The 288,358-nt window shown below is 44.4% G+C and overlaps 5 protein-coding genes, 2 long non-coding RNA genes and 1 pseudogene across 8 annotated transcripts; 3 read left to right on the top strand and 5 right to left on the bottom strand.

Moving 5' to 3' along the window:
* Positions 1-768: 768 nt before the first annotated feature.
* Positions 769-9,425, bottom strand: LOC135509093 (uncharacterized). The gene is made up of 4 exons (XR_010450889.1): positions 9,151-9,425; positions 8,899-8,976; positions 7,945-8,203; positions 769-3,587 (listed from the first exon to the last, which is right to left on the bottom strand). It is a non-coding gene; the product is annotated as an uncharacterized LOC135509093 (long non-coding RNA).
* Positions 9,426-50,009: 40,584 nt separating this feature from the next.
* Positions 50,010-58,104, bottom strand: LOC135509092 (uncharacterized). Of its 2 annotated transcripts, XR_010450888.1 has the most exons (4): positions 58,009-58,104; positions 57,027-57,073; positions 56,167-56,269; positions 50,010-53,090 (listed from the first exon to the last, which is right to left on the bottom strand). It is a non-coding gene; the product is annotated as an uncharacterized LOC135509092 (long non-coding RNA). The 2 variants fall into 2 exon arrangements; XR_010450887.1 differs by lacking the exon at positions 50,010-53,090 and having other exon boundaries at positions 55,146-56,269.
* Positions 58,105-58,136: 32 nt separating this feature from the next.
* Positions 58,137-81,853, top strand: mpped2 (metallophosphoesterase domain containing 2b). Its single transcript, XM_064929411.1, has 7 exons — positions 58,137-58,400; positions 59,348-59,607; positions 60,765-60,946; positions 63,033-63,258; positions 79,472-79,587; positions 80,320-80,433; positions 80,647-81,853. Exons 2-7 carry the CDS (start codon positions 59,426-59,428, stop codon positions 80,754-80,756), a joined length of 930 nt encoding a protein of 309 aa, XP_064785483.1. The 5' UTR covers positions 58,137-58,400; positions 59,348-59,425; the 3' UTR covers positions 80,757-81,853.
* Positions 81,854-84,602: 2,749 nt separating this feature from the next.
* LOC135508783 (L-lactate dehydrogenase A chain-like) lies at positions 84,603-92,745 on the bottom strand (annotated as a pseudogene).
* Positions 92,746-94,072: 1,327 nt separating this feature from the next.
* Positions 94,073-164,315, top strand: LOC135508782 (neuron navigator 2-like). Its single transcript, XM_064929002.1, has 6 exons — positions 94,073-94,181; positions 154,323-154,818; positions 155,491-155,543; positions 162,564-162,636; positions 162,777-163,005; positions 164,159-164,315. The coding sequence occupies exons 1-6, from the start codon at positions 94,095-94,097 to the stop codon at positions 164,313-164,315; spliced, it is 1,095 nt and encodes a 364-aa protein (XP_064785074.1). The 5' UTR covers positions 94,073-94,094.
* LOC135509747 (neurofilament heavy polypeptide-like) lies at positions 102,471-124,490 on the bottom strand. The gene is made up of 4 exons (XM_064930651.1): positions 124,113-124,490; positions 115,626-116,068; positions 115,121-115,579; positions 102,471-102,780 (listed from the first exon to the last, which is right to left on the bottom strand). Exons 1-4 carry the CDS (start codon positions 124,488-124,490, stop codon positions 102,471-102,473), a joined length of 1,590 nt encoding a protein of 529 aa, XP_064786723.1.
* Positions 164,316-166,529: 2,214 nt separating the features above from the next.
* LOC135509090 (neuron navigator 2-like) lies at positions 166,530-256,195 on the top strand. The gene is given in 34 exon segments (XM_064929412.1): positions 166,530-166,607; positions 172,399-172,635; positions 172,638-173,442; positions 173,719-173,837; positions 188,682-188,790; positions 190,493-190,867; positions 199,998-200,123; positions 221,006-221,135; positions 228,036-228,342; positions 229,801-230,446; positions 231,570-232,010; positions 232,334-232,399; positions 233,153-233,280; positions 233,283-233,316; positions 233,631-233,803; positions 237,625-237,677; positions 238,142-238,165; positions 239,608-239,682; positions 243,283-243,366; positions 243,470-243,593; positions 243,751-243,911; positions 245,542-245,717; positions 248,153-248,306; positions 248,513-248,663; positions 248,799-248,896; positions 249,001-249,096; positions 249,399-249,567; positions 249,784-250,019; positions 250,324-250,478; positions 250,704-250,775; positions 251,023-251,219; positions 251,462-251,580; positions 251,930-252,133; positions 252,429-256,195. Coding segments are annotated over 34 exon segments (6,210 nt in total). The 5' UTR covers positions 166,530-166,576; the 3' UTR covers positions 252,564-256,195.
* Positions 256,196-256,860: 665 nt separating this feature from the next.
* On the bottom strand, positions 256,861-261,578 carry dbx1b (developing brain homeobox 1b). The gene is made up of 4 exons (XM_064929413.1): positions 261,198-261,578; positions 260,890-260,994; positions 257,796-257,998; positions 256,861-257,634 (listed from the first exon to the last, which is right to left on the bottom strand). The coding sequence occupies exons 1-4, from the start codon at positions 261,562-261,564 to the stop codon at positions 257,317-257,319; spliced, it is 993 nt and encodes a 330-aa protein (XP_064785485.1). The 5' UTR covers positions 261,565-261,578; the 3' UTR covers positions 256,861-257,316.
* Between the last annotated feature and the right edge of the window lie 26,780 nt (positions 261,579-288,358).

Raw genomic sequence — 288,358 nt, 5'->3', positions numbered from 1 at the left:
CCATCACATATCACTACGTTATATATTACTTTACACTTGAGTAATTTAGCAAACACTCCCATCACATATCACTACGTTATATATTACTTTACACTTTAGTAACTTAGCAGACACTCCCATCACACATCACTACGTTATATATTACTTTACACTTTAGTAACTTAGCAAACACTCCCATCACATGTCACTACGTTATATATTACTTTACACTTTAGTAACTTAGCAGACACTCCCATCACACATCACTACGTTATATATTACTTTACACTTGAGTAATTTAGCAGACACTCCCATCACATATCACTACGTTATATATTACTTTACACTTTAGTCATTTAGCAGACACTCCCATCACATATCACTACGTTATATATTACTTTACACTTTAGTAACTTAGCAGACACTCCCATCACATATCACTACATTATATATTACTTTACACTTGAGTAATTTAGCAGACACTCCCATCACATATCACTACGTTATATATTACTTTACACTTTAGTCGTTTAGCAAACACTCCCATCACATATCACTACGTTATATATTACTTTACACTTGAGTAATTTAGCAGACACTCCCATCACATATCACTACGTTATATATTACTTTACACTTGAGTAATTTAGCAAACACTCCCATCACATATCACTACATTATATATTACTTTACACTTTAGTCATTTAGCAGACACTCCCATCACATATCACTACGTCATATATTACTTTACACTTTAGTAATTTAGCAAACACTCCCATCACATATCACTACGTTATATATTACTTTACACTTTAGTCATTTAGCAAACACTCCCATCACATATCACTACATTATATATTACTTTACACTTTAGTCATTTAGCAAACACTCCCATCACATATCACTACATTATATATTACTTTACACTTTAGTCATTTAGCAAACACTCCCATCACATATCACTACATTATATATTACTTTACACTTTAGTCATTTAGCAAACACTCCCATCACATATCACTACATTATATATTACTTTACACTTTAGTCATTTAGCAAACACTCCCATCACATATCACTACATTATATATTACTTTACACTTTAGTCATTTAGCAAACACTCCCATCACATATCACTACATTATATATTACTTTACACTTTAGTCATTTAGCAAACACTCCCATCACATATCACTACATTATATATTACTTTACACTTTAGTCATTTAGCAAACACTCCCATCACATATCACTATATTATATAATACAATGCGAAATAGAATACAAAATATATACAAATGCCTGTGTCTCTTCACAGTCCTTGTAAGGTGTTATTTTGTCTGTTTTTATCTGGTTTAGTTGCTACTTGAGTTACCTGGGGTAGCAGAGAGTTCCATCTAGTCATGGCTCTATTTAGTACTGTGCGTTCCCGGCCTCTGTTCTGGACCTGGGGACTGTGAAGAGACCTCTGGTTGCATGTCTTGTGTTTTACCGATGAGTATCTGAACTGTGTGTTTCTCAACCTCTGTTCTGGACCTGGGGACTGTGAATAGACCTCTGGTTGCATGTCTTGTGTTGTACCGATGAGTATCTGAACTGTGTGTTTCTCAACCTCTGTTCTGGACCTGGGGACTGTGAAGAGACCTCTGGTTGCATGTCTTGTGTTGTACCGATGAGTATCTGAACTGTGTGTTTCTCAACCTCTGTTCTGGACCTGGGGACTGTGAAGAGACCTCTGGTTTCTTGTCTTGTGTTGTGCCGATGAGTGTCTGAACTGTGTGCCAACTGCTTGAACAGACAGTTCAGTATCTTCAACACATCAACACCTCGCACAAAGACCAATAGTTATGTAGTCAATTTCTCTTCAACTTTGAACCAGGAGAGATTGACATTCATATTATTGACAGTCACCCTCCGTGTACACTACCGTTCAAAAATTTGGGTTCACTTAGAAATGTCCTTGTTTTCCATGAAAATATACATGAAATTAGTTGCAAAATGAATAGGAAATATAGTCAAGCCGTTGACAAGGTTATAAATAATGATTTTTTATTGAAATAATAGTGTCCTTCAAACTTTGCTTTCATCAAAGAATCCTCCATTTTCAGCAATTACAGCCTTGCCGACCTTTGACATTCTAGTGATCAATTTGTTGGGGTAATCTGAAGAGATTTCACACCATGCTTTCTGAAGCACCTCCCACAAGTTGGATAGGCTTGATGGGCACTTCTTACGTACCATACGGTCAAGTTGCTCCCACAACAGCTCAATAGGGTTGAGATCCGGTGACTGTGCCTGGCCACTCCATTATAGACAGAATACCAGCTGACTGCTTCTTCCCTAAATAGTTCTTGCATAGTTTGGAGCTGTGCTTTGGGTCATTGTCCTGTTGTAGGAGGAAATTGGCTCCGTCCACAGGGTATGGCATGGCGTTGCAAAATAGAGTGATAGCCTTCATTCTTCAAGATCCCCTTTACCCTGTACTAATCTCCCACTTTACCACCACCAAAGCACCCCCAGACCATCACCTTGCATCCACCATGCTTGATAGATGGTGTCAAGCACTACTCCAGCATCTTTTCTAAGTCTCACGAACGTTCTTCTTTGTGATGCAAACACCTCAAACTTAGATTTGGCTGACCATAATGCTTTTTTTCTGTCTTCCTTTGTCCATTGTCTGTGTTCTTCTGCTCATCTTAATCTTTTCCTTTTATTGGCCAGTCTGAGATATGGCTTTTTCTTTGCAACTCTGCCTAGAACGCCAGCATCCCGTTGTCATCTCTTTACTGTTGAAGTTGAGACTGGTGTTTTGCGGGTACTATTTAATGAAGCTGCCAGTTGAGGACTTGTGAGGCATCTGTTTCTCAAACTAGACACTCTAATGTACTTTTCCTTTTGCTCAGTTGTGCACCGGGACCTCCCACTCCTTTCTATCCTGGTTAGAGCCTGTTTGTGCTGTTCTGTGATGGGAGTAGTACACAGCGCTGTACAAGATCTTCAGTTTCTTGGCAATTTCTCACATGGAATAGCCTTAATTTCTCAGAACAAGAATAAACTAACGAGTTTCAGAAGAAAGTTTTGTTTCTGGCCATTTTGAGACTGTAATTGAACCCACAAATGCTGATGCTCCAGATACTCAACTAGTCTAAATAATGCCATTTTTATTGCTTATTTAAATCAGAACAGTTTTCAGCTGTGCTAACATAATTGCAAAAGGGTGTTCTAATGATCAATTCGACTTTTAAAATTATGAACTTGGATTAGCTAACACAACGTGCCGTTGGAACACAGGAGTGATGGATGCTGATAATGGGTGTTAGGCTGGAGCGGAATGGAACGGTTGAACCCAAGAGCAGACTCAGACGAGGAGATGAAGTAACCATGGTATTTATTGGAACACAGGGGGAAGATGGAGTGCAGGTCAGGGGAAGCTTGGGCGGGTTGCTGGAGACCAGGTACGGAGGCTGAGGCTGGATCTAGGGGGGTTGAGAGGGTAAGCAGGTCCGGGGAGGAATCCAAGGGAGTAGTGGAGCTGGGAATCCAGGTAAGAGCAGCAGGATGACGAGACGTGGGACAGGAGACAGGAACCGGAGTCAAAGCGGGTAGAACTGTAGCGGAGAGGAAAACCGTGTCAGGCAGGGAAACAGGCAGAGCAGGGTAACAGGATCTGAGTAGCAATAAATAGCTAGAAGCGTAACTGACTGAGCTGAGATTACGAATTGGCAGTGTGGAAGTGGCAGGACTGAGTATTTGTAGAGGTCTTGATTATGGAACGGGTTGCAGCTGGTGGAGATCTGCTTAGACTCCAGCACACCTGTCTCCGCCCACATAATCTCACACACACACAGAGAGAGAGGGAAAGAGCACTGGGGGAGGCGGCAGGTCAAAGAGACCCAGGATGACCAGTAGAGGGCGGGGCAGGAACAGATGAGACAATGGGCCTCTGTACGCCTAAGTAGATATTACATAACAGATCTGCCTTTTCCAGCTACAATAGTACTTTACGATACAATGTCTACACTATATTTCTAATAGATTTTATGTTATATTAACGGACAAAAAATGTGCTTTTCTTTCAAAAACAAGGACATTTTTAAGTGAACTCAAACTTTTGAACCGTTGTGTACATCTAAGTGAAATACGTGCTGCTCTATTCTGGACAAACTGCAATTTGCCAATGTCCTTGACCACACAACTGGGCAGTAGTCCAAGTGTTACAAACTAGGTTCTGTCTGACCTGTCTGGTTTATTAAAATGTTGAAAAGCAATAGTAATCAATCTCACAATGTAATCAAGGTATGATATGTAAAAAAAAACATTACTTCATAAATCATTGTTCATTCAGAAAATGTCTAGGTTTAAGTAAAACAAAGTCCAATATTCTCAGGAACATTAATGTGTCTCTAATACCCAAACTTCCTAACATGTCTTCTCCTACTTCATCTGAAGCGATTAACAGTGCTAATGTCTTCTCCTACCTCATCTGAGGGTTAAACAGTGCTAATGTCTTTCCTACCTCATATGAGGGGTTAACCAGTGCTAATGTCTTCTCCTACCTCATCTCAGGGGTTAAACAGTGCTAATGTCTTCTCCTACCTCATCGCAGGGGTTAAACAGTGCTAATGTCTTCTCCTACCTCATCTGAAGGATTCAACAGTGCTAATGTCTTCTCCTACCTCATCTCAGGGGTTCAACAGTGCTAATGTCTTCTCCTACCTCATCACAGGGGTTAAACAGTGCTAATGTCTTCTTCTACCTCATCGCAGGGGTTAAACAGTGCTAATGTCTTCTACCTCATCGCAGGGGTTAAACAGTGCTAATGTCTTCTCCTACCTCATCGCAGGGGTTAAACAGTGCTAATGTCTTCTCCTACCTCATCTCAGGTGTTCAACAGTGCTAATGTCTTCTCCTACCTCATCTCAGGGGTTCAACAGTGCTAATGTCTTCTCCTACCTCATCTCAGGGGTTCAACAGTGCTAACGTCTTCTACCTCATCGCAGGGGTTAAACAGTGCTAATGTCTTCTCCTACCTCATCTGAAGGATTCAACAGTGCTAATGTCTTCTCCTACCTCATCTCAGGGGTTCAACAGTGCTAATGTCTTCTCCTACCTCATCTCAGGGGTTCAACAGTGCTAATGTCTGCTCCTACCACATCTCAGGGGTTCAACAGTGCTAATGTCTTCTCCTACCTCATCTCAGGGGTTCAACAGTGCTAATGTCTGCTCCTACCACATCTCAGGGGTTCAACAGTGCTAATGTCTTCTCCTACCTCATCTCAGGGGTTCAACAGTGCTAATGTCTTCTCCTACCTCATCTCAGGGGTTCAACAGTGCTAACGTCTTCTCCTACCTCATCTCAGGGGTTAAACAGTGCTAATGTCTTCTTCTACCTCATCGCAGGGGTTAAACAGTGCTAATGTCTTCTACCTCATCGCAGGGGTTAAACAGTGCTAATGTCTTCTCCTACCTCATCGCAGGGGTTAAACAGTGCTAATGTCTTCTCCTACCTCATCTCAGGTGTTCAACAGTGCTAATGTCTTCTCCTACCTCATCTCAGGGGTTAAACAGTGCTAATGTCTTCTCCTACCTCATCGCAGGGGTTCAACAGTGCTAATGTCTTCTCCTACCTCATCTCAGGGGTTCAACAGTGCTAACGTCTTCTACCTCATCGCAGGGGTTAAACAGTGCAAATGTCTTCTCCTACCTCATCTGAAGGATTCAACAGTGCTAATGTCTTCTCCTACCTCATCTCAGGGGTTCAACAGTGCTAATGTCTGCTCCTACCACATCTCAGGGGTTCAACAGTGCTAATGTCTTCTCCTACCTCATCTCAGGGGTTCAACAGTGCTAATGTCTTCTCCTACCACATCTCAGGGGTTAAACAGTGCTAATGTCGTCTCTTACCTGATTTCAGGGGTTAAACACTGCTAATGTCTTCTCCTACCTCATCTGAAGGGTTAAACACTGCTAATGTCTTCTCCTACCTCCAGTTGTCTGAGGGGTTAATCAGTGTTAATGTCTTCTCCTACCTCCAGTTGTCTGAGGGGTTAAACAGTGCCAATGACTTCTCCTACCTCTAGTTGTCTGAGGGGTTAAACTGTGTTAATGTCTTCTCCTACCTCTAGTTGTCTGAGGGGTTAAACTGTGTTAATGTCTTCTCCTACCTCTAGTTGTCTGAGGGGTTAAACTGTGTTAATGTCTTCTCCTACCACTAGTTCTCTGAGGGGTTAAACAGTGCTAATGTTTCCTCCTACCTCCAGTTGTCTGAGGGGTTAAACTGTGTTAATGTCTTCTCCTACCTCCAGTTGTCTGAGGGGTTAAACTGTGTTAACGTCTTCTCCTACCTCATCTGAAGTGTTAAACAGTGCTAATGTCTTCTCCTACCCCCAGTTGTCGGAGGGTATAAACAGTGCTAATGGGTTCGTAATCAGCTCATATGGCCACTACTCTCTATTTCTTTCTTTCTCTCTCTCTCTCTATCCCCTCGCTTTCTCTAGTTTGACCTTGTCACAATTTGGCGGTGACATTTTATTTCCTTATTGAGTGTTCCCTGTAATTAAGTTGCCAGCAGTAGTACCACATTAGTGTTGCATTAAGCCCTCCACAGTTGGATTTTAGCATTAGGTTAGCAACGGGATTCCATGTTCACTATGACCTCTCTGCCACTTTGGCAACACAGTGGCGTCCATTAAGGCACCTGCATCAATATGGTAGACACCACAGACATGACTTTCACATTTCTCCCTTGTCCAGGTCACAACACTCGATAACAATCAGCGACCGGGCCATGTTAATCAACACAACTCTCAAGGACGGAGAGCAGTTTAACATTTGTTTGTGGTAATTCCAAACAGTCTATGGTGAAAACTACTGTCACAGTATGCAGTAGACGTAAGCCGCAAGATAATAACAACAATTGTTAAGCTGACCTGAGCTTTTATGGCTCTACATAAATGTGTTTTTCCTGTGATTGCTGTTTTGGTCCAGACATCTGAGAGTTCCAGACAGATGTACTCCCCCAGGACAGACCCAATGCTGACTATCTCTTTCTGTCTTATTTTTTTTCTTTCTCTCAATCTTATTCTCTCAATTCAATTTCAATTTAAGGGCTTTATTGGCATGGGAAACATATGTTATCATTGCCAAAGCAAGTGAAGTAGACAGCGTTTAGTCACCCTGCAATGCTTCAACCCACAGAGGGACTTGTCATCCAGGAAGTGTGCTCGACATTGTACAAACACACACACACACACGTACATAAACAAAACAGCCCCTGCCTTTGATTACCCTGTTAGGAGGGACACAGACGTATATCTAGTGTCAGGAACAATCTGTTGGAGCTTGTCTGCTGCGTAGCATTTGTGTCCAGCGGTTGTTTTTTTCCACCTTTATAACCTGTTATGGCTGCATCCCTTTGTTCTCAATTTCCGCCTGAAGACACCCTAATCTAACTGCCTGTAGCTCAGCCCCAGAGGCAAGGATATGCATATTCTTGGTATCATTTGAATGGAAACATTCTGAAGTTTGTGGAAATGTTAATTGAATGTAGGAGAATATAACACAGAAGATCTGGTGGAAGAAAAGAGAAAGAAAGAGCATACATTTTCTGTTTTTAATTGTTGTAGTATCATCTTTCACATGTACTAGAATAGCCACACAGTCAGATAGGATGCTGGAGATAATTTGGATGGATAACACAAGAGGGCAACTGTAGGTGTGCAAAGTCTCAGACTGATAACGTCAGGAATGGGTGAGCTACATGACATTTAGCATGAAGTCACCCAGGTGTCCCACACAAGTTGCCCAAATGTACCCAAGTGGCCGAATTTGTGAAAGGACCTATAACTATATACAGCAGTGCAAATAACTATATACAACATCTCAAAAAGCAATTCTAACACACACACACAAAAAAATGTTTAACAAAATATTAGAAAATAAATATTTTAAAAAAACAGTACACACCCCTTGGAAGTCCTCGTCATAATATTTTGCAACTTGTGCCATGTCCCATAGCAGTCTCTTTCTGATGTAAAGCAGAGGCAAACTGAACAAGTGGTGCATTTCATGCGACACAGAACACAACGACGCCTCCATGCTGTGCCCTTTTGGCCCTGAGGCACAGTCATGCCTGCAGTAATGAACTGTGGCATAGGAACACCACTGGGGGCACAGGTAGAGCGGGCAGCTTGGCAATGGGGCCTCTCAGTCGGAGTCGCTATCACTGTGAAAGAAAACATCAAAAAATATTTGTATTGTATGAGCCTTTTAACATCACATAAAATAAACAGATATGTATTGATTGTATAGAGCAGAGGGAACAGTCACTAAGGTGTTCCATTCAACTCCGGCCATTGTTATATATATATATCTATAATAAGCTATAAGTTTGATAATGAATATTTATATTTTGTGTTTTTAAGTTTCATTTCAGTTTTACTTGGTGTTATCACTGTTACACACAATACTTATATATATATATATATATACACACACACACACACACACACACACACACACACACACACACACACACACACACACACACACACACACTCAAACAAAACAACACACACACACACAAACTACACATTTCATTGCAAAAATATATATATTGTGGCAAAGAAGGGGGTCGAGTGGTAAATGGCAGATATGTGAGAGCAGAACTAATAAACGGGCTCTGCCCGATCACTAAAATGGCCACCCCTGTCAGAACTACAGATCACAAAATGGCCGACCACCAAAACTACAAGTCCCAGAAGCAAGACCCTCAGAAGGTGGAGCCAACCCACAGATAAAGGGTCAAGAAAAACCAGGAAGAGGAGAAGAGAGTGCTGGAAGGATCTATGAACAATAGAGAAAGAGACAATAGAGATTGGCTGGATTTACCGTGTATGAGCTGGACTGTTTTGGACTTACCTGTTGGCGTTTGGACCTGGACCTACCGAGAACCCGATTCGTGTACCGAACCCTCCTATCCTTGACCTCGCCTACGGCCTGGGTGGACCAGGACGAAGAAACAAACACACAGGTACTGTCCTGTTCGAAAGAACTCTCATTCTTGGGTGATTTGGTGACAGTTTACCACTTAGTTTGTGACAAACGCTCCTAACCTTGAAGAGGTTTGCCACAATATATATATATATTTCATTAAACGGCATTAGCACTTACCCATCCAGAAGTACGTCCTGTCCTTGCAGAAACAGCTCCTCAGTTCGTTTGAATCATAACACTCCAAGATTCCTCAAACAAAAAAATCTGTCTCACTTTCACTTTAGAGTTTGACTACGCTTTACATGATGTATTTGCCATGATATCTTCAATGAAATCGTTGAAACTACAACTTTCCGAAATACAGCTGCGCGTAAAAAGCCTTTACAGCAACTCCTCTGATCGGCAAGGCGAAAATGGAGTTCCCTGCGCGTGCGATTACAACCAAGGAATTGTGGTCCAACCCCAAACCATTACATACTGGCATTTACCTCAGCTCATTGGCTATCTACCCAGCAAGATTTCAAGAAGGGCAGTGGTCATTGGGCAGAAATATAGTCAATCAATGAAGCTTCGCTAAAATTATTGGTGCGTCAGGTAGTCATTTATCATTGTCTTCAAATCAGCTCACTTCGGTCAATACTACCCGCAAAAAAACGGTTTGACTGTGTTGCAAACATCCAGAGGAATGCACTGAAACCCACCATGACTAGATAAACAATTGTTTACAGGGGCGAATCACGCTGAATGCTCCGTAAAAAATTGATAGAGATGGAATTCACAGCACAAACAGTTTACAAAATGTTTTGATTTAGGCTATAAAAATGGATTTTTATCAAAGAAAACGGCACTTCATTTGATCAATGGGACACTCAAGAAGAGAAATAAGAGCAAGATATCAGAATGTAAGTCTTAATTTTACCTTCAGATGTGAATGTGTAAAAATTGTCATGGCGGAAAATGTTTCTGTTCTTGATTGGTCTTCTCAAACAAAAGCATGGTATTTGTTCTCTGTAATAGCTATTTTAAATTGGAAAACGTAGTTTGATTACCAAGTTTCTAATATTTTGAAGGGTGTAAGACACTTGCATTTTCAAGAATGTTTAATGTTACGAAGTTGTATTTTTAGTTGTCACTGAAATTTCCCCTGATGTTGGTCCCTGTACGGGGATCGCAGCCAGGTAGGCCAGTTGAGAACAAGTTCTCATTTACAACTGCGACCTGGCCAAGATAAAGCAAAGCAGTGCAACACAAACAACAACACAGAGTTACACGTTGAATAAACAAACATACAGGCAATAAAACAATAGAAAAAGTAATGATGGTGTAGAGAAAGTGAGTCCCCTGTAGGCCCCATGGCCATAATGATCCATAGCATAGAGGTCGTGGCAGGTTTTATACTAGAGAGAAGAGCAAGGAAGCTAGGTGACTGAACGCACCCTGCCAACATGGCCAAGGGAGTCAGGGGGAGAGTGTGTTAGTTCACACAATGTGGGTGTGTGTTTAGCTAAACATGCTTCTGATCCCACAACTAGAGGGCTCTACGCATGCCTTCTCTAAGAGCAGCAGGTGTACTGTAGGATGGATCCTCCTACTTTAGGCTTAGTCACTATTCCACTGTCACACGTTTCATTACTATCTTATTGTCTCTCGGATGGGTTTACAGTTAGGTCTTCTGTTTACCCTACAGTCTACTAAAGTCACACAGTGTCACTCAGCCACTGTGATGATGTCACTGGGGCCTACAAGGAAAGACAGTGTGGCCTGACCTTGTGGAGGTCACGTGGGGCCAGTTGTGCCAGCTGCGCCCCTCAGGTTGGGGGTCTGTCCCAGGGCCCATTCTCTGTCCCGGTGTGTTTCTGCAGAGAGGGAGGGGGAGCGCGGGTGGCAAAGTCATCTGTTCACTGACGAGGTGACCAAGACCCCCGAGGACCAGTAGAGGAGAGGAGGGGGGAAACCTGCCCACTACATTCTACTGCCATCCCCCCTCTCTCGTTCTCTCGTTCTCTCTCTCTCTCTCTTACTGCACACATACTCTATTTATATTTTACTATGCATGTAGTAGTATATTATATTGTACACTATTTTGTCATTTTGATATCGTCACTGTTTGATGAAAACATTTAATCTCCACAAAATACATTTTTCAGGAAATTGAAAAGGTGACCATATTTTCCCATTAACGAATATAATGTACAATGATGAAATTTCAGAAGCTATTTTGAAAACATTGTCTTGGTCCTAAAGTCATGAAATATTCAGAGTACATTGAGGGGAGTTAGTGGTTTCAATAAATGTGAGGTCTTGCCACCTCTTTCTGTAATTGTGTGTGTATGTGTGTGTGTTTGCCTTTGATGATGCAGGTGAGATAGGAGCTGAGATCAGAACCCTCCTTTGCATAAAAGTTAATCATGGTGCTGGGAATGTAAATGGCAAGTGTTCTCTCCGTGTGTGTGTGTCTCGTGTCTGATGGAGGGAAAGCAGCGTTCTCTCTGTGTGTGTCCCCCTCTCTGTGTCTGATGGAGGGAAAGCAGAGGCCGGTGTTCAGCAGTAATCATCCCAGCAGGGGCCTCCATCGGATGCAGTCCTGTCATTATGTTTGTGTTGAACACCAGCCCATTTAAATGTCAGCCTTGATGGGTTGCTATGCCTGCAGAAAACCGATGAGGATGTAAAGACCCGGCAGAGATAGTGAAACAGCTCCCCGCCACCGAAAAAGGTGATCTGATGAGTAGAAATTACCTTTCAATTACCCAATTCTTTAGACTTTCATAATTGTTTTGGTCACACACAACAAATGGGAGGCCTATAATTTGAAAGCTATTTTCGGGATGAGAAAAGTCTCGGCAAGGAAGTGTGCGTAGATTGGGGGATGGCGGGATACTATGCCAGTGGATTTCATTATAGAAAATCCAAATAGCTTATTAGAAGGTTGAGGAGAGATTACAATATGTGGTTAAAGTGCAAGCAGCTAAAACTGTCTAACAGAGGGCAAACATAGTGTCTCTGTGTCGTATCAAAGACTGGGATAGACATGTATATACGCATCTCTTCAAATGTATCAGAACATGCCTACTTGGATGGTCCCATTAGATAAGAAAGTGGACTACAGCCATGTGGAGCTCAACATTATTCCACAGTGCTGCTGAGGTTGTCCATCATGTGTCCATGTGTCCACCAAGGTAGGCATATTCTCCCTAAATGTGACAGTTAGGAGACCATGTGACAGACAGACAGAGAACAGGCAACACAACTTTCAAGAAGCAGGAGAAATTTAAAGAAATTATGTCCTTGTTGAATAATTTACAGCTGGGAGTCATGGGGTGCAGAACCCCCCTTCCTTCTACTCACGTACTTGTATGACAGACACACACACACACACACACACACACACACACACACACACACACACACACACACACAAGGGCCTGAGGAGTACAATGACATTTTTGTGACAACACCCTACTATTCACCAGAGAACGACAAAATCATGTTCTGTCCCATATCAACAACACATCATACTGTATAGTTACATCACCATAGCTTTCCCATAGTTTTCCTACAGCTTTCCCATAGTTTTCCTACAGCTTTCCCATAGTTTTCCTACAGCTTTCCCATAGTTTTCCTACAGCTTTCCCATAGTTTTTCTAAAGCTTTCCTACAGCTTTCCCATAGTTTTCCTAAAGCTTTCCTATAGCTTTCCCATAGTTTTCCTAAAGCTTTCCTACAGCTTTTCCATAGGTTTCCCCATAGCTTTCCTAAAGCTTTCCTATAGCTTTCCTATAGCTTTCCCATAGTTTTCCTAAAGCTTTCCTATAGCTTTCTCATAGTTTTCCTAAAGCTTTCCTACAGCTTTCCTACAGCTTTCCCATAGCTTTCCTAAATCTTTCCTAAAGCTTTCCTATAGCTTTCCCATAGTTTTCCTAAAGCTTTCCCATAGTTTTCCTAAAGCTTTCCCATAGTTTTCCCAAAGCTTTCCCAAAGCTTTCCCAAAGCTTTCCTAAAGCTTTCCTAAAGCTTTCCCATTGCTTTCCTCATGACAGCACTGTCAGATGTAAGCCATTTCGAAATTTTGTTCTAATTTACAGGATAGCAGAGCCGGTTTGGGTGCCTAGTGTCCGTCCCTACACAGTATAGACAGGATGTAAAGTGCAAAGGAGAGACACATGGAGTATGAGGAAGTGATAGACATATCATATTTTAGCTAGGTAGAGAGAACTTTTGTTGGGGGATGGCAAGTGTCGTACATACCATAGAGTGTGGTCTCCACCTAGTGGACAATGAGAGAAATAGCACAGCTTTGTTTTGAGTCATAGCAAACTCACATCACATTCTCTGAGGGCTACTTAGTATTTTGCAACTGTATATAATCAGACACCAGAGCTTATGAATGGGGGAAGCTGTCAAGTCTGGACATGACCTTCCACTCCATCCCTGTGTGTGTGTGTGTGTGTGTGTGTGTGTGAATGCCGGGGGGTGTTGTGTTTTGTCCTACCTGTCAATAACCGTGAAATGAGCAGCATATGATGGCTCTGTGGTTTAAGGTCCTCTCCGTAAGGCTGCTATGGAGGCCCGCTGGCCCAGCCCCAGCCATCCAGTCCCATCTACCCTGTCTCCCAGCACCCCAGCCCCAGGAACCATTTTGACCACCCACCACTCCACCCGCAGGGTCCAGCCCAGATACCATCTGTGCACCTGTCACATGACCAGTGGCCTCCAAACTTGGGTTTTTGCCACTCTAAAAATGTTTTTCAGATGCATTTAACTGTAATGACAATCTTCATTGTAAGGACTGATCTCAAATTATGCATTTGCATTGTTGCCGGGGTTGTGAATGCCTTGGGGACAGAATAATGTCTTGCAAGAGCACAATAGGTAATGTGTCCCACAGCCAAAATAGTTCATGCCTCAGCAGTACAGTAGATTGAGGGAAGAATGGATGATTGCATGTTATATTTGGGGATTCATTTATGGAAAAGAATAGAGCATCATGAATTCAGATTCCAATGTCAAAAAAATTGTGATTAATTTAGTCTTGAATGTGGTAAATGTACGGTCTCCAGGATTTACACAATGTGTTAGATAAGGTTCTGTGAATGTCCCTAACTCTGTTCCTCTCTGAAAGATATGCCTTCAAGCAGGAGGGGCTGAGGAGAGCAGACCAATGGAAACAGTCCAGGGAACAGAACCGAGAGTGGAACAAGCTGACCTACATGTGGCCCTTTCTGCCCAGTGGAGAGCTCAACCAAATGAGTCGTGGGCCAGAATGAGAGCCCTGGTTCCTCTGTGGGCTAGAATGAGAGTCATGTTCCTCTATGGGCCAGAATGAGAGCCCTGGTTCCTCTATGGACCATAATAAGAGTCATGTTCCTCTATGGGCCAGAATGAGAGTCCTGGTTCTTCTATGGGCCAGAATGAGAGTCCTGGTTCTTCTATGGGCCAGAATGAGAGTCCTGTTCCTCTATGGGCCAGAATGAGAGTCATGTTCTTCTATGGGCCAGAATGAGAGTCCTGTTCCTCTATGGGCCAGCATGAGAGTCCTGTTCCTCTATGGGCCAGAATGAGAGTCTTGGTTCCTCTATGGGCCAGAATGAGAGTCCTGTTCCTCTATGGGCCAGAATGAGAGTCCTGGTTCTTCTATGGGCCAGAATGAGAGTCCTGGTTCTTCTATGGGCCAGAATGAGAGTCCTGTTCCTCTATGGGCCAGAATGAGAGTCCTGTTCCTCTATGGGCCAGAATGAGAGTCCTGTTCCTCTATGGGCCAGCATGAGAGTCCTGTTCCTCTATGGGCCAGAATGAGAGTCTTGGTTCCTCTATGGGCCAGAATGAGAGTCCTGTTCCTCTATGGGCCAGAATGAGAGTCCTGGTTCTTCTATGGGCCAGAATGAGAGTCCTGGTTCTTCTATGGGCCAGAATGAGAGTCCTGTTCCTCTATGGGCCAGAATGAGAGTCCTGTTCCTCTATGGGCCAGAATGAGAGCCCTGGTTCCTCTATGGACCATAATAAGAGTCATGTTCCTCTATGGGCCAGAATGAGAGTCCTGGTTCTTCTATGGGCCAGAATGAGAGTCCTGGTTCTTCTATGGGCCAGAATGAGAGTCCTGTTCCTCTATGGGCCAGAATGAGAGTCCTGTTCTTCTATGGGCCAGAATGAGAGTCCTGTTCCTCTATGGGCCAGCATGAGAGTCCTGTTCCTCTATGGGCCAGAATGAGAGTCTTGGTTCCTCTATGGGCCAGAATGAGAGTCCTGTTCCTCTATGGGCCAGAATGAGAGTCCTGTTCCTCTATGGGCCAGAATGAGGGTCCTGTTCTTCTATAGGCCAGAATGAGAGCCTTGGTTCCTCTATGGGCCAGAATGAGAGTCCTGTTCCTCTATGGGCCAGAATGAGAGCCTTGGTTCCTCTATGGGCCAGAATGAGAGTCCTGTTCCTCTATGGGCCAGAATGAGAGCCTTGGTTCCTCTATGGGCCAGAATGAGAGTCCTGTTCCTCTATGGGCCAGAATGAGAGTCCTGTTCCTCTATGGGCCAGAATGAGAGTCCTGTTCCTCTATGGGCCAGAATGAGAGCCTTGGTTCCTCTATGGGCCAGCATGAGAGTCCTGTTCCTCTATGGGCCAGAATGAGAGCCTTGGTTCCTCTATGGGCCAGAATGAGAGTCCTGTTCCTCTATGGGCCAGAATGAGAGTCCTGTTCCTCTATGGGCCAGAATGAGAGTCCTGTTCCTCTATGGGCCAGAATGAGAGTCCTGTTCCTCTATGGGCCAGAATGAGAGTCCTGTTCCTCTATGGGTCAGAATGAGAGCCTTGGTTCCTCTATGGGCCAGAATGAGAGTCCTGTTCCTCTATGGGCCAGAATGAGAGCCTTGGTTCCTCTATGGGCCAGAATGAGAGTCCTGTTCCTCTATGGGCCAGAATGAGAGTCCTGTTCCTCTATGGGCCAGAATGAGAGTCCTGTTCCTCTATGGGCCAGAATGAGAGCCTTGGTTCCTCTATGGGCCAGAATGAGAGCCTTGGTTCCTCTATGGGCCAGAATGAGAGTCCTGTTCCTCTATGGGCCAGAATGAGAGTCCTGTTCCTCTATGGGCCAGAATGAGAGTCCTGTTCCTCTATGGGCCAGAATGAGAGTCCTGTTCCTCTATGGGCCAGAATGAGAGTCCTGTTCCTCTATGGGCCAGAATGAGAGTCCTGTTCTTCTATGGGCCAGAATGAGAGTCCTGTTCCTCTATGGGCCAGCATGAGAGTCCTGTTCCTCTATGGGCCAGAATGAGAGTCTTGGTTCCTCTATGGGCCAGAATGAGAGTCCTGTTCCTCTATGGGCCAGAATGAGAGTCCTGTTCCTCTATGGGCCAGAATGAGGGTCCTGTTCTTCTATAGGCCAGAATGAGAGCCTTGGTTCCTCTATGGGCCAGAATGAGAGTCCTGTTCCTCTATGGGCCAGAATGAGAGCCTTGGTTCCTCTATGGGCCAGAATGAGAGTCCTGTTCCTCTATGGGCCAGAATGAGAGCCTTGGTTCCTCTATGGGCCAGAATGAGAGTCCTGTTCCTCTATGGGCCAGAATGAGAGTCCTGTTCCTCTATGGGCCAGAATGAGAGTCCTGTTCCTCTATGGGCCAGAATGAGAGCCTTGGTTCCTCTATGGGCCAGCATGAGAGTCCTGTTCCTCTATGGGCCAGAATGAGAGCCTTGGTTCCTCTATGGGCCAGAATGAGTCCTGTTCCTCTATGGGCCAGAATGAGAGTCCTGTTCCTCTATGGGCCAGAATGAGAGTCCTGTTCCTCTATGGGCCAGAATGAGAGTCCTGTTCCTCTATGGGCCAGAATGAGAGTCCTGTTCCTCTATGGGTCAGAATGAGAGCCTTGGTTCCTCTATGGGCCAGAATGAGAGTCCTGTTCCTCTATGGGCCAGAATGAGAGCCTTGGTTCCTCTATGGGCCAGAATGAGAGTCCTGTTCCTCTATGGGCCAGAATGAGAGTCCTGTTCCTCTATGGGCCAGAATGAGAGTCCTGTTCCTCTATGGGCCAGAATGAGAGCCTTGGTTCCTCTATGGGCCAGAATGAGAGCCTTGGTTCCTCTATGGGCCAGAATGAGAGTCCTGTTCCTCTATGGGCCAGAATGAGAGTCCTGTTCCTCTATGGGCCAGAATGAGAGTCCTGTTCCTCTATGGGCCAGAATGAGAGTCCTGTTCCTCTATGGGCCAGAATGAGAGTCCTGTTCCTCTATGGGCCAGAATGAGAGTCCTGTTCCTCTATGGGCCAGAATGAGAGCCTTGGTTCCTCTATGGGCCAGAATGAGAGCCTTGGTTCCTCTATGGGCCAGAATGAGAGTCCTGTTCCTCTATGGGCCAGAATGAGAGTCCTGTTCCTCTATGGGCCAGAATGAGAGTCCTGTTCCTCTATGGGCCAGAATGAGAGTCCTGTTCCTCTATGGGTCAGAATGAGAGTCCTGTTCGTGTATGGGCCGGAATGAGAGCCCTGGTTCCTCTGGTACCTCTGGTACTGGTCCAGAGATGTATTACATTCAGTCCAGTGAGTGAGGCCTGAACCCGGACAGCCGTTGTAAATGGTCCACACCACAGTACACTACACTAGATAATATTTGGGTGTATTGGCTGAGAAATTCAATACAGGAAGGTCTCTCAAAGAACCCAGGCTGTTAGAATGATTAGTTACATGCTGACTGGCTGTCAGAGCGGATCTGGGTTGTGGTTATACCATGGCATATCTCCTCTGTCTGTCTGTCTGCAGGATCAGATGAGACATAGCAGACAGGAACATAACAGGCTTGTTAGGAATTAATCAGTCTACTGAGCACAACCGCTGACTGACATTTTTACATCTTACACTCAATGAATAGAGATGCCTAGCAAATGTTAAGCAGGTTGTTTAATCATGAAATCGTGTAATGGAATAATCATAAGTGATATGACAGCTGCGTATGTGTTGGAATGTCTTGGGCCCACTGTAGGGGACGATTATAATCATATCCTGTGTTTTTCAGCTTTTGTGCAATTCTAAGGGTGAATGATAGGCCTCTATCTTGCCCTGGTTGGTTGGAGCTGTCTGGCTGGTGTTGGTGAGCAAGAAGAGGCAGGAAGCAGAAGATCCAGTGCATCATTTTTATTTGAAGGCTCTTGGAGCAGGTACAGGTATTTACAAAAAATACAAATCATCCAACAAGTAGCTAGCCAGCTAGCCCCCGAATAGCAGCACTGTAGTAACTATTACAGTACAACGGTTTGTTTTGTTTGATCGTAGCTAGCTAGCTACATAGCCGTCTTTGTATCTAAGACAATTGTGTAGCCTAGAGCGATTTTCTAGGTTAGCTGGCCAGCTATTGTCTTTCTTCTAACGTAGCTAGCCAGCTAGCCCCCGAATAGCAGCACTGTAGTAACTATTACAGTACAACGGTTTGTTTTGTTTGATCGTAGCTAGCTAGCTACATAGCCGTCTTTGTATCTAAGACAATTGTGTAGCCTAGAGCGATTTTCTAGGTTAGCCAGCCAGCTATTGTCGTTCTTTTAAAGTAACGGAACGCATAATCAACCTTGCTAGCTAGCCAGCTAGCCCCCGAATAGCAGCACTGTAGAAACTATTACACTCGACGGAACGACTTGATTAGTGTAGTGTCAACATCGCAGCCACTACCAGCTAGCCTACTCCAGCAGTACTGTTTCATTTCAATCATTTTAGTCAATAAGATTCTTGCTACGTAAGCTTAACTTTCTGAACATTCGAGACGTGTAGTCCACTTGTCATTCCAATCTCCTTTGCATTAGCGTAGCCTCTTCTGTACCCTGTTAACTATGTGTCTATCTATCCCTGTTCTCTCCTCTCTGCACAGACCATACAAACGCTCCACACCGCGTGGCCGCGGCCACCCTAATCTGGTGGTCCCAGCGCGCACGACCCACGTGGAGTTCCTGGTCTCCGGTAGCCTCTGGAACTGCCGATCTGCGGCCAACAAGGCAGAGTTCATCTCAGCCTATGCCTCCCTCCAGTCCCTCGACTTCCTGGCACTGACGGAAACATGGATCACCACAGATAACACTGCTACTCCTACTGCTCTCTCTTCGTCCGCCCACGTGTTCTCGCACACCCCGAGAGCTTCTGGTCAGCGGGGTGGTGGCACCGGGATCCTCATCTCTCCCAAGTGGTCATTCTCTCTCTCTCCCCTTACCCATCTATCTATCGCCTCCTTTGAATTCCATGCTGTCACAGTTACCAGCCCTTTCAAGCTTAACATTCTTATCATTTATCGCCCTCCAGGTTCCCTCGGAGAGTTCATCAATGAGCTTGATGCCTTGATAAGCTCCTTTCCTGAGGACGGCTCACCTCTCACAGTCCTGGGCGACTTTAACCTCCCCACGTCTACCTTTGACTCATTCCTCTCTGCCTCCTTCTTTCCACTCCTCTCCTCTTTTGACCTCACCCTCTCACCTTCCCCCCTACTCACAAGGCAGGCAATACGCTCGACCTCATCTTTACTAGATGCTGTTCTTCCACTAACCTCACTGCAACTCCCCTCCAAGTCTCCGACCACTACCTTGTATCCTTTTCCCTCTCGCTCTCATCCAACACTTCCCACACTGCCCCTACTCGGATGGTATCGCGCCGTCCCAACCTTCGCTCTCTCTCCCCCGCTACTCTTTCCTCTTCCATCCTTTCATCTCTTCCCTCTGCTCATACCTTCTCCAACCTTTCTCCTGACTCTGCCTCCTCAACCCTCCTCTCTTCCCTTTCTGCATCCTTTGACTCTCTATGTCCCCTATCCTCCAGGCCGGCTCGGTCCTCCCCTCCCGCTCCGTGGCTCGATGACTCATTGCGAGCTCACAGAACAGAGCTCCGGGCAGCCGAGCGGAAATGGAGGAAAACTCGCCTCCCTGCGGACCTGGCATCCTTTCACTCCCTCCTCTCTACATTTTCCTCCGCTGTCTCTGCTGCTAAAGCCACTTTCTACCACTCTAAATTCCAAGCATCTGCCTCTAACCCTAGGAAGCTCTTTGCCTCCTTCTCCTCCCTCCTGAATCCTCCTCCCCCTCCTCCCTCCTCCCTCTCCGCAGATGACTTCGTCAACCATTTTGAAAAGAAGGTCGACGACATCCGATCCTCGTTTGCTAAGTCAAACGACACCGCTGGTTCTGCTCACACTGCCCTACCCTGTGCTCTGACCTCTTTCTCCCCTCTCTCTCCAGATGAAATCTCGCTTCTTGTGACGGCCGGCCGCCCAACAACCTGCCCGCTCGACCCTATCCCCTCCTCTCTCCTCCAGACCATTTCCGGGGACCTTCTCCCTTACCTCACCTCGCTCATCAACTCATCCCTGACCGCTGGCTACGTCCCTTCCATCTTCAAGAGAGCGAGAGTTGCACCCCTTCTGAAGAAACCTACACTCGATCCCTCCGATGTCAACAACTACAGACCAGTATCCCTTCTTTCTTTTCTCTCCAAAACTCTTGAACGTGCCGTCCTTGGCCAGCTCTCCCGCTATCTCTCTCAGAATGACCTTCTTGATCCAAATCAGTCAGGTTTCAAGACTAGTCATTCAACTGAGACTGCTCTTCTCTGCATCACGGAGGCGCTCCGCACTGCTAAAGCTAACTCTCTCTCCTCTGCTCTCATCCTTCTAGACCTATCGGCTGCCTTCGATACTGTGAACCATCAGATCCTCCTCTCCACCCTCTCCGAGTTGGGCATCTCCGGCGCGGCCCACGCTTGGATTGCGTCCTACCTGACAGGTCGCTCCTACCAGGTGGCGTGGCGAGAATCTGTCTCCTCGCCACGCGCTCTCACCACTGGTGTCCCCCAGGGCTCTGTTCTAGGCCCTCTCCTATTCTCGCTATACACCAAGTCACTTGGCTCTGTCATAACCTCACATGGTCTCTCCTATCATTGCTATGCAGACGACACACAATTAATCTTCTCCTTTCCCCCTTCTGATGACCAGGTGGCGAATCGCATCTCTGCATGTCTGGCAGACATATCAGTGTGGATGACGGATCACCACCTCAAGCTGAACCTCGGCAAGACGGAGCTGCTCTTCCTCCCGGGGAAGGACTGCCCGTTCCATGATCTCGCCATCACGGTTGACAACTCCATTGTGTCCTCCTCCCAGAGCGCTAAGAACCTTGGCGTGATCCTGGACAACACCCTGTCGTTCTCAACCAACATCATGGCGGTGGCCCGTTCCTGTAGGTTCATGCTCTACAACATCCGCAGAGTACGACCCTGCCTCACACAGGAAGCGGCGCAGGTCCTAATCCAGGCACTTGTCATCTCCCGTCTGGATTACTGCAACTCGCTGCTGGCTGGGCTCCCTGCCTGTGCCATTAAACCCCTACAACTCATCCAGAACGCCGCAGCCCGTCTGGTGTTCAACCTTCCCAAGTTCTCTCACGTCACCCCGCTCCTCCGCTCTCTCCACTGGCTTCCAGTTGAAGCTCGCATCCGCTACAAGACCATGGTGCTTGCCTACGGAGCTGTGAGGGGAACGGCACCGCAGTACCTCCAGGCTCTGATCAGGCCCTACACCCAAGCAAGGGCACTGCGTTCATCCACCTCTGGCCTGCTCGCCTCCCTACCATTGAGGAAGTACAGTTCCCGCTCAGCCCAGTCAAAACTGTTCGCTGCTCTGGCCCCCAATGGTGGAACAAACTCCCTCACGACGCCAGGACAGCGGAGTCAATCACCACCTTCCGGAGACACCTGAAACCCCACCTCTTCAAGGAATACCTAGGATAGGATAAGTAATCCTTCTCACCACCCCCCTTAATGATTTAGATGCACTATTGTAAAGTGGCTGTTCCACTGGATGTCAGAAGGTGAATTCACCAATTTGTAAGTCGCTCTGGATAAGAGCGTCTGCTAAATGACTTAAATGTAAAAATGTTAAATGTAAGTAGTGATGGTATGTTTGATACCGGACCCCCGAGGCATCCGTCAAAATTGCTAACGCCTTGATCACACCGACAATCATTGAATTTTGGTATTGCATTTTTGGTCCATCTCCAATGGAACGCTGCGTATGCCTTGCAGCGTTGCGTTGCAGTGTGTTCTGTGTGGTGTATGCGTTGAATTTATCGAACCTATGTGTCAAACTGTATGTGTAGACGGCTTGACAGAAATGGTGGCAGAAGGTGACTGATGAATTTGTGTTGCACACATATCCAGATGATGCTGCATCCCATTTTGCAAAATGACGCTGTCAATGTGATCAAGGCATAAGCAGTTTATTTAGAAGCAGTGTGCACATGCGTGTATCGCTTAACCAGAAGCATGTGATCAATGATGTCTGAAGCTTAGTTTTGTCATTGGTTTCAGTAGAAGACAAAAAGGCTAGTGCGTGCGACGTCATCTATAATAATTTGGCTGTTATAAATAATTTTGACCAGCAGGTGCCACTAGTGTGCACTGTTGATCAAAGCCTTGAGTAATAATGAACCTATTTTGACACAAATGGCTGGAAGTGAATCTTCGTTTCCGAATCATTACCAACAAGATGCTGGATCAGGCTCAAAGTAAAAAATAAAAAAAATGATTTAAAAAAAAATAATAGTCAAATGAAAAAAGAAGACCCTCGGGCTCAGACCAACCCTAACTAACCCCTACAAACCCAGGCAGCCATCCTCAACTCTCATAAAGCTCTGCACTGGCAGAGACCAGGTGACAGGACACACTTGTATGAATAGAAAGCACTTTGTCAAACTAAGCCAATAAACACTTAGCAAAGTAAACAACTCTACAATAACAGTTTATATACTATAACCAGTACGATACAAAAATATATGGAATGCTTTTAAAGAGCTGGACTAGAATATAAACTCTTTCCCCCCAATTAGTAACAGAGTGTCCCTTAAGTAATGAGCAGAGCATGGTCACCTGAATGCTTGGTGGCCACGCCCCTCCACATGCTACAAGACAGATCTCACACAAACATGTGTAAGTACTGCTTTAGACGAGCAACATAACTACCACCATTACCGACTGCTCGTCTTCTGTCAAACACAGGTAACCCACTAAACCAAACATGTATACTATGAAATGGGACTGGTGAGGAAGCACAGAGTTAGCTTTCCTGCAGCATCCTTAAATTGCATTGGTTTGCATAGTTTGCTATTTCATTTGCACTGACAGTGTTGGGACACGAGATAACCAGGCTAATTTATCATGCTGCTGTTTAAATGCCCCTGCAGGACCTGAACTCACAAGTCCCATGTGCTCTGCCACTGACTGACTCCAACAGCAGAGGGCACTGTTTTAGCTCTGCACCACTGAGACTGTGGGTACTGAGAAATGGACAGGGTAAAGATAGTGTACAGACCTTGAGATGATTTATGTCTATGTATTCATTTAGCTCCAGATCACAGATGTATTGGTGCATTAGGCCTGTTTCAGCAATAAGAGGACTCTACTATTCACCAATAAAAGCCATAACTGTTGCAGCACCTAACCTCACCAACATACTGAACACTCAGTGAGGACAGTATCCAATCAGCTCTTCTACATCCCTGCTCTCTGACAGCCACATCAATACATGTCATTTTACATCCACTGCAGGCAACACAATATTGTCATGTAAGGCTTCCATTATTGTATAGTACAGTAGCTTCAGTCAAAAGCCTAAAGAATCTTCCAACCCCAGAGAGTGATATACGATGATACAGACAGATGCACATTTAGTAGGGTGCATAATATGGTTCTGGCTACTGATGCTCTCAGTAGATAGTGTACAGACCTTGAGATGATTTATGTCTATGTATTCATTTAGCTCCAGATCACAGATGTATTGGTGCATTAGGCCTGTTTCAGCAATAAGAGGACTCTACTATTCACCAATAATTTGGAAAGAATGCATAGTCTTCTGCCCCCCACACAACCCACCAATGAACATTCATTTGCTCAAGGTAAAGTCAAGCCTGAAATTGGAGTTTCTGATCCAGGAATATCATTTGTACCTCCTAATTAACTCCATCAGTTCCCCATCTTTGGAGCAAAGTAAATAAAGCTGCCCTGGGTTCCTGTTTACAGATGAGCACATGCAGCCAGCCTGACCTTTGACCTTTCTGTCTGCGTCAGCCGCTATCCTTCATTACGGGCTCAGGCCTAGAATCTGGGGCATCATTTGCATAAGTTAATTTCTCGTTACGATCCCCCTCGCAGCGGTGCAAGGCCAGGGAATAGAACTGATTATGATTATGTTTCCCTCCATTCATCTGTGCAGTAGGAAGCCTCTCGGCAGCACAGCATAGAGACTCAAAGCTGAGAGTGGTGCCAGCAGGGAGAATGAAAAAAGAAATTTACAGCCTTGAGTTTCAGGAGTTCCCTGAGAGGAAAAAGCTCAAGTTGAATTGAAATATATTCATGAAGAAAAAGATCCCTCTTCATTGGGAAGGGTGGAACAGTACAGTAAATATCTCATTTAATGTCTCGGCATCTTTCCCAAGCTGCTTGCAGGCTCTACCTCACAGACGGCAGGGAGATAACTCTACTCCAAGACCTGACTCCAGACCAGCTGGTATTGCAATTATACTTTTGAATAAACTTTTACATCTTTTAACTTATGAATTCAAATTTTACACAAGTCAACCATTTTTTTTTCTTAAAGACACAGTGCAGTCCAAAATTAATTTCCTGTCTTTTATATATTTTGTTCACACTGAGGTTGGAATAATAGTGTGAAAATGATGATAATGCCATTTTAGTATAAGAGCTGTTGGAAAAGACTGAATGTTCTGGTTGGATGGAGTTTTGGCCTGTCTGGTGACATCACCAGGTGGTAAATTAGTTAATAGACCAATAAGGAAAAGAGTTCCAAACCTCTCTGACAACAGTTTTTGGTTTTCCCCTCCCCACTCAGACCTCTCCCAGACAGTTCTAGTAAAATTGCTATAATGCTATTTTAATTTATTTTTGACCATTTTAATTGAAAACTAGCACACTGAGTAACACTTAATTGTTACTCAGAAATGATTTAATATTGAGATAGAAACAGCTGCATTGGTCTTTTAAGTTTGAACTCCTGCATTCTTTCCTCTCTGTCATTGAGGTGTGTCGTGGGAAGTCGTGGGAAGTCGTGGGTTAACCCTCATCTCAGCCGGGGTAAAGTCCACCTGGAGAAGGATGTGTCCCAAATCCACCACTACTACACCCTCCACCACCAGCACAGTTGGTACATCCTAAGGGACCTATCAGCACTCCTAAAACGTGCCTACGTCCATCAATGACAATGTATGCTGAACTGTGGCATGTCATTAGGCCTACAGTACACGTTGAGGAAATAGTATGAAAAACATTTCTACTCTCTTTTTCTGTGTATATGTGATGTGTGCAGTAGAATCTTGGGTTTCCTGGCTGTCTCCCCAGACATGGTACTGGAGGTTAGAGATAAGTTACAGGAGGGCTCTCTGCTCACTGAGGCCCCCTGTAGTGTTTTCTATGTAGAGCGGAGGCAAGAGTCAACGCCCCAGGAGGATAGCACCAGAGGTGTGGACTCGAGACACATGACTTGGACTCGAGTCAGACTCGAGTCAAAAATATGATGATTTGCAACTCAACTTTGACTTGAACACCAATGACTCGTGACTTGACTTGGACTTGAGCCTTTTGACTCGAACTGACTTGATACCCTCCCCAACCCTCCCCAAGCCCAAATATATAAAATGATGCTATTTAAAAAAGTGTGCAGCGCGTCAACTCTTCATTTAACAGATTACAGTTTGAATCGGACAGCAGCCAATCAAGTTGTGCCAGCTGAGAAAAAGTTGCGCGTGGCAGTACAGAGGAACGTCGGCGGGTGAATTTAGATGGAGCCCTTGGAAAGATGATACCCAAAATTATTATTTTCGGATAGAAAGACGACACTGTATCAACAAAAAATGGATTGCAAATTGCAAAACTTGTGGGAAGAAAATTACAGACGGAGGCACAATCAATTCCACCTTTGTTCGACATTTGAAACTGCACAAAGAACATTAAGTCATGGCTCATATAGCTGACAGCTACAGTGCCTTGCGAAAGTATTCGCCCCCCTTGAACTTTGCGACCTTTTGCCACATTTCAGGCTTCAAACATAAAGATAGAAAACTGTATTTTTTTGTGAAGAATCACCAACAAGTGGGACACAATCATGAAGTGGAACGACATTTATTGGATATTTCAAAAACATTTAACAAATCAAAAACTGAAAAATTGGGCGTGCAAAATTATTCAGCCCCTTTACTTTCAGTGCAGCAAACTCTCTCCAGAAGTTCAGTGAGGATCTCTGAATGATCCAATGTTGACCTAAATGACTAATGATGATAAATACAATCCACCTGTGTGTAATCAAGTCTCCGTATAAATGCACCTGCACTGTGATAGTCTCAGAGGTCCGTTAAAAGCGCAGAGAGCATCATGAAGAACAAGGAACACACCAGGCAGGTCCGAGATACTGTTGTGAAGAAGTTTAAAGCCGGATTTGGATACAAAAAGATTTCCCAAGCTTTAAACATCCCAAGGAGCACTGTGCAAGCGATAATATTGAAATGGAAGGAGTATCAGACCACTGCAAATCTACCAAGACCTGGTCGTCCCTCTAAACTTTCAGCTCATACAAGGAGAAGACTGATCAGAGATGCAGCCAAGAGGCCCATGATCACTCTGGATGAACTGCAGAGATCTACAGCTGAGGTGGGAGACTCTGTCCATAGGACAACAATCAGTCGTGTATTGCACAAATCTGGCCTTTATGAAAGAGTGGCAAGAAGAAAGCCATTTCTTAAAGATATCAATAAAAAGTGTTGTTTAAAGTTTGCCACAAGCCACCTGGGAGACACACCAAACATGTGGAAGAAGGTGCTCTGGTCAGATAAAACTAAAATTGAACTTTTTGGCAACAATGCAAAACGTTATGTTTGGCGTAAAAGCAACACAGCTCATCACACCATCCCCACTGTCAAACATGGTGGTGGCAGCATCATGGTTTGGGCCTGCTTTTCTTCAGCAGGGACAGGGAAGATGGTTAAAATTGATGGGAAGATGGATGGAGCCAAATACAGGACCATTCTGGAAGTACCTGATGGAGTCTGCAAAAGACCTGAGACTGGGACGGAGATTTGTCTTCCAACAAGACAATGATCCAAAACATAAAGCAAAATCTACAATAGAATGGTTCAAAAATAAACATATCCAGGTGTTAGAATGGCCAAGTCAAAGTCCAGACCTGAATCCAATCGAGAATCTGTGGAAAGAACTGAACTGCTGTTCACAAATGCTCTCCATCCAACCTCACTGAGCTTGAGCTGTTTTGCAAGGAGGAATGGGAAAAAATGTCAGTCTCTCGATGTGCAAAACTGATAGAGACATACCCCAAGCGACTTACAGCTGTAATCGCAGCAAAAGGTGGCGCTACAAAGTATTAACTTAAGGGGGCTGAATAATTTTGCACGCCCAATTTTTAAGTTTTTGATTTGTTAAAGTTTGAAATATCCAATAAATGTCGTTCCACTTCATGATTGTGTCCCACTTGTTGATTCTTCACAAAAAAATACATTTTTATATCTTTATGTTTGAAGCCTGAAATGTGGCAAAAGGTCGCAAAGTTCAAGGGGGCCGAATATTTTCGCAAGGCACTGTATATATTTTATTACTTTACTCGTGTATAATGTAGGCTAACGTAACATCAAATCAATGAGCCTCCACACAGTCAGTCAGTGCAGGAATGTGATCATTGCACCCAAGATTGAGCTACAACTGGCTAGGCAGTTGGTAGCCTAAATTATGTCTGTTACTGCTGTTCTTAAAACCATTGACATACGTTAGCCTACTGTAACCACACAGAGCGAGTGTGTGTGTGTGTTAAGGTTGTGTACAAGCCTACATCGCCCGATTGCGCTCCATAGCCATCCTCAATAGTCGATCACTATGGGGGGGGGGTCCTTTCTCATGGCTGATAAAGTTTATTTGTAAAGTAATAAATATATGGATATTTTTTAAGGCTTTCTTGTTAAAAATATGAAATGGTATTAAATTTGGTGAAGAGCACATTAGGACTCGTTTTGGACTTGAGACTTGACTTGATACTTGACGGTCTCTCTCTGTCTTGTTTCTCTCTAGGATGCAGCAGTGCGGTAGGAGCATCACACAGGCTCACAGACAGCAGTTTGAGTTCAGTAAGAACCAGGTAGTAAGCTGCAGATACCACTGACTGGCTGTGGGAGTCACTGGGGCCGTTGGGCAACGTGATGTACAAGCAGGGTCACCCTTTCAGTTAGTGTGGCGGAACCCCTACAATTTAACCCAATGCTGGACACTGAATGAGGGAGAGAGTAGGAGAATGGACCCCATGAGAATTTGTACTGATGTCAGAGCGTAACCCTGTCTGTCTGTCCTCCCATGTCACACTGATGTTGGAGATGACCCCCTTGTGACCCTCCTAGTACACTGTACTGTGCCTATGAGATCCAGCAATGGACACAATGACAGGGTCAAAGGTCTTCAGATGTACAAGCCAAACAGTTATGAAGCAGCCAACCAGAAGTGGGGCTGGTTACCAGAGCTCAGGGTTCTGAGTGTGTTCTACACCCTGTCTATTTCTGAATAATGCTGTGTCTGATGCTGTACTCTGTGGGGACAGGGTTTCTCCTTCACCAAGCCAGGTGATCTGTGGGGACAGGGTTTCTCCTTCACCAAGCCAGGTGATCTGTGGGGACAGGGTTTCTCCTTCACCAAGCCAGGTGATCTGTGGGGACAGGGTTTCTCCTTCACCAAGCCAGGTGATCTGTGGGGACAGGGTTTCTCCTTCACCAAGCCAGGTGATCTGTGGGGACAGGGTTTCTCCTTCACCAAGCCAGGTGATCTGTGGGGACAGGGTTTCTCCTTCACCAAGCCAGGTGATCTGTGGGGACAGGGTTTCTCCTTCACCAAGCCAGGTGATCTGTGGGGACAGGGTTTCTCTTTTTTTCTCCATAAGTTTCCCCCAGAATCCTCCTGCTCTACAACCACCAGCTCAGCCAAACTGGACCCAACTGGACCCCCTCAAGGTCCACAAGGTAGTGGTACATCCGGTATCCCATACAGCATTCCCTGAAATCAAGTGGGTGGGAAGTTTATTATGAAGTCCAAGGTGGTGCAGATGGCTGCATTGGAGTGAACATGTTCTCCTCATGAACCCCCAGGAGAGTGTGGTATGTGTGTGTCTTCATTTCTGTGTGTGAGGGATTAAGACTCCAGCTGTGTCCTCCTGCAGATGGAGCTCAGTGAGTCTGCAGCAGAAGCCATTCTGCATCGTCTAGAGTCACTGAGGACGGAGGCTGCAGTGCTGCAGGAGCAGACGCAGTCCCCAGAGGTGTGCAGCGCAGCCCGGACGCAGCCGAGTGTTAAGATCCTGGATCACAGCAATGGCCAGGGGGACCTAGAAGAGGGCCAGCTGATCACCGTGGCAACAAAGCCCCTGGTGAGACACCACAGGGCCACTGAAACAGACAGACACACTGTCCTCTCCTAATACTGTATTATCATGTGTAGCTACAGTAACTACATCTATACTTTAGCAGTATACTATAGCAGCATAAACAGTACAAGTATGTGTATTACTTTGTTGTTACACAGGTATACAGTGTGTCTGTAGTTGCTGTCAGAATACCCCCCACTTCAGCTCCCCAGGGCTGCTCAACACCTCTACACTACAGACGGCACCCAGATCTTCCCCCTGGGCCTCAATGACTGTCTGCAGAACCCATACCCAGATACACATACCCCTGGACTTAAATATCCTGCTACCGATCTCACACACACACACACTGGGATGGAGTGGAGGGTCATGTCCAGACTTGACAGCTTCCCCCACTTCCTTTGAATGAGTCTTGCATTCATAAGCTCTGGTGTCTGATTATATATCTGATTACACACACACACCACTCAGATGACCTAATGATGACATTTGGGCAGTATTTGCTCATCTTTGACCTTGACCACTGACCTCTCCTCTATCCCCAGGTTCAGAGATGTGTGTTCCAGGTGAGTGCTTTGTAGATAAGTGTCTACTGGCGCTGATACTGAGGTCCCCATCCATGTCTGGTTGTCCTGTGGAGCCCTACCTCCTCTTAGATGGTGAGACAAACACAGTGGTGCATGCATGTGCTAATGGGGAATTCATATTAGGAAATTGTACATAAATACACATACAGTAATGTCCCTTTTGCTACTACAGCACATGTTCCATCCTGGTTATTCTTGTTCAGTTCTTCTCTTGCCTGTGGGTGCATCCTAGCAGCATTGCCCTGGGGAGGCTCGACCCAGATGAGATGCTGCTTCATTTAATAACACATTTCATGCATGGCCTGTAACGGCCAGATGCTAATGAGACGTGTGTTTTGCTGCCTGGGTGATGACTTTGCAGATAATGTTCCCTTGTATGGACTCGAGCAGCAATTAGGTGTTTGTAAATCACTGCATATTCCTATACACATAAACATGGTGTGTGCGTTATGTTGCATCAGTTAGCAGAAGAGAGATGTGGCCACAGAAGGTGAGAGTCCAGTGGAGGCTTCTGAGGGGAGGACGACTCATAATAACGTCCGGAATGGAGCTAATGGAATGGCACATGGGTTCCATGTGTTTGAGTTTGATACCATTCCACTTATTCTACTCCAGCCATTACCATGAGCCCGTCCTCCCCAATTAAGCTGCCACCAACCTCCTGTGGTACTGACTGACTGATCTGGAGATAAAGAGAGACAAGATGAGGTACGTACCTGAAAGATCTGTTCTGCTCTCTATCCACCATGGCTACTGGGGCTTCATGGAATACAGGACAATAATGCATTTTTGATGGCATTTTAGGAAACATGTTTCAATTCTGTAACATTTGAAAATATTGTATTATGTGGCTAACCTGACCTAACCGTTCTGTATCCATGTAGCGTCACAGAATGTAATCTCGCGACTTCAGGATGGTCGTACGAGGCTGTTGTGTGGCCGCCACATGTACTATGGGGAATAAACTAATAGTGCATTGAATGAACTAGATTTGCTCATTCAATGACATTGCATCTCAGTTGGTATTGTCAGTGTTCTTCTTCCTACACATCAAATCAAATTGTATTAGTCACATGCGCCGAATACAACAGGTGTAGACCTTACAGTGAAATGAAAATAAAAAATATGGATAAGAATAAGAGATAAAAATAGCAAGTAATTAAAGTTCAGCAGTAAAAAATAACAATACATACTGGCATTGGTTAGTTAAGGTAGTATATACATGTAGGTAGAGTTAATTAAAGTGACAATGCATAGATGACAACAGAGTTGCTATGGTGTGGAGAGGGCAATGCGAATAGTCTGGGTAGCCATTTGACTAGATGTTAGAGTCTTATGGCTTGGGGGTAGAAGCTGTAAAGAAGCCTCTTTGACCTAGACCTAGCTTCGGTACCGCTTGCCGTGTGGTAGCAGAGAAAACAATCTATGACTAGGGTGGCTGGAGTCTTTGACAATTTTTAGGGCCTTCCTCTGACACCGCCTGGTATAGAGGTCCTGCATGGCAGTGAGTTTGGCCCCAGTGATGTACTGGGCCATACGCATTACCCTCTGTAGTGCCTTGCGGTCAGAGGCCAAGCAATTGCCATACCAGGCAGTGATGCAACCAGTCAGGATGCTCTCGATGGTGCAGCTGTAGAACCTTTTGAGGATCTCAGGACCCATGTCAAATATTTTCAGTCTCCTGAGGGGGAATAGGTTTTACCGTGCCCGTTTCATGGCTGTCATGGTGTGCTTGAACCATGTTAGTTTATTGGTGATCTGGACACCAAGGAACTTGAAGCTCTCAACCTGCTCCACCGCAGCCCCGTCAATGAGAATGGGGGCGTGCTCGGTCCTCTTTTTCCCGTAGTCCACAATGATCTCATTTGTCTTGATCACGTTGAGGGAGAGGTTGTTGTCCTGGCACCACACGGCCAGGTCTCTGACCTCCTCCCTATAGGTTGTCTTGTTGTTGTCGGTGATCAGGTCTGTGTCATCAGCAAATGTAATGATGATGTTGGAGTCGTGCTTGGCCGTGCAGTCATGAGTGAACAGGGAGTACAGGAGAGGGCTGAGCACACACCCCTGAGGGGCCCCTGTGTTGAGGATCAGCGTGGCGGATGTGTTGTTGCCTACAGTTACCACCTGGGGGCGCCCGTCAGGAAGTCCAGGATCCAGTTGCAGAAGGAGGTGTTGAGTCCCAGAGTCCTTAGCTTATTGATGAGCTTTGAGTGCACTATGGTGTTGAACGCTGAGCTGTAGTCAATTAATAGTATTCTCACATAGTAGGTGTTCCTTTCGTCCAGGTGGGAAATGGCCGTGTGGAGTGCAATAGAGACTGCATCATCTGTGGATACATGAGTATGATCTTAGGTGTAGTATGTACCGTCTTTACTCTTGGGTCCACACACCCTGAAACCAAAAAGGATTCTACCTGGAACTAAAAATAATTGTCCTATGCTATGGGAACCTTTTTTCTAAGCGTGTAGTTGTACTGCATCCCTGGTAGAGACTCTGAGAGCACTCTGCTGACATAAGCACGGTATAGAGGAGCATAATAGGAGCAAGGTTTTGATCCTTCAGAGGTGACATAGTAACCTTATTATCATGTGACATTGATAATCACTTTTTGTTTTTTCTCTCCAGACTCAACTAGCAGAGATGGAGACCCTACAAGAGAAAGGCCACCGGTAACTTCCATGAACTGTACCATCAGCCTGATGTCAAGAGTTAAGGTGTACCCCAATGGATATATCTCTCCACGTCTGGGGGAAAAGCATGGAAGAGATACTTCCTCCAAATTCACAAAAAAGGTATAAGCCTGATATCATGATCCAGTCTGGATTCTCTATGGGGCACCATTAGTAACATGCTATATTTTGTGCTAAAGATGAATTTCCTACCACAGAATTTAGTTTTCAAACAGAACCCTAATAAAACCCTCATTAAGTGGTAACTGTGTGTTACTGAATGTTGCAGCTGCAGTAACGTGAGGCTGGGCCTGTCCCGGTCCGCTTCCAGGCAGTACGCTGCAGACGGCAGGCCTCTGTACCGTGAGGTTGGGCCTATCCCGGTCCGCTTCCAGGCTGTACGCTTCAGATGGCAGGCCTCTGTACCGTGAGGTTGGGCCTGTCCCGGTCCGCTTCCAGGCTGTACGCTTCAGATGGCAGGCCTCTGTACCGTGAGGTTGGGCCTATCCCGGTCCACCTCCAGGCTGTACGCTTCAGATGGCAGGCCTCTGTACCGTGAGGTTGGGCCTGTCCCGGTCCACCTCCAGGCTGTACGCTTCAGATGGCAGGCCTCTGTACCGTGAGGTTGGGCCTGTCCCGGTCCGATTCCAGGCTGTACGCTTCAGACGGCAGGCCTCTGTAACGTGAGGTTGGGCCTGTCCCGGTCCGCTTCCAGGCTGTACGCTTCAGACGGCAGGCCTCTGTACCGTGAGGTTGGGCCTGTCCCGGTCCGCTTCCAGGCTGTACGCTTCAGAAGGCAGGCCTCTGTACCGTGAGGTTGGGCCTGTCCCGGTCCGCTTCCAGGCTGTACGCTTCAGACGGCAGGCCTCTGTAACGTGAGGTTGGGCCTGTCCCGGTCCGCTTCCAGGCTGTACGCTTCAGACGGCAGGCCTCTGTAACGTGAGGTTGGTCCTGTCCCGGTCCGCTTCCAGGCTGTACGCTTCAGACGGCAGGCCTCTGTACCGTGAGGTTGGTCCTGTCCCGGTCCGCTTCCAGGCTGTACGCTTCAGACGGCAGGCCTCTGCACCGTGAGGTTGGGCCTGGCCCGGTCCACCTCCAGGCTGTACGCTTCAGACGGCAGGCCTCTGTACCGTGAGGTTGGGCCTGTCCCGGTCCGCTTCCAGGCTGTATGCTTCAGACGGCAGGCCTCTGTACCGTGAGGTTGGGCCTGTCCCGGTCCGCTTCCAGGCTGTACACTGCAGACGGCAGGCTTCTGTACCGTGAGGTTGGGCCTGTCCCGGTCCGCTTCCAGGCTGTACGCTGCAGACGGCAGGCTTCTGTACCGTGAGGTTGGGCCTGTCCCGGTCCACCTCCAGGCTGTACGCTTCAGATAGCAGGCCTCTGTAACGTGAGGTTGGGCCTGTCCCGGTCCACCTCCAGGCTGTACGCTGCAGATGGTAGGCCTCTGGTCTCCAGGGAGGACATACTACTGTGTGTGTCATCAGGAGAGCCCTACGTCAGCCGTAAAGGTTCACGTCTAACCTCTGACCCCGTCCCACTCAATGTAAAAAATAGAGCAGGGGTTATTCTGATGTTTTTATTTACAGAAAGAAAGTGAACTGTGGATTCTGCGGTACATTTGCTAACAGATATATTTCTATAAGCATTTCCCCTTTCCAGATTGTAGGGAAAAGATTGAGATGAGAGCCAGCTATGCTTGAGTGACGAGATCTCGAGACCATGATTGTACAACAACGGATGGGACCAAAGGAGCTCCTGACAGTAAGAGGAGAGGGGATTACTGTCCTAGGGGATAATGCTGCTAATGGTTGTCGAGATTATTCATATTTGTGTACTGCCTTTTTTTAAAATTCCAGGTGGCTGACTGTCTCTACTTGGACTGCATAATAAAATACCTGATATAAAACAACTGTTCTCTGCCTGATCAAGATAGCTATCATATACTGTGGTTCTGTCCCTATGGTCAAGCAAATCCCCAGGATGGGACACAGTGTGTGATGTTATATATTTACCACTAGAGGGAAGCAGTGGTGTGAGCCAGTCATATAGGATGCATTCAAAGTCTGCTGTGTGTCTGTGAATCATTGACCTTGGCTAAGAAATCTTGAAGTCTGTTTGTTATGATTATATTTATGATGATGATAGGTATCCTAGCATCGGTAGGTAGCCTAGCGGTTAAGAGCATTGGGCCAGTAACTGAAAGGTTGCTGGTTTGAATTCCAGAGACGACTAGGTGAAAAATCTGTTGACGTGCCCTTGAGTAAGGCACTTAACCCTAATTGCTCCTGTAAATAGCTCTGGATAAGAGCGTCTAAATGACTAAAATATAAAAAATGTATTACAATTGAATATGAACAATAATATTCTTAACACTATTTGGAAACAAAGAGGAATAATGTATGATTTGTCTTCTGTTCAGATTTGACTGAATGAATTGACTGTATATGATCCATACATTCTTCTGTAATCTTGAGCTGATTTCAAATCGCACCTGACGTGAACTACTGATTGCTCTATGATTGGATAGTGCCTCAACAGCGCCCCTAGAGGCACTTTATCTAAAGGAGGAACACTATTTCACACACCCATAGAGATAGATAGCGGACTCCTCTTTGTATCTGTGCAAATATAGCATCTGACAACATGGGCAGAGACATTAAGGCTATCTCCATTTTGAAGTACTATATTTTCTTCTTCACGATTGGCTGATCCCTCCTGATGACCATGTTGGACATGACTCCAGCGGGGTCACCAGGAATGATCAGCCAATGAAGGTGGAAGTCCCATCCAGTTGTACATGAGCAAATGTATGAATATGTTAACAAACAGGGTCTAATGTATGATTTTCAGTTGGGGTTTAGAAAAACATACTCCACTGATTCATGTCTACTTTACTTGACTGACTTCATCAGGAAAGAGATTGATGAGAGAAAGCTGTGTGGAATGGTACTGCTTGACCTACAGAAGGCCTTTGATACAGTTCACCACTGTCTCCTAATTTCCGAACTGGAGGCACTGTGGTTAAGCAGTATCCCTCTAGGCTGGGTAAAGTCCTATTTATCAGGAAAGGAGCAAGTAGTAGAGGTTAATGGTTCACTGTCTCAGGCAAAACCAATGAGATGTGGCGTTCCACAGGGGAGCATGCTTGGGCCTCTGCTGTTTTTATTGTATACTAATGATATAAAAGATGCTTGTTCTTGCCGTATTTTTCTTTATTTTGGATGACTCTACACTTCTGGTGTCTCACAAAAGTACAAATATGTTAGAGAGCATACTTAGCACAGAGCTTACTAACATTAGCAAATGGCTTGGAGATGATAAGACATCTCTGCACTGAAGCAATTATTTTTGGATCCAGACCTAAATTGTGGAGGTCGTCTGAAATCAGAGTGGAGTTAGGGGGTGAGGTGCTGACTACTAAAACCTCTGTCAGCTACTTGGGATGTATCCTTGATGGAAGCATGGGAGGTGTGGCCAATAAGGTGCTAGGGAAGGTTAATGCCAGGACTAAGTTTTTGGCTAGATAGTCCAAGCTGCTTGATAAGGACTCCATGAAAGTGGTAGCTACTGCCCTCATTCAATGCCATTTTGACTATACTAGTACTTCCTGGTTTGGGGTCTTATCTAAATTTATGAAGGGAAACTCCAGATAGCCCAGAATAAGCTGATCAGGGTAGTATTGAAGGTGAGTCCACATACTCACATAGGCAGGAGCTGCTTTCAGGAACTAAACTGTCTGCCTGTTGAGACTAGTGTGTCCCAGATTAGACTAGGTTTGGTTTATTAGGAGTTTACAGGAGTGAGATTAGTAGGTTTGGTTTACAGGAGTGTTTATGGTTCTGCCTGTTGAGGTCCCAGATTAGACTAGGTTTGGTTTACTGAGACTAGGGTGTCCCAGATTAGACTAGGTCTGGTTAACAGGAGTGTTTATGGTCCTGCCTGTTGAGACTAGGGTGTCCCAGATTAGACTAGGTCTGGTTAACAGGAGTGTTTATGGTCCTGTCTGTTGAGACTAGGGTGTCCCAGATTAGACTGGGTTTGGTTTACAGGAGTGTTTATGGTTCTGCCTGTTGAGGCTAGGGTGTCCCAGATTAGACTAGGTTTGGTTTAGGGTGTCCCAGGAGTGTTTATGGTCCTGCCTGTTGAGACTAGGGTGTCCCAGATTAGACTAGGTTTGGTTTACAGGAGTGGTTTATGGTTTATTCCTGCCTCCCAGTTGAGGACTATGGGTGTCCCAGATTAGACAGGAGTGTTTATGGTTCTGCCTGTTGAGACTAGGGTGTCCCAGATTAGACTAGGTTTGGTTTACAGTAGTGTTTATGGTTCTGCCTGTTGACTAGGGTGTCCCAGATTAGACTAGGTTTGGTTTACAGTAGTGTTTATGGTTCTGCCTGTTGAGACTAGGGTGTCCCAGATTAGACTGGGTTTGGTTTACAGGAGTATTTATGGTCCTGCACCCAGATATCTAAGTGATTACTTTCCTCGTGTTAGGGATGCACACAATCACAGCACCAGGTCAGGTGTTGCTGATGTGGGCTTATACAGGTTCAGGAGTAATGCTGGGAAAGGTACTGTCTAGTATACTGGAGCCTCAGAATGGAATGAGTTGCCTCTGCCTATAAAAACAACATCCTCTCTGGACAGCTTTAAAAATAAAGTAAAAATATGTTTGATGTCCTCTGTACCCATATGAATAACCCCTATGATGTAACTGGAATGATGAGATAGATGTTCTTTTATGTTTTTGTTTTATTATTTCACTGCCATACTGTGTTCGATCTTGTCTAGCCATCTTGTCTATTCATGTGCATGTATGGCTTTTAAGTTTTATGTGTGCTTGTTTTTTAAAATGGTTGAATTCATAAAGTAAACTACATTAAAATGGTGGAAGCCCTCAATGGCGCTGCCCATGCTAATATGGCCTTTTGGCCACTAGAGGCCTCTGTCATTCTAAATGGATACACCTCCATACTTTACAAAAGTGGGTGTGGCCTTTGTTTGGAATGCATCTCTTATGTTACAATGCATGTCAGCCGGTGCTTCAAACGACCAGCAGATGGCACTAATGCAACAGATTTCCATATGTGTACCACCAAAGCAAAACACACAGTAGGCTACCTTACCACCCCAGTAGCCTTTATTGCTGCCCATCTCTGTAAACTTGTGATTTTAAGCAGAACAACCAACAGCAGTTAAAAAGCTGTGTTTGCTGCTGGTGGCATTGTGGGTAATGGTGTCCCTTGCCTTTTCTCATTTGAGCTCTCCTCTGTGACCCTTGAAACCAATAAGTGGTTGTGTAGTCAGGGAGATGTTAGTTCATTAGTGGGCGAACGGAAGAGTGTCCTCCCCTACTCGAGAGCCACCTTTCATTGAGGATAGTCATCTGTATCCTTTTACCTGAGGCTTCGCAGAAGCGTTTTGAAATCTGCCACTCCCCTTTAAATCAGCTTTTATTTTGTCAGAGGAGAAAAGCATGCACACATTTAAAAACAATATACTACTTATTGTTTTGTCTATAAATGTCTTCCACAACTAACTGAATCAGTTTTAATCACTTTACACATTTATTTAGCGATCCACATCTGTAAACAACACACTTTCTGTACACATTTGCACAAATTGAGATTATTTCAGCAGGTTTTGTGTGGCTTAATTTGTGTGAAAATACACACGTTTTTGTGCGACTTCATTCCTAGGAAAATACATTTTTGGAGGGCAAACTTCGGAACAATATTTTGAAAGTCATTGGAACAATGCATTTTGGGCCTTTTTTGCATGTCCCACATTTATTTATATAACAATATATATATATATATATTTATATCAACCAGGATGTTACTGAAATAGGTATGATAGTAGCCTTGTATTTTTTATTGTTATTAATGCCAATGCTGTTTTCTATGCTTGTTTTCACTTAATACTTTGGGATATTAATTTGTCAAATGTGGAGAAACAGAAGTCTGTTTGGTTTAAATTCCCTAGGTGCAACTGCATGGTATTTGCAACTATAACGGGTCTGGGCCATGATCAATTAAGCCGTATCAATGCAGCTAAACAGGTTAATGTAAAATAATGAATTGTGTTGGCGTACACGTATGGCACTTCCAAGGCCGTTTCATGATGATTATTACAGTCCTGTCAATCATGTTATTTGCAGTATTTAGGCACAAGGCATATGCCAGCAGTGTAGGCCTACTGCCTCTGCCCAGATGCCTACTAGGCTTTCATGACAACAGCCGTTAGAGTTCACTTTGCAACATGTGAACCCTGGTTAGAGTCCCTGTTGCAGCTTTCACTTTCTTCCGCTACATTGGTGGCAGCGGTGGGATCACATCCAGTCTAGTTATGTGATCTAGTGGTTTTTCCACACTGTGCTGTGTGTTTCTACATTGATATATCTACTGAACAATGGATAAGCAGCAATGGCCATGACTGATAGAAGTAGTCACAACGGTTGCGTTCAAGCCTTACATCAAAGTTGCCTGAAGCTGAATGGAAAGTGCTATGCCCCTGACCAGTTATTCAGAAGAAAATACTGAGTCTGTCTAATTTACATCAGTTCATTTACCAATGTGGACTGAAAACAAACACATTCTACCCATTTACAAACTACCTGTATTAAATTGTTATGACAACCATGGTATTCTGTTGTTACTGAAACTTATATACAGTGCCTTGCGAAAGTATTCGGCCCCCTTGAACTTTGCGACCTTTTGCCACATTTCAGGCTTCAAACATAAAGATATAAAAGTTTATCTTTTTGTGAAGAATCAACAACAAGTGGGACACAATCATGAAGTGGAACGACATTTATTGGATATTTCAAAAAAAATTAACAAATCAAAAACTGAAAAATTGGGCGTGCAGAATAATTCAGCCCCTTTACTTTCAGTGCAGCAAACTCTCTCCAGAAGTTCAGTGAGGATCTCTGAATGATCCAATGTTGACCTAAATGACTAATGATGATAAATACAATCCACCTGTGTGTAATCAAGTCTCCGTATAAATGCACCTGCACTGTGATAGTCTCAGAGGTCCGTTAAAAGCGCAGAGAGCATCATGAAGAACAAGGAACACATCATGCAGGTCCGAGATACTGTTGTGAAGAAGTTTAAAGCCGGATTTGGATACAAAAAGATTTCCCAAGCTTTAAACATCCCAAGGAGCACTGTGCAAGCGATAATATTGAAATGGAAGGAGTATCAGACCACTGCAAATCTACCAAGACCTGGCCTTCCCTCTAAACTTTCAGCTCATACAAGGAGAAGACTGATCAGAGATGCAGCCAAGAGGCCCATGATCACTCTGGATGAACTGCAGAGATCTACAGCTGAGGTGGGAGACTCTGTCCATAGGACAACAATCAGTCGTATATTGCACAAATCTGGCCTTTATGGAAGAATGGCAAGAAGAAAGTCATTTCTTAAAGATATCCATAAAAAGTGTCATTTAAAGTTTGCCACAAGCCACCTGGGAGATACACCAAACATGTGGAAGAAGGTGCTCTGGTCAGATGAAACCAAAATTGAACTTTTTGGCAACAATGCAAAACGTTATGTTTGGCGTAAAAGCAACACAGCTCATCACCCTGAACACACTATACCCACTGTCAAACATGGTGGCAGCATCATGGTTTGGGCCTGCTTTTCTTCAGCAGGGACAGGGAAGATGGTTAAAATTGATGGGAAGATGGATGGAGCCAAATACAGGACCGTTCTGGAAGAAAACCTGATGGAGTCTGCAAAAGACCTGAGACTGGGACGGAGATTTGTCTTCCAACAAGACAATGATCCAAAACATAAAGCAAAATCTACAATGGAATGGTTCAAAAATAAACATATCCAGGTGTTAGAATGGCCAAGTCAAAGTCCAGACCTGAATCCAATCGAGAATCTGTGGAAAGAACTGAAAACTGCTGTTCACAAATGCTCTCCATCCAACCTCACTGAGGTCGAGCTGTTTTGCAAGGAGGAATGGGAAAAAATTTCAGTCTCTCGATGTGCAAAACTGATAGAGACATACCCCAAACGACTTACAGCTGTAATCACAGTAAAAGGTGGCGCTACAAAGTATTAACTTAAGGGGGCTGAATAATTTTGCACACCCAATTTTTCAGTTTTTGATTTGTTAAAAAAGTTTGAAATATCCAATAAATGTCGTTCCACTTCATGATTGTGTCCCACTTGTTGTTGATTCTTCACAAAAAATACAGTTTAAAATCTTTATGTTTGAAGCCTGAAATGTGGCAAAAGGTCGCAAAGTTCAAGGGGGCCGAATACTTTCGCAAGGCACTGTATCTAATATCCTGACAATGATCCACATCATATGGGTAGACAAATAATGTGTGCTATGCAGCAAACCACAACTATAATGTTTTTTAGGATGCAAACCAGTAATATGAATCAGTGTTGATTCATCCTGTTCTGATCTAATGAGATGGATGGAGGATTTTTTACAGCCTTGAATCAAGGCCTTTTCCAGTCATGAAGGCCGACGCTAGTCCCCTCTTGGTTCTCATTGGCGACGACTGAACTCAAGTTAGGGGTTACATGTCAGACTCTCCTATACCATTTTGCCCAACATGTTATATCTCAGAGGTTGTAAATAAACCATTTTTAAGGTGATATAACTTGTATCATTATTATAGGGCAGTGAAACCCATAGCCAAATTGCTTCAGACTGAACATTTCTCACTGGAAATTGCTGCTGACATTGAACATAGCTTAGGGTTAGGGTATTTCATTCATTTCAGACAGTGTGTATTATAATTTCCCATCATAAAAATGTATCCCCATTCCCAATCAAATTCCATCAATACCAAAAAAAGAAAATGAAGAATCAGTGTTTTTTCTTCAATCTGACAACCCTCATAGAATTTGACAAAGCCTTGTATAATTTCATTAACAATATTGGGTTGTTAACACGTTTTTTTTGTATAAATAAATGTGGGACACAAAAAAAGGCAGTGTAGAACACCATTGCCCACCATGCATTGCTCTGATAACTTACAAAAAAAATGTTTACAAAGTCTGCCCCCAAAACACTGTCTTGTCCTACGAATTAAGTCGCACAAAAATGTGTAAACATTAAGCCACACAAAAACACACAAAATCGTCTGAAATACTTTTTGTCGATATTTGCACGAATTGAGTGTGAGATTGTGTTGCTGTAAAAATCAATTGCCTGATGATGCATGAGTGGAGAAGGAGAGTCTCATTTCATACAAGTGCATTTTAGTCCACTTTCCCTCTCCTCGCCTCCTCTCCTCACCTCTCCTCGATTTTCAAAAGGAAAGGAGAGGACGGAGGAGAGAGGATGCAGGAGTTGAACAGCTCCAATTAAGAAAAGGCCCGTTTGGAGGTTTAGGGCTGGTAATTGGAGGATTAGGGAGCTGAGAGAGAACAGAAGTGGACTGTTTACCCCAGCTTTACTCTGGGCTTAGATGATATTAGATGATATTTATCAAACAATCTCAGATAATTGGGAGTGTTCTTCAAAGTAATTCCTCACATTCTGATTCAGGTGCTGTCTCTCTATTTAATTACTTGTAAATCTCAAAGATTAAATGTTCTTTTCATGGTTTGGATTCATTAAATACTAGTTAAATGAGAGTTTAGATTGAGATCATAACGTGCTGATATTGCAGACACATGCAATTTATTTTCAGCTGTCGTACAGTATGATGTAATAGAAGGCGTTTTAGTTGGACGTTACGATGACCATTGAATCCAGTTGTATACACTTTGCACCTCTGTCACCTACCACCAGTACTGACTGTTCCAACCCGACAGTTGATATTGTTACTCCTGATTTCCTGAGGTGAGCATTTCACTTGGATTTCTGCTGTAATCACTTGGAGACCATCAGTTATAAAGCATTAGTTCAGGTAGGCCTGGCCACCCCTCGGAGCCTGCTTCCTCTCTAGGTTTCTTATTAAGTTTCTGCCTTCTATGGAATTTTTTCTAGCCACTATGCTCCTGCATCTGGAATGCTTGTTCTTTGGGGTTTTAGGCTGGGTATCTGTAACTGCTGATCTAAAAAGGGCTTTATAAAATACATTTGATTTCGTAGAGCAGGTGCAGGCACGATGACCTTGGTGCCATTGGCCAGGTTTGGATTAATGCTAGCTATACTTAATCACAGTCAGGACAACAGTTGCATAATCTGGAAGAATTTGTATTTATTTATTTAACCCTTATTTTACCAGGTAAATTGACAGAGAACACGTTTTCATTTACAGCAACGACCTGGAGAATAGTTACAGGGAAGAGGAAAAAGCCAATTGTAAACGGGATGATTAGGTGACTATGATGTTATGAGAGACAGATTTGGGGTTAACACCCCTACTCTTACAATAAGTGTTAACTGTGTTAACAAACCTCCAGGTGAGATTCAATGCCATACAACACTCCTTCCGTGGCCCCCAACTGCTCTTAAATGCAAGTAAAAGTAAATGCATGCTCTTCAACCGATCGCTCTCCGCACCTGCCAGCCCATTTAGCATCACTACTCTGGACGGTTCTGACTTAGAATATGTGGACAACTACAAATACCTAGCTGTCTGGTTAGACTGTAAACTCTCCTTCCAGACTCACATTAAGCATCTCCAATCCAAAATTAAATCTAGACTTGGCTTCCTATTCCGCAACAAAGCATCCTTCACTCATGCTGCCAAACATACCCTCGTAAAACTGACTATCCTACCGATCCTTGACTTCGGCGATGTCATTTACAATATAGCCTTCAACACTCTACTCAGCAAATTTGATGTAGCCACAGTGCCATACGTTTTGTAACCAAAGCCCCATATACTACCCACCACTGCAACCTGTATGCTCTCGTTGGCTGGCCCTCAATACATATTCATCGCCAAACCCACTGGCTCCAGGTCATCTATAAGTCTTTGCTAGGTAAAGCCCTGACTTATCTCAGCTCACTGGTCACCAGAGCAGCACCCACCCGTAGCACGCACTCCAGCAGGTATATTTCACTGGTCATCCCCAAAGCCAACACTTCCTTTGGCCTCCTTTCCTTCCAGTTCTCTGCTGCCAATGACTGGAACGAATTGCAAAAATTACTGAAGCTCGAGTCTTATATCTCCCTAACTAACTTTAAGCATTAGCTGTCAGAGCAGCTTACCGATCATTGCATCTGTAAATAGCCCACCCAACTACCTCATCCCCATATTGTTATTTATTTTTTGCTCCTTTGCACCCAGGTATCTCTACTTGCACATTCATCTCCTGCACATCTATTACTCCAGTGTTAAAGTGCTAGATTGTCATTATTTCGCCACTATTGCCTACTTATTGCCTTGCGTCCCTAATCTTACTACATCTGCACACACTGTATATAGATTTTTCTATTGTGTTATTGACTGTACATTTGTTTATCCCATGTGTAACTCTGTGTTGTTTGTGTCACACTGCTTTGCTTTATCTTGGCCGGGTGGCAGTTGTAAATGAGAACTTGTTCTCAACTGGCCTACCAGGTTAAATAAAGGTGAAATTTAAAAAGTGTAATGGGATCTTTAGTGACCACAGAGAGTCAGACACTTGTTTAACGTCCCCCTGCACAGGGCAATCATTGCCCTGGAGGCATTGAGATATTTTTTTAGACCAGAGGAAAAGGTGCCTCCTACTGGCCATCTAACACAACTTCCAGTAACATCTGGTCTCCCATCCAGGGACTGACCAGGACGAACCCTACTTAGCTTCAAAAGCAAGCCAGTAGTGGGATACAGGGGTGGTGTGCTGCTGTCCAAACCTTTAATCCCACCAACCAATGAACGCAGAGATGGTATTGTACATACACTGTCAAGTCAGTTGATCCCCTCCAAACTGGCATACTTCAGACTTGCAAGCAGGTGAATGGTAGCCTGGTCTCAGATCTGTTGGTGCTGTCTTGCCAACTCATTACAATCAAGATTAAGATCACTTTATTGGTCAATTGCACACAAGGTCCAACCAAAATTTGACTTCTGCTTTTAACCCAACCACTCAAAAGGCATATATATATATAGATTTTGGGGGGCTGCCACTCTGGGAGCCATAAGGCTTACCAAAACAGTACAATATCTGGGACCTGGCTAGGTGAAAACACAGAGAAGACGTTCATCCTTGTCCTGGTTTTCCCTGGGGAAATGCTTTACATCTACAATACACCTGTGTGACGTTAAGAAAGGGATCCCCACCTAATTAGCCCCTATGTTAATGTGATCAATTCTAATGAAGCTGAATGTAGATGGAGCAGTCCAGCCAGGAGAGGCCTAAGGAGAGCAGCTGGCTGCTCCATAGTGAGATAGCCTGGCTATGCTGCACAACTACCTGCCTTGCTGCACCTTAGACTGACTCTACACAGCCTAATTAATATAGACAGGACATTAGGCCTTTACCACTCTGGTGGCCTGCCTTCCATGACTTTTAAGGATTCTATTGGCTTGTTTTCACCACTTTCCTTTCTATTGCCTCTGGGCTCTGTTGTGGGCTATCGGCTTTGAGGTCCTGGCCATGGAAATTGACTGGCTTACCACGTGTTCATGTGACAATTTATCACAGTGTTGGGACAGAAACTGCCTGTGTTGAAAAAGTACCCAATTGTCATACTTGAGTAAAAGTAAAGATACCTTAATAGAAAATGACTCAAGTGAAAGTCACCCAGTAAAATATGAGTAAAAGTCAAAGTATTTGGTTTCAAATATACTTAAGTATCAATAGTAAATGTAATTGCTAAAATATACTTAAGTATCAATAGTATAAATAATTTAAAACTCCTTATTAAGCAAACCAGAGAGCAAATGTTTGTGCTTTTTTATTTATTTACGGTCAGCCAGGGGCACAATCCAACACTCAGACATCATTTACAAACTAAGCATATGTGTTTAGTGAGTCTGCCACATCAGAGGCAAAAGGGATGACCAGAGATGTTCTTGTAACAGTTGTCGTTGGATGAATAAGGAGAGGACCAGGATGCAGCGTGGTACGTGTTCATGATCTTTTAATTACACTGACCACTAGAACAAAACAGAACAAACAAAACGGACCGAACAAAAAGAGTCCTAAGACAGAGACAGAAAACAACTACCCACAACTCAAGGGTGAAAACAGGCTGCCTAAGTATGGTTCTCAATCAGAGACAACGATCGACAGCTGCCTCTGACTGGCAACAATATCAGGCCAAACACAGAAATACAAAACATAAAAATACAAAACATAGAATGCCCACCCCAACTCACTCAACTAAAACAGAGACATAAACAAGGAACTAAGGTCAGGACGTGACAGTTCTCTTGATAAGTGTGTGAATTGGACCATTTTCCTGTCCTTTTAAGCATTCTAAATGTAACGAGTACTTTTGGGTGTCAGGGAAAATGTATGGAGTAAAAAGTATAATCATTTTCTTTAAGAATGTAGTGAAGTAAATGTTGTCAAAAATATAAATAGTAAGGTACATACAGTGCCTTGCGAAAGTATTCAGCCCCCTTGAACTTTGGAACATTTTGCCACATTTCAGGCTTCAAACATAAAGATATAAAACTGTATTTTTTTGTGAAGAATCAACAACAAGTGGGACACAATCATGAAGTGGAACGACATTTATTGGATATTTCAAACTTTTTTAACAAATCAAAAACTGAAAAATTGGGCGTGCAAAATTATTCAGCCCCCTTAAGTTAATACTTTGTAGCGCCACCTTTTGCTGTGATTACAGCTGTAAGTCGCTTGGGGTATGTCTCTATCACTTTTGCACATCGAGAAACTGAAAATTTTTCCCATTCCTCCTTGCAAAACAGCTCGAGCTCAGTGAGGTTGGATGGAGAGCATTTGTGAACAGCAGTTTTCAGTTCTTTCCACAGATTCTCGATTGGATTCAGGTCTGGACTTTGACTTGGCCATTCTAACACCTGGATATGTTTATTTTTGAACCATTCCATTGTAGATTTTGCTTTATGTTTTGGATCATTGTCTTGTTGGAAGACAAATCTCCGTCCCAGTTTCAGGTCTTTTGCAGACTCCATCAGGTTCTTCCAGAATGGTCCTGTATTTGGCTCCATCCATCTTCCCATCAACTTTAACCATCTTCCCTGTCCCTGCTGAAGAAAAGCAGGCCCAAACCATGATGCTGCCACCACCATGTTTGACAGTGGGGATGGTGTGGTCAGGGTGATGAGCTGTGTTGCTTTTACGCCAAACATAACGTTTTGCATTGTTGCCAAAAAGTTCAATTTTGGTTTCATCTGACCAGAGCACCTTCTTCCACATGTTTAGTGTGTCTCCCAGGTGGCTTGTGGCAAACTTTAAACGACACTTTTTATGGATATCTTTAAGAAATGGCTTTCTTCTTGCCACTCTTCCATAAAGGCCAGATTTGTGCAATATACGACTGATTGTTGTCCTATGGACAGAGTCTCCCACCTCAGCTGTAGATCTCTGCAGTTCATCCAGAGTGATCATAGGCTGCATTTCTGATCAGTCTTCTCCTTGTATGAGCTGAAAGTTTAGAGGGACGGCCAGGTCTTGGTAGATTTGCAGTGGTCTGATACTCCTTCCATTTCAATATTATCGCTTGCACAGTGCTCCTTGGGATGTTTAAAGCTTGGGAAATCTTTTTGTATCCAAATCCGTCTTTAAACTTCTTCACAACAGTGTCTTGGACCTGCCTGGTGTGTTCCTTGTTCTTCATGATGCTCTCTGCGCTTTTAACGGACCTCTGAGACTATCACAGTGCAGGTGCATTTATACGGAGACTTGATTACACACAGGTTGATTGTATTTATCATCATTAGTCATTTAGGTCAACATTGGATCATTCAGAGATCCTCACTGAACTTCTGGAGAGAGTTTGCTGCACTGAAAGTAAAGGGGCTGAATAATTTTGCACGCCCAATTTTTCAGTTTTTGATTTGTTAAAAAAGTTTGAAATATCCAATAAATGTCGTTCCACTTCATGATTGTGTCCCACTTGTTGGTGATTCTTCACAAAAAAATACAGTTTTATATCTTTATGTTTGAAGCCTGAAATGTGGCAAAAGGTCGCAAAGTTCTAGGGGGCCGAATACTTTCGCAAGGCACTGTATACCCCCAAAAACTTCTTCAGTAGTACTTTTTACTTAAGTAATTTACACCACTGGAAACTTCATGATCAATAGAAATGTTGGAATCAATTGGAGATCAATAAAATGTAGGATGTCTCTAGAATCTAGTTTCTCTCTTTTTCCTTGTGTCACTATTTCTATATTTCATCTTAAACTCTATTGTTGGAAAATTACCCGTAAGTAAGCATTTCACTGTTAGTATACACATGTTATTTAATTTTATTTTAATTGCTTAGTTGGAGAGAAATGACCATGGTGTTAATGCAAAAGTATTTAAAATGCATACCAGCAAAAGAGCTTCATGTGTCTGCACTTTCTTACAATAGCCTTGACGGGTAAAAATGAGAGGTCGACCGATTAATCGGCATGGCCGATGAATTAGGGCCGATTTCAAGTTTTCATAACAATCGGTAATCAGCCTTTTTGGACGCTGATTATGGACGATTACATTGAATCCATGAGGAAACAGGCTGACCACCTGTTACGTGAGTGCAGCGTCAGAAGGACCTTGTGGCTGCAATGAGCCAAGTAAGTTGCTAGCGAGCATTAAACTTATCTTACAAAAAACAATCAATCTTCACATAATCACTAGTTAACTACACATGGTTGATGATATTACTAAGTTAACTAGCTTGTTCTGCGTTGCATATCATCAATGCAGTGCCTGTTAATTTATCATCTAATCACAGCCTACTTCAACTTTTCTAAACGGGTGATGATTTAACAAAAGGCATTCGGAAAAAAAGGCACATTCGATGCACAAATGTACCTAACCATAAACATCAATGCCTTTCTTAAAATCAATACACAGAAGTATATATTTTTTAAACCTGCCTATTTAGTTAAAATAAATGCATGTTAGCAGGCAATATTAACCAGGGAAATTGTGTCACTTCTCTTGCGTTCAGTGCAAGCAGAGTCAGGGTATATGCAACAGTTTGGGCCGCCTGGCTCGTTGCGACCTGTGTTTCTTCCTAACAAAGACCGTAATTAATTTGCTAGAATTTTACATAATTGTGACATAACATTGAAGGTTGTGCAATTATTAGACTTAAGGTTGCAACCCGTTCTACAAAATACAGAATGGTTCCATATTTCACTGAAAGAATAAACGTTTTGTTTTTGAAATTATAGTTTCCGGATGTCACCATATTAATGACCAAAGGCTCGTATTTCTGTGTGTTTATTATAATTAAGTCTATGATTTGATATTTGATAGAGCAGTCTGACAGAGGTGGTAGGCAGCAGCAGGCTCGTAAACATTCATTCAAACAGTACTTTACTGTGTTTGCGAGCAGCTCTTAGCAATGCTTTAAGCACAGCGCTGTTTATGACTTCAAACCTACTCCCGAGATTAGACTGGCAATACTAAAGTGCTTATAAGAACATTCAATAGTCAAAGGTCTATGAAATACAAATGGTATAGAGAGAAATAGTCCACGCAATAACTACAACCTAAAACATCTTAACTGGGAATATTGAAAAACTGGGAATATTAAACCACCAGCTTTCATATGTTCTCATGTTCTGAGTAAGGAACTTAAATGATAGCTTTTTTACATGACACATATTGCACTTTTACTTTCTTCTCCAACACTGTGTTTTTGCATTATTTAAACCAAATTGAACATGTTTCATTACTTACTTGAGACTAAATCGATTTTATTTAGGTACTATATTAAGTTAAAATAAAATAGTTCATTGTTCATTCAGTATTGTTGTAATTGTCATTATTACAAATATATATTTTTAAAAATCACCCGATTAATCAGTATTGGCTTTTTTTAGTCCACCAATAATTGGTATCTTATCTTAATTAACTGATAATGCCAGAGAAGCAGCTGTTTGGAGGATATATTGGCACGGGTGTTTTTAGGACTATATCTTGCGGAAGGACGGAAAACCGTGCCAATATATCCTCCAAACATCCGTTTCGAGGACATTATCCATTTAATACAATGGATTACCAATCAATTCAAATAGTGATTAACATATTTTCATTAAAAACCTTATTTTGATGAATTTATTCATACCATTTCATTCTTCCGCAAGATATAGTCCCGACCAAAATCTAGGGTTGCTAACCAACCCGGCTGGTTGTTCATTCTATCGGTTTGGTTGCTAGAGAAGCAACTCAGTCGTTCAGTCTTTTTGCTCTGTATCTATGCTTGCTAGCTAGCCAACTACAGCAAATTTACAGTCACGTCAAGAAGTGCTTGCAGAATAACAGCAAAGTAGCTACATTTGCATTTGTTTAACCTGTTTACTAGAGACATTTATTTGGACACATCCATAACAATGAGCGAATGAGGCGCGATTTCGCCTGGCATAGAAAATGTGCTCACTAATCAGGACACTGTTGTTCAGAACTGCTAGCCAACACTGCAAACTAGCTGCACTTAATTTCGTTTGACCTTTTTTCAGTTGACATTTCTTTGAAAATATCCATAAAAAAATATGCTTGCTGATTCATGATTTCGACTGGTTGAGAAAAGCTGCCTGCCTGCCTGTCCCGACTCGTTCGTTACTGTAGGACAGCTGGAGTTTGAATTGTAATATTGAAACAATGTTGCAAATGTCAGACAAACAGTAAGGTTTATACAAATCTCTGCTGTTGAAAACAAAATGTTAGGCTAAAAGAAATGTGAGATCATGTCTAGACACTTTTTATAGTGGAGATAAAGTTTATAAACTCCTTTTGGGGAGTTGTGTGTCAATCAGCATTCTTCTCAGTTAATGTAGTTACTCTATGTATTTATTTTGGCCCACCAGACCTAATGTACAACAAACAACACCCCCCTATTCACTACAGGACTCATTCTACGCTCTGCCAATGCAGTATTGTAATAGTTTTAACAGTTGTCAGCCCTGCATGATAATTTACAGTCTCAGGCCTCCGTCTTTGTTACAAAATATGGATATCCCTGCAGTAAGTGCCCCCAGCTATATGGGATGCATCTTGGAAGTACATTAGAAAACAAAAATCCTTGAGTGAGAGCTGGGATTAATTCATGCATTGTGTCCCGGAGCGGTATATTTACATGCTTCAGTGTTTATAAAGCATCCGGGTGTGAGTTGGGACACAGAGAGGTAACACATAATGAGGATTTAACTAGGCGACTCAGAGAAATTGATTTCATAGAGTGCAGGGGATATTTGATTGGATGTCTTCTACAATTTATGAACCTGCCCACTGGGCACAGATGTCAATTCAACATCTATTCCATGTTGGTTCAATGCAATGTCATTTAAATTAGTAGGAAACTAGTGTGTGACCAGTGTGTGCTGTGCTACTTTCACTAGACCCAACATACTATAGCCTCAGAAGCACTCAGATCCCACTGCAAGCTACACTGTGTGCTCTCTAGAGAGCTTTTGTGTATACTGTACCAGTCAAAAGTTTAGATACACCTACTCATTCAAGGGTTTTTCTTTATTTGTACTATTTTCTACATTGTAGAATAGTAGTGAAAACATCAAAACTATGACATAGCACATATGGAATCATACATTTGAGACAATCAGTTATATTGTGACAAGGTAGGGTAGGGGTGGTATCCAGAAGATAGTCCTATTTGGTAAAAGCCCAAGTCCATATTATGGCAAGAACAGCTCAAATAAGCAAAGATAAATGACAGTCCATCATTACTTTACGACATGAAGGTCAGTCAATAACTTTGAAAGTTTCTTCAAGTGCAGTCGCAAAAACCATCAAGCACTATGATGAAACTGGCTCTCATGAGGACTGCCACAGGAAAGGAAGACCCAGTTACCTCTGCTGCAGAGGATAAGTTCATTAGAGTTACCAGCCTTAGAAATTGGCAATTACCTGCACCTCAGATTGTAGCCCAAATAAATGCTTCACAGAGTTCAAGTAACAGACACATCTCAACATCAACTGTTCAGAGGAGACTGCGTGAATCAGACCTTCATGGTCGAAATACTGCAAAGAAACCACTGCTAAAGGACACCTGGGGCACCAGGTAGCCTAGTGTTTTGAGCATTGGACTAGTAACCAGAGGGTTGCAACTCGGGGATCCCGAGCTGACAAGGTCAAAATCCCACTGTTCCTAGGCCATCATTGAAAATAAGAATTTGTTCTTAAATGATCTCCGCATGTGTGGTTCCCACCGCAAAGCATGGAGGAGGAGGTGTGATGGTGTGGGGGTGCTTTTCTACTGTCAGTGATTTATTTAGAACTCAAGGCACACAACCAGCATGGCTACCACAGCATTCTGCAGCGCAACGCAATTTCATCTGGCTTGTGCTTAGTGGGACTATCATTTGTTTTTCAACAGGACAATCACCCAACACACCTCCAGGCTATGTAAGGGCTATTTGACTAAGAAGGAGAGTGAAGGAATGCTGCATCAGATGACCTGGCCTCCACAGTCACCAGACCTCAACCAAATTAAGATGGTTTGGGATGAGTTGGACTGCAGAGTGAAGGAAAAGCAGCCAACAAGTGCTCAGCATATGGGGGAACTCCTTCAAGACTGTTGGAAAAGCATTCCAGGTGACTACCTCATGAAGCTGGTTGAGAGAATGCCAAGAGTGTACAAAGCTGTCATCAAGGCAAAGGGTGGCTACTTTGAAACATCTAAAATATATATATTGTTTCACACTTTTTGGCTTACTACATGATTCCATATGTGTTATTTAATAGTTTGATGTCTTCACTATTATTCTACAATGTAGAAATCAAATCAAATCAAATTTATTTATATAGCCCTTCGTACATCAGCTGATATCTCAAAGTGCTGTACAGAAACCCAGCCTAAAACCCCAAACAGCAAGCAATGCAGGTGTAGATGCACGGTGGTTAGGAAAAACTCCCTAGAAAGGCCAAAACCTAGGAAGAAACCTAGAGAGGAACCAGGCTATGTGGGGTGGCCAGTCCTCTTCTGGCTGTGCCGGGTAGAGATTATAACAGAACATGGCCAAGATGTTCAAATGTTCATAAATGACCAGCATGGTCGAATAATAATAAGGCAGAACAGTTGAAACTGGAGCAGCAGCACGGCCAGGTGGACTGGGGACAGCAAGGAGTCATCATGTCAAGTAGTCCTGGGGCATGGTCCTAGGGCTCAGGTCCTCCGAGAGAAAGAAAGAAAGAGAATTAGAGAGAGCATATATATGTGGGGTGGCCAGTCCTCTTCCGGCTGTGCTGGGTGGAGATTATAACAGAACATGGCCAAGATGTTCAAATGTTCATAAATGACCAGCATGGTCGAATAATAATAAGGTAGAACAGTTGAAACTGGAGCAGCAGCACGGCCAGGTGGACTGGGGACAGCAAGGAGTCATCATGTCAGGTAGTCCTGGGGCATGGTCCTAGGGCTCAGGTCCTCCGAGAGAGAGAAGGAGAGAATTAGAGAACGCACACTTAGATTCACACAGGACACCGAATTGGACAGGAGAAGTACTCCAGATATAACAAACTGACCCCAGCCCCCCGACACAAACTACTGCAGCATAAATACTGGAGGCTGAGACAGGAGGGGTCAGGAGACACTGTGGCCCCACCCGAGGACACCCCCGGACAGGGCCAAACAGGAAGGATATAACCCCACCCACTTTGCCAAAGCACAGCCCCCACACCACTAGAGGGATATCTTCAACCACCAACTTACCATCCTGAGACAAAGCTGAGTATAGAGGGGAACCGGCCAGGCAGAGACAGCAAGGGTGGTTCGTTGCTCCAGAGCCTTTCCGTTCACCTTCCCACTCCTGGGCCAGACTACACTCAATCATATGACCCACTGAAGAGATGAGTCTTCAGTAAAGACTTAAAGGTTGAGACCGAGTTTGCGTCTCTGACATGGGTAGGCAGACCGTTCCATAAAAATGGAGCTCTATAGGAGAAAGCCCTGCCTCCAGCTGTTTGCTTAGAAATTCTAGGGACAATTAGGAGGCCTGCGTCTTGTGACCATAGCGTACGTGTAGGTATGTATGGCAGGACCAAATCAGAGAGATAGGTAGGAGCAAGCCCATGTAATGCTTTGTAGGTTAGCAGTAAAACCTTGAAATCAGCCCTTGCTAGAACACATTATTTCTTTAAAAACTTGAATGAGTAGGTGTCCAAACTTTTAACCAGTACTGTATGTAAATACTTTCAGCTTAATCCATTAAAAAACATCCCTTTCTCAGTTCCCATCATCTGGCCATTTAGTCGTATACATATTCCATGGATTTAATAATTTCCTTAAAAAATACATTTTACTTATTTTAGCTTGCTTTGGATGTGACGCACACTCTAATTAGAATATAATTACATCAGATTAAAATGATTAACGTCCAGTCAGCACCAGTTCTTTGATACAGGTATGTACAACGTAAATCATGCTGGGACCAAGTTAATTGTTTATTATTCCCAAAGTAAATATTTAATTAATAATGCTCTTTCCAGAGAGGAGCATGTGTATTTACACTAGGCCAGTGAGTGGGCTATCTGGAAATAATGTGCATTCACTCACAGTGACACATACTGCAGCCACAAAATCATTCACCTTTGTGACCTTCACCACAATTGGTACATGTAGGCTCACACTGTACAACAAACTGCCAATTCCACTGTCTATGACAGAACCTTCCGCCTTAACCTACCTAAACTGACAGCCATATACATCATAAAGACAAATCATTACCAAATCTCTCATGACAGACCTTTTTCTCCTTTCCTTCCATGGGTAAATTGAGACCATCCGTAGCCCTTCTAACCTTCTACCTTTGATAAACATCCCCTGACAACACTAATGGTAAATGGAAGGAGAAATAATTGAACCAGGATTGAGAGAGACATGGGGAAAATTAAGACAGGCGTTGGACGTTGAATCCTAAATGACATCTTCAAGAAGATATATTACCTGGCCTCCTTTTATATTCACAGAGATATATTACCTGGCCTCCTTTTATCTTCACAGAGATATATTACCTGGCCTCCTTTTATTTTCACGAAAATATATTACCTGGCCTCCTTTTATTTTCACGAAAATATATTACCTGGCATCCTTTTATTTTCACAGAGATATATTACCTGGCCTCCTTTTATCTTCACAGAGATATATTACCTGGCCTCCTTTTATCTTCACAGAGAGATATTACCTGGCCTCCTTTTATCTTCACAGAGATATATTATATGGCCTCCTTTTATTTTCACAGAGATATATTACCTGGCCTCCTTTTATTTTCACAGAGATATATTACCTGGCCTCCGGATACAGATAGCTCAAGAGGTATGCTTAGATACACATTTAAAAAAAGTTAACCTTTAATTAAGCATAATGAGTATATCTCTTGATTGAAGGAAAAAGCTTTTTCAGGTGTTTGAAAAATTCTTCAACTTTGCGATGGGGGGGGGGAGCATAGACCCCCTCCAGACCACCCGCCCAGCAATCCTAATGTACTTTGTGACCACTCCGATTTTTGGGGTTCATGACATCCCTGTTCGTAACAATTACCACTAGTACAAACATGCAACAATTGTGAGAGTCCCTAGCAAGAGTAAATGTGTAGCATTGCAGTGAAAAGTAATAGGACAAGGAATACTGTTTTATGGACTATGACTTGGTGTGGGGAATGTGTCAGCATCCCTTGATGTCTATTTTGAATCAAAAGCCCAATTTACCCAGACTGGATAGAAACAAAGCTGACTTGGGAAACAAGGCTGGTGCCACTAAATATCAAGTGACACCCCCTTAGAAAGGCTACGTCTTTGAACAAATATAAAATGACAGAGTGTGCCACAGGGTGATTACTAATTCCACCTGCGTTAAATTGGTAACAGCATATATAATGTGTATACTGTTTATATTGGTGAGGTTCCTTGATCAGGTAAGAAAATATATAGTCTGGGTTTGAAATGACAAACTCTGCTCAGGCAAAGTCTCTAGAGACCCATGACATTGGACTCAATTGTTTAATTTGGTGTATTGTTTTGACTTTTCAAAGTGATGCTAGCTCGTCTTTTCCTGCATCCTCCTCTGAAGGTGGGGTTGTACAGTATATGATGCCACTGTATTGGACTGTCCTCTTTAATTATTGAACAAGTCACAATTGACAAAAATGTTTTCTACTTAGGGGTCAAAAGGTGATGATGAGGTCACAAAGGCCAAGGAAAAAGCACTGCTGCCTCACTCACTAAGATGTGACATCATTCCCAAAGTAGAAGTAATTTCCGCAAAGAAACTAGAATGCCTGACCATTTGCCAATAGTAAACCAATATCCACAGGCTGTTTTTAGCCAAGAAACCAGAGAACATGTACTGCCATCTATTTGAACCTTGGGATTTTCACAACTGAGGTGGGGTAGACAATGGAGGAGAGCATATGGGGCTGGCAGAGAAATGGGGAGTTGGTTGGTGTGTGCTTGTATGTGTGGTAGGGGTGGGTGGGGAGATATTTGTATCTCCTTCCACTGATTACCTCAGTTGCTGAATCAGTCAATATGGCTCCAGAGGGTGTGCTCAACCCAAGCTGCTGCATTCACTGGGATCCACCAGGGCTTTCCTTAACCCATAGACCACTGCTGCTTGAAAGAGCCACACTGCATTGTGAACAGCCAGTCACCCTATTGATTTCTCTACCTAGCATTATGGATAAGTCCACTTAATTAGTATTTTTGAGGTCAACTGAGGGTCATCTTTTCCCATACAGGAGACTGTACTGTCACTGATGTAGATAGCTTTGAATAAATATAATGTGGGGTAGAATGGTAAGCAGCATGGTCTCAAGGCTAAGATTGGCTTTTCTGCTAAACTGTTTTATCGCAGGTTTTGTTCCTTATTTTCTAGATTTATTTTACCAGGCAAGTCAGTTAAGAACAAATTCTTATTTTCAATGGCAGCCTAGGAACAGTGGGTTAACTGCCTGGTTCAGGGGCAGAACGACAGTTTTTGACCTTGTCTGCTCGGGGATTCGATCTTGCAACCTTTCGGTTACTAGTCCAACGCTCCATCCCCGAGCCGACAAGGTAAAAATCTGTCGTTCTGCCCCTGAACCAGGCAGTTAAAACACTGTTCCTAGGCTGCCATTGAAAATAAGAATTTGTTCTTAACTGACTTGCCTGGTAAAATAAAATAAATACCACTAGGCTACTAGGCTAATAAATACCACTAGGCTACCTGCCGACCAAATTACTGTACTGTCCATTTTCAGGAGCATTTTTTGCCATCAACAGATTCAACTGAACCATGCAACCCCTCAGCGAAACCACAAATTACTCAAAAGAGCATTGACGGTGGCATACCATCACTTGACATGGACAGACGTCATGAAATACTCACCAGTCTGGTTGCCATAGAACTGAAGCCCTTCAGCCTATCCTCACACACTAAGACAACAGTTAAAGAGGGAGAAAGGAAGGAGAGGATATGAAGGTTTAGAGAAATACCCATCATTGTACATACTGCATGACTTCCACAAACACACACTGTCACACACAAACCGTCACATACACACACCTACATCGAAAAGCACCAGATATTGTTATCTAGGAAGTGCTGAAGTGTGAATCAACACTAAGGAAAGGTAATTCTTTCCTCCATAATACGTTACAACTAAATGAAAATATCCTAAGTATGAGGTAATTGCATGGAGTCAGGTTATGCACCCATGTCAGTAGAAAAGCAAAATAATGCACATTTTGTTTGCTGAAGGGGCCTTACATTAAGGAACAGGGCCACATAACAGCACTTAGACCTAATCACTTCCTCTGGGAGATTAGACCACCTCAACTGTTACTGCATAGGATCGCAAGAATCTGCATACAGCACACCAACATACTGTATGTTATGTATGCACTGTTGTTCATGTATACATATAAACTAGTTGAAGAATAGTGTTACTTTTTCTTTTCTCCTTTGTTGCTATTGAGATTGAGGATACTGCATGCATTAAGAAGGCAACATGCAGTACAACGGGTCATAACAGTTTATTCACAAATGTATAGCCTGTTTTCTTATAATTTCCAAGTGCACATCATTGTTTTAATTTACCCTGATATGTACGAACTTACATTTAACAGTTCAAATGTGTATTTTATTCTGTATAATGTTAATTATTGTCGTATTTTGTATAATACGTTTTAACATTAAAATATAGTGCAATACAACACCGACTATTTCTTTAAACAGACGTGGAAGAATACCCTCAAACTTCTTAGGCAACAAAGTCGTCTATGGCTAAATGAGCTCATTTGTAGGCTATCCAAAAATATAAATGGTTCAAAAATAGCTTGCTTTGAATCCTATTTACAATTCTACTAACAGTTGTCCCAGTGCAGTCGCGTCCTTTGCTCTGAGCTTCTGTAGCCTACTGTGTGCTCTCTGACCCCGGTGGCAGTCCTCTCGCAGACTCGCGCTGCTCCGCTCTCTCGAGCTCCCCCCTTCTCTTCTCACATCGAGGCTCCTATCTCGCCCGTTGCCTTTCTGTCGCATTTCCTCAAGAGCCAGCCGAGGGTCTCCCAGGGTCGAAGGTTCTGCCCTGCTAGCCACGACCTCCACCTCTCAAGAACTCCAAGTTGTCTGCGTTATCTATGGGACGGCGTTTTTGACAACATAGACAGAGAGCTAACCCTGAGAACATATCTACCGGATGAACGGAACTCGCCACCCGTTTGGCAAGAACATCGCTGGGAAAAAATAACGAGGCACAAAGCGGTGGGTTAGGGGTGATTTGTCATTTACGAGCCATTCGGATACAGAGGTTTCCGTCGAGGCTGTAAATGTTGCTATTCGTAATATTGTAGATGAGAGAGCTTGGTTTATGTTTGTATTTTGTTCTGTAATGCAGAATAGGCCTACAATAAATGAGGAAGAACACGATCTTGTAATATCGGGTGAGAGGTTCAATTTAGTCTCTTCTGTGTCTTTAGGCTGATTGGAAGAAATGGTGCATATATTTAAAAATCCCCTTTTCCAAATGTTGCAGCGTGAAACCAAAATTAGAGGGAACATATGTTTTTAGGTAAAATATCCTCTTACAGTTCAGCTTGTAGATAATCAGCTTGTTACAGTTGACTGATAGTAAATGTCTGTCTGCACCGCTGCTAACCTGCTAATGTTAAATTCGTCTGGGTAGTTTTTATGTTTTAATTTTCAGTTTCCCAATGTCTTGAACGAAAGTGGTGTGGTTTAAGTTCACTGTTTTGTCATCTGGCCAATACAGCAACTACAATTCGTTTGGTTACATTGTATCAATTCACTCTGTCACTTTTACATTTGTAAAAAAAAAATGTAGGCCTGGGTTATTTCAAGCCTTTTGATTGGAACACAATGCGTACAGTAGTCTGATATTATATATTTCCTACTGACGTTACAGTATTGTTAAAGGTTTAATGTTCAAGCTTGTTTTGTATCTACTGTAGGTAAAATCTATCAGCACTTCAGAAGACATTAGCGAGAAATATGAAAGTGTATCACCTCTTCTGAAATTAGTGGTTGAAAAATTCTTATAATTCTGGGTGTCTTCTTGATGTTGCTTTTGTACAACACAAGTGGTTCACTTAAAGCTGTCATTTACAGCAACACATTATTTTTAATCATGTCTGCTGCACAATTACTGTATTTTGAGATGTGCTCCTCTCTTTTTGTTTGCGGTGGTACAGATTGTGACCAGTTGTCCAGAGGGCCGGTGGGTCTGAGTTAGTGAACGGGGCTGTTCTGAATGATGCCCACTCCCTAAAATGGTTCTGGATCCTGGTAAACTAACTGCCCATGTCCCAAGCAGCAGAGCCATGGCTCACAGAAACCCCCCCTCTCAGGGCAAGGTGACCATCACTGTGGACGAGTACAGCTCCAACCCCACACAGGCCTTCACCCACTACAACATTAACCAGAGCCGCTTCCAACCACCCCATGTCCACATGTGAGTATCTATCTAGCCGCAGACCTGCACTGTATCTATCTCTTTTTCATCTGATGGGCCATTACAGTGCACAGAGGATTGATTGATTGATTGATGAATGTGTTCAAACAAAAGACTAAATATATGGACATCTGGCCTCATAACATCCACCACCATACCTTCTGTGTGCTCTATTCTCAGCACACATTAGCTTGTCTTGAATAGATGGAGTATGACTTAAACATGTTTGGTTATCCTCAGTGCCCTGTCAAATAACCTACAGTGTGTGAGGTTAAAGTGTGTGAGGCGGAAGCCACCTTTCATGTTATTAATGTAACTGAGGTCAGAGGTGAGGTGGGTTTATAAGCTATTTAACAATGCTCCTTTGACCTCTGGGTCACAGCTCAATTCTAAGTAACTTCCCTATTGACTTCTAATCATTAGGATGTAATGAGTGTTGCTGTGGATGGGATGGGTGGGCCCGGGTTGGTCAGAGTGGGAGGCAGGTGCTCCTGACTGGCTGGTTGGCTGGCTGGCTGGCTGACTGACACACAAAACTAGCTTTTCCAGCAGAGACAAAACAAAGGTGTAAGACAGATGTCGTCTTTATTGAAGTCAGGACTTCTGTTAACCAGTGTTTTTCATTTAGTCCACGATTAACCTTTTTTTAAATTGCAGTTTTTAAATCACATCTGCGCTCTCTTTGTCTATTTGTCTTAGACCATGGACAGATGTCTCAGTATAACAGCGAGATGGACCTTGTATCAGTTAAATTGTTTATTGAAGCTATAGTAATCAAATCGGATGGAGCATTTTAGAACAGGACAGTGTAGAGTGTAATTAACAGAAGAAGCCAAAGTCAACAGTGATAGAGATATAGGTACACATGGCAAGAGTAGGGAGTAATGAAAAACCTCCTGGATTTTGTGATGATTTGCATTAAAACACCTTGGTCGACTCGTTCAAACTAGCAGCTTAATCTATAATTTGCCAGCATGATTCCATGCATCGCAGTTGGCGAAGGCTAGAGAAGGCTGTTTTATTTGTAATATTATTTTATATTGGAGGTTGCTGCATGTGTCACATTGACAACCTAGGTTACATTTTCAAATGGAGGGCTGCTTTAATAATTTGACACAAACTCGTACACTGATTCTGCTGTCCCTCTTCGATGACAGGGTGGAGCCCATTCCCTATGACGCCCCTAAACCCTCCGGTCATACACGCTTCGTCTGCGTGTCGGACACACACTCCAGGACGGATGGGATCCAGATGCCATACGGGGATGTCCTGCTTCATACTGGGGACTTCACTGAACTGGGTCTACCCTCTGAGGTCAAGAAATTCAATGACTGGCTAGGTAAAGAGAGTCACACACACTTGCTCTTTTTTTGCTCTCAACCCTCAGCATCAGGGACGGTCCCTGCCGTTCTGCCGCCCTAGACCAGACCAAAAATGATTTTGAAAAGACGTTTAAAATATGTATTTTCCAAATGTTGAAATTAGGTTACATTTGGGTTCTGAATGAAAGGTGAAAATATGTATTTTATGGACCAAAAATCAATGAATGTCCCTGGACGTTCAAATTAAGACCGGTCTAGACTGCACCAAATCTGAACTAAAAAGAGACGTCCAAAAGGCATCGGCCCGTGCTTACTGAGGTGTAGCCTACAGTTTTGCCTGAAATTAAATTTTATGAATGCCCATCTATGTGGTCAGCCTACCATTTGTAAAACATTTTTTTAAAGATGTCCGAACAGGACCAAAAAAAGTAGTCCAAAAGGCTTTGGCTTTGTTCCGTGCTTAATGAGGTGTAGCCTACAGTTTTTCCTGAAATTTAATTTTGTCAGCTGCAATGGTAGGCCCACCATTAAAACAGGCATTGGCTTTATTAGTCCTGATTCATGTGACTAATCAATTTGGCTACTTAAGCTCTGAATATCAGCTGCCCAACTTTATAAGGAGTCATCCTGAGCCTATTCGCGATTTTATTTTAACCTTTATTTAACTAGGCAAGTCAGTTAAGAACAAATTCTTATTTTCAATGACAGCCTAGGAACAGTAGGTTAACTGCCTGTTCAGGGGCAGAATGCCAGATTTGTACCTTGTCAGCTCAGGGATATGAACTTGCAACCTTTTGGTTACTAGTCCAACGCTCTAACCACTAGGCTACCCTGCCGCGATGTGTTTACACACCTGGCCTGTTTCAAGGATATGTTTGTTAACGTGACAGCACATTTTTTATTTAGGTTAGGCTATTTGATCAGAGAAACCTGCATGATGTAAAAAGTGTCCATCTCATTATATTGTCATAGATTTTATCTCCATCCTGTAGACGACAGAAAAGGCCCCATACTCTTTCTACTTTATCCTGTATTTGCTACATGATTGATGTTTGATCATTTTTTTGACGTAACGTGGAGGAGCACCGCAACAATGCGTCTCTACAACAGCACCCTGCCTTTGACAAAGTGGGCACTGTTTATCACAGGGCGATATTAGTGCTCACCTTAAAAGCCCATTTTGCCACTTGTTGAGATATATTGGTTTTGGGCAGAATTATGTGAGGTTTTATGTGTTGTTGTTGGAGGTCTTGGTCAGTTTAGCTCAGAAAATGTCTCCCTCGTCAATCTGCCGTCAGCCAGTGGCCTAATCCTGCCTTATGAGCGTGCCAGCCGTGCTCAGCACACTGTACAGTAACCTCTATCTTGACTAAAAAGGTTATTAGCTGTAAGTTACTATACCAACGGTATTTGGTATCATTTGGACTTCCTTATTTAAGCAAAAACTATTCTCCTCATAAAAAATGTCTGCTTTGACGTTATTTAATATTTACTACTGTAAATTAAACATTTGAAATGAAGAACCGGCAGAAAGGAAGAGGTAACTTTCTTTGAAGGCCGGCCACACATTAAAACACTGCCATCCTCCTCAGTTTCAAATACATTTTAGCATACAGCCGAGAGAAAATTGAGTTGAGCTTTGAATTGAAGCCCTATACAGAGCTGCTGCGGTAATATAAGAGGTAACTGGGACAAAGGACCTCTCTCCAAGAAAGTAAAAAGGTCAAATGAAAAATGTTGAAATTCCCCTTTGTTGACTGAGATGTGCGTTGGCTGGGTAACTAAGGTCTTTATCGGCAGTTATTGCTCTTTTGTAAGAGGGGAGAAAAGTTCACCCTGGTCTGAGGAGGTCAAGTAGCCTTCACCTTTTAATCTGTGGCGTTTTACTTCCATGGAACATTCCCTTAACCTCTCAAAGACAACTTTCTATTCTAGTGAATGAATATTGATTCACCAACTGGGGTATTCCCAGAAACCATGCTACTGGCCAAACCTATGTAGTGTTTATATTCTGTACATGTCACTTGCCTTATGTTGAACAGTAACAGAAAGCTATCTATCCCATCCATATTCAACATGTCTTCCCTGCTGTCTCTCCTGCAGGGAGTCTACCTTATGAATTCAAGGTGGTGATTGCAGGGAACCATGAACTGACGTTTGACAAGGACTTCATGGCTGAGCTGGTCAAGCAGGATTACTATCGCTTTCCCTCTGTCTCTAAGCTGAGACCAGAGGATTTTGACGATGTTCAGGCCCTTCTCTCTAACTGTACTTACCTGCAGGACTCTGAGGTCACAGTCAAGGGATTCCGCATATACGGGGCACCATGGTAAGTTGCTCTCTTGTCTTTAGATAAGTATCATGACTTATTGACTTGTAGTCGATAGTGTTACGATACAGTGACTATAGAGGCTAATCACTGAGTGACAGACTACTGCATAATGTGACTTCATTGACACTGATCACTGTACCTGAGTTTGCCGTGTTGCTCAAATATTTTTCACATACAGTGGAGGTCATGCCACTTTGTGTGGCCACTCTCGTTGCTTGCTTCTTAAGTCCCTGAATGAGTCTAGTTGAGTTTTTCTTAGTACTGTGTGTCCATGGTGGATATGAAACACTGCAGACCTAGCCCATGCTATATACTGCTTCTAAGTTCTACATTCCTTTTTGCTTTCTTCCATTTCCATACCCCATTGAGGGGATTGCCTTGTGTTGTCCTGAGTCCTGACAGGGACTCCATGTCTTTTATTAGACACAGAGTGCGTGAGAGAGAGACGTCTGTGGTTAGTTGGGTGTGGGTCAGTGCCAGCCGTGTCCTCTCCTCCTGTGCTAGACTTGGGGCATGTCCTGACACGCTACAGGCTGCCGTGGAGACAGACATGTACTTACAGTGTACTCTGCTCCAAACTGTTATGTCATCACACACCCATATCCTCAGCCAGCCACACCGCTGAGTCTGAGGCCCAGTTAACCCTTCACCCACTGCTTTTCTAGTTTCCCTCCGTACTACGGTGTCACTGCTGAATGATTGATCTCTGTTTGGATTAGGAAGCCACACGGAGGGGTTTCTAAGAGTTCGTCAAGTGAAGAGTTTTGATGTAGGCATGATGCATGTGATAGACATGATGCTTTGATAAGTTTTAGAATGCTGTGTCTGCTACATATTTTCTATATATATTCCTGTGAGACACTTTTTCAAACGGGGATATTGAGGCTATAGTTACAGAACGTAACGTAATGTATAGAGCTAATCAAGCTTTATCTCCCTTCCTGGTATTTCTTTTGTATTCTCTCTAGTAGGGTGGACAGGGACAGGCAGGCTGGCTAGCTGTACCGAGGCCCTGGGTGGCTGGAGAGGGTCGAGGCCAGAGCAGTGGAATCAGGCGATTGTGTGTCAGTCTGACTGACCCCAGTCTGGCCTCCACAACTCCCTGCTGGCTGACACATACACACCAACCTCCTTTTACTGGCTCTCTCTCCCCCAATCCCAGATCTAATAATGTTCTGTGAACCACACGCCCCCCTCTGCCCGTGTTGTTCTTCATCAGTCGCTGGACGTGTGTTCTGGGAGAAAGAGAGAGGGGTTTAGGGGGCTTTTGTCTCCTCATGTCCCAGCTGAATAGGTATGACTACCCTGACAATGTCAGTTTGACCAGGTATAGTGTAAAGATGGTGACAGTGAGAGAATTGGTCTTTTAGGTCTTCATACCTTAACCTGGCTAAGTCACTATTATATTATATAAGCGTCCCGAGCCCAACTCTCATTCTCAGGGGTTAACCCTCCTGTCTTGAGGTGGGGAGCTCTTCAAGCATGATTTAATCATATATTTGCCACTTCAAAGATGCTGTATATCCTGGTGATAAATAAATGTTTCTGACATTGCAGGCAGAGAGGAAAGGGCAACAATGAGGGCAGAAACATAGCGTTTCAGTCACAGAGTAGTGCTGAATCAAATTATTATCTTGGAAGGGGAGCAAACCAGCCACCCAGATGCATGATGGGAGGTCTGTGGAAGAGCTCTGGGGTCGTCATTACAGGGGCTATTTTCCAGATCTCCGAGCCTCTCCAGCAGGAAGTGGCTTTTGTTCCGACACATCCTGGTTCTTTTGTTGGAGCATACCGATCAAACCCTGGGCATGACCCCTTACCCCCTTTAGGGAATGCACTCCCAGCAGGCCACGGTAACCCTTGTCACCTCAGAGCCTAGTGATCAGAGGTCATTTCCACCACCCGCAAAGAGATCAGCTAGGCTTGACAGACACTGCAGGCCTGCTCTAGGTCTGAGTCAAGACTGACTGACACAGTCTGGATGAATGTTGTAGGGGGGCGGGGGCGGGTGTGATTGTCAAAGCCAGAAATTCAAGACCTTGACTCCTAGATACTTCTGATAGCACTGCAACAGACTTTAGCCAGATAGCATGTCTGTCTGCAGTCTTAAGCCTCACAGTTACATTAAATGTTCCTTATCTCCTAGTAGAATTGAATAGCTAATATCTCATCCTATCATGGAAGATATACAGTATAGAGGTCGACCGATTAATCAGAATGGACGATTAATAGGGGGCCAATTTCAAGTTTTCATAACAATCGGAAATCTGTATATATATATATAATATATCATATATTTTTTTTACACCTTAATTTAATCTTTATTTAACTAGGCAAGTCAGTTAAGAACGCATTCTCATTTTCAATGACGGCCTAGGAACGGTGGGTTAACTGCCTCCTTCAGGGGCAGAAGACAGATTTTCATCATGTCAGCTTGGGGGATACAATCTTGCAAACTTACAGTTAACTAGTCCAACACAATAACGACCTGCCTCTTGTTGCACTCCACAAGGAGACTGCCTGTTACGCGAATGCAGTAAGCCAAGGTAAGTTGCTAGCTAGCATTAAACTTCTCTTATAAAAAAACAATCAATCAATCATAATCACTAGTTAACTACACATGGTTGATAATATTACTAGATATTATCTAGCGTGTCCTGCGTTGTATATAATCATGCGTTTTGCCAGCAGCTCTTCATTGTGCATCAAGCATTGCGCTGTTTATGACTTCAAGCCTATCTACTCCCGAGATGAGGCTGGTGTAACCGAAGTGAAATGGCTGGCTAGTTAGCGAGCTAATAGCGTTTGAAACGTCACTCGCTCTGAGACTTGCAGTGGTTTTTTTCCCTTGTTCTGCATGGGTAACGCTGCCCCGAGGGTGGCTGTTGTCATTGTGTTCCTGGTACGAGCCCAGGGAGGAGCGAGGAGAGGGACGGAAGCTATACCGTTACACTGGCAATACTAAAGTTCCTATAAGAACATCCAATAGTCAAAGGTATATGAAATACAAATGGTATAGAGGGAAATAGTCATATAATTCCTATAATAACTACAACCTAAAACTTCTTACCTGGGAATATTGAAGATGTTAAAAGGAACCACCAGCTTTCATATGTTCTGAGCAAGGAACTTAAACGTTAGCTTTCTTACATGGCACATATTGCACTTTTCCTTTCTTCTCCAACACTTTGTTTTTGCATTATTTAAACCAAATTGAACATGTTTCATTATTTATTTGAGGCTAAATGTATTTTATTGATGTATTATATTAAGTTAAAATAAGTGTTCATTCAGTATTGTTGTAATTGTCTGTGTCGGTATCGGCGTTGAAAAAGCATAATCGGTCGACCTCTAATCCAGTACCATGACCACAGTAGCCATCTCAAATCAAATGTTTTGGCACATGCTTGGTAAACAACAGGTGTAGACTAACAGTGAAATGCTTACTTACAGGCCCTTCCCAACGATGCAGAGAGACATTCAAAATAATAATAACATAAGGAATAAATACACAAGGAATAACGATAAGTTGGCTATATACATAGGGTACCAGTTCCGAGTTGATATGCAGGGGTACGAGGTAATTTAGGTAAATATTTGTATATAGATAGTGGTAAAGTAACTAGGCAACAAGATTCAGTAGATAATTAACAGTAGCAGCAACATATGTGATGTTTCAAAATAGTTATTGAAAAAGGGGTCAATGCAGATAGTCAAGGTAACTATTTGGAAGCTGTTCTGGGTCCTGTTGGTTCCAGACTTGGTGCATCGGTACCACATGCTGTGTGGTAGGAGAGAGAACAGTCTTTGACTTGGGTGGCTGGAGTCTTTGACAATTTTTGGGCCTTCCTCTGACAACACCTGGTATAGAGGTCCTGGATGGCAAGGATCTGGGTGTACGGCATGGTTAGCTCAGAGCAGGGAGGGGGTGTTATACTATAGACAGCATGGTTAGCTCAGAGCAGGGGGGGTTATACTATGGACAGCATGGTTAGCTCAGAGCAGGGTGAGGTGTTATACTATAGACAGCATGGCTAGTTAAGAGCAGGGGGAGGTGTTATACTATAGACAGCATGGTTAGCTCAGAGCAGGAGGGGTGTTATACTATAGACAGCATGGTTAGCTCAGAGCAGGGGGAGGTGTTATACTATAGACAGCATGGCTAGCTCAGAGCAGGGGGAGGTGTTATACTATAGACAGCATGGCTAGCTATGAGCAGGGGGAGGTGTTATACTATAGACAGCATGGTTAGCTCAGAGCAGGGGGGATGTTATACTATAGACAGCATGGTTAGCACAGAGCAGGGGGGATGTTATACTATAGACAGCATGGTTAGCTCAGAGCAGGGGGAGGGTTATACTATAGACAGCATGGTTAGCTCAGAGCAAGGGGAGGTGTTATACTATAGACAGCATGGTTAGCTCAGAGCAGGGGGAGGTGTTATACTATACACAGCATGGTTAGCTCAGAGCAGGGGGATGTGTTATACTATAGACAGCATGGTTAGCTCAGAGCAGGGGGAGGTGTTATACTATACACAGCATGGTTAGCTCAGAGCAGGGGGATGTGTTATACTATAGACAGCATGGTTAGCTCAGAGCAGGGGGAGGTGTTATACTATAGACAGCATGGTTAGCTCAGAGCAGGGGGAGGTGTTATACTATAGACAGCATGGTTAGCTCAGAGCAGGGGGGGTTATACTATAGATAGCATGGTTAGCTCAGGGCAGGGGGAGGTGTTATACTATAGACATCATGGTTAGCTCAGGGCAGGGGGAGGTGTTATACTATAGACAGCATGGTTAGCTCAGAGCAGGGGGGTTTATACTATAGACAGCATGGTTAGCTCAGAGCAGGGGGGGGTTGTTATACTATAGACAGCATGGTTAGCTCAGAGCAGGGGGGGGGGGTGTTATACTATAGACAGCATGGTTAGCTCAGAGCAGGGTGGCAGTCTGAGTCTGGCTTTAGAAAATCAAAGACTTCCTCTAATCCTCTTATGGCGCAGACACACACTGGTCATGTGACCTTTTGGGTTTACATTGGATGAGAGCCCGTCAGGCAGAGCCACAAAGAAAGTGTGGATATATGTTGCCATGGAAACCGTAGCAGAGTTGTGTGTGTCACTTCAGTGTGTGTTTGCCATTACAGCACTTCCACTGTGTGTGTGTGGGTCAGTGAGAGACAGCATAGCTCTGAGCCTGCATTTCCCCCAATCTCTCACATGGACACCCATGCTGGGCTGGTAATGTACTTTATTGACTGGGAGACTGGTCTCACTGTCATGCGTAGCTTTGATTTCCTGTCTGTTTGTGTAGCAGATAGACGGGAATGGAAAGCTGCCTGACTAATTGCCAACAGTGTGAGCGCTTAGCCTCAAATAAACCATCTGTTTATGGAAATAAATAAGGCCATATCTGACTCTGAAATGAGGTTGTAACTCCCAAGGTAAGGGCTCCAGTTTCAGCATTACTTGGTGGAAATTCCTACTATTGCTTCATGTGTGAAAACCCTCTTTCTCGTCACAACAACTTGGGACTGATCTCAAGTCATAGGCTGAATCACAAATCACTCACTCGGAGGGCCCTCCGAGCGAGAGTGGATGGTTTGGGATTCCCCCGATACTGTGGCAACCAGTGTCTTGCAACAGTCAGCGCAATATATGTGCATTTCCTTTCTGTCTAGTCTGTGTGTATTACCTTTGTTTTTTTGGTTAGCGGCGGTTTTCTACTCTACCCTGCTCTGCTCTACTCTACTCTACTATACCCTGCTCTGCTCTACCCTCTGCTCTACTATACTGTGCTCTACCCTGCTCTACTCTACCGTGCTCTACCCTGCTCTACTCTACCTTGCCCTACAGGCCCCTGCGAGGCCTTACCTGCTGAGTGCTGACATCCCTGATTGTAAAGTGACCTTTGGCCCGGAGGTGCAAACTGCACGTCAGTGTTAATTAGCTGCTGATGTCGACAGCGCTACACTTCTCAGATCTCTGCACTGCCCTGCTCTGGCCCCAGCTCTGACTGACTGCAGTGCAGCGCTAGAGGCTTTCACGCTCACCCAGCATTAGGCAGTCAGGCAGGCCAAACTGGGGCACAGGGAGAGGGGCCAGGCTGCCTGAGGGGGGCATGCGGGGGGGGCGGCAGACAGAAGAGCGGGTCAGACAGACAATAAGCCTAGCCCAGGGAGAGGTAGAGGAGGGGAGAGGTTGAGATTAGGAGTGGGATGAACACCCTCAGAGGAGGAGATGCCTGCCCTCTATTCAGAGGATTACCATTTTGGATGAGCTCCAGCCTACCACAAGGCCACAGTGGATTCAGAAGGCTAGGCCTTTTGACCTATCTTTGGCAGGTTGAATAATGGTCAGGGTTTTATCTGGTTTCAATGCCTCCCCCCAAAAAATCGGCAAAACCTCTTTCATATTAAAAAATAATAATTAACAATTGAGATGATTAAATTGTCAAATGTAATGGCCAAGCCTATCAAATTGTTTATGACACAGTAGTAACTAGCTATAACAACCACTACACCAGTGGTTCTGTCTGTATCAATTCAAGGGGCTTTATTGTTATGGGAAGCATATGTTAACATTGGCAAAGCAAGTGAAGTAAATAATATACAAAAGTGAACTAAACATTAAAAATTAACAGTTAACATTACACTCACAGAAGTTCCAAAAGAATAAAGACATTACAAGTGTCATTATGTGTATATATACAGTGTTGTAACGATGTGCAAATGGTTAAAGTACAAAAGGGAAAATAAATAAACATAAATATGGATTGTATTTACACTGGTGTTTGTTCTTCACTGGTTGCCCTTTTCTTGTGGCAACAGGTCACAAATCTTGCTGCTGTGATGGCATACTGTGGTATTTCACCCAGTAGATATGGGAGTTTATCAAAATCGGATTTGTTTTCGAATTCTTTGTGGATCTGTGTAATCTGAGGGGAATATGTGTCTCTAATATAGTCATACATTTGGCAGGAGGTTAGAAAGTGCAGCTCAGTTCCCACCTCATTTTGTGGGCAGTGTGCACATAGCCTGTCTTCTCTTGACAGCCAGGTCTGTCTTTGGCGGCCTTTCTCAATAGCAAGGCTGAGTCTGTACATAGTCAAAGCTTTCCTTAAGTTTGGGTCAGTCATTCTGCCACTCTGTACACTCTTTTTAGGGCCAAATAGCATTTTAGTTTGCTCAGTTCTTTTGTTAATTCTTTCCAAAGTGTCAAGTAATGTTTTTGTTTATGATTTGGTTGGGTCTAATTGTGTTGCTGTCCTGGGGCTCTGTGGGGTCTGTTTGTGAACCAGCTTGCTTAGGGGACTCTTCTCCAGGTTCATCTCTCTGTAGGTGATGGCTTTGTTAAGGAAGGTTTGGGAATCACTTCCTTTTAGGTGGTTGTATAATTTAACGTCTTTTTTCTGGATTTTGATAATTATCGGGTGTCGGACTAATTCTGCCCTGTACACAGAGCATATTTTTTGCAGAATTCTGCATGCAGTCTCAATGTGGTGCTTGTGCCATTTTGTGAAGTATTGGTTGGTGAGCAGACCCCAAACCTCACAACCATAAAGGGCAACGTGTTCGATAACTGATTCAAGTATTTTTATCCAGATCCTAATTAGTATGTTGTATGTTCCTTTTGATGGCATATAATTCCCTTCTTGCTTTGTCTCTCAGATCATTCACAGCTTTTTTTACCTTTATTTAACTAGGCAAGTCGGTTAAGAAAAAATTCTTATTTTCAATGACGGCCTAGGAACAGTGGGTTAACTACCTTGTTCAGGGGCAGAACGACAGATTTGTGCCTTGTCAGCTGGGAGATTCAAAATTCCAACCTTTCGGTTACTAGCCCAATGCTCTAACAACTAGGCTACCTTGCCGCCCCTTTGTGGAAGTAACCTGTGGGGTTGATGTTTAGGCCAAGGTATGTATAGTTTTTTGTGTGCTCGAGGGCAACGGTGTCTAGATGGAATTTGTATTTGTGGTCCTGGCGACTGGACCTTTTTTGGAACACCATTATTTTGGTCTTACTGAGATTTACTGTCAGGGCCCAGGTCTGGCAGAAGATCTAGGTGCTGCTGTAGGCCCTCCTTGGTTGGTGACAGAAGCACCAGATCATCAGCAAACAGTAGACATTTGACTTCAGATTCTAGTAGGGTGAGGCCGGGTGCTGCAGACTGTTCTAGTGCCCTCGCCAATTCGTTGATATATATGTTGAAGAGGGTGCATCTCTGTCTTACCCCACAGCCCTGTGGGAAGGAATGTGTTTTTTTGCCTATTTTAACCGCACACTTGTTGCCTGTGTACATGGATTTTATAATGTCATATCTTTTACCCCCAACACCACTTTCCATCAATTTGTATAGCAGACCCTCATGCCAAATTGAGTTGAAGGCCTTTTTGAAATTAACAAAGCATGAGAAGACTTTGCCTTTGTTTTGGTTTGTTTGTTTGTCAATTAGGGTGTGCAGGGTGACTACGTGGTCTGTCGTACAATAATTTGGTAAAAATTATTGAGGATACCATCAACACCACAGGCCTTTTTGGGTTGGAGGGTTTTTATTTTGTCTTGTAGTTCATTCAAGGTAATTGGAGAATCCAGTGGGTTCTAATAGTCTTTAATAGTTGATTATAAAATTTGTATTTGATCATGTATATGTTTTTGCTGTTTGTTCTTTATGAGCCAAAAAGATTGGAGAAGTGATTTACCCATACATCTCCATTTTGGATTGATAATTCTTTGTGTTGTTGTTTGTTAATGTTTTACAATTTTCCCAGAAGTGATTGTAGTCTATGGATTCTTCAGTTTCATTGAGCTGATTTCTGACGTGCTGTTCCTTCTTGGCCCATAGTGTATTTCTGTATTGTTTTAGTGATTCACCATAGTGAAGGCATAGACTCAGGTTTTCTGGGTCTCTGTTTTTGTTTGGATAGGTTTCTCACTTTCTTTTAAGTTTTTGCATTCTTCTTCAATCCATTTGTCATTATTTATCGGTTTTCTATTTGAAATTTTTAGATTTGATAGGGAAGCTGAGAGGTCAAATATACTGTTAAGATTTTCTACTGCCAAGTTTACACCTTCACTATCACAGTGGAACGTTTTGTCCAGGAAGTTGTCTAAAATGGAATGAATTTGTTGTTGCTGAATTGTTTTTTTGGTAGGTTTCCACACTACAGTCCTTCCATCTATAGCATTTCTTAATATTACTCAGTTCCTTTTGGATTTTTGTCTATATCACTTTTGTCAGGTAAAAATCCCACTGCTTACACCAGTTTCCATGAGCCTGCCCTCCTCAGTCCATGTATATGTCAGTTGGGGTAAGGGGCCTCGCTATTACCCAACCACATCCAACACCCAGGAGCCAGCCAGAGCTTGTTACCCCAACATCATCATCATCCATACAGCTTATTACAGGACATCACAAGTGCTTTAATGAGCCTCCGTCTAGCACCACCATGTAATGACCTGTGAAATAACCAACCAGAGTGATGCCCTTTACCAATATTAAGTGACTAATTTGACTAACCAGACTCATCCAGAGCTATCTCTGGAGAAAAGACCCTGGATGAGATGAGTGAACTGTGTATAGCAGAGATCATCAACTAGATTCAGACGCCGGCCAAGTTGTTTTGTTGAGTGCATGGTCAAGAGGACAGAACATAATTACAAAATCATTGCAAATCTTGCCTACATTTGTGGGAATACTTGGGAACATATTTATTTTCAATTAAAATCAATTGGAGCTCATTTACAGGTGTCCAACAATGAAATAGAAAAATCTCTGGGGCCAAATGAAACCACTGCCCCACGGGCCGCAGTTGGGGAACCCTGGTGTATAGCCTACTGATGATCACTGCCAGGCTGGAATGAAGGAAGGAACCCTGGTGTATAGCCTACTGATGATCACACCCAGGCTGGAATGAAGGAAGGAAAACTGATCATAACACTGAGGAGGGTGCTTTTGAATAGCAGCTTCCCAGTAGTGTTGAATGGGTGATTGGACCAGTGCAGTGTCACAACAAGCCTGGCTGAGTACATGGCACGGTGACGTTTAAGGTGACTCGTGTCTGCCAGAAGCTAGGACATCTGTCCAGGCCAGGGCACAGCAGAATGCAGCATTTGCAACATTTGTGACTGAGTACACATGTTTCCTAGGTAGTGTAGCAGCCCATGGCATTACAGATAGACTAGACAGATGGTAATTCCCCAAGCCCTTCTTTCCCCTCTCAGTACTACCTCTGCTGCAGCTGAGTTGTTCAACATTACAGCCAGACATAGCCACATGCCCTTCTCTTGTAGTCTAGTGCTAGTACAACCCCCACATGGTCCTGACTGAGGTTATTCATATCTGAAGATTCCAGTAGCCATTTTAGATTGGAGAAAGTTGAGGTACACGCAGGGCAGTGCATTAGAGTAGCTGACCTGGCCGCTTTCATAAATAACCTGAAGCTAGGGGTGCGGTCGGTGCACTGTTTTAGAGTTAAAAAGGTCTGGGCACTGTCTGGGCCTTGTCTGCATTCTGTATCAGGTTCAGCTGACAGGTCACCAAGCTCAAGTGCTGATACAGCTCAAATCAAACAGATGACTTGCTGGCTTGTTGTGTACATTGAACAGGGTTGCCATATTGAATAAGAGGACCTTGTCAGAGCTTAGCTTGTGTGTGTTGTGTGCACACGTACAGGTGTTTGTGTAATGACCGAGAGAGAGGTGATGATCATATAGCAGCAGGTCCAGACAGTGGCTGTTATTTCAGGGCTTTAATGTCTGCTGCCTGCCTGCTACGGGGGTCAGGGTGGGAGTCAGCCAGCAGAAACGTTAGCCTAGCAATGGTGAAAGATTGCACCCCTGTGTATAACCCAACACGCTGCGTGCTGAAGCAGGCACTGGGCTTTCTTTACTCTGCTATCAATCACAATCAAGCTGCCACAGGCCTCTTAAATAAGAGGTCCAGGCAAGCAGATTAGGACCCAGAAATATTTCAGGGTTCGATACTGTGACCAAGACTGTTTGACTTGGCAGTGTGACACATTTTTTGTTTATCATTGTTTATTCAAACAGTAATGTTTAATTGACCAAAAAATGAACCAACTTTCTGAAGAGGAAAAACGGCAGAGGAATACCCCTGTGTGTGTGCAGTGCCCGTGCAATTTGCGTAGCCGTTAGCGATGTTACTGATAGCCTAATCCTATTCGGGTATATGGAAATGGAAGTAGCCTGTGCCTACCTGGGAAAACCATCATTATTTGCGTCAATCCAGTGGCCATTTGTAGAGCCCAACTAATATAGGATTTTTAGGTCCGATACTGATTTTAGGGATGCAAACTCCACTGATCACCAATATATCTGACGATATGTGACCGACCTCCTTGATTCTGACTTATGTAGCAAATTTTGAGAAACAGACACCTCAAGTCCTCAACTGGCAGCTTCATTAAATAGTACCCGCAAAATATCAGTCTCAACATCAACAGTGAAGAGGCGACTCCGGAATGCTGGTCTTCTAGGCAGAGTGGCAAAGAAAAAGCCATATCTCAGACTAGCCAATAAAAAGAAAAGATTAAGATGGGCAAAATAACACACACTGGACAGGAACTCTGCCTAGAAGGACAGCATCCCGGTGTCGTCTCTTCACTGTTGACGTTGAGACTGGTGTTTTGTGGGTACTATTAATTAAGCTCCCAGTTGAGGACTTGTGAGGCGTCTGTTTCTCAAACTAGACATTCTAATGTACTTGTCCTCTTGCTCAGTTGTGCACCGGGGCCTCCCACTCTTTCTATTCTGGTTAGAGACAGTTTGAAGGAAGTAGCACACAGATGAGATATTCAGTTTCTTGGCAATTTCTCGCATGGAATAGCCTTCATTTCTCAGAACAAGAATAGTGTTTCACTGTACGTGTTTCAGAAGAAGGTTCTTTGTTTCTGGACATTTTGAGCCTGTAATCGAACCCACAAATGCTGATGCTTCAGTTACTCAACTAGTCTAAAGAAAGCTAGTTGTATTGCTTGTTTAATCAGCACAGCAGATTTCAGCATAACATAATTGCAAAAGGGTTTTCTAATGATCAATTAGCCTTTTAAAATGATAAACTTGGATTAGCTAACACAATGTGCCATTGGAACACAGGAGTGATGGTTGCTGATAATGGGCCTATGTAGATATTCCATTAAAAATCTGCCATTTCCAGCTACAATAGTCATTTACAACATTAACAATGTCTCCACTGTATTTCTGATCAATTTGATGTTATTTCAATGGACAAAAAATTGCTTTTCTTTCAAAAACAAGGACATATCTAAGTGACCTCAAATGTTTGAACGGTAGTGTAGGTTGCTAGCACAGATTGCTTGCTTGCTAACTACCTTGCTGGCCAGATAGAGCCTTACTTCATTGCTGGTTAGCTAGCCAGCCAACGTTAACCAAGTGAGCATGTGATGACGACAGGGTTGCTTGCTTGGTGAAGTGTACTTTTGATTATTTACTTATTCAAATATGCTGTCGCTGGCTGTGGCAAGCTACTCACGTTAAACCACCATGACCACTCTTACGTCGTGACTTACTGAATGGTGAGTGATGTTCAATGAGCAGCTCTTAGAGCTCCCTCTTCAGGCAACCATTGAAAAATTCACACATTTTTTCATTCTGTGTATATAATATCAGCACTTTATCGTTGGAATAAAGACCGATACAAATATTGCTGTGAAGGCTCATTTTTAATATCGGTCAACCGATTTATCGGTCGGGCTCTTGCCATTTGTTTTGAAAACACCACCACAATTGCTCTACAAACATAGGTAGCACTCCATAAACTAAGCTTTCCCTAAAGTTGCCTAAATTGAATTAAATTGCCAAAATGGTATACCCTAATTAGCCTACTCCTGTCTATACAGAAGTAAATAAAATAATTCATAATAGGCTACTACACCAGAAAGCATGATTTGGTCACAGAGGATCATTAGGTTTAAAAAAGAACAATGTTTTAAATCACAATGCCTGCAGTCAGAAGGGCCCACAATTTGGGCGGCGCACGCGGCAAATACCACATGATTGCTGAGTTGTGACTGTCAGTGAAAAGTAGAGGTCCTTCCAGGCATATCACAATAGTTCATCATAGTTTGGAAAGCAAATGGCTATATCTGTTAAGAGGAGATGAGGGAAAAAAGATTTCATCAATTTTAGAATAAGGCTGTAACCTACCAAAATGTGGAAAAAGTTAAGGGGTCTGAATACTTTCTGATGGCTCTGTATATGGATCAGACAACGTTGTTTTTATGGATCTGTTTGTCAGTGTCAGCACAGAAGAGTAGGCTACCCTGTAATTGTTGTCATAAAAGTTAGTGTAGAACCCCGGGTTAGATTTTTTTATCTGCCCCAGTCAGGGCAAACTGTGGAGTCCAGACTTCCACATCCTGATGGATCATTCCCCTGCAGGAGATCTCAGCAGTGACCAGAGGTAGTCAATCAGTTAGCCTAGTGATGACAGCCAGGGTGGGAGAAGACACAGCTTGTGTCTACGTGGTCAAGCTAACCACAGTCTCCTACCCACAATACTCTCCCTCCTGCTCCCTCTTATCCTCCACCCTGCTCCCACTTTCCCTGCTCCCCCCCTACTCCATCTTCTCTTCCCCCCTCCCACTCCCTCTTTTCCTGCTCCTTCTCCCCTTGCTCCCTCTTCTCCCCCCCTCTGCTCCCTCTTCTCCTGCTCCCTCTACTCCCCTCCCCCTCCTAATCCCACTTTTTTTATGCTCCCTCTTCTCCTGCTCCCACTTTTCCTACTCCCCCCTCTCCTGCTCCCCCCCCCCCCCCTGCTCCTTCTGCTCCTACTCCCCCCCTCTCCTGCTCCCTCTTCTCCTACTCCCCCTCCCTCGTAGCATGGGAAGATAATAGCGCCCTCGGGTCCTGGGGAGCATGCCCCTCCCCCTTTCCTCCCCCCACCACATCCTGGCTATTACTGGCTTCCATATTGAGCAGCACAGCTCATTGTTCATATCTCGTCTATGTCTGCTCTGCTGGGTTGGAGAGCGACAAGAGAGACGCCAGGGAAACGTAGGATTTATCTACCCGCTGGTGTCAGCAGTGGGATCCAGGTCTAACACAGAACAGATCTGCTTTGAATCACAGGGTTGGAGAAGCAGTGTAGCCCAGCCTGGAGGAAAATACACTACATCACCAAAAGCATGTGGACACCACCTGCTAGTCGAACATCTCATTCCAAAATCAGGGGCATTGATATGGAATTGGTTTCCCCCCTTTGATGCTATAACAGCCTCCATTCTTCCGGGAAGGTTTTCCACTAGATGTTGGAACATTGTTGCGGGGACTTGCTTCCATTCAGCCACAAGACCATTAGTGAGGTCGGGCACTGATGTTGGACAATTAGGTCTCACTGTAGTGTTAAGATTTCCCTTCACTGGAACTAATGGGTCTTGCCCAAACCATGAAAAACAGCCACAGACCATTATTCGTCATGATTCATCACTCCAGAGAATGTGTTTCCACTGCTCCAGAGTCCAATGGCGGTGAGCTTTACACCACTCCAGCCGATGCTTGGCATTGCACATGGTGTTCTTAGGATTCTGTGCGGCTGCTCGGCCGTGGAAACCCATTTCATGAAGCTCACGACGAACAGTTCTTGTGATGACGTTGCTTCCAGAGGCAGTTTGGAACTCCGTAGTGAGTGTTGCAACCAAGGACAGACGGTTTATTTCTGCGCACTTCAGCACTTGGGGATCTCATTCTATGAGTTTGTGTGGCCTACCACTTCGCGGCTCAGCCGTTGTTGCTCCTAGACGTTTCCACTTCACAATAACAGCACTTATAGTTGTTCGGGGCAGCTCTAGCAGGGCAGATATTTGATGAGCTGGCTTGGTGAAAGGTGGCAGCCTATGGCGGTGCCACTTTGAAAGTCACTGAGCTCTTCTGTAAAGCCATTCTACTGCCAATGTTTGTCTATGGAGATTGCATGGCTGTGTGCTCGATTTTATACACCTGTCAGCAACGGGTGTGGCTGTAATAGCCGAATCCACATATTTGAAATGGGTATCCACATGCTTTTGTGTGTATATATAGTGTTTAAAGGTGCAGTCAATATGAATGGGCTGTTTGTGAGCTACTCCGTGCATGGCTGTGTCAGACCCTTGCTACTGCACAGTGGGGGCTGTATCAGAAATGCTGATACTGTATGTAACACAAGAACATCAAAATCTTTATGTACATTTGAAATGAACGTGGCAATAGTGGCATGGTACGAGTTCTGTTTTCATCTTGATTAAAGCTATACAATAGGAAATGTGCAAGATGCTAAATCAGACAGTGTGTGAGTCTCAAACTTGGCCCAGAGCCTCACCTGCACTGGAATGGCTCTTGGAGTGAAATACATAGTTGATCTGAAGGGAAGTATCAATCGGCAGTGTTTGTATGTGGTTAATAATGTCCCCCTAGGCAGCAGCAGCCCTGTGTTGAACCCTCCAGAGAGATCTCCCCCATGCATCACGGTGTAGCCTAGACTGTTCAGACAGGTTGATGAATGCACTGCGGGCCATATCAGTCATATAACTGCAACTATCAGCGTTCATTTAGTCCAGACCAAATAGCTTCCACTTCAACCCCTCCCTCCTCCCCCCATCTCCCCAACCTCTTCCAGTTAGCTCTGGCCAGAATTAGCCGTGACCTTGGCCTGACGTGTGCCTTTCTGTCTGCCCATTATGGCCGGGGCAATCTCTTTACCTCAATGTGCCCCGGCTGTCGGTAAATAAAGGCAGTAGTCAGAGAGGACAGTGCTGCCTATACTGCTGTGTGTCAGGAGGCCAGGGTCCCAGGGGAGACATGAAACTCTTATTAACATGCTTCTTCTCATTGGTGCTGACAGCTTAATCCATTTCCAGTGTTTGGATGACCTCTGTTATGCTGTGGCACGGGCCAGAATGAATGTCCTAGTCGTATGATAACCCTCTATCTCCCTCAATGGCGGGCTGTCTCCTGTCCTTCCCCCACTCCCCGGGCGCTCTGCCTCCCCGCTCGCACGCTCTCCCTCTCTCTCCCCCTCGCACTCCTTGTCCCCCACCCCCCTGGGCACTCTGCCTCCCTGCTCGCGCACTCTCTTTTGCTTCCCCTCACACTCTGCCCCCCCCATCTCCCCCCTAGAACTCTCTCTTGTGTGCAGGTGTGTGTGATGTATATTTCTTTATATAACTGTTTCTACGGTGTGTTCCTACAGGACACCGTGGTTTAATGGCTGGGGTTTTAACCTTCCCCGCGGCCAGTCTCTATTGGATAAGTGGAATCAGGTTCCAGAGGGCATAGATGTTCTCATGACCCACGGACCTCCCCTCGGTGAGTTAACTTCATAGAACCCCAAAACACCCCATTCTACAGCCTTTCCCAAAGACTGCTAAAACAGCTTGCACTTATGAATTTGCCAGTATAGTTACTGTCACTCATTAATCGAACTACTGGAAGAAATGGAAGCAGAGATAGGGTGACATTTTTCTTATGTTAAAATGAGCAACAAGCTACAAAGACTGTGCAATGACGAGTTTGGTATTTTTTGTCTGTTTAAAATGGTGTGTTGGTGTAGCTGAGGAATGGGAGTGTAACATCAGGTCCAACTGAACAGGATTTCTTTGTGACCATCAACAAATTCTAATTAATTTACAGCACTGAGATCGCCTATATGATCCATTCAAACATTCACAGCACATATAACGGTAATACCGCATCATTGTTTTATAGTGTAATTTTGGTTCTCCCGCCTTCTTTACATTTAATCATTGAGATGAGTTATTCAAATATTCCATCCATTTACTCTCGCAGAGAGTTTCACTTCCTGATAAAGTGCTTGAGGATAATGGCAAACTTCACAGATTGTGTCTAAAACTTTGCGTTTATCTGTGCATTTATACAAAAACGTTAAGATATGGAAAATGTTGCCCTTAGTTTGTCTGACCTGTCTCACTATGTTATGAATGAAGACGCTAATGTTAAATTTATTTCCGTTATGTTCATTTGTCTTTTGCAAAGGTTAATCAAGTGTGTTAATCAGTCTATTGTTGTGGTTTGGGACAGGTTTCCGGGACTGGGTTCCCAAGGAGCTGCAGAGAGTGGGCTGTGTGGAGCTGCTGAACACAGTACAGCAGAGGGTCCGACCCAAGCTCCACGCCTTTGGGGGCATCCATGAGGGTGAGTGTTCTGTGCTCTGACCTCCATGGTCCTGGTTCTATGAAGGACTGAACATACATGTTAGGAAGTCACCAGATTTCAGGCAAAACGCTTCTTAACATGTATACTGTTGTAAAGAATGGCAGTTAATCCTGAATCAGTTGGGGATATCCTGTGCCTGTCATTGTCTCTGTTTTGACTCTGGTGTCTAATGTCTTTGTCCTCTGTCTGCAGGGTACGGCATTATGACGGATGGATGCACAACTTTCATCAACTCCTCCACCTGTACAGCCAGTTTCCAGCCCACAAACCCCCCCATCGTATTTGACCTGCCCAGCGCATAGAGCATCGTAAAATAAACCAGCATTTTTTAAATTCAGTTGTACGAAATGCTAATCTTCAAGATATTTGTCTTTTGTAAACTGCTTGTAAAAATGCATGAAAATCAGATTCGGGTAATGAAATGATCTTTGTAAAATATTCCATATTTTCCATTCGTTTGCATTTGCTGAAGTGGCTGGTTTTCTGTATTGTTGTTTTCTTTGTTTCCTCTATGAAGATGGATAAGCGCCTTGCCTCACAGGCAAGTACACTGCCTGACCGTAACAGGACTCTTTACATAAGCAATACTTGACCTCATGATGATGATTGAACATGCATTTGGCATTGTAACTTAAGTTATTTGGTCTCTGTTAAAGGCCTGTGTATTGTTAAAAATGAAGCCTTTGAAATGAAATTGTATGTTGACATTTGTATGAAATTGGTCCAATTATTCTATACCCAGTATAGATGAAACTCTTGTGCTCTCACACTTGTGTAGGAGCTTTATGTGTACTGGTGCATCATCTCCCTTGATCTGTGGCACAACGTTTTGGAACGTTCAGAGAGAAATATGCTATGTGGACCTATCTGCAACGTTCGATCACATTTGGCTACTGAACTTGGCCGTGTTTTTCTCTAGTCAAGGTCATTGATTGACTGGCCAGTCTTGTGGTACCGTTTGACATCAAACCGTTCATTCCCATCTTATGAATAATCAGCTGTAAAGAACACTTTCACTTGACGTTAATTGAAAACAGATGCTGCATATTCTCAAATGACCCCATCTTCCATGGAGTACATGTGAGCCGGTGCTTGTGTGAGTTTTCAACATGCGCGAATCAGGCATTTTCATCTCACTTTACGATTTGTATCGATATTCAACAGCTGTAAAATATTTGGGATGCCCTCTAAAGTACAATTTTGCTAATTGTTTTGTTTTTTTTCTGTGATTTTTGCACTGTGTGAAAATGCTATCTTGCTAGCACAAAACAAGTTGCCAACGGTAGTCTTCTGTCATTGTAAATGCCTGTTTAGTTTCCTGGTTTATGAACCTTTTTTAACTTGATGAATTTAGTTGCCTTTATATGCAAATAAAATTGCAAGATTTTTACCTGTTGAATAGCTATAAATTGTTTTGTATTTTACCTTAGTGAATTCTTCATATCATCAATAAGTCTTATTTGCCAAATTATTTCTGAAGCCTATTGCTCTTTACCGCGTGTCTGGGAAATGTCTGATTATCATTATGGCAAATAGTCCCTAATACTGTACACCAGGGGTGTCAAACTCATTCCACAGAGGGCCTAGTGTCTGCAGGCTGGTTTTCAGTTAAGCCCTAGACAACGAGGTGTTGGGAGTTTCTTACTAATTAGTGATCATAATTCAGCAATCAAGTACAAGGGAGGAGCAAAAAACCTGCAGACACTCTGCTCTCCGTGGAATGAGTTTGACACGTGTCCTGTACACTGTCCTCACATTGTATACTGTATAAGTGGTCATGCACACTAAGAAAAGTACAGTACATAATAATAATATAATCCCTTGGATAGAGGTGAAGGTATATGTCACCCCCACGGTCTTCCCTGGGCCAGACTGAGTAACTCATTAATTATCCCCTGACTGACAACACCATGGATTAATAGGTGCTCTTGATACGGGTGACTGTGGCCCTATGCTGTCCTGGCAGCCTATTGATAGGAGAGATTTGTCAGGCTGGCCTTGGTCCTGGCCCTGATGGATGTCATATCGATTCTCCCCCGTTCGTAGACACCCAGTAGTTGGTCGCTAACACACCGGCCAACGGCTACTTTCAGAAGTTAGTCTTTCTGCTGTTTCCTCTCTCACTATTACAGATCTACTGTAACTTACCACTCATCACTGTGGATATGTTTTATTGTTGTTGAAACCAGTTGGACATGTCAAGTCCATTTATTTTCATTAGTGGTGACTCCAGGCGACCCATCACTTGTAAGCCTAGACCTACGTGTTCTTGGCATTGTCAAAGAGATGATATCACAGTTACTATAGGAGTAATATAGAGTACTTTGATTACACAAGGGGTTCTCAAACTTTTTGGGGCCGGGACCCTTTTTGTGTTAGCAAATTCATCAGGGACTCCCCTCATAATCAGAACACAACTAGAGTATGATAAAAATAGCCTACAGGGATTTTTATTGTTATGATGTTTTACTATGAGAAAATGTTGCCGTTTCCTGCAATTCTATACATTTTGTCCTGCCCCAATTTGCTGGAAAACAGCAACATTTTCTATCCAATTCCCAAGAGGCAGGCCTTTTAAATGTTCTTTCCCAGACCTGAGACTTGGTTCATCCAGCCATGTGCTGCAGATGTCAAAATCCATAAGCCAATTTTTATTGAACTCGAGTTGTGTTCTGATTATGAGAGGGTCCCTGAATACTTTTTTCATATTTTGTTGTTGTTGTGGCTTTAAAGCTAATAACCTTTAATTCTAAACATTATGACATTAGGCAGAGAGAAAACCTTGCTGTTTTAAAGAGTAAATTACAGTTCATTTATGTAAAAATAAAGTAACATTTGTAGGGGAATAGTATTTAGTTGAAAAATGTATAATTGGTGGAGTTCTTTAATACCAATATCCCTTTTAGTGTCCCAGGCCCATGTTACCCAGGCTTAAGATCATACATTGTAGATTAATAATATTGTATTGTTTTGCACACTGTAAACTTACTCCATAGATCCCTTGCCCAAAGTCATTTAATCTGTTAGTAATATTCATTAAAAAAATAAAGATGATTATTTTAAATTATTTTATATCTGGCGGTGGACCCCCCGCAGTACCTCTGCTGACCCCACTTTAGGAACCCCTGGACTACACAACACGTCTTGTATTCACTACTTGTCACCCTGATTAAAGTTGAAATCCGTAAAGGAGGAATAGGCGCCACTGTTTGCCCAAGCACCTTCGTGATTGTTTTTGTTATGTTGATGAAGTGGAGGAGAGGAGAGGAGCATCGAGCATCGTGGTTTGTAAAAGTCTCAGTACATATACTGCTATTTATGGCACGTGCAATGATGTCCGCTGGGGACAAAACTGTTTGTTGATTGAGGTAACTTCTTTGTTTTCGTAATATCACAAACACGTGGCAGTTTCACCAACTATGAATCATTTGACATCATCATGACGATGTGACGGATGAAATTTTTACTTCTTGATAACTTGTCTCCTGACATGCAAAATGTTTTAGGACAACAGTGAACTGATGAAAACTAGTGGATTTTAAGGATGCATGGAAAACATTGCTCCACAAACAGATGGACCATATGAGGAGAGAGACAGCCATCAGAAATCCTGAGCTTGCTGATTTAATACTGAGTCAGGAAGAGTAGAAGAGACCAGGGGAGAGGGTTACTGAACCTTCCCTACCCACCCTGTCTGTCTTCAAGCCACTTTGCTGCCACCTACCCAATCCTGCTCAGGAAGTGGGATCCTGCCCCCTTCTGGACATACATCTAACATGCTACTTCATGTGTAAGAAGGACAACAATGATTTGATGACCCTCCTTTATGTATTGAAGATGGGGCAAAACAGTTTCCAATAACTCTTTATTCATCACACGCAGTCTGTATATTTGATTTGCGATACAGACATCACTATTGATGATACAATACAAATATATACAAATCACATGTATGAGGTTGATGGGTCATGTTGAGTGTTTAGACATTGTTACTGTACACATGACAACATCAGTTACCCTCAGTGTAAACTAATGTATGAGCTTGATTCATTCTTTGTCCTGGAGCTCCGTGGCTCAGAGGCTCAGCTCGCTGTTGGTTTGTCCTAGGAGCCACACACTCTCCGGCCGCCCCTGAACCTCTGTCTCCCTCAGGGGCTGGGTGAGAACACCTCCTCCTCTATCCCACACATGCCCTGGGAAACACATACTGTACAGAAAATACATCATCACAATACACACAATGTAAAAAATAAAAAAAGATTAACGCTGTAATATTTTTCTGTATGCTCTTTGTAGATCTACCCACCTTGACGAGGGTGGACACAGGGTGAATGGTGCTGAGGTTCTTCAGTTTGACCTGTGCTAGGCTGGACACACTCAGACCAATGACCCAGGGGGTGTGCCCCTTCAGCTGAATCACCTCGTAAGCACTGAAGAGACATTTTACACTTGAGTGTGTATACAGACTCAAGATAATACTGACTTGCTCTAACTGTAATCTATGCCCATGTTTCTAGAGATTAATTGGTGATACACATTTACTTTTGACAGGGACAATGAAAGGCCAGAACCTAGGAAAAAACCTAGAGAGGAACCAGGCTATGAGGGGTGTCCATCAGGGCCAGGACCAAGGCCAGCTGACAAATCTCTCCAATCAATAGGCTGCCAGGACAGCATAGGGCCACAGTCACCCGTATCAAGAGCACCTATTAATCAAATCAAATCAAATATATTTATATAGCCCTTCGTACATCAGCTGATATCTCAAAGTGCTGTACAGAAACCCAGCCTAAAACCCCAAACAGCAAGCAATGCAGGTGTAGAAGCACAGTGGCTAGGAAAAACTCCCTAGAAAGGCCAAAACCTAGGAAGAAACCTAGAGAGGAACCAGGCTATGTGGGGTGGCCAGTCCTCTTCTGGCTGTGCCGGGTGGAGATTATAACAGAACATGGCCAAGATGTTCAAATGTTCATAGATGACCAGCAGAGTCAAATAATAATATTAACAGTGGTTGTCGAGGGAGCAACAGGTCAGCACCTCAGGAGTAAATGTCAGTTGGCTTTTCATAGCCAATCATTAAGAGTATCTCTACCGCTCCTGCTGTCTCTAGAGAGTTGAAAACAGCAGGTCTGGGACAGGTAGCACGTCTGGTGAACAGGGCAGGGTTCCATAACCGCAGGCAGAACAATTGAAACTGGAGCAGCAGCACGGCTAGGTGGACTGGGGACAGCAAGGAGTCATCAGGCCAGGTAGTCCCGAGGCATGGTCCTAGGGCTCAGGTCCTCCGAGAAAGAGAAAGAAAGAAAGAGAGAAAGAGAGAAAGAAAGAGAGAATTAGAAAGAGCATACTTAAATTCACACACGACACCGGATAAGACAGGGTAAATACTCCAGATATAACAGACTGACCCTAACCCCCCGACACATAAACTACTGCAGCATAAATACTGGAGGCTGTGACGGGAGGGGTCGGGAGACACTGTGGCCCCGTCAGACGATACCCCCGGACAGACAGGGCCAAACAGGCAGGATATAACCCCACCCACTTTGCCAAACACAGCACCCACACCACTATATCTTCAACCACCAACTTACCATCCTGAGACAAGACTGGAGTATAGCCCACAAATATCTCCACCAAGGCACAACCCAAAGGGGGGCGCCATCCCGGACAGGAAGATCACAGCCATGTTTAGCACTAATTGAAGTTTAGTTAGTGCTTTATCCGGGTAACCGAAAAGTAGAGCATTGCACTAGTCTAACCTAGAATTGACAAAAGCATGGATTAATATTTCAGCATCATTTTTGGACAGAAAGTTTCTGATTTTTGCAACGTTGCGTAGATGGGAAAAAATCTGTCCTTGGAACAGTCTTGATATGTTAGTGAGAGATCAGGGTCCAGAGTAATGCCGAGCTCCTTCACTGTTTTATTTGAGACGACCGTACAACCATCAACATTAATTGTCAGATTCAACAAAAGATCTCTTTGTTTCTTGGGACCTAGAACAAGCATCTCTGTTTTGTCCGAGTTTAAAAATAGAACATTTGCAGCCATCCACTTCCTTGTGTCTGAAACACAGGCTTCCAGGGAGGGCAATTTTGGGGCTCCACCATGTTTCATTGAAATGTACAGCTGTGTGTCATCCGCATAGCAATGAAAGCAGTAAAATATATAGTGAAAACAATAGTGGTCCTAAAACGGAGCCTTGAGGAACACCAACATTTACAGTTGATTTGTCAGAGGACAAACCATCCACAGAGACAAACTGATATCTTTCCGACAGTTACGATCTAAACCAGGCCAGAACTTGACCGTGTAGACCAATTTGGGTTTCCAATCTCTCCAAAAGAATGTGGTGATTGATGGTATCAAAAGCAGCACTAAGGTCTAGGAGCACGAGGACAGATGCAGAGCCTCGGTCTGACGCCATTAAAAGGTAATTTACCAACTTCACAAGTGCAATCTCAGTGCTGTGATGTGGTCTAAAACCAGACTGAAGCATTTTGTATACATTGTTTGTCTTCAGGAAGGCAGTGAGCTACACTGGCTTCCTGTCAAAGCAAGGGCTGATTTCAAGGTTTTACTGCTAACCTACAAAGCATTACATGGGCTTGCTCCTACCTATCTCTCTGATTTGGTCCTGCCATACATACCTACACGTACGCTACGGTCACAAGATGCAGGCCTCCTAATTGTCCCTAGAATTTCTAAACAAACAGCTGGGGGCAGGGCTTTCTCCTATAGAGCTCCATTTTTATGGAACGGTCTGCCTACCCATGTCAGAGACGCAAACTCGGTCTCAACCCTTAAGTCTTTACTGAAGACTCATCTCTTCAGTGGGTCATATGATTGAGTGTAGTCTGGCCCAGGAGTGGGAAGGTGAACGGAAAGGCTCTGGAGCAACGAACCACCCTTGATGTCTCTGCCTGGCCGGTTCCCCTCTTTCCACTGGGATTCTCTGCCTCTAACCCTATTACAGGGGCTGAGTCACTGGCTTACTGGGGCTCTCTCATGCTGTCCCTGGAAGGGGTGCGTCACCTGAGTGGGTTGATTCACTGATGTGGTAATCCTGTCTGGGTTGGCACCCCCCCTTGGGTTGTGCCATGGCGGAGATCTTTGCGGGCTATACTCAGCTTTGTCTCAGGATGGTAAGTTGGTGGTTGAAGATATCCCTCTAGTGGTGTGGGGGCTGTGCTTTGGCAAAGTGGGTGCTCTATACCAGGGAGCTCGCTTCTGTTGACAAATGTTTTTTGTTTTTAGGGCTACAACTGCATCTAGGGTATTGCGCAAGGTTCAATTGAGTTCCTCAGTTAGGCGGTTAACTGATTTTTGTACTCTGACGTCCTTCGGTAGGCGGAGGGAGTCTGGAAGGGCATCTATGAATCTTTGGGTTGTCTGAGAATTTATAGCATGACTTTTGATGATCCTAGGTTGGGGTCTGAGCAGATTATTTGTTGCGATTGCAAACATAATGGTGGTCCGATAGTCCATGATTATTAGGAAAAACATTAAGATCCACAACATTTATTCCACGGGACAAAACTAGGTCCAGAGTATGATTGTGTCAGTAAGTAGATCCGGAGACATGTTGGACAAAACCCACTGTGTCGATGGCGCCGAACGCCTTGAGGAGTGTGAATATTAAAGTCACCAAAAATTTGAATATTATCTGCCGTGACTACAAGGTCCGATAGGAATTCAGGGAACTCGCTGAGGAACGCTGTATATGGCCCAGGAGGCCTGTAAACAGTAGCTATATAAAGTGATTGAGTAGGCTGCATAGATTTCATGACTGAAAGCTCAAAAGACAAAAATGTCGAGGGATTTTTTTAAATTTAAATTTGCTATCATAAATGTTAGCAACACCTTTGCGGGATGCGCAGGGGATATGGTCACTAGTATAACCAGCGTTTGAGGCCTCATTTAACACAGTACATTCATCAGGTTTAAGCCATGTTTCAGTCAAGCCAGTCACATCAAGATTATGATCAGTGATTAGTTCATTGACTATAACTGCCTTGGAAGTCAGGGATCTAACATTAAGTAGCTCTATTTTGAGATGTGAGGTATCACAATCTCTTTCAATAATGTCAGGAATGGATGAGGTCTTTATTCCAGTGAGATTGCTAAGGCAAACACCTTCATGTTTAGTTTTGCCCAACCTACGTCGTGGCACAGACACGGTCTCAATGGGAATAGCTGAGCTGACTCACTGACTGTGCTAGTGGCAGACTCCACTAAGTTGGCAGGCTGGCTAACGGCCTGCTGCCTGGCCTGCACCCTATCTCATTGTGAAGCTAGGGGAGTTAGAGCCCTGTCTATGTTCGTAGATAAGATGAGAGCCCCCCTCCAGCTAGGATGGAGTCTGTCACTCCTCAACAGGCCAGGCTTGGTCCTGTTTGTCGGCGAGTCCCAGAAAGAGAGCCAATTATCTACAAATTCTATATTTTGGGAGGGTCAGAAAACAGTTTTCAACCAGCGATTGAGGTGTGTGACTGCTGTAGAGCTCATCACTCCCCCTAACTGGGAGGGGGCCAGAGACAATTACTTCATGCCGACACATCTTTCTAGCTGATTTACACGCTGAAGCTATGTTGCGCTTGGTGACCTCTGACTGTTTCATCCTAACATCGTTGGTGCCGACGTGGATAACAATATCTCTATACTCTACACTCACCAGTTTTAGCTTTAGCCAGCATCATCTTCAGATTATCCTTAACGTCGGTAGCCCTGCCCCCTGGTAAACAGTGTATGATCGCTGGATGATTCATTTGAAGTCTAATACTGCGGGTCATGGAGTTGCCAAACATCTGCCCAGCCCTCTGAATCCTGCCCAGCCTCTAGCTCTCGGTGATGTATATTTTTTGTATGGATTGATTGTGATGCTGTTTTTGACCTAATACAGGGGAGTGTCTCACCACTGGATTCCCCGTGCTCTCCTATGATGTGTCCCTGGACACTGCTAGAATGGATCTGCAGTCTCTCCCCCATCAAGTAGGGGAACCGTGCAGAGTCCAGATTGGTTCTGCTGACCCTGTTCTAAGGGAACCCACTCAGCCTCCATGCCACATAGGTCAGCACATCCACCAGAGTGCCACAGAGTTCAGTACCATCGGGTTAGCCACCAGCCAGGGTTAGAAACAAATATATATATGCTCAATTACTATTGGACAGGGTTTATCCACGCTAGGAAGAAACATTTGCTTAGCGAAAATAAGTAATGTAACTAAGTTTGACTTGACTCTTCTCATCAGTCTGATAATATCCTACTCACTTCTCCCTATGCAAATATAAGAAGTGGACATGGTGTAGTGAGTTACTAGGGGTTTATATGACCAGGGGGATGGCGTCAGGACTGTGCTGGGCCAGTGGAGGGATGATCTGCTTCAACACCTAAATGTTCCTCTGGACCAGATCCAGACAACTCTCCCCCTTCCTCTGACGCACGCCTGCAGTGATGACGCACATCTTTGAGTTGGCTGTGTCTGAGTAGAATAAGAGGAACAGAGCGTGATATATTACAATATGTTACAACGAAGTGGGAAAATATCCCAAACTCCACATTTTTACATCTAGGGATTTCATAGTTTGTCACTCTGGACACATTTTCCCATAAGAATTTGAAATACAAAAAGCATTCATCGTTCTGCTGTATCACTGTATTATTTTAAAGGAGTCAGCACACGCGCGCACACACACACACACACACACACACACACACACACACACACACACACACACACACACACACACACCTACACACCTACACACCTACACACCTACACACCTACACACACACACACACACACACACACACACACACACACACACACACACACACACACAGAGGGACCGAGCCAGGCTATAGCTGACCTCTGGCGGCTGAGGTCTTCAGGAAGAGGCTGGCTTGCTGCATGTCCAGCTCTTCTCCATGCAGTCCTCTATAGCATCCACCACAGTGACTTCATCAGCCACACCCTTCACAACAAGTGACGGGGTAAGTGATGAGCTATACTAGACTGTTTATCATCAGTATTCATAGGAATTGTTGTTTGTTTGTTGGAATGGCGTGGCACTGTATACAAGCTCAGAATAAAAATCTAAAGTCTTTGGTGCTCGCTTTGCACAGTGGAATATGCAAAGTGGAACTCACTGTAAGATACTGAGGGAACATGCCATACTGACATTACCCACACCCAAGATGGTCACTTTGGTGTGTCCACCTCCTGGTCTAGGACTGATGTGGTTTCTCTATGACCGTAAACATGGCATCTGCTTTTGATATAGTGGATAGAATAGGGACAACACAACATGTAATGCTTTTTCTATACAGCGTTTGGCATAGTGGCAACATCATGCAATAACCAGGTGAATACAATGTAACTATACTGTATATCACTAAATGGACTGACTGTCACCTGTTTATTGCATGATATTATAACCTATCTCTAATTATAATATATGAAAAGTTCTATGATGTATAATTCCGAAAAGTGGAGCCTTTTCATGTAATTGTAGCCTCGTGAAGTTCGATGCTCTTGCGATCATGGGTGTAATGACTAATAAGAGATGTTCCATTTTTTCACACTAGATGGCAGAAAATTCATTCCTAAAAGTTTCAATGGGAATGAGCTTTAACACTGGGACAAGAAAGCAGTGTCCAAAAAAAACAATTGAAAAGAAGCGCTCTCTGTGGGGATGGGAATTGAAAGTGTGGTCTGTGCTGGTGTACGGTGTGCACACGGAGTAACCAATTTGTAGCCTCTGTGCATGGATATTCTGCACACAAAAAAACATTTTATTTGGGTGAGTATTTTATATTTGACCATTTTTTCCTCCTTACAGTTATATGATAGCATGTTAGATGGACTAAGCTAATTTTGATGCATTCGTATAATTGTTTATTTTTTATTTTTTACATCACGGTTTCAGTCAGTCACATTCTATATTCATATTGTAGGCTAAGTCTAATGGTTAAACTTGAAATACGTTTATAACTACTGTAGTATGTAGCCTATTTGGGTTTCTTTAGTTAAGTGAGAGTGATAGTTTTACAGTGTTTTAAAAATCATCGGTGTTCCCAAACGATCATAATGAGAGTGATGATGACAATGATGTATCAATTTAATGCAACCTTGCATATATATGTATATATATATTCCGACACACATACTCATGAAAGGACTTTTCTTCATTTGACTATTTTACTAGAAATGTATGTCTAAACTATTAAATAACACACATGGAAACATGTAGTAACCAAAAAAGTGTTAAACAAATCAAAATATATTTTATATTTGAGATTCTTCAAAGTAGCCACACTTTGCCTTGATGAAGCTTTGCACACTCTTGGCATTCCCTCAACCAGCTTCATGAGGTAGTCACCTGGAATGCATTTCAATTAACAGGTGTGCCTTGTTAAAAGATAATTTGTGGATTTTCTTTCCTTTTTAATGTGTTTGAGCCAATCAGTTGTGTTGTGACAAGATATGGGTGGTATACAGAAGATAGCACTATTTGGTAACAGACCCAGTCCATATTATGGCAAGAACAGCTCAATTTTTTATTTTATTTTTAATTTTACCTTTATTTTACAAGGCAAGTCAGTTAAGAACAAATTCTTATTTTCAATGATGGCCTAGGAACAGTGGGTTAACTGCCTGTTCAGGGGCAGAACGACAGATTTGTACCTTGTCAGCTCAGGGATTTGAACTTGCAACCTTTCGGTTACTAGTCCAACCTTTCGGTTACTGGTCCAACGCTCTAACCACTACGACAGTCCATCATTACTAAACGACATGAAGGTCAGTCAATCAGGAAAATGTCAATAACTTTGAAAGTTTCTTCAAGTGTCGTCGCCAAAAATATCAAGCGTTATGATGAAACTGGCTCTCATGACGACCGCCACGGGAAAGGAAGACCCAGAGTTACCTCTGCTGCAGAGGACAAGTTCATTCGAGTTACCAGTCTGAGAAATTGCCCAAATAATTGCTTCACAGAGTTCAAGTACAGACACATCCCAACATCAACTGTTCAGAGGAGACTGCAAGAATCAGTCCTTCGAATTGCTGCAATGAAACCACTACAAAAGGACATCAATGAGAAGAAGAGACTTGCTTGGACCAAGAAACATGAGCAAATCTGAGCTTGGGTCTAATGAATCAAAATTTTAGATTTCTGGTTCCAACCGCCGTTTCTTTGAGAGACGCAGTGTCACGACTGCCGCCGAGGTCGGTCCCTCTCCTTGTTTGAGTGGCGTTCGGCGGTTGACGTCACCGGTCTTCTAGCCATCGCCGATCCAACTTTCATTTCCATTTGTTTTGTCTTGTTTTCCCGCACACCTGGTTTGCATTCCCTCATTACTTGTCTTGCATATAACCCTCTGTTTCCCCCCATGTCTGTGTGTGGAATCGTTATATGTAAATGTATGTGTAATCCAGGCTGGTTTGCTCCGGGTTATTGTAACCCGGGTGTGTTTCGTTTTCTGAGTGCCGTGTTTTTGTTCGCCCCGTTTGCTACCCATTTCTGCTCTCCTGCGCCTGACTTCCCTGCAGCGAGTTACGCACTCCATTACACGCAGAGTAGGTGAACGGGGAATCTCTGCATGTGTAATTCCCACCGTGAAGCATGGAGGAGGAGGTGTGATGGTTTGGGGGTGCTTTGCTGGTGACACTGTTGGTGATTTATTTCAAATGCAAGGCACACATAACCAGCATGGCTACCACAGCATTATGCAGCAATACGCCATCCCATCTCATTTGCTCTTAGTGGGACTATCATTTGTTTTACAACAGGACAATGACCCAACACACCTCCAGGCTGTGTAAGGGCTATTTTACCAAGAAGGAGAGTGATGGAGTGCTGCATCAGATGACCTGGCCTCCACAATCACCCAACCTCAACCCAATTGAGATGGTTTGGGATGAGTTGGACTGTAGAGTGAAGGAAAAGCAGCCAACAAGTGCTCAGCATATTTGGGAACTCCTTCAGACTGTTGGAAAAGCTTTCCAGGTCACTTTTTTGGTTACTACATGGTTCTATATGTGTCATTTCATAGTTTGATGTCTTTGCTATTATTCTACAATGTTGAAAATAGTGAAAATTAAGAAAAACCCTTGAGTTTGTGTGTCCAAACTTGATATAGTGGGTAACTGGGTACATGGTGGGTAACTCAAGCTCTTCGCTCAGATCAAGCATGATGGGACACTTGGACCCCCTTGGACTGAACCATGCTTATCAGATTTCATTATCACTGTGTTAAATCCTATCACTTCCAATGAAGGCAGTGTATCGTTGCTGCAGGCTGCATCCCTAACTAACCACCATGATTCAGAGACCAGCGGCCCCTGGGACCCAGTCTCTCCGGTCAGTCCCATGGCCCATTCCCTCTAGGTTGAGACTGAAGAAGCAGAACTATTGTTGACCTTTTTCCGCCAGAGCCCCAGAATCCTTTGGGAGGTATCGGATGTGATCATTCTTTTGGAGAAGTGGTGTATCCGTATTGACAACCTGGGAAGGAAGTAGGATATCACATGTGAAATATCTGGGATTTCCCTTCCCCTCAGGGATTATTGGGTTGTGGATATTGTGGAGTTGGGACTGAGCAGGGAAGAGAGAGGGTATCTGGCATTCAGCCTGCTATGGAACTGGGAGCTGAGGGGAGCAAGCATCAGCACCAGCACCAGAGGAGGAAACCTGTGAGACATGCACTGGAGGAGCAGAAAAAGGTAAATGGAGCCCATCGCCTTCTGTCTCTCTGTTTGTCCGCTGATGACCTCTTTACAATTATGAACACTGCTTCACAGTGGTAATAATGTCACAAACAGGAGCTTGAGGGGAACATCTTTTTGATTCACCCCCAAATGTTTTTACATTACTGTTATATGATTGTTATCCTGCTGGTGTGGTTGATGAAATCAGTGGCTGCAGTTTAATTCTGTCTACAAGTCAGGGCAGTTTTGGAATGCTTTGAACTTTGAAACTGAACAGAACAGAATATACTGCATAGTGGTAAAAGTAAGTTTTATTGTAATCTGTTGGACAACTTTAAAAATGGTATGTACGAATATAAATGATGCATGATGCCGGTGGTGAAAATGACAGTAACAAAAGTATGTTTATTCTTGGCTAGATTCAATATGCATGCAGAGTTAGGTAGTTTATGTATCTATTATGAGAGAGTTATTGGGGATCCCGTCCCCCATCTGTTCAGGCTTCATACCAGGATTTTATAAGAGGGTTCTCTACGGTAGCTAGGTTGTCCCCCCACCCCCCATGGCTGGCAGCTGGGGCGGCATATATTGGTCATGCTTTGGCTTTGGTGAAGCTTCTACACTGAACTGTGGGGCTGTCGTAGAGATTAGGTAATTTGCCTTGATAAGTATGTGCGATCGCTTTCAATGACTCCCCAAGTGAAAGTCTCCTTTTGATCAATGTAAAGCTCAGTGTTGGGTCTTATCATGTCAGCCCGCTCTCTCACGCCTTATGGCAGCCTGATTGCCTTGTACTCTTGCCTCATTGTTGGCCCTCATTTAGCCCACCCTCGTTTGTCATCAGATGTGTATTGAATCTTAGGATGATTAAATGTTCTATTTGTTCAGACCTGTGATTTCTATGATTCAGTGTTCCTGGGTTCTTGAGAGGTACAGGTAAAAGAAGGCTGCTTGTGAACTCATCATTGTCCTTCAATAGTCAAAAGAGCCGTTTTCTGTGACTTGATGCTTTGGTTTATCCCCTTACTGAATTATTGATAGGTTCGGGAGCAGTAATTTTAATCATCTCTGATTGTGATGGTAGTATCATTAATTAATGGCCTCCTAACCTGCTCTAACATCTTTTAGACCAATAATTCCTACAATGCACCATGTTGATTTCCATATTAGTAATCCATCTGGTATGACATTGGCTACCTACAAAGCTACAGTGAGTACTACTGGATAGGGGGATACCTAGTCAGTTGTGCAACCGAATGTCTTCAACTGAAATGTGTCTTCCGCATTTAACCCAACCCCTCTTAATCAGAGAGGTGCGGGGGGCTGCCTTAATCCACATCCACATCATCTGCATCAAGGGAACAGTGGGTTAACTGCCTTGCTTAGGGGCAGAACGACAGCTTACTGGCCCAACACTCCTACCCACCAGGCTATCTGCTGCCCCTACTGAAGCTTGATTATTGTTCTAACTAGATTATTTGTAATTTTGTTCCAAAGTTAGTCAAATTAGGCAATTGTTTTCACAGCCCACCTATGCTCCAACTGTGTTTCCACAGGCATCCCAGTCTGAGATATTTTTCCACTAATTGTCCTTTTGACAAATCAGATCGGCTCTTTTACTAATAACTGGGCAAAAGATCAGAATGTGTCTGCCTGTCACGCCCTGTGTGACAGTGGGGTGGGCATTCTATGTTTTGTGATCTATGTTTCTTTATTTCTATGTTTTGGCTGGGTATGGTTCTCAATCAGGGACAGCTGTCTATTGTTGTCTCTGATTGGGAATCATACTTAGGCAGCCCTTTTTCCCTCCTTCAGTGTGGGTAGTTAACGTTGTTTGTGGCACTAAAGCCCTGTAAGCGTCATGGTTGTTCATTTTGTTTCTTGTTTTGTTGGCGTCATTCCAAAATAAAAAGGAAAATGTACGCTCACCACCCTGCACCTTGGTCCACTTCTTACGACAGCCGTGACACTGCCTGTGTAAACACACAGGCACTTTTCCAACAAAGCAAACATTTCGTTGCAATGTGGTTGAAAGTTGTCATGAAGTCTCCCATTTAGCATTTGTTTGTCTTTGTGTGTTCTAACTTTGGTACATGTCTATTCATGATTATTTTGTTTCATTCGGCAAGCTCTGGAAAGGAAGGGTAGTCCTCTCATGCAGTCAAATGACCTAGTGACCTTATGGGTGGAATGCTACTAAAATAGTTAATAATTTCATAATTAATAAATGTTGTTGTTTTTTTACGCTGAAAATCCGTTATTTTTATATCAAAGATTTTGTTATATTTCAGTCTTCTGTGATGTATACAGTGCCTTGCGAAAGTATTCGGCCCCCTTGAACTTTGCGACTTTTTGCCACATTTCAGGCTTCAAACATAAAGATATAAAACTGTATTTTTTGTGAAGAATCAACAACAAGTGGGACACAATCATGAAGTGGAACGACATTTATTGGATATTTCAAATTTTTTAACAAATCAAAAACTAAAAAATTGGGCGTGCAAAATTATTCTGCCCCCTTAAGTTAATACTTTGTAGCGCCACCTTTTGCTGCGATTACAGCTGTAAGTCGCTTGAGGTATGTCTCTATCAGTTTTGCACATCGAGAGGCTGAAATTTTTTCCCATTCCTCCTTGCAAAACAGCTCAAGCTCAGTGAGGTTGGATGGAGAGCATTTGTGAACAGCAGTTTTCAGTTCTTTCCACAGATTCTCGATTGGATTCAGGTCTGGACTTTGACTTGGCCATTCTAAGACCTGGATATGTTTATTTTTGAACCATTCCATTGTAGATTTTGCTTTATGTTTTGGATCATTGTCTTGTTGGAAGACAAATCTCCATCCCAGTCTCAGGTCTTTTGCAGACTCCATCAGGTTTTCTTCCAGAATGGTCCTGTATTTGGCTCCATCCATCTTCCCATCAATTTTAACCATCTTCCCTGTCCCTGCTGAAGAAAAGCAGGCCCAAACCATGATACTGCCACCACCATGTTTGACAGTGGGGATGGTGTGGTCAGGGTGATGAGCTGTGTTGCTTTTACGCCAAACATAACATTTTGCATTGTTGCCAAAAAGTTCAATTTTGGTTTCATCTGACCAGAGCACCTTCTTCCACATGTTTGGTGTGTCTCCCAGGTGGCTCTCATGGGCCTCTTGGCTGCATCTCTGATCAGTCTTCTCCTTGTATGAGCTGAAAGTTTAGAGGGACGGCCAGGTCTTGGTAGATTTGCAGTGGTCTGATACTCCTTCCATTTCAATATTATCGCTTGCACAGTGCTCCTTGGGATGTTTAAAGCTTGGGAAATCTTTTTGTATCCAAATCCGGCTTTAAACGTCTTCACAACAGTATCTCAGACCTGCCTGGTGTGTTCCTTGTTCTTCATGATGCTCTCTGTGCTTTTAACGGACCTCTGAGACTATCACAGTGCAGGTATATTTATACGGAGACTTGATTACACACAGGTGGATTGTATTTATCATCATTAGTCATTTAGGTCAACATTGGATCATTCAGAGATCCTCACTGAACTTCTGGAGAAAGTTTGTTGCACTGAAAGTAAAGGGGCTGAATAATTTTGCACGCCCAATTTTTCAGTTTTTGATTTGTTAAAAAAGTTGGAAATATCCAATAAATGTCATTCCACTTCATGATTGTGTCCCACTTGTTGTTGATTCTTCACAAAAAATACAGTGTTATATCTTTATGTTTGAAGCCTGAAATGTGGCAAAAGGTCGCAAAGTTCAATGGGGCCGAATACTTTCGCAAGGCACTGTATTTCTCTATGATGTGACTAAGGTGGTTGAACAGGTTATGATAAGGCATTCAGTAAAAATGAATAGATACTTAATAAACCTTGGTCATGCAACCTAATGTATTAGAATGACCACTAAGATAGCTAGTGGAAGCACCAAATGACACACCGTCCACAGTGTTACTGCAGGAGGCGTTTAAGATGTTGATGATGTAGTGCAGTTTTGTTGTGTACAGCAGGGTCCTTCCAATAATCAGGGGCCCAGTGAGAGGCAGGCTCAGGGAGTTCTCCGTTTGCAGGTTTACCTGGGTAGGCAGCCAGTCACCTCTCCCTCGTCTCAACCCCACCTCAACCCTGTCTCACCCCGATCTCTCTGTTCACTTAATCAAAACAACCAACTGCTGAACAATCCCATGATGCAATGCACCTCCATTTTCTCCAAATGGCAGTCCCTGTATACATCACTAAGTATGCAAAAAATTCACCAGTACATCAATATCATGAACATACAAAACTCTAATCAAACCTCATTAACTGGTTCATCTACAGTGAAGATAACAAATTCAGCTAAAATACTGGGATGCCTTTTTAGTAAACAGAATTATTATTGAGGTTTATCTGAAAGAACAAGCCTACAGAATTTGAGCATTGAAAATCATATCTATAATGGTGTAATAATAGTCTGTGTTGGCAGTGACAGCCTGTCCAAGAGGAGGCCAGTCAGGGATGCTTCTGTAGGACTAAAACACATAGCCAAAGAGAAAGAATCCATCACACTGTCTCACTGATCTGCCCATAGCAGTGTTATTCCGCACAGCCCACCACAACCCATACCCTCACCTTTGCCACACAACCTTGTTCATATTCAATTTTGGCCAATAGATGTAAGGTGATCATAAGGCCACTGGAGCCACATACAGATCCTTCGGAAAGAATATAGACTCCTTTACTTTTTCCACATTTTGTTACGTTACAGCCTTATTCAAAAATGTATTTCTGTTTTTTTTTTATAAATTGCCAAAAATGTCTAAAAACCTGTTTTCACTTTGTCATTATGGGACATTGTGTGTAAAAAAATATCTAATCCATTTTAGAATCAGGTTGTATCGCAACAAAATGTGGAAAAAGTCAAGGGGTCTGAATAGTTTCCGAAGGCACTGTATTAAAGGTAGACGCATTGGTTTGTTGTTTTTGACTAAAAGTAGCCAATCTAAATTAGATTATAAATACGGCATCCTAATCAGTGGTGGAAAAAGTACTCCATTGTCATACTTCAGTAAGAGTAAAAAACCTTAATTGAAAATTACTCAATTAAAAGTGAAAGTCACCCAGTAAAATACTACTTGAGTAAAACTAAAATTATTTGGTTTAAAAAATACTTAAGTATTTAAAGGAAATGGAATTGCTAAAATGTACTTATGTATCAAAAGTCAAAGTATAAAGTATAAACTTCTTTATATTATGCAAACCAGACTGCACAATTTTCCTGTTTTTATTTTATTTACGGATGGGGCACACTCCAACACTCAGACATAATTTACAAACGAGGCATTTATGTCCGCCAGATCTGAGGCAGTAGGGATGACCAGGGATGTTGTCTTGATAAGTGTGTGAATTGGACCATTTTCCTGTCAAAATGTAACGAGTAGTTTAGGGTGTCAAGGGGAAATGTATGGAGTAGAAAGTACATTATTTTCATTAGGAATGTATTGAAGTAAAAGTAAAAGTTGGCAAAGTTACCAACAGTACAGATACCCCCCAAAAATATATATATATTTTTATCACCTTAATTTAACTAAGTAGGCTAGTTGAGAACAAGTTCTCATTTACAACTGCGACCTGGCCAAGATAAAGCAAAGCAGTGCGACAAAAACAACAACAGAGTTACACATGGAATAAACAAACGTACTGTCAATAACACAATATAAAAATCTATGCACAGTGTGAGCAAATGTAGTAAGATAGGCCATAGAGGTGAAATAATTACAATTCAGCATTAACACTGGAGTGATAGATGTGCAGATGATGACGTGCAAGTAGAGATACTGGGGTGCAAAAGAGCAACAACAACAAAAATGACAATGATGAATATGAAGCAAGGGTCAGCTAACGAGAGCATACAGGTCGCAGTGGTGGGTGGTATATGATGCTTTGGTGACAAAACATATGGCACTGTGATAGACCACATCCAATTTGCTGAGTAGAGTGTTGGAGGCTAATATGTATTTGACATCGCGAAAGTCAAGGATCGGTAGGATAATCAGTTTTACAGGGTATGTTTGGCAGCATGAGTGAAGGAGGCATTGTTGCAAAATAGGAAACTGATTCTCGATTCAATTTTGGATTGGAGATGATTAATGTGAGTCTGGAAGGAGAGTTTACAGTCTAACCAGAAACCTAGGTATTTGTAGTTGTCCACATATTCTTAAGTCAGAACCGTCCAGAGTAGTGATGCTAGTCGGGTTGGCAGAGATCGGTTGAAGAGCATGCATTTAGTTTTACTAGCATTAAAAAGCAGTTGGAGGCCACGGAAGAAGTGTTGTATGGCATTGAAGCTCGTTTGGAGGTTTGTTAACACAGTGTCCAATGAAGGGCCAGATGTATACAGAATGGAGTCGTCTGCGTAGAGATGGATCAGGGAATCACCTGCAGCAAGAGTGACATCATTGATATATAAGTAGTACTTTAAATGATTTCTACTAAAGTACTTTACACCGCTGATACTAATACTGCTAGCTAAATTGCTAGCCATCAAGTAAAGATAGCTGCTTGGATTTTCCCGATTTGCGACTGCCTCATTCATGGAGGCCTCCCCTTTCAGAGGAAGAGGAGAACGTTTCCTGCATTATTGTAGTTGTGATTCCTATGTTGAAGATGTAAATAATATTTGCTGGTCTGTGGTGTGAAATGAGGAGCAACCAGACGCTGCACTTGATGCATGAATGAAATAGATTATTCCACTTACTAATAACCATGAACCCATTAAGGACGTGACTGTAAAACCGGTTCAATCCCTGTGGTTTGATGAGAAATTGAAAAATTGTATGGTTGAGAGGGATTTTATTTATTTTATTCAACTAGGCAATTCAGTTAACCGGGGAACAGTGGGTTAACTGCCTTGTTCAGGGGCAGAACTACAGATTTTTACCTTGTCAGTTTGGGATTCAATCCAGCAACCTTTCGGTTACTGGCCCAATGCTCGAACCACTAGGCAACCTGCCGCCCCAGAACAAATTCTTATTTACAATGACGGCCTACCCCGGCCAAACCCGGATGACACTGAGCCAATTGTACGCCGCCCTATGGGATTCCCAATCACGGCCGGATGTGATGCAGCCTGAATGAGGCCAAGTAAATGGCAAATAGTCTGGCTACACAGCTGATTGGCAAACATACTGCAAATTGAGAAATCATGTGACTAATCTAAACAAAAATAAACTGTACTGTGAAACAAATACAAATGATAATAGTAAAATGCTTTGGAGCACTTTAAATGAAATGTTGGGCTAAAAGCTTCATACTTGAATCATTCACTCATCACAAAACCCACTGATATAACTACTTCAATTACTTTTTAATTAACAAGATAAGCCTGACATGGCAACAACAAATGCTGAATCTACACATCCATGCATAACTGACCAAATATGAAAGATTAGCATTTTATTTTTTGTTCTATAAAGTAAGTGCGTAAGAGGTGAAAAAATGATTATTGTCAACAATGACAAGTCACCCGGGTCTGACAACTTGGATGGAAAATGACTGAGGATGAAAGAGGATTATATTGCCACTCCTATTTGCCATACCGTCATTCTAAGGCTGTCCCGACCCAAAACAATCTTGGTCGACCAAAGCCGTCTTGTGCACTTTATCTAAATATTCTGTACTTTCGACTAATCGATTGATCGACATTTGAAAAAGTGTATTTTTACATATATAGCCACACCCTATGTGTTTTAATGAAATCAACTTCATGCATTGAGCTTGTCTGATGCGTTAAGCCTCTGTTTGATGAAATAAGACACAAATTACTCAAGAGGGAGCCAGAGATCAAGATAACCAGAAGAAAAAAACTTAACCTGACCCAACCATCCTCCTCCCGCGATTGCTGGCTTTTGCAGATTCTGCTGTTACTCTCCTGAAATTGCTGGTAATAGGACCACACGTGGAGTCGCAAACCTTTCTCACATTGAATGCCACTTTATCTGACTATTTCTACCAATCTGCGCGGGAGTTATGGTTTTCATATGTCCATTTTCGTGGAACAGTTTCATTTAATGTATAATAATGTCTTCGAATCTCAAAATCACATTGGCTACGCTGTCACACCCTTATCTGTTTCACCTGTCCTTGTGATTGTCTCCACCCCCTCCAGGTGTCGCTTATTTTCCCCGGTGAATATATCCCTGTGTTTCCTGTCTCTCTGTGCCAGTTCGTCTCGTCTTGTCAAGTCAACCATTGTTTTTTTCCCATGCTCCTGCTTTTTTCTATTCTCTGTTTTGCTAGTCCTCCCGGTTTTGACCCTTCATTGCCCTGACTCTGACCCCACTTGCCCTAACTCTGAACCCACTTGTCCTGACTCTGAACCCACTTGTCCTGACTCTGAACCAGCTTGCCCTGACTCTGAACCCGCTTGCCCTGACTCTGAACCCGCTTGCCCTGACTCTGAACCCGCTTGCCCTGACTCTGAACCCGCTTGCCCTGACTCTGAACCCGCTTGCCCTGACTCTGAACCCGCTTGCCCTGACTCTGAACCCGCTTGCCCTGACTCTGAACCCGCTTGCCCTGACTCTGAACCAGCTTGCCCTGACTCTGAACCCGCTTGCCCTGACTCTGAACCCGCTTGCCCTGACTCTGAACCCGCTCGCCCTGACTCTGAACCCGCTCGCCCTGACTCTGAACCCGCTCGCCCTGACTCTGAACCCACTTGCCCTGACTCTGAACCCACTTGCCCTGACTCTGAACCCACTTGCCCTGACTCTGAACCCGCTTGCCCTGACTCTGAACCCGCTTGCCCTGACTCTGAACCCGCTTTCCCTGACCTTGAACCTGCCTGCCACTCTGTACCTCCTGGACTCTGACCTTGTTATGATCTTTTGCCTGTCCATGACCATTCTCCTGCCTGCCCCTTGGATACTAATAAATATCAGAGACTTGAACCATCTGCCTCCCGTGTCTGCATCCGGGTCTCACCCTGTGCCCGTACATATGCATGGCCTGTCTGCAACAAACTTGAAACATTGTATCAACTATTAACTTGGGTCCAGCCCAAAGCTCACGCTAGCAAACTTGCAGTATTGTATAAAATATTCAGGGCCCTCAGAGTTTCCCGTGCCAGTTAGCTTGGGACAGACACAGCTGTAGACTATTTGCGAAAGGGATAAGAAGTAATTAGGTAGGCCTATTTTATGATGTTTTCACTGGATCAGAGCATTACATTTCTGTCTTTATCGCTGAGTGGTTATTGAAAGGGAGAGAGCTGGAAAGATTTTTCAAATACATTGAGGAACTATTGTCATTCTCAATGGATGTAAAAACAGACTTTGTTAGCTTGCTGTTTGAGGTGAAGAAAACATTACTTTGAGAAGCTACACAGCTCATTAGTGGTGGTGCGTTAAGCCAATCAGAAATACTATCAGATCCCCAAATGTGCACATTTATACGCTTATATTTGTGCACAGGCCAGGTAGCCTATAGGCCTACTTCTATGCATAATCAGGTGTGTGTCCTTACTCAACATTGACAGGAGCCTTCCAAACAAAATAAAATGACTAAATTGACAAATAAACCAAAACATATTTCTCACAGGTGTAGCATACAGTAGGTTGTGCCTCTGCAAAACACATGTCCACTCTGACAATGAGAACGGTAAAATAATGCAATAATAATATATTGAATTATAGAAATTATAATTATAGGAATTAACAACAAATGTACTACTGGTGATACATGTCATGGGGAATTGATAGACTAACAATCAAATAGAAACAATTCAAACAATAAATGTATGAAACAATGAATGTGCACAAATTGCTCGACAAAAAAAATCTTGGTCAACCAACAGCCTATTGACCAAACAATCGACCAGTCGACTAATTGGGGTCAGCCTTAATTCCTTCTAAACCTACAGGAAAGTGTGTGCCCTCAGGCCTGGCGGGAAGCAAAAGTAATTTTGCTACCCAAGAATAGCAACTGGCTCAAATAGCCGACCAATAAGCCTGTTACTAACCCTTAGTAAACTTTAGGAAAAAATTGTGTTTGACCAGATACAATACTATTTCACAGTAAACAAATTAAAAGCAGACTTTCAGCACGCTTACAGGGAAGGGTACTCAAAATATATGGCACACAAATGACTGATTATTGGTCAAAAGAAATTTATAAGAATATTGTGGGAGCTGTTTTGTTAGACTTCAGTCATAATCATAATCTGCTGATGGAAAAAACCTGTGTTATGGCTTTACAATTATCATGGATCGAAAGTTACCCATCTAAAAGAAAACAGAGGGTGTTCTTTAATGCAACCCCCTCCAACATAATACAGGTAGCGTCAGGCATTCCCCAGGGCAGCTTTCTAGGCCCTTTACTTTTTTCAATCTTTACTAATGACCTGCCACTGGCACTGAGTAAAACCTGCGTGTCTTTGATCACTCAATAGGATACACATCAGCTATCACAGCAAGTGAAATCACTGCAACACTTAACAAAGAGCTGCAGTCAGTTTTAGAAATGGTGGCAAGAAATAAACATACAAAAATTAAGAGCATTGTATTTGGGACAAATCATTCACTAAACCCTAAACCTCAACTGAATCTTGTAATGAATAATGTCGAAATTGAGCAAGTTGAGGAGACTAAACTGCTTGGTGTAACCCTGGATTGTAAACAGTCATGGTCAAAACATATTGGTGCAATGTTAACTAAGATGGGGAGAAGTCTGTCTGTAATAAAGCGCTGCTATGCTTTCCTGACAAGTCCTACAGGCCCGAGTTTTGTCGCACCTGGACTACTGCCCATTCACATGATCAAGTCCCACAAAGAGTAACATAGGCAAATCACAGTTGGCACAGAACATAGCCCTTAAATGTATACAGAGAGCTAAAATCAATAACAGGCATGTCAATCTCTCCTGGCTCAAAGTAGAGGAGTGATTGACTGCATCACTACTTGTCTTTGTGAGAGGTATTGACATGTTGAAAGCACCAAGCTGTCCTTTTAAACAACTAGCACATAGCTCGGACACCACGCATACCCCACAAGACATGCCACCAGAGGTCTCTTCACAGTCCCCAATCCAGAACAGACTATGGGTGGAGCACAGTACAACATAGAGCCATGACTACATGGAACTCTATTCCACATAAAGTAATTAATGCAAGCAGTAGAATAAAAAAAAAAGATAAAACTGCACCTTATGGAACAGTGTGGACTGTGGAGTGGGTTGAGTCACTGACGTGATCTTCCTGTCCAGGTTGACGCCCCCGCTTGGATTCGTGCAATGGGGGAGATCTTCGCGGGCTATACTCGGCCTTGGATAGTAAGTTGGTGGTTGAAGATATCCCTCTAGTGGTGTGGGGCTGTGCTTTGGCAAAGTGGGTGGGGTTATATCCTGCCTGTTTGGCCCTGTATCATCCATCGGGGCCACAGTGTCTCCTGACCCCTCCTGTGTCAGACTCCAGTATTTATGCTGAAATAGTTTATGTGTCCGGGGGCTAGGGCCAGTCTGTTATATCTGGAGTATTTCTCCTGTCTTATCTGGTGTCCTGTCTGAATTTAAGTATTGAGGACCTGAGCCCTAGGACCATGCCTCAAGACTACCTGGCCTGATGACTTCTTGCTGTCCCCAGTCGTGCTGCGGCTCCAGTTTCAACTGTTCTGCCTGCGGCTATGGAACCCTGACCTGTTCACCGGACGTGCTACCTGTCCCAGACATGCTGTTTTCAACACTCTAGAGACAGCAGGAGCGGTAGAGATACTCTTAGTGATCGGCTATGAAAATCCAACTGACATTTACTCCTGAGGTGCTGACCTGTTGCACCCTCTACAACCACTGTGGTTATTATTATTTAATCCTGCTGGTCATCTATGAACATTTGAACATCTTGGCCATGTTCTGTTATAATCTCCACCCGGCACAGCCAGATGGGGACCCCGCCCCCTCATAGTCTGGTTCCTCTCTAGGTTTCTTCCTAGGTTCTGGCCTTTCTAGTGAGTTTTTCCTAGCCACTGTGCTTCTACATCTGCATTACTTGCTGTTTGAGGTTATAGGCTTGGTTTCTGTACAGCACTTTGTGACATCAGCTGATGTAAGAAGGGCTTTATAAATACATTTGATTGATTGATTGATTGAAGAGACACACACACACAGGCACACACACCCATATAGGTCCCTTATCATTGTTTTTACTTTTTGGACATAGGAGGCCCGTAAAACACTTCGGCGGACCGTATAATACATTTCGATGCAGAAAAATCCCTGGCAAGACCTCAGTTTCACACACACATTACCTGCGCATGTGCAGGGGACCAAAACAGTGGAGAAGTTGAGCCTCACGCTTCAACGCTCTTAGTTGTTGAGGAAATGTATCCACTATGCCGTTTACTTTCTACATCTACATCAGATTTCTGAGTCTACCTTTATGGTTGAAACATTATCATACACACGCACACTTTCGCATTCTGCCCTTTTGCATTCACCACTACATGTCGCTTTTTTGTTCTTCAGAATCTAAAGTAAGCCATAGCAGAACGAGGACATGTACTGTAGTAGTGGGGTGTAAGGATTACTCCTGCCCTCCCCCAGGTTTCACAGCTCTTCACCACCACCTGTTCTTCAGCCCACGTCCACAGAGAGATGGAGTGAACGAGAGAGGAGAGCAGGAGAGGGACAGATGGTGCTGGGGCCTAGAGGAGGACCGAATTGAAACAAGTGGCCTCCATTCTCCCACCTATCCTCCTCTCCAACCCACAGACAGTACCAGTGGGTCCCTCCCTTCAGTGACTTGTTAATGGGGTGGCCCTGCTAAAGCATTACTGGGGGTTCCTATTATGAGAAGAGCATGATTTAAGCTCTGTCCAAAATGTTTGAGTGTGTGTGTGTGTTTGTGTGTGTGTGTTACCCCTGCAGCATGGTAGGTAAAGATGAAATTGACAGCATCAAGGAGAACACGTCTAATCACATTTACAACCACAGAATCTGAGTGATCCACAGTTCATAGATCATCAGGATGGCTTACAGTCTTCATACACCCAATTTCATAGTCATACCATTGATCATCTTACAGGCTTTCGTATCTGTAATCTGTTTTTTTTTTATCTTTGGGCAGAATATCTCCCGAGTGGTGCAGCGTTCTAAGGCTCTGCATTTCAGTACTAGAGGTGTCGCTACAGACACCCTGGTTTGAATCCAGGCTGTATCAGGGTGTGATTGGGTGGCGCACAATTGGCCTAGCGTCGTCAGTGTTCGGCTGGGGTAGGCCGTTATTGTAAATAATAATTTGTTCTTAACTGATTTGCCTGGTTAAATAAAATGTTTATGCAGCAGACAGAGGATGTGTGCACACTCTCATTTCTGCAGGAGAGCAATTTTCTCCCTTAAATAGTAGATCAAATTGTTATCCATTAAAGAGTGGAGAATGATATTCCCACTCAAAATGCAACGGCATAACTCTCCCCAAATATTATGTTTTTGTCATGTGCCGAATACAACAGGTTCACCTTACAGTGAAATTCCTTACTTACGATCCCCTAACCAACAATGCAGTTAAAAAAATATATATGGATAAGAATAAGAGATAAAAGTAACAAGTAATTAAAGAGCAGCAGTAAAATAACAATAGTGAAACTATATAGAGGTGGGGGTACCAATACAGAGTCAATATGCAGGGGTAGAATGTACATGTAGGTTATTAAAGTGACTATGCATAGATGACAACATAGCGTAGCAGTGGTGTAAAGAAGGGGAGAGGGGAGAGGTGAGAGGGGGGCAATGCAAATGGTCTGGGTAGCCATTTGACTAGATGTTCAGGAGACTTATGGCTTGGGGGTAGAATGTGTTTAGAAGTCTATTGGACCTAGACTTGGCACTCCGGTACCGCTTGCAGTGCAGTAGCAGAGAGAACAGTCTATGACTAGGGTGGCTGGAGTCTTTGAATTTTTTAGGGCCTTCCTCTGACACCGGCTGGTATAGAGGTCCTGGATGGCAGGAAGCTTGGCCCCAGTGATGTACTGGTTCGATGGGAGACTGAAATTGTGGTGACAGGGTAACCCAAAACCACTAGATAAGAGGCTAACCACTGAAAAATATGACTAGGGACTGAAATATGATGCCAGATAGATTACGGATTAATATGAATGAAAAGGTTAAACTAATCAGAGTAACCTTCTTGAATAGTACTCCTCATCCTCAATCACATCATCTAACAGCACTCTTAACCTCCTACTTTAGGCTGAACTTTTTCAAACGATGATGAAGTCAAAGTCAAAGCTAAACCCTGGCTGTGTGTAGAATCTAACATCTTATGACAGGATCCCTTGATGGCCCTCCATAACTATGGACAATACACCATTTTTCCTGGCCCTACAAACTCATTAGGGTCAATGTCAGTGGCTACGGCTAATGCGCTTGACAGGAACCTAGTTCCGACAGAGGTCCTCTCCTCCCACTCCATTCAGCCATAGTGAGGAGTAGGCAGAGGAGGGAGAGCTCTCTCCAACACTACGTAGGATCAGCACGAGACTTCACATCAACTCCATCACACCATCTTAAAAACTTTTACTGCAGTGGGCTAAATCAGGGTCACATAGAGTGCTTCTTGGTAGTCTTAAACAGATCTACTTTGAAACAAAAGTATACAGCTCACACTCATGGTTATGGGCTTTAAAAAAGAAGACACGTGCACCATGTCAGATATTGAGTAGAAATGTATTTAATTTTGAGTTTGCACCCAAATACTACACTTTATACAGTGCCTTGCGAAAGTATTCGGCCCCCTTGAACTTTGCGACCTTTTGCCACATTTCAGGCTTCAAACATAAAGATATAAAACTGTATATTTTTTGTGAAGAATCAACAACAAGTGGGACACAATCATGAAGTGGAACGACATTTATTGGATATTTCAAACTTTTTTAACAAATCAAAAACTGAAAAATTGGGCGTGCAAAATTATTCAGCCCCTTTACTTTCAATGCAGCAAACTCTCTCCAGAAGTTCAGTGAGGATCTCTGAATGATCCAATGTTGACCTAAATGACTAATGATGATAAATACAATCCACCTGTGAGTAATCAAGTCTCCGTATAAATGCACCTGCACTGTGATAGTCTCAGAGGTCCGTTAAAAGCGCAGAGAGCATCATGAAGAACAAGGAACACACCAGGCAGGTCCGAGATACTGTTGTGAAGAAGTTTAAAGCCGGATTTGGATACAAAAAGATTTCCCAAGCTTTAAACATCCCAAGGAGCACTGTGCAAGCGATAATATTGAAATGGAAGGAGTATCAGACCACTGCAAATCTACCAAGACCTGGCCGTCTCTCTAAACTTTCAGCTCATACAAGGAGAAGACTGATCAGAGATGCAGCCAAGAGGCCCATGATCACTCTGGATGAACTGCAGAGATCTACAGCTGAGGTGGGAGACTCTGTCCATAGGACAACAATCAGTCGTATATTGCACAAATCTGGCCTTTATGGAAGAGTGGCAAGAAGAAAGCCATTTCTTAAAGATATCAATAAAAAATGTTGTTTAAAGTTTGCCACAAGCCACCTGGGAGACACACCAAACATGTGGAAGAAGGTGCTCTGGTCAGATGAAACCAAAATTGAACTTTTTGGCAACAATGCAAAACGTTATGTTTGGCGTAAAAGCAACACAGCTCATCACCCTGAACACACCATCCCCACTGTCAAACATGGTGGTTGCAGCATCATGGTTTGGGCCTGCTTTTCTTCAGCAGGGACAGGGAAGATGGTTAGAATTGATGGGAAGATGGATGGAGCCAAATACAGGACCATTCTGGAAGAATATCCAGGTGTTAGAATGGCCAAGTCAAAGTCCAGGCCTGAATCCAATCGAGAATCTGTGGAAAGAACTGAAAACTGCTGTTCACAAATGCTCTCCATCCAACCTCACTGAGGTCGAGCTGTTTTGCAAGGAGGAATGGGAAAAAATTTCAGTCTCTCAATGTGCAAAACTGATAGAGACATACCCCAAGCGAATTACAGCTGTAATCGCAGCAAAAGGTGGCGCTACAAAATATTAACTTAAGGGGGCTGAATAATTTTGCACGCCCAATCTTTCAGTTTTTGATTTGTTAAAAAAAATTGAAATATCCAATAAATGTCGTTCCACTTCATGAATTCATTTGGGAGGAAAAATACAGTATCTAAGTGTTTCTCTTCTGGTTCAGGGTGTATTGCAGCCACTTTCCAGTTATAATGACCGTAAAACCTATTTTCATCTGAGAACCAGTGGTGGCACAGAATTTAGGCTACCATTTAAGGATCACTATTGATTTAATTAAGAATGTATTTTCTATTCTAGTTAGTGAATGTTATACTATGTCCTCATTGGTCTGAAATTTGAGCTCTAAACCAAGGAGAATTTGTGTAGGTAATTACAATTGTGAGGAGGGTTTCTGTCTCAAGATTTAGAATTTACCATCAATGATCAAGGAATGATGATATTACAGCATAGATATTTGCAAATTGTAATCAATGTAAAAAATATGTAAAATACTGTGTAGCTTGAACTGAATTTCAGTATGGCATATTGGCATTCACTTAGCACCTCAAACAAACCATATGACACAGAATACCTCATATGCAAATCTGTCACATCATTAGTGTGAAAGTGACAAGAAAGTGAAAAAGCCATGCTGCAACCCTAGTTGTGGAGATGGCTGCTCCCCAGATGGTTGTTTAATTCAGTCATTAAAGAGCCGTTTGGCCCACAGCCAAAGCTAATCCACAAGCAGTCTGTGGAACATAAATATTAATGGCTGACCTCTCACTCCAAGGGGTAAACAGCATCATATAAATTAATTAACTTGTGAAAAGTACCATTCTCATCTCATGCCTAATTGATTTTCTTGTGTGAGCTAGACTGTCACTGGCTTACAGTAGGTGTCAATGATAAATGTTTATCAAATATGATCAATCGTACCACTCTGTATAAGTACAAGTCAGTTTATCGCAGCCTCATTAGTCTCAAACCCATTGATAGTGTCTCATTGAAAGCCCTTACTGAATGAGTGGTCCCTGTTATTGTAGGATAGGTGTTCAAACACACTGATATTTGGAGAGATTTGGGGAACGTTGTGTGGACTGTTTGACCCAGTGTTTGAAGCAGACACGCCAGTCTGGATGATTTAAACGTAGCGTGGCACCATCTGAAGCAGTTTTTACTCTGTACTATAAAATATACCTGGATCAGATCATTTCTCTGATGGACCAACTAAGTAATGGATTAAACTGTGAAACTAAGCTCTCGTTGCCAGATGTTTTGGATCAGACTGTAGCAAAGCAGAAGCTGGCTGATGGAGTCTGGCTGATTTTGGGTTCCAGACAGACTCCTTGACCCTCCATCTGTACAGACCTGTACACTTGCCTCACTGCCTGTAGGAATGCTTCCCTCACTCTCCCTTACTAAACTATAGTTCAATGTTCTGTGGAAGAAATCCTGCATCCATTTTTTATGGAAGCATAACTATATGAAATATTGAATAGCACATTCCTGAGGCTGTTTAGCTGAACATGCCCTTCCCTTGTTTGATATACTGTACATACTGTTTGATATACTGTATATACTGTTTGATATACTGTACATACTGTTTGATATACTGTACATACTGTTTGATATACTGTATATACTGTTTGATATACTGTACATACTGTTTGATATACTGTACATACTGTTTGATATACTGTACATACTGTTTGATATACTGTATATACTGTTTGATATACTGTATATACTGTTTGATATACTGTATATACTGTTTGATATACTGTATATACTGTTTGATATACTGATATATATACTGTTTGATATACTGTTTGATATACTGTATATACTGTTTGATATACTGTACATACTGTTTGATATACTGTACATACTGTTTGATATACTGTACATACTGTTTGATATACTGTACATACTGTTTGATATACTGTACATACTGTTTGATATACTGTATATACTGTTTGATATACTGTACATACTGTTTGATATACTGTACAATAGAGACTCACATTCTATTTTATCAACCACTAGCTGCTCCACAGAGTATGACCGAGTTCCAGACTGCTGGAACATTGTTATTTAATTATTTTATTTGTTTAACCTTTATTTAACTAGACAAGTCAGTTAAGAACATATTGTTATTTTACAATGACGGCCTCCCCCGGCCAAACCCTACGACGCTGGGCCAATTGTGACCTACCCTATGGGACTCCCAATCACGGCCAGTTGTGATACAGCCTGGAATCGAACCAAGGTCTGAGATGCAGTGCCTTAGACCTCTGCGCCTAAAGATGTAGGATCTTAATTTGACCAGTTTCTCACAGCAAAATACTCCTGCAGCAACAGGAAATGTGAATTATCCTGTGGATTATAATGAATGGACATTTTTAGCTAGGGCAAATCAAATCATAAATGTAAAAGTGGAAACTACAAACTTTAGAAGCCTTTTTAAACCTTGTCTTGCAACAACAGGGTGAAGAAATAAAGATCTGTAAGCTGACAATCACATTTATGCAGGTCTCCCCCCTGCCTGTCCTCCTACTGTGTGATAATGGGAGATGTCACCTAGGTTGGGTTATTGATGACCAGCAGTCAAGCTGCAATTGGAGGAAGTAATTAACATGTAAAACGGTATTGATTTCCCAGTGAACGTGGAAGAGCCCCAGATACTGTGGAACGAATTGAGGAACGTCTGTAAGGCAGAGACCTTTGTTCCAACTACCCTATTTTGGTGACCCCAACGTGGTACTTAAATGATCATTAGCCCTGTACATCCTTCATCCACGCATTCCTGTTACATGTGCCTTGGGACTCTGTAACAGCTTTAGTGTAGTTACTCCAGACCACCATGTGTTGCTCAGCACAGCAAGTAGCAGCTAGCTAGTAGCTACACATTTCTTCCCCCTGTAATTTTGAGGTGACCTGGATTACTGCTTTCAAGAGAGGGAAGCCTCACCCCAGAGCAGCAGGGATGTCTCGTTGACATCATCTCCTTATGAATATTGCAATAAGAATAGCAAACCCTGTCTTCACATCAGGTTGCTGTAATTCCTTCTGGCTGGCTACTACTGCTCCACTGTGGAGGTCTGGAAGTCCCAGTGGAACGACAGGGGCTTAGCTGGGTGGAGACTAGTGAGAGGAACCTCTTCAGGTGATTCACATTGTTCACACTTGCTACAGTGTAGGAGGTCCTATGTGTTGCCTGTTTACCCTTCAGTACTCAGGTGACTGAGTTGCCCTGAAATTCTTTGTGGGTCTGTGTAATCTGAGGGAAATATGTGTCTCTCTCTCTCTCTATCTTCTCCCTCGATTCTCTCTCCCGCCCCTATTGTAATGCAAATGTCTCTTTTCCTTTCTTCACTGCAAGAGATTAGCACGGAGGGTTGTGATCCGCTAACCAGCTGTGTGTGTGTGTGTGTGTGTGTGTGTGTGTGTGTGTGTGTGTGTGTGTGTGTGTGTGTGTGTGTGTGTGTGCCCTCCCCCCTTTTGTTTTTTTGTTACCTTTTCAATAATTCTTCTATTGTATACATCTCATGACACTGTTGATGACTACAATGTAGGTCCTTCCTTGTTGCCATACATTGTATGCTATTCTGAACGTGTGGATAATGCATAAAGAAAGGCTTGCACCTAGTTTGCTCATTACCATTAATGATGGTGTAGAATTGTAATCGTAATCCTGATTCTGTGTATGCAGAATTTCCATAATGTACCTCCATAAAATCAATGCTAATGGCTGAAGTGCTCTACAGTTCTATTGAAGGCGCAGCCTAAGGCTGAACTATTTCCACCAGTGGAGGCTGCTGAGGGGAGGACTGCTCATAACAATGGCTGGAACCGAGCGAATGGAATGGCGTCCAACACATGAAAACCATGCTTGCTGACTCTGAGCAGGTGGAGAGTTAAGTTAACCCCTCGTGCTCACTGCCTAAAGCAGAGTGTATTTCACTAATGTTACAGCCTTGTACTAGGCTACTGGTTCCCCTCAGGAGATCGATGCAAATACATGTATCATATTTGAAATACTTACACTCAATTAATTATCTTCCACTCATTGGTAAAATATAAACTGCAGTGGCTAAATTCCTTTATGGTTTTAACGCTGCACACCATACGTTCATGACCTATGGTGCTCATATGAGAGGAAAGGAAGGAGCCAGACAGACACCCACATTAGCAACTCAGACCCTGAGTGTCAGGAGACAGTGGATTACAGCTGTAATCTGCTAGATTGGCTCATGTATTGCCTGTAATCTGCCATGTTGCCTCTGACCTGGCATTGAGATAACTGCCTGTCAGGGAGCTTAGCACCCAGGCAACCCAACCAGCTGCAGTCAGGGGAGGACAGCTTCTGCTGTTGGGTTAACGTCCACAAAACCTAACCTCGGAGAATCATGACCTGATCTCGGACCTGTTTGTCCTGCCATGCATGATGTAATGACCATAAGAGTTGGCGAGACAGCACGAACAGATCTGGGTCCAGGCTAGGAGAATCCAGCCTTTGGTACACTGGATTAGGTCTGTGTTCTAATGGCAGATGGAGGGGATGTTGAAGTCTGGTCTTCGGTGTAGCATGACCTTTCTTGTGCCCTGAGGTAGATGTTTTCTGAGTGAAGCGACATGTTTTTATTACCGACCAGGTGTTATGTTTTGATGGACAGGGTCATGATCGCAATAATGGTTGTACATCGTTTTCATTCCCTCATTGGACACATGGCTCAACTTCATTCACTTCCTCTCTCTCTCTTGTTCTCTCTGTCAGTCAGTCTGTTTGTCTCTCTCTCTCTCTTTCGCTCTCTCTGTCTCTCTATCTCTCTGTCAGTCTGTCACTCTCTCTCGCTCTGTCCCTCAAGGTAAGGACATGTCTAGTGCAACAGAGGGTTGTTCTGTTCTCCTCCTCATTGCTTTCTCTATCTTTTACTCCCTTTCCTTTCCTCTGTGTTCCTGCCGGGGCTGGGATCTCTGTGGGCTCTGTGATCTCTGTGGGCTCTGTGATCTCTGTGGGCTCTGGGATCTCTGTGGGCTCTGGGATCTCTGTGGGCTCTGTGATCTCTGTGGGCTCTGGGATCTCTGTGGGCTCTGGGATCTCTGTGGGCTCTGGGATCTCTGTGGGCTCTGGGATCTCTGTGATCTCTTTGATCTCTGTGGGCTCTGGGATCTCTGTGGGCTCTGGGATCTCTGTGGGCTCTGGGATCTCTGTGGGCTCTGGGATCTCTGTGGGCTCTGGGATCTCTGTGGGCTCTGGGATCTCTGTGGGCTCTGGGATCCCTGTGATCTCTGTGGGCTCTGTGATCTCTGTGGGCTCTGGGATCTCTGTGGGCTCTGGGATCCCTGTGATCTCTGTGGGCTCTGGGATCTCTGTGGGCTCTGGGATCTCTGTGGGCTCTGGGATCTCTGTGGGCTCTGGGATCTCTGTGGGCTCTGTGATCCCTGTGATCTCAGTGGGCTCTCTGATCTCTGTGGGCTCTGTGATCTCTGATCTCTGTGGGCTCTGTGATCTCTGTGGGCTCTGTGATCTCTGTGGGCTCTGTGATCTCTGTGGGCTCTGGGATCTCTGTGGGCTCTGTGATCTCTGTGGGCTCTGTGATCTCTGTGGGCTCTGTGATCTCTGTGGGCGCTGTGATCTCTGTGATCTCTGTGGGCTCTGTGATCTCTGGGATCTCTGTGGGGTCTGGGATCTCTGTGGGGTCTGTGATCTCTGTTGGCTCTGGGATCTCTGTGGGCTCTGTGATCTCTGTGGGCTCTGTGATCTCTGTGAGCTCTGGGATCTCTGTGAGCTCTGGGGTCTCTGTAAGCTCTGGGATCTCTGTGAGCTCTGGGATCTCTGTGAGCTCTGGGGTCTCTGTAAGCTCTGGGATCTCTGTGAGCTCTGGGATCTCTGTGAGCTCTGTGGTAGAAGGCTGTAGTGCTAATGTGATCAGAGCAGACTGCATGGTGTTGTGTGAGGCAGGCAGGCCATGCCAGAGCTGTGCCCCTTAACAGCTCAGCCTCTGTGCAGCCACTTGTTTCGGGTCACACCTTGCGCTGTCACTTCAGCTTTAAGGACATTTTTGACTAGTGAAGTGTAGTCTAATTCAGTGTATGAATGGGTGTGGGTGTCAGCCCTGAGCGTGACTACCAAACCACACAACTGGCCTCTCATCCTCTTAGAAAAGGAGCATATTCAAGTATTGAGTAAACTGGGAGAAGTGGTATGTAAGTAGGGAATGTTTGGCGATTGTTTGGTAAGAGCTGTTATTTGCTGTTATTTCCTCAACTGAGGGGATGTGTGGAGTGTGAGCTGCACATTTAAAACACAAATACAAATGAAGAAGACCTGCTAACAAGTTGATTAGATATTCCTATTTGCCAAATTAATGAGGAGTGATGGCTTGGGCTGGCCACTTAATACCGAGTTGCTCTCTTGGCTGACTGCATGTCAAGCACATCTTCGCATATCAGATTGGTAAAAGATAGCTAGCTATTTTTAATGGGTTCATTCATCCATGTCAATCAATGATAGCTGTAGCACTGTGTCAGTTCTGGGTTACTAATTAGTTACCAATGACTTACCAAACCGAAATAACCAAATAAAGGGAAACTGTTCAACTCTCGGTTCATTAACCTCACAGGCTGAGGCAATAATACAGGACCCGTCAAGATTTTTATTACAACTCTTTTGTTGTGCTGTAATCTCATCAACTCTGGTAAAGTCTGTCCATGTAATCCTGTATCACAGGGCTGTGACAGAACCTTGGTAGGGAATGACGAGTCAGACAGGGAGAGAAGAAAGGAGGATGAAGGAGGAACAGAGTGGTGAATTTAATTCTACCCTGAGCGGGCATGGTCATTCTCTATGAGGCTGTAGTCTGGGGTGTATGGAAACAGGGGATGTTATTTACCCCCTCCTCTCCCTCTCTACCCTTCTCCCTCTCTATCCCTCTCCCTCCTCTCTCTCTATTTCTCAGTCTCTATCAATTCAATTTTAATTCAAGGGCTTTATTGGCATGAGAAACATATGTTAACATTGCCAAAGCAAGTAAAGTAGATAATAAACTAAGTTAAATAAACAATAAAAATTAACAATAAACATTACAGACACAGAAGTTCCAAAATAATATATTTCAGATGTCCTATTATGGCTGTATACAGTGTTGTAACGATGTGCAAATAGTTAATGTACAAAAGGGAAAATAAATAAACTTAAATATGTGTTGTATTTACAATAGTGTGTTTTCTTCACTGGTTGCCCTTTTCTTGTGGCAACAGGTCACAAATCCTGCTGCTGTGATGGCATACTGTGGTATTTCACCCAGTAGATATAGGAGTTTATCAAAATTGGGTTTGTTTTAAAATTCTTTGTGGATCTGTGTAATCTGAGGGAAATATGTGTCTCTAATATGGTCATACATTGGGCAGGAGGTTAGGAAATGCAGCTCAATTTCCACCTCATTTTGTGGGCAATTTGCACATAGCCTGTCTTCTCTTGAGAGCCAGGTCTGGCTACGGCGGAATTTCTCTATAGCAAGGCTATACTCACTGAGTCTGTACATAGTCAAAGCTTTCCTTAGGTTTGGGTCAGTCACGGTGCTCAGGTATTCTGCCACTGTGTACTTCCTGTTAGGGCCAAATAGCATTCTAGTTTGCTCTGTTTTTTTGTTAATTCTTTTCAACGTGTCAAGTTTTCTCATGATTTGGTTGGGTCTAATTGTGTTGCTGTCCTGGGGCTCTGTGGGGTGTGTTTGTGTTTGTTAGGACTAGCTTGCTTAGGGCAACTTGTTAACGGTACAGGTTCCCCAAGGGGAACCACGCTCCCCCCGCTCAACTCAAACCGTGGCGCACAGAATGCAAAAATATTCTTAGAAATATTTAACCTCCACACATTAACAAGTCCAATAGCACAAATGAAAGATACACACCTTGTTCATCTACCCAGCGAGTCAGATTTCTAAAATGTTTTACGGCGAAAACATAGCACATATTTATGTCAAACCACCACAGACACACAGATGATATGCAGCCATTTTGTCAAGCAAAATACACAATCACAAACGCAGGATTAAAAGAAAAATAATTCACTAACCTTTTGAAAATCTTCATCAGATGACAGTAATAGGACATGTTACACAGTACATTTATGTTTTTTTCAATAATATGCAATTTATATCCATAAATCTCTGTTTACATTGAGCCATGTTCAAAAAATGCTACAGAAATGTACGGAGAAATTATAGAAAGCTCCGCCAGATAACGCCAGATAACAGCAATACACATCATAAACTTTGACTAAATATACATGTTCTACATATAGTTAGAAAGATACACTGCTTCTTAATGCAACCGCTGTGTTTATTCATTTTTAACGTTACAGAATTCGTTCACTATGCAATAATCTGAGGCGGCGCTCAGACATAAGCAATATTTCTCTGCTATGTTGGAGTCAACAGAAATACAAAATTACAACATAAATATTCCCTTACCTTTGATGGTCTTCGATCAGAATGTAGTGGAAGGAGTCATACTTACCTAATATAACGTTTGGTTTCAGTTCGTGTGCCTTTATAGTAGCATATGCTAACAGCTTCAGCTGAAATGCACCCAAAATGACTTCTGGTCCCGCACAGTTGCGCATCAAAACTTCAAAATTACATATTATATGTCGACTAAACTGGTCAAACTAAGTGCAGAATCAAGCTTTAGGATGTTATTAACGTACAAAACAATTGGCGATTCAACCAAAAGAACGCAACTCTTCTCAGAGGAGCTGGAACAAAGAGTGCCTTGTCTACTATTGCGCCAGGACGTGCAGCTAAATTCTCGTGACACTTCAGTATTTTGCCCGCCAACGGACCAAAGCTCGCGGGATTTTCTCCATTACTCGCCCCATTGAAAGAACACATCACGCTGAACACACAGAAACTGTTCCCAGATCCGTAGCTGGTTGAGAAGGGTGGGGGCGATGATGTCAAAGTTGGGGTAACTTTCCTGATGAGAGAGGGTTTGGGAGAATGGCTGCCCTGTGAGTTCTGCTTTACATACAGACATAATTCGAATGGTTTTAGAAGCTTTAGAGTGTTTTCTATTCAATAATTATTATTATATGCATATATTAGCAATTTTGGACAGATTTCTTTTTCTGTTTACTATGGGCACGCAATTCCTCCAAAGGGGGCAGTATTGTGCATAGCCTTAAGTCTTCTCTAGGTTCATCTCTCTGTAGGTGATGGCTTTGTTATGGAAGGTTTGGGAATCACTTCCTTTTAAGTGTAGAATTGAATGGCTCTTTTCTGGATTTTGATTGTTATCGGGTATTGGCCTAATTCTGCTCTGCATGCATTATTTGGTGTTTTACGTTGTACTCAGAGGATATTTTTTGCAGAATTCTGCATGCAGAGTTTCAATGTGGTGTTTGTCCCATTTAGTGAATTCTTGGTTGGTGAGTGGACCCCAAACCACACAACCATAAATGGCAATGGGTTCTATAACTGATTCAAGTGTTTTTGGCCAGATCCTAATTGGTATGTCATATTGTATGTTCCTTTTGATGGCATAGAGGTATGTATCGTTTTTTGTGTGCTCTAGTGCAACGGTGTCTAGATGGAATTTTTATTTGTGTTCCCAGCAACTCGACCCATCACTCCCTCTCTTACTATCTTTATCTCTGTCTTTCTCTCTCTTTCTATCCCCCTTCCTTCATTCCCTCCCTCCTTTCCTCCCCCTCTCTCTCTCTAGTTTGGGAGGTGGAATGAGACTAGGCCCTTTTATTAATAAATAAGTGTGTGTCTGAGGAGATTGTATGAAAACCTCCTCATGGTGATGTGTTTTCAAAGGGCAGCCTCCCCCTGGCTCCCCCTCCCTGGATCCCTCCAAGGCTCCCCCTCCATGTCTCCCTCTCTCCAAGGCCCTCCCTCCATGTTGACTGCCCTGCCCCCCACCTCCATGTCTCCCTCCCTCCATGTCTCCCCCCCCTCCATGTCTCCCTCCCTCCAAGGCTTTGCAGAGCTAAATAATAGATGAGGCCCCCGCAATGCTCCACAATCACACCAGGTGACTGGAGAGACTGCAGAAGGCCACAAGGTCTGGCCCGGTTTACAGACACTAACTAAATTGACAAAAATCTAATACCAGCTGAATGTGCATTATTCTGTTTGTGTGTCTGATTTGTGTGCTCTGGAAGAGGTTATTTGAGCATCTGCACTGTACATTTCTGTGAATGTTTGAGTGTGTTTTATTGCATTATTCAAGCAGTTGTTTTAGAGGGTTGTTTTATTGCATTATTCAAGTAGTTGTTTTAGAGGGTTGTATTATTGCATTATTCAAGTATGTAACGATTGTCGTCGGGAGAAGGAGAAGAGGACCAAAGTGCAGCGTGGTACGTATTCAAAATAATTTTAATAAAGATGAATACTGAACAAAAACAACAAACCGACAAACAAACAGTTCTGTAAGGTGCAACAAAAATAACTACCCACAAATCATAGTGGGAAAACAGGCTGCCTAAGTAGGGTTCTCAATCAGAGACAACAATTGACAGCTGCCTCTGATTGGGAACCATACCAGGCCAAAACCAGAAATACAAAACATAGAACAAAAACATAAATTGCCCAACCCAACTCCCTCCTCAACACCCTGACCAAACTAAAATAGAGACATAAAAAAGGAACTAAGGTCAGGACGTGACAAAGTAGTTGTTTTAGAGGGTTGTAATTATTGCAGTATTCAAGTAGCTGTGAAAGGAATGAAGGGTCATTGAGGATACCTGGTTAAGCTAATTGTACTTAAACAGTGAAATGCCTGCGACCAAGCCCTTCCCAACGATGCAGTGTTAAAAAATTATTATAAAAAATACAATTGTAACACAAGAGGAATAAAATACACAATAATTTAGTTTAGTAATTTTTTGGGCCTTCCTCTACCACTGCCTGATATAGAGGTCCTGGATGGCAGGGAGCTTGGCCCCATTGATTTACTGCGTTGTCCGCACCGCCCGTTGTAGCGTTTTGCTACAAAGGGTGGTACATTTGCCATACCAATGACGCAGCCAGTCAAGGTGCTCTTGATGGTAGTTGTAGAACTTTTTGAGGATCCAAGGGTCCATGTAGGGCTGTGCAGTGTACCATATTTGACTATATAACGGTATTTATGCACGGACCGGTTTGGGTTTTTACTTTACCTTCTATAACGGTATTTGAATGTTTGGTTTGTTAAATGTGATACACCTTGTGTAACGTCCATTTGTATAGTTGACTTGAGTCACCCCTCTCCGCTCTCTCTCTCTCCGTGCCACTTTCCACACAGACCTAGTCCCACCCCCTGTCACTTAAGGAGCGCATTTGTTGTTGCTTGACCACAAGACACTTGCTTTTAGTCTGCATGGTCAATACAGCACATGCAACAATGTTGATGACAACGATGTTGTTTCCACTTTGATCTTAATATAAATCCACAAGCGTTCTATAATTACAATATTAGTTTGTGTTTCTGCAAAAGTTCTTAGCAAGTTAAGCTAAATCGTGTTCACCACTAATACTATTCTCTAGTTAGCTGGCTAGCTAGTTAGCTAATAAAAGTTCTGATTCAGAGCAAACGTAGCCAGCTAATACAGCCTGACACCAGTACTGGTGGAGGCTTGAATCAGCATGTTGTTTGTGCAACAGTATCTTCTAAAAAAAAATGATGGAAATGCAGGAAGTTATTTTTGGTTGAATTTGAATTGAACAGTATAAAACAATCCAAATTTAGAAAGACCCTTTGAAATAATTTGAATGTATGTACTGTATGTGTTGCCACTCTAGGGTCACACACTACTCATAAATCAAATTTAGAACTTTCATTAGTCAAAACATCAAATACCGTCAAATACCGTCATATCGTAAAAATGTTGAAAAATACCCTGATGATATTTTGGCCATATCGCCCAGCCCTAGGTCCATCCACAAATATTTTCAGCCTCTTGTGTTCAGTCAGCACTCTCACTGTGTGGAACTGCAATCTAACCCACTGAACAGCTCAGTTCAACCCCATTAGCTTCACACGCAGACGTTAGCACATTCCTAACTTTATACCAAACAAGACATAAATTAATTTCGCTACACCCCAAGATGGATTTTAATTGTAATAAAAGGAATCTATCTTGTATTATCACTGAGGTAATTTGTATTCAAACATATACACTTAGAGATAGAATATAGAGTTAGAACATCAAGATAGAACATAGAGAAATAACATAGAGGTTGAACATAGAGGTTGAACATAGAGGTAGAACATAGAGGTAGAACATTGAGATAGAACATTGAGATAGAACATTGAGATAGAACATAGAGGTAGAACATGAGATATAACATAGAGATAGAACATAGAGGTAGAACATTGAGATAGAACATAGAGAAATAACATGGAGATAGAATATAGAGTTAGAACATCAAGATAGAACATAGAGGTAGAACATTGAGATAGAACATAGAGAAATAGCATAGAGATAGAACCTAGAGGTAGAACATGAGATAGAACATAGAGATAGAATATAGAGGTAGAACATTGAGATAAAACATAGAGGTAGAACATCAAGGCAGAACATTGAGATAGAACATAGAGGCAGATCACTGAGATAGAGGTAGAACATTGAGATAAACATTGAGATAGAACATCGAGATAGAACATCGAGAAATAACATAGAGATAGAACATAGAGGTAGAACATAGAGATAGAATATAGAGTTAGAACATTGAGATAGAACATAGAAATAGAACATAGAGATAGAACATAGAGGTAGAACATCGAGATAGAAATAGCAGTTGATTCAAAGGAAGCGATAATGTGGGAGAAGTATTCCTTCAATTCAAACAAATATGTATTTTTTGAGTTTACTGTCAATCCAACAAGGGGTTGTAACCTTGTTGCCAGCGTGATAAGGTAGCCCAGTTCTCTGAACAAGGGAATGACCAGTGTATGCTGCCCTCACCTGGCTCAAATAGGTAGTAATACTGCCCGTTGTCAATAATGGAGAGCCACTGAGTGGAAAATTACCTGACTAACCTGTACCCCTGCACAAATTACCTCGACTAACCTGTACCACAGCACAAATTACCTCTACTAACCTGTACCACAGCACAAATTACCTCTACTAACCTGTACCACAGCACAAATTACCTCTACTAACCTGTACCACAGCACAAATTACCTCTACTGACCTGTACCACAGCACAAATTACCTCGACTAACCTGTACCACAGCACAAATTACCTCTACTAACCTGTACCACAGCACAAATTACCTCTACTAACCTGTACCACAGCACAAATTACCTCTACTAACCTGTACCACAGCACAAATTACCTCTACTAACCTGTACCACAGCACAAATTACCTTGACTAACCTGTACCCCTGCACAAATGACCTCTACTAACCTGTACCACAGCACAAATTACCTCGACTAACCTGTACCACAGCACAAATTACCTCTACTAACCTGTACCACAGCACAAATGACCTTGACTAACCTGTACCCCTGTACATTGACTCGGTACTGGTACCCCCTGTATATAGCCGTTATTGTAATGTAATTTTATTGTGTTACTTTTTGTTTTTATTATTATACTTTTTTTTCACTTTAGTTTATTTTGTAAATATTAACTCTATTTCTTGAACTGCATTGTTGGTTAAAGGCTTGTAAGTAAGCATTTCACGGTAAGCTCTGCACCTGTTGCATTCGGCGCATGTGACAAATACAATTTGATTTGATTATAGTGATGCAACTGAAGGAGTTGACAACTGGGACCCTTTCATTAGATGAAGAAGTTAGTCTTGTTCGCTCAGCACATTATTTTCTGTTTGTTCTGTGCCTCATAGTGGTCATGTTTTCTAAAGACCTCCAATACATCTTTTTACCATTGCCCATTTTAAACAGCCTGGTTTGTAACCACAGCTGTGGTCCAACTGATGACCAACATAATCACTTAAAGAGCAGACTCACCCTCAACGTGGTCACCATGTAGAAGAGGACCCCACTGTCAGAGGCTGACCCGTGTAGGAGAGGCTGACAGGTGTAGATGAAGCTGACCGGTGTAGATGAGGCTGACCGGTGTAGATGAGACTGACCGGTGTAGATGAGGCTGACCGGTGTAGATGAGACTGACCGGTGTAGATGAGACTGACCGGTGTAGATGAGGCTGACCGGTGTAGAAGAGGCTGACCGGTGTAGGAGAGGCTGACCGGTGTAGATGAGGCTGACCGGTGTAGATGAGACTGACCGGTGTAGATGAGGCTGACCGGTGTAGATGAGGTTGACCGGTGTAGATGAGACTGACCTGTGTAGATGAGCCTGACCTATGTAGAAGAGGCTGACCGGCATAGATGAGGCTGACCTGTGTAGATGAGGCTGACCGGTGTAGATGAGGCTGACCGGTGTAGATGAGGCTGACCGGTGTAGATGAAGCTGACCGGTGTAGATGAGACTGACCGGTGTAGATGAGGCTGACCGGTGTAGATGAGACTGACCGGTGTAGATGAGACTGACCGGTGTAGATGAGGCTGACCGGTGTAGAAGAGGCTGACCGGTGTAGGAGAGGCTGACCGGTGTAGATGAGGCTGACCGGTGTAGATGAGACTGACCGGTGTAGATGAGGCTGACCGGTGTAGATGAGGTTGACCGGTGTAGATGAGACTGACCTGTGTAGATGAGCCTGACCTATGTAGAAGAGGCTGACCGGCATAGATGAGGCTGACCGGTGTAGATGAGGGTGACCGGTGTAGATGAGGCTGACCGGTGTAGATGAGGCTGACCGGTGTAGATGAGGCTGACCGGTGTAGAAGAGGCTGACCGGTGTAGATGAGGATGACCGGTGTAGATGAGGCTGACCGGTGTAGAAGAGGCTGACCGGTGTAGATGAGGCTGACCGGTGTAGATGAGGCTGACTGGTGTAGATGAGGCTGACCGGTGTAGATGAAGCTGACCGGTGTAGATGAGGCTGACCGGTGTAGATGAGGCTGACCGGTGTAGAAGAGGCTGACCGGTGTAGAAGAGGCTGACCGGTGTAGATGAGGCTGACCGGTGTAGAAGAGGCTGACCGGTGTAGATGAGGATGACCGGTGTAGATGAGGCTGACCGGTGTAGATGAGGGTGACCGGTGTAGATGAGGCTGACCGGTGTAGAAGAGGCTGACCGGTGAAGATGAGGCTGACCGGTGTAGAAGAGGCTGACCGGTGTAGATGAGGATGACCGGTGTAGAAGAGGCTGACCGGTGTAGATGAGGCTGACCGGTGTAGAAGAGGCTGACCGGTGTAGATGAGGCTGACCGGTGTAGATGAGGCTGACCGGTGTAGATGAAGCTGACCGGTGTAGATGAGGCTGACCGGTGTAGATGAGGCTGACCGGTGTAGATGAGGCTGACCGGTGTAGAAGAGGCTGACCGGTGTAGATGAGGCTGACCGGTGTAGAAGAGGCTGACCGGTGTAGATGAGGATGACCGGTGTAGAAGAGGCTGACCGGTGTAGATGAGGATGACCGGTGTAGATGAGGTTGACCGGTGTAGAAGAGGCTGACCGGTGTAGATGAGGATGACCGGTGTAGATGAGGCTGACCGGTGTAGAAGAGGCTGACCGGTGTAGATGAGGCTGACCGGTGTAGAAGAGGCTGACCGGTGTAGAAGAGGCTGACCGGTGTAGATGAGGATGACCGGTGTAGATGAGGCTGACCGGTGTAGAAGAGGCTGACCGGTGTAGATGAGGATGACCGGTGTAGTTGAGGCTGACCGGTGTAGAAGAGGCTGACCGGTGTAGATGAGGCTGACCGGTGTAGATGAGGGTGACCGGTGTAGATGAGGCTGACCGGTGTAGATGAGGCTGACCGGTGTAGATGAGACTGACCGGTGTAGATGAGGCTGACCGGTGTAGATGAGGCTGACCGGTGTAGAAGAGGCTGACCGGTGTAGATGAGGATGACCGGTGTAGATGAGGCTGACCGGTGTAGAAGAGGCTGACCGGTGTAGATGAGGCTGACCGGTGTAGAAGAGGCTGACCGGTGTAGATGAGGCTGACCGGTGTAGATGAGACTGACCGGTGTAGAAGAGGCTGACCGGTGTAGATGAGGGTGACCGGTGTAGATGAGGCTGACCGGTGTAGATGAGGCTGACCGGTGTAGATGAGGCTGACCGGTGTAGAAGAGGCTGACCGGTGTAGATGAGGATGACCGGTGTAGATGAGGCTGACCGGTGTAGAAGAGGCTGACCGGTGTAGATGAGGCTGACCGGTGTAGAAGAGGCTGACCGGTGTAGATGAGGCTGACCGGTGTAGATGAGACTGACCGGTGTAGAAGAGGCTGACCGGTGTAGATGAGGGTGACCGGTGTAGATGAGGCTGACCGGTGTAGATGAGACTGACCGGTGTAGAAGAGGCTGACCGGTGTAGATGAGGATGACCGGTGTAGATGAGGCTGACCGGTGTAGAAGAGGCTGACCGGTGTAGATGAGGCTGACCGGTGTAGATGAGGGTGACCGGTGTAGATGAGGCTGACCGGTGTAGATGAGGCTGACCGGTGTAGAAGAGGCTGACCGGTGTAGATGAGGCTGACCGGTGTAGAAGAGGTTGACCAGTGTAGAAGAGGCTGACCGGTGTAGATGAGGATGACCGATGTAGATGAGGCTGACCGGTGTAGATGAGGCTGACCGGTGTAGAAGAGGCTGACCGGTGTAGAAGAGGCTGACCGGTGTAGATGAGGATGACCGATGTAGATGAGGCTGACCGGTGTAGAAGAGGCTGACCGGTGTAGATGAGGATGACCGATGTAGATGAGGCTGACCGGTGTAGATTGCCTCTGTGAAGAGCTTACATATAACCATAGGATCAGGGTTGGTGTTGATCTTTTATTCTTTGATAATGACAGGAAAAACATCCATAAACAAATGCTGTGCTGCACTTATACGCCAAACTCCTCTCCTCCTCATGGGTACAGTAGACAGGGAAGAGGTAAGGGGAGGCAGGGGATGTTTATGAAGGGGAAGACAGAATGAGAAGGAAGTGCGCAACATTAAAAAGGGCACTTACAACAACAAAAGGAATGTACAGTAATATTAGGGATGATTTTGTGTAATTATATAACGTGACATTCAATACTTATTACATTAAGCATAAAAATTTAGCTAAACATACTATATATTACTTAGTCATTGTTTAGTAATAACATAAGATGCCCTCAGATCTGTGTGTAGATTGATGAGAAAAAACAAACAATTTAATTCATTTTAGAATAAGGCTGTAACGTAACAAAATGTGGAAAGGGTCTAGGGGTCTGAATACCTTCCGAATGCACTGTAATTGGATGCTCACAATGTTTAATATTAGACATGTAAGCCACTTAATGTTGGAAACAGCTTGTGGAGGTTGTTTACCATTCAAGTCTGCTGCTGCCCTATCCCTGTAGTACATCACTCTGCTGTGGCAGTGATGTTGATATGAGGTCTGTAAGTGGATTGAGGTGTTGGAGGATACAGAACAGGTGGTGTACAATAAGGTGTGCTTCCCCTCCAGTGAACGTGCTCTGTGCTTATCACCTACTGTACCTACTTGAAGCCTCCATTCAGACATCAATCTCTCTGTATATGACTAGAATGATGTGGTAGTGATGCTCTGTCTTCTGCATCAGGTATGACTTGAAGGTTCCTCCTCCTAAGCTCTTCAGCCCAATCAAAGCCCTGGACCTCTGCCAGAGAGGGACAGATGTGTGCTTGGCTTTATCTAGACCATTTAGTTATACATCTCCATCAGTCTGTAAGATGTCAGACATAATGGTGTTAAATACTGTACCTTCTTTTAGCGGGAAGAGGAGTAGAGATGTCACTTTGCTCATAACTTACCAGGCTCTTACTCCATTAGTTGAGTTTAATATGATGATTAAATACAGCCATAGTAGCTCATCTCAATCTCTCTTTAACCACTGAGACTCATTTATGGATTTATGATGGGAAGTGCAGCAGACTGGCTCAATGAAAGGAGACCATTCTCTTGGCATGAAATTATGGCCCGTGGATCAGTCAATTTAGCAACATATGTTATTGATAGAGTGATATATTAAAAGCTTCTCAGCTCAGCCACTCAGAATCTTGGACTGGCTTTTTCCTGTGGGGTAGAGAAGAGGGGATATCTGAGTGTCATCTTCTCTGACCCAGTCTGTTCTTTAGCATCTATGAGTAGCAAAGACCAAGGTCCAAGATCTGGAACATTCTTTCCTTCAAAAGATTTCACAGTTCTGTTCTTTCTCTCAGATTTTCTCTGGCCAGTCTCTCATCTGTGAAGATCATTGATGGTCTGGTGTTCACGTCATCTATCTCGTCTAGCGCCTCTTGTGAAAGAGCTTCTGAAACTGAGCAGTAAATATTAGAGTGGCTACGGATGCGATTTTTCTGTGCCTTTCTTCCCGACAACTAAGGTCCCAATGTGCAGGATTCTCTACTTTACGGACAGTCTACGGTGTGTAGATGCCCATCAGAGAGGAGATGAACTGTGGAGGCGACAGAGAGCCCTGGCTTACTGACCCAATAGTGGTAGCGCCATCCTGCCCTGCTGCCACCTCAGCCCTTAAGGGGATTGTTTGCTGACTGGGCACTCAGCTTGTAATCTAATCATGGGATTTTCATGAAAGTGGAATAAACAGTGTTGCCAGGGTGCCATCTGCTACCTTTTTACTGCGTTTAAAACCCAAAATGCCATGGTGGAAATGGGACTCACCAGGGCTAAGGGCTAAAGATCCCATGGCTCTTATTGTAAGAGTAAGGTTGGCATAACTTCTGATGTAGTCTGATTGATGTTGACCTTCCAACCATCCAGCAAAAAAAAATGTTATTTAAGTTCAGATGTGGAATTGCAGCCAAATCAAGTGTGTAGGGGTTAATGTGCCACATTCACAGAGTCAATTTGATTTCCCCTCTATTTACATTTTCAAATCCCCGTGCTGACAAGGTACAAATCTGTCGTTCTGCCCCTGAACAGGCAGTTAACCCACTGTTCCTAGGCCGTCATTGAAAATAAGAATTTGTTTTTAACTGACTTGCCTAGTTAAATAAAGGTACATTTAAAAAAAAATTTTTTAACATGACTGGGCAGGGGTGCAGCCATGGGTGAGCCTGGGAGGACATAGGCCCACACACTTGGGAGCCAGGACCAGCCAATCAGAATACATTTTTCCCCAAATGGGTTTATTACAGACAGAAATACTCCTCCGTTTCATTAGTTGTCCGAGTGCCTGGTCTAAAACAACCCCACAGGTGAAGAAGCCTGATGTGGGCTGTAGTGGTCTGCGGTTGTGAGGCCGGTTAAACTTACTGCCAAATTCTCTAAAACGACTTTGGAGGCGGTTTATGGTAAAAAAAAAATAACAATCAATTCTCTGGCAAAAGTTCTGGTGGACATTCCTGCAGTCATCATGCCAATTGAAAGCTCCCCCAAAGCTTTAGACATCTGTGGCATTGTGTTGTGTGACAAAACTGCACATTTTAGAGTGGCCTTTTATTGTCCCCAGCACAAGGTGCACCTGTGTAATGATCATGCTGTCATGATTGATTTTCTTGGCAAACGAGAAGTACTCACTAACAGGGATATAAACACATTTGTGCTCAGAGATAAATAAGCTTGTTGTGCTAATCAAACATTTCTGGGATCTTTTATTTCAGCTCATGAAACATGGGACCAACACTTTACATTTACATTACATTTAAGTCATTTAGCAGACGCTCTTATCCAGAGCGACTTACAAATTGGTGAATTCACCTTCTGACATCCAGTGGAACAGCCACTTTACAATAGTGCATCTAAATCATTAAGGGGGGGGGTGAGAAGGATTACTTATCTTATCCTAGGTATTCCTTGAAGAGGTGGGGTTTCAGGTGTCTCCGGAAGGTGGTGATTGACTCCGCTGTCCTGGCGTCGTGAGGGAGTTTGTTCCACCATTGGGGGCCAGAGCAGCGAACAGTTTTGACTGGGCTGAGCGGGAACTGTACTTCCTCAATGGTAGGGAGGCGAGCAGGCCAGAGGTGGATGAACGCAGTGCCCTTGCTTGGGTGTAGGGCCTGATCAGAGCCTGGAGGTACTGCGGTGCCGTTCCCCTCACAGCTCCGTAGGCAAGCACCATGGTCTTGTAGCGGATGCGAGCTTCAACTGGAAGCCAGTGGAGAGAGCGGAGGAGCGGGGTGACGTGAGAGAACTTTACATGTTGCATTTATATTTTGTTCAGTATACATTTTAGTAATTTAACAGACACTCTTATCCAGAGCGATAACTAGGAAGGACAAGCACATATCTCTCAGTCAAATGTGACCAACCGCCTTGATTCATTATTTTGTAGCAAAATTTGAAATGGTGTTTTTTACATTGGATAAAAGCAGAGACACAGAGCTACAAAATGGTATATCATACACTGCATTTGAGGAACAATGGGAAAGTAATTCTGCTTTGGAAGTTAATAAACTTGTAACCTCACTTTTGAAAAAATGGCCTTTGAATGTTGAATTGTTCACACCCTCTTAATAGCCCGGCCATCTCTTTAAGGGTTGATCCGGGGGTTCTGTACTAACAACACCAGTCAAGAACCCAAGCTAACTGGCTAACTTGCTAGCTACAAATGACAGAACAGCTCGCTGAACATTACTCACCCTAACAGATCTGGTTCGGCTGTTTTTATGTTATCCAGAGCTTTGGTGACTGTAACTGTGCTGTCAGATTGTCCGTTTGTAAATCCAGTAGGTTTCACTCTCGGAGCGTTCAGAGCGCACACTGGACGCTCTGGCCTATGAGTAGGGTTGATCCAAGTGTTCTGACCTCACAACGGCAGTTAAGCACCCAAGCTAACTGGCTATACATTGGCTAGCTTGCTAGCTACTTCCAGACACAAATGAGAGAACACCCCACTCTGACCATTTTACTCGCCCTAGCAGAGCTGGTTAGGCTGTTTTTATGTTATCCAGAGCGTCGGTGACTGTAACTTTGCTGCTTGCAACAATTTAATTACGCTTTTTTGCCAACGTTTACCGACACCGGCCATATTCAACGGGTGCTGAACATTTGAAAATTCATCAGTTATTCTGCGCTCTGGCACACTCAGACGAGAGTGCTTTGAAATCGGAGTCGATGGCCAGACTATACAGAACTTATGAACACACCCGAAATGGTTACTTGCATAGTGGAGTTTTTTGTTAAAACATGTAGCTAGCTAGCTAGGTAAACAATGAACCATAATCCCAACTCAGGACGTTACTACCCTGCATGAATCTGCAGGTAACTCACCAACCAGGTTCAATGTTAGCTAGCTAACATTACGCTATAATTAGCCAAGCTAATGGCTCTGAGATACAAATAATAAGATCATACACGTAACATTCGCTAGCGAGCCACTTTAATTTGAAATGAAAACGACTTTGTCAAAATTAGAAACATGTCATATTTGAAAATGTAGCTAGATATACTATCTTACCCCTATACATCATGTTTAGACACTTCTCCCTGTCACGGATGCCATGGTTGCCCTTAGTTTGAAGATGTACTCTGGAGACAGGTATCTTCTCCATCTCCTTAACTATCATACTCTAATTCCACTGATTTCAAAACTCAGTTCTCCAGAAAGTGGAGAGAAACACTTATGCAGTTCTACTAAGCAATATATTAAATTTTTTTAAAGCAGCGTTAGACAGGATTACCTACACATCCTGACCAGCTCAAACAGACAGAAGCTTGCTGTATTGCAGACCAATCCAAACACTTCTCTCGGCATGTCCAGCCAACTCATTATCTCAACCAATCATAGCTAGCGGGAAGGTTGCCCCTTTTTCTGTGGCTAAACCAACTAGGCTAATAATTTAACAATTTGATTCGCATTTACAGATGGCTCACAAGTTCGTTATTAAGGCACATGAAAGTTCATATGTTCCAGAAGGCATTTCTGCCCAAAATGCATTTTGATGAAAATAAAAAAATAAGTTGAAATGGCTCTCGTGTGAAGTAGTGACCCGTGACATAAGCCTAGTATCCTGAAACGGGTCACAAATACATTTTTCCTCAATAAATTAGCTATCAGCAAAGTCAGTGCTAGTAGGGGCGAAAAAAGGAGTGCCAAGAGACCAAATGTGGCAGAACGAAATACTGGGGTTGGGGTGTAGGGTTTGAGCATAGCCAGAAGGTAGGGAGGGGCAGTTGCTCTTGTTGTTAATTAGGCAAGTACCATGTAGTGTAGATTTGTAGTGGATGCGAGCTTTGACTGAAAGCCAGTGGAGTGTGCAGAGGAACGTGGTGACATTGGAGAACTTGGGAAGGTTGAACACCAGGTGGGCTGAGAAGTTCTGGACAAGATGCAAGGGTTTGATGGGAGCCCAGCCAACAGCAAGTTGCAGTAGTGTAGATAGGAGATGACAAGTTCCTGGATTAAGACCTGCGCCTCTTGCTGTGTGAGGTAGTGTCGTACTCTATGGATGATGTAGAGCATGAACCTGCAGGAGCGAGTCACTACTTTGATGTTTTCAAAGAACAACCTGGTGTTGTCCAGTGTCACGCCAAGGTTCTTTGCACTCTGGGATGGGGACACCATGGAGTTGTCAACTGTGATGGAGAGGTCTTTGAACAGGCAGGCCTTTCCCGGGAGGAAGAGCAGCTCCGTCTTGTCGAAGTTGAGCTTGATGTGGAGGGCGGACATCCAAGCACACAGAGATGTGTGTCGCTACCTGGGTGTCAGAAGGAAAAATGTAGCTGTCATCCAAATAGCAAGGATAGGAGAGACCATATGAGGATATGACGGAGCCGAGTGATTTGGTGTATAGAGAGAAGAGGAGAGGACCCAGAACCCGAGACCCTGGGGGACAGTTGTGAGAGTATGTGGTGCAGACACAAATCCTCTCCACGTCACCTAGTAGGAGCGGCCTGCCAGGAAGGATGCGAGAGGAAGATCTGATGGTTCATGGTGTCGAAGGCAGAGGATAGATCTAGGAGGAAGAGTACAGAGGAGAGAGAGTCAGCTTTGGCAGTGCGGAGATCAGTCTCGGTTGAGTGACCCGCCTGACTGGTTAGAATCAAGAAAATAGTTCTGAGAGAGATCGAGAGAGCATGCTAGATGACATGGTCAGATGAGCTCCTGCATTTTTCAGCATTTTCTTTAAAAAATAAAGATTTAGAGTTAGATAAACTTGGATTTTTTTGTCAGGAACATATAGAGGATGCTACCCTCTACAACATAACCTTCACTTCAAATCAAAACTCAAAACCTACAACCTGATTTTGGACGGAATTACGGAATCACCTGGAAGGTTTACAACTACCAAGGATCATTATTCTATACAGCAAATTCCCTGGAAAACAACAGAAACCTGAAAACACCACCCAACCTGGAACTGAGTGAGTTATGTTTAGTCTGAAACTATATTTTATTTCCAAAAGCCAAGAAGAAAAATAACACTACATTACTTTATAAGGACTGAATGCTAACATAAGGCTGCCAAGCTTGATACAGCTTCAATTAGCTCTGACGTGTCAAGTGAGAGGTGTTAAAGCCCTTTAGCCCAACAATGGCAGGAGAGTCAAACAGTTACTCCAACCAAATGGAGAGGCCTGAGAAGCTGCCTCCTGCTGTTCAGAGGTAATTAAAATACAGAACCCTGTGATTGTAAAGAATGATAAGGCAAGAAAAGATGACAAAATGAAGCTCCTTATGGAAAATCAAGAGACACTTTTTGCTGACTATTACAAAAATGGGAACATCAGCAACCTTATATTCTACACAAACCATCCCCTGGCATGGCACAGTGCTATATAAGCACACTACCCCTTTGTTAAGAGAGGGGGGGTTAACAAGGGGTGAAAACTCTGGATACTTGACAACGAGGACTCTGAGTCAGCTAATATAAATCTCTTTAAGTCTGGAACAGTAATGGTACAGGGTAACCACAAACCGTTTCAGCTGGACTTTCACCTAATCAAATAATTAGCCCAGCAGGAGAAGCTCTCCCTTGAGAAAGATACCCCCACTCTGAGCGGGCCAGACCAGACCTCTTCATTATATAGCCCCACCCTTTTCAACATATATATCAATGAATTGGCGCGGGCACTAGAAAAGTCTGCAGCACCCGGACTCACCCTACTAGAATCTGAAATGTCTACTGTTTGCTGATGATCTGGTGCTTCTGTCACCAACCAAGGAGGGCCTACAGCAGCACCTAGATATTCTGCCAGACCTGGGCCCTGACAGTAAATCTCAGTAAGACCAAAATAATGGTGTTCCAAAAAGGTCCAGTCGCCAGGACCACAAATACAAATTCCATCTAGACACCATTTCCCTAGAGCACACAAAAAACTATACATACCTTGGCCTAAACATCAGCACCACAGGTAACTTCCACAAAGCTGGTAACGATCTGAGAGACAAGGCAAGAAGGGCATTCTATGCCATCAAAAGGAACATAAAATTCAACATACCAATTAGGATCTGGCTAAAAATACTTGAATCTGTCATAGAGCCCATTGCCCTTTACGTTTGTGAGGTCTGGGGTCCGCTCACCAACCAAGATTTCACAAAATGGGACAAACACCAAATTGAGACTCTGCATGCAGAATTCTGCAAAAATATCCTCCATGTACAACATAAAACACCAAATAATACATGCAGAGCAGAATTAGGCCGATACCCCCTAATTATCCAAATCCATAAAAGAGACGTTAAATTCTACAACCACCTAAAAGGAAGTGATTCCCAAACCTTCCATAACAAAGCCATCACCCACAGAGAGATGAACCTGGAGAAGAGTCCCCTAAGCAAGCTGGTCCTGGGGCTCTGTTAACAAACACAAACACACCCCACAGAGCACCAGGACAGCAGCACAATTAGACCCAACCAAATCATGAGAAAACAAAAAGTTAATTACTTGGAAATTGGAAAGAATTACCAAAAAAACAGAGCAAACTAGAATGCTATTTGGCCCTAAACAGAGAGTACACAGTGGCAGAATACATGACCACTGTGACTGACCCAAACTTAAGGAAAGCTTTGACTATGTGCAGACACAGTGAGCATAGCCTTGCTATTGAGAAAGGCTGCCGTAGGCAGACATGGCTCTCAAGAGAAGACAGGCTATGTGCACACTGCCCACAAAATGAGGTGTAAACTGAGCTGCACTTCCTAACCTCCTGCCCAATGTATGACCACATTAGAGACACATATTTCCATCAGATTACACAGATCAACAAAGAATTCGAAAACATCCCCAATTCTGATAAATTCCCATATCTACTGGGTGAAATACCACAGTCTGCAATTACTGCAGAAAGATTTGTGGCAACCAGTAAAGAACAAACATCATTGTAAATACAACCCATATTTATGCTTATTTATTTTCCCTTGTGTACTTTAACCATTTTTAAAATACTGTATAGTATATACATAATATGACAATTGTAATGTCTTTATTGTTTTGAAACTTCTGTATGTGTAATGTTTACTGTTAATTTTTATTGTTTATTTCACTTTTGTATATTATCTACCTCACTTGCTTTGGCAATGTTAACATATGCCAATAAAGCAACTTGAATTGAATTTTAATTGATAGAAATAGTGTTTTGGAATTAATTTTTTATTTTACTAGGCAAGTCAGTTAAGAACAAATTCTTATTTTCAATAACGGCCTAGGAACAGTGGGTTAACTGCCTGTTCAGGGGCAGAATGACAGATTTGTACCTTGTTGGCTCGGGGATTTGAACTTGCAACCTTTTGGTTGCTAGTCCAAGGCTCTAACCACTAGGCTACCCTGCCACCCCCCCAGAAGGGATGCTGGTCTGTAGTTTTTTTTACATCTGAAGGTGCGAGTGTTGGTTCTTGAGGAGGGGAGTGGCTCTGGTCATTTTGAAGACAAAGGGAACACAACCAAGTGAGGAATGGGAAATCACTACTTGCAGGATTTAATCTGGTAAGAGAGGGGAGACAGAGGTAAAGACGTCGGTTAGTTCTGTGTGAGTGGCACCAGTGGACTCTATGTTATTCATTTACTCTTTTACAAAGCTGCAGATACTACTGCGGCAGAAAGCTTGTGTGCTTAACATAGAAATGCTCTGTAACCCTTCTTGTCCTGTTGTACTCCTTATCTGGTCTTTGTCTGTTGCCACTGATCACTATGTTCATTTGGGCCTCTGTCTGCGTAATATCATCAGAGGATAATATGTGTCTGTTTTACCACTGGCAGGTTGTGCTGTTGTGATATAGACAGCAGAAGGGGAGGAGGGTGGCCAGGGTGGTGTGGCAAAGTGCTGCCTGTTGGTTCACCACCCAGTAGGCATCCACCCTGTCTGCTGTACGGCCCACTCAGAACAGGATACAGCCAGAGTGATAGTACTGCTATCACTGCAGATCCTCCAATGCCAGAGAGGTCAATAGGGCTTCACAGATTAAACATATTCACAGACAGACACACTTAGGCTACACACACATACACACTTAGACAGTTACATGCACACGCACACATGCTTGTGCAGACATTCACAGACATGCATTCATTCAGCTTTCCTTTAGCTAATTAATTCAGCTCTCAGCTGCATACAAAGGATTTTGGCTGTAGTGCTCACGCACATTGACGGACAGGTTGGTGGTTTTGTAGCATCCACCTGTCCGTTAATTCTAAACTCATTGGCTGACAGGATTGAGGTGACTGGATCTAGCTACCCTTGTGTTGTGGCACATAGAAGGATGAGAGGGTTCAGGATTTAAAACCTTCTGATGTCCTGCAGTCTTTAGCTCCCAATGTTATCACCAGGCCAATGGGTCTGGCCCAGTACAGCGCAGTATGTTGTCCGTTAGATTTGAGCAGGTGCCCAGAGACCATCTGGAAGTGGCTTATCCCCCCCCCCTTCTCTCGCTCTCTCAGGAATGGAATAAGTCACTCTGATGTGATCAGAGGAGTGGTCCATAATGAAAATCAGCCCTTGATTTCTAATCGGGTTGATTAGCAGCGTTACAACAAAAATGCAGCTAGTGTACTCTCAATCCAAGTTCAATATTTGACGTGACTGAGTTAGCTGAAGTTGGCTAGCTAGTTTGCAAGTGACAAGAGTGTTAACCAACCTGCATAGTAACCATTTTGTTTAGAATGGACGACCAGTCCTTTTGCACAGCTTTTCAAAAATAATTAACGACTGGGTGGCGTCTGTAGCAACAGATTTTTGTCCGGTCTATATCTTCTGGTGGAATTGTATGAATTTATTTATCAAAAGAATGTTTTAATGAAAATGTGTAATTCGTTGTTATTTTTAATATGTTGGTAACAGTTTTATAAGACCCTATCAGAGACGTTACAACACAGCGGGTCACTGTGTCACCCGGGTGATCAGTGAGGTGAAGGTTTGGGTCGTCACGAACATAAACACACACAGTGGGGATGAGGCTTCACCTCACCTGACGAGGCAGTCACATACGTCAACATTGTAGTAGCATGCACTCATAGACCTCTAAAGCACATCAAACACAATCAATATGGAAGTGGTTTTCAGCCAGGTGTGTCGGATAGAAACGAAGGCAACCTAGCTAAGTCTGTACAGAATACAGATGACAGTGCATGAGAGTGAACTGAGTGGAGGGTTGACTGCTGTACAGTACATCGTCACTGGTACGCCTATGAGTGTCACTGACCATTAATAAAGAGGTCTTTGGGTTACCAGATTGTCCAGTGGATTAGTGATTAGCCTGTGATTTCTCCAGATTATGTGACCTTCGATTAGTGTAACCTTTGCTTTCACAGGCAGGGAGGATAGAGTGTCCTTCTAGAGGAGTATGAAAAGCTCATGGTTTGTGTTGACACACGGCAGTAGATAGAGTTCTGTTGTATTTGCACCCACAGGGATTATAGGGTTCAATCCACCGGCTGGAGGAACTGCTGGCTGCAGCACTATTTGAAACTCACAAAGCTTCTGTCAGGGCTGGCTCTGAATAATAACACATCTCCCAGGCTCAGTCTGCTGACTAAAGTTTACATGACACTGAGAATCAACTGTACAGACTTACAAAGAACATAGAAAAGCACTTGACAATGTCATATTCATCCTTATGCACATCGACATGAAAGTTATTGGTTTACTGTTCTGGCACTGGGGTGTTAACAGTTGAGTTCCAAGCTGTGGGAAACATAAAGCCCAGGGAGGGGGGAACCAGTACTGGAGCCCCTCCCCTGCTGCAGAGATCAGCAGAACCAACCCAGCACTCCTCCTCTCCTTTATACAACAGTCTGGGCACTGGGCCAGTTAGAACAACACACTGTAATAGTGTTAGATAGGGCTCCTCTCCCACTTCACATTAACACTGTAATAGTGCTAGATATGGCTCCTCTCCCACTTCACATTATCACTGTAATAGTGTTAGATAGGGCTCCTCTCCCACTTCACGTTATCACTGTAATAGTGTTAGATAGGGCTCCTCTCCCACTTCACGTTATCAGTGGAATAGTGTTAGATAGGGCTCCTCTCCCACTTCACATTAATATAATAATAATAATATATCACTGTAATAGTGTTAGATAGGGCTCCTCTCCCACTTCACGTTATCAGTGTGCTCTCCAGAGAGGAGAGAGAGAGAGAGAGAGAGAGAGAGAGAGAGAGAGAGAGAGAGAGAGAGAGAGAGAGAGAGATGTTTGTGGTGCCGTGCCACCATGTGTTGGCTGGCCAGGCTGTCTGCATTGACTACTTGACAAGCTGAGGGAGGAGGAGGATACTGCTGTACATCCCACCAGGCAGCCACCCAACGATCTTTAGTCATTAGAGTCTCTAATACACATCTGCTCCCTGCCTGGCCAAGCAGAGCTCTAATCTTTCTGAACTATGCATCGCATTCACAGTCCATCTCCGCCTTCCTCCTGTTTTTTACTTCTCTCTGCTACTGGACAGACTCTGAGACTGGTTTCTTCTTCTCTCTGCTACTGGACAGGCTCTGAGACTGGTTTCTTCTTCTCTCTGCTACTGGACAGACTCTGAGACTGGTTTCTTCTTCTCTCTGCTACTGGACAGACTCTGAGACTGGTTTCTTCTTCTCTCTGCTACTGGACAGACTCTGAGACTGGGCTTTCCTTTTTCACGCATTGAGGGACTGATGTGAGAACAGCGCCTGATTAAACCAGGACCAGGGAACACTACAGTTACTGTTACGCTGTACTGTACCTCTGGAACAGAACAGGTGGGGGGAGGAACCCAGAAAAACGTGCTCATCGCTGTGGATGGTTCCAGAACCTCGTTAAAACCCAGAGAAGGATGTGACTTGGCAGCCTGTCAGAGGGAGTTGTTCTCATCGAAAGGTTTACTTTTGGACTGTGTGTGTGAGTGTGTGGGGGTGTGTGTGTTTGTGAGTGTTTGTGCCACATAGAGCCTTCTGTTGTACATGTGTGTATACAGGCTGACCTACCCCAGCTGTGGAACCTCTGTGTGAGCGTAAGCCTGCATTTTGGCCAACCTTCTTAGACAATTGCAAAGAGAGAGAGAGAGAGAGAGAGAGAGTCTGAGTGCTTGCATGTGTGTGTGTGAGTATGTGAGTGTTGAGTGGTTTCTGAGACGTGCTCTGAAAGCAAGAGCGGAAAATGCCGGCCATTCTGGTCACCTCTAAGATGAAGTCGGGACTGCCCAAACCGGTGCACAGCGCCCTGCCCATTCCTCAGCTACAAAACAATGCCAGGTCCAGGACCTCCATCACTCACAGGGCCAGCCACCTCAGACACAGTCCCCTGAAAGCCCCTCACCAGCAGGGAGAACGCCGGGGAGAGGAAACAACCACCCCCACTAAAAGGCTCTCAACCACAGGGAGTGACGACCAAGAGGACCCTCAGGTCAGAGCACAGTTCTTCTCAACCTTATCTGGTTACATACTTAAACTAGGACTAAAGGACGAAACTTGGAGTAAATGAGTAAACTAGGATAAAAGCTGGGATCTCTGCACCTGTTCTGAAGTTGGACAGCGAACACTATCGGCTTTTGAGCAGCGTTACTGGCGTTGTGTGTATTTCTTAGTGGGCAGCAGCTGCTGTGTACCTGAGAGATGTAGGCTAATGGGGCTAAGGCACATAGTGATGAATGGTGTGTGTGTGGTCGGTGCTGTAAACATATGTCACAGGATAAAGCATTAGTCAAATGTTGTTTGAGGCTATGGTAGTAGAAAGGGGAGGGGTTAATACTCTGATCAGATGGTCATTCAGCGATGCAGATAGGGAACGACAACCCTTCTAAATGTTGTTTGAGGCTACGGTAGTAGAAAGGGGAGGGGTTAATACTCTGATCAGATGGTCATTCAGCGATGCAAATAGGGAACGACAACCCTTCTAAATGTTGTTTGAGGCTACGGTAGTAGAAAGGGGAGGGGTTAATACTCTGATCAGATGGTCATTCAGCGATGCAAATAGGGAACGACAACCCTTCTAAATGTTGTTTGAGGCTACGGTAGTAGAAAGGGGAGGGGTTAATACTCTGATCAGATGGTCATTCAGCGATGCAGATAGGGAACGACAACCCTTCTAAATGTTGTTTGAGGCTACGGTAGTAGAAAGGGGAGGGGTTAATACTCTGATCAGATGGTCATTCAGCGATGCAAATAGGGAACGACAACCCTTCTAAATGTTGTTTGAGGCTACGGTAGTAGAAAGGGGAGGGGTTAATACTCTGATCAGATGGTCATTCAGCGATGCAGATAGGGAACGACAAGCCTTCCTTCATCGGCTGTCTTCACACTGTCACTACTATGTGAAGTTAGTTTTTTTCAATTGCTAAAACACAATCTGAAACCTTGCTCTATTTCCTGAAAACATTAAACACAAAACCTCATCTTCCAGCACTATTTACATAACCTCTGACTCCTCTCGCAAAATGAAACATTCGCCTCAAAACAGTTTTACCTGTGTTCAAAATCAAACACTGCTCTCAAATCATAAAGAAAGTGATCAAAACAATATACACTCAAGCAGTCAGTAAACAATACACTGAAAAATAGAAAACACATTGTTCAAAACATACAATTCTCAGGGAGAAGTACATTTTTAATCTAAAGAAATATTAATATTTAGCTCAAAATTTCAGAAATTACTACTCTGCTTTGCACTTTTGTTTTTTGTTCTTCCTCCTCCTTGTACCCCTATTTTTACAGTACTGTACCCTGCATCTCACAAACTTGTCCTTTGTCTCTGTGATACTGTAATTCTTGTTCTTTGTTGATATAAACCTGCAACCAGTCAAAATCTATTGATCAGTCAGTACTGTTAATAAATGGAAAGCACAATGTTCAGGGCCATACAATTTGTCCATTGTACAGTATACAGCCTACAATGCACTGTACTACAGTACACAATACTAAAAGGGACAAAAATCAAAGGAGTAAACATGTGATCAATGTGCTTCTTCTTGTCTTTGGGCTGGGTCAGGCCAGAGCACTTCGTCAACATCACAAGCAATATTGTCCCTCCTGAGGCAACGGGGCAAGAAGCCTCTTGTGTGCTGTATCCAGCCCTGACATGATTCCTCACCTATATCACCACAGGCTAAATCCATGGCTTGCAGCAGATTTACTCTGGTGTAGGGTTGTCTATCATACACTTTCCATCTCCAAGTGGAGAAAAACTCTTCAATCGGATTCAGGAAAGGCGAGTATGGATTGATGTTAAACCATTCCCTTACCTGAGCAGCTCGGTGGAAACTGACATTGTCCCACACTATTACATAGGTGGGAATGGGATTCTCATTTAGCTCTTGACCCTGCTGCTCTTGAACTTGCTGCTCAAATAAAATATCTCTTAGATTGGCAATAAATCTTAGAAGGTGCTGGGTGTTACAGTATATGTGTAACTGTCACGTTCTTTCAAAATCGAACCCGGAAGCAGACCAGGACAAGGAGAGTAGGAAGAAGGTGAGTATTTATTTACAAGTGAATGTGAATGGGTAGATATATCCAGGTGGCGTAGCGGGCAGCAGTGGTGAGTTGATGGGAGTAAATAGGTGGATCCAATGGGGTAAATGATCCGGGTGAGTAACTGAAGAGAACAATTGGAGGTAAGTTTAAGGCAAGCAATACGTAAAAAACAACAAAACAAATTCTTTCCAACTTGATGCTGATACTATGGCACGACACTGTTCATGGCTAACGATCCGGCAGGGAATGGATGTCAGGTCCGGGCTTATGAAGAGGAGAGATGATGATCAGGACCAGGTGTGCAGATAGCTGATGGGATACAGGTGCGGGTAATCAGAAGTCCCAACTGGCTACATTGCCCGGCAACCAGACAGGGTGCGTTCCAGGACCCCGGAAAAAACACTCCAGAACAGAACACAGGAAGAAACAGACTCAGGAAACGGGATTCGTGACAGTAACATGGTGATGTAGAACACCATGGTTGCTGATAGCAGCACAGATTGTGACATTGCCACCTCGTTGACCAGGAACTTCAACAATGGCCCGCTGTCCAATCATGTTTCGGCCTCTCCTTCTCCTCTTTGTTAGATTGAAGCCTGCTTCATCGACAAAGATGAACTCATGGGGTCTGTCCAAAGATTCCAAGTCAAATATTGTCTGTGTAGGAATACAATATACTGTATGTAGGATTCATACAGAAGTCGTACAGAGACACTGCTATACTGTAGAGTACAATTAGGCTTCTGATTCATATACATTGTATGTACTGAAGAGTAATGTCATTCACATAGTATGTGTTAGTACTGTAGACAATCTGGATTACAGTAAATGTTTCTGAATGTACACTTACTTGCACATACTGAGCTCGCAGTTCTTTCCCCCTTGGTGAGTTGCACTCAAAAGGTTCTCTGTTTACTTGTTTCATTCGCATCCTGTTACGATGGAGGACACGGTCAATTGTGGAAATGCTCACACTGTCGATTCCCTGGAAGTGTGTGTTGTCTTGTATCACTCGTTCCTGGATTTCTCTGAGTCGTATTGTATTATCTTGAAGGACCATGCCAACTATAACGGCCTCTTGCTCCCGAGTGAATATAACGGTCCTTCCACCTGCATGTGGCAGCCTTGCAATTCTACAAAACGTAGTTGTGCAGTTACAAAACATATTCATGCAGTACAATACATACAGTGATTAACTTTACAAATGTCTATTGAAACAGATGCATATAGTGTAGTACAGAAAACTTGCAATTACAAAAATACAGTAGTATACTGTACCTGTTCTCATCTCTGAATGTCCTTACTATGGTGGACACAGAAAATCAGCTCAAATTGGGTTGCAATCTAAGTCCTGGTTCCCTCATTGTCAGTCCTTGGACAAGAACATGGTCTATAACTGTTGCTCGAATTTTATCAGATATTTCCACTCTGTCTTCCTCTTCCTCTTCGTCCTCCTCTTCCTCTTTCTTCCTCTTTCTTGCCCTCCTCCTCCTCACCCACCTTGCATACACACTCATCCTCGTCCTCTCACATTGTTTCTTCTATCCATTCTCAGACTTTCTCCTTCCCACCTTCAACAACCTGTTTGCTCTCTGAACTGGCTTATATTGGTTGTGTCGCATCATTTGAAACAGGTTAAATCAATTTTGAGAGGTTGTGTTCAATCAATGACATATGTTCTCTATTTGTATTTGATTGTTGCCACTTGTGTTTACCAGTATGGATGACATGTGCATTGGAGTGCAGAATGTGTTTTGAGAATGAGATTGTGTTTAGAGTTTTGCTGAAAAGTCTAAGTGAGATCTGCAAATTGTGTTTTACCATGTGAAATGGTTTAAGGTATTGACAACAGACTGTGTTTTACCATGTGAAATGGTTTAAGGTATTGACAACAGACTGTGTTTATTTACCATGTGAAATGGTTTAAGGTATTGACAACCGACTGCATAATTAGCTAAATGAGTCCAGGCAACTGAGAACTTTGTTCAGCCAAATGGGTTTTAGTGTTTTAGCAGTTGAGAAAAACTATAAATGCAAAGAAGAGTTTCTTTGAAATCTGCTACAAGGCATTCATTTGAATAGATATCTAATTCATGTCACAGTCTTTGAAATGTCCCTGTGCGAAAGTAACTGACTGAAGCCTGCAGTGAAAATAGAATACTACAGCAGGCTTTAACCATATGGCAGTTCTTGTGGGCCTTTATGGTGGTCTGGTCCTGGGAAGGAGTAGAGAGAGAGAGAGATAGATGGAGAGATGCAGAGAGAGAGAGAGAGAGAGATGGAGAGATGCAGAAAGAGAGAGAGAGATGGGGAGATGAGAGAGAGAGTTGGGGGGAGAGAGAGAGAGGGGGATGCAGCAAGAGAGATGGAGAGAGATGCAGCGAGAGAGAGAGATGTAGAGAGATGGGGAGATGCAACGAGAGAGAGAGATGGGGAGATGCAGCGAGATGGAGATGAGAGAGATGCAGAGAGAGAGATTAGGTTAATTCCCCTTGACGTTGGCCTGCGTGAGCGGCAGACAGATGGGCTTTAAGAGCACTTCACATCTGGTCTGGTTGATGTCTAGCTGACGTTTACAATGTGCAGCAGGATGGACTATGAAACACATGCATGTGTGTGTGCGTTTGTTTGTGTATGCCTTAATATTCATATATTCATATATTTGGAGTGACTGCACTGTGCTGTAGTGTAGTGCTGTAGCGCAGCGCTGTAGTGTAGTGCTGTAGTGCAGTGCTGTAGTGTAGTGTAGTGCTGTAGTGTAGTGCTGTAGTGTAGTGTAGTAGTGTAGTGTAGTGTAGTGTAGTGTAGTGTAGTGTGCTGTACTGTAGTGTAGTGCTTTAGTGCAGTGCAGTGCTGTGCTGTGCTGTGCTGTAGTGCTCTGTTGTGTTGTACTGTAGTGTAGTGTGCGGTGCTGTAGTGTAGTGTGCTGTGCTGTGCTGTAGTGTAGTGTAGTGCTGTGATGTGTTGTACTGTAGTGCAGTGCTGTACTGTGCTCTAGTGTAGTGTAGTGTAGTGTGCTGTGCTGTGCTGTGCTGTAGTGTAGTGTGCTGTAGTGTAGTGCTCTGCTGTGCTGTACTGTAGTGTAGTGTTGTGCTGTAGTGCAGTGCTGTACTGTGCTCTAGTGTAGTGTAGTGCTGTGCTGTGTTGTACTGTAGTGTAGTGTGCTGTGCTGTAGTGCTCTGCTGTGCTGTACTGTAGTGCTCTGCTGTGCTGTACTGTAGTGCTATGCTATAGTGTAGTGCTGTGCTGTGTTGTACTGTAGTGTAGTCCCGTGCTGTAGTGTAAAATCAAATCAAATTGTATTAGTCACATGCGCCGAATACAACAGGTGTAGAGATTACAGTGAAATGCTTACTTACGAGCCCCTAACTGACAGTGTAGTTAAAAAAAATATGGATAAGAATAAGAGATAAAAGTAACAAGTAATTAAAGAGGAGCAGTAAAATAACAGTATATACAGGGGGGTGCCAGTACAGAGTCAATGTGCGGTGACACCGGTTAGTTGAGGTAGTATGTACATGTAGGTTAATTAAAGTGACTATGCATCGATGACAACAGAGAGTGGCATTGGTGTGGAGAGGGGATGGGGGGGGGGGGGCAATGGGAATAGTTTGGGTAGCCATTTGGTCTCTGACCTCCTCCCTATAGGCTGTCTTGTTGCTCTCGGTGATCAGGCCTACCACTGTTGTGTCATCGGCAAATTTAATGATGGTGTTGCAGTTGTGACTGGCCATGCAGTCATGAGTGAACAGGGAGTACAGGAGGGGGCTGAGCATGCACCACTGAGGGGCCCATGTGTTGAGGATCAGCATGGCGGATGTGTTGTTAGCTACCCTTACCACCTGGGGGCGGCCCGTCAGGAAGTCCAGGATCCAGTTGCAGGGGGAGGTGTTCAGTCCCTGGGTCCTTAGCTTATTGTTGAGCTTTGAGGACACTATGGTGTTGAACACTGAGCTGTTGTCAGTGAATAGCATTCTCACATAGGTGTTCCTTTTGTCCAGGTGGGAAAGGGCAGTGTGGAGTGCAATAGAGTCTGCATCATCTGTGGCTGCAAATTGGAGTGGGTCTAGGGTTTCTGGGATGATGGTGTTGATGTGAGCCATGACCAGCCTTTCAAAGCATTTCATGGCTACAGATGTGAGTGCTATGGGTCCGTAGTCATTTAGGCAGGTGTTCTTGGGCACAGGCACTATGGTGGTCTGCTTAAAACATGTTGGTATTCCTGACTCGGACAGGAAGAGGTTGAAAATATCAGTGAAGACACTTGCTAGTTGGTCAGCTCATGCTTGCAGTACATCTGGCCCTGTGAATGTTGACCTGTTTAAAGGTCTTACTCGCATCGGCCACAGAGAGTGTGATCACACAGTCTTCAGGTACAGCTGGTGCTCTCATGCATGTTTCAGTGTTTTTTGCCTTAAAGTAGTTTAGCTTGTCCGGTAGGCTCGTATCACTGGGCAGCTCACGGCTGTGCTTCTGTCATGGTTTGTAGGCCCTGCGATGAGCATCAGAGCTGGTGTAGTACAACTCAATCTTAGTCCTGTATTGGCACTTTGACTGTTTGATGGTTCGTCGGAGGGCATAGGCGGGATTTCTTGTAAGCTTCCAGGTTCAAGTAGTGCTCCTTGAAAGAGGCGGCTCTAGCCTTTCGCTCAGTGCGGATGCTGCCTGTAATCCATGGTTTCTGGTTGGGGTATGTAATGTAGGTTGATGTCATTGATGCACTTACCCCATTTTCGTGGTATCCAATTGTTTAGTAGGTACTATCTTGTCTCATCGCTACAACACCCGTACTGGCTCGGGAGAGACGAAGGTTTAAAGTCATGCGTCCTCCGATACACAACCCAACCAAGCCTCACTGCTTCTTAACACAGCGCGCATCCAACCCGGAAGCCAGCCGCACCAATGTGTCGGAGTAAACACCATGCACCTGGCAACCTTGGTTAGCGCGCACTGCGCCCAGCCTGCCACAGGAGTCGCTGGTGCACGATGAGACAAAGATATCCCTACCTGCCAACCCCTCCCTAACCTGGACGACGCTAGGCCAATTGTGCGTCGCCCCACGGACCTCCCGGTCGTTACCGGTTACGACAGAGCCTGGGCGCAAACCCAGAGTCTCTGGTGGCACAGAGAGACTGCCCTTAACCACTGCGCCACCCGGGAGGCCATCGATGCACTTTTTGATGAAGCCAATGACAGATGTGGTGTTCTCCCCAATGACATTGGAGTAATCCCGGAACATGTTCCAGTCTGTGATAGCAAAACAGTCCTGTAGTTTAGCATCTGCTTCATCTGACCACTTTTTTATTGACTGAGTCACTGGTGCTTCCTGCTTTAATTTTTGAATGTGAGCAGGAATCAGGAGGATAGAATTATGGTTAGATTTGCAAATGGACATGGGTGGTAGGTAGCCTAGCAGTTAGAGCTTTGGACTTGTAACCAAAAGGTTGCACATTTAACATGTTGATAGAAATTAGGTGAAATTGATTTAAGTTTCCCTGCATTAAAGTCCCCAGCTACTGGGAGCGCAGCCTCTGGGTGAGCGTTTTCTTGTTTGCTTATGGTGGAATACAGCTCATTCAATGCTGTCTTAGTACCAGCCTCTGACTGTGGTGGTATGTAGTGTGCTGTAGTGTAGTACTGTAGTGCTGTGCTGTTGTGTAGTACTGTAGTGTAGTACTGTAGTGTAGTACTTTAGTGTAGTACTGTAGTACTGTGCTGTGCTGTTGTGTAGTACTGTAGTGTAGTACTGTAGTGCTGTTGTGTAGTACTGTAGTGTAGTACTGTAGTGCTGTGCTGTAGTGCTGTGCTGTGCTGTCGTGTAGTACTGTAGTGTAGTACTTTAGTGTAGTACTGTAGTGCTGTGCTGTGCTGTGCTGTTGTGTAGTACTGTAGTGTAGTACTGTAGTGCTGTTGTGTAGTACTGTAGTGTAGTACTGTAGTGCTGTGCTGTAGTGTAGTACTGTAGTGTAGTACTGTAGTGCTGTGCTGTGATGTGCTGTGCTGTGCTGTAGTGTAGTACTGTAGTGCTGTACTGTAGTTCTGTACTGTAGTGCTGTGCTGTGCTGTGCAGTACTGTGCTGTAGTGTAGTGCTGCACTGTAGTGCTGTGCTGTGCAGTACTGTGCTGTACTGTAGTGCTGCACTGTAGTGCTGTACTGTAGTGCTGTGCAGTACTGTGCTGTACTGTAGTGCTGTACTGTAGTGCTGTGCTATACTGTGCTGTAGTGTAGTGGAGGGTAAATACAATTAAACACAGCTTAGCCACTTTTTTTAAATTTTGTGCAGAAAATGCAGTGAAAGTATAGGGAATAAATATAGGACAAAGGTATTGGGAGAGAGTATAGAGAGAAAGTTTATGGAGAAAATATAGTGTGAAAGTACATTACTTTTTCACCACGACCTGCGATCAGAGTTTAGCCACCTATTTTGTTTTACATCACTGGTGCTGTTGTTCCATGTGCCCCACACTGCAGCCCAGCCCAGCTGCAGAGTTCATATAGCTGGGGGAGATAGGGTCTGTCATGCCAAATAATGTCCCGCCGGCCAAAAAGTGTACCCCTCTGTGTCATAATGATTCAAATAACTATTAGCGTCCGTTGCTATATCAGTGGTGTGATGACCAAATTATTCACAATTTAGAGATCCTTACAGCCTAAATTATTTTCGTTATTGTTATGCAAACAAGGCTGATTTCTGCGACAATTTCGCTGTTTAAACAAGTTTTGTTTCAGTGATCTGAAAGTACGTTATACGAACATAGCAATAGACAAACAATGACACTAATAGATAAACAACAACACTAAGTCAATCACACATTTGAAAGACTACAGTATATGTAATAATTGTACATTCAATTGCATTGTTTACCTCAGTCAACAGCTGCGTCTTCCGTCCGTACTCGGGGGAGGCCTGGATGCTGTTGTTGTGTGCAAAGAGAAATACCTTCAGGTTGTTCTCCCACCCTTCCTGCTACCAATCAAGGGACTTTCCCAAGGCAGTCTTGAGGGTCTGGTTGGTCCATTCACCAAACCTGGAGGAGGAGGTAGGAAAGCAATTACTATTGACAATGTAAGATATTGAAATACAGTACCAGTCAAAAGTTTAGACACAACTACTCAAGGGTTTTTCTTTATTTTTACTATTTTCTACATTGTAGAATAATACTGAAGACATCAAAAGTATGAAATAACACATGGACTCCTGTTCTTAATGTTTTGTATACTCAGTGTACAGTATGTCTAGGTCTGTTTTCAAACACATTTCTAGGCTATGACCTTTAAGCAAAAAGTGCCAAATTGAAACATTGTGTGCTCTCTGGTATGCCATTCATTGAAATAATGATCATTTTGGATATAATAGAATGTGATTGATAAACAAAAGATTATTTCACTTGCCCAGCTGTCTACTTGCCCAGCTGGTTATTGAATTTCTCTGAATGTTGCGCCTCTTGTCAAGATCAGTGGTGTTTTCATAGTACTTTGCCTGGTTGGAAAGATAAAAGAAAATCTCCTCAATTTTGTAGCTGGCTATAGCTGAGGTAAATAAGTAGCAACGTCAATCGAAAAACAGGTTAAATGATTTCTTCCTATTTAACAATATGTACTTGTTAAAGACAAATATATGGTAAAGAAAGAGTGTTCTCTTTCCAGTTTTTTCAGTCCTCTGAAGCAGCAGGTAGTCAGAAGGTTGTCACCGTCAAAAATACCATCCTTAGAGAGCAATTCTGAGGTAATAATTTTGTGCGGACTGAGCGAGCGTTTATGAGGTGAAATAGAACTAGTACTGCCTGCGTCTTCCTTCCTTCCTTCGTGACCGCTAAGAGGTAAAATAGAGCCAAGCAACCTGCATAGCAACAGACACTTTGGTTCATTACGTAATCTGGTCAGAATTTTGCAAGTTCTAGCAACAAACTTAGAAACAGAAGAGGGGGGGGATTTTTGGCAGAGAGACACTATTTGGCATGATAGGCCCACTGAAGAACAAAGGGGAACACAATAATATTGTTTTATTTCATATTTCCTTTGGCGTATCCTAACGGGAATGAAGAGTTAGCCATAGTGGTATTTTGTAGCGTAGAACTATTGCTTTTGCAATGAGGTGAAGTTAATGATACTGTTTACAAATGTTTTACATATTGTGAAACTTTGGACAAGCAACTGACAGATCTGTCTTGAGATCCCAGATATGTTCTGACTGGAAGCACAACATGCACATGGTCAATACTGTATGCACAGTGAACCAGACAAATGATAGATGAGTGATTCCTTGAAAGTCTCCACATTAGTCAAGAAGATTGCAGTGATCCTTGCTGCTGATTACCTGCACCCTCTCCACCAATTAGATTCTACACAGTCTAATTGCCATTTCAAAAGGGATGTATCATCTGAAGTGATACAGTACCTGACATTCAGTATAGTGAAGATGTCGTAGTTATGTGCAACTCTAGCACACCTGCTGCTGATGGCATGAGTCTAGTGAGATTAGCAGGCCTATTTTGTGTGGGGCGTGCAACATCTTCTTTGGTCCTACCAGGAAGAGAAGATCCCTTTAAGGCATCACCACAGCCTTCTACTACAGTAAACACAAATCCAGCTGGCCTGCACTGACTTCCAGCCAAACCACACCACATACAGGGTTCCATACCATCAGGCTGGTTAGGCTACGTGTTTATTTCTGTGATGACTGGTGTGTATTGCATTAGGCCTGCAGTGGTTGGGTGGAGTGGTTAGTGCTCTATTGCTTTCTGCAATGCAACAAAAATGCAGGATCAAATGTAGCCTAATTAGGGGACAGTGTTTCTGTGTGTGTGTGTGTGTGTGTGTGTGTGTGTGTGTGTGTGTGTGTGTGTGTGTGTGTGTGTGTGTGTGCGTGTGCGTGTGCGTGTGCTTGCGTGCATATGCATGTATAGGACATGAATAATGTAATACAGTGGCCTTGAGGAAGGAAGAGGAGGGTGAGGCAGTAACATGATGAGTTAGATTACCTCTGGTCCACTGACACAATTGGGATGAGCTGGCTACACACACACACTCTCTCTCACACACTCTCTCACACACACACACACACACACACACACACACACACACACACACACACACACGGAGAAAAACTGCAGGGGGACCATTGGGTTAGACATTAATCATGACTAATGCTTAATAATGAACCCCACAGCTGGATAGGGAACTACCATTTGATATATATAATTTCCAGCAGCATACCACCCTGCATACCACTGCTGGCTTGCTTCTGAAACTAAGCAGGGTTGGTCCTGGTCAGTCCCTGGATGGGAGACCAGATGCTGCTGGAAGTGGTGGTGGAGGGCCAGTAGAAGGCACTCTTTCCTCTGGTCTAAAAAATATCTCTACACAGGGACACTGCCCTATGTTTTTATTTTATTTTTATTTCACCTTTATTTAACCAGGTAGGCAAGTGTAGAACAAGTTCTCATTTACAATTGCGACCTGGCTAGTTAAAGCAAAGCAGTTTGACACATACAACGACACAGAGTTACACATGGAGTAAAACAAACATACAGTCAATAATACAGTATAAACAAGTCTATATACGATGTGAGCAAATGAGGTGAGATAAGGGAGGTAAAGGCAAAAAAAGGCCATGGTGGCAAAGTAAATACAATATAGCAAGTAAAACACTGAAATGTGCAAAGTAGAAATAAAAATAATGGGGTGCAAAGGAGCAAAATAAATAAATAAAATACAGTAGGGAAAGAGGTAGTTGTTTGGGCTAAATTATAGGTGGGCTATGTACAGGTGCAGTAATCTGTGAGCTGCTCTGACACCTGTGTAGGGTGCCGTCTTTCGGATGGGACGTTAAACAGTTGCCCTGACTCTCTGAGATCATTAAATATCCCATGGCACTTATTGTAAGAGTAGGGGTGTGAACCCCAGTGTCCTGGCTAAATTCCCAATCTGGCCATCAAACCATCACGGTCACCTAATAATCCCCAGTTTACAATTGGCTCATTCATCCCCCTCCTCTCCCCTGTAACTATTCCCCAGGTCGTTGCTGCAAATGAGAATGTGTTCTCAGTCAATTTACCTGGTAAAATAACAGATTAATAAATAAATATGACTCTAGTTAACTGGCTTGCTGTTACACCTGCCAGCTGTAGTATACACTGAATGTTCCTTTCTAATATTGAATTGCACCCCGACCCCTTTTCGCCCTCAGAACAGCCTCAATTTGTTGAGACATAGATTCTACAAGGTGTCGAAAAGCATTCTACATGGATGCTGGCCCATGTTGACTCCAATGCTTCCCACAGTTGTGTCAAGTTGACTGGATGTCCTTTGGGTGGTGGACCATTCTTGATACACATAGGAAACTGTTGAGTGTAAATGTTTTTGACACAAACAGGTGCACCTGGCACCTACTACCATACCCTGTTCAAAGGCACTTAAATATTTTGTCTTGCCCATTCACCCTCTGAATGGCACACATACATAATCAATGTCTCAATAGTCTCAAGGCTTTAAAATCCTTCTTTAACCTGTCTCCTCCCCTTCATCTACACTGATTGAAGTGGATTTAACAAGTGACATCAATAAGGGATCATAGCTTTCACCTGGATTCACCTAGTCAGTCTATGTCCTGTTCTGAATGTTTTGTAGATTCAGTATACAGTTTGTCTAGCTCTGTCTTCAAAAACTGTCCATTTCTAGGCTATATCTTTAGCACAGTAACCGGCATTTTGATAAGCAAGTCAAAGTGCTGCTCATTCAATCTTATATCAAGAATATTCCAATATTCTCACCATCTGCTGCACTTTGTGGCAGGTGTTTCTTTGCTCACACAGCATCTGTATGTTGAGTTGTGAGATGTGGGAAAGGTGATCTTATTCTTTATACACTCTGTCTGGTTGGATAGAGGTAATTCAAGCCTTTAGCCTTTTGTTTTCAGTGGCAGAAAAGACATGTGTCGAGATAAAAAGGCTCTAAATAGACCGCTGTTAAGTTCTTCACATTAAGTTTGACAGGTTCAGAAAGCAAAAAAACAAGTGCAAAAGTCTATGTTCAGCATTAGCAACTACTTGGTTGAAGTGACTTTCCATTGACCCCATAGTGTTGCGGTAAATACTGTGTGTTGTTTTTGTTTATTCGTGAAAGTCAGCTGAGAGCTTTGTCTGTAGAAGACAGATGCAGGTGTGTGTTAGTGTCAAACTCTCAACACTCAGCATGTTTTCTATGCAAATCCCCGAGCAGAAGCTTACTGCTGATCAGAGAAACACTGTGCAGGGAAAAGAATAGCAACCCGTGCTGTGATCTCAATAAATACATTTGTTTTGTAATATCTTTAAAAGACCCTGAATGGTGTACATTTATTCAAACCATATTTCCCTGCCAGGATGAATTCAGTTGTCCACATTGAGCATTCCACCTAACCTGAGTCACCTGCATAGAGGCAGGAAGTATTATTCAGATTTTTCAGGGGTTGCTGCAGCACCCTTACTTCCCACGGCTATGGTCACCTATTCAGTTCAAATCAAATCACATCAAATGTATTTATAAAGCCCTTACATCAGCTGATGTCACAAGTGCTGTACAGAAACCCAGCCTAAAACCCCAAACAGCAAGCAATGCAGGTGTAGAAGCACGGTGGCTAGGAAAAACTCCCTAGAAAGGCCAGAACCTAGGAAGAAACCTAGAGAGGAACCAGGCTATGAGGGGTGGGTGGCCAGTCCTCTTCTGACTGTGCCGGGTGGAGATTATAACAGAACATGGCCAAGATGTTCAAATTTTCATAAATGACCAGCAGGGTCAAATAATAATAATCACAGTAGTTGTCCAGTTTAGTCATTCAAAAGTATTTTCTTCCTGATTTAATATGTATTGTAAGCATGATAATCTCATAAACAGATTGGGCCTAACAGTTCACTGTTTTCTGTCAGAGCAGACAGATTTAAAGGGACTGAGATGCTAAAATGTAGGAGATGCAGCAGCAGTAAACATCAAATTATGAACAAAACCCCTCAGATTATACACATCTCACTCCAGTGCTCTCAGGCAGTGAGTTTCTGTCATACTTCCTACTCTTTCAAACACATGATTGCTCACTCTCAGAGCAGAATTTATATTGTGCTCAGTGGCCTGGTTTCTGGAGGAATGTGAGTATCACTCCTTGGAAAGTGAGTGTGTCCTGACTGTGCATTACATTTGGAAGGCATTATCTACAGGTTATTGCTTTGCCTTTATTAACAAGTAATGTAGGCTCTGTGATTATTATACATTGATTGTATTTCTTTCTATGTATGTCAATTGTATGTCTGTGTTTTGTTGTTGGGCAGATTTACACGGACTGGGCCAACCATTACCTGGTGAAGTCGGGCCGTCAGCGACTGATCAAGGACTTGCAGCAGGACGTGACAGATGGAGTGCTACTGGCTGAGATCATACAGGTTGTGGGTAAGGACTTGCAGCAGGACGTGACAGATGGAGTGCTACTGGCTGAGATCATACAGGTTGTGGGTAAGGACTTGCAGCAGGACGTGACAGATGGAGTGCTACTGGCTGAGATCATACAGGTTGTGGGTAAGGACTTGCAGCAGGACGTGACAGATGGAGTGCTACTGGCTGAGATCATACAGGTTGTGGGTAAGGACTTGCAGCAGGACGTGACAGATGGAGTGCTACTGGCTGAGATCATACAGGTTGTGGGTAAGGACTTGCAGCAGGACGTGACAGATGGAGTGCTACTGGCTGAGATCATACAGGTTGTGGGTAAGGACTTGCAGCAGGACGTGACAGATGGAGTGCTACTGGCTGAGATCATACAGGTTGTGGGTAAGGACTTCCCTAGCATGTATACTCTATTGGTAACTTTTTATCAGCAAATCCACTGGAATTATTTCTCGCTTAAGATTTCATGTAATCATTATGCATTTTGTATTGTCTTTCCAATGGCAGGCCCAAACGTATGGTTTTTTGCATGGTTATCATATTATACTGCCTAATATTAGTATAATATGATTAGTCACAGTGTGTCTCTCTTCTCTGGAATTCAACTCACTGGCCTCTATGGGCGTTATTGTGGAGAGGTTAGGAGGGATCTTTAGGTTAGGAGGGGACTTCAAAATCAGTCTTTCCTGCATGGAAAGTAAAGCAACTTAAGACTGAAACTCTGTTTTTCCCAGGGTGGGTGAGAGGTTGAGCAGCGAAGCCTATCATTATTGCATCTACACTGTTCATTGTGCTTCTGTGGAGTGAATAGAGAGAGTGTGGTTAGTGAAAGCTACATGAGTGGTGCTATTTGACTAAGACTGTATCAGGTGCAAAACCACGGCTGCTTCCCATGGTTATGGCAAGTTGTTACTGATTGTGGATAGATACTGTATGGGTGTCTTCCATGTGACTTGTCATTGTGCAGGGAAAGTCCCAAAAACGATGTGTTACTTCATCATGAAAATATCCTCTTTAATTTCTTTCTCTCTCTTTTGTTTCATCTTTCTTTTCTAGCGAATGAGAAGATAGAAGACATCAATGGCTACCCTAAGAGCCGGACTCAGATGGTGGGTGTTGGTGCCGTGTTTACTCTGTCACATAAGGGGATCAATCCTCCACACCCTAAAACAGAGATACCTGGGAGGCTTGCACTACTAACGACATTATAGTATGGATCATGAGTTGTCACGTGTGATTATTGAGCAAACACAACCAGATGATCCTTCCCAAATCTGAAATATTGATGCTCAGAGAAAACCCCTGGTGGCATCTGCTTCTTTCTCCACAGTTTCCTGTGAGAGAATGGCCATGCCTTTTTTAGTGATGCCCTACTACAGTGGAGAGGCATTAAATAGACTGCTATCCTATTGAGGGCCATCTGCCACCCAAACAACCTCTCTTGCCTATTTGGGATTGAACCAATCTGGCCTGTGCCCACATACCTATCCATGATGGATCCTTGGGTTAAACATCCGCTCGACCTCGTTATTGTTGAAATCTCGCAGGACGTACTAGCCTCTATTTGGGTTGTATGATAATCCAAGATAAATACACTGAACAAAAATATAAAGCAAACATTCAACAATTTCAAACATTTGACAGATTTACAGTTCATATCAGTAAATGTAAAATAGAATCATTAATCTATGCATTTCACATCACTGGCAACACATATACGTAAAGGGGGAGTGGATCAGGGGCGTGGATCAGAAAACCAGCGCGACACATCTCCTTCACGTAGAGTTGATCAGGCTATTGATTGTGGCCTGTGGAATGTTGTCCCACTCCTCTTCAATGGCTGTGCAAAGTTGCTGGATATTGGCGGGAACTGGTACACGTCGATCCAGAGCATCCCAAACTTGCTCAATGGTTGACATGTCTGGGGAGTATTCAGGCCATGGAAGAACTTTGCAGTATCCAGGAATAATGTCCAGATCCTTGCAACATGGTTCCGTGAATTATCCTGCTGAAACATGAGGTGATGGAGGTGGATGAATGGCACAACAATGGGCCTCAGGATCTCGTCACGGTATCTCTGTGCATTCAGTGCCATCAATAAAATGCAATTGTGTTCATTGTCCATAGCTTATGGCTGCCCATACCATAACCCCAATGCCACCATGGGGCACTGTGTTCACAACGTTGACATCAGCAAACCCGCTCGCCCACACAACACCATACACGTTGTCTGCCATCTGCCAAGTACAGTTGAAACCAGGATTCATCCGTGAAGGGTACACTTTACCAGCGTGCCAGTGGCCATCGAAGGTGAGCATTTGCCCACTGAAGACGGTTACGACTCCGAACTGCAGTCAGGTGAAGACCCTGGTGAGGATGACTAGCATGTAGGTGAGCTTCCCTGAGACGGTTTCTAACAGTTTGTGCAGAAATTCTTCGGTTGTGCAAACCCAAGGTTTTGTTAGCTGTCCGGGTGGCTAGTCTCAAACGATCCCGCAGGTAAAGAAGCCAGATGTGGAGGTCCTGGGCAGGCGTGGTTACACATGGTCCGAGGTTATGAGGCCGGTTGGACGTCCTGCCAAATTATGGTAGAGAAATGAACATTAAATTCTCTGGCAGCAGCGCTGGTGAACATTCCTGGAGTCAGTACGCTAATTGCACACTCCCTCAAAACTTGAGACATCTGTGGCATTGTGTTGTGAGACATTTCGGCACATTTTAAAATCAAATCAATTCAAAATGTATTTGTCACATACACATGGTTAGCAGATGTTAATGCGAGTGTAGCGAAATGCTTGTGCTTCTAGTTCCGACAATGCAGTAATAACCAACAAGTTATCCAGCTAACAATTCCAAAACTACTACCTTATAGACACAAGTGTAAGGGGATAAAGAATATGTACATAAAGATATATGAATGAGTGATGGTACAGAGCGGCATAGGAAAGATAGAGTAGATGATATTGAGTGCAGTATATACATATGAGATGAGTATGTAAACAAAGTGGCATAGTTAAAGTGGCTAGTGATACATGTATTACATAAAGATGCTGTAGATGATATAGAGTACAGTATATACGTATACATATGAGATGAATAATGTAGGGTATGTAAACATTACATTATGTAGCATTGTTTAAAGTGGCTAGTGATATATTTTACATCATTTCCCATCAATTCCTATTATTAAAGTGGCTGGAGTTGAGTCAGTGTGTTGGCAGCAGCCACTCAATGTTAGTGGTGGCTGTTTAACAGTCTGATGGCCTTGAGATAGAAGCTGTTTTTCAGTCTCTCGGTCCCAGCTTTGATGCACCTGTACTGACCTCGCCTTCTGGATGATAGCGGGGTGAGAGAGCCTTACGTTTGTGGGTGGAGCAGTTGCCGTACCAGGCGGTGATACAGCCCGACAGGATGCTCTTGATTGTGCATCTGTAGAAGTTTGTGAATGCTTTTGGTGACAAGCCAAATTTCTTCAGCCTCCTGAGGTAGAAGAGGCGCTGCTGCGCCTTCTTCACGATGCTGTCTGTGTGGGTGGACCAATTCAGTTTGTCTGTGATGTGTATGCCGAGGAACTTAAAACTTACTACCCTCTCCACTACTGTTCCATCGATGTGGATAGGGGGCTGTTCCCTCTGCTGTTTCCTGAAGTCCACAATCATCTCCTTAGTTTTGTTGACATTGAGTGTGAGGTTATTTTCCTGACACCACACTCCGAGGGCCCTCACCTCCTCCCTGTAGGCCGTCTCGTCGTTGTTGGTAATCAAGCCTACCACTGTTGTGTCGTCCGCAAACTTGATGATTGAGTTGGAGGCGTGCGTGGCCACGCAGTCGTGGGTGAACAGGGAGTACAGGAGAGGGCTCAGAACGCACCCTTGTGGGGCCCCAGTGTTGAGGATCAGCGGGGTGGAGATGCTGTTACCTACCCTCACCACCTGGGGGCAGCCCGTCAGGAAGTCCAGTACCCAGTTGCACAGGGCAGGGTCGAGACCCAGGGTTTCGAGCTTGATGACGAGCTTGGAGGGCACTATGGTGTTAAATGCCGCGCTGTAGTCGATGAACAGCATTCTCACATAGGTATTCCTCTTGTCCAGATGGGTTAGGGCAGTGTGCAGTGTGGTTGAGATTGCATCGTCTGTGGACCTATTTGGGTGGTAAGCAAATTGGAGTGGGTCTAGGGTGTCAGGTAGGGTGGAGGTGATATGGTCCTTGACTAGTCTCTCAAAGCACTTCATGATGACGGAAGTGAGTGCTACGGGGCGGTAGTTGTTTAGCTCAGTTACCTTTCTTGGGAACAGGAACAACGGTGGCCCTCTTGAAGCATGTGGGAACAACAGACTGGGATTGGGATTGATTGAATATGTCCGTAAACACACCAGCCAGCTGGTCTGCGCATGCTCTGAGGGTGCTGCTGGGGATGCCGTCTGGGCCTGCAGCCTTGCGAGGGTTAACACGTTTAAATGTTTTACTCACGTCGGCTGCAGTGAAGGAGAGTCCGCATGATTTGGTTGCGGGCCTTGTCAGTGGCACTGTATTGTCCTCAAAGTGGGCAAAAAAGTTTTTTAGTCTGCCTGGGAGCAAGACATCGGGGTCCGTGACGGGGCTGGTTTTCTTTTTGTAATCCGTGATTGACTGTAGACCCTGCCACATACCTCTTGTATCTGAGCCGTTGAATTGAGATTCCACTTTGTCTCTATACTGACGCTTAGCTTGTTTGATTGCCTTGCGGAGGGAATAGTTACACTGTTTGTATTCGGTCATGTTTCCGGTCACCTTGCCCTGATTAAAAGCAGTAGTTCGCTTTCAGTTTCACGTGAATGCTGCCATCAATCCACGGTTTCTGGTTTGGGAATGTTTTAATCGTTGCTATGGGAACGTCATCTTCAACGCAAGTTCTAATGAACTCGCTCACCGAATCAGCGTATTCGTCAATGTTGTTGTCTGACGCAATACGAAACATATCCCAGTCCACGTGATGGAAGCAGTCTTGGAGTGTGGAATCAGATTGGTCGGACCAGCGTTGAACAGACCTCAGCGCGGGAGCTTCTTGTTTTAGTTTCTGTCTGTAGGCAGGGATCAACAAAATGGAGTCGTGGTCAGCTTTTCTGAAAGGAGAGCGGGGCAGGGCCTTATATGCATCGTGGAAGTGAGTGGCAATGATCCGAGGTTTTTCCAGCCCTGGTTGTGCAATCGATATGCTGATACAATTTAGGGAGTCTTGTTTTCAGATTAGCCTTGTTAAAATCCCCAGCTACAATGAATGCAGCCTCCGGATATATGGATTGCAAAGAGTCAAATAAAGTTCGTCCAGAGCCATCGATGTGTCTGCTTGGGGGGGGATATATACGGCTGTGATTACATCCCCGTCACAAGGGGCACCTGTATAATGAGCATGCTGTTTAATCAGATTCTTGATATGCCACAGCTGTCAGGTGGATGGATTATCTTGGCAAAGGAGAAATACTCGCTAACAGGGATGTAAACACATTTTTGCACATTTGAGAGAAATAAGCTTTTTGTGCGTACTGAAGATTTCTGCTATGTTTTATTTCAGCTCATGAAACATGGGACCAACACTTTGAATGTTGTGTTTCTATTTTTGTTCAGTATAGTTTCATATTATTAGATATATCTGTCTTTCTTACAGTTACATTCTCTTTATCTGACCCTCTTTCACTTGGACAACCTCCCTCAGTGTAATAATATGTAGCTCTCACTCTAGCTGACACCCTGCCTCTTCCACCCTGCACCAGGTCCCAACCACCCACATTTCACAACAGACCCTGTATCTATACAATTGCTTTTCTCTTGTGGTGGACCAGAAATGAGGAAAATATGGTTGTTATTAAAATGATGAGTAGCTCTTTGAATTGATGTCTTTCAGTAAGCCTCGCTACCTCAAAGTAAACTTCCTGGATCTTAGTGTAATGGATGGGAAGTAGTTTTGATTTAATCTGAAACACGTTGCTTTAATTGTTGGGAAACTTTCCTGCAGTTACTCGTGGGTGTTCATGAATTACATGTAATGATCTGTGGTAAGGTCTGAATGAAGAGAGGTTAATGATTGAATTGTGGCCTATGTGCTATTCTAGTTGTACTGTATGTTGGAACCATCTGAAGGATGGTTTCAGTTGGTGCATTGTACAGTATTATTTCAGCTTTCATCATTAGTGGTTGGTTATAATTCAAGAGCGGCCATATGGTTAATGATTTGACAGAGATTTTCCTACAACATTAAGCCTAATGTTATATTATCATGTTATGGTGACACCATATACAGTTAAATTTAAACTCAGTTTTTCACAATTCCTGACATTTAATCCCAGTAAAAAGTCCCTGTCTTAGGTCAGTTAGGATCACCACTTTATTTTAAGAATGTGAAATGTCAGAATAATAGTAGAGAGAATTATTTATTTCAGTTTTTTTTTCATCACAATCCCAGTGGATCAGACGTTTACAGACACTCAATTAGTATTTAGTAGCTTTGCCTTTAAATTGTTTAACTTGAGTCAAATGTTTAGGGTAGCCTTCCACAAGCTTCCCACAATAAGTTGGGTGAATTTTGGCATATTCCTCCTGACAGAGCTGGTGTAACTGAGTCAGGTTTGTAGGCCTCATTGCTCGCACACGCTTTTTCAGTTCTGCCCACAAATTTTCTATGGGATTGAGGTCAGGGCTTTGTGATGGCCACTCCAATACCTTGACTTTGTTGTCCTTAAGACATTTTGCCACAACTTTGGAAGTATGCTTGGGGTCATTGTCCATTTGGAAGACCCATTTGCGACCAAGCTTTAACTTCCTGACTGATGTCTTGAGATGTTGCTTCAATATATCCACATAATATTCCACCAGTCCCTCCTGCAGCAAAGCACCCCCACAACATGATGCTTCCACCCCAGTGCTTCACAGTTGGGATGGTATTTTTAGGCTTGCAAGCCTCCCCTTTTTTCCCCCAAACATACCGATGGTCATTATGGCCAAAAAGTTATATTTTTGTTTCATCAGACCAGAGGACATTCCTCCAGAAAGTACGACCTTTGTCCCCATGTGCAGTTGCAAACCGTAGTCTGTTTTTTTTATTGCGGTTTTGGAGCAGTGGCTTCTTCCTTGCTGAGCGGCCTTTCAGGTTATGTCGATATAGGACTCGTTTTACTCTGCCTATAGATACATTTGTACCTGTTTCCCCCAGCATCTTCACAAGGTCCTTTCCTGTTGTTCTGGGATTGATTTGCACTTTTCGCACCAAAGTACATTCATCTCTAGGAGACAGAACAGATCTCCTTCCTGAGCGGTATGACGGCTGCGTGGTCCCATGGTGTTTCTCCTTGCGGACTATTCTTTGTAAAGATGAACGTGGTACCTTCAGGCGTTTGTAAATTGCTCCCAAGGATGAACCAGACTTGTGGAGGTCTCCATCTTTTTCCCCGAGGTTTTGGCTGATTTCTTTTGATTTTCCCATGATGTCAAGCAAGGAGGCACTGAGTTTGAAGGTAGGCCTTGAAATACATCCACAGGTACACCTCCAATTGACTCAAATGATGTCAATTAGCCTATCAGAAACTTCTAAAGCTATGACATAATTTTCTGGACTTTTCCAAGCTGTTTAAAGGCACAGTCAACTTAGTGCATGTAAACTTCTGACCCACTGGAATTGTGATACAGTGAATTATAAGTTAAATAATCTGTCTGTTAACAATTGTTGAAAAAATTACTTGTGTCATGCACAAAGTAGATGTCCTAACCGACTTGCCAAAACTATAGATAGTTAACAAGAAATTTGTGGAGTAGTTGAACAAGTTTTAATGACTCCAACCTAAGTGTATGTAAACTTTAAACTTCAACTGTATATATATTTAACTAGGCAAATCAGTTAAGAACAAATTCTTATTTACAATGACCGCCTACCCCGGCCAAAACCTAGCCCGGACGACGCCCTTTGGGACTCTCAATCACGGCCGGTTGTGATGCAGCCTGAAATCAAACCAGGGTTTGTAGTGATGCCTCTAGCATTGAGATGCTATGCCTTAGACCGCTGCGCCACTCGGAAGCCCCAAATGGCCTTTGCTAATGTGTGACTGCCCTATCTGTTCTAATGAAGTTCCATGCCCTGACTCCTCTCTCCTCTCCCCCAGCTTGAGAACATTGATACATGCCTTGGATTCCTGGCAGCCAGAGGGGTGAACATCCAGGGGCTCTGTGCAGAGGGTACGTCAAACTGCCACTATCTACCAGACACTCTCCCTCATATCTGCTGCTAATGTAGAGCATCTAATGAATAACTCCATATTACAACGAACTGTGGAGAGGAAAAGATACCAACCTCTCTGTCTTTCCTCCTATTGCAGAGATTCGTAATGGGAACCTGAAGACCATTCTGGGTCTGTTCTTCAGCTTGTCCCGCTACAAGCAACAGCAGCAGCAGCAGAAGGTGTTGAAACAGCAGGCCTCTCATCAGCCAAAGCACAGCTCCCAGCCTGGACATACTCCCCATAGATCACCAGCCCCCTCTCACACCCACAATACCCACAGCTCCACTGCATCAGAACACAAAGCAGCATCAGATATGCTGTCCAGGTGAAGTACCTTGTAACAACCCAACCTCCCGTTTCAACACATGGCAAGATCTCCATTGTTTGGAGAAGCTCTGTGAGATTATTTATGAGTAACCGCAGTCCTCATAAAATGTGACATGAATTCCTCATGTTCAAATGATAGTGTTGTTGATATCATCCATACTAATTGTGTGGAGTTTCATCTAGGTTGGTGTCCATGCCATCGGGTAGCAGGTCATCTTCTTTGAATCTCCTTGTTTTTACATAACTTGTTCAAGTTTATATGATCCTCTTGATCTCATATAAGCTGCTTTCAGATCTCTGTCTGCTTTTACATTGTGTCTACCCATCCCTCTCTTTCTCATCCAAGCAGTCTATCATCCAAGGCTTCAACCACTCAGAGTAAAGGGCTAAAGCTCTCTGTGGCTCAGAGAAAGTCTTCTAGGTCAGCTTTTATCTATCTCTCTCTTTCCCACTCTCTCTCTCTCTCTTCCCCTCTTTCTCACACTCTCACTCCTCTCCCCTCTCTCTCTCTCCCCCATAGACACTGCATGCTGCAGTCCACTCACACTGTTGTAGATGCATCAAGTCTAGTGTTTGAAAAGATTCCCCATTCTCCCACCTAATTTCTGATAGTCTTGTAGTGTGTTAGACCTTTTTATTTATGTAAACACTTGCATCCTGGTGTGTTTGCTGTGTACATGGTTTAGTATTATGGAAGTGCTTCTCAACCTGTCTGTTTCACCATGTGTGAGTGTGTATGTCCAGTACCTTTTCATGGATTATGAAAAGATCAGCATACAGTCATTCAATACCACCACCTACTGGTGTAACTGTGCAACCACATGTATCTCCCCTGAGGTGTTTTTCCATAGATTTACATTTTAGCCATTTAGCAGATGTGGCTTACAGTGCATGCATGTTTCATACTCTTCCCACGTGAGAATCGAACCCACAACTCTGGCACAAGTGCCATCCTCTACACACTGAGCCACACGGGACTGCCCTTCCATTCAAGTACTCACAAATATGTTAATGATACTGTCCTTAATAATGTTATTTGAGGAATTTTACTTCATCCCTTTTAGCAGATGTTTAGAATTATACCGGTTAAGAAGAGCATTTCTACTGTTCAATGTTTATTTAACTAGTCACTATTTCCATGTGGCCCACAGACTGCCAGGCCCCACCGCGCGAGTCTCAGCCCCAGGCAGCGAGGGGAAGCATCGCGGGGCCTCCAACAGCAACCGCCGCAGCCAGAGCTTCAACCACCATGACATGCCCAAGTCCTCCAGCAGTGACAGAGGTGAGTTGCCGTACATGAGGATGTAATCCTGTGCTTTTAGAGGCCAACCACTTGGGGTACACCCATTTGAACCCCTGTGCAACAACAAAGAAAAAGATGAAAACAAATCTCCTGGATTCAGAGCAATCTTGTCTAGACGGTTATCCTAGAAAACAGACACATAAACAGATAACCTATGCATACGTGGTTTCTATCTTATAATTTTCTATGCTGTTACAGGAGCAGGTAATGATTTAACAACATGGGTGCCGCTAAGCTTAACTTGTTGTTGTAGTAGAGGCTAGTGTGTGGTTTATTTACATGAAGTAAAATGTAACACAAAATCTGAATTAGGTCTTAGGTTTCAGGTTTATGTGTAAGCGTATGCTTTGCAGACAACCTTTAATCCATAGACGTTTCTGTTTGTGAAGTTAACAACTATTTCCGCACTCCAGCACCTATCATTTCATCTGGCTTGCTAAAGACCTCTCATTTTCATGACATCCGTTTTGTGAGTATTGCACAGTTCTACGTTTGGCAAAACAAATGTGTTACTTCCTCTGCTTTCTAGAGCCTATATTTACTGTGTATTCCTGCCCTTGTGTTTGATTATAGTGTGGTGGACATCACGTTACACCATGGCTTTACAATCGTAGTGGTATAACTAAATCTGTCTGAAAACATGGCCTTGTTTGATTTAAGATCTTATAATGTATCTTCACTGTAAGTCTTAGTCCTAGATTGGTAGATTGGGTCCTCAGTGGTATGTAGCCAGTCAGGCGGTACTTCCCCAGTACTGTGATGTATGTTAGTGAGAGTAGAGTGGAGTAGAGCAGCACAGAGCAGTGCAGCACAGAGTCGAGAAGAACAGAGCAGTGCAGCACAGAGTCGACCAGAACAGAGCCGAGCAGAACAGAGTAGAACAGAGCTGAGCAGAACTGAGCAGTGTGACGGTTGGGGTTAACTTTCTGGCTGGGTGGTTTACCTGGATAACCCAGTCTACAGTCTGCATTCTACAGTCAGCCAGTGGTAGGCTGCTACTGCTGTGTGATGAGGAATTCACTGTGCATTGACTGAGCCCTATTTAGTGTACATGTGGAACAGAGAGGGCGGGATAGAGGGAACAACAGAGAGAAGGATGGGGAGTGAGAGAGAGAGATACTCAACTCGTATAAAGGCCAGTTTTATTGCTTCTTTAATTAGAACAACAGTTTTCAGCTGTGCTAACATAATTGCAAAAGGGTTTTCTAATGATTAATTAGCCTTTTAAAATGATAAACTTGGATTATCTAACACAACATGCCATTGGAACACAGGAGTGATGTTTGCTGATAACGGGCCTCTGTACACCTATGTAGATATTCCATTAAAAATCTGCCGTTTCCAGCTAGAATAGTCATTTACAACATTAACAATCTCTACACTGTATTTCTGATCAATTTGATGTTGTTTAATGGACACATTTTTTTGCTTTTCTTTCAAAAACAATGACATTTCTAAGTGACACCAAACGTTGGTAGTGTACATATTCCCTCGACTAATCTGTGACCCCGTACCGGTACCCCCTGCATATAGCCTTGTTATTGTTATTTTACTGTGTTACTTGTTTTAAACTTTAGCTTATTTAGTAAATATTTTCTTAACTCTTATTTTCTTAAAAATGCAATGTTGATGAAGGGCTTGTAAGTAAGCATGTGACAAATAAAATTAGATTAGATTTACAATCCAATTTTCTCAATGTTTTCATAACATAGCTAAAGCTAGCTATCAACTAACCGTTAGTTACCATTTAGTTAGTGTTTGTTTAGCCACAGATGGAGTTTTGCAAAACAACTGAATACACACATGCGTTGTTGAGGAAACAACAGTACATCTGATTCACTCTACAGTATTGTAACGACCCTGGGTTTATAAGCGCGGAAAGCGACCCTGCTGCACGAGCAGGCTTTTACGGCACAGTAGATAGCTCGCCGGACCTCGGGCTCGAAGGTCGAGGGTTCGAGACCTACTCCCTGCTGTTTCAGTTTCATTACATTATATACTATTTACAGTGCTAATTGTACAAACAAATTGGGCCTGGGCAATACGAGGATATATATTGTGTGATAGAAAAACGTATATCGTTTCATATTATGCTCTATCGTTTATTTCGTTGTGTTGCAAATCACTCTTTACGTAATATTTTTGTCATTTGGACGACGCTTTGCATTCTTGGATATGAAACACAAACACACATGGAGAAGACTGAACGTGACACAGCACGGAGACACGGAGCTCGTACCTAAAAGAGAGGCTACCACCAATTTACATGGTTGAGAAAGGAGGTTTCGTGAGCCAAGGTACCAAATGCAAATTGATGTGACACGTATTAATGCCAAAATAACATGCAAAACAGGCAACCCCCCCCCCAAAAAATATATTTATATTTTAGGCCTATATTTATTTTGTTTGCAACTATAGTTGAAGTGTTTTCTATTTACCTTTATAGATTCTATACATTCATATTTTATATTTTGCTACATGCTTAATTGAAAATGTGCACAAATGTTCTAAATGAAAGGAGAAATAATCAAATATGAGTAAGTACCTTTTATTTGTTGAGTATAATTCAACATGTAATAAGAAATAGGCCTTTACATGTGGTCATTTAATATAAACTATTTATTCATTGAATTTACAGAACATTTGCTATATTGTGATATGAAACGTTATCGGGTTTTGAAAAGACCTATATCGGGATATGAGCTTTTGGCCATATCGCACAGCCCTAAAACAAATTATAGAAGAGGCCTGTGTATTAAATGTAACAAAAACCCTTAACTACTATCTACCTATAGTAGGCTGGCTAGCGCTGAGTTAGCAAATGTTGACGTTAGCGGTTGACATGCGAACATTAGATACAGATTTGATAAAAAAGTAACTTTCTAAAATACTTATCATTAGCATGGTTCATGTACTCATGTAAATACACTTACTACAAGTCATCGTTTGTAAAAAAAAAAAAATATATTTATTAAGAGACAAAAAGTTTATAACGAAAATACATTTAATCCGAGACGCCATATTGTCTCATTGATTTACATACAAAGTTAGCTAGCTTAGTTTGGCAACCCTACAAGACCATGGCACTTGCCTATAGAGCAGCAAGAGGAACTGCCCGGCTCTGCTCAAACCCTACACCCCAACCCGAATACTCCATTCAGCCTCCTCTGGTGTAAACTCTAAATGTACACTCATATGAAGGGGAACATCTCACTAGTTATCACTTGGTCAAAACAGTTAAATTATACATCAAAATTAGATCAACTTGTTATCTCTAGATTGCAAAAACATAACCATGCTCATAAATGTTAAACTTGAAAACAGGATGAATAAGGAGACTCAGACTATTTAAATTGTTCTACTGGGTGTCTCTTCCTGCTTATATTCTTCTAAGGAATGAGGTGCACACCTGCTGTAAGGGCACAAGGTGAGACCCAAATGCAGACACAGGAGGCAGATGGTGGAGCTCTGATTTTTATTATAACAAAGGGAGTAGGCAAAGGCAGGTCGGGGACAGGCGAGAGTTCATAAACCAGGTCAGAGTCCAAACAGGACCAGACGATAGGCGGTCTCGAGGTCAGAAACCAGATCCAAGTCCAAAACAGTACAAGGGGATAGGCAGGCTGGTTGTCAGAACAGGCAGAGTGGTCAGGCAGGCGGGTTCGGAGTCAGGACAGGCAATGGTCGAAACCAGGAGGACTAGAAACAAACAGAGCTTGTGAAAAATTGTAGCAAGGAAAACCGCTGGTTGACTTGGCAAACAAGATGAACTGGCACAGAGAGACAGGAAACACAGGGATATATACACCTGGGATAATAAGCGACACCTGGAGGGGGTGGAGACAATCACAAGGACAGGTGAACCAGATCAGGGTGTCACACCTGCAGCTAACAGGTCGAATGTCTCCCCCTGGTGGTAGTACTAAATATGCATGTAGCTATATCAAAGCAAAACCATGGAGGACTACAATAATAATGTTGTGAACAAACACAATTTGATTACAAAATATGGAAATGTCTAGAATCTATACACAGAACATTTGTGTTGTTGTTGTAAGAGAAATAATATAAGCCAGGTAGGCCTATAATGTACAAGACCATATGTCAGTCATAAGTCCCAAACAGGGTGTTTTGTCCTGCTCCTGCATTCATCCCAGTCATCAGTGACAGAATTGGGATAAGCACATGTTTGACATCAATGTTTGTACAATTACAATGGAAAAACAATTTTAGGAAATGCAATATAACATTATATTTACAGTTACAATGGAATGGTTTGCTTTGTGTGGTAGGATTTGTGGGCTTTGACACTCTTAAGTAGGGGTCATAACCAGACATCAAATAGTGCAATATATGTCACAACACTTCTAAATGTATGTGTCATGACAGCTTTTATGACATATTATGACATATTATAACATGATATAACATTATGATGCAATGTGTCAAATAAAGTGTTAGCGTTTTTCTAGTTACACCAGGTAGAACAGAACACTTGTATGTAGCCGTGAGTGACTGAGGTGAAATTACATTCTCATGACCATTAAAGTGTTTCTACATAAACACTGTGAGCCTGTCTAGTAAATGATTGGTGTTAACAGTTTATCACTGCACTTGACTGTTAGACCCTGGAGCACCTGCCTGGGCTGCTGTAAGCAAACCATTACACAGCACAGGGAGGAATGCTGAAGATACAGACTATATGGTTGAACTAACTGGGTTTTAAGTGCTTTTGGAAAAATGCCAGCGATATGCCAGCGATGTGCCGGTGATATGCCAGTGATATGCCGGTGATATGCCAGTGATATGCCAGCGATGTGCCGGTGATATACCGGTGATATGCCGGTGATGTGCCAGTGATATGCCGGTGATATGCCAGTGATATGCCGGCGATATGCCGGAGATGTGCCAGCGATATGCCGGTGATATGCCGGTGATGTGCCAGTGATGTGCCGGTGATATGCCGGTGATATGCCAGTGATGTGCCAGTGATATGCCGGTGATATGCCGGTGATATGCCGGTGATATGCCGTGATATGCCAGCGATATGCCAGCGATATGCCGGTGATATGCCGGTGATGTGCCGGTGATATGCCAGTGATATGCCAGTGATATGCCGGCGATATGCCGGAGATGTGCCAGCGATGTGCCAGCGATATGCCAGCGATATGCCAGCGATGTGCCAGCGATATGCCAGTGATATGCCGGTGATATGCCGGTGAAATGCCGGTGATGTGCCAGCGATGTGCCAGTGATATGCCAGTGATATGCCAGCGATGTGCCAGTGATATGCCAGTGATATGCCAGTGATGTGCCAGTGATATGCACAGTAGGTGTCAGTGGACCTGTTGAATGAGACAGCTTACATAATCGTTTGGAGGTGTTGCGTGCATTTTTTTGCATCAGGATTTGTTGGAGACTGTTACCATATAGTAGTACCTGGTACGTAACACTGCTGATAAATGTTGCACTTAAACCCCCATACTTTCTAGCCAAGGTTATTAATACATACAGTAGATATGTTGTAAATGATTAAAGAGCTTAACAGGTGAGCCTGATAACAAATCAAGTCGATGCTGCCTCTGAGGTCCACAAAAGATAAGCCAAGATAATTGTATGTGTGTTATTACCCTATGGATGTGTTACAAAACCCAACATTGTTCGAGCGTTATTTGTGAGCTGAGGTGTGTGTGTGACAGTTGTATCTGGTCAGTGTTGAGTTGGCAAGAACAGACAGGCTTTCATGATTGACTCTCCCTCCCAGGCACCCCACATAGCAGGCTCTCTAAACTATGCACAACCCGCCGCTGAAGTTTGGATGTGAAATGTAAATGTCTCCTAGCTATGTCACTTTACTTTATACACCTCCCTTAGGCATGGTAAAATGACAGGTTGGAGGCTGGGATCACACTGGGATCACAGTGCCTAGTTAGAAAGGTGTATCGTCTGAAACAGGTTTCCCTGCTTTTTGTTGCCCATGCAGACTACTGAACTTAGAGGTAGGTTATTATTTAACCTTTATACAACAGGTGGATCTAATTCTGAATGCTGATTGGTCAAAACCGCATTCCAGCCGGTGTCTAATCTATGACGTTAAAATTAGAGGTCGACCAGTTATGATTTTTCAATACCGATACCGATTATTGGAGGACCAAAAAAATCCGATACCGATTAATCGGCCGATTTAAAAAATATATATATTTCTTTGTAATAATGACAATTACAGCAATACTGAATGAACGCTTTATTTTAACTTAATATAATACATAAATAAAATCAATTTAGCCTCAAGTAAATAATGAAACATGTTCAATTTGGCTTAAATAATGCAAAAACAAAGTGTTGGAGAAGAAAGTAAAAGTGCAATATGTGCTAGGTAAGAAAGCTATGTTTCAGTTCCTTGCTCAGAACATGAGAACATATGAAAGCTGGTGGTTCCTTTTAACATGAGTCTTCAATATTCCAGGTAAGAAGGTTTAGGTTGTAGTTATTATAGGAATTATAGGACTATTTCCCTCTATACCATTTGTATTTCATTAACCTTTAACTATTGGATGTTCTTAAAGGCACTTTCGTATTGCAAGTGTAACAGTATAGCTTCCGTCCCTCTCCTCGCTCCTCCCTGGGCTCGAACCAGCAACACAACGACAACAGCCACCATCGAAGCAGTGTTACCCATGCAGAGCAAGGGGAACAACTACTAGAAGGCTCAGAGCGAGCGATGTTTGAAACGCTATTAGCGCGCGCTAACTAGCTAGCCATTTCACTTCGGTTAGACCAGCCTCATCTCGGGAGTTGATAGGCTTGAAGTCATAAACAGCCAGCTTTCTTGTGGAGTGCAACAAGAGAGAGGCAGGTCGTTATTGCGTTGGACTAGTCAACTGTAGGGTTGCAAGGTTGGATCCCCGAGCTGACAAGGTGAAAATCTGTCGTTCTGCCCCTGAACAAGGCAGTTACCCCACCGTTCCTAGGCCGTCATTGAAAATAAGAATGTTTTCTTAACTGACTTGCTTAGTTAAATAAAGGTATATATATAAAAAAAATTGGCAAATCGGTGCCCAAAAATACCAATTTACGATTGTTATGAAAACTTGAAATTGGCCCTAATTAATTGGCCATTCCGATTAATCGGTCGACCTCTAGTTAAAATGCCTATTTTCTCTGTTCCATCTGACTGTGCAATGCACTGTCTCATCAGCCCAGCCAGGCAATTTATAATCTTGATCTTCACTCGGCCTAACAACACTGTGCCAACATATCCTCCAAACACTGTCTTTTCAGGCATTATCATATTATCATATTATTATATTATATTAACCAGTCCAGTCCATTAAGAACACATTCATATGAACACAACATACTTCCTTAACCAAGGCAACACAAACTAGTGACAACTAGAAACAACGACATGTCTCAACAACCTGTTTATCTATTTGTCCTTTGAACTCGTCCAGGGACATCGGGTCCTGAGGTTTTAAGTTGGCTTGGAGGGAATTCAAGAACAGGCCTCTTAGCATAAAACAATATTCAGATCTGAGCTTGTATGTGTTTTCATTTTGAGCTAGAAGAGAGGATGTGTAAAATGGCAGTTTTCCTAAAATGGTCTTCTAAATAAGAATATACCAGTGTCCCGACAGCACTGTAGATATCACAATGGTGAGTTAGATCTGAGGCTATTATATAAACAGCGTTATGGTAATGTGGCCATGAGCTTCCCCAAGTTGTAACAAACGGACCAGTTCGTTGCTGGATTCTTCACCGATCTTTGATACCTTCTCCTGAACGTAAACGTTGTTCGGACCTCAAGTTCTGTGAGGTGGAAGAAATTCCTTTGTTCTCTATGAAACTTCACTCTATCTCTATACTATGTGGCCATGAGGCAGGGTCTTCCCTAGGAATTTAAGACCTCACTCTGACCCCAGCAGTCTGGTTGTAGAAGCAGAGAGTGGGGGATGGTGATGCTGTACCCAAAGAGGGCAACGTCATGACACTATTGTGTTAATGACTGTACTAGCTTACCTGGTTAAATAAAGGTTAAATAAAAAATGTAAAAAAATCTCTCCCTGCCTCTGTTTGGGTTTTCCACAGAGAGAAGCACCATGGCCTCTCCCATCATGACTGAGCACGGTCTGTCTCCAGGGCCCATCAATGGCTGCTCTTCCTCCTCCAAACCCCAGCCCGATGCAGGCAACAGCAGCAAGCCCTGGAGGAGTAAGTCCCTGAACACCAAGCACAGCACCACCTCCTCCATGCTGTCCGTCAAACAGGACCCCCCACCAGGCAGCTCGCTGCCACACCCCTAGAGGTCCTCCCTAAAGTCATTGCCCAGAAGTCCATGCTGGAGAAATTCAAGCTTTTCAACAGCAAAGGAGGCTCCAAGGCAACTGGAGTCCTGACTGACAGGCCGACAGGGCAGGAGATGGAGTCGCGTCCCACCAGCAGTGACCACCTAGAGGAGGCAGAGGGGAACTCCCGGCCCCCCAGTGTCATGGCGACCAGCCCCAAGCTTGCCCTGAAGGGCATTGCCCAGCGCACCTTCGGCAGGGCCCTCACCCCCCAGAAGAGCTCTCTGAAGACTGGGGAGAAGGAGAAGGACAAGGCCAGGCCAAAGGAGAGGGACAAGGCCCGGGAGGGAGGCTCCAAGCGGGGGTTCGTCACAGAGCAGGAGGAGCCCAGGGATGACACCAGGCAGGAGGGAGTAGGTTCAGACTCAGCAGAGCCCAAGAGAAACACTAAGAGTACCAGCCTCATCCCAAAAGGAGGCAAGGCTGGCAGTGGAAAAAAGGAGGTTTCAGCCCCAGCAGCACACAGCGGAATACAAAAGCCAGGGTTCAAGGCAGGGAAGACCTCAGGGGTGCCCTCTTCTGGTCGAGATGGAGACAGGCCCAGCAGTTTGAGGGCCGGTGGGGGGGGTGGTCACTCGGTGCACAAGTGCCAGCTGGACAGCAGAAGCTCCAGCTCCTGCTCCAGCCTGGCCTCCTCTGAAGGGAGGTCTCACCATCAACACCACCATACCAACGGAGCTCCCCCAGTGGCCACCACAGCCAGCAACACCATCAGTGTCCAGCTACCTCATCCTCAGCAGCAATACAACCACCCCAACACTGCCACTGTTGCACCATTCATGTACAGGTACTATGCCTGCTTTGATGGACAGAATTTGTGCTTTCATAGTTTAATAGTAGGAATAAACCACAATGTCAAACATTTTATACATACCATGTCTCAAACCTTTTAACTGACTGTCGGGATCTGTGTAATTCTAAATTATAGTCAATAACTAATTGGAGAGGACTGAACTACATATACTTAGTGGGAACTCTTTACTCCTGACGGAGCGCAGAGAGAGGCAGACTGACTCTGTTGTATTGCTCCTCATTGTCTTGTTGTTCCTGCCCTGTCCTGTAGGTCTCAGCCTGATGTGACTGGAGCAGACATGATGATGGAGGCAGCGGGGTCACTGGAAGGTCACAGAGAGACTGCAGCCATCAGCAAGTCAGCAGACAACTCTCAGGAGGACCTCACAGGTAACACTGGGTCACTATGATTTACATGCAGAGTATGTGTGTAGCTGTACCTCACAATGTCTGTCTCACTGGTTAAATCCTATATCCTTCCAAGCATACTGGATATAATGTGATTGCTAAGTGGTTATTCAATTGATTGAAACAGGTCATTTTCATACTGTGCTTTATGACTTCAATTTCCACATCAGTTTTTCTTTGGTATTTTTTACACTGTTACGTTAAATGTTAAGAAGATGAGACTCTTGTGAACTGTAATATGTTTCACAAACTGGCAAATATGTCATTAGCAACAAAGGATCCTGTCCCAGGGAAAAACAAATTCAGCCTCTTGCTGTTCCCAGGCACAAATGAGGGTCTCTCTTCCCAGCTAAACATGTCAATACTAAATAGTGAGGAGTGAGGAGGGCATCAAAATGCCACCATGGAGAACAAAAGGCCCAGGTTCCTGTGGATTATTTTTAGCCTCTTCGTGATGGATCAGAGATATTGCCTCAAAGTTCACAATGCTTTTGCGTGCCCACACAAAGCCTGTCTGAATGCAATTAACAGCACTGTTAATGCTGCATACAGAGTGAATGGAAAAACTCACTCTTGAGTTTCTCAGCCAGGGTTGGGTTGGTACCGTTCATTTGGAGCGCTGCTCTGCTGCCACACTGGAAAAATTAAGAAAAGTTGAGCTTTGTATGAATTGCATGATTCGTTGAGAGAGTGGAGAGAGAGGCTTGATATGACCCTAGAGTTGACTGGTGAAGTGATGGTATGTTGTCCTGAGGCAGCCCCAGCCAGGGCTCTGTGTCTATGTGTCTACCATGTCAGCCAGGAGGGAGAGAAAGGCCAGACTCAATGGAACAGAAAGAGCTCATCTGCATGTTAAAGGCTGTGGATGTCATGGAGATGCCAAGGCTCTTCACCAAACACACTGTGTGTATGTGTGTCAGCGCTGGGGTAGGTGTGTCAGCGCTGGGGTAGGTGTGTCAGCGCTGGGGTAGGTGTGTCAGCGCTGGGGTATGTGTGTCAGCGCTGGGGTAGGTGTGTCAGCGCTGGGGTAGGTGTGTCAGCGCTGGGGTAGGTGTGTCAGCGCTGGGGTAGGTGTGTCAGCGCTGGGGTAGGTGTGTCAGCGCTGGGGTAGGTGTGTCAGCGCTGGGGTAGGTGTGTCAGCGCTGGGGTAGGTGTGTCAGCGCTGGGGTAGGTGTGCCAGCGCTGGGGTAGGTGTGTCAGCTCTGGGGTAGGTGTGTCAGCGCTGGGGTAGGTGTGTCAGCGCTGGGGTAGGTGTGTCAGCGCTGGGGTAGGTGTGCCAGCGCTGGGGTAGGTGTGTCAGCGCTGGGGTAGGTGTGTCAGCGCTGGGGTAGGTGTGTCAGCGCTGGGGTAGGTGTGTCAGCGCTGGGGTAGGTGTGCCAGCGCTGGGGTAGGTGTGTCAGCGCTGGGGTAGGTGTGTCAGCGCTGGGGTAGGTGTGTCAGCGCTGGGGTAGGTGTGTCAGCGCTGGGGTAGGTGTGTCAGCGCTGGGGTAGGTGTGTCAGCTCTGGGGTAGGTGTGTCAGCGCTGGGGTCGGTGTGCCAGCGCTGGGGTAGGTGTGTCAGCGCTGGGGAAGGTGTGTCAGCGCTGGGGTAGGTGTGTCAGCGCTGGGGTAGGTGTGTCAGCGCTGGGGTAGGTGTGTCAGCTCTGGGGTAGGTGTGTCAGCGCTGGGGTAGGTGTGTCAGCGCTGGGGTAGGTGTGTCAGCGCTGGGGTAGGTGTGTCAGCGCTGGGGTAGGTGTGTCAGCGCTGGGGTAGGTGTGTCAGCGCTGGGGTAGGTGTGTCTGCGTTGGGGTAGGTGTGTCAGCGCTGGGGTAGGTGTGTCAGCGCTGGGGTAGGTGTGTCAGCGCTGGGGTAGGTGTGTCAGCGCTGGGGTAGGTGTGTCAGCGCTGGGGTAGGTGTGTCAGCGCTGGGGTAGGTGTGTCAGCTGGGGTGTGTCAGCGCTGGGGTAGGTGTGTCAGCGCTGGGGTAGGTGTGTCAGCGCTGGGGTAGGTGTGTCAGCGCTGGGGTAGGTGTGTCAGCGCTGGGGTAGGTGTGTCAGCGCTGGGGTAGGTGTGTCAGCGCTGGGGTAGGTGTGTCAGCGCTGGGGTAGGTGTGTCAGGTGTGCGCTGGGGTAGGTGTGTCAGCGCTGGGGTAGGTGTGTCAGCGCTGGGGTAGGTGTGTCAGCGCTGGGGTAGGTGTGTCAGCGCTGGGGTAGGTGTGTCAGCGCTGGGCTGGTGGTCAGCGCTGGGGTAGGTGTCAGCGCTGGGGTAGGTGTGTCAGCGCTGGGGGGGTGTCAGGTGTGTCAGCGCTGGGGTAGGTGTGTCAGCGCTGGGGTAGGTGTGTCAGCGCTGGGGTAGGTGTGTCAGCGCTGGGGTAGGTGTGTCAGCGCTGGGGTAGGTGTGTCAGCGCTGGGGTAGGTGTGTCAGCGCTGGGGTAGGTGTGTCAGCGCTGGGGTAGGTGTGTCAGCGCTGGGGTAGGTGTGTCAGCGCTGGGGTAGGTGTGTCAGCGCTGGGGTAGGTGTGTCAGCGCTGGGGCGCTGGGGTGTGTCAGCGCTGGGGTAGGTGTGTCAGCGCTGGGGTAGGTGTGTCAGCGCTGGGGTAGGTGTGTCAGCGCTGGGGTAGGTGTGTCAGCGCTGGGGTAGGTGTGTCAGCGCTGGGGTAGGTGTGTCAGCGCTGGGGTAGGTGTGTCAGCGCTGGGGTAGGTGTGTCAGCGCTGGGGTAGGTGTCAGCGCTGGGGTAGGTGTGTCAGCGCTGGGGTAGGTGTGTCAGCGCTGGGGTAGGTGTGTCAGCGCTGGGGTAGGTGTGTCAGCGCTGGGGTAGGTGTGTCAGCGCTGGGGTAGGTGTGTCAGCGCTGGGGTAGGTGTGTCAGCGCTGGGGTAGGTGTGTCAGCGCTGGGGTAGGTGTGTCAGCGCTGGGGTAGGTGTGTCAGCGCTGGGGTAGGTGTGTCAGCGCTGGGGTAGGTGTGTCAGCGCTGGGGTAGGTGTGTCAGCGCTGGGGTAGGTGTGTCAGCGCTGGGGTAGGTGTGTCAGCGCTGGGGTAGGTGTGTCAGCGCTGGGGTAGGTGTGTCAGCGCTGGGGTAGGTGTGTCAGCGCTGGGGTAGGTGTGTCAGCGCTGGGGCGCTGGGGGTGTGTCAGCGCTGGGGTAGGTGTGTCAGCGCTGGGGTAGGTGTGTCAGCACTGGGGTAGGTGTGTCAGCGCTGGGGTAGGTGTGTCAGCGCTGGGGTAGGTGTGTCAGCGCTGGGGTAGGTGTGTCAGCGCTGGGGTAGGTGTGTCAGCGCTGGGGTAGGTGTGTCAGCGCTGGGGTAGGTGTGTCAGCGCTGGGGTAGGTGTGTCAGCGCTGGGGTAGGTGTGTCAGCGCTGGGGTAGGTGTGTCAGCGCTGGGGTAGGTGTGTCAGCGCTGGGGTAGGTGTGTCAGCACTGGGGTAGCGCTGGGGTGTGTCAGCGCTGGGGTAGGTGTGTCAGCGCTGGGGTAGGTGTGTCAGCGCTGGGGTAGGTGTGTCAGCGCTGGGGTAGGTGTGTCAGCGCTGGGGTAGGTGTGTCAGCGCTGGGGTAGGTGTGTCAGCGCTGGGGTAGGTGTGTCAGCTCTGGGGTAGGTGTGTCAGCGCTGGGGTAGGTGTGTCAGCGCTGGGGTAGGTGTGTCAGCGCTGGGGTAGGTGTGTCAGCGCTGGGGTAGGTGTGTCAGCGCTGGGGTAGGTGTGTCAGCGCTGGGGTAGGTGTGTCAGCTCTGGGGTAGGTGTGTCAGCACTGGGGTAGGTGTGTCAGCGCTGGGGTAGGTGTGTCAGCGCTGGGGTAGGTGTGTCAGCGCTGGGGTAGGTGTGTCAGCGCTGGGGTAGGTGTGTCAGCGCTGGGGTAGGTGTGTCAGCGCTGGGGTAGGTGTGTCAGCGCTGGGGTAGGTGTGTCAGCGCTGGGGAAGGTGTGTCAGCGCTGGGGTAGGTGTGTCAGCGCTGGGGTAGGTGTGTCAGCGCTGGGGTAGGTGTGTCAGCGCTGGGGTAGGTGTGTCAGCGCTGGGGTAGGTGTGTCAGCGCTGGGGTAGGTGTGTGCGCTGGGGTAGGTGTGTCAGCGCTGGGGTAGGTGTGTCAGCGCTGGGGTAGGTGTGTCAGCGCTGGGGTAGGTGTGTCAGCGCTGGGGTAGGGTGTCAGCGGGGGTGTCAGCGCTGGGGTAGGTGTGTCAGCGCTGGGGTAGGTGTGTCAGCGCTGGGGTAGGTGTGTCAGCGCTGGGGTAGGTGTGTCAGCGCTGGGGTAGGTGTGTCAGCGCTGGGGTAGGTGTGTCAGCGCTGGGGTAGGTGTGTCAGCGCTGGGGTAGGTGTGTCAGCGCTGGGGTAGGTGTGTCAGCGCTGGGGTAGGTGTGTCAGCGCTGGGGTAGGTGTGTCAGCGCTGGGGTAGGTGTGTCAGCGCTGGGGTAGGTGTGTCAGCGCTGGGGTAGGTGTGTCAGCGCTGGGGTAGGTGTGTCAGCGCTGGGGTAGGTGTGTCAGCGCTGGGGTAGGTGTGTCAGCGCTGGGGTAGGTGTGTCAGCGCTGGGGTAGGTGTGTCAGCGCTGGGGTAGGTGTGTCAGCGCTGGGGTAGGTGTGTCAGCGCTGGGGTAGGTGTGTCAGCGCTGGGGTAGGTGTGTCAGCGCTGGGGTAGGTGTGTCAGCTCTGGGGTAGGTGTGTCAGCGCTGGGGTAGGTGTGTCAGCGCTGGGGTAGGTGTGTCAGCGCTGGGGTAGGTGTGTCAGCTCTGGGGTAGGTGTGTCAGCTCTGGGGTAGGTGTGTCAGCTCTGGGGTAGGTGTGTCAGCGCTGGGGTAGGTGTGTCAGCGCTGGGGTAGGTGTGTCAGCGCTGGGGTAGGTGTGTCAGCGCTGGGGTAGGTGTGTCAGCGCTGGGGTAGGTGTGTCAGCGCTGGGGTAGGTGTGTCAGCTCTGGGGTAGGTGTGTCAGCGCTGGGGTAGGTGTGTCAGCGCTGGGGTAGGTGTGTCAGCGCTGGGGTAGGTGTGTCAGCGCTGGGGTAGGTGTGTCAGCGCTGGGGTAGGTGTGTCAGCGCTGGGGTAGGTGTGTCAGCTCTGGGGTAGGTGTGTCAGCGCTGGGGTAGGTGTGTCAGCGCTGGGGTAGGTGTGTCAGCGCTGGGGTAGGTGTGTCAGCGCTGGGGTAGGTGTGTCAGCGCTGGGGTAGGTGTGCCAGCGCTGGGGTAGGTGTGTCAGCGCTGGGGTAGGTGTGTCAGCGCTGGGGTAGGTGTGTCAGCGCTGGGGTAGGTGTGTCAGCGCTGGGGTAGGTGTGTCAGCTCTGGGGTAGGTGTGTCAGCGCTGGGGTAGGTGTGTCAGCGGTTGGGGTAGGTGTGTCAGCTCTGGGGTAGGTGTGTCAGCTCTGGGGTAGGTGTGTCAGCGCTGGGGTAGGTGTGTCAGCGCTGGGGTAGGTGTGTCAGCGCTGGGGTAGGTGTGTCAGCGCTGGGGTAGGTGTGTCAGCGCTGGGGTAGGTGTGTCAGCGCTGGGGTAGGTGTGTCAGCGCTGGGGTAGGTGTGTCAGCGCTGGGGTAGGTGTGTCAGCGCTGGGGTAGGTGTGTCAGCTCTGGGGTAGGTGTGTCAGCGCTGGGGTAGGTGTGTCAGCGCTGGGGTAGGTGTGTCAGCGCTGGGGTAGGTGTGTGCTGGGGTAGGTCAGCGCTGGGGTAGGTGTGTCAGCGCTGGGGTAGGTGTGTCAGCGCTGGGGTAGGTGTGTCAGCGCTGGGGTAGGTGTGTCAGCTCTGGGGTAGGTGTGTCAGCGCTGGGGTAGGTGTGTCAGCGCTGGGGTAGGTGTGTCAGCGCTGGGGTAGGTGTGTCAGCGCTGGGGTAGGTGTGTCAGCGCTGGGGTAGGTGTGCCAGCGCTGGGGTAGGTGTGTCAGCGCTGGGGTAGGTGTGTCAGCGCTGGGGTAGGTGTGTCAGCGCTGGGGTAGGTGTGTCAGCGCTGGGGTAGGTGTGTCAGCGCTGGGGTAGGTGTGTCAGCGCTGGGGTAGGTGTGTCAGCTCTGGGGTAGGTGTGTCAGCGCTGGGGTAGGTGTGTCAGCGCTGGGGAAGGTGTGTCAGCGCTGGGGTAGGTGTGTCAGCGCTGGGGTAGGTGTGTCAGCTCTGGGGTAGGTGTGTCAGCGCTGGGGTAGGTGTGTCAGCGCTGGGGTAGGTGTGTCAGCGCTGGGGTAGGTGTGTCAGCGCTGGGGTAGGTGTGTCAGCGCTGGGGTAGGTGTGTCAGCGCTGGGGTAGGTGTGTCAGCGCTGGGGTAGGTGTGTCAGCGCTGGGGTGTGTCAGCGCTGGGGTAGGTGTGTCAGCGCTGGGGTAGGTGTGTCAGCTCTGGGGTAGGTGTGTCAGCGCTGGGGTAGGTGTGTCAGCTCTGGGGTAGGTGTGTCAGCTCTGGGGTAGGTGTGTCAGCGCTGGGGTAGGTGTATTCAGCGCTGGGGTAGGTGTGTCAGCGCTGGGGTAGGTGTGTCAGCGCTGGGGTAGGTGTGTCAGCTCTGGGGTAGGTGTGTCAGCACTGGGGTAGGTGTGTCAGCGCTGGGGTAGGTGTGTCAGCTCTGGGGTAGGTGTGTCAGCTCTGGGGTAGGTGTGTCAGCGCTGGGGTAGGTGTGTCAGCGCTGGGGTAGGTGTGTCAGCGCTGGGGTAGGTGTGTCAGCGCTGGGGTAGGTGTGTCAGCGCTGGGGTAGGTGTGTCAGCGCTGGGGTAGGTGTGTCAGCGCTGGGGTAGATGTGTCAGCGCTGGGGTAGGTGTGTCAGCTCTGGGGTAGGTGTGTCAGCGCTGGGGTAGGTGTGTCAGCGCTGGGGTAGGTGTGTCAGCTCTGGGGTAGGTGTGTCAGCGCTGGGGTAGGTGTGTCAGCGCTGGGGTAGGTGTGTCAGCGCTGGGGTAGGTGTGTCAGCTCTGGGGTAGGTGTGTCAGCTCTGGGGTAGGTGTGTCAGCGCTGGGGTAGGTGTGTCAGCGCTGGGGTAGGTGTGTCAGCGCTGGGGTAGGTGTGTCAGCGCTGGGGTAGGTGTGTCAGCGCTGGGGTAGGTGTGTCAGCGCTGGGGTAGGTGTGTCAGCGCTGGGGTAGGTGTGTCAGCGCTGGGGTAGGTGTGTCAGCGCTGGGGTAGGTGTGTCAGCGCTGGGGTAGGTGTGTCAGCGCTGGGGTAGGTGTGTCAGCGCTGGGGTAGGTGTGTCAGCGCTGGGGTAGGTGTGTCAGCGCTGGGGTAGGTGTGTCAGCGCTGGGGTAGGTGTGTCAGCGCTGGGGTAGGTGTGTCAGCGCTGGGGTAGGTGTGTCAGCTCTGGGGTAGGTGTGTCAGCGCGCTGGGGTAGGTGTGTCAGCGCTGGGGTAGGTGTGCCAGCGCTGGGGTAGGTGTGTCAGCTCTGGGGTAGGTGTGTCAGCGCTGGGGTAGGTGTGTCAGCGCTGGGGTAGGTGTGTCAGCGCTGGGGTAGGTGTGTCAGCGCTGGGGTAGGTGTATCAGCGCTGGGGTAGGTGTGTCAGCTCTGGGGTAGGTGTGTCAGCTCTGGGGTAGGTGTGTCAGCTCTGGGGTAGGTGTGTCAGCGCTGGGGTAGGTGTGTCAGCTCTGGGGTAGGTGTGTCAGCTCTGGGGTAGGTGTGTCAGCGCTGGGGTAGGTGTGTCAGCGCTGGGGTAGGTGTGTCAGCGCTGGGGTAGGTGTATCAGAAGGTGTGTCAGCACTGGGGTAGGTGTGTCAGCGCTGGGGTAGGTGTGCCAGCGCTGGGGTAGGTGTGTCAGCGCTGGGGTAGGTGTGTCAGCTCTGGGGTAGGTGTGTCAGCGCTGGGGTAGGTGTGTCAGCGCTGGGGTAGGTGTGTCAGCGCTGGGGTAGGTGTGTCAGCGCTGGGGTAGGTGTGTCAGCGCTGGGGTAGGTGTGTCAGCGCTGGGGTAGGTGTGTCAGCGCTGGGGTAGGTGTGTCAGCGCTGGGGTAGGTGTGTCAGCTCTGGGGTAGGTGTGTCAGCGCTGGGGTAGGTGTGTCAGCGCTGGGGTAGGTGTGTCAGCGCTGGGGTAGGTGTGTCAGCGCTGGGGTAGGTGTGTCAGCGCTGGGGTAGGTGTGTCAGCGCTGGGGTAGGTGTGTCAGCTCTGGGGTAGGGTGTGTCTGGGGCACTGGGGTAGGTGTGTCAGCGCTGGGGTAGGTGTGTCAGCGCTGGGGTAGGTGTGTCAGCGCTGGGGTAGGTGTGTCAGCGCTGGGGTAGGTGTGTCAGCACTGGGGTAGGTGTGTCAGCGCTGGGGTAGGTGTGTCAGCGCTGGGGTAGGTGTGTCAGCGCTGGGGAAGGTGTGTCAGCGCTGGGGTAGGTGTGTCAGCGCTGGGGTAGGTGTGTCAGCGCTGGGGTAGGTGTGTCAGCGCTGGGGTAGGTGTGTCAGCGCTGGGGTAGGTGTGTCAGCGCTGGGGTCAGCGCTGGGGTGTGTCAGCGCTGGGGTAGGTGTGTCAGCGCTGGGGTAGGTGTGTCAGCGCTGGGGTAGGTGTGTCAGCGCTGGGGTAGGTGTGTCAGCGCTGGGGTAGGTGTGTCAGCGCTGGGGTAGGTGTGTCAGCGCTGGGGTAGGTGTGTCAGCGCTGGGGTAGGTGTGTCAGCGCTGGGGTAGGTGTGTCAGCGCTGGGGTAGGTGTGTCAGCGCTGGGGTAGGTGTGCCAGCGCTGGGGTAGGTGTGTCAGCGCTGGGGTAGGTGTGTCAGCGCTGGGGTAGGTGTGTCAGCGCTGGGGTAGGTGTGTCAGCGCTGGGGTAGGTGTGTCAGCGCTGGGGTAGGTGTGTCAGCGCTGGGGTAGGTGTGTCAGCGCTGGGGTAGGTGTGTCAGCGCTGGGGTAGGTGTGTCAGCGCTGGGGTAGGTGTGTCAGCGCTGGGGTAGGTGTGTCAGCGCTGGGGTAGGTGTGTCAGCGCTGGGGTAGGTGTGTCAGCGCTGGGGTAGGTGTGTCAGCGCTGGGGTAGGTGTGTCAGCGCTGGGGTAGGTGTGTCAGCGCTGGGGTAGGTGTGTCAGCGCTGGGGTAGGTGTGTCAGCGCTGGGGTAGGTGTGTCAGCGCTGGGGTAGGTGTGTCAGCGCTGGGGTAGGTGTGTCAGCGCTGGGGTAGGTGTGTCAGCTCTGGGGTAGGTGTGTCAGCTCTGGGGTAGGTGTGTCAGCTCTGGGGTAGGTGTGTCAGCGCTGGGGTAGGTGTGTCAGCGCTGGGGTAGGTGTGTCAGCGCTGGGGTAGGTGTGTCAGCGCTGGGGTAGGTGTGTCAGCGCTGGGGTAGGTGTGTCAGCGCTGGGGTAGGTGTGTCAGCGCTGGGGTAGGTGTGTCAGCGCTGGGGTAGGTGTGTCAGCGCTGGGGTAGGTGTGTCAGCGCTGGGGTAGGTGTGTCAGCGCTGGGGTAGGTGTGTCAGCGCTGGGGTAGGTGTGTCAGCGCGTCAGCGCTGGGGTAGGTGTGTCAGCGCTGGGGTAGGTGTGTCAGCGCTGGGGTAGGTGTGTCAGCGCTGGGGTAGGTGTGTCAGCGCTGGGGTAGGTGTGTCAGCGCTGGGGTAGGGTGTGTCAGCGCTGGGGTAGGTGTGTCAGCGCTGGGGTAGGTGTGTCAGCGCTGGGGTAGGTGTGTCAGCGCTGGGGTAGGTGTGTCAGCGCTGGGGTAGGTGTGTCAGCGCTGGGGTAGGTGTGTCAGCGCTGGGGTAGGTGTGTCAGCTCTGGGGTAGGTGTGTCAGCGCTGGGGTAGGTGTGTCAGCGGCTGGGGTAGGTGTGTCAGCTCTGGGGTAGGTGTGTCAGCTCTGGGGTAGGTGTGTCAGCGCTGGGGTAGGTGTGTCAGCGCTGGGGTAGGTGTGTCAGCGCTGGGGTAGGTGTGTCAGCGCTGGGGTAGGGTGTGTCAGCGCTGGGGTAGGTGTGTCAGCGCTGGGGTAGGTGTGTCAGCGCTGGGGTAGGTGTGTCAGCGCTGGGGTAGGTGTGTCAGCGCTGGGGTAGGTGTGTCAGCGCTGGGGTAGGTGTGTCAGCGCTGGGGTAGGTGTGTCAGCGCTGGGGTAGGTGTGTCAGCGCTGGGGTAGGTGTGTCAGCGCTGGGGTAGGTGTGTCAGCGCTGGGGTAGGTGTGTCAGCGCTGGGGTAGGTGTGTCAGCGCTGGGGTAGGTGTGTCAGCGCTGGGGTAGGTGTGTCAGCGCTGGGGTAGGTGTGTCAGCGCTGGGGTAGGTGTGTCAGCGCTGGGGTAGGTGTGTCAGCGCGCTGGGGTCAGCGCTGGGGTAGGTGTGTCAGCGCTGGGGTAGGTGTGTCAGCGCTGGGGTAGGTGTGTCAGCGCTGGGGTAGGTGTGTCAGCGCTGGGGTCAGGTGTGTCAGCGCTGGGGTAGGTGTGTCAGCGCTGGGGTAGGTGTGTCAGCGCTGGGGTAGGTGTGTCAGCGCTGTGTCAGCGCTGGGGTAGGTGTGTCAGCGCTGGGGTAGGTGTGTCAGCGCTGGGGTAGGTGTGTCAGCGCTGGGGTAGGTGTGTCAGCGCTGGGGTAGTGTGTCAGCGCTGGGGTAGGTGTGTCAGCGCTGGGGTAGGTGTGTCAGCGCTGGGGTAGGTGTGTCAGCGCTGGGGTAGGTGTGTCAGCGCTGGGGTAGGTGTGTCAGCGCTGGGGTAGGTGTGTCAGCGCTGGGGTAGGTGTGTCAGCGCTGGGGTAGGTGTGTCAGCGCTGGGGTAGGTGTGTCAGCGCTGGGGTAGGTGTGTCAGCTCTGGGGTAGGTGTGTCAGCTCTGGGGTAGGTGTGTCAGCGCTGGGGTAGGTGTATTCAGCGCTGGGGTAGGTGTGTCAGCGCTGGGGTAGGTGTGTCAGCGCTGGGGTAGGTGTGTCAGCTCTGGGGTAGGTGTGTCAGCACTGGGGTAGGTGTGTCAGCGCTGGGGTAGGTGTGTCAGCTCTGGGGTAGGTGTGTCAGCTCTGGGGTAGGTGTGTCAGCGCTGGGGTAGGTGTGTCAGCGCTGGGGTAGGTGTGTCAGCGCTGGGGTAGGTGTGTCAGCGCTGGGGTAGGTGTGTCAGCGCTGGGGTAGGTGTGTCAGCGCTGGGGTAGGTGTGTCAGCGCTGGGGTAGATGTGTCAGCGCTGGGGGGTGTCAGCTCTGGGGTAGGTGTGTCAGCTCTGGGGTAGGTGTGTCAGCGCTGGGGTAGGTGTGTCAGCGCTGGGGTAGGTGTGTCAGCTCTGGGGTAGGTGTGTCAGCGCTGGGGTAGGTGTGTCAGCGCTGGGGTAGGTGTGTCAGCGCTGGGGTAGGTGTGTCAGCTCTGGGGTAGGTGTGTCAGCTCTGGGGTAGGTGTGTCAGCGCAGCGCGCTGGGGTAGGTGTGTCAGCGCTGGGGTAGGTGTGTCAGCGCTGGGGTAGGTGTGTCAGCGCTGGGGTAGGTGTGTCAGCGCTGGGGTAGGTGTGTCAGCGCTGGGGTAGGTGTGTCAGCGCTGGGGTAGGTGTGTCAGCGCTGGGGTAGGTGTGTCAGCGCTGGGGTAGGTGTGTCAGCGCTGGGGTAGGTGTGTCAGCTCTGGGGTAGGTGTGTCAGCGCTGGGGCAGGTGTGGGTAGGTGTGTCAGCGCTGGGGTAGGTGTGTCAGCGCTGGGGTAGGTGTGTCAGCGCTGGGGTAGGTGTGTCAGCGCTGGGGTAGGTGTGTCAGCGCTGGGGTAGGTGTGTCAGCTCTGGGGTAGGTGTGTCAGCGCTGGGGTAGGTGTGTCAGCGCTGGGGTAGGTGTGCCAGCGCTGGGGTAGGTGTGTCAGCTCTGGGGTAGGTGTGTCAGCGCTGGGGTAGGTGTGTCAGCGCTGGGGTAGGTGTGTCAGCGCTGGGGTAGGTGTGTCAGCGCTGGGGTAGGTGTATCAGCGCTGGGGTAGGTGTGTCAGCTCTGGGGTAGGTGTGTCAGCTCTGGGGTAGGTGTGTCAGCTCTGGGGTAGGTGTGTCAGCGCTGGGGTAGGTGTGTCAGCTCTGGGGTAGGTGTGTCAGCTCTGGGGTAGGTGTGTCAGCGCTGGGGTAGGTGTGTCAGCGCTGGGGTAGGTGTGTCAGCGCTGGGGTAGGTGTATCAGAAGGTGTGTCAGCACTGGGGTAGGTGTGTCAGCGCTGGGGTAGGTGTGCCAGCGCTGGGGTAGGTGTGTCAGCGCTGGGGTAGGTGTGTCAGCTCTGGGGTAGGTGTGTCAGCGCTGGGGTAGGTGTGTCAGCTCTGGGGTAGGTGTGTCAGCTCTGGGGTAGGTGTGTCAGCGCTGGGGTAGGTGTATTCAGCGCTGGGGTAGGTGTGTCAGCGCTGGGGTAGGTGTGTCATCGCTGGGGTAGGTGTGTCAGCGCTGGGTTAGGTGTATCAGAAGGTGTGTCAGCACTGGGGTAGGTGTGTCAGCGCTGGGGTAGGTGTGCCAGCGCTGGGGTAGGTGTGTCAGCGCTGGGGTAGGTGTGTTAGCGCTGGGGTAGGTGTGTCAGCGCTGGGGTAGGTGTGTCAGCGCTGGGGTCAGCGCTGGGGTAGGTGTGTCAGCTCTGGGGTAGGTGTGTCAGCTCTGGGGTAGGTGTGTCAGCGCTGGGGTAGGTGTGTCAGCTCTGAGGTAGGTGTGTCAGCGCTGGGGTAGGTGTGTCAGCGCTGGGGTAGGTGTGTCAGTGCTGGGGTAGGTGTGTCAGCGCTGGGGTAGGTGTGTCAGCGCTGGGGTAGGTGTGTCAGCGCTGGGTTAGGTGTGTCAGCGCTGGGTTAGGTGTGTCAGCGCTGGGTTAGGTGTGTCAGCGCTGGGGAAGGTGTGTCAGCGCTGGGGAAGGTGTGTCAGCGCTGGGGAAGGTGTGTCAGCGCTCGGGAAGGTGTGTCAGCGCTGGGGAAGGTGTGTCAGCGCTGGGGTAGGTGTGTCAGCTCTGGGGAAGGTGTGTCAGCGCTGGGTTAGGTGTGTCAGCGCTGGGGAAGGTGTGTCAGCGCTGGGGAAGGTGTGTCAGCGCTGGGGTAGGTGTCGCAGCGCTGGGGTAGGTGGGTCAGCGCTGGGGTAGGTGTGTCAGCGCTGGGGTAGGTGTGTCAGCGCTGGGGTAGGTGTGTCAGCGCTGGGGTAGGTGTGTCAGCGCTGGGGTAGGTGTGTCAGCGCTGGGGCTGGGGTAGGTGTGTCAGCGCTGGGGTAGGTGTGTCAGCGCTGGGGTAGGCGTGTCAGCGCTGGGGTAGGCGTGCCAGCGCTGGGGTAGGCGTGCCAGCGCTGGGGTAGGCGTGTCAGCGCTGGGGTAGGCGTGTCAGCGCTGGGGTAGGCGTGTCAGTAGGCGTGTCAGTAGGTGTGTCAGTAGGTGTGTCAGCGCCGGGGTAGGTGTGTCAGCGCCGGGGTAGGTGTGTCAGCGCCGGGGTAGGTGTGGCAGTGCCGGGTAGGTGTGGCAGCGCCGGGGTAGGTGTGGCAGCTACATCATTCTCTTTCTGTAATTTCTGGGCTGAAGGACATTCAAGAAAACAAGCATCTACTTACACTCTGTTCCGATCAGAATCATAATGTGTCATGGAGAGGTTGTGGCAATCCCGGACAGGACTTATCCCAGACATGACCTATCCCGGACAGGACCTATCCCGGACAGGACCTATCCCGGACAGGACTTATCCCAGACATGACCTATCCCAGACAGGACCTATCCCGGACAGGACTTATCCCAGACAGGACCTATCCCGGACAGGACCTATCCCGGACAGGACCTATCCCAGACAGGACCTATCCCGGACAGGACTTAACCCGGACTGGACATAACCCAGACAGGACTTATCAAAGTGTCAAGGAGTTGGAGCAACTAGTAAGGACTACATGGAGAGAGAATACGTGCTTCCTCACAGAAGTGGTGAGGGTGTTGCTAAGACTGACAGCAGCAATGACTCCTCACCCAGCCAAGACAGGAGCAGAACCAGGCTCTCTCTGGGCAGCATTACCCTGGGAGGCTTCAGCCAGCACAACCAGCCACCCTGTCACATCCCCAACAGACCAATCCCAGACGACACTAGACGACGCATGCCAGTGAGCCAAACGCCCCTGTTGTGGAGAGACCAGGAAGTGGGCATACAGAGTGCTGTGACCCTGAAACAGGCTGCCAGGAGGTCAGAGCTGGGAGGAGAACTATGTGGAGTTGTCCAGCAAGAGGCGAAGCCAGCTGTACCAGGTGCACCTGCAGCAGACTTGTGTCTGGGATAGCTCAATTCAACGAGGAGATCCTGCTCACTATGCTGGACATATTTGAGAAACATGACAGTGTATGTGTGTGTGTGTGTGTGTGTGTGTGTGTGTGTATGAGATCGGTAGCAGGACATTGCCCTCTGCCTGTGGTCTTCGGCGCTGCTTACCTTTTAACTTCCCAGACCTCTTGGACTAGATGCGGCTTCATTCACTAGCAGAACAATATGTTTGTTAATGCTCTCAAAGCATTCAGAGCATGTTCCCTTTTTTCTGCTTGCTAAACATTCTGTCAGCTCTCTTCGTTACATTTGCAAAAGTTATACAAACCCTCCATCTGCCTGTAAGGGTTTAAGGGTTTAGGGTTTAGTGGCGTTATAAAGGGTTGGTTTAGCCCTGTGAATGGGCTCGTTTGGGCTTCCTCCAAGCCCCCCTGGAGTGCCTTGACATTTGAATTTGCCCTGCAAAACCCTCCACTCACCTATGGCTCATTTTAATTTGGAAAAAGGCTTTGGGTGAATTAGTGGGCTGAGCTTTTCTCCTTCCCGACACTGTCCTGTACCACACCAGGATGGAAAACCCTGTTCTGATTGATGTGAAGGACTTTTTCAATGTTTCCTTTCCTCAAAAGCATCCAGAATTCCTATGGAGTTGTTTGTACACGTGTTTTTTCTGGTTTGGGCTTTGATTGGCTACAGTACGTTATGTAACGTTAAGGACCCTTTTGTTGTGAATGGTCTGTTTCAAGTGTTAAGGGATATCTTTGCAGGAAGTATGCACATTTATGAGGATGTACTTACTCACAAGCCTGTGCCATGTGTGTTGTTTGACGTGGCAGCTGTTTCAGGTGGACTGTCTCTAACAGACCCCCGTCCCCTACTCCTAGGTGAAGACCCTGAGGCCAGGCGGTTGCGGACGGTGAAGGACATTGCTGATCTGAGGCAGAACCTGGAGGAGACCATGTCCAGCCTGAGGGGAACACAGATTAGCCACAGGTATGACCTTGACCTTGCTTCTGCACCATCTCTCACTGTGTGTGTGTGTGTGTGTGTGTGTGTGTGTGTGTGTGTGTGTGTGTGTGTGTGTGTGTGTGTGTGTGTGTGTGTGTGTGTGTGTGTGTGTGTGTGTGTGTGTGTGTGTGTGTGTGTGTGTTCATTTGTATTGCTCAGATGGTAGGAGTTGTTAATTTCAGTGGTTTGGCTCAGCAATTCCCAAACATGATTACATACTTCCTTTGCAAAGTGCCCTCCGCAGAGGATTCAATGTTATGGCTGCTCCTGACTTCACTATCTCAGTAATGCATCAGTGATCTAGTAACAAGGGCAAAAGAACACCAGGGTGAAATTTAAACATGACAGTCATTTTGATCGATGTGGGAAAGAAGTATTCAAAATGAGGACCATTATTTTCTGGCATGTGAACCATTTGAATTCCAGCTTGTCTACATGACAGACTCTGCCTTGGTGTCTAAAGGCTTTAGCCTGATTGACAGTTGGACTGGTAGATCAGATGTTGATGTGGAGACATCCCTCTTATATCTCTGGCCTGATGAATCAGATGTGTTGCCCAGTTGCCTCGTCCTGAGCCCAGCCATGAAATCAGCTTGGAGGGGTTGAGTGGACCCCTGTGGTCAGCAAGCACAAGGTTAAAAGTTGCTTTTGTCTCCGAAGTCAATAAAAGGGGGAAAACCATGAAGAGCACTTCTGGTGGGCTATTCTACAATGCCCAATGGATTTCTACTCTCTATAGCGTCATATGGGAGTGAATCATGCAATTCAACTAGTAGGATTGTTCAGTCAGAACAACATTTTTAATTGTAGATAAGTTGCCCTCTAAAGTGCATGTAAATGCAGTTAGCTTTTCATGCTGGGCTGGCTCATCTCTTAGACTCTTTCCCTTGCATGATAGGTACTCTCCATCCCTTACATCTATTGTTTAGCACTTTGAATGTGTTGCTATGTAGTTCAGTGTTCTGATCTGTAGTTTGTTGTCACAGTGAGAGGGAGTGTAGTTCAGTGTTCTGATCTGTAGTTTGTTGTCTCAGTGAGAGGGAGTGTAGTTCAGTGTTCTGATCTGTAGTTTCTTGTCTCAGTGAAAGGGAGTGTAGTTCAGTGTTCTGATCTGTAGTTTGTTGTCACAGTGAGAGGGAGTGTAGTTCAGTGTTCTGATCTGTAGTTTGTTGTCTCAGTGAGAGGGAGTGTAGTTCAGTGTTCTGATCTGTAGTTTGTTGTCTCAGTGAGAGGGAGTGTAGTTCAGTGTTCTGATCTGTAGTTTGTTGTCTCAGTGAGAGGGAGTGTAGTTCAGTGTTCTGATCTGTAGTTTGTTGTCTCAGTGAGAGGGAGTGTAGTTCAGTGTTCTGATCTGTAGTTTGTTGTCTCAGTGAGAGGGAGTGTAGTTCAGTGTTCTGATCTGTAGTTTGTTGTCTCAGTGAAAGGGAGTGTAGTTCAGTGTTCTGATCTGTAGTTTCTTGTCACAGTGAGAGGGAGTGTAGTTCAGTGTTCTGATCTGTAGTTTGTTGTCTCAGTGAGAGGGAGTGGTGACTCCTGACCCACCCCACCCTTCCTCGCCACCCTCTCTCTCACCCTCTCTCTCACCGTCTCTCTCCCCCTCTCTCTCACCCTCTCTCTCACCGTCTCTCTCCCCCTCTCTCTCACCGTCTCTCTCCCCCTCTCTCTCACCCTCTCTCTCTCTCCCCAGCACCCTAGAGACCACCTTCGACAGCAGTGTCACCACCGAGATCAGCGGAAGAGGCATGCTCAACCTGTCCCCCCGCCCCAACCCAGCGCTGCCCTGGCGACTGTGCCCCTCCAGCCCACGTCTGCAGGCAGGCGACGCCCCCTCTGTGGGAAATGGGTACGCAGTGGTGATGCGGGGCAGCTCCAGTGGCATGGTGAGCCCAGAGGATGGGCACTACCTCCGCAGCAGGCAGACACCAGGACAGGAGAGTAACACTGTGTGTGACCTGTCAGACAAGATGGAAGAACTGGAGGGCGTTGCCATAGAGACCACAGGGTACATGAGCGATGGGGACGTGCTAGGGAAGAACATCCACATGGACAAAGTCACCAGTGGGTGAGTGCACACAGCATAGCCTATATTACCGTTAAGACAGGAGCTGCATCTAACCCAGAGCGCAAGAAATTAAAAAACATCTTCACTAATTTGTTAGTCAAGGGAGACTACTTATGATATGATAGACATATAAGTGAACTCTTCATCCTTTAGCATTTGTACTTTTGTCTATTCAACTGGCAAAGGGAGCCAGGAGAAAGCAGTAGGCCCAACCCTGCTTTGAATGGACTACTACACCACAGGGATGTGGCGCAGTTAATGAATGTCTCACTTTTCAGTTTTCTTGCCAATAGATGGCAGTGCTCTCTGCTAATGTTTCTCATTTGTCAGTAGTAGCTTAGAGAAAACTCCTGAATCTGTGAAAGCAACAGATGGGAGATCACTTGATATATGAGACATCATCTTTCATTTGGAACATAGCTTGATAACATGCTGTCTTATTCGGAAAGCTGTAAAAGAAATGAGTGGAAGTTAGCAGGGTTCTAAATCTATTTTTAAATGTGCTTTCACATGCATCATTAATCTGATCATCTATCTCTCTTGACACATCCAACCAGACACCCTTATGATATAATCATAAATGCCTACTAACAAAGCAGACAATATTTATTTACTATCCTGCTTTTTCTGTACATTGCTAACTTATGAAAATTAGTAACTGTTTCATTGTCTTGGCTGTGGGTACAACCTTGACATTGAAGCAAAGATACATGGGAATAAGGCAACACAATACTATTTTCCAGTCATAAATCCTGATGCCTCGATCACACCGACAGCATCAATAGTACGCAGCTCCATCTGGATATGTGTGCAACAAAAGTTTAACATTCCGTCTGCTACCATTTCTGTCAAGCCGTCTACACATACAGTTTGACGCATACGTTCGATACATCCAACGTACCACACAGAACGCACTACAACTGCCTCTGTAACACAATGCTGCAGGGCAAACGCAGCGTTTCATTGGAAAATAATGTTCTTCTGGTGAACTAAAATGCAATGACGAAAGAGGGACATCCCAGATTCCCAGTATGAGGTTGGATGGACATGGATTCTCCAGTTTCTTTCTTGTGAGATTCTGATTGGACTGTGTGTCGATGGGCATGCTTGTTCAGATCAGGCTGAAGTTGAATAGAGTTTGATTTAAAAATAATCTGGCCTTTGTGCCCTAGAGAGAAAGCAGGTCATGGGAAATATTCTCCTCAGCATTGAGATGACACGAGACACTGAAAGCTCTCATCATTTACAAAAGTCTCTTCTATTCATCCACAACATGCACTCCGAGAGAAAGAATTCTGGTCCACGGCTGATTGCAGTCTTCTCCTTTACTGGGCCTCTACTGGGCATCCTGTAGCTCTAACTCCAAAAGGTTTTGGGACTCTGTTATGTCCATGGAGAACAAGAGCACCACCTCCCAGCTGCTGACTGCACCGAGGCTAGGTAACACGGTTACCACCGATGATTATCGAAAACTTCAAGCATTTCGATTCTGTGGTAACACACCCGTGAACACTCAACCAGAGGTTAAGGCGAGTCTTATTCCACAGAGGTGAATCATGTGACACAGAGCCAAATGCAGGTCAGGATACGTCTGTTGATGATGTGATCACATATGCTGTGTGTTTCATCTCACTAGAATTGGAGCAAATAAGATGTTTATTTTGCCATCATATCAACTGAAATCAAATTGTATTAGTCAAATGCGCCAAATACAACAGGTGTAGACCTTACGGTGAAATGCTTACTAGGGCTTGTTTTTTTTTAAATAAATAAATCAAAGGTATGAAAATATTTCCTAAATAAACAAAAGTAAAAAATAAAAGAGCAACTATAAAATAACAATAACGAGGCTATATTCAGGGGGTACTGGTACCGAGTCAACGTGTGGGGTACAGGTTAGTCAAGGTGTAACGAGTGTGGGGTACAGGTTAGTCAAGGTGTAACGAGTGTGGGGTACAGGTTAGTCAAGGTGTAACGAGTGTGGGGTACAGGTTAGTCAAGGTGTAACGAGTGTGGGGTACAGGTTAGTCAAGGTGTAACGAGTGTGGGGTACAGGTTAGTCAAGGTGTAACGAGTATGGGGTACAGGTTAGTCAAGGTGTAACGAGTGTGGGGTACAGGTTAGTCAAGGTGTAACGAGTGTGGGGTACAGGTTAGTCAAGGTGTAACGAGTGTGGGGTACAGGTTAGTCAAGGTGTAACGAGTGTGGGGTACAGGTTAGTCAAGGTGTAACAAGTGTGGGGTACAGGTTAGTCAAGGTGTAACGAGTGCGCTGAGAGTCAGGAAGACAGTTCAGGGAGTGACTACGTTTAATTAATAAATGAAGGAAACACAAACAGCTCACCGACATGAAACAGAAACAGAAACAATGACGACTCGGGAAGAAAACAAAGGGAGTGACAGAGGGCAGGTAATCAAGGAGGTGATGGAGTCCAGGTGAGTGTCATTATGCGCCTAACGCTGGTGACAGGTGTGCGCCCTAACGAGCAGCCTGGTGACCTAGAGGCCGGAGAGGGAGCACACGTGACACAAGGTAATTGAGGTCATATGTACATGTAGGTAGGGGTAAAGTGACTATGCATAGATAATAAACAGCAAGTAGCAGCAGTGTAAAAAAATAATAGTCCAGGTAGCCATTTGATTAATTGTTCAGGAGTCTTATGGCTTGGAAGTAGACGTTAAGAAGCCTATTGGATCTAGACTTGGCACTCCTGTACTGCTTGCTGTGCAGTAGCAGAGAGAACAGTCTATGACTAGTGTGGCTGGAGTCTTTGACCATTTTTAGGGCCTTCCTCTGACACCGGTATAGAGGTCCTGGATGGCAGGAAGTTTGGCCCCAGTGGTGTACTGGGCCGTACACACTGCCCTCTGTAGTGCCTTGCGGTCGGAGGCCGTGCAGTTGCCGTACCAGACAGTGATGCAACCACTCAGGATGCTCTCGTTGGTGCAGCTGTAGAACTTTTTGAGGATCTGGGGAGCCATGCCAAATCTTTTCAGTCTCCTGAGGGGGGATAGGTGTTGTCGTCCCCTCTTCACGACTGTCTTGGTGTGTTTATACCATGTTAGTTTGTTGGTGATGTGGACCTCAAGGAACTTGAAGCTCTGAACCTGCTCCACTACAGCTCAGTCGATGAGAATGGGGGCGTGCTCGGCCCTCCTTTTCATGTAGTCTATGATCATCTCCTTTGTCTTTATCACGTTGAGGGAGAGGTTCTTGTCCTGGCACCATACTGCCAGGTCTCTGACCTCCCCCCAATAGGCTGTCCCATCATTGTCGGTGATCAGGCAGTATGTTGTGTCATCGGCAAACTTAATGATGGTGTTGAAGTCGTGGTTGGACATGCAGTCATGGGTGAACAGAGAGTACAGGAGAGGACTATGCATGCACCCCTGAGTACCCCTGAGGGGCCCCGTGTTGAGGATCAGCGTGGCAGATGTGTGTTGTTGCCTACCTTTACCACCTGGGGGCAGCCCATCAGGAAGTCCAGGATCCTGTTGCAGAGGGAGGTGTTTAGTCCCAGGGTCCTTAGCTTAGTGATGAGCTTTGAGGGCACTACGGCACTACGGCACAGGTTGAAACAGGGACTGGATGCTGAAGAACTTGTATGTTGCTCACCACAATCATCCGTATTATCCGATTTTCCTCTAGGAAACGGAAGCAATAGAGAATGACAGTGGAAACATGGTCCTTATCCTGCTCTGGAAAGTTTTAATACAAGTTGATTCTGAATGTCTTGGTAATATGATAGCACTTTGTTGAAGTTTAGGTCAACCACACTAATCAAAGGGTGTGCGTGAACATTATATACATAATAGTGAGTTCACCTGTCAACTCTAGTGTGTTTCACTCTGTTTTTAACCCAACACCTCACGTGATCGAGAGTTCAGTAAACCTATGGGGGCTTGTGATGTTAGTGCAAATAAATAGTCAGCTAAGGACCTGCAGACTAACTGGCTCTGCTGTTGTTCAGTAACCAGAGTTAATGGATGGCCCACTGCAGGCACACAGCTCTGAACCCAAACATTGGCAGAGATTTAAACTGGACCTTCAATTGATTGATTTGATGCCCTAGGAAGAGTGAGAGTGACCAACATTAGACCACTTCTATGGCCTTGTGCTATAGTCAGGTGGTTTGTGGTTGCTACTGGGGTATAGTACCATAGACCTGTTTGGAAATGTATTGTTGTGCACGTGGTTTGGTTACATTAGATGTTTTTTTAAATGTCTTGCTTAATAACTCTGGGCCAGTCAATGAGTCATCTCTTGTGGTGTATCTCATTGCGAAAGGCAATTAATCATAACTCATCTTTTGTTTCACAATTGGGTGCTGTAGTTGCTTCACAGGAAAGCAATAGGCTAGACTCACTCCTCTGACAAATGTTAGGGCTTCTTACCTGTCTGGCTGGTTAGTCAGCAACTGGTCTGTCCAACTCAGCTTCAATAGCTGCCTACAGATCCAATCAGTCGGCCTCGAAACACTCAAAAGAGTTATCCTTACTAGGAAGTGTGGCTGCTATTTAGGGCTTGTGCTTATCAGAGGAAATCCCGTCTGTTTGTTAATGTTAGTGCTGCCAGGCTTTGCATGTAATTGGTACTTCCTGATCTCTGAGATGAAAGGTGCTTTGATTAAGGTTGGTGAGTGTCTTTCACTCATCACTCACGATCAAGTAGTACTGGGTCGTTACACGAAATTAGTGCCTTTTGCATTCCTTTGATATTTTAAGGAGAAATTGTGCACAAATATTGAAATGTAAAAGCCTATTATATTAAATGATGTACCCTTTTAATATAGACCATTTCCTTTTGGAAGGTGAACCGTCGGCCCAGTCAGAGGTCCTGAGCAGGTTTGGAGCAGGTTTTCATCAAGGATCTCTCTGTACCCTGCTCCATTCATCTTTCCCTCAATCCTGACTAGTCTCCCAGTCCCTGCCTCTGAAAACATCCCTACAGCATGATGCTGCCACCACCATGCTTCACCGTAGGGATGACGCAAGGTTTCCTCCAGACGTGATGCTTGGCATTCAGGCCGAAGTGTTCAATCTTGATTTCATCAGACCAGAGAATCTTGTTTCTCATGGTCTGAGAGTCCATTAGGTGCCTTTTGGCAAACTCCAAGCGAGCTGTCATGTGCCTTTTACTGAGGAGTGGCTTCCGTCTGGCCACTCTACCATAAAGGCCTGATTGGTGGAGTGCTGCAGAGATGGTTGTCCTTCTGGAAGGTTCTCCCATCTCCACAGAGGAACTCTGGAACTCTTTCAGAGTGACCATAGGGTTGCTCAGTTTGGCCCGGGCAGCCAGCTTTAGGAAGAGTCAGGGAGGTTACAAACTTCTTCCAATTAAGAATGACGGAGGCCACTGTGTTCTTGGGGACCTTCAATGCTGCAGAAATGTTTTGGTACCCTTCCCCAGATCTTTGCCTCAACACAGTCCTGTCTCGGAGCTCGATGGACAATTCCTTCAACCTGGCTTGGTTTTTGCTCTGACATGCACTGTCAACTGTGAGACCTTATACAGTGCCTTGCGAAAGTATTCGGCCCCCTTGAACTTTGCAACCTTTTGCCACATTTCAGGCTTCAAACATAAAGATATAAAACTGTATTTTTTTTGTGAAGAATCAACAACAAGTGGGACACAATCATGAAGTGGAACGACATTTATTGGATATTTCAAACTTTTTTAACAAATCAAAAACTGAAAAATTGGGCATGCAAAATTATTCAGCCCCCTTAAGTTAATACTTTGTAGCGCCACCTTTTGCTCCGATTACAGCTGTAAGTCGCTTGGGGTATGTCTCTATCAGTTTTGCACATCGAGAGACTGAAATTTTTTCCCATTCCTCCTTGCAAAACAGCTCGAGAGCAAGGGGGCCGAATACTTTCGCAAGGCACTGTATAAACAGGTGTGTGCCTTTCCAAATAATGTTCAATCAATTTAATTTACCAAAGGTGGACTCCAATCAAGTTGTAGAAACATCTCAAGGATGATCAATGGAAACAGGATGCACCTGAGCTCAATTTCGAGTCTCATATCAAAAAGTCTGAATACATATGTAAATATGGTATTTATTTTATTTTTAATAAATTTGCAAACATTTCTAAAAACTTGTTTTCACTTTGTCGTTATGGGGTATTGTGTGTAGGTTGATGAGGAAAATTGTATCAATTTTAGAATAATGCTGTAATGTAACAAAATGTGGAAAAAGTCAAGGGGTCTGAATACTTTCCAAATGCACTGTATGGTACTTGTGTGTCACTGTTTGTCAAATCAAACCAATTTTATTTGTCACATGTGCCAAATACAACAGGTGTAGACATTACAGTGAAATGCTTACTGACAAGCCCTTAACCAACAAGCAGTTTTAAGAAAAATAAGTAATAAGTAAAAAATAAAAGTAACAAATTGGCAGAAACATTATGTACAAAATAAGTTATAAATAACACACAAAAAACACACACAATAGCACAATTGGTGTCACATCTACTCCCTCTCTGTCACGTTCTGACCTTTATTTCCTTTGTTTTGTATTCATTATTTCGTATGGTCAGTGCGTGAGTTGGGGTGGGCAGTCTATGTTTGATTTTCTATGATTTGGGGGTTTCTATGTTTCGGCCTAGTATGGTTCTCAATCAGAGGCAGGTGTCATTCGGTGTCTCTGATTGAGAATCATACTTAGGTAGCCTGGGTTGCACTGTTTGTTGGTGGGTGATTGTCTATGTTAGTTGCTTGTGTCAGCACAGTCCTGATGACAGCTTCACGGTCTTTATTTGTTTATTGTTTTTGTATTCAGTGTTCAGTTCTTTCTTTAATTAAACATTCATCATGAACACATACCACGCCGCATTTTGGTCCTCTGATCCTTCTCGCCTCTCCTCTTCAGATGAAGAGAAGGAAGATCGTGACACTCTCATCCCCTTCGGCGTTCAACGTCGCTGGTATACTAACCACCAATCCTGGGGACCATCATTACGCACATCTGGCATCAATCATTACGCGCACCTGCACGTCATCATGAGGCACACCTAGACTCCATTACCTCACTTATTACCTTCTCTATATCTGGCACTCCCTTAGGTTCATTCCCCAGTCATTATTGATCCTGTGTTTATGCTACGACACTACTGTTATGTTGTCTTGTTCCATGTTTGTTGTTTTATTAAACATTTCACCTGCACCTGCTTCTCGACTCACAGCATCTTTGTTATAATTGGTTAGGGGACCGTAAAACGGCAGCCATCTCCTCCAGCGCCATTATGTTTGTCTTGGGGCTTTTAGTGCCTTCAGTTTAGGGTCTGCACCTTTTGACGAAGTTTGTGTGCCAAACAAAAAAGTAACGAATTAAACCAGGACAGGTTAATCAGTGGTCACATTAACCTTTTGCTTTCCTTAAGCCTGAAATTAATATTTTCAACAATGATGTGTGAGCTGTCATCATCTATACACACCAAAGCCATTAATATACATGGTTATAAATTACTCTGGTACACACAACACTACAACAATGGTAACATCATACTTTATACTTTTGGTTTAGAAAACCCCAGGTTAGCTCTCCTCTAACAGTTAAAGATAGAAAATGCTTTACTGGAACAATACCATAAATATCTTAGGAAAGTAGTATTACAGGCTTGGGAAGCAGTTTTACATGTTTTATGAGTGGCATTTTAAACAGTGAGACACTTACCCTTGATTTCCTGTCACACTTTAAGACGAGCTGACACTCCCTGTGTTACCTGGATTAGCATGAAACCGTGCTGGGGGTTATGTAAAGTCACAGGGATGATGGTAAAGCTATGCTTTCAATGGTGCTGCCTCAATGCATTTATCTCACCCTAAACTGGTAAGCCTGTGGCGTTGCTCTGGGCTAAAGGTATGACAATAGCCCCCTAAATGGTTAACTGAAAATGGGTAAGTATGACGAGTCACTTGGTGTTGACTGAGAGCAAATGAGAATGTTTATTTAGCTGCGGAGGTGTGAGTGTCTCGTACGCCCTCCGCATACAATGCTGAGATGATTTTGGCACGTTTTTGTTTTATATGTTGTCATATCTTCAGTCTACAAGCTTCAGTCATGTCAAACCCCAACCTCTCCACCTGCAGGGATGGTGTGACCATTCTGAACGCCTGTGACATATTCTTTTATTAGGTTGACAGGATATATTTTCTTTGTTTTTTCTTTTTGACATCTTTTTGGCTCTGACATCACACAGATACTATGTGGAATAACAACATTAGTGTGAGCAGATGTTTAGGTTGAAACACTAACAAACCCTGACCACTTGTTGTTTATGATATGAACCAAATAAATGTCTGTGACTCTCACAGTGCATTTCCTTGATGACATACCTCATGGTTCTTCTATATAGGGGTCAGGAGGTCAGACACATTATAGAAGTAGGTAACAGGATTGTAATGTGTTTGTCACGCCCTGGCCATAGAGAGGGTTTTATTCTCTATTTTGGTTAGGCCAGGGTGTGACTCGGGTGGGAATTCTAGTTTCTTTATTTCTATGTTTTCTATTTCTTTGTGTTTGGCCTGGTGTGGTTCTCAATCAGAGGCAGCTGTCTATCGTTGTATTGAGAATCATACTTACGCAGCTTTTTCCCACCTGTGTTTTGTGGGTAGTTATTTTCTGTTTAGTGTCTGCACCTTACAGAACTGTTTCGTTTCTCACTTTGTTAATTATCATGAACACGTACCACGCTGTGTTTTGTTCCCCTCCTTCTTCATGCAACGACGAGCGTTACAGTGTTTGAGGTTGTCAGTGAATTGGATTAGTACAGCCTTGCCATGGTGATGCACAGCAGAGACAGGGGCAGGGTCTGAGACAGGGACTGAGAGTGGGTCTGAGACAGGGACATAGACAGGGACAGAGAAAGAGACAGGGTCTGAGACAGAGACAGAGAAAGAGACAGATAGAGACAGAGACTGAGACAGGGACAAAGACTGAGACAGGGACAGAGACTGAGACAGGGACAGAGACTGGGACAGAGATGGGGACAGGGACAGAGACAAGGACAGAGAAAGTGACTGTGACAGAGGCTGAGACAGGGACAGAGAAGAGGACAGACACAGAGATTGAGATATGTACTGAGACTGTGACTGACAGGCCTGTTGTGTTGTGTGTCTGCAGCTACATGACGGATGGTGGGGTGGGCATGTACACACGCCGCCTCAACCGGCTGCCGGATGGCATGGCTGTGGTCCGAGAGACACTCCATCGTAACAGTTCCAAGGGCCAAGGGGACGCCACCGACAGGTATGTCACCACCACCACCCCTTCCCCTGTCCCCTAACCTCTTGCCTAGTTAAATAAAGGTTAAATGAAACAATTAAAAATAAATAAAACCTCACTCCACCTGCAGTGTCTGGGTCAGGTGAGGCTTCTGTACAGACATCCAATAGGATTAGTCTGGAAGCAACAAAGCTGCCATTGTTGGGAGGCTGAGTCTGAGGGAAAACAGAGTGATTGTTTTCCTCAGTGCCACAGGCTATGGACACACACACACATGATAACATAGACACTCTACACACATGATAATATAGACACTCTACACACATGTACACATGGATTTTGTATTTTGCAGATATGTGGTAGTGGCCTGAGGGAACACACTTAATGTGTTGTGAAATCTTTTATCAAATCAAATTATATTTGTCACATGTGCCAAATACATCAGGTGTAGACCTTACTGTGAAATGCTTACTTACAAGTCCTTAACAATGCAGTTCAAGAAATAGAGTTAAGAAAATATTTACTAAATCAAATTAAAAGCAACAGAATAAAATAGCAATACCGAGGCTACAAACAGCGGGTACCGGTGCCGAAGTCAATGTGCGGAGGTACAGGTTAGTCTAGGTAATTTGTAAACGTAGGTAGGGGTGAAATGACTCTGCATAGACAATAAACAGCAAGTTGCAGCAAGGGGGGTCAATGTAAACAGTCCGCGTGGCCATTTGATTAATTTTTTCGAATACGACTGGTGGAGTTATGTCATACATGCAGCTAACAAAAACATATGGAAATGTCTGCTCTACCCGAAATAACAACCAACTAATTGCAGCATTACTGCAAACATGGAAGAGGAAAGTGGAAGGGGGAAAAGTACGAACTTGTCTGTCGGCCCTGTATTAAAGACCATCATTGGTTAAAAAAGTATACCAGTTTAATTTAAGGACCAAATAAAATGACGGCTTTGCCATATAGATTGCGAAATAGTTGGGAAGATATTTTTGACTTACTGATTCCATGCCATATGGAACTGATATGCAAAACGACGCCGTATTCAAAACGTTGAATGTTTTAATTTAAATGATTGTACAAAATTCTTGCAACCAATAGAATATTACTTATATGGGGGATACAACCTTCCCAGCTCTGCAGATTTTGTTGCGAAGAGACAGGATCATTTGTTTTGGCACTGTCCATATGTAGCTTGTTTTTGGTCACAGGTCCAGGAATGGCTGAAGAATTGCAATATTTGCCTGGAGCTAACCCAGCAGATACCACGACTGGGTGATCTGAAAAGTCATAGTCAATCAATCAATAATACAGTGGGGCAAAAAAGTATTTAGTCAGCCACCAATTGTGCAAGTTCTCCCACTTAAAAAGATGAGAGGCCTGTAATTTTCATCATAGGTACACTTCAACTAAGACAGACAAAATTAGAAAAAAAATATAGAAAATCACATTGTAGGATTTTCAATGAATTTATTTGCAGATTATGGTGGAAAATAAGTATTTGGTCAATTACAAACAAGCAAGATTTCTGGCTCTCACAGACCTGTAACTTCCTCTTTAAGATGCTCCTCTGCCCTCACTTGTTACCTGTATTAATGGCACCTGTTTGAACTTGTTATCCGTATAAAAGACACCTGTCCACAACCTCATACAGTCACACTCCAAACTCCACTATGGCCAAAACCAAAGAGCTGTCAAAGGACACCAGAAACAAAATTGTAGACCTGCACCAGGCTGGGAAGACTGAATCTGCAATAGGTAAGCAGCTTGGTTTGAAGAAATCAACCTTGGGAGCAATTATTAGGAAATGGAAGACATACAAGACCACTGATAATCTCCCTCGATCTGGGGCTCCATGCAAGATCTCACCCCGTGGGGTCAAAATGATCACAAGAATGGTGAGCAAAAATCCCAGAACCACACGGGGGGACCTAGTGAATGACCTGTAGAGAGCTGGAACCAAAGTAACAAAGCCTAACATCAGTAACACAATACGCCGCCAGGGACTCAAATCCTGCAGTGCCAGACGTGTCCCCCTGCTTAAGTCAGTACACGTCCAGGCCCGTCTGAAGTTTGCTAGAGAGCATTTTGATGATCCAGAAGAAGATTGGGAGAATGTCATATGGTCAGATGAAACCAAAATATAACTTTTTGGTAAAAACTCAACTTGTCGTGTTTGGAGGACAAAGAATGCTGAGTTGCATCCAAAGAACACCATACCTACTGTGAAGCATGGGGGTGGAAACATCATGCTTTGGGGCTGTTTTTTTACAAAGGGACCAGGACGACTGATCCGTGTAAAGGAAAGAATGAATGGGGCCATGTATCGTGAAGATTTTGAGTGAAAACCTCCTTCTATCAGCAAGGGCATTGAAGATGAAACGTGGCTGGGTCTTTCAGCATGACAATGATCCCAAACCAACCGACTGGGCAACGAAGGAGTGGCTTTGTAAGAAGCATTTCAAGGTCCTGGAGTGGCCGAGCCAGTCTCCAGATCTCAACCCCATAGAAAATCTTTGGAGGGAGTTGAAAGTCCGTGTTGCCCAGCAACAGCCCCAAACATCACTGCTCTAGAGGAGATCTGCATGGAGGAATGGGGCAAAATACCAGCAACAGTGTGTGAAAACCTAGTGAAGACTTACATAATATGTTTGACCTCTGTCATTGCCAGCAAAGGGTATATAACAAAGTATTGAGAGAAACTTTTGTAATTGACCAAATACTTATTTTCCACCATAATTTGCAAATAAATTCATTAAAAATCCTACAATGTTATTTTCTGGATTTTTTTTCTTCTCATTTTGTCTGTCATAGTTGAAGTGTACCTATGATGAAAATTACAGGCCTTTCATCTTTTGAAGTGGGAGAACTTGCACAATTGGTGGCTGACGAAATACTGTTTTGCCCCACTGTTTGTGTGTGTGTGTGTATATATATACAGTGCTTGCGAAAGTAGAAAGTATTCAGCCCCCTTGAACTTTGCGACCTTTTGCCACATTTCAGGCTTCAAACATAAAGATATAAAACTGTATTTTTTTGTGAAGAATCAACAACAAGTGGGACACAATCATGAAGTGGAACGACATTTATTGGATATTTCAAACTTTTTTAACAAATCAAAAACTGAAAAATTGGGCGTGCAAAATTATTCAGCCCCTTTACTTTCAGTGCAGCAAACTCTCTCCAGAAGTTCAGTGAGGATCTCTGAATGATCCAATGTTGACCTAAATGACTAATGATGATAAATACAATCCACCTGTGTGTAATCAAGTCTCCGTATAAATATACCTGCACTGTGATAGTCTCAGAGGTCCGTTAAAAGCGCAGAGAGCATCATGAAGAACAAGGAACACACCAGGCAGGTCCGAGATACTGTTGTGAAGAAGTTTAAAGCCGGATTTGGATACAGAAAGATTTCCCAAGCTTTAAACATCCCAAGGAGCACTGTGCAAGCGATAATATTGAAATGGAAGGAGTATCAGACCACTGCAAATCTACCAAGACCTGGCCGTCCCTCTAAACTTTCAGCTCATACAAGGAGAAGACTGATCAGAGATGCAGCTAAGAGGCCCATGATCACTCTGGATGAACTGCAGAGATCTACAGCTGAGGTGGGAGACTCTGTCCATAGGACAACAATCAGTCGTATATTGCACAAATCTGGCCTTTATGGAAGAGTGGCAAGTAGAAAGCCATTTCTTAAAGATATCCATAAAAAGTGTTGTTTAAAGTTTGCCACATGCCACCTGGGAGACACACTATACATGTGGAAGAAGGTGCTCTGGTCAGTATATATATATATTTGCGAAAAAATATATGGGGGATTGGAGGTAATGCAGGCAATTACACTGATGGAAGCTTCACTCTATCTGCAATATTAAAGCTGATCTGCCTGCTATAAAAAAAAAAAAATATATACATTTAAATTATTCAGCAGTCTTATGGCTTGGGGGTAGAAGTTGTTAACTTCTTGCAAATCGCAAATGAAATGAAATAAGTATATTTGCTCTCAAGCTTAGACTTTTGTTAACAACACTGTCATCTCAGATTTTCAAAATATGCTTTTCAACCATAGCTAAACAAGCATTTGTGTAAGAGTATTGATAGCTAGCATAGCTATAAGCCTAGAATTCAGCCAGCAACATTTTCACAAAAACAAGAAAATCATTCAAATAAAATAATTTACCTTTGAAGAACTTCAGATGTTTTCAATGAGGAGACTCTCAGTTAAATAGCAAATGTTCAGTTTTTCAAAAAATATTATTTGTGTAGGACAAATCGCTCCGTTTTGTTCACGTTTGGCTATGAAAAAAACCTGTATCCAGTTATAGCCTCAAGCTCATTAGCATAACTTAACGTTAACTATTTATGAAAATCGCAAATGAAATGAATGTGCTAGCTCTCAAGCTTAGCCTTTTCTTAACAACACTCTCATCTCAGATTTTCAAAATATGCTTTTGAACCATAGCAAATCAAGCATTTATGTAAGAGTATTGCAAGCTAGCTTAGCATTTTACGCAGCATTTAGCACGCAACATTTTCACAAAAACCAGATAACCAAATAAATAAAATCATTTACCTTTGAAGAACTTCGGATGTTTTCAATGAGGAGACTCTCAGTTACATAGCAAATGTCCTGAAAGAATCTTTGTGTAGGAGAAATCGCTCCGTTTTGTACATCACATTTGGCTACCGAAACGAACCGAAAATTCAGTCACCAAAACGTCAAACTTTTTCCGAATTAACTCCATAATATCGACCGAAACATGGCAAACGTTGTTTAGAATCAATCCTCAAGGTGTTTTTTCACGTATCTCTTCATTGATATGCCGTTCGTGGAAGCCTGCTTTCCCCTCAGAATCCCATGGAAAAATACCAGCAGCTGAAAATGACGCACCAATTTCGACGGAGGACACCGGGCGGACACCTGGAAAATGTAGTCTCTTATGGTCAATCTTCCAATGATAAGCCTACAAATACGTCACAATGCTGCAGACACCTTGGGGAAACGATAGATAGGGCAGGCTCATTCCTGTCGCATTCACAGCCATATAAGGAGACAATGGAAAACAGAGCCTCAAAAATCCTGCTCATTTCCTGGTTGCCGTTTCATCTTGGTTTTGCCTGTAGCTCCTGTTCTAGGGCACTCACAGACAATATCTATGCAGTTCTGGAAAATTCAGTGTTTTCTTTCCAAAGCTATCAATTATATGCATAGTCGAGCATCTTTTTGTGACAAAATATCTTGTTTAAAACGGGAACGTTTTTCATCCAAAAATGAAATAGCGCCCCCAGAGTTTCAAGAGGGTAAGGAGCCTTTTGGACCTAGAGTTGACACTCGACTCACTCCACTACAGCCCCGTCGATGTGAATGGTGGCATGTTCGGCCCTCCTTTTTCTGTAGTCCGCGATCATCTCCTTTGTCTTGCTCACGGTGAGGTTGTTGTCCTGGCACCACACTGTCAAGTCTCTGACCTCCTACCTATAGGCTGTCTCATCCTTGTCGGTAATCAGGCTGTTGTGTCGTCAGCAAACTTAATGATGGTGTTGGAGTCGTTCTTGGTCACGTAGTCGTGGGTGAATAGGGAGTACAGGAGGGGACCAAGCAAGCACCCCTGAGGGGCCCTCCGTGTTGATCAACGGGATGTTGCCTACCCTTACCACCTGGGGGAGGCCTGTCAGGAAGTCCAGAATCCAGTTGCAGAGGGAGGCGTTTAGTCCCAGGGTCCTTAACTTGGTGATGAGCTTTGTGGGCACTATGGAGTTGAATACTGAGCTGTAGTCGATGAACAGCATTCTCACATAGGTGCTCCTTTTGTACAGGTAGGAAAGGGCAGTGTGGAGTGTTATTGAGATTGTGGATCTGATGCGGTATGCAAATTGGAGTGGGTCTAGGGTTTCCGGGATGAGGGGTTTGATGTGAGCTATGACCAGCCTTTCAAAGCACTTCATGGCTACTAACATGAGTGCTACAGGGCGGTTACCTTCGCTTTCTTGGCCATATTGATTATGGTGGTCTGCTTGAAACATGTAGGTATTACAGACTCGGTCAGGGAGAGGTTGAAAATGTCAGTGAAGACACTTGCCAGTTGGTCAGCACATGCTCTGAGTACACGTCCTGGTAATCCGTCTGGCCCCACGGCCTTGTGAATGTTGAGCTGTTTAAAGGTCTTGCTCACATCAGCTACGTGATCACACAGTCTCTGCAACAGCTGGTTTGCTCATGCATGCCTCAGTGTTGCTTGCCTTGAAGTGAGCATAAAGGCATTTGGCTTGTTTGGTAGGCTCGCATCACTGTGCAACTCACGGCTGGCTTTCCCTTCGTAGTCCTGTAGTAGTTTGCAAGCCTTGCCACATCCGACGAGTGTAGTTGGATTCAATCTTAGTTCCGTATGGACACTTTGCCTGTTTGATGGTTAGTCTGAGGGCATCGTCCGGATTAGTGTCCCGCTCCTTGAAAGTGGCAGCTCTAGCCTTTAGCTTGTTTACATTGTTCCAAGTGGTAAAAAAAAATATATTGTAATCTAACAGCACCTGTTTGGCGCACATAATATGCACAAAGCGCTTGCTCCTTATCTTATTTTTCTTGATTGCCAGTATTTTCAACAACTATTCAAATTTATTCCACACATATGACTTCCCCTTTACCTGCTGAAAAACCAAACATTCACCCTTTTCCAGCTTATTTGTCACGTCATGTGCATCCATTTTGCTGTCACATGTGTTCTGGTGTTAAGAGTTTGTTATAAACAATTTATTAATCTGTTTAGGATATGCTGTAGGTCAGGCTCTATTGGTCACGTACATGTGATGCATACATGAGCGCAAGGGTTGAGGAAATGGGGAATGTTTTTCCTAAACAAATGATGGATTTTGGTAACAAATCTTTTCAGTCAGAAATGGTTATAGACTAATTATTTTGCAGGTTCAGCAACACAGACAGCGTGATAAACACTGCTGATGTTCTGTGGTAGTCGCTTCAGCAGGGAGGACAGAGAGACAATAATGACAGTCACTCGCTGTCATTATCTCTTAACACAGTGCAGCAAGTCTGAGCCCGGCCCGGCACAATCAAATCAATTGCGGTCGAACTCCCTCTAGTCATCTGGGTGTCTTAATTACTTCATCAAACAGTGCACATAAAAATAAGCTTATTGCATATAGTTGATTTGTTTAAACTATATAGGATGTGTCTATATACGTAAAAATATATGTCAGTATTTTTCAACCAATTGGTTGGTCGAAACAACAGCTGACTCTCGGTCGACCAAGATTTTTTTTAGTTGAGGACAGCCCTAGAACTGACCCTGTATATCAAATTTCAATCAAATGTATTTATAAAGCCCTTCTTACATCAGCTGATGTCACAAAGAGATGTACAGAAACCCAGCCTAAAACCCCAAACAGCAAGCAATGCAGGTGTAGAATCACGGTGGCTAGGAAAAACTCCCTAGAAAGGCCAGAACCTAGGAAGAAACCTAGAGAGGAACCAGGCTATGAGGGGTGGCCAGTCCTCTTCTGGCTGTGCCGGTTGGAGATTATAACAGAACATGGCAAAGATGTTAAAATGTTCATAGATGACCAGCAGGGTCAAATAATAATAATCACAGGGGTTGTGGGGGGTGCAGCAAGTCAGCACCTCAGGAATAAATGTCAGTTGGCTTTTCATAGCCGATCATTCAGAGTATCTCTACTGCTCCTGCTGTCTCTAGAGAGTTGAAAACAGCAAGCCTGGGACAGGTAGCACGTCTGGTGAACAGGTCAGGATTCCATAGCCGCAGAAACTGGAGCAGCAGCACGGCTGTTCTTCTTATTTCTTATTTCGTATGTCTTATTTTTTTTTGTGTGTGTTTTTAGTCTAACTTATGTTATTTTTAGTACTACATTGATATTGATTACTGCATTGTTGGGTTTAGAGCTTGTAAGAAAGGTATTTCACTGTACTTGTGTCCTTGACATTAAAACCTGAAACTTCAGGTAAAGTTTGAGACAAAACAAAAAAAAAGGTTAGTGTGGGGGGGAGTGGGTGTGGCCAATGGCAAGGTCAAATTGTTGCTGTTTTAAAGCTAATTTCCTGCAATTCTACACATTTTGCCATGGGACTGAGAGAAAATATTCAGTTTTAAAGTAATTGTCCAGTATAAATTTCACTTTTAAAAGTTAATATTCTGTTAGCTCATATCTAAATAATGTTGTTGACTCGTCTTATACTCGTATTTGTGGCAAAAGCATAAATAGGCGGGAAAAAACACTTAAAAAAACAACACTTTCAACTGTTGTCTCAAACAGACTGTTTCAAAAATGCTTGTTGTTTCCTTTTAGAGTATGATGTCATACTCCGGAGGAGGTTGAGCTGGCCATTCAGCGGTCTAGAGATGGATGAGCTGGCCAATCAACAGTTTACTTGTATTCATATTTTTAATGTCTCTTATACGCCCACACCAGTCTGTTGTTGAGGTAAGCCCACACCATTCTGTTGTTGAGGTAAGCCCACACCATTCTGTTGTTGGGGTACGCCCACACCATTCTGTTGTTGGGGTAAGCCCACACCATTCTGTTGTTGGGGTACGCCCACACCATTCTGTTGTTGAGGTAAGCCCACACCATTCTGTTGTTGGGGTACGCCCACACCATTCTGTTGTTGAGGTAAGCCCACACCATTCTGTTGTTGGGGTACGCCCACACCATTCTGTTGTTGAGGTACGCCCACACCATTCTGTTGTTGAGGTACGCCCACACCATTCTGTTGTTGGGGTAAGCCCACACCATTCTGTTGTTGGGGTATGCCCACACCATTCTGTTGTTGGGGTACGCCCACACCATTCTGTTGTTGGGGTACGCCCACACCATTCTGTTGTTGGGGTACGCCCACACCATTCTGTTGTTGGGGTAAGCCCACACCATTCTGTTGTTGGGGTAAGCCCACACCATTCTGTTGTTTTTGTATGCCCACACCATTCTGTTGTTGGGGTACGCCCACACTATTCTGTTGTTGGGGTACGCCCACACCATTCTGTTGTTGGGGTATGCCCACACCATTCTGTTGTTGGGGTACGCCCACACTATTCTGTTGTTGGGGTACGCCCACACCATTCTGTTGTTGGGGTACGCCCACACCATTCTGTTGTTGGGGTACGCCCACACCATTCTGTTGTTGGGGTACGCCCACACCATTCTGTTGTTGGGGTAAGCCCACACCATTCTGTTGTTGGGGTAAGCCCACACCATTCTGTTGTTTTTGTATGCCCACACCATTCTGTTGTTGGGGTACGCCCACACTATTCTGTTGTTGGGGTACGCCCACACCATTCTGTTGTTGAGGTACGCCCACACCATTCTGTTGTTGAGGTACGCCCACACCATTCTGTTGTTGGGGTAAGCCCACACCATTCTGTTGTTGGGGTATGCCCACACCATTCTGTTGTTGGGGTACGCCCACACCATTCTGTTGTTGGGGTACGCCCACACCATTCTGTTGTTGGGGTACGCCCACACCATTCTGTTGTTGGGGTAAGCCCACACCATTCTGTTGTTGGGGTAAGCCCACACCATTCTGTTGTTTTTGTATGCCCACACCATTCTGTTGTTGGGGTACGCCCACACTATTCTGTTGTTGGGGTACGCCCACACCATTCTGTTGTTGGGGTATGCCCACACCATTCTGTTGTTGGGGTACGCCCACACTATTCTGTTGTTGGGGTACGCCCACACCATTCTGTTGTTGGGGTACGCCCACACCATTCTGTTGTTGGGGTACGCCCACACCATTCTAACACAGAAAAGCTGCTTTTTAACATACTTAATTCCCATTTTTTGGAAGGAAAACTATTTCACTCATATTTTAAGTAACTATAGGTCATATTTCATATCAATCTGGAAGCACTGGACAGTTACTTTAAAGCAAATTTGCTGCAATTCTGCACATTTTGCCATAGCTTACGTTGTGTTCTTATGACATCTGAGTGACAAACAAATTATAACAAAATCTTTTAAAAAAGCCATGACATTTTTGGAATTTTAAATTCTGACTATCTAGTTTTTATTCTGGTGGTTGTTAGTTCACAAAGATGATCTTATAAAAAAATATATAGCTACATTATAATTTCTACATACTTTATATCGGGTTTCAGTTGTTTAAGTTAAAAAAGTATGTAAAAAAAACATTTTTACATTATATTTTTGAGTGGCGGCAAAGATTTAGGATCCGCCGCTGCCAAATGAATATAGCCAGTGTGTGGGTTTGGTGGACAGGGCTCTGAATAGCAGTCTCCTGCCTTGAGGCAGTCTGATGTAGACAGAGAACACTGTAACCAAGCACCCTATATGATTACGTTCTTGTTCCCCAGCCGTTGCAGTTGCTAAGTCATCTTGTATCTGAGATACTGACAACGGTTGAAAAGCACCTACATTGTGTCTGATCTGACTTTGATTGATGCTCCGCTCTGTAATCTAAGCATGCTTTCTGAAGGGGGTTTTGGAAAGAGGTATTTTGAAGGGAGGGCTGTGTTTATGTTTCAGACAGAGATGTATCTGGTGTTTGATTTGATGTCTATACCTGGGAAAAATTACTACTAACAGATTAGTAGCTCCAGAGTACTTGTATTCCTCAAAACTTCTTTACATCCAGCATGTTGGGCTATTTTAGCACTTGCACTGCATTTAGCTGATCTGCCCACTCATTTCAAGTGAGAATCCACCCCATCAAAGCTACACCTACAGCACACTGTGAGAGGGTTACGGGAGAGGATTGGGCACCTGGCCAAAAATGCATTAGTATTCAGATGATGATCAGTAAGAGAAAGGCAGACACACACACAGAGGAGTGGGGTACCAGTACTGTATGTGTGAGAAGCAGAGTGACCTGGAGGGGGCTTCAATCTCGTGGCGAGGAAAGAGAGAGGGGGTAGGATCATCACTGTCTCATTACAGTAGCCTCAGGGCTCTCCACGGTACGCACACACGAATACACACACACGCACGCACGCACACACACACATGCACACTTCAGCCGGAGAGAGAACGGACAGGGAGGGGATCCACTCCAGTCTGTGGAGGGAGCACAATGCTGAGAGAGTCTGTCTGTCTCTGTCTGCCTGCCGGGCTGTCGGGCTGGGCTAAGGCCTGATAGTGATCAGTGATAGCCCTGTGCTGTCTGGCTGACTGGGCTGTCGTCGCGGCTGTGCTGTCTGTCTGTCTGCTGGCCTGCTTACCTGTTGAGTGCAGCTCTTTGGTGGGCAGTCTGGGCTCTAGACTCTGTCTTTGACACGCAGTGAGAAGGATAGACTGCATGCAACACAAAGGGACAGACTGGATACTGAAAACAATATGAGAACGAAGTGGAGAATTTAAGCTGTGAAGTAAGTGTTTTTGTCTGTTCATTTGTACAGGAGTGTGTCTTTTGAATGTGAAGTGGAGGGAAAGTGCCTCGGGTTGGTGTGATGGTGATGTCATTCAGTCTGTTTGGTATTGAAGACTTCCTGTCTCGTGTCGTGTGATAAACAGTAAATCATTCATTATGATCTCTGTTACCCAATCACAGCCTGTAACTCCAGCTGTGTGTGTGAATACAGTAAAGCCCAGAGAGGTATCCATGAAGCAAGCTAGATCCCACTCAGGGGTTTCTAAAGCTAAGCAGATTCAGTTCACATTCCAGCTCAGGCTTCATCCGTATGACAATGGTGGATATTGCTTGTCCGCCTGCCTCTAACTCTAGCAGGCTTGGAACTATATGAGAACATACAGAAAACGTATTGGAGGGAATTAACATTATTTAGGCCTATTTGATTTGGCCCTGGGAAGAAGTAAAGAAGGTCACATTCCTCAGTGCTCTGGGGAAGACAGTACACAGTGCATCTGCAACATGAAGGGCTGCTACAAAAGGTTGAAGACCTCATATGGAGTTCACGTCAGTAGCTCCTGAATAGAAACCTATTGTTGACACAGTTAAAGGCAGCCTATGATTTAGTACAGGATTCCTGAGGACACTGTATGATATTGGCTGAAATATAGCCAAACACTGCATGCTGTGTGAAAATTAACACCATTATTGTTACATTGTGTAGGAGTTGAATCAGAGAGATAGAGGAGTCCAGAGTGTTGTGAAAGGGACTTAGTGGTGTGTTGCATGCCCATCCTGGGACCTGTGTCTGGTCTGCTGGGTCCTGGCTATGAGGGGACTCAGCTAATACAGCAGTGGGGAACCCATCTGCAAACACAATGTCTGACAGACAGGAAGAGAGATGGGGAACCTCATCTGGTTAAGGATGCCACCACTTCCCAGAGCAAGATCAACACAAATGATGCTTCAACATCAATCATCACAATGCTTTTTCAATGATGCTTGAATGGATGGATGCTGATATTTTAATTTACCTTTATTTAACTAGGCAAGTCCGTTAAGAACAAATTCTTATTTTCAATGATGGCCTAGGAACAGTCAGCTCAGGGGTTTGAACTTGCAACCTTCCGGTTGCTAGTCCAACGCGCTAACCACTAGGCTACCCTGGCGCCCCACACATACCTTCTCCGCTATGCAATCTCGTTTCCGAGCTGGTCATGGGTGCGCCTCAGCTATGCTCAAGGTCGTAAACGATATCATAACCGCCATCGATAAGAGACAATACTGTGCAGCTGTATTCATTGACCTGGCCAAGGCTTTCGACTCTGTCAATCACCACATTCTTATTGGTAGACTCAACAGCCTTGGTTTCTCAAATGACTGCCTCGCCTGGTTCACCAACTACTTCTCAGTCAGAGTTCAGTGTGTCAAATATGAGGGCCCGTTGTCCGGACCACTGGCAGTCTCTATAGGGGTGCCACAGGGTTCAATTCTCAGGCCAACTCGTTTCTCTGTAAACATCAATGATGTCGCTCTTGCTGCTGGTGATTCTCTGATCCACCTCTACACAGACTACACCATTCTGTATACTTCTGGCCCCTCTTTGGACACTGTGTTAACTAACCTCCAGACGGGCTTCAATGCCATAACTCTCCTTCTGTGGCCTCCAACTGCCCCGACTTATCTCAGCTCACTGGTCACCATAGCAGCACCCACCCGTAGCACGCTCTCCAGCAGGTATATCTCACTGATCATCCCCAAAGCCAACACCTTTTTTGGCCGCCTTTCCTTCCAGTTCTCTGCTGCCAATGACTGGAACAAATTGTAAAAATCACTGAAGCTGGAGACTCATATCTCCCTCACTAACTTTAAGCATCAGCTGTCAGAGCAGCTCACAGATCATTTCACCTGTGCATAGCCCATCTGTAAATAGCCCATCCAACTACCTCATCCCCAAAGTGTTATTTTTTTCTTCTTCTCCTTTGCACCCCAGTATCTCAACTTGCACATTCATCTTCTGCACATCTATCACTCCAGTGTTAATTTCTAAATTGTAATTACTTCGCCACTACGGCCTATTTATTGCCTTACCTCCCTAATCTTACCTCATTTGCACACACTGTATATATATTTTTTATATTGTGTTATTGACTGTACTGTAAGTTTGTTTATTCCATGTGTAACTCTGTGTTGTTTGTGTCGCACTGCTTTGCTTTATCTTGGCCAGGTAGCAGTTGTAAATGAGAACTTGTTCTCATCTGGCCTACCTGGTTAAATAAGGGTTAAATAAAAATGTGTTTTAAATAATTTGATTGTTATTTAGAATCAGTTGGACATCCCAAGCCTATAAGCAAAAACAAATGAAATGCGTTTTTAACTACCTTATGGAATGCAAGCTTTTTTTGTTACATCTCATCTCTTAACCACTTAACCTCCTGCAGATAGGAAGAGAGGCCTCTTCAATCTCCTCAACACACTATTGTGAAACTACATTGTGTTTGAATAGAGGTGTTTCACACCCTAAATTGTGGTAATTGAGTGCTTCAGACAACAGTCTTAATTTTGCTTGAGAGGAATAACACCCTGGAGCCGATTGGCATGGAAATGAGCCGGTGACAAAAGGAAGCAAGGAAACGAGGGAGTAAATCCTACTGTCACCTCCTTAGCCCTCAGCGTTGACTGGCTGCTGGGGTGTATTATGGAAGTGAAGTTAAAGTGAGTGAATGAAGTGTTCTGTTCATTTCCCTCTGTTTCTTTCTCTCTGCAGAATCAATAGAATGTTCCACAAAAGAACACTCAATACTAATGTGAATCTATTTGTGTTTGTTATTGTGGCATATCGTGTTGTGGATGTGAGTCTGTGAGCTGTCTTTGAGATTTGAGTGTGTATGTGTGCTTGAGTACATTCGCATGCGTGTGTGTGTGTGTGTGTGTGTGTGTGTGTGTGTGTGTGTGTGTGTGTGTGTGTGTGTGTGTGTGTGTGTGTGTGTGTGTGTGTGTGTGTGTGTGTGTGTGTGTGTGTGTGTGTGTGTGTGTGTGTGTGTGTGTGTGGCACTACTCCGTGCGATGACCGCTAGTCCAGAGTCCGTCTCCAGCTCCCACATCCTCGGCAGAGTAACACTGGAACAATGAGAGTGAACTTGGCTTGGGTTCACATCAGAGATGTGAAATCACACCCAGACCAGGACAGAAGAGCACGTAGCACATTATAACACTGGGTCAAATGTTTTGCTGTTAGAAGCCAGCAGCCAATATTTTGCAAACAAACTGGGCAAATTGCACGTGCTGAGAAAATAGAAACAATTTGACTTAACTAATTCTGTAGGTCAGCTTGTCAGAAAGGAATTTCTTCTTGAATTTCTTTTAATTCAGAACAAAACAAGTGGAATGTTCTTTTCCAGGACAGCTAAAATGACAGAATATAGTGGAAAATGGTGTCATTTCTCTCCTGTTTGTTTACTCCACTGATTTGAGGGACAGGCACTTGCGTGTCAGAGAGAGAGAGAGAGACTGTCAAATCCGTTGAGAGATTGGTTGTTCAGCTGAATTCCTGACACTCCTATGGCTTTGAGGCAGCCATGTCATTACACACGACTGGCTTCAGAGGTTTGGGCTGCTAGCCTGCTAGCCTGCTAGCCTGGAATGTGCCGGCAAGGATAAATGTATAGCTATCCCACTTTTCTAAATATATCAACTAAGTTTTATATTTCATGCCTGTTTGTTTTTAACAGCTAAGGGGCTGCCTTTTTGTCAATTCAATGTCACTGGAAAGTGGAGAGATATTGGCATGTTCAGGGGGCTAGATTGGCTTTATTGTGTAATGTTGATGTTTTCTTCTGAGTTAGTAAGTCAGCCCTTTAAAGCTTGACCCCTGAACCGGGGACGTGACCCTGAACAATCCTTTTAAGGCAAAGCAGGGGAAAGAAAAGGATCCTCGGTGGAATGTACAAATAAGATTGGCTCAGGAAAACCCACCAACATGTGTCCTCCTAGACTTGTTGTCTTTACAAATACCCCCAAGAATACACATTATCCACCTGGCAAAATAAAGCTGACTCTGAGCAGTTGGTTTGGGCAAATGTGGATTTAAAGCACTTCTTTGGTTAGCTGCTCCTAGATCATGTTAAAAGCTGAAGATTGTTTGAACGTCTCAGAGGTAAAGCTGTTCTGAGATCTGTTCTGAGATCTGAGGCTTACCTTCCTGTGTTTGAAGGACCTCACAGGTTCTGTTCTGTTTTATCAGCTCTGACTTGGCTGTTTGGATCGTGACTCAGAAGCTGAAGTGGTGTTTGAAGTGCTTCCCAGGTTACTCCCCTATGTGGCTGTTCTGAGGGTGGGTGTGTTTGTGTGTGTGTGAGTGAGGCCGCTCCCCTTAGTGTGTGTGTGTTTGGCTGGCTGCAGGGGGAGAGATCAGTCAGTCAGTGAGCTCTAGCGGAGAGAACTGAGCATACAGTGGAAGTGTACACATGAAGCTCTCCGTCATTCATTCCAACTTCAGTGGCTTACCTCAGCGAGCTCCCAGCAGCTCCTACTACAGCGAAGGGATACCACATTGGGCTGCTGTGGGCTCTATCAGGTATGGACAGACAGACAGACCAGAGTTACCTTTTTCTCATGATAATTTTCTTGTTTGTGGGAGAGAGAATAGAGAATCTTTACTTGTGGTGTTGTGTATCTATAAATTCTGTGTTTGTTGGAGTTTTGGTTTGAATTTCAAAACGGGTACATTTCTTATACATTTTTAAATGTTCAGTTTGTTTTTATGGTTTATTTTAACATTTAGTGAATGTGTGACAAAACCTTTAAAGGAGCTCCTAAAATGGCAACACATCAAATGTTATTTGTCACATGCACTGAATACAACAGGTGTAGTAGACCTTACCGTGAAATAATTACTTACAAGCCTTTAACCAACAATGCAGTTCAAGATATAGAGTTAATACAATATTTACTAAATAAACTAAAGCTAAATGTCGTAAAATAAATATAATTTCTTCTTGAATGTAGTGCATCCCTTAATGTTCCTATTCATGCATGGAAATTGTCCTTTAACAGGGGTGTTTCTTTTAAGTGATATGTGTATTAATATGTGTATTAATGTTAGCTCTTCTTTGTTGAGTGCTGTACAGACAGTGTTTGCAGAGAGCTTGGTCTTTGCCTGTGGGCTGGTTTCTCTCTAATCTCAGTCTGCTCTGGTCTACTGGCAGACTGGCTTTTTTAGGTCAGCAACCAGCCATGCTAAAATACACTCTGTCCAGAGTAACATTGCGTTATCAAATTGTGTGTTAAAAACAATATTTGCTTAGTTAAACAATCCAATGTGTAGTTGTTGTTTTTTATTCCAAGAAAATAGAGAAATCTTGTGTGGCACAGTTTCTTCTGTTTAATGACTTGACCAACTCAGAGTTAGGTGTTCATTGCTTGGAAACAGCTTTTAATATTGCTGAGGGGGTGAGAAGTCTAGAACTAATGGACTGCCTCCCTGACCAGAGTGGACATGCAGGGCAGTGTGCTGTGGGACCTCGAAAGAGCTCCGCTCACTTCTCTCCACTGGCCTCTCAGACCAAAGTCGCGCAATTTCCTGCCCCAGAGTGTTCATTGATCCCCTCAGTCCTCTAAGGCCCGGGGTCTCTTAATTCTGAGTGTTCACTGATCCCCTCAGTCCTCTACGGCCCGGGGTCTCTAATTCTGCGTACACCACATGTAGCACCACACCACCCCCAACTCATTCTATAGAGACTCCAGTCTCAACTATCTTAACAAACACCACAATGTCAACTATTTTGACCCCTAACTTCTAAGCGTAGTCTTTAACATCATTTTTATTATGGCATCTCCTAGTCAGGGTGAAATGAGAGGAGAGAAGGGAAGAGATGGGGTGTAGAAAGAGAGTAAAGTGACTGGGATGTTAGCAAGACGGATGGAGGGAGAGAGAAAATAGAGAAGTATGTTGATTAGGGATGAGGTGTACCCTGCCAGCTCTAGTCTGCTCATTATTCAGAGTGATGGAGTGAACAGTGACAGCAGCATCAGGAGCAGGGGAGGGGAGGTCTAACCTAACATATACCTCCCCAGGCCCCGAAGGAGCTGTCAGTCAACCTAAATGGACTGCGAGCTCACTCTGCCCACAATCAACCTCTGACACAGAGCCCAGAATGTACCCAGGTAACTCCCTCCTCCATTTAACAGATCATCAGGGTTGATAGCATAGCAACCTCAGCCCACAGGCATGATTAATCCTGTTCTGCATGGCTAGAAGACATTCTGAAAATGTATTGTTTTGACCACTTCACTTCTCACGAGTCCATTAAGGGTACAGTAGAACTGCCTTCCACAATTAAACAGAAGGAAGGAAGACATTTTGAATACTGAATGTCTGTGTCTCTGTGCTGGATCTGTTCCACTATTGCCACCCACTCCAGCCCCTGGTCTTGTCTTGCATGCCTCAGATCAGTGAAAATATGAATTGTTTTGGGGTAGCTGTGTGGATGGAGTTCTGGTGTGTGGGTGTGAAGACCAGGGCAGGGAAACAAGGGCTGGATTGGGCACTGGGACACTGCACTAGGCAGGCAGCTGTCCAGCAGGATACACTGTGCCTGGCAAACGTTAGATTAGAGCCAGACCTCTGCCCACCTCCCTGCCAGACTGGAACCTTCTTGGGTCATGTGGGGGGTGCTTTTTTTATTTATTTAACCTTAATTTAACTAGGCAAGTCAGTTTAGAACAAATTGTTATTTACAATGACGGCCTATCAAAAGGCAAAAGGCCTCCTGCGGGGACGGGGGCTGGGATGACAAAATAAAAATATAGGTCAAAACACACATGACAAGAGAGACACCACAACTACATAAAGAGAGACCAAAGACAACAACAGCATGGCAGCAACACATGACAATACAGCATCGTAGCAACACAACATGGCAACAGTACAACATGTTAGCAGCACAAAACAGGGTACAAACATTATTGGACACAGACAACAGCACAAAGGGAAAGAAGGTAGAGACAACAATACATCACACAAAGCAGCCACAACTGCCAGTAAGAGTGTCCATGATTGAGTCTTTGAATGAAGAGATGGAGATAAAATGGTCCAGTTTGAGTGTTGGGACTACTGTTGAATCATTCCTGTCATCTATTGACTCTGATTTACCTTTGCTACCGGTTCATATTTCTCCATGTAAACATAGACCTATACTGAAATGGTTGGACTTAGTTGAGACTTTGGACTGAGTAGACCTGTGAAGTAAGTATGTTGCTTCTGGCTTACGTGTTGAGAGGAGCTGTTGATGCTGTCACAGGGAACTCTCAGCACTGTCTGGCTGCGGATGGGTGGGATGTTTCGGTTAGCTCAGTCAGCATCACACTGGCATTTGGGAGACAGACAGACAGACACGCAGACAGACACGCAGACAGACAGACACAGGAGGCGTGAGTGTGTCTTGCTCCGTGTGAACTTCTAATCTTTTGAGAGGAACCTCCCATCCAACTCCCTGCACACTTCCACACATCTGAGCGTACTGTTAAAGGAGTGATTCTGTTACCCAGACAGTGGGTGATGAACCACACACACACACACACTCCTATCTGTCTGTACACACACAGATTTCGGTCCGTTCCCAGTTCACACACAGAACCTTTGGCCCTGAGAATAGCAACATTTTCCACAGAACCCCACTCTAATGAAAGGTAAGCTCAGTGGGAACAGGGAGGTCCTGGTGTAGAGCAGCTTGCATGAGACCCAGACATCCCCACGATTCCTTATCTTCTGGCCTCCACGCAAGCCTCCTTAGAATGGTATCTTGGTTAGGGCCCATCAGTGTTGGTGACTGGCAGGACCTGGTGTGGTGGAAAACTCTGTTACCCAGCAGCCCGCCTGGTCCTGGGAGACACGCTGCTGAACGCTAATTAAAACAAGTTTGGAGTACAGAGGGAGACGTTCCTAACATCACAGGCATATGGGAATGCTGTTTCTGGCCAACAGACCTAGGAAAAGAGGGAGAATAATAGGAGTGGTTTTCTCTTCACCCTGTCTTCTCTTGTTAATGTCTCTATGTGTCTCTCCACCCTGTCTTCTCTTGTTAATGTCTCTATGTGTCTCTCCACCCTGTCTTCTCTTGTTAATGTCTCTCTGTGTCTCTCCACCCTGTCTTCTCTTGTTAATGTCTCTCTGTGTCTCTCCACCCTGTCTTCTCTTGTTAATGTCTCTATGTGTCTCTCCACCCTGTCTTCTCTTGTTAATGTCTCTCTGTGTCTCTCCACCCTGTCTTCTCTTGTTAATGTCTCTCTGTGTCTCTCCACCCGGTCTTCTCTTGTTAATGTCTCTCTGTTTCTCTCCACCCTGTCTTCTCTTGTTAATGTCTTTTGTGTTTCTCTCCACCCTGTCTTCTCTTGTTAATGTCTCTCTGTTTCTCTCCACCCTGTCTTCTCTTGTTAATGTCTCTGTTTCTCTCCATCCTGTCTTCTCTTGTTAATGTCTCTCTGTTTCTCTCCACCCTGTCTTCTCTTGTTAATGTCTTTGTGTTTCTCTCCACCCTGTCTTCTCTTGTTAATCTCTCTGTGTTTCTCTCCACCCTGTCTTCTCTTGTTAATGTCTCTGTTTCTCTCCACCCTGTCTTCTCTTGTTAATGTCTCGGTGTTTCTCTCCACCCTGTCTTCTCTTGTTAATGTCTCTGTTTCTCTCCACCCTGTCTTCTCTTGTTAATGTCTCTGTTTCTCTCCACCCTGTCTTCTCTTGTTAATGTCTCGGTGTTTCTCTCCACCCTGTCTTCTCTTGTTAATGTATTTGTGTTTCTCTCCACCCTGTCTTCTCTTGTTAATCTCTCTGTGTTTCTCTCCACCCTGTCTTCTCTTGTTAATGTCTCTGTTTCTCTCCACCCTGTCTTCTCTTGTTAATGTCTCTGTTTCTCTCCACCCTGTCTTCTCTTGTTAATGTCTCGGTGTTTCTCTCCACCCTGTCTTCTCTTGTTAATGTCTCTGTGTTTCTCTCCACCCTGTCTTCTCTTGTTAATGTATTTGTGTTTCTCTCCACCCTGTCTTCTCTTGTTAATGTCTCTCTGTTTCTCTCCACCCTGTCTTCTCTTGTTAATGTCTCTGTGTTTCTCTACAGCAGGGATCATCAACTAGATTCAGCCGCTTACCGATTTGTTCTTAAGCGAATTGTCAAGAAATAATTACAAATTATTTGTCGACTGTAAATTGACCGCAAGAAGCCCAAACAGTTAACATTTGACTAAAACATAATCATTTCAAACCGTTTTTACATTTGGATACGATCATATACGTCTCTCTATGTGTGTGAATACTTTGGAACAGACTTCCAACATTAAAATGACTTGGAGCTAATTTGCTGGTGTTTTTAGTCTTTTATGTCCCCCAAAACTTGGGGAGCAAAATAAAATAACCCTCGGGCCAAACGTGGGTGGCCAGTTGGGGAACCCTGCTCTACATATCTTTTCCTTTCTCACTCTAGTTATGTCTCTCGTGTTTTACCTCTTTCTCTCTAATAACTTTTACCATATATACTCAAACTCTTTCTCTCTTCTGTGTTCCTCTCTTCCAGTTGGGACGACAGCAGCTCGGTGAGCAGTGGGGTCAGTGACACTATCGACACAGATGACATCAACACCAGTTCCTCAGTCAGCTCCTACGTCAACACTCCGTCCGTCTCCTGCAAGGACATAGAGGGACAGGTAGGTTCTGCCCCAATTAGGGGCGTGGCAACAATAGAATTAGAATGACTAGAACAGTGAACAGACATTACGTTGTTTCTTTTTTCTATTTTTACAATAAAGCAAAGAAACACTTATTAAACTTTAATTTCCCGTCAATAAACTGAATATAGATCACGTGATGTCCACAGCCAGATATTACCGTGCTAATTTTCAATTGGTGCGATTAACCAAAATGTTTTTGGGTTATTTGATCAACTAATTATTAAAATATTTTAATTCCATGTATTTTTTTTTTGTGAGCCCGATGGGACGTTTCTCTGGAGAGAAATCCAATTATTCACCAGATAAATTAATTCAAGTAGAGTCGCAATTCAACGGCTTAGACACGAGGTATGTGGCAGGGTCTACAGTCAATCATAGACTACAAAAGGAAAACCAGCCATGTCGCGGACCCCGATGTCTTGCTCTCAGAAAAACTAAACTTATTTGTGCGCTTTGAGGACAATACAGTGCCACCGACACAGCCCACTACCAGAGACTGTGGACTCTCCTTCACCGCAGCCAACGTGAGTAAAAATGTGTTAACCCTCGCAAGGCTGCCTGCCCAGACGGCATCCCCAGCCACGTCCTCAGAGCATGCGCAGACCAGCTGGTTGGTGTGTTTACGGACATTCAATCAATCCTTATCCCAGTCCGCTGTTCCTACGTGCTTCAAGAGGCCCACCATTGTTCCTGTTCCCAAGAAAACTAAGGTAACTGAGCTAAACGACTACTGTCCCGTAGCACTCATTTCCGTCATCATGAAGTGCTTTGAGAGACTAGTCAAGGATCATATCACCTCCACCCTACCTGACACCCTAGACCCACTCCAATGTTCTTACCGCCGCAGTAGGTACACAGACGACGCAATCGCAACCACACTGCCCTAACCCATCTGGACAAGGGGAATACCTATGTGAGAATGCTGTTCATCGACTACAGCTCAGCATTTAACACCATAGTACCCTCCAAACTCGTCATTAAGCTTGAGACCCTGGGTCTCGACCCTGCCCTGCGCAACTGGGTCCTGGACTTTCTGACAGGCCGCCCCCAGGTGGTGAGGGTAGGTAACAACATCGCCACCCCGCTGATCCTCAACACTGGGGCCCCACAAGGGTGCTTTCTCTCCTGTTCTCCCTGTTCACCCATGACTGAGTGGCCATGCACACCCTCAACTCAATCATCAAGTTTGCAGATGACACTACAGTGGTAGGCTTGATTACCAACAACAACAAGATGGCCTACAGGGAGGAGGTGAGGGCCCTCGGAGTGTGGTGTCAGGAATATAACCTCACACTCAATGTCAACCAAACAAAGGAGATGATCATGGACTTAAGGAAACAGCAGAGGGAGCACACCCCTACCCACCTTGACAGGACAGTAGTGGATAAGGTGGAAAGTTTAATATTTACTATTTTTGGCTTAGGAATTTCGATTAAAAAGCTTGAATAATTTTAATTTCATAATGCATTTCACGTTTAAAAAAATAGTTGAACCAAAACCGAATCAACCTCAAAAAAGGACTAATCGCTCAGCACTACCCATTTAGGCGGAGGTAGGAGCGTTTAAGCTCTCCTGTGTCATTTACCAGGGATTTGTATACTTTGATTCTTTTGGCCCCAATCATTTGAATGGGTACATTAACCTGAATATAACTGCATACACTAGGCTGCCTATTAACCTTCACACTTCAGTTATAGAGGTTGTGGAAGAAATAAGCAGAGTGAAACGTTCATCTGTTGCAGTCTGACACACATCACCTCCCACATCATCTTATCCTGACACTCCTATTCGTAGGTATTTATTCTCATGTGCACATGTTCACCTTTTAGACTACTGATTTGAGGAGAAGATGTTCTGTTTGCCATATTGTAAAAGTGTCTAAATCTAGATTATTGAGACTGTATGATGCAATCCTTTTTAGGCGCTTCTGTACAATGTAGACCAACTAGATTGGCTTATTGAAATTCACTCGGTGACAAGAGTCACTAGAGACTCAAAGCCACAAGAGGGTAGAATACATTTCAGACGTTGCTTGTGAACCCTCAACCTGCTCCGTCAAGCCTTCGAACAGTGAGTCATTACTCAGTCATGATATGAGGCAGAATTAACTCCAACCTACTCAATTGAGCACAAACTGGTTGAATCAATATTTGCAGCAATAGGTGATAATATCTCTCTAGAAGCTGATCCGTCGTCAGTATTGTGTAATAATTATAATGTTAAGATAAGATTTGAATGGAGAAAGCTGATCTGAGAGCCGCACTGCTTTTCTTTCAAACCTACCAGTATCCACACATGCCTCAACGACGCACACAGCAAACGTTCTCTCTGCTTGGTGTTTTGGGAAATGTGTGTTGAGTCTTCGACGGTTGCAGGAAGGATGCATCATTAAAACACTCGTAAGCCTAAATTCCATCGTTGTCGGGAGACTGGGGCCAGGTCATTTGGTTCTACTATTAGATGAAGAACAGTGATATCACATTAATCTGTTGTATAAATTAAGAAAATATATATCTGTATTCCCATTATAACTTTGCTGTGCTTTTAAATGGTTTAAAGTACAGTGAGACATTTGGGTGATAACTAAACCAAAAATCAGACATTGTTTTTCCATTGCAATTTGGTTGTGCATTTAGATCAGTGATATTCAAAGTTGTTCATTATTATCTCTTATCAAAAATAAATACATTTACTCAATAACATTGTATCTTTTCAAATGTTTAAAAAAACATTTTGGCGACCCCGACTTTCAATATCACTGTTTTAGATGGGTGAAAGCATTGTGATAACACTTTCAAATTCAAACTTTCAAATTCAACTAACTTTTGCAGTCTTTTTGAGTGGGTGAATATAGGTTGCAGTAGCGTGCCGTGGTTCTGGGGCCTGGGCCTTCAGTGAAGTCCTACACAGTCCCACCCGAATTAGTCCACCTCTTATTACCATCATCATGATGCCATGGCTCTAGACACTATACATTTAGACAGAAACGCAGTATAACCAGGCATTGCGTCACCTTGAATTTGACATTTGTATTCAGAGAATTGCAGGGGAAGAGTACAATACCTTTTCATTGTGCAGCTTCGTTGCCCTGCGCGCTTGTTCGTTGAGCTGTAGATCCACTCGGGTGTCCCCAAAAGTTTTCAAAAGCACCATTGCTTGTAAGTGCCCAGCCGTACTTTGGTGTCTCGTTGCTGCCTTGGTTAGACAACTCAGGTTTGCAAAGCCAGTGTGACACCAAATCGATCACTTGCAAATAATAGGCATTCCCAGCAGTACAGTTTGCAGTGCTTCTCGGAGCCTGTGAGTCATTCATAGTTGAAAGTGGCGAACAAACCCCTTTCCCGCCTGTGACAGGCTTTGTAGCGTCTGCGTCTACCTCTCCTGACAATGTCTAACTTTTCTTGAAAAGTTTGTCTTGAGAATGGAGTTATAATTATATCCTCGACCAAATCGATATCTTCTCCTTCCGCCATTGTGGGTTGAAAAAACAGCTGAGTAGTATGCAAATTAATTTGTTGATCAATTTCAGTTTCCTAGTTCTGAGACCTGCCCATATAGGACCTGCCTCTCAATATTGGTAATCCAATCAAAAGACGTGCACGCACTACGCCTGCTAGCTGGCTCCTGTGTAACACTGGAGCCAGCCAGCAGGGTTACAATAGCCAACTCTAAAGCTGATTGGTTGACACTAAATTTTAATTTCCAATCACTTTAAGCTACAAGCGCCCGCACTGTTGATTCTGAAGGCCTGGGGGCAGATTTTAGACCCCTGGCAACACATGATGGCTGAATATGATTGGATAAAAGATCTAACATAAAGACCAGCACTCCAAATCTCAACCTGGGGCTGGAAGCAGTGCAACCAAGAGGAACGCTATGAAATGAAGATTGTAACTCTTACTCTGGGGAATAATTTAATACATATTTGTGGGAAAATCTATTTAAAAAAAAAAAATTATATTCTGGTGATGTTTAGGCCAGCACAGAAGGCCTTGCTGGCCTGACGGCCCACTGATAGGTTGTAATCTCATTGATCGACTTCTCAACCAAATATTTCCCACGTTGAAATGTGTGCCCACAGGGCCGTGACTGCACTGAAACCTGCTTTAGAGCTGACCAGGGAGGGAGCCATGGGGTGAACTTTTTTGAAGCTTTATTTGATCAGCCAAACCCTCCCCTAACCTGGACGACCCTGGGCCAATTGTACACTGCCCTATGAAACTCCCGATTACGGCCGGTTGTGATACAGCCCGGGATCGAACCAGGGTCTGTAGTGATGCCTCTAGCACTGAGATGCAGTGCCTTAGACCGCTGCGCCACTCGGGAGCCCAATTTATGTGCTTAGCTACAAACATGACCAAAAGTATGTGGACACTTGCTCATCAAACATCTCATTCCAAAATCATGGGCATTAATATGATGCTATAACAGCCTCCACTCATCTAGGAAGGCTTTCCACTAGATGTTGGAACATTGCTGCGGAGACTTGCTTCCATTCAGCCTCTCTGCGGTCCCCTTCTGTGAGCTTGTGTGGTCTACCACTTTGCAGCTGAGCCGTTGTTGCTCCAAGATGTGGAAACATCACAATAACAGCACTTACAGTAGACCGGGGCGGCTCTAGCGAGGCAGAAATTTAACAAACTGACTTGTTGGAAAGGTGGCATCCTATGACGGTTGTCATGTTGAAAGTCACTGAGCTCTTCATAAAGACATTCTACTGCCAATGTTTGTCTATGGAGATTGCATGTCTGTGTGCTCGATTTTATACACCTGTCAGCAACGGGTGTGGCTGAAATAGCCAAATCCACTAATTTGAAGGGGTGTCCACGTGTTTTTGTAAATACAGTGTAGTAGTAGGCCTGACCCATGTCCTCATCAGATACACCTCAACAAACTTATGCCATCATTGCTTATGTGGAAGACTGTGTGATAGAAGCAGTTTCTGTTTTTCCAAAGATAACCACACAATATTCCTGTAGAGAGACAGTCTCTTTTCAGTGGAACATCCCGACAACAGCACTGAGTGAGTTTTCTCAGGAATGAAGCAGTTGGCATGGTTGTGAATGTGATGTAGAAGACTGTTCAGCAAGGTTATTTCCAGTCATAAAAAGGAACTGGGTAGACGACAGGAGCGACTGCAGCTTTGGCACCCGTTTTGTTTTCATGTTTTTCTACCATTAAGGCTTTCACTGCATCCTCCCGTGCCAACGAGTGACTTAAAATCAAACAGTAGAATGCAGACGGCCCCAAAACCAGCTCTTCAAGCCAACATTCAGTCACAAAGCCCCCTCCCATTTTCTCTGTAACTGTATTGCCTTTTATAGAATTGCTTTGTGTTACATTTTTCTGCTGCTCTGTAGAATATGGCTTGGATTTATTATTGAGGCTATAGAGATAACAGTGTTTATGATTCAGGCTGATAAAGAAAGAGGCCATTAAAATTCCTTCCCTGGCAATCATTTTTTATGAGTATTTTCAGTAGCTAGTTGAACAATGACCTGTTATAACCAAGGCTGACGTAAGTTTGGCGAGCGCTGGGAAAACGCACTACAAAACACAGCTTCAATACATTGTTTATTTGAACGGCCAATGTAATGGTCCTGTTCGCCTGCCTCTCCCTCTCTTTCTCAAGTCTTTACTTATCCAATTTTTGCATTTTGAGGCGGTAATGTTGATACATGAAGCATGAAGTCGTCTTTACTGATTTCCTGTATTAATCACTCCAGACCCTGTCAGGGACTGTCCAATGTAATCCACTGCTAACTCTCCTGACCACTGTCTTGTTCATTAGGCACCAAACGGAAGCAAATGGACTGAAACAGGGAGGGACTACCTCGACCTGTCCAATAGAAAGCGTTAATTTTCACTTTGTATTGCAACGGATTTAAAAAAAAAAACATATATATATATATATATTGCATGCCTTATTGAACTCAACCAATGTTTGTGAAGTGATTCAGCCACATGCCTCAGATGAAATGTCAGATGGGCAGCAGTGACATCAACCACGTTAATGTTTAACCACAGAGTTAATGCCTCAGATCCACACATTACTTCTGAGATGAGAGCAGACTGCACCCAAATCAGAGAAAAATCCTCATCAATATCAAGTTCCTGAATAGGAATCTTTTCCCTTGGCGGTTGAGCAACAGCTCATAGAACAAAGAGGATATTTGTATAATGTGATGACTAAACAAACATCCTGTTCTTGACAGTGTGTTTGTAATGAGTGCTGTGTACTGATGAGAATATGAAGGCATTCACAGTAATAAGGACATGTGGAGTTGTTTAACTGGAATGATGGCATAAGGCTGAGCTAATGGGGGGAGGTAATAGACCAGCGTTTCCCAAACTCGGTCCTCAGGACCCCAAGGGGTGTACGTTTTCGTCTTTGCCCTAACACTACGCATCTGATTCCAATAATCAAAGCTTGATGACTAGTTGATAATGTGAATCAGCTGTGTAGTGTTAGGGCAAAACATGCACCCATTGGGGTCTTAGGAAATGCTGGTCTAGACTAGTAGACATTGCTTTTCTTTCCTCTTGCTCTCCTAGTGAGATGATTCACGTATCAGTGTTATTATTATATTGATATACTGTAAGTAGAGGGGAGTTAGAGTATGTACAGCAGTGGTGGCTGGTGTCACTTTAAATGGGGAGGACAGGCTCATAGTAATGGCTGGAACAGAGTGAATGGAATGGTCTCAAACACATCTAACACCTGGTTTCCATGTGTTTTGATACCATTTCATTCAATCCATTCATTATTATGAGCCTGGGGATCAGGCCTCCCCTCACCAGCCTCCTCTGATGTACAGTATCTACAGCACTTGAATAAACAGAAGTAACAGATGTTTGACGTTTGGTTTCCCTCAGCTCCAGACAGACGCAGAGAAGCACCTGGCCATCGAGCAGAACTCTGTGTGGTCCGGCAGCGACGAGGTCAAGAGGTCAGACGGTGTCTCGGACAACGGGGTCAAAATGGAGTCGGGCTCCAAGTATTGCCGCCACCCCTCAGACATGTCGGACGAGTCGGACAGGAGCTCCTCGGGCCGCATTACGCCCTCCGTGGCCCACACAGGCTCCTGGAGGCGGGGAATGAGCGCCCAGATGGGCGTAACCTCCCCCAGGACCAAGGCCCCCATCACGCCAGGCTGTGCAACTCTGAAGACCCATGTTACAGGTACATTACATACAGAGTAGAGACAGACGGAGCCCAGCAGCCACACTGTCTCTATATTGTTCTCTATCAGTCTGAACTATACTGAACAAAAAGATAAACGGAACGAAGTGTGCTCTTCACATGTACCGGGCAGATGGCAGACAATGTGTATGACATCGTGTGGGCGAGCGGTTTGCTGATGTCAACGTTGTGAACAGAGTACCCCATGGTGGCGGTGGGGTTATGGTATTGGCAGGCATAAGCTACAGACAATCAAGCAATCAAATGTATTTATAAAGCCCTTTTTACATCAGCTGATGTCACAAAGTGCTATACAGAAACCCGGCCTAAAACCCCAAACAGCAAGCAATGCAGGTGTAGAAGCACGGTGGCTAGGAAAAACTCCCTAGAAAGGCAGGCACCGAGGAAGAAACTAGAGAGGAACCAGACTCTGAGGGGTGGCCAGTCCTCTTCTGGCTGTGCCGGGTGGAGATTATAACAGTACATGGCCAAGATGTTCAAATGTTCATAGATGACCAGCATGGTCAAATAATAATAATCAGAGTGGTTGTCGAGGGTGCAGCAAGTCAGCACCGCAGGAGTAAATGTCAGTTGGCTTTTCATAGCCGATCATTCAGAGTTAGAGACTGCAGGTGCGTTAGAGAGAGAGAGTCGAAAATAGCAGCAACGGCATCCTAGCCCCCCGACACATAAACTATTGCAGCATAAATACTGGAGGCTAAGACAAGAGGGGTCGGGAGACACTGTGGCCCCATCCAACGATGCAATGAACACAATTGCATTTTATAGATGGCAATTTGAATGCAGAGAGATACTGAGACGAGATCCTGAGGCCCATTATCGTGCCATTAATCCGCTGCCATCACCTCATGTTTCAGCATGATAATTCGCTGTCCCATATTGCAAGGATCTGTACACAATTCCTGGAAGCTGAAAATGTCCCAGTTCTTCCATGGCTTGCATACTCACCAGACATGTCACCCATTGAGCTTGTTTGGGACGCTCTGGATCAACGTGTATGACAGCATGTGCCAGTTTCCACCAATATCCAGCAACTTCGCACATCTATTGAAGAGGAGTGGGACAACATTCCACAGTCAACAGCCTGATCAATGTTATGCGAAGGAGATGTGTCGAACTGCATGAGGTAAATGGTGGTCACACCTGATACTGACTGGTTTTCTGATCCACGCCCCTACCTTGTTTTTAAGGTATCTGTGACCAACAGATACATATCTGTATTCCCAGTTGTGAAATCCATAGATTAGGGCCTAATGAGTTTATTTGAATTGACTGATTTGTCTCAGTAAAATCTTTGAAATTGTTGCATGTTGCGTTTATATTTTTGTTTAATGTACATGTGTTCCTGTAGTGTGTGATGAGGCAGCCAGCAGTCAACTACAGATACGTTGTATCTGGTGGGCCATGGTTGATAGACTGTCATGTCTCCACCCACAGGTAAAACGGACGACGCCAAGGTGTCGGAGAAGGGCCAACATTATCTCTCTCCCCGGGCCAAGTGTAGCATGCAGCGCTCCCCATCAGACACGGGCCGCAGCAGTGGAGACGAGGCCAAGAAGCCCCCCTCCTCCTCCAGCTCCAGCCGCACCCCCACCACCAACACCTTTGGATTTAAGAAGCATGCAGGAGGAGGTATGACCATGGTGACAGCCAGCGGAGTGACCATCACCAGTGGCTCAGCTACCCTGGGAAAGATCCCCAAGTCAGTGCAGCTCCACGGGGGTCGGGGTCTTGGTCGCCAGGCCAGTGTGGATGATGGCTACCTACCTGTGAGCTCCCACTCCACCCTGCAGTACCGGAGCCTCCCCCGGCCCAGCAGAGCCTCTGGTGGGGGACGCAGCACAAGCCGCTCGTCCAGCACCAGCATCGACTCCAATCTCAGCAGCAAGTCCATCACGCTCCATGGCCCCAAAAGCCGCAGCCAAGTCCCCAAACCCAGCGCTGGTGGCACCCCCCTTCCTGGCTCTGGATCCAACCAGACAGACCGGGAGAAGGGGGTGTCCTCTGAAGCCAGTCCCACAGCCCCGGGAGCCAGGCAACCAGGGGGAAAGTACCCAGACGTCTCCTCCCCAACCATGCGCAGGTCAGCCCACCACCTCCATACCCCTAGCCCCAGTCATCAGGCGCTGTCTCACACTAACACTGGATGAGTCAGAGAGCTCCTTCCACTAGCCCTGAAAGCACTACCACACCGGCCTGCTTATGATTCACACTGTGCAAAACTGGTTGAATCAATGTTGTTTCCACGTCATTTCAACCCCAAAAAGCTATGTGGTGGCGTTGAATCAACGTGGAAAACTCATTGAATTTGCAAAAAAAATCAATATAAGTTTTAAAATAAATCCAATGACATGACATTTTTTGTTGATTTCACGTTACATTCACAATAGTTGACAACTCAGTCAAATGTAAATCAAAACTAGACATGAACTGATGTTTGTGCCCAGTGGGTATGTGACATATTCAGGCACAGTGCAAACTGATTTTAGTTGGGATAATAATCATATCAGCGTTGTAGTAACATTAAATAAAACTGAGAGCTCTTGGCTTAACAGGGTTTCATGATGTTTTTTTGGAGCCCATGAATCATGAGTGATTTAAAAAGGCTTGGCTTATCACTAGGCCTCTCTTGATATAATGGCCTATCAGTGGTCATTAAAAGCAGGGTGACAGGGCCCAGTCTGAGGGTCCAGTGTTTTCTCTAGCTCAAACCCAGTGCTGGGTTGGCTGGTGTTGCTTTTTCTGATAATGCTGCTTGGACTTAACTAATTGCCTGATGAGGTAATGAGAAAATGTAGCATCTGTTTCCCCTCAGTGGTCTGAAAGTCTCCCTTCTCATTTAACCCTTGATTATTTAATGTTGTCTAAGCTAAAATGGTGTTTGTAGGACATACTTTACATCCTGTTTTAATGTAAATTACGTGTTGATAAAAATGTGTGGTCGAAGATGTATGATAGCTGCTCACATGGACAGCCAAACCGGACCAGCGAATCAGAGAGATGGATATATTTGTCTTCTGATGATGTGATTATACCATGAACTAGGGATTGTGTTGTCATGGCAATGTTATAATATACATTTGTTTTGCTTATCTTTGCATTAAGGAGTATTTTAATCAAAGATTACTTCAACAATTCCCTCAAACCCATGTACCATTTAACTCTCATCTCACTCTTCTCCTCTGCTTCCTTCCCGTGCCGTCCAGACTCTTCGGAGGCAAGCAGGGCAAGCAGCATGCCCCAGTCACCCCCGCAGAGAACATGAACAACTCCACCGTCATCTCCAACCTCCACGCCAACTCTGGCCAGCAGGGCGGCGCTCTGGACTCCCCCTCAGCCAGTAGCGGGGGCAGTAGCCCTCTGTATGGGGGTGGAGGTCGTCTGGGTTTGGAGGCACACTCCCTCTCCCCCCTGGCCTCCAGTCCCAGTTCAGCCCTGTCCACCCCCTCCCACAGCCTGGCCTGGAACAGCACCCTGAGCAGGGACACTCTGAGCCCCGGCTACCCCTCCCTCAGCAGCCTTGCCACCAGCAGCGAGTCCATCGACCTGTCTCTGGGCAGCGGAGGCCACGGACACCACGGCCCTGGTCACGACACACTGCCAGCCTGCATCAGGAACAACGGCATCAAAACTGGCTTCTCAGACAGGTAGGAGTGGGTTTGGTTTAGGAGCTGCCAGGTGTGACTATGTGTTTTAATGTCGGCTACATGCTCTCCTCTCTTTTCTTCCCTTTGTATCTCAACCTTCGATCTGTTGTGTTTATGAGGGTTTAGTCACTTTCTAACAGTAGAGTTTGAGTGGCCATATTGATGATATAGGAGACTGACTCCTAGTTGTTGGTGTAATGAAAGCATGGATTCTATCTTGACTGTTGATCTCTCTGTTTCCCCCTTCTATCTGTGCTCCTCCTCCTCTCTGTTGTTTACCCTTACCCCCTAACCCCCTCCACCACTAACCCCCTTCCCCCTAGCCTTAGCCCTCTCTCCTCTCCCTTGGGTAGTCCCAGCCGAAACACTTTACCCCGGAAACAGGACAGGTAAATGTGTCTATATGGAGTTAGGCTTGCTTGATGGTGAAACAGCTGCCTGTGTGTAGTGTCCTGTTTGTGAAGTGACTGTTGGATGTTATCGCTGCCTCCATCTCTTTCACAGCATGTATAATGCCCTCTGCTGGCTACACTGGGAAGGACAGGGCTGGAGTCTGAAACATAATCTTGAGATGTATATCAAAGTGTGTGGATCTAAGAAAGATCACACCACAGCTGTGAAGCTTCTATAGGTAGCTGTTATCTGTAGCTGTGTCCTGTCTCTATGTTTTGTCTACATGTTCAGAATAGCCATACACCGACCTCCACCAAACATGAATTGCCCCTATGTTTAGGTTTTTGGGCTGGGATTAGATCTATATTACACCCGTTGTTTTACTCAAACAAGGGCTGAATTCCCGAAAAAAATACATACATAAAAAAATAAATATAAGTATTTATTTTTGTATAATGTTTTTTGGGGGGTAGTATTAAGTATTGTTTTCATGAACGTACATTGACGTACAACTTCCACCTGTATCATACAATATATGATGCATGATCCCATGCTCTGTGATTTTGTAGACCATGTTGTGACTGTACACCCTGCACGTTATCACACAGCCTTGATGTTACCCATGTGCCTCCCTGTCCACCAACAGCCTAGGTTATTATCATTATCTGTGCAGATTGTGACTTGCAGCATTCACACAAAGATGTGGATGTGAGGTTGGATTTTCAGCATCTCCTGTCATCTCTCTGCAGGTACGGCCACCTGCCCCAGCTACGTAGTCATGACGACCACCGGGATTGGCTGCGTTCCCACTCTGCAGGAGGTCTTCAGGAGTCTGCCGCCAGCTCACCATTCTACCCCACCTCCAGCCTCACCTCGCCCCCGGAGCCCGCTTCAACTTCTCCCAGCTTGGTAGGTGTAGCCTCAACCCTCCCTACTCATCACTTCGATTAGCACTGTAGGAGCACTGATAGTCATCACTGTACAATGGACTAAATATTGTGTACATGCTGGCTTAATGTTTCGTCTCTCTCAAGAGACATCTCCGATAGTGTAAGGAAAAGTAGTAGTGATTATATCTGTTATGTTGTATTTCACTCTTACTTTCCACTATGAGTGAAGAGTAAGAGACAAGCGGCAAACATATCTGATCAATGCCCTCTGTCCATGTGTCTGTTTTTAAGATATTCTTTGAACTTTGTTATGTGACGGTTGTGTCCCAGCAGAAAGCCCTACCACGGCGGCACAGATCAACCTGGCAAACCTCCGCAGCGGCTTGGCCAATCAGGACGGTTCGTATGACCCATACAGTGACCCCCGTCTGAGGAACTCGTCCATGTCTCTAGAGGAGAAGAGTCGCACCATGACCAGCTCTGGGTCCTTCAGAGAAGGCCTGGAGGAGGGTAAGACAGACTGACATACCCCTCCGTCTATCTGCTATCACACAGAGCCTCAGAGAAATTGAGAGCTTGCATAGCCGCATAGCCGTGTTGTGTTCAATGTTCTCTAACTATATAGTACTCTAAATACTCCAATTCATGTTGTTAAGTTCAAAATAATACAAGATAAAAAATCACTGACACCATTCAAACCAGGAATCATCTTTTTGCAGAAAGAACCTTATCGTCCCAAGCTCTCGAAATGCAGGTACATTTATTTCTTTGATAGATGACTTCCACTCCACATGTCAGTCTATCTAGCAGATAGCGAAGGAGTCAGGCGCAGGACACAGGTAAGAGTGAAAAACACTGTATTTACTCAATCCAAGAACGTAACACAACTCCCGTTACATAACAAGGACAAAACAGGACTCCCAACACACGAAAGACAATCACGCACAAAACAGAAAGGGAAACCAGAGGGTTAAATAAGGAACATAATCATGAGATGGGAACCAGGTGTGTAAACAGACAAAACAAAAGGAAAAAATGAAACATGGATGGGTGGCAGCTAGAAAGCCGGTGACGTCGACCGCCGAACGCTGCCCGAACAAGGAGAGGGAACAACTTCGGTGGAAGTCGTGACACCACATGCATGTGTGAACTTCCATTTGACTTCTGAGTGGATTATAATTCCTTTACAAAATCGAGCCATGCTTGCCGATTGTTAACTAAGAGTTTTTTTGAAAGCCTTTTTAACAGGGCACTATTGAAAGATGAATGAATGTTTATTGAATCCACACGCTTGTTCAACCAACCATTTAAATCACTAGTGAAGTATTTCATGACCTTTATTATTTCAGTCTTTCCACACGTTAACAGTTGAATTGGGACACACAAAGAAGCAGTTTGTTCGATGTACGTACATAGACTGAGGTTTGGTGATTGACTACACTTCTTTGGCTGAATGGCTTGGTGCTCTTGTGGTTTATTGCTTGTCCCGAGGCTCTCTCTTTAACTGATCCCTGTATGATGTAAATTTCTTGGCTGGTGTTGGCTGTTGATTTGTTCGTGTCCAACGGCAAGTCTCAGAGTCATGTTGAGCTGTGGTGTTGTGGCATGTAGGCCAAGGTTAGGAGGAGGAGGAGGAGAAGGAAGAGAAAGGCTGATAAATATCTCCTCTCCATCGCAGATTGACATCTGACTCAACACCAGCTCTACAGACCCGCTCTCTCTCCAGACAGGAGCAGGGCACAGGGCTGTGTTTGATGGCACCCCAGTGCCTACTTTTGTACTTGTAGATCACAAGTGATAGAGTAAACCTGGGGAAATATCTGCTCTAATCACAGTACATGTAGATGTACTCTACCTTCTTTCAGGACTTCTAAATATATGTTCCAGGAAAGACAAGCATCCATTCCCAACTTGAAAAATGAATCCAACGTCCTCGTATGTAAAGGTGTAATCTGGGATATGTACTGCAGTTCAATGGTCATTTCACAGAATAATATAGGTAACTGCCAAAATAATGGAAACACTTGTTAAATGAGGGATATTGAAAGCAGGTGCTTCCACACAAGTGTTGAATTAACATCCCACCATTCATTACCAGCTCTACGTATATAAGAAACATTAATGTGTTGAAAATCCCAAATTGTTTGCCTGGTCAACTTACACAGAGCTCGGTTATCCCACCAGAAATGCAACACGGGGTCTTTTCACAGTCCCCAAATCCAGAACAAATTCAAGAAAGCGTACAGTATTATATAGAGCCCTAATTACATGGAACATCCTTTCATCTCATATTGCTCAAATAAACAGCAAACCTTATTTCAAAAAACAGATAAAGCAACACCTCACAGCACGAAGCCTCTCCCCTATTTGACCTAGATAGTTTGTATGTATGCATTCATATGTAGGCTGTTTGCCTTTTTAAACATGTATGTAGTTCTTTCTTGGAGCTGTTCCTGTCTAATGATGTTTTGTATTATGTCATTCTGTATTATGTTTCATGTTTTGAGTGGACTCCAGGAAGAGTAGCTGCTGCTTTTGCAACAGCTAATGGGGAGCCTAATAAAATACCAAAATACCATCATGCTTTGGGTCAGGTATACAAATGCTGGGTAGGCCCAGTTGCCTATTATTTTGGCTACCATGGCTAGAAGACGAGCTCTCAGTGACTTTGAAAGAGGGGAGACTGTTGGGGAACGTTTGGCAGAAGCTCCAGTGACAAACTGCTCAACTTGCTGATATTTCACGATATGCCGTTGCCGTCTCAGTCACCAGATATCAATCCTATTGAACAATTACAGGGGATTCTGTAGTGGCGCTTGAGACAGCGTTTTCCACCAATGAAAACAAAATGCCAAATGATGGAATTTCTTGTGGAAGACTAGTGTCTCATTCCCTACCATCTACGGTTCCCGAGTGGCGAAGCAGTTTAAGGCTTAGTGCTTGAGATGTTACTACAGACAACCTGGTTCAAATCCAGGCTGTGATTGGGAGTCCCATAGGGCAGCGCACAATTGGCCCATGTTTGACTTGTGTAGGCTGTCATTGTAAATAAGAATTTGTTCTTAACCCACTTGCCTAGTTAATTTAAGGTAAAATAAAAATTATCCATCCACACACGTCAATGAACTCTGTGACACTTGAATCAGTCTGGAGAACACAGTCAGGGCTCTGGATAACTGTGGCTTGTTTGTACAAAGGCTTCATAAGCAGATAAGCATTTAGTTAAGTTTGGCACATCCCGTTGCTGTCGTTTTAGTCCTGCAGGGATATTGTGGTTCCATTAAATGATGATGAAGGAAGAGAGAGAGGCTGTGTTAATGTTATGGCATTGACAGTACTCACTAGAGAATATGTAAGGGATAATCAACAAGGGCCTATGCATTCTGTGGAAATTAACGAAGGACTGTGTTCATTTGCAGGTAGAAATGTGTTTAGGTTTACTAGATAGCTACAGTAGTTGCCTTGGTAAACAAACAAACAGACTTGCTAGTTAGCTAACCAAATCATCAGTCCTAACCTGCCGGGGAGGCAGGGTAGCCTAGTGGTTAGAGCATTGGACTAGCAATCGTGAAGGTTGCAAGTTCAAACCCCCAAGCTGACAAGTTACACATCTGTCATTCTGCCCCTGAACAGACAGTTAACCCACTGTTCCCAGGCCATCATTGAAAATAAGAATGTGTTCTTAACTGACTTGCCTGGTTAAATAAAGGTTAAAAAAAATTATGGAAATCAAATTCAACAATGCCAATAATGTTTTCAATTTGACTTTTGCTTTCAAAATCAGCTCAAACATAGAACATGTAAGAATGAACCATAGCCATTGAATTCTACCATGCTCATATACTGTGCATTATAATGGAATTGGGCGGCAGGTAGCCTAGTGGTTAGAGCATTGGACTGAGGTGTATAGGCTAATGATTGCTGGTAAAGTGTGAACGCATCATACAGTTGAGTTTGGACATGTGAACTGTAGAGTTAGCCAGACTGGTGCTGCTGTGTGTGTTTCAACAATATCAGCACAATTAAAGAGTAGACTACAAAGTAAACTAGTTACATTAACAGCGCCACACACACACACACAAGTACAGCACCTCTGTTGTAAACGTTCAGTCAGGGGACCTGTTCATGCATGTTCCTGTTTCCAGTCTTCAGGTTGAGATTAATCCCTGCTTACGTGGATCATACACCCACCACTGGTTGAATAAAGTTGTTTCCACGTCATTTCAATGAAAGGATGTGGAACCAACGTGTAATTGACATCTGTGCCCAGTGTGCCATGAATGATGTCGGCAGATGAATGAGTTGAACGTTGTGTTTTTGTTTCTCTCCAGTCCACGCCTCCTCTGTGTCTCTGGTGTCCAGCACTTCGTCTGTCTACTCCACGGTGAGCGCCACTTCGCTGTCTGTCAGATTCCCCAGCCACAAAGTCAGATTCCCCAGCCACAAAGTACAAATTAGCTCAATTTTTGGTCTAAATTTAAGGTTACACTCTTACAAAAAAGGGTTCTTTGGCTGTCCCCATAGAAGAAACCTTTTTGGTTCCAGGTAGAACTATTTTGGGTTCTCTAAAGGGATCTACCGGGAACCAAAACGGATTCTTCAAAGGGTTATCCTATGGGGATAGCCAAAAAACCTTTTTATGTTCTAGATAGTGTAGGGTTAGGCATAAGGTTATGTCTGAATGGACTGCTGAATTGCATTGCGAGTTAACTGTGCCCCTAGGGATTGTAGCCTTAGATGGAAAATGAATATGTTCAGATTGTTTGTCATGTCGTCTTATCCCATGCACACTCTGACATGCTAAACCCTATTTGTTTCCTTCTCGTTGCTCCTCTTCTATTTCCATAGCCTGAGGAGAAAGCTCAGTCAGAGGTAAGAACAGCTTTGTGTACTTTACTTTCACACAATGTGTCAGGTTCTCCCCCAGGCGGGGGTGGAGTCAGGCTCAGGAGAGAGCGAATGTAACCCAAACAATCCCAAACAATCTCGCACAAAACCAAGAGGTTAGGGCGAGATTAAAATACCCCACTAATTAACCAAATTGGGACACAGGTGAACGACAAGACAGACAAAATCAAATGAAAAGGAAAAAAGATTGGTGGCAGCTAGTAGACCGCTGACGATGACCGCCGAGCGCTGCCCGAACAGGGAGAGGAGCCACCTTGGGTGGAAGTCGTGACACAATGTGACACCATTGATTCACTAATAATTGGATACTACAAAATTGGGGAGAAAAAGGGGGTAAAATTAAAAAATATATTTTAAAAAGTGCAGTAAGTTAAAAAAAAATTATATTGGAGGGTGGTGGGCCCCCATAGGTCAGTGCCCAAATCAGCCTTTTGTGATTTGTAACATATTACACCATACCTGTGACCTCATTACGAGGGCCAGACTACTGCATTTGGGGCACTGACCTATGGGGGCCCACCACCCCCCAATATCATTTTTTTTTACTTACTGCATTTCAACACTTAAAAAAAAAAGTATATATATTTTCTTATTTTAGCCCCTTTTTCTCCGCAATTTCGTGGTATCCAATTATTAGTAGTGACTATCTTGTCTCATCGCTACAACTCCCGTACGGGCTCGGGAGAGACGAATGTCCAAAGTCATGCGTACTCCGAAACGCAACCCAACCAAGTCGCACTCCTTCTTAACACAGCACGCATCCAACCCGGAAGCCAGCCGGACCAATGTGTCGGAGGAAACACCGTGCACCAGGCGCCCGGCCCGCCACAGGAGTTGCTGGTGGCGATGAGACAAGGATATCCCTAGTGGCCAAACCCAGATGACACTAGGCCAATTGTGCGTCGCCCCACGGACCTCCCAGTCGCGGCTGGCTGCGACAGAGCCTGGGCACGAACCCAGAGTCTCTGGTGGCACAGCTAGCGCTGTGATGCAAAAACCCTAGACCACTGTGCCACCTGGGAGGCCCAGCATTTCAACACATTTTGCAGAGAGAAAAATGTACAGTTTTGCTATTCTACACATTTTCTCATGAGGCTAAGAGAAAATGTTGCTATTTTAAAGCTAATTTCCTGCAATTCTACACATTTTTCTATCATATGCTATCTGATTTACTTTTATTTTGGAGGGTTTGGCAGTATAACCATTTATGAGCCCTGAAGTTATTTGAGTAATATAAAGGCTTTGTTAGCAGCTGAACATGTACCGACTGACCCAGCTGCCCCTCAGGAGCAATCATTCTTACTCAAAATACTCTGTTATATTCAATGAAATACATACTACTGTATCATATATGGTATGTATTGTATTTCCTGTAGATAAGCATGATCTTGTTTTTCTGTTCTCAGATTCGTAAGCTGCGGAGAGAACTGGATGCCTCCCAAGAGAAGGTGTCTGCTCTGACCACTCAAATGAGTGCTAATGTAAGTACGATGGCAAAGGGTTACTATGCTTTGCACTGTGGTTCTCATTGTTATGCTATGCTGGTAGAAACTGTATGTAATGTCTTGGTTGTGCTCAATGGAACTAATTTGTGTTAATGTTGCATATTAGTGTGGAATGGTCTGAGAAGGGAAGCATTGAACATGACACTGTGGAATGGTCTGAGAGGGGAAGCATTGAACATGACACTGTGGAATGGTCTGAGAGGGGAAGCATTGAACATGACACTGTGGAATGGTCTGAGAGGGGAAGCATTGAACATGACACTGTGGAATGGTGTGGGAAGCATTGAACCCCATATCTTATCTATCTGCTCTCTGAATGCAAACAAACACAATGGCCCAGCAGTAATGACCTAATGAAATGGTGCATCCTCTGGCCCGCATCCACGCTGGTCATGTGATCTCACAACAGAGATTTCACAACAAAGCAGGTTGGAGGTTCCTGCAGCTGTGGAGACTTGGTGTGGAGTATGAAGGCTGTAGCCCCATGTAAGAGCACTCGTGTTAGGCTGCTAGAGTATGGCCTGACCTTAACGGCCCTACGAGACAGACCTGCACTAGGACCTGACTGACTGACTGACTGACTGGCTGCATGACTGACTGGCTGATTTACCGAGAATAGACACCTGTCTATATAAGGTCCCACAGTTGACCATGCATGTCAGAGCAAAAACTAAGCCACAAGGTCGAAGAAATTGTCCGTAGAGCTCCAAGATAGGATTGTGTCGAGGCACAGATCTGGGGAAGGGTAACAAAAAATATCTGCAGCATTGAAGGTCCCCAAGAACACAATGGCCTCCATCATTCTTAAATGGAAGAAGTTTGGAACCACCTCGACTCTTCCTAGAGCTGGCCGCGTGGCCAAACTGAGCAATCAAGGAAGAAGGGCCTTGGGCAGGGAGGTGACCAAGAACCCAATGGTCACTCTGACAGAGCTCCAGAGTTCCTCTGTGGAGATGGGAGAACCTTCCAGAAGGACAATCATCTCTGCAGCACTCCACCAATCAGGCCTTTATGGTAGAGTGGCCAGACGGAAGCCACTCCTCAGTAATAGGCACATGACAGCCCACCTGCAGTTTGCCAGAAGGCACCTAAAGGACTCCCAGACCATGAGAAACAAGATTCTCTAGTCTGATGAAACCAAGATTGAACTATTTAGCCTGAATGCTAAGCGTCACGTCTGGAGGAAACCTGGCACCATCCCTAAGGTGAAGCATGGTGGTGGCAGTATCATGCTGTGGGGATATTTTTCAGCGGCAGGAACTGGGAGACTAGTCAGGATTGAGGGAAAGATGAACGGAGCAAAGTACAGAGATCCTTGATGAAAACCTGCCCAGGACCTCAGACTGGGGCGAAGGTTCACCTTCCAACAAGACAACGACCCTAAGCACCCAGCCAAGACAACGCAGGAGTGGCTTCAGGACAAGTCTCTGAATATCCTTGAGTGGCCCAGCCAGAGCCCAGACTTGAATCCACTCGAACATCTCTGGAGAGACCTGAAAATATCTGGGCAGCGACACTCCCCATCCAACCTTGCGGAGCTTGAGAGGATCTACAGAAAAGAATGGGAGAAACTCCCCAAATACCGGTTTGCAAAGCTTGTAGCATAATACCCAAGAAGACTCGAGGCTGTAATTGCTGTCAATGGTGCTTCAATGAAGTACTGAGCAAATGGTCTGAATACTTATGTACATGTGATATTTCCGCGTTTTTTTTGTTGCAAAAACTTCTAAAAACCAGTTTTTGCTTTGTCATTATAGGATATTGTGTGTAAATTGAGGGGGAGAATGATTTAATCCATTTTAGAATAAGGCTGTAACGTAACAAAATGTGGGAAAAGTCCAGGGGTCTGTGTACTTTCCGAACGTACTGTAGTTTACATGTTGTCAACAATCTAAGCCAACCCTGTCTGTTTTGCCCCATAGTTGCACGCACGTCAGTTTTGTTGCTTAACAACCAACCCGTCTATACTCCTGGAGCTAATCTGTGCAGCTTGATAGTGGAGTTGTCAGCCAGCCACATGCCCCAACACCAGCGCCTCTGTCTGATGGAAGCCCTCCAGATCTGTTCCCCGCATTCTCTTCTACCTTCAGCTTATGTTCCGTGGAGAACGGGCTCTGGGCTGTGATAGGAATCAGGACGTGTTTACTCATACCTCTGTGTGATGATCAGAAGCTCAGAAGCTATCGGTCTTCAGCGTCTGTCTGCTATTGGACTATACTTTATCAAAGGCTGGATCACCTTGAGCTGAGGAGCTTTAACCATGTCAGCGAGAAGTCCCAGGGCCGGCAGCCCGGTGGCGTGGTATTCCCTGAACCACTACCCGTCCCTGGGGAAGGAGGCAGCCAGAGAGAGGGCCAGATGCCAGCTGCAGCCCATGCTGAGGCACCACCAGGGGGACAGCAACACACAGCAGGGCCTCACTGAGGTGGGATCTGACTGGCACCTCTGGCTAGCAGTATAGGGAATAATATGGCTACGTTGTGGGCTGTAACTTGAGGTTGGAGTTCAGTGTGTCTGTCCTAGATATGTTTTATCAGAGGACACACTCGTCTCTGTTGCCTTTATCTTGATGTTCTGCTTTTGTTTTGGCTGGAAAGCTGTTAGATAACTAACACCAGGAACTTCATATTTGATTTCATGTTTGATTTCAAAAGTTGATAATGCTTTGGTTCTTCAGTGGAATGTAAATCAATTGCTCTGATTTTTTTTATTTGTAAAGCATATCAACAACATCAATGCATAAAATAATGTGTCATATCTGAAACCAACCTTTTGAAATCCAAACACCTGCGGTGTGTAATGTTTGCATTTATCTTCTAAAACACAAGCCGTCCCATTGATTTCATGCATTTGAGTTGGTTTCTTTGGATGTTTATTATAGCCAAACAGACGGCATACTGAGCGAGTCTACAATCTCTTTGTACATCTTCATCATATTTCCATCTGTGTAATTTGATAACGAGCATGAATTTTAGCAGCATGTTTCTACCATACTTGTATCTCTACAAATATAACATATACTGGTGATTATGTTTACTCTGCATATGAGATGAAAACATCCTAACTGTATTACTATTTTTCCTTTGTCCCCATGTGCTCATCTGTGGCTGTGAGAAGATAGCAGGTCTCTGGTTTCACTAAGGCAGCTGAGAGCTAGCTAGAGTGTGTTAGGACTTGTGTTGGCCTCATGTTGATCTCTACCAGGCTGCTAAAACATGGAACCCTTCCCAGACAGCTACTGTAGCTATCTAGCCGTCAGAGAGCCTGCCCCATCACCCTTTACATCAGCATTGATCCATTTCCAACATGTTCTGACCTGTCATTCTTACTGAAAATACTTGGTACAACATGTCATAGAAGCCATTATCACCTGTGTATGTTTTGTTTTGGCTCTGTGTATGCATGTCATGAAAAGTACATGGGTGTGTTCTTATGAGCAAGACCTTTTCCGAAAGTGGCAGTTGCCCTTTTCACAGCCTTGAGATGGGATTACAAATGACATTGTCAGCAGGTCAATTTGCTTACTTTCCTCATACATGGATCACTAAATGTGAACTGTTGTGTGTATGTCTTCAGGCTCACCTGGTAGCAGCATTTGAGCAGAGCTTGGGGAACATGACCATCCGACTCCAGGGACTTACCACCACGGCTGAGAAGAAGGTATGGACTGGGGCTGTGGTCTGTTTCCTTACAAATATGTCCGTCCTTCCTTGGATGGATGGTGGAGCTAATTGTGTTGTTTTATCATGTTGCTGTGTTGTAGGACTCTGAGCTAAACGAGCTGAGGAAGACCATAGAACACCTGACGAAGCAGAATACCGCAGTCCAGGCAGCCATCAACGGTGACATCAATCTCCCAGAGACCTCCTGCAACGGTGATAGGTCAGGTGAGAAGTTACCTCCCACATCACCATGGAAACACAACAAGGATGGATGGTTATTGCCTAGTGACAAAGGCATCTGACTCAGAAGCTGAATGGTTTCCAATTCTATGTCATCATCTGGTCCCTGTCTAACCCAGTCACTTTCTTGTGTATTCCATAGCTTCAGCCAATGAGAGCTCCCAGTCTCACCTGGACCTGCGTATCCACAGACAGCACTCATCTGACAGTGTGTCCAGCATCACAAGCGCCACCAGCCACTCCAGTGTGGGCAGCAACCAGGAGCTGGACTCCAAGAATAAGAACAAGAACAAGAAGAACTGGGTCGGTCCTCCTGTCTGTCTGTCTGGCGCTCTGTGTGTGACTGGCTGGCGCTCTATGTGTGTCTGGCTGGCTGGCGCTCTATGTGTGTCTGGCTGGCGCTCTGTGTGTGTCTGGCTGGCGCTCTGTGTGTGTCTGGCTGGCTGGCGCTCTGTGTGTGTCTGGCTGGCTGGCGCTCTGTGTGTGTCTGGCTGGCGCTCTGTGTGTGTCTGGTTGGCTGGCTGGCGCTCTGTGTGTGTCTGGCTGGCGCTCTGTGTGTGTGTCTGGCTGGCTGGCGCTCTGTGTGTGTGTGTCTGGCTGGCTGGCGCTCTGTGTGTGTGTCTGTCTGGCTGGCTGGCGCTCTGTGTGTGTGTGTGTCTGGCTGGCTGGCTGGCGCTCTGTGTGTGTGTGTCTGTCTGTCTAATCTGTAATGTGTTTTTGACCTTTCCTCCAATCCTCCTGATTGTCTCAGCCTCCTTGTGCTGGAGCAAAGGTGAATATGTTTATTGCTCTTAGGGAGCTCCTCTAGAAACTAGACTGAGTGGAGTTTTGTGAGCCGTTCTCTTATTGCATATGAAAAACTGCAAACAAACTGTACGTTGCTACAATAAGGTTTAGTCTGTAGTCTGTTATAGTTAAATACAAGCTTAGGTCAATGTACATTTTTTTGCCTGTAGAAAAGGCAGATGTGTGTATATTCTGGTTCAACATGGCCTGTAACCTAATAAAATATCTGTGTGTTCTTTTGTCCTGATATAATAATGCTGTTGCGTGTGTTGGAGGGAAGGTGAAAGATGACTATGTATGCAGACTGTCCATAGTGATGATACTTGTACAGATGTACTATCTTAATTTGACCAGTTTCTCACAGCAGTAAATTAACCCTGCAGCAACAGGAAAGGTGAATTATTATGTGGATTATAATTAATGGACATTTTTAAAGGGGTTGTTATATTTTTTGTTAAAATAAATCAAGTCTGATATTTTCAAGTGAAAATGACAAACTTTAGAATCCTTTTTAACCTGTTTAAATGAAAATTATCTGCAACAACAGTGTGATCAAATTAAGATATGACATCTGTAGCTATGTATAGGTTAGAAGTACAACCGTGGAGTACCTGACTATTTGACCACAAGGGGGAGACGGCTCCTGAGTTTAAATATCTAAATCTGCCTTTTAGTGATTGAGTAGTCATGTCAATTAGTGAGAAGTTGTCAAAGTGATATCTTATTCTCTCTAATAGCCTGGTGTTCATTCCCTGTGTGTAGCTGTGAGTTGTTTGTTTGCATTCAGTCTCTTTAGTGAGCTACCTTGTGAACAGCCTAGTCTCTGTCCCTAACACCTGTACAAGGTCTTGGATTATTTAAGTGAGCTAAAAGTTGAAGTTGTCTATGATCAGCATGCTGTTTTGTCTTGTATTTTCCCTCTTGTGCTCTCCTATGGTGTGGCAGGTTTATGAGGTAAGATCACACACTCTTTCCAAAAATGATTATTGCTTGAACAGATGGAGACGGTGAAAGAGTAGAAGTTTATAAATGCTTTGTGTACAGGTTTTTCTTTCAACTCCCTGATGTGTCTGTGTGTTTCACTATGTACTCAGGTCTCTCTCTTTTCTTCCCTGCTCCCTGTTCCTCCCCCTGTCCCCGGCTGCAGCTCCGGAGCTCCTTCAAACAGGCATTTGGGAAGAAGAAGTCGCCCAAGTCTGCGTCCTCCCACTCAGACATTGAGGAGATGACCGACTGTTCCCTGCCCTCCTCCCCCAAGCTAACAGCATATAACTGCTCCACCACCTCTACACCCATGCTCCAGAACTCCCACTCCAACTCTCTGTGAGTACCTGGGCCCAGACCAATAGACCATTAGACGCTCACCTGTTTATAACTGGGAGGAGATAGTGGATCATAATAGAAGCTCCCTGTTCCCTCAACTCAGGGGTCGGGAGTCAACTCAGGGGTCGGGAGGATTACATGACCATATTAATGATTACAACTGACTCCCATCGTGTCTGATACAGCTATCTTAACATTTGTATATATACTATAGAAGTCTATATGTACAGTATATATACAGTGGGGCAAAAAAAGTATTTAGTCAGCCACCAATTGTGCAAGTTCTCCCGCTTAAAAAGATGAGAGAGGTCTGTAATTTTCATCATAGATACACTTCAACTATGACAGACAAAATGAGAAAAAAAAATCCAGGAAATCACAATGTAGGATTTTTAATGAATTTATTTCCAAATTATGGTAGAAAATAAGTATTTGGTCACCTACAAACAAGCAAGATTTCTGTCTCTCACAGACCTGTAACTTCTTCTTTAAGAGGCTCCTCTGTCCTCCACTCATTACCTGTATTAATGGCACCTGTTTGAACTTGTTATCCGTATAAAAGACACCTGTCCACAGCCTCAAACAGTCACACTCCAAATTGTAGACCTGCACCAGGCTGGGAAGACTGAATCTGCAATAGGTAAGCAGCTTGGTTTGAAGAAATCAACTGTGAGAGCAATTATTAGGAAATGGAAGACATACAAGACCACTGATAATCTGGGGCTCCACGCAAGATCTCACCCCGTGGGGTCAAAATGATCACAAGAACGGTGAGCAAAAATCCCAGAACCACATAGTGAATGACCTGCAGAGAGCTGGGACCAAAGTAACAAAGCCTACCATCAGTAATACACTACGCCGCCCGGGACTCAAATCCTGCAGTGCCAGACGTGTCCCCCTGCTTAAAGCCAGTACATGTCCAGGCCCGTCTGAAGTTTGCTAGAGAGCATTTGGATGATCCAGAAGAAGATTGGGAGAATGTCATATGGTCAGATGAAACCAAAATATATATTTTTGGTAAAAACTCAACTTGTCGTGTTTGGAGGACAAAGAATGCTGAGTTGCATCCAAAGAACACCATACCTACTGTGAAGCATGGGGGTGGAAACATCATGCTCCGGGGCTGTTTTTCTGCAAAGGGACCAGGACGACTGATCAGTGTCAAGGAAAGAATGAATGGGGCCATGTATCGTGAAGATTTTGAGTGAAAACCTCCTTCCATCAGCAAGGGCATTAAAGATTAAACGTGGCTGGGTCTTTCAGCATGACAATGATCCCAAACACACCGCCCGGGCCACGAAGGAGTGGCTTCGTAAGAAGCATTTCAAGGTCCTGGAGTGGCCTAGCCAGTCTCCAGATCTCAACCCCATAGAAAATCTTTGGAGGGAGTTGAAAGTCCGTGTTGCCCAGCAACAGCCCCAAAACATCACTGCTCTAGAGGAGATCTGCATGGAGGAATGGGCCAAAACACCAGCAACAGTGTGTGAAAACCTTGTGAAGACTTACAGAAAACGTTTGACCTCTGTCATTGCCAACAAAGGGTATATAACAAAGTATTGAGAAACTTTTGTTATTGACCAAATACTTATTTTCCACCATAATTTGTAAATAAATTAATTAAAAATCCTACAATGTGATTTTCTGGATATATCTTTTTCTCATTTCGTCTGTCTTAGTTGAAGTGTACCTATGATGAAAATTACAGGCCTCTCTCATCTTCTTAAGTGGGTGAACTTTAACAATTGGTGGCTGACTAAATACTTTTTTGCCCCACTGTATATGCACCAGTACCCCATATACACCAGTACCCCTATATACCAGTACCACATGCATAACTGTGTGTATGATAATTAGAGACTGCATGGCCTCATTGTTTTAGTCCCTAGTTAGATGTTTGTATTGAATCTGTCCCTCTCTTGTCCGTCTGTCTGTGTTTCTCTAGCCCCATTCTCTCTCCCCTGCCTGTTAGTGGGCGTGGCCGGGGCGGTAGAACTGGGGTGTTGAGGACTGGGTCTCTGGCTCGGTAATAGTGTGAATAACGTCTGTAAACCCCCATTCACTTTATGATCAATTCTGATGATGGATAATCCTAACAAATGGCCTTGATGCACCAAGTGATTATCCTAACAATTCATCTCAACTTCATCACTCATGCCTGTTGTGCTATTGAAACTAGAATGAAGGAGCCAATCACACATCCTTCACAGGACCTTCATCTTGTCCTGTTTACTATTGCCTGATTGCCTGGACCCCTATCTACTTCGAATAAGCAACAATATTTCGTGGCAGTGACAAAACATGTACTTGAAAAGCATAATTGTCTGATAATTGTCTGCAAGAGAATGTGCTTCATGGGATTTTCTGGGGATGTGCTCTTGAGGACTGGCCTTCTGGATAACCCTGAACTGACCAGACTGTCTATGTCTTGTCTGCAGGATCTCAGAGTACACAGACAGCGAGGCGGAGAAGGTGATGGGGCTCCGCAGTGAGCTCCGAGACAAGGAGATGAAGCTGACTGACATACGCCTGGAGGCCCTCAGCTCCGCCCACCAGCTTGACCAGCTCAGGGAGTCCATGAACCGAATGCAGGTGAGGGTGACCATAACGTAACCACATATGACCAATGACATAGAACATGATGAGGGCCTGGAAGTTTCCCTGACCTTGTGACCTGGGGAAAACTCCACACCCTATAAATGACCACTCAAACATTGGCCACCACAAAGCACATCAAATAGAATGTAGTGAGATGCTTTGAGCTGTGTTTGACCTGGTGTGTTGTAACCTGTCCTCAGGGCGAGATAGAGAGGCTGAAGACCGAGAACGACTGTCTGAAGATGGAGAGTCAGGGCAGCTGCAGCAGAGCAGCCTCACAGGCCTCAGTGGCCTCACCCTCAGCAGGCCAGTCACAGCACGGCCTCGCCCTAACAGAGTCCACCAGCCTCGGTAAGATTGAGTGTGTGAGTAAGTGATCGAAGCGTGCGTGCGTGCATGTTTTAGTCTCTGTGCGTGTGTATGTGTGTGTGTGATTGTTTGTAGTTGACTACTGCAAACCAGACATCTATGTCCCTGTCTCTGTAGACATGCTGTTGGAGGACAACGGGGATGGTAGCTCACGGAAAGAAGGACAACACGTCAAGGTGGTCGTAACTCTGGATGAGGACACCAAGTGGAAAGAGGTACAACACTTCTTACATTTCCAACTCACAAAAAATTACACTGGCTACCAAATAATGTATGACTGTGCCCATATTTGTCCTTAATATCGTATCTTATTTTCTAGGACCGTAGACCTCGTAATTTCCTGATTGGTTGCATTGGTGTCAGTGGGAAAACTAAGTGGGATGTGCTTGATGGGGTGGTCAGACGTCTCTTCAAGGTAAATCAACAGGCACTAAATACTCTTGGTAGAGGAATGACTAGTATACACCTGTATTTGATGTGTGATTGGTCCCTGTTCCTGTATCTGATTATTTGATTGGTCCCTGGTCCTGTATCTGAGGATGTGATTGATCCCTGCTCTTGTAGCTGATTTGTGATTGGTCCCTGGTCTTGTATCTGATAATGTCATTGGTCCCAGGTCTTGTATCTGATAATGTGATTGGTCCCTGGTCCTGTATCTGAGGATGTGATTGATCCCTGCTCTTGTAGCTGATTTGTGATTGGTCCCTGGTCCTGCAGGAGTACATCATCCATGTGGACCCAGTCAGCCAGCTGGGTCTAAACTCAGACTGTGTTCTGGGCTATAGCATCGGGGACATCCATCGTACCAGTGGGGCTGACACCCCTGAACTCCTGCCCTGTGGATACCTTGTTGGAGATAGTGACACCATCTCTCTCTCCCTCAAAGGTATGGGCAAGAATGGACCTCTGTGCAAAGTTTAGAAAATGAGATCTATGCCCCTATCACTCTGTTGTTTTTGCTAGTAGTCACTATTTAAGTAAATCTGAGCCCTGTAATTAAAAGCTGTCTGGGTCAGTGAATAACAAAACAATTAAGTGAATAATAAAAAAAGTGAACATATCCTTTAACATAAATGTGTTCTGTGCTGCCACCTGCCTGTAGGTGTGTGTGAGCACAGCCAGGACAGCCTGGTATTCGAGACACTGATTCCCAAGCCCCTGCTGCAGCGCTACGTGTCCCAGCTGCATGACCACGGCAGGATCATCCTGTCTGGCCCCAGCGGCACTGGAAAGAGCTTCCTGGCCAGCCGGTTGGCCGAACACATGGTGCTGAGGGAGAGAAGTGAGGTCACCGATGGGACCATTGCCACGTTCAACGTAGACCACAAGTCAAGCAAGGTCTGTCAAACACTATCATGACTCATATGTAGGAATAACCTTTACCATGGGATACTTTCTGTATGAGAGCAGAGGTGCCAGAATCTAACCCTAATGAGTGTAGCTATATGAGAGAGAGGACATTACCGGATGTAAATGCTTATTCCTCCTTACATTTGAACAGTTGGAGGATACAGTAATTGGAAAACATGTTTGATATGTCATTAGTAATGTATCTGTGGTATTTTAGAGGCTGTGTGGGGAATCATTGTGTGGTTAATGTGGAAATGTTAAACTCTGTAGTCTGTTTGTTGCTGGTGTCCAGGAGCTGTGTCAGTACCTGTCTAACCTGGCTGACAAGTGTAATAGTATGAGTCATGGGGTGAACATGCCCCTGGTGGTCATACTGGACAACCTGCACCGCAGCAGCTCCCTGGGAGAGGTCTTCAATGGCCTGCTCAGCTGCAAGCACCACCGCTGGTCAGTGTACACACACACACACACACACACACACACAGAGACACACACACACACACACACACACACAGAGGCGCACACCCATACACACCGATACACACGCACACACACACACACACACACACACACACACAGAGAGACGCACACCCACACACACATATACACACACATAAAAACATTTGTATTTATGTGACACTCCTAAATACTCAATTACTTGTTTTTTCACAGTCCTTATATCATTGGAACAATGAATCAGGCTTCATCGACCACTCCCAACCTCCAGCTTCATCATAACTTCAAGTATATCATGTCCTATCATTTCTTATATGTGACTGTATTTTTTCAGTAAACAATTAATGTGGTATGTCATCTCTATTCTGAAATGTAAAATTGTATTTGTGTGACTTGTCATGTAGACCCCACAAGAGGGCAGTATTTATAAATGGATGGACTGATATCTCTTCTCTGCCTAACCCTGATTAGAGGTCTATTTGAACAGTAACTGATCATCCTCTAAACTGTTGTCTGGTTACTGTGTCCTGTCTAGGTGGGTGCTGTGTGCCAACCATACTGAGCCAGTGAAGGGCTTCCTGGGTCGGTTCCTGAGGAGGAGGCTGATGGAGACGGAGATCAGCAGCCGACAGCGCAATGCTGAGCTGGTGAGGATCATCGAGTGGATCCCTACTGTCTGGCATCACCTCAACCGCTTCCTGGAGTCCCACAGCTCCTCGGACGTCACCATCGGTAAGAGCCACTAAAAATCACATTTTCTTTTCTTTTTTTCTGACATTATCTGGCCAAGTTGTTTTACATTATGACGTAAGAGTTGGATGAATAGATATTTAACTGTGCCTGAATGAATGCATTCTTTTCTATTGTCTATTTGAAATGTGTCGATATAGAACACATATATGGGACAAGATTGAAGGTTCTACTGAATGAAAAGATATGTTTTGTTGACATTTGTCTCTCTATCTTCCTCCCAGGGCCCCGCCTCTTCCTGTCCTGCCCGATGGATGTGGAGGGATCCAGAGTGTGGTTCACAGATCTGTGGAACTATTCCATCATTCCCTACATGCTGGAGGCTGTCCGAGAGGGGCTGCAGGTACTCTAAAATTACACAACGCTGGAAATGTGGCATCAATTCACATTTGCAGTAGAACAAGGCCTTTGAATGATGGTTAGTAACTAACACACATACACAGAGAGATGTAATACATGCATGTATATAATAAGCCCCCCCACACACACACACACACATATATTTTTTAACACTTTTTTGGTTACTACATGATTCCATATGTGTTATTTCATAGTTTTGATGTCTTTACTATTATTCTACAATGTAGAAAATAGTAAACATAAAGAAAAACCCTTGAAGGAGTAGTTTTTAAGGAAAATCACTGATCAGCTAACATGATTCTAACCGAGTCGTCTGTCTGTCTGTCGACTAGCTGTATGGGAGGAGAGCTCCATGGGAGGATCCAGCACAGTGGGTGGTGGAGAGCTATCCCTGGGCAGCCAGCCCCCTGCAGCACGAATGGACCCAGCTGCTGAAGCTCCGGCCAGTGGACGTGGGATTCGATGGATACTCCATCTCCAAAGACGGATGTCCCAGCAAGCAGCTTCCCCAGGGAGGCACTAACGAAGACCCCCTGGTAAGTGAATTATAATCCCTTCCTCATGTTAGCCTTTCTGACAATCTTCATCCCAAATATCAGTTGGATTTGGAAATATTCAAGAAAGTCTGTTTGGTATGACATTACACAATAATCCTGTATGTGATGATGGTCTGTATGGACAAAGGCTTCACTTGATGTTTGTATCCAAGATCAAAGTATTTCATTAAGGTGTTTTTAAAGACTCTACTGTCCTATTGATGCTTTTATGGTTAGCATCGGTGTCTGTATGTAGGGGACAACCTATCTGACCTCTGACCTCTAATCTCCACAGATGAACATGCTGATGAAGTTAAAGGAAGCGGCTCACTGTTCCGCCAGCACTCAGAGCTACGACAGTGACTCCAACAGCAACCAGGATCACCATGACAACACCGTGCTGGACTTATCACTGGAGTGCACACTATGAGTCTCACTGGGGCAGATAATACTCACTGTGGCTGGGACACATCCTAACTTGAGATACCTTTGTGTTAATCATCCATTGACATCAATGGGAGACTGATATGAGGTTATGTATTTGAAGATGTATTTGAAGTTAGAATTTGGACCTATTGATAGTTGGAACTCACTACTTTCCAAAAAGGGTTCTTCAAAGGGTCCTCCTATGGGGACAGCCGAAAAACCCTTTTAGGTTCTAGATAGCACCTTTTATTCTAAGAGTGTAGGCCTTACAGGGCTAATAAATTCCGGTCCTGAAGGGATGAAATACTTCTGTTTTTTTCATCCTCTCCTTCTAATTCAGATCTGGAAACCACTTGAATACAATTAACTACCAGATAGAAACAAAAAAACGGAAATGTTTCTCCCCTCCAGGACTGGAATTTAATAGCCTTGGGCCATACTGAGTGCTGGTAACCCAAGATAAAAATCCCAGTCAAAGTTCAATAACCTGAATAATTTCAACTCAGTCCTCTACTATTTTCAATGTTTATTAGGAGTCTGTTTACAATCACAGGCAAAGACAGTCAACCATATAAATAAATGACAAATCTTATGAGACGTCAAACCTGTTGCCTTGACTGTGACCTAACCTAGGCTATAGCTCATGAGATGTCAACCCGGTTGCCTTGACTGTGACCTAACCTAGGCTATAGCTCATGAGATGTCAACCCGGTTGCCTTGACTGTGACCTAACCTAGGCTATAGCTCATGAGATGTCAACCCGGTTGCCTTGACTGTGACCTAACCTAGGCTATAGCTTATCAGATGTCAAACCGGTTGCCTTGACTGTGACCTAACCTAAGCTATAGCTCATGAGATGTCAACCCGGTTGCCTTGGCTGTGACCTAACCTAGGCTATAGTTTATCAGATGTCAAACCGGTTGCCTTGACTGTGACCTAACCTAGGCTATAGTTTATCAGATGTCAACCCGGTTGCCTTGACTGTGACCTAACCTAGGCTATAGTTTATCAGATGTCAAACCGGTTGCCTTGACTGTGACCTAACCTAGGCTATAGTTTATCAGATGTCAACCCGGTTGCCTTGACTGTGACCTAACCTAGGCTATAGCTTATCAGATGTCAAACCGGTTGCCTTGACTGTGACCTAACCTAGGCTATAGCTTATCAGATGTCAAACCGGTTGCCTTGACTGTGACCTAACCTAGGCTATAGTTTATCAGATGTCAACCCGGTTGCCTTGACTGTGACCTAACCTAGGCTATAGTTTATCAGATGTCAAACCGGTTGCCTTGACTGTGACCTAACCTAGGCTATAGTTTATCAGATGTCAAACCGGTTGCCTTGACTGTGACCTAACCTAGGCTATAGTTTATCAGATGTCAAACCGGTTGCCTTGACTGTGACCTAACCTAGGCTATAGTTTATCAGATGTCAAACCGGTTGCCTTGGCTGTGACCTAACCTAGGCTATAGCTTATCAGATGTCAAACCGGTTGCCTTGACTGTGACCTAACCTAGGCTATAGCTTATCAGATGTCAAACCGGTTGCCTTGACTGTGACCTAACCTAGGCTATAGCTTATCAGATGTCAAACCGGTTGCCTTGACTGTGACCTAACCTAGGCTATAGCTTATCAGATGTCAAACCGGTTGCCTTGACTGTGACCTAACCTAGGCTATAGCTTATGTGGTCCAAACTGAGTAGCAATAACTGGATATACATTCACTCAGCTGCATAGAGCTTTTTTTAATTTCTTTTTTATTTCACCTTTATTTAACCAGGTAGGCAAGTTGAGAACAAGTTCTCATTTACAATTGCGACCTGGCCAAGATAAAACAAAGCAGTTCGACACATACAACAACACAGTTACACATGGAGTAAAACAAACATACAGTCAATAATACAGTAGAAAAATAAGTCTATATACAATGTGAGCAAGTGAGGTGAGATAAGGGAGGTAAAGGCAAAAAAGTCCATGGTGGCGAAGTAAAGACAATATAGCAAGTAAAACACTGGATTGGTAGATTTTCTGTGGAAGAATGTGCAAAGTAGAGATAGAAATAATGGGGTGCAAAGGAGCAAAATAAATACAGTAGGGGGAGAGTTAGTTGTTTGGGCTAAATTATAAATGAGCTATGTACAGGTGCAGTAATCTGTGAGCTGCTCTGACATCTGGTGCTTAAAGCTAGTGAGGGAGATAAGTGTTTCCTGTTTCAGAGATTTTTGTAGTTTGTTCCAGTCATTGGCAGCAGAGAACTGTAAGGAGAGGCGGCCAAAGGAAGAATTGGTTTTGGGGGTGACCAGAGAGATATACCTGCTGGAGCGTGTGCTACAGGTGGGTGCTGCTATGGTGACCAGCGAGCTGAGATAAGGGGGACTTTACCTAGCAGCTTGGCCTGTGTGCATTTTCTTAGTGGAGAGGCACACACCATGGTGGACATATGTTTTATGCTTAACTTTCAAATGATGCCTTGCTACTTTTATAACAACGGTGGTAACACGCATGCCTTTAATGAACATGATTTCTATAGAGGCTGTGCAGAGTTTAGGTGCTGGCTGCTAGCTTGTTCAGACTTTGATGAAAACACATCCTTTCTGTGCACCTAGCGGGTAGCAAAAAGGTCTAGGCTTTTGTTAGGGATTTTTTTAAATCAGTGATGCTTATAGGATTTTTTGGTGCTCTGCTTGGGAAAATGTAAATTTATTGACAGAATTGTTTAAATATATATTACCTCATGAGCGTTTCAAACAGTATCCCAACCGTGCTTGTTTGTCTTTTATTCAGCTCAAAACGGAGCGCAATCCCTGCATGAAATGTTTCAACCCAGTGTTGCTCTTATAGAGGCACTTAGGACATGTGGACCCACATCGGAAAGGTCCCAGTCTAGAAAGGAATCAGAGCGACTGCATGGCTTTGAGACAGAGGCTGGCGTGTCTAGTCATTCACTCTGGAGAATTAGTACCAGGACCATTTGCATCAAGTGTTAATGGGATTCTCAGTGTTGCTGTATTGGAGTGACTAGAATTGATTCCCTAATAAGATGGAGTTTTTTCAGTGGCTTATGCTACTATTAGGCACCACTTTGGTTGCTCCCCCTCACAAGGTCCCCATTATCTGCCAGTGTTGTTGCTGTTCATCCTCTGAGTGTTCTTAGAAACAAATGCTATGCAAATTTCATTTGGAATTTTTTACTAAAGCCAAAACAAAAATCACTTCCATTTTTACGTATTGTCAAAAGTTGTATTGTAAGTACATTGATCTGTGAATATTTATGTGAGGTTTGTATTTTCACTACCATATCTTACTGGATTGTAAAGGGTGATGCAAGCACAAATAGAAAATGTTTGTTTTTCTTTTCTTGGTCCCACAAAGTTTGGATGTTGGAATGTTGTGAAAAAGTTGTGCTATTGAATCTAGTTGTTAATAATGATTTGATATGTGCATTTTGCTTATGTAAAAAAAGTGTTTTTAAATATTTTATCTGAATCCCACGTTTTGAAAACATTTTCTAGAAATCTTGTACAGAAAGAGAGTAGTCATTTGTGTACAGTTTGGTTTATAGATTGTATGTTGTTAATATGTTGTCAATAATTTATGTGAAATATCATGAGACTGAGAATAAATCTGGTCACGATACTGTACTTTTCATTTTTTTGTATTCAGAGAAATCCTCTAAATCAGTGTAAGTTCATTTAAATGCAAAAAGTTTTATTTGATCTCATGTGGTTTTAAATATTGTTCAGCAATGTTCAGTGTGTTAAGCCCAGTTCCATTGTCTCAACTCTGTCTCAATTTTCTGTTATTTAGGCTACCTATGTAATTTGCTGTTATTATTTAGGCTACCTATGTAATTTTCTGTTATTATTTAGGCCACCTATGTAATTTTCTGTTATTATTTAGGCTACCTATGTAATTTTCTGTTATTATTTAGGCTACCTATGTCATTTTCTGTTATTATTTAGGCTACCTATGTCATTTTCTGTTATTATTTAGGCTACCTATGTAACTGGTATGTCCTCCGGTCTATACCCCGTATACCTGCCATCTGTACAGTAGAAGTGTGTACAACCAGAATGGAGGGCCACAATGACTGCACCTTTTCATTGTCCGTTTTAAGACCGTGGAAGACAATGCATTCTTTCATACTGACCTGTCTTTCGTATTAGAACAGCAGTGACACCTCATCTATCATCGTCTAATTTTTGTAGTAGAAATATAATGAATCCTATTGACATTCAATAATGATTTATTAAGTATTGTGTTTTGTTGGACCATTGTCAAGAAAGCAGAAGTTGTTCTTTACATTTTCTAGTTTTATTTGGAAAAAAATACTCTCAAAATACAAACATTTAAACAAAGCATACAAATAATATATGTATTTTTAAGTTATACATTGAACATAGATAAAGACATAGCATCTGGATTGTAAAAGCCTGGCCTTTTCACCATCGCATTGTAATCGGATATAATCCTCTTGGTATAAAAATGTCCCTTACAAAATATGGTACAAAGAGTAAAAGCTGCAAAAATATGTCAAATTTGCTTAATAAGTACTGAAATATCTGCCACAACCAATATCACTCCCTACATTTAACATATAGGAGAATTGGTTATATCGCAGACAAATAGGCTATGTGTTCAAATTAAAGAATGCATGGGTCTCATTTGGGTAATAATGTCTATATACAATATATGTGACAATATACAGTATGTGTTTAAACAACTTTATATAAGCATAATGTATGTGTTATGCACAACTAAGACACTGTAATCTCTTCATCCTCTGATTCTGAGAAGTCGGAGTGCTTGCTGGAGTTGCAAGGCGAAGAGAGGTGCGACTCCACACTGTTCAAAAGTTCGCGCTCTGATGGCGAGCGGCAGAAGGCTGAGCGCGGGCTGTCCCGCCTGAACGCATCCACCTCCTCCTCACAGGACTTCTTCCCGACGTCACTGAGGTCCGGGTGGGGGTTCATTTTAGTTGGAAGGGTTTGTTCCCGGCAACCTCCGGACGACAACAACTCCCTCTCTTTGGAATTGCGCCATTTCATTCTTCGGTTTTGGAACCATATTTTCACCTTGAAAAATACATTAAATATTATTAGGCTATCTAATAGGCCTAATGGTTGATTCTAATAACAAGAGTATAACATACCAGTAATAATCCCAAAATAGGCCTAGCCTGTATTAAGATAATGTTTTGTATTGATGTGGGCCTAAATTACTTTTTAATTTTTACCTGTGAGTCTTTTAGCCCAAGTTTTGCAGCCAGCTTCTTTCTGTCTGGTTTGCTGATGTATTTCTGTTTCTGAAACATTTTCTCCAGGGCTTTGCGCTGGACATCAGAGAACACTGCCCGTCGGAGCATCCCTCTCCTGGGCTTTCCTCTTGCAGCCAGCGGCCATGAAAAGGTACCAGGGATAGGAACCACTGAAGACGATGCTAAAATATTTTTCAAAACAACATACCATTAGCATTGCATCATGTCAGTCAAGAAAATGCACACATAGGCTAAGTGAATGTGAAAGTAGACTAGCCTGGCCTTTTCTTCAGCGAGTGGGTGGAGGGGTTAAAGGTGCATATGAGATAATTATTTCGTAGTTTAAACCAAAGTCTCTCTTTAAGATCCGAAATGCAGTCCGTTTGAGTGAGTTGGCACGAAGCAGCTAATTAGCACATTGCTTGGTCCCTTATAGCATTGGTATGGTAAAAAGGCAGAGTATCCCTTTTGAAAGGCCCAATGAAAGATAGAGTAGCTAATGAAGCGTGAACGGTAATTGTGTAGTAATGAACTAACTGAAAAAAGGCTTAGGACAGGCCGCTAAAGCCATATATTACTGCAACAAAAGGGATCTACACTTTCAAACTACTCACAACTGTCTGCATGCCAAGATCATTTGGAGAATACTGATGGCTGGGCCCTATTTTTGCCACACATCCTTTTCATTAAATACGAAAAGCTATGAGGCTAAAGTTGTTTTGTTGCTCTCAAAATAAGCTGTCTCTAAATCCAGATCTGCACCTTATCCATTTTAGATTATTTTAATCGTCTTTATTGTTGGCTATACGAAAGCCAATTTATGTGTGAATTCACTATAACTTCGGGGGGAAAAAAACCTATATTCTTAATCTTGAAATATACTGTATAACAGAGAGCACTGTAGCATTAGACCGGCCCATAGCCTATCATTAGATTTTACTTGCACGACTCCAGGGTACTGTGCTATCTACAGTGCCTTGAAAAAGTATTCATCCCCTTGGGGTTTTTCCTATTTTGTTGCATTAAAACCTGTAATTAAAATAGATTTTTATTTGGATTTCATTTAATGGACATACACAAAATAGTCCAAATTAGTGAGGTGAAATTACAAAAATTACTTGTTAAAAAAATATATAAAAAGTAAAAAACAGAAAAGTGGTGCGTGCATATGTATTCATCACCATTGCTATGAAGCTCCTAAATAAGATCTGGTGCAACTAATTACCTTCAGAAGTCACATAATTAGTTAAATAAAGTCCACCTGTGTGCAATCTAAGTGTCACATGATCTGTCACATGATCTACGTATATATACACACCTGTTCTGAAAGGCCCTAGAGTCTGCAACACCACTAAGCAAGGGCTACCACCAAGCAAGCGGCACCATGAAGACCAAGGAGCTCTCCAAACAGGTCAGGGACAAAGTTGTGGAGAAGTCCAGATCAGGGTTGCATTATAAAAAAATATCAGAAACTTTGAACATCCCACGGAGCATCATTAAATCCATAAGAATATGACACCACAACAAACCTGCCAAGAGAGGACCACCCACCAAACCTCACAGACCAGGCAAGGGGGGCATTAATCAGAGAGGCAACAAAGAGACCAAAGATAACCTTGAAGGAGCTGCAAAGCTCCACAGCGGAGATTGGAGTATCTGTCCATAGGACCAGTTTAATCCATACACTCCACAGAGCTGGACTTTATGGAAGATTGGCCAGAAAAAGCCATTGCTTAAAGAAGAAAATATGCAAACACGTTTGGTGTTCGGTAAAAGGCATGTGGGAGACTCCCCAAACATATGGAAGAAGGTACTCTGGTCAGATGAGAATAAAATTTATCTTTTTGGCCATCAAGGAAAACGCTATGTCTTGTGCAAACCCAACACCTCTCACCACCCCGAGAAAATCATCCCCAAAGTGAAGCATGGTGGTGGAAGCATCATGCTGTGGGGATATTTTTCATCGGCAGGGACTGGGAAACTGGTCAGAATTGAAGGAATGATGGATGGCGTTAAATACAGGGAAATTCTTGAGGGAAACCTGTTTCAGTCTTCCAGAGATTTGAGACTGGGGTGGAGGTTCACCTTCCAGCAGGACAATGACCCTAAGCATACTGCTAAAGCAACATTTGAATGGTTTAAGGGGAAACATTTAAATGTCTTGGAATGTCCTAGTCAAAGCCCAGACCTCAATCCAATTGAGAATCTGTGGTATGACTTAAAAATTGCTGTACACCAGCAGAACCCATCCAACTTGAAGGAGCTAGAACAGTGTTGCCTTGAAGAATGGGCAAAAATCCCAGTAGCTAGATGTGCCAAGCTTATAGAGACATACCCCAAGAGACTTGCAGCTGTAATTGCTGCAAAATGTCTTATTTCTTGTTTTGTTTCACACAAAAAAAGTGTCTTCAAAGTGGTAGGCGTGTTGTGTAAATGAAATGATACAACCCCCCCAAAATCTATTTTAATTCCAGGTTGTAAGGCAACAAAATAGGAAAAATGCCACTGGGGTGAATACTTTCGCAAGCCACTGTGTTGTTAGCTAACTTTAGGTTTTTCACATCAGCACGATCCATAAACATGCATAACCCTCTATGTGGTCTTGTGAGAATATTGAAATAATGAATAGCCCCTAATGGGGAATTAGTCCATGACTGGTAAATGCCTATCAGCAGAATGTGTGTGGCTGCCGGAGGGAGCTGACCAATTAGTCATGGTGCTGAAAGCTTTGTGAGTTATCAATAACTAAGTGCACTGGCTCGGTGGGAAAGAGAGGCAATGAAGAGACGCAAGCAGCTTCCTTGTGAGAGGGGATCCGCCTCAAATTTAGACCATGACAATTGCGGCTAATTTGTAGATTAGGGGAACCGGTGCAAAATGTCAGCAGTTCCTGCCTCTGCTAAATAGGGCATCAAATTGGCGAGACTGATTCCACGATGTTCTTCGGCTTCCAACCTCTGAACTAATGGTTGTATTTCCTCTAGATTCAACTAGCCAATGGCAGATTGTTTTAAGGCACAACGACATCAGCTGAATACATGGAGCATGACATCGGATTATTAAATGGATTTACCTGGAAAATAGGATGCTCTGAGGAAGGGGTGAAACGATCCGTCAAAATATGGCAGAGGGAAGGTTTTCCCGTGCATGGCATGATGCATTGAAGGTGTACACGATGCTGTGATTCAAAATGAAAGAAATCATTGAATTAAATTACTCATTTCGTTTTGTCAAATCATATAGGCCTAAAATGTTGTGACACTTCCCTCATAATCTCGATCCATGCATTACACAAATTCACATCCCTGCGTAACAGGTGTCCTGTTTGTAAATGCTAAATAATGAAGTTTGCATTAGCCTATACATTCCCAATAATCTTACCGTTTCTCGTTTCTGGTGCTAGGATGGCATTAACTCCAAACTTCAGATAGTTAGGGTCGTTGTTGATGGAGAGTGGGTTCTGAGGAGAGCCCGTTCTTGTCTGTGCTGAAGTGGTGATGACAGCTTGGTCAGTGTGGTGACTGCAGGTCAGCGTGGTGGCTCCTGATCCCGGGGGAGACACGCTGGGTAACGGAATCGTCCGGTGCAAGTAGCTCACTGGCCGGCTGATCCGCAACAGGTCCTCCACCAAAAAGCTTGAGTGGGCGGCGAACGCTGAATGCAAGGACTGGGGCAGAGAGTGAGCCGCCGGCGGTCGAAGTAGTCTGGGGTACATATCGGGAGCCGCAAGTGCACTAGGGAACATCATTGCTCCTTTTGGGTGGATAAGGAAAAGTAATTGTAAAGAGCCCTTTCTCACTGAATGAGTTTCTGTGGCCTATAGGATCCAAGTGGAAAGACTCACAGTTCTCTTCTGACCATTCCATTTAGAAGAAGCTTTTTATAGTGGACCGTTAGCAAAGCCTTTTCGAAACTGACAGTCAAACAATGAAGTTCAACAAAGTTCTCGACATGAGTTTCTTTCAGGGGAAATTCAGTGCCTGCTGATTGGTTCGAAGAAGCAATTTATGATTGGATTAGACTTCATAAGCAAGCGCTAGACAATGTCCTTTTAACAAAGAAAGTGTAGTCATCAATTTTGCACACTGACCACTTTTTGGTATAGTTTTCACTGTGATAACGGTGGCAGCACACAGCGACTAATTAAAGGCTATTTTAAAGGACTCCACAACGTTTGTCTGTGAATAGAGGGTTTATTAAAAAAGTGTATTTTAAATTCATTTGAGCATATAACAGCATAATGTCGTTAGTTTTGGGCTTGTGGGAGGAACTTTGAGAATATGGTTATTGCCTCATTTCTATTAGGATGCAATGTCATAATTGTAATTATTTGTAAATATTATCCGCATTAACTTGTATTCAAAATAATGTTGTAATTAGGCTATTGTTGTTATTATTATTGTTATTATTATTATTAGGCTTATTGTTTTGTATGACCATTTTCCCTCGTAGCTCATTGAAACGGAGTTTAAAAAAACATTGTAGCATAGCCTATTGGGTAGGATATTATGAGCGCAATATGTCGTCTGTACCAGTCTGTTTTTCTCTGCGAAAATCAGACAGGCTTTAATGTCAGAATATTTAACTGGTGTGTTAAAAACGGTGAATCTGAGAGATCCCATTTCATGTCGCTGGTCCCGCTGAAAATAATGTGCAGCTCTGGCCATTGCGCTCTTATCCTCTTATCCATGAAGTAACTGTCATCCTCTCAGCTGTTTGTTCTTTCTTACCCTGACACAAATCTTTCTAAAAAATCCTATTATTCAGTTTGATTTCAATGGGTGGTTAGAGTCTCATTCTTTAAGTGCATTTGTGCTGTAAGACACCGATAGATAAAACGGTTTTGAATTTAATGACTACATTTATTCAAAATAACTGTTGTGTGTCAGTGTGTGCCTTGGAAATGTGTGTCCTATTTCTTGAAAGACCAAAACAGGGCAGAAAAATCATCAATGAGCCTACTTGCAATTAGATGCCTAATGTATTTTACCAGTCACTATAATGCTATTTAGCCTAAGGTTTGAGAATGAACCATGTGACTTTAAGACATTTCATTAAAAACTGAATGATAGGCCAAGTTATGTAGGCCTAATAATAAAACGTAAATAAACCTGGTGGTATGACAGCTATAGTTCACATTGATGTCATTAAATTTGTATTATTATTATTATCATCATTTTAAGAGTTAAACGTTTAGGGCATGATCTTTTGTTAACGCTATATTTTAAGGTTCCGTAACAAACCATTTCAAATGCATTTATAAAGTGTGTGTTGACTATTTATGAATCATTACTCCAACATTTATAAATCCTTTATTAATCATTAGTAAAGTATTTTTTGCAGTCCCCAATCCAAAGTTAACGCTATTTATACTTGATAAATACTTTATAAATATTTTGAGGGATCAGTGAAATTTCTCAACAAAATATGGGCATGCCATTTGTAGACGTTTCAGTAGTACCTGATAAAAAAATAAGCACACATCACAGGATTTAAATATATATACATAGGCCTATGTCAATGTGAATAACTAGCTTACTAACATTTACAAATGTGGTAGTAAGGGTTAATAAATGGCGAACAAACTGTTTGTTAATGCCTTATAAATGGTTTATTATGGACCCTTAAACTAGTGTTACCGATTTTTTTATGTTTTTTACAAGCTGCATAAGTTTTTTTCACTGTATCTGCCATTTAAACCGTAGAAGCATTGTTTAGAGGGCTAAGTCAGACCCATGCAGCGCTACACATGGGTTCATTTTATTGTAGCCTAGTAGGCAGGCCTATGTCAAAGCGAAAACTTTTAGGATAGGTTGCAAACCGCAGGAGGAAAATGATAACCGCCCATTGATGAAATAGATTATAAAACAGGGGGGAAAGTTAACAAAAGAGTTTCTTTGAGGAAGATTCTATTTCGAAGTTCTTTTCTGTGATCGGCTAGGAGAGGTGAATCCTGAGGCCTGTTGGCTAAGACCTGTGACTAATGGCGTTTGACCGCTGCTCTCTCTGTTTTGTTCTCCTCGCCATTCATTTTAAAGTGGTTACCTTCACATTTCTTTCTGGAGAGTCAACATTCTGCTTTGAAAGTGCGGGGAAGGTATGCCCGCGTGTGTCCTAAGTGATGGCACAGAAGGCAAATCTCCATGAAATTATGCGCCAGGCGCTTCCCATGAAAATAGCTGCATGGTAACCATGTCCATTACTAACGCAACAATTAATTGTCATATTTTTTGTATATATTTAACAACTTATCTAATATTAGTAGGCTCCAATTAGCCATCTGATCCATCAGTCTTGCATGTTACCCATGCATGGCCGAGTGAGTTGATTTAGGCTATTTATAGGTGAATCCCATTTGGGCTGTGGATATTTTATGCAAAAGAGCCCTGGCAGTAAAGACATCGTTAGCAAAACTTCCACATAAACACAAATTAAGCCTACTCAATCTTTTCAGACAATAGAACAATGTATTTATTAGGACAGAGCAGAGTCTACACTGTAGGCCTACGTTTTTGGTGTGAGGTTCATGGTGTGTGACGGTTATATATCAAGTTTTAATGCTATAGCCTATACTCATCGTGCCTTGTCTAGCAATTTTCAGATGGTGTCAGTATTTAGGCCTTTTACCTGTTATAGGCAAAATATTGGAATGTGAAATAAATAAAAATGTTCATAGGCTGAGGAGACTAATTACTGTAGCATTCTTGAATTAAACAAATTATGCGTATAAACACTCCTTAAGAGAAGAGGGTCATTTGACAAATGACATGTTTTGTATATATATAAGCCACGTAGCTTACACAGTTCATGTCTGAGTAAACAGACACGTAATTACGTAACCGTGAAATCATTACATTTTTAGATAAATGTATTGATCATTAGATTTGCGTTTTATGTCCCGCCTGGAGAACCTATATTAAGACACATTAACACAGCACCCACCTTCACAGAGAAAAAACATCACTGTTAAGTTCAAAGCGTTTTATTATTTCAGGAACCTTCGAAAATCCCCCTATTGTACAAATCAAGCAGATGGTTTGCAGGAAATATAGCTTAGCCCCAGTGACCGAAACTAATTTCTACTAGCTTTCCAAGCCTGACACGATTGTTTTCTCTTTACCAAATGTAGTCTAGAGAAACAGCTGGTCGGTCGCTGAATTAAACACATTTAAAACAAATTTTTCAAATATTATATCCCCACCCTCACCACCCCACGCTTGTCCGTAGACACAAGAGGTGGGTGCATTGAAATGATAATGATACTGTAGATAGATACAGTAAGACTGTCGCAAAATATTTGAACCGTTTCCTAGATTCATTGTTATATATTCAGGTTAATGACGTACATTTGTGAAAATGTTGATTAATAATGTATGGCCTTCTTGCCATCTCGTTTTTTTTGCCTAATGTATTGTACTCTTTACCTGACTTTCTATTCAATATATTTAACTGTATTTAGTGAGCAGATACTGTAAATAGACCCATCATTAGCATTAAGATCAATTCTATTTATTTTTCTTTAAAGCAATAATAAAACGTGTTTTTATAATTTCATTGCAGACTATGACAACATTCAGAGAAATTGGCCTATAGGCCTACCACATCATCGTTGAAAGTTATGCTGTTAAAAAAAAAACTTTTTACTGGTTATATATTTAAAAGGAAATCATCAATTTCTAATTTTGTTTTTACACATGGTCTATTTATTTTACACGCTGCTTTGGAGATGGACGGTCTTTACACCTTCTATAAGCCGCCTTCTTGAGTGGTGCTCTCCCTCTTCAAGTCTGGCTCAGCAGCTGTTTCTGACTAGGATCCGGCCACTGCGGAACATTGGAGGGATTAGGAATGGCCCAAGATACAGAGGAGCTCTGACAAGCATTAAATCGATATTAACTTTGCATTAAACATAACCCCCCGTTTTCAAACGGAGAGAGGCACAAGTCCACGGACAAAGCGTTTCAGTATGTGTTGCTCTGAATGCACCTGTTCCCCAATTTACTTGGCAGCCAATCTGTGCTAATGACGGGTTTCTATTGAGCCCCCACCAGTGTCAGTTAGTCCATCCTTTGTCTGGTCATAGATTCATAATGAAGTTTTGCTTAGTTAACTACTACAGGTTAACTACTAAATATGTACCACTTAATCAATATATTGCCATAGCGTCACTTTATTGTCTGTTTGACTGCTGCATGATTACAATGATGAGAAATTGGGCATCTTACCTTGTCATGATGGCTACATTCATTTTAAATATGAGGTGAAATCCCAACTTTTGTTTGAGTCTGTCAACATTTATCAACCAATGAAATGTTATATGCTTCCAAGGGGGAATGGAAATAAGACCTATGCTATATTCTAGCAACATTGGTCAGGAATATGATATAGCCCAAGATAAAAATGTTGCATAAAAACTATACTGTAACCTTTGACCTACTCCAGAGGACTGGGATGTTTTGGAACAGATGTGCCCACCTTTGTGGATAGAATTTTATCAATGTGCAATATATTTGCATTTAACCAGGCAAGTCAGTTAAGAACAAATTATTATTTACATTGACAGCGCTGCTGTATGGGACTCCCAATTATGGCCAGTTGTGATACAGCCTGGAATCGAACCAGGATCTGTAGTGACACCTCTAGCACTGAGATGCAGTGCCCTAGACTGCTGCCCCACCCGGGAGCCCTTAAATAGTGGATACCTATGTGTCTATAAGTGCCAACTAACCATTTATTTTGTTCCTTTGGTAACACTTTTTTGGGATAATCCCAAGTAGATGGTTTGTAGTTGTTCAGTATCTGTTCAATAACTGTCAACAACAACTATCCACTAACCCTAGCCCTAACCTTAACCCTTATGCTCTCTGAAATTAACCCTAACCCTTACCCTTATTCTTAACCTTAACCGTAACCTTAGCAAGCAGTTGATTATCAACAGACAGTTTGTTGATAGTATGCCCATCTACATGGGACTATCCAGAAAAGGTGGGACCTGTAATTCAACTCTGTTTGGTTGTAGTATGGTACATAATGTTTAAAGCACTGAACTAAACACTCAAATGAGACAATATGAAAGAGAAGTCTTTCAACTACAGTATCATTCAACAACATATTTGCTTATTGACTAATGGTATATGAGAATTATCAGACAGATTTACTGGCTTTGCTTTTGCTCGTCGTGCATCATGGTAGTAACTGTATATGGGAAACATTTTCCTCTGTATTGTCTTTGTACCCTCTTAGCTCAAATAACCGTTTCAATTCAAAACCTGGTTCTGTTCTCTCATTAAAATGGATGGCTGAAAACATTGGGCTTTTGGAAAGCACTCATAGAATGCTCATTAGTCCTAAATTGGTCATGGGAGCTCAGGGAACATCAACGTGGCAAACGTATTTAATTCTCATTCTAATCTCATTGGGACTCATAACGTTCCACCACGTTGCTGGATCTTTAGGGAGGCCTCTGCACCTGGCAGGTTGTTTAGAAAAATCTTGTAAATGCCTCTGGTTAAAATGTGCTCCACGCAAAACCCAAGCGTTGCTACAAATCCCCAAAAGGGGGAATCTTTGTGGTTGTCAACACCAGTTTAAATAAAGGTCTGGTTGCTATCAAGCGATCAATGCTGCCAGAAATGACCCCTCGGTTATGCTAACCTGGAGCATTATTCTTGTTGATCGTTATAATGGGGACACATTGGGAAAACCTACTCAATACGATGGCACACAAAAAGAGCTCTGAGTCCTTGGAGGGAATAGTCTTTTTTAAACCTGAGTGCTTGTATGGGCTGACGGGGCTGCAGTGGGAGTTTGGGCACATCGACACAATCTTTAGCTTTGTTTTAGGCCTGAGCTTGGAGAGCTGAGGAAAGCACCTTGTCGAAAGGGTTCCATTGAGTTTGGCTGATGGGTTGAGCGTGGGGGCTCTGCAGTGGCAGCGAGGGTGCTTGTGTACCAAGGAGGAGCTGGGGTTGTTCTCTGGCCACTTGAATGGGGGACGCTAGCGCCTGTTGGATGGATGGTATTGATGTGGTTTAGCCGAGTAATCGGATTGAAAGTGAGCCATGGTATTTATGTCAGTTCACATTTCGTCAAGTGCATAATATGCATGGCCGCGGCGTGGGGATTCTGTATTGAGACTTTGCCTTGCAATTCAGTGTTATAGAAAGCCAAAGCCTCATTTAATTCAAATATAATTCTCACTCAACCGTTTACCGTTTGATATATTTGCATAACAGCAAAGGCCCTTTGCCTTTTCAACGTCTGTGTGTGTCTTTTTCTGATGGTTCCCTGGCCTAGACCCCTAAGTGTAAAGTGTAATTGAAAGTGTATACTATACAGGAACAGGGTTTCTCACAGGGATAATCAAAAAGGAGGTGAGGGAGAGGTAAAATCCCAGACAATGACATGTAACTTTTCCCACTAAAGGAGCAATAATGTCAGGTTAAGACAAAGGAGAGAATGCTTTACAACAGTGTAATACGCCTGAAGATGTGTGAACTCTCACGTGATATCATTTCACAAACAATTGCTTGTTGCTGTTTCTCACACCTTATAGTTTTTAAAAACATTTTAAACAATGGTTTACTTTACAAAAACTCTTTACTTCACTTTTTTTTATTTGTTAAATGTTGTTATTTTTCACAATTGCTGCTATTTTAAGTTAATAGAGTTAAGTGTTTTTGTTATTATTCAAACGGAATAAGTGTTATAAGGAAATAGGGTCAGTCCTTAATCCACATGTGTAAAAATAAAAAGGGAATTGCAACCGGAAGTGAGTCCACAACTTCACAGAATATCTTGTGATATATGTCAGTCATTCTCATTCAAAGCCACATTGTTGAATGGCAAATAGATAAGATTTGCATGTTACTAAGCAAAAAAATCAATAAAAAACACACAAAAAACAATGGCCAACATAACAGTCAAAACAAGTTTTAATTAACTTTGTTTGGTTTTGCACTCCCCACAACTAGCAATATGTCTATCTGACATTAAACGATCTATGTCAAGACTCGCAGATAGTTTCAGGATTTAAACTTCCAGTTCTGGTTCTGCTCCCTAAACCTGCTTTACTCCATTACTATGCAATTCTAAATTAGTTAGTGCATTTAGAAAATATTTTGACTGATATTTGGTTATAATTTATGTGGATCTGAGCAAATATTTTACCTCAATATTCTACACCTTTATCAAATAATTATTTCAGTCAAACATTTCAGACAGACAGGCCTATCGAATGGCTGGGTTTATCTAAAGCCCTTCTCTTTTTCCCTGTGTGGCAATTTGAACCCACATATCACAAATCACATCGACAGAGAGTGATCCTGACACCATACTGTTCTCTGCCAAAATGATTGTCCTTCTGTCCCCATCACAAGGAAACACCCTTTGAACCTGCCCCCCCTCCTCTCTAGGAGTAATCCATGGCCCAGACTTCTCTGCCCCTCCTTTTCCTTTCTAACAAGCCCAAAATGTACAGCAAATGAGAGGAAAGGCAGAAAAAAATGGTGTTAATATCAGCATGTCAGACAGAAGATTAATCCTAATCTCCTTCTCTGTGTGGCAGGGAGCAGGGTTGAAAGGCATGGGGAAACAGCGGCAGGGGACTGGCAGCCCTGGATCTTCTCCTCCAATGGCATAATGCTGCCAGCCGCAGTGCCTGCTGGCTGTGAGGACTCCACAGGGCCATGGAGAGCCCCTTCCCCACCATTCTAGGCTTTCACAGGACACTTCCTGAAGAGGTGGGTGATATTGGCCCCCCGTCCCCTCCCACATATGGAGAAACCTCCAATCCCAAGCTGCTCTTGTGCTGGTATCCCTGTTTTCTGAATCAAAGGTGTAATAACTTTTGATGTGGTAACCCCATTGAATATCATTGTTGTCATGACACCATGCTAGGACAGGTTCTGTGAATGAAATTAGACATCATTTTCAGTATATGCTGTTCCTTTTTGTCTAACGTTCTATGATATCTAGAAGTAATTATTTTTAAATCAAGGGGTAAACATGAATTTAAATTACTGGAAATGTTTGAAGATATTTCAAGCTACATTTTCTTCCCACCTGTTACCACAATCTTTTCCAAAACAGAATATACTTTACAAACATAAAGTAAAGACCAACATTTACAGGACTATTCCATGCTTTGTTGACAGTCCAAGTATGACTCTGTTTCTTACATTATTTAAATATCATCATAACATAGTGGTGAATTTACCGTGCTGGTCAAATGTTATGAATAACCTCCATGCTATTGTGCATCCATCTGAGAGATAATGAAAAGTAGCATTAGGAGTAACTGAAAGAAGCAGAATACATAGATTTCATACAATATTCCTGCTGTTGTGATGAAATGTTGGAGAACTGCTATAGAGAATACAAACAGTGGCATTGCAGTAGAGGCATGTTGACTTCACCTGGTGGAGGTATAAAAATGATCAAATAATTGTCCCAAAGGGACTTCATGAAGTGACCAGCCTGTGAAGCCTTCAGCAGTTGTCATGTCCAATGATGGTCAAGATTGCTGACAGAAAGACCCCAAACATTCAGCAGGACCTTTTCAACTCTGGGATGCTCTCTAAATAGGGTATCTCAGTGCCCTCTGCATTCAGCTGTCTGACAGACAGACAGTCACAGAGGAGGGTGCCCACTGGTTGAAGAAACCTGAAAAGGCAAGCCCTCTGCAGTAGCCTCAGACGCCCACACTAAAAACTCTCAGCTATCAGTAAAACGTAATTTTGTCTTTTTCTCATGTGCTGTATTTGTGGGAGTAAAAAACGAGTGTGGATAAGTGTAATAAAATAATATGCTACTGAGATACTGCTCTATATACTGAGGCCTACATTTGAAGAAGCCAGCAAGCTCTGTAAAAGTCCCACAATGTGAATTTATAGTCACTTTCTGCCAGAGTGAGTGAAGCAGAGGCCTCTGAATCTGAGCTTTGTACAAAACCCACCCAAGAGTGAAGAGGCTGGACTGAGTATGTGGCATGCCCAGCTGCCTTGAAGTGGAGGGGTTTCCTTTCGGAGGCTCTCTGTCTCTCTGAATACAATGTAGGTGTTACTGCCCAGAGAGAAAATAACAAAAATAATCACTTGAGAGCTGAGATTCATTCTTGAGGGGTGTTTTTTTTTCATTCTCACTCAGTCATGAAATCATTCATCCTTCAGATGAGGAGGAGTCCCCTTTACAAAGGGCCTGGGGTTGCCAATGCAGTCTAGTCTCATAGACTAGACGTAACATAGTAAAACCCAGTGGTGGGCCGTCAGGGCCAGCAAGGCCTTCTCTGCTGGCCTAAACATCATCAGAATATATATATTTTTTAAATATATTTCCCCACAAATATGTATTAAATTGTTCCCCAGAGTAAGAGTTACACTCTTCATTTCATAGCGTTCCTCTTGGTTGCACTGCTTCCAGCCCCAGGTTGAGATTTGGAGGGCTGGTCTTTATGTTAGATATTTTATCCAATCATATTCAGCCATCATGTGTTGCCAGGGGTCTAAAATCTGCCCTCGGGCCTTCAGAATCAACAGTGCGGGCGCTTGTAGCTTAAAGTGAATGGAAATTAAAATTTAGTGTCAACCAATCAGCTTTAGAGTTGGCTATTGTACGCCTGCTGGCTGGCTCCAGTGTTACACAGGAGCCAGCTAGCAGGCGTAGTGCCTGCACGTCTTTTGATTGGATTACCAACTAGGAAACTAGGAAACTGAAATTGATCAACGATTGATCAACAAATTAATTCGCATACTACTACACTGTTTTTTCAACCCACAATGGCGGAAGGAGAAGATATCGATTTGGTCGAGGATATAATTATAACGCCATTCTCAAGACAAACTTTTCAAGAAAAGTTAGACATTGTCAGGAGAGGTAGACGCCGACGCTACAAAGCCGACGCTACAAAGACAGGCTCCGAGAAGCACTGCAAACTGTACTGCTGGGAATGCCTATTATTTGCAAGTGATCGATTTGGTGTTTGGAGCCACACTGGCTTTGCAAACCTGAGTTGTCTAACCAAGGCAGCAACGAGACACCAAAGTACGGCTGGGCACTTACAAACAATGGTGCTTTTGAAAACTTTTGGGGACACCCGAGTGGATCTACAGCTCAACGAACAAGCACGCAGGGCAACGCAGCTGCACAATGAAAAGGTATTGTACTCTTCCCCTGCAATTCTCTGAATAAAAATGTCAATTTCAAGGTGACGCAATGCCTGGTTATACTGCGTTTCTGTCAAAATGTATAGTGTCTAGAGCCATGGCATCATAATGATGGTAATAAGAGGTGGATTAATTCGGGTGGGACTGTGTAGGACTTCACTGAAGGCCCAGGCCCCAGAACCACGGCACGCTACTGGTAAAACCTAACCCGGGACACTCAAATTAGTATGATATGTTATGTTTGGTATGGTTACATAAAAAAGACAGTTACTCGAAGCAAATCTGAAAGTAGAGCGGATGGTTGGGCATAAAACTGGAACGTCTAGCAACTCAAAGGTTGCGTGTTCGAATTTCAGCTCATTAGCAACTTTGCAACTACTTACTACATTTTAGCTACTTTGAAACTACTTAGCATGTTAGCTAACCCATTAACCTAACTCCTAACCCTATCCCTAACCTTAAGCACTAACCCTAATGTCAACCACCTAGCTAACATTAGCAATAGACACCTCGCCAATGTTAGCCGCAACAAATTGGAATTTTTAACATATCATACGTTTTACATATTTGTAACACATTGTACAAATTGCAATTTGTGACATATCACACAAATTGTAATTTGTAACATACAGTTGAAGACAGAAGTTTACAGGTTTGAGTCATTAAAACTAGTTTTTCAACCACTCCACAAATTTCTTGTTAACAAACTATAGTTTTGGCATGTCGGTTAGGACATCTACTTTGTGCATAACACAAGTCATTTTTCCAACAATTGTTTACAGACAGATTATTTCACCTATAATTCACTGTATCACGATTCCAGTGGGTCAGAAGTTTACATACACTAAGTTGACTGTGCCTTTAAACAGCTTGGAAAATTCCAGAAAATTATGTCATGGCTTTAGAAGCTTCTGATAGGCTAATTGACATAATTTGAGTCAATTGGAGGTGTACCTGTGGATGTATTTCAAGGCCTACCTTCAAACTCAGTGCCTCATTGGAAAATCAAAAGAAATCAGCTAAGACCTCAGTAAAAAATGTAGACATCCACAAGTCTGGTTCATCCTTGGGAGCAATTTCCAAACACCTAAAGGTACCACGTTCATCTTTAAAAACAATAGTACTCAAGTAAAAACACCATGGGATCACGCATACCGCTCAGGAAGGAGACACGTTCTGTTTCCTAAAGATGAACGTACTTTGGTGCAAAAAGTGCAAATCAATCCCAGAACAATAGCAAAGGACCTTCTTTTTTTGTACCTTTATTTAACTAGACAAGTCAGTTAAGAACAAATTCTTATTTTCAATGACGGCCTAGGAACAGTGGGTTAACTGCCTGTTCAGGGGCAGAACAAAAGATTTGTACCTTGTCAGCTCGGGGATATGAACTTACAACCTTTCAGTTACTTGTCCAACGCTCTAACCACTAGGCTACTCTGCCGCCACCTTGTGAATATGCTGAAGGAAACCGGTACAAAAGTAACTATATCCACAGTAAAACGAGTCCTATATCGACATAACCTGAAAGGCTGCTCAGCAAGGAAGAAGCCGCTGCTCCAAAATTGCCATAAAAACCACCAGACTAAGGTTTGCAACTGCACATGGTGACAAAGATTGTACTTTTTGGAGAAATGTCCTCTGGTCTGATGAAACAAAAATAGAACTGTTTGGCCATAATGACCATCGTTATGTTTGGAGGAAAAAGGGGGAGGCTTGCAAGCCGAAGAACACCATCCCATCCGTGAAGCACGGGGGTTGCAGCATCATGTTGTGGGGGTGCTTTGCTGCAGGAGGGACTGGTGCACTTCACAAAATAGATGGCATCATGAGGGAGGAATATTATGTGGATATATTGAAACAACATCTCAAGACATTAGTCAGGAAGTTAAGAAGCTCGGGACAATACTGCCACCTTTGGATGAATTGCGTGCCCATAGTAAACTGAAAAAAAATCTGTCCACAATTGCTAATATATGCATATAATAATTATTATTGAATGGAAAACACTCTATTATGTCGGTATGTATAGCAGAACTCACAGGGCAGCCAATCTCCCAAACTAGTTTTCTCATCAGGAAAGTTGGGCCAACTTTGACGTCATCGCCCCCACCCTTCCCAACCAGCTATGGATCTGGGAACAGTTTCTATGTCTTCCGCGAGATGTCCTCTTTCAGTAGAGCGTTTAATTGTGCAAATCCCGCGAGCTTTGACCCTTTGGCAGGCAAAATTGTAAGTGTCGCGAGAAAATAGATGCACGTTCGGGCGCGAATTGTACACAGTCATTCCTCTGTTCCAGATTGTCTGAGAGGAATTGCTTTTGTCCGGTTGAATCGCCAATTGTTTTGTACGTTAATAACATCCTAAAGCTTGATTCTGCACTTAGTTTGACCAGTTTAGTCGACATATAATAAGTAATTTTGAAGTTTTGATGCGCAACGGTTCGGGACCAGAAGTCATTTTGGATGCATTTCTGCTGGAACTTGAAGCATATGCTAATACAAAGACACACGACTTGAAACCAAACAATGTTTTGGGTAAGTATGACTCCTTCCACTACATTCTGATCGAAGACCATCAAAGGTAAGGGAATATTTATGTTGTAATTTTGTGTTTCTGTTGACTCCAACATAGCGGAGAAATATTGCTTATGTCTGAGCGCCGTCTCAGATTATTGAATAGTAAACGATTTCTGTAACGTTAAAAAGAAATGTGACAAAGCGATTTCATTAAGAAGAAGTGTATCTTTCTAGCTATATGTAGAACATGTATATTTAGTCAAAGTTTATGATGTGTATTGCTGTTATCTGGCGTTATCTGGCGGAGCTATCTATAATTTCTCCGGACATTTTTTAGCATTTTCTGAACATTGCGTCAATGTAAACGGAGATTTATGGATATAAATTGCATATTATTGAAAAAAACATAAATGTACTGTGTAACATGTCCTATTACTGCCATCTGATGAAGATTTTCAAAAGGTTAGTGAATTATTTTTCTTTTAATCCTGCGTTTGTGATTGCATCTTTTGTTCGACAAAATGGCTACATATCGTCTGTGTCTTTGTGGTGGTTTGACATACATATGTGCTATGTTTTCGCCGTAAAACATTTTAGAAATCTGACTCGCTGGGTAGATGAACAATGTGTTTATCTTTCATTTGAGCTATTGGACTTGTTAATGTGTGGAGGTTAAATATTTCTAAGAATATTTTTGCATTCTGGGCGCCACTTTTAAGAGTTGAGGGGGTGGGGGTGCCCTTGGGGAACGTGTAGCGTGAACACGTTAAAGCTTGGTCGCAAATGGGTCTTCCAAATGGACAATGACCCCAAGCATACTTCCAAAGTTGTAGCAAAATGGTTTAAGGACAACAAAGTCAAGGTATTGGAGTGGCCATCACAAAAAGCCCTGACCTCAATCCTATAGAACATTTGTGGGCAGAACTGAAAAACCATGTGTGAGCAAGTAGGCCTACAAACCTGACTCAGTTACAGCAGCTCTGTCAGGAGGAATGGGCCAAAATTCACCCAACTTATTGTGGGAAGCTTGTGGAAGGCTACCCAAAACGTTTGACCCAAGTTATGCTTACAAATACTAATTGAGTGTCTGTAAACTTCTGACCCACTGGAAATGTGATGACATAAATAAAAGCTGAAATAATTCATTCTCTCTACTATTATTCTGACATTTCACATTCTTAAAATAAAGTGGTGATCCTAACTGACCTAAAACAGGGAATCTTTACTCAGATTAAATGACAGGAATTGTGAAAAACTGAGTTTAAATGTATTTGGCTAAAGTGTATGTCACGCCCTGGTCTATATTTATTATGTTATCTTCATGTATTGGGTCAGGCCAGGGTGTGACATGGGTTTATTTGTAGTGTGTTTCGTCTTGGGGTTGTGTGGGGTGTATAGATTAGTCTATGGCTGCCTGAGGCGGTTCTCAATCAGAGTCAGGTGATTATCGTTGTCTCTGATTGGGAACCATATTTAGGTAGCCTGGGTTTCACTGTGTGTTTGTGGGTGATTGTTCCTGTCTCTGTGTTTGTTGCACCAGTCAGGGCTGTTTCGGTTTTCTACGTTTGTTGTTTTGTATTGTTCGTGTTCTTCTTCATTAAAGATGTATCGAACGAACCACGTTGCATTTTGGTCCGATCCTTGTTCCACCTCTTCGTCAGAGGAGGAGTTGGAAGAAAGCCGTTACAGTGTATGTAAACTTCCCACTTCAACTGTATCATTCGTAATGGATGATCGACATCCACAAATTAATACATGCCATACAAAATGTAACATATCAAACTCATTGTCCCGGATTTACATTTACTATTTTATGTCTACCCCTGAGTCCAGGTTGGCCAATGGCCCCCCAGACATTTTATGGAACCTTTTCTCAACTTTTAATTCTGAATAAAACCATGCATATTTTAACAGGAGCCACGCTCTGTAATCTGACCTTCAGCTGTAAACTGAAGTAACTTTCTGAAAGAGGAGGAGAAACATTTTAGGACAATTCTTGCTTCCTGATTTGCACCCTTTTTCTTGTCCATATCCAAGAAACATTGGCTTCACTCTTTTAAGACTGAACCACTTTTGGCCCCCAAAAAACAAACACATTTTTTTCCTTCTTTTTTCTTCCTTCCTTGCCTTATAATTCTATAACGGGAGTCTTTCAGTCCTCTATAACCCTCGCTGGGTCAGAGAGAAATTGAAAGACTATTAGGAGCAAAGAGAACACAACATGTTGGTGGGGAAATTGTTAAAAAGGAAGTCCCCATTTTTAGGGGTCTGTATGTGATGCAGAGATTAAAAGTTTCATTTCAGATTTTGCTGTATTCATGGAAGCATGGCTGCGAATGGAACCCATAGAGGCCCACAGTGGTGCCCTGGACTTTTATAGTCTGCCACATGTCAAGTCACAGTTATCTTAGCCCTCCACACAGGGTGCAGCAGTAGAACTATCTGACTTTTTCCATAGTATGTGTGTGTGTGTTCTAATTAACAAGGTTTATCAGGTGGTCTGACTTGAAGGAGTTGGCACAGAGAGGCCATGAGGTTGATTTTCACTTCTTTTCCCACCCCAGTGGTGCATTGATTCTGAATGAAAGGCTTGTTTGCACTCTGCTGTGTCACCTGTAAAGTCTCTCATGTGGAAAACTATTCAATATAAAGGCACAAAAACACCTGCCACATGAGATACTTAAAGAGTATTTTTAACCCCCCAAAAATATATTTTAACAAAATTACTATCTTGAAGAAGTATGGAATTGTTTCTTCGAATCCTATATAATTGACACCAAGCAGGATGACAAATGCTACAAAACAGAGCAGACCATTCAGTATTCAAAATAGTGGTAATATTCAAATAGGGTCAAGGCTAATACAATTCCCTTCACAATGTGAATAGATAAATACATGCTTTTACATTTCATTTTCACTTTGAAAACTTTATCACGTCCACCTCAACATCACTCACCAGATTATAGTCACACGCTCAGCATGCTCTGCCTTCATTCAGGTTCCTACATCAGCTTTGTTTAATAATTTCACGAGGACTAAAGTCACACACACCCACATATACAAAGAGAAAGAAAGGCGAACTGGAGGATATTCTCAAGTAGCGCTCATTCATCCCATATTGCCGCTCCTTTGAAAAGGGCTGAGGGAAATGAAAGCGTGCTCTAGGCTATTCACCTCCCATTTGAAGGTCTTCGGTTGGTGAAATGTGCCATATCTGTAACAGTCGAAGAGGCCCAAAGATTTCCCTCAGAGAAAGAGTGGGTGCTCATCTCAGTCAATGTCCTGGCGGTTCTGGTGTGTGCCCCCTCTTTGTACCGTCCCAGCAGGGGGTCTGCTGTCCCGCCACATTCACGTGCCGATCCCAGTCATCCCACACACGGGGCTCTTCACCTGTTAGAAAGCCACCACCACACTGCTGACACAGCCAATTGCCTTTTGTTCCGCACCCGCTCTGCCTCTTTCAAGGAACAGACTGTAATTTCATCAATTTCTCATGCCTATAATTGCCATGAATACTTTACATTTCCATGTCTAAACATCAACAAAAAAGGGATTTCATGGCCCCGACTTCAGCCAGGAAGAGCCACACTGGCACGGAGAAGAAAGAAAACATTAAATCTAGTCCCCCTCTTACAGTCTGGTTATGTTTATGATCTACTGTGGAGGCATGAAGAAGGTCAAATGACGAAGGAGAGTTTGATTTAAGCTGTAGAACAAAGCAGGTTGAAAATCCTCAAACGCTATTGTGTATCTAATCACTGTTGAGCACATGGAAAATATATGTTTAAGAAATCCGTAAATATTACATTTGTGATGGTTAATTTAATTTGTGTATTATGCTTGCTTATTGCTACAATATTAAGTTAAAATGGAGGACTACAGCATGAGATAAAATAAAAATACTGAAACATACACTGTGGTATTTGTGGTCAGGTGCTTGTTGCAGTTGGCAGAATTATTCTGATCAGTGCAAAGGTAATTACTTTTACACCATGAAGCTGCCAGCCTTTGTCCCCTGCTTTATATGAAGGAATAGCTTTAGGCATTAAGGGCCCGGTGTCTGGGCCCAAGAAAGCCATTCCCAAGTTTGTAGTAAGCACCAGAGACAGACGGCATTTCACTCTCCAAACGGCTACGCTTTTGCATTTGAATGTGTCAACGATCCCTGTTCCTTGGAGAGGGCTGCACCACTAACATCTTTAATCCCTAAAATATTGTCAACCCTCATGAATGCCTCCCATCTAAGCATATGTGTAATTATTCTGTAATGCTCCCCAAAATGTGATTTCTATCGTTTGTTCAGTGAATTGGCAACCTCCCCCTCCTCATCTCCTTTGTGGTCCCTTTTTTTTTGGGGGGGGGGGGACTCTGGAAAAAAAGGGAGAAAAAAAAAAAAAAATCCTGTGTGAGCAAGCCTCATATAAAGGCCTGTGTGAGCAAGGCTCATGTAAAGGCCTGTGTGAGCAAGCCTCATGTAAAGGCCTGTGTGAGCAAGCCTCATATAAAGGCCTGTGTGAGCAAACCTCATATAAAGGCCTGTGTGAGCAAACCTCATATAAAGGCCTGTGTGAGCAAACCTCACGTAAAGGCCTGTGTGAGCAAGCCTCATGTAAAGGCCTGTGTGAGCAAGCCTCATGTAAAGGCCTGTGTGAGCAAGCCTCATATAAAGGCCTGTGTGAGCAAACCTCATATAAAGGCCTGTGTGAGCAAACCTCATATAAAGGCCTGTGTGAGCAAACCTCATATAAAGGCCTGTGTGAGCAAACCTCATATAAAGGCCTGTGTGAGCAAACCTCATATAAAGGCCTGTGTGAGCAAACCTCATGTAAAGGCCTGTGTGAGCAAGCCTCATGTAAAATCCTGTGTGAGCAAACCTCATATAAAGGCCTGTGTGAGCAAGCCTCATGTAAAGGCCTGTGTGAGCAAGGCTCATGTAAAGGCCTGTGTGAGCAAGCCTCATGTAAAGGCCTGTGTGAGCAAGCCTCATATAAAGGCCTGTGTGAGCAAACCTCATATAAAGGCCTGTGTGAGCAAACCTCATATAAAGGCCTGTGTGAGCAAACCTCATATAAAGGCCTGTGTGAGCAAACCTCATGTAAAGGCCTGTGTGAGCAAGCCTCATGTAAAATCCTGTGTGAGCAAACCTCATATAAAGGCCTGTGTGAGCAAGCCTCATGTAAAGGCCTGTGTGAGCAAGGCTCATGTAAAGGCCTGTGTGAGCAAGCCTCATGTAAAGGCCTGTGTGAGCAAGCCTCATATAAAGGCCTGTGTGAGCAAACCTCATATAAAGGCCTGTGTGAGCAAACCTCATATAAAGGCCTGTGTGAGCAAACCTCATGTAAAGGCCTGTGTGAGCAAGCCTCATGTAAAGGCCTGTGTGAGCAAGCCTCATGTAAAGGCCTGTGTGAGCAAGCCTCATATAAAGGCCTGTGTGAGCAAACCTCATATAAAGGCCTGTGTGAGCAAACCTCATATAAAGGCCTGTGTGAGCAAACCTCATATAAAGGCCTGTGTGAGCAAGGCTCATGTAAAGGCCTGTGTGAGCAAGCCTCATGTGAAGGCCTGTGTGAGCAAACCTCATGTAAAGGCCTGTGTGAGCAAGGCTCATGTAAAGGCCTGTGTGAGCAAGCCTCATGTAAAGGCCTGTGTGAGCAAGCCTCATGTGAGGGCCTGTGTGAGCAAGCCTCATGTGAGGGCCTGTGTGAGCAAGCCTCATGTAAAGGCCTGTGTGAGCAAGCCTCATGTGAGGGCCTGTGTGAGCAAGCCTCATGTAAAGGCCTGTGTGAGCAAGCCTCATGTGAGGGCCTGTGTGAGCAAGCCTCATGTAAAGGCCTGTGTGAGCAAGCCTCATATAAAGTGGCCTGTGTGAGCAAGCCTCATATAAAGGCCTGTGTGAGCAAGCCTCATATAAAAGCCTGTGTGAGCAAACCTCATGTAAAGGCCTGTGTGAGCAAGCCTCATGTGATGGCCTGTGTGAGCAAGCCTCATGTAAAGGCCTGTGTGAGCAAGCCTCATGTAAAGGCCTGTGTGAGCAAGCCTCATGTGAGGGCCTGTGTGAGCAAGCCTCATGTAAAGGCCTGTGTGAGCAAGCCTCATATAAAGGCCTGTGTGAGCAAACCTCATATAAAGGCCTGTGTGAGCAAACCTCATATAAAGGCCTGTGTGAGCAAACCTCATATAAAGGCCTGTGTGAGCAAGGCTCATGTAAAGGCCTGTGTGAGCAAGCCTCATGTGAAGGCCTGTGTGAGCAAACCTCATGTAAAGGCCTGTGTGAGCAAGGCTCATGTAAAGGCCTGTGTGAGCAAGCCTCATGTAAAGGCCTGTGTGAGCAAGCCTCATGTGAGGGCCTGTGTGAGCAAGCCTCATGTGAGGGCCTGTGTGAGCAAGCCTCATGTAAAGGCCTGTGTGAGCAAGCCTCATGTGAGGGCCTGTGTGAGCAAGCCTCATGTAAAGGCCTGTGTGAGCAAGCCTCATGTGAGGGCCTGTGTGAGCAAGCCTCATGTAAAGGCCTGTGTGAGCAAGCCTCATATAAAGGCCTGTGTGAGCAAGCCTCATATAAAGGCCTGTGTGAGCAAGCCTCATATAAAAGCCTGTGTGAGCAAACCTCATGTAAAGGCCTGTGTGAGCAAGCCTCATGTGATGGCCTGTGTGAGCAAGCCTCATGTAAAGGCCTGTGTGAGCAAGCCTCATGTAAAGGCCTGTGTGAGCAAGCCTCATGTGAGGGCCTGTGTGAGCAAGCCTCATGTAAAGGCATGTGTGAGCAAGCCTCATATAAAGGCCTGTGTGAGCAAGCCTCATGTGATGGCCTGTGTGAGCAAGCCTCATGTGAAGGCCTGTGTGAGCAAGCCTCATGTAAAGGCCTGTGTGAGCAAGAACACATGTGATGGCCTGTGTGAGCAAGCCTCATGTGAAGGCCTGTGTGAGCAAGCCTCATGTGAAGGCCTGTGTGAGCAAGCCTCATATAAAGGCCTGTGTGAGCAAGCCTCATATAAAGGCCTGTGTGAGCAAGCCTCATATAAAGGCCTGTGTGAGCAAGCCTCATGTGATGGCCTGTGTGAGCAAGCCTCATGTGAAGGCCTGTGTGAGCAAGCCTCATATAAAGGCCTGTGTGAGCAAGCCTCATATAAAAGCCTGTGTGAGCAAACCTCATGTGAAGGCCTGTGTGAGCAAGCCTCATGTAAAGGCCTGTGTGAGCAAGCCTCATGTAAAGGCCTGTGTGAGCAAGCCTCATATAAAGGCCTGTGTGAGCAAGCCTCATATAAAAGCCTGTGTGAGCAAACCTCATGTGAAGGCCTGTGTGAGCATGCCTCATATAAAGGCCTGTGTGAGCAAGCCTCATGTGAAGGCCTGTGTGAGCAAGCCTCATATAAAAGCCTGTGTGAGCAAACCTCATGTGAAGGCCTGTGTGAGCAAGTCTCATGTAAAGGCCTGTGTGAGCAAGCCTCATGTGAAGGCCTGCGTGAGCATGCCTCATATAAAAGCCTGTGTGAGCAAGCCTCAGATAAAGCGAGGTTCATATGAACTGACAATTTACATACTGACATATTACCTCATCTTTCCACCACCCAAAGAAAAAAGGGCCTGATTTGTTTGCAGGGGAATGTTGCGGTCATGAAAATAACAGATGAGGGTGAATTCGGAGGCATAGTCTTACAGAAAAGGAAGACTGCCTGGGAATGATAGAGTAAAAGCTAAGACATGTATAAGTCATCAGAAAGTGCAGTCTCCAAGGCTTCTGCATCATTCTCCACAGTGGAATGGGAAAAGGATTCAGGGAACTAGAGCCTTTGATTGGGAAGGATGAATCACAATATTTGTTTTTAACTTGAATAAGTAATGGATTTATCCTCCTTAAAATGGTAACCATACATTAATTATACTCAATAAATATCTACAGTATGTAGGAAGTGTGTTATTTGTTTTTAAAGTGAGTATAGCTCTACTTATTCTCTATTCCATTTTGATAAAAGAGAAACAGGTCTAAGAGGCTTTGGGAGATGGAGTTTTGTGTATAAAGTTTCTAAGTTACTATTTTCTGAATCCTACATAACTGTCTTATCCCATCTACTGTAGATCGTGATATTTATCTGAACTGCCTATGTGAGTTCTATAAGAAGTTTTTTATTTTACCATGGCAAGTCAGTTAAGAACAAATTCTTATTTTCAGTGACAGCCTAGAAACAGTGAGTTAACTGCCTGTTCAGGAGCAGAACAACAGATTTGTAGCTTGTCAGCTCAGGGATTTGAACTTGCAACCTTTCAGTTACTAGTCCAACACTCTAACCACTAGGCTACCCTGCTGCACCCAAGTTATGTAGTAGTTGGTTAATTCAGAAGGACAAAAGATTGTGGCTCGCTCCATCCCATAGGCTGGGCAGGGTGAGGGCCAGTGAGGGTCAGTTATCCACAGTTATTCACCCTCACTTTGGGGCTTTCCTCTAAGCCCACTAAACCCTTATACATACATTGGTTTGCAACAATAAGTCTCTGTTAATTAGCATCAAGTGTTGCCATGTCGTGGATTTGAAGAAGCCACATTCAACTCCATCTCACTTTCTCATATTGGAAATAATGAGAGGGGATGACATAGGCAAAGGAGGGAGCTCTCTTAGTTTTAATTTGAACCCTTTCTCCGTCATTGTATCTAATGGGACTTTCTATTGGCGGCAGGAAACAAGGGGGGCTTAAAGTGGGATTGGACCATTCCTCCTGCTTCTCTGGGCCTGGAAGAAAGGAGCGGGGAGAAGTGGAGGGTGCTTTAATTAAGATACTTCACTTCTTCTATGGAGCTTTTCTCTCTCCCATAGTTAAGCCCCTGAGTGTGTTGAAAACACGTCTTAGAAGTAAAAGAGCCGAAGGAAAGGGTTTTGGGAGAGAAAAACAGAGAGATTAATTAATGGACAACTTTACCTTAAAGGCCATGTGTTGGCCGTTTTTGGGGGACTTCACACGGACATCTGGTGGGCACCAGATGAATCTCTCCAAGCTGAAACATCATACATTGTCCTAGTGCCCACGAGATGAATCTCTCCAAGCTGAAACTTCAAACATTGTCCTAGTGCCCACCAGATGAATCTCTCCAAGCTGAAACATCAAACATTGTCCCGTATTTGTGCTTTGCAGTCAGCAAGAGAAGAATCTCTCCCAAGTTGAAACATCAAACATTGCCCTAGTGCCCACCAGATGAATCTCTCCAAGCTGAAACATCAAACATTGTCCTAGTGCCCACCAGATGAATCTCTCCAAGCTGAAACATCAAACATTGCCCTAGTGCCCACCAAAGGGTTGGAGAGATTCATCAGGTGGGCACGAGGGCAATGTTTGATGTTTCAACTTGGGAGAGATTCTTCTCTTGCTGACTGCAAAGCACAAATACGTACACAAAACCAAAACGTTTAGGTACCAACGTTCTCATCTGGTCAACTCTTCCAGTATTTTCTACCTTATGTTGATACAAGTTCCTCTGAACTAAATAATAGTACCCCAGAAGTTTTATTCTCCAAGAAATTTGTATTTGTATCTCATTTGTATCTGTATCTAATTTGTATTTGTATCTCCCTGTTATTATTGATACAGAAACAGATGATTCCGAGACAAGAGGTAACAGCTTGCCAGAGCAAATCCCTGTCCCAGAGGTCTTGTGTAATCTGAATAAATTGAGTTTCTTCCCCCTCATCCTGCCTTGATGTGCACTTGCTCGGTTCTCCTAAAGTCGATAGACACATGGGGTCAAGACCAATAACAAAGGATATGAAAATCGTCTCTTTCTCATATTTCTTTGAGAAATGCCCTAATCGCCCACGTTGCTGCTGAATGAGCCAGTAATAATACAGATTAAAAAAATAGCTTTAAAGGCCCCCGGCCCATGGAATCCCTCTGACCGGTTGAGAGCTTGGCATCAGCTCGTGGTGTTCAAGTTCATGACAAGGCCACCGGCTATGTCTCTCGTGTCTCATCAACTTGTCAGTCATAGCATGTCACTGCTAGTTTTGTCTCGACGTTCAGTTATTTGTGTTTTGATTGTTCACATAAATATGATGTTTTGACTGAAATCAGTTGAATGTCAAGTTTTTTTGTTTAACTTGTGCAGAACACAGGCTGGGGAAGTCTTGAGGACATTTTCAGTGAGTTGTAAGTGTTAGGGTTTGCTTAACAATGGGAAGCATTGCATTTCAGATTGATTTGTATGGTACTATTGAAATAAATGTCATGTTGAGACTCAAGGGACATTACAGGTCTTGGTTTCAGATTCTGGTCAATCATAGCAGTTTGTGTCATTGCTCCCCAAAGAACCTGATAGAACATCCAGTGGTTCCTCTGTGGCTCAGTTGGAAGAGCATGTAGGTTCAGTACCTGGGACCACCCATATGTAATACTATGCATGCAATGCTCTATGTCACTTTGGATAAAAGCATCTGCTAAATGGTATATATTAAGTGCAATGATGTGAAAAATAAAAGTGATGCTCATTTTTCTCCATCTCTAGTCGAGCGTTTCCCAAACCCGGTCCTCACGACCCCAAGGGGTGCACATTTTGTTTTCTGCCCTAGCACTATACAGCTGATTCAAAGTGTGATGATTAGTTGATTATTTGAATCGGCAGTGCATTGTCAGGGTGAACAAACTAAACGTACACTCCTTGGGGTCCCGAAGACAGAGTTTTGGAAACCCTGCTCTAGTCGATACGTGCTGAAGAAAGAACGACAAGAGACTGGATGGAGGCCTATCCAGAGTCAACTGGTCCAAATGACGGACAGATTAGCATTAACAGATGGAAGGGTCACAGTCGAACAACTCTATATAGAACACATAAAGACAATGTTTAAGTGGAGTTCATTGGCCCTGACAGACACTGTCAATCAAAGTGCTTGCTCCTCGCTCCACTGCTAGCACTTGCAGGTCCTCCTTTTACACACCCCATGGCCCAGGAAAAAGAGCATTGTTGGATGGGCTGAAATCTTCCTGGTGGCTATCAACACACTCTTCTTTGTGACTTTTAACTCTCCAAGGGAGCCAACTGCATGACTCAGGTCACACTAAGAATGTGCGACTGTGTCATAGGTCTTAGATAGGTCTTAGAGTCTGAGCTGCTCAGTCAAGTCTGAAAGAGAATCAAGCTCATGCTGCATTTAATACACTGCCCCATGTTGGGACGCTAACAATGCTGCCACCTCCCCCGTGATGTCATCTGAGACCCTGCTCGGCTCTCAAGCTTATAGGGTTGCTGCCTTCTGCTGTGGTCATGTCGCTCTCTACCAATGGTTGTTTTATTGTTTCAACAACGATATAAAACATCTGAAAGTTTAGAAGCAGACTCATTTAAACTGTAGCATCTACAGACAAATCAGACCATTTAACCACTGACAACATTTCTTTAACATACTATGGGGCCTCGATCACTCAAAGATGAAAGGACATATCAGTTACAGACAGCTACCCGTAGTCATCTATCAAAACAATAAAACAACCACAATAGGATAATGCTAATGCATAGTGTGACGACAACACAGCAACATTTCAATGTCCTATTTAGGGTGTATTCCGTGTTTTGGTTCCTTTAAATAGGACTGGCCTGAGCCACATGAATCGGAAATTAGACTTTCAGAATGATAAATAGCTGTGATATATGCATGCAGATTACTTATTGTTGTGTGGTCATAATATACTGAATAATATTACTGTGATTATGACACAAAACGATAACCAAAAGCACCCCCCCCATTTAACAAAAAAAATGTATATTTCCCAAAATCAGATGATGATGAGACTATACTTGAACTGTAAATTGTACAACATGCAAACACAGAGCTAGTCCTAAACTGAAATATGTATTTAAGAAACATTAATATTAGTACCTAGTAGCAGTTTGTGTACCCGAGACCACAGGAGGGAAAAGCAGTGTGCTCTTGTCTTGACTGGCTGAGCGCTGGATCACAGGCGCTCTCTTCTTGTGTGTGTCAGAGAAGGGTGGAGCCGACAGGCTTTGATTCCAAACAGGCTCTCTTTCAGAGGCATCCCCGGCCCTGGCTGGGAGCTGTTCACATCCCCGGAAAATTCAGGAGGAGAAAAAGTTTATGGAAGCGAGTAGGAGTTTATTCACCAGCCTCTGAGGCCTTTCAGGGCCATGAGAGTGAGTGTCTATAAGGGGGCAATCAACCATGGGCTGCGAATTATCTCTGTTGCTCTCCTACCTGTGACGGCCCCCTCAAGTGCAGCTGAGAGTCTGACTCAATGGAAAGAAGAACAATGGGTGAGGGGGACAAACAATCCAGACGAGTCTATCATTCTGTATGGTGTTATCTTAGGCACTGAATAAAACCGGAGTCCCCCTTTCTGCCTCATAGTCAGCAGTATTTTCAGGAGCCAGTGGTAGTCTGCAGGTCCCCTTCAGATCCTCTCAACAGGTTCACGAGGGCAAGAAGTGCAGTATATTAAAAAGGGGATAATAACTTCACTTGACTGGGGCGAACAACATTGTGAACTGAGCAGCCAAGCTTGCTAAAACAAAGTCTTTCAGAAAATGTTAAACTCTAATATAAACATATTGATGTTTTTCACAAGGGACACTGTCTCTTACACTATGTATGTGGTGTTAGTCTTATTGAATACAGATGTAGGATCTTCATTTGAGCCAGTTTGCTACAGCAGGAAAATAATCCTGCAGCAACAGGAAATGTGAATTTTTATGTGGATTATAATTAATGTACATTTTTGTAGGGGTTGATACATTTTTCACAAGGGAAATTCAAGTCTGAAAAATAAAGTGGAAATTACAAACTTCAGAAATCTATTTAAACCTCAAATACACTACAAGTTTTAAATGTCCTGCATTTCAGGAAAGTTCTCTTGCAACATGGTGATTTAATTAAGATCCTACATTTGTAAATTGATTAATAAAATATAATGATATATGTTTGAATATAAAATACTACAAGAAAACAAGGAGTAAATGTTTCAAAAGGTGATTAAACCCAAAGAAAATCTAAACCTTTGATGAAACAAAATACAGTTTCATTAAGATTTGTGCCGTTGCGATCTCTTTATCGTCGACCATGGTGCCGAGTTGAAAAGTGGTGCTTCCTGGCCACCAGTGGTTTACCTCACAGACACACTGGCCCCTGCCTGTGGGAAAGAGGAAACCATGACTTATCTGAACATATGGTTTCCCAATTCAAGTCAAAGTGTCTGAGCCCTGTTGCATCTGGTGCCATTTCAGTTTGTTAAAAATGCCACACAGGGCTGTGACGAAAGGAGTAGAGGCAGAGGAAAATACAGTTATTACACACCCATAGGCAAATTTTTTCAGCTCATTAGCCACTGGCCTCCGTGACCAATTAGGTTTTGTCACAATTGCCGGGTCATTATGCTTTCATTTTCTTGAGTAGTTATTCAGCCGAAATAAAGGGGGAAGAAATACTGCATTGAGAAAGGCATAAAAAGTCCAGCCTCAATGAAAATGTATCGAAACTGGGAAAAGTTTTTTAAGTCATGAGTATTTCCATGGTTATAAAGATGCTAACTGTGTGAGGATGCTGGGTCTTGTGACTGTCACAGTGCCTCAAAGTGGTAGAGAACAATAGTACTGCATCTTTTGACCTGGCACTTTAAAATAAGAAAATATTCAACAATTTTCTAGAAATGTAAGTTAAGAAGACAGGCCCTCAGACTTTCACAACGTAGCAACAACAAATAAAATGTCTCTCAGGCCGATATGTTATCACTTTCTAGAACCCCCATCGCAGATGCTTCTGCTAAAAGCAAGTAGCAAGATTGTTAAATGCATTGCCTCCACTGTGCAGGTCAGTGGATGGCCAGTATTCCTCAATGGGGGCCATGGAGAGAGGGAAAAACTGATGTCAATCAC

The sequence above is a fragment of the Oncorhynchus masou genome, chromosome 22 (genome assembly GCF_036934945.1).
Source record: "Oncorhynchus masou masou isolate Uvic2021 chromosome 22, UVic_Omas_1.1, whole genome shotgun sequence".
Classification (NCBI taxonomy): Eukaryota; Metazoa; Chordata; class Actinopteri; order Salmoniformes; family Salmonidae; genus Oncorhynchus; species Oncorhynchus masou.
Note: the sequence above shows the minus strand (reverse complement) of the source record. Positions and strands in the feature narration are given on the sequence as shown.

Bases quoted from the DNA above. Each gene is read 5' to 3' on its own strand.
- mpped2 (XM_064929411.1), top strand. From the start codon at position 59,426: ATGGTTCTGGATCCTGGTAAACTAACTGCCCATGTCCCAAGCAGCAGA. The intron at 60,947-63,032 runs GTAAAGAGAGTC...TCTCTCCTGCAG, and splicing joins GAAATTCAATGACTGGCTAG to GGAGTCTACCTTATGAATTC. The intron at 79,588-80,319 runs GTGAGTTAACTT...GGTTTGGGACAG, and splicing joins GACCCACGGACCTCCCCTCG to GTTTCCGGGACTGGGTTCCC.
- LOC135508782 (XM_064929002.1), top strand. From the start codon at position 94,095: ATGGAACTGGGAGCTGAGGGGAGCAAGCATCAGCACCAGCACCAGAGG. The intron at 155,544-162,563 runs GTGGGTGTTGGT...CCTCTCCCCCAG, and splicing joins CTAAGAGCCGGACTCAGATG to CTTGAGAACATTGATACATG. The intron at 163,006-164,158 runs GTGAAGTACCTT...TGTGGCCCACAG, and splicing joins GCATCAGATATGCTGTCCAG to ACTGCCAGGCCCCACCGCGC.
- LOC135509747 (XM_064930651.1), bottom strand. From the start codon at position 124,490: ATGCCGGTCAGCCTCTTCTACATAGGTCAGGCTCATCTACACAGGTCA. The intron at 116,069-124,112 runs GTGAGTCTGCTC...TGATCACATTAG, and splicing joins ACATGGTGACCACGTTGAGG to CACTACAGCCTTCTACCACA. The intron at 115,580-115,625 runs GCCCACAGAGAT...GGGATCACAGAG, and splicing joins CAGAGATCAGAGATCACAGA to CCCACAGAGATCCCAGAGCC.
- dbx1b (XM_064929413.1), bottom strand. From the start codon at position 261,564: ATGATGTTCCCTAGTGCACTTGCGGCTCCCGATATGTACCCCAGACTA. The intron at 260,995-261,197 runs GTAAGATTATTG...TTTGAATCACAG, and splicing joins AGCACCAGAAACGAGAAACG to CATCGTGTACACCTTCAATG. The intron at 257,999-260,889 runs GTAAATCCATTT...AAAATATTTTAG, and splicing joins CAGAGCATCCTATTTTCCAG to CATCGTCTTCAGTGGTTCCT.